This window comes from Aquarana catesbeiana, linkage group LG05, assembly GCF_042186555.1.
Source record: "Aquarana catesbeiana isolate 2022-GZ linkage group LG05, ASM4218655v1, whole genome shotgun sequence".
In the NCBI taxonomy this organism is placed as follows: domain Eukaryota; kingdom Metazoa; phylum Chordata; class Amphibia; order Anura; family Ranidae; genus Aquarana; species Aquarana catesbeiana.
In genome coordinates this window covers 399,473,170-399,761,527 of record NC_133328.1, presented here as the reverse complement: position 1 = coordinate 399,761,527, position 288,358 = coordinate 399,473,170, and the positions used below count along the sequence as shown (strand labels likewise).

General features: G+C 43.3%; 3 protein-coding genes across 12 annotated transcripts; 2 read left to right on the top strand and 1 right to left on the bottom strand.

The window, feature by feature from the left end:
- The first annotated feature begins 27,157 nt into the window (after nt 1-27,157).
- Nucleotides 27,158-85,514, top strand: DEK (DEK proto-oncogene). The gene is made up of 11 exons (XM_073631135.1): nt 27,158-27,293; nt 46,103-46,268; nt 46,499-46,597; nt 56,266-56,375; nt 59,631-59,725; nt 62,739-62,859; nt 71,985-72,182; nt 72,300-72,438; nt 75,119-75,285; nt 76,707-76,775; nt 85,302-85,514. The coding sequence occupies exons 2-11, from the start codon at nt 46,112-46,114 to the stop codon at nt 85,311-85,313; spliced, it is 1,167 nt and encodes a 388-aa protein (XP_073487236.1). The 5' UTR covers nt 27,158-27,293; nt 46,103-46,111; the 3' UTR covers nt 85,314-85,514.
- An 18,335-nt stretch (nt 85,515-103,849) lies between these two features.
- Nucleotides 103,850-223,078, bottom strand: KDM1B (lysine demethylase 1B). 8 transcript variants are annotated; one of them, XM_073631126.1, is made up of 23 exons: nt 222,869-223,051; nt 219,997-220,059; nt 218,701-218,804; nt 217,293-217,395; nt 211,748-211,872; nt 210,940-211,029; nt 201,036-201,147; nt 199,578-199,694; nt 198,202-198,240; nt 193,976-194,174; nt 193,689-193,873; nt 185,978-186,154; nt 185,694-185,768; nt 185,025-185,162; nt 182,098-182,269; nt 170,382-170,509; nt 146,542-146,673; nt 135,406-135,480; nt 131,893-132,009; nt 128,221-128,346; nt 128,009-128,131; nt 116,911-117,063; nt 103,850-104,602 (listed from the first exon to the last, which is right to left on the bottom strand). In XM_073631126.1, the coding sequence occupies exons 4-23, from the start codon at nt 217,380-217,382 to the stop codon at nt 104,519-104,521; spliced, it is 2,457 nt and encodes an 818-aa protein (XP_073487227.1). In that variant the 5' UTR covers nt 217,383-217,395; nt 218,701-218,804; nt 219,997-220,059; nt 222,869-223,051; the 3' UTR covers nt 103,850-104,518. The 8 variants fall into 8 exon arrangements, with proteins under 8 accessions (XP_073487227.1, XP_073487229.1, XP_073487226.1 ...); XM_073631128.1 differs by having other exon boundaries at nt 222,934-223,034; XM_073631125.1 differs by lacking the exon at nt 218,701-218,804.
- TPMT (thiopurine S-methyltransferase) lies at nt 223,068-283,173 on the top strand. Of its 3 annotated transcripts, none has more exons than XM_073631133.1 (9): nt 223,068-223,223; nt 238,216-238,340; nt 257,317-257,409; nt 257,945-258,077; nt 258,619-258,671; nt 262,094-262,168; nt 278,108-278,193; nt 280,804-280,848; nt 282,665-283,173. In XM_073631133.1, exons 2-9 carry the CDS (start codon nt 238,225-238,227, stop codon nt 282,784-282,786), a joined length of 723 nt encoding a protein of 240 aa, XP_073487234.1. In that variant the 5' UTR covers nt 223,068-223,223; nt 238,216-238,224; the 3' UTR covers nt 282,787-283,173. The 3 variants fall into 3 exon arrangements, with proteins under 3 accessions (XP_073487234.1, XP_073487233.1, XP_073487235.1); XM_073631132.1 differs by lacking the exon at nt 223,068-223,223 and adding an exon at nt 227,377-227,455; XM_073631134.1 differs by lacking the exon at nt 223,068-223,223 and adding an exon at nt 234,463-234,543.
- Nucleotides 283,174-288,358: the final 5,185 nt, after the last annotated feature.

The following is a 288,358-nucleotide window of genomic DNA, read 5'->3' as shown; positions in this document are numbered from 1 at the left end:
CTCCCCGGCTGCCCTTGTAACACGGCTACATATTTATTATTTATTCATTGTTAATTCAACATTAGACTTACGACCTTATTTGCATGTGTACAAACGCCCGGCTGCCTTTGTAACACGCGCACATAGATGCCTGGCTGCCCCGGTAACACATGTGTATATACGCCTGGCCGCCCTTGTAACACGGCTGTAGATTTATTCATTGTCAACTCAACATTAGACTTACGACCCCTATTTGCATGTGTACAAACGCCCGGCCGCCTTTATAACACATTCATATAGACACCCGGCCGACCATGTAACACACCTGTATATTAATTCAATGTCAACCTTATGTTTGTATATTTAATTTATTTATTATTGTTAATTTAACCACTGCCATCTGTGCCCTGTACCCCTGTGTCAAATTCCTTCAGGACTTCATTGTATATAGCACTGACGTTAATAATCCATTTTGCGAGTGCACGGTCGTCTTGGCCGTCCTCATAATACATCTGTCACTTCCCTTATCATTGTGTATTTAGTATCTGCCCACACTCCTCCCCTTGCTCCTCCCCCTCACCATTTATAAGCCAGCTTGAGGAGTGTGGGCGTAGGTCTGACGAAGGAGCCGCACATGCTCCGAAATGCGTTACCACCCCCTTCTCTACACTGACACCATCAGCCTTGTGTGTCCCGCAGTGAATACAGGCTTCCCTGCTGCCTCCTCTTTTCAACACGCATGAGAACGCTTTACAGCTGCTGGACGGCTCTACACTGCTCTCTACCACCGTGCTGAGGATGGACACATGCCGCAGATGAGGACTCCTGATTTTATCATGTCTTTTAACACTCAATCTTGTAAGTGCTTTTAACCCTTTGTGCACTCTATTAAATTTTACATACTGCACTTAGAGGCGCCTTTCTTTTCCTTTTTTATATCTTCAGAGTTGCTTCTCCTCTAACCAAAGTGCTGCCAGAAGTGCCATCTCATCACTATCATCCCTCTGACCAGCTACCCACCTCCACCAGAGCGCCCTTATCACCTCTCTGTTTTTTCCTCCTATGCTCGCCTCCAGGACTTTTCCAGAGCCTCTCCCATCCTATGGAACTGTACACCCCAATCTGTCCAATTACCTTCTACTCTGTCTGCTTTTAGACAATCCCCGAAAACCCTCCTTCAGAGAAGCCTATTCTGCCTCCACCTAACAACTGTACTTTTAAGGCACTTTCACACTGAAAGCGTCCGGCGTTAGCAGTAAACCGCCGCTAGTTTTAGCGGCGCTTTTACCCCCCAGCAGCCGAAGAAAGGGTTAAAAGCACCCGTTTTGCAGCGCTTCAGCAGTGCTGCCCATTCATTTCAATGGGCAGGGGCGGTTTACCAAACCACCCCAAAGATGCTGCTTGCAGGACTTTTTCTAACGTCCCGCAAACGCACCGCCCCAGTGTGAAAGCACTCAGGCTTTCACACTGGGGAGGCATGGGAGGAGTTTTTCAGGCGCCATTTCTAGCTCTAAAACGCCTCAGTGTAAAAGTAGTCTTATGCCCTGTACACACACACATACACAATCCGACAACAAAATCCATGGATTTTTTCCGACGGATGTTGGCTCAAACTTGTCTTGCATACACACGGTCACACAAATCTTGTCGGAAATTCTGAACGTCAAGAACGCGGTGACGTACAACACCTACGACGAGCCGAGAAAAATGAAGTTCAATAGCCAGTGCGGCTCTTCTGCTTGATTCCGAGCATGCGTGGAACGTTGTGCGTTGGAATTGTGTACACACAATCGAAATTTACGACAACGGATTTTGTTGTCGGAAAATTTGAGATCCAGATCTCAAATTTTGTGTGACGGAAATTCCGATGGAAAATGTCCGCCTACACACAGTCGGAATTTCCGTCAACAAGCTCCCATCGGACATTTTCCGTCGGAAAATCTGACCGTGTGTACGGGGCATTAGGCTCCATGTACACTAGCAGCTTCTAAACTTGAGTTTAGGAGCTTTTGCCATTTCTTTGCCAAAGCTCCTAAACTAATTTATATAAAAGCCTATGAGTCCATGTACAAAGGCTTTTAGGATCGTTTAGGACAGTGGTTCTCAACTCCTGTCCTCAGGACCCACCAACAGGCCAGGTTTGCAAGATAACTGAAATAGATCACAGGTGATATAATTTTATGCTCAGTGATTGCAGTATTCTAGTCTGCATCTCCCCAAGGTAATACTTAAAACCTGGCCTGTTAGTGGGTCCTGAGTACAGGGGTTGAGAACCACTGGTGGTTTAGGAGCTGGTGAGGTTAGAGAAGGTTCAAACGCCCTCTCCTGAATGCGAAAGAATCATGTTCAGGATAGAAATGCTTTGACCGCCGGATGCAAAACGCACAAAATCGCAGTGCGATTTTGCCACAATTTACATTTTCCCTCGGCCGGCGGTCAAAGTAGTTCAAGTGTACACGAAGCCTTATTATCTCCATCAGATCATCCCCCACAGTTATTACCTTTTTTATCACTGATCAACCTTCCTAGATTGTAAGCTCTAACAAGTACGGCCCTCTGATTCCTCCTGTATTGAACTGTACGGTCTGCCCCAACGTTGCAAAGAGCTGTTGGCGCTATATAAAGCCTGTATAATGATAATTTGCAATTCCATTGAAGTGTACAATTTTAGGTATTAACACGTTTTCTATTTACTCAATGCAACCCTATCTTTTTCAGGGATATGCAATTAGCGGCCCTCCAGCTGTTTCAGAACTACAAATCCCATAAGGCATAGCAAGACTCTGACAGCCACAAGCATGACGTTTAGAGGCAGAGGAATGATGGGACTTGTAGTTTTGCAACAGCTGGAGGTCCGCTAATTGCAGATCCCAGTTTTATATGGTACCAAAACATTGGGTATATATATATTTTTAGTGCATTTGATAAATAGCTGCGCAAATATCATGAAACAAAAAAAAAATTGCAACAACCCCCATTTTATTCTCTAAAGTTTCTGCTTTCCAAAAAAAAAATATATATTTTGGGTGTACTGTAATCTCATGCAAAAAAAAAAATAAAGTCTAAAAAATGAAAACAACTGCCCCGGCAGAGAAGTGGTAGACGGAAACTTGATATTAGAGAAATTGGTCAGCCTGTCGGCCACCATTATGCAGACACCAGCTGCCTGTGTCTCCTTCCCACCGACCCAAAACCAGTGTGCAAGCCAAGCCCTGTGACCCGGTGTTCTGTCAATTTCTCCAACCTATCAAAAACTCCAACCATGTCACTTCGGGTACCTCAATATAGGGCATTTATACGCCCTTCCTGCCCAGACCAATTTTTAGCTCTCACACTTTGAATGCCAGTTACTCAGTCCTGGAACACTGTACCCAAACAAAATTGTTATAATTTTTTCATACAAATAGAGCTTTCTTTTGGTGGTATTTAATCACCACTGGGTTTTTTATTTTTTGCGACATAAGTGAAAAAAGGACAAAATATTTTACAGCGCACACATACAAGAATGACATTTCCTGCAGGGCTAGTTAAAAACACCTGAACACCTGAACATATTCAAAAAATACGGGGGTTTGGTCACACTATATGGTCATATAGTGCTAAGCCCACTTACTGCGACAAAGTACCCCGAATTAGTGGGTCCTACACTAGTAATAGAATGGAAGATCCTCTGTCTCAACCATGGGAGCTGAACTCCTCTATGTGGGAGAACTGAAAGGGATACATCCTAATCACTGGTGGCCACTAAATAGGAGGTAATGAGGAGGGGGAGGGGTGCTCCAGCCCAAAAACCTGGTCAGGGCCTATTACAACATACAAGTACATATTTGGGGGGCACACCATACAATGCATTTAAATTCAAGATGGTGCTGCTGTAAGACCTATAAACAGTACAAAATATTTTACAGCGCACACATACAAGAATGACATTTCCTGCAGGGCTAGTTAAAAACACCTGAACACCTGAACATATTCAAAAAATACGGGGGTTTGGTCACACTATATGGTCATATAGTGCTAAGCCCACTTACTGCGACAAAGTACCCCGAATTAGTGGGTCCTACACTAGTAATAGAATTTTTTGAATATGTTCAGGTGTTCAGGTGTTTTTAACTAGCCCTGCAGGAAATGTCATTCTTGTATGTGTGCGCTGTAAAATATTTTGTACTGTTTATAGGTCTTACAGCAGCACCATCTTGAATTTAAATGCATTGTATGGTGTGCCCCCCAAATATGTACTTGTATGTTGTAATAGGCCCTGACCAGGTTTTTGGGCTGGAGCACCCCTCCCCCTCCTCATTACCTCCTATTTAGTGGCCACCAGTGATTAGGATGTATCCCTTTCAGTTCTCCCACATAGAGGAGTTCAGCTCCCATGGTTGAGACAGAGGATCTTCCATTCTATTACTAGTGTAGGACCCACTAATTCGGGGTACTTTGTCGCAGTAAGTGGGCTTAGCACTATATGACCATATAGTGTGACCAAACCCCCGTATTTTTTGAATATGTTCAGGTGTTCAGGTGTTTTTAACTAGCCCTGCAGGAAATGTCATTCTTGTATGTGTGCGCTGTAAAATATTTTATAAGTGAAAAAAGAACACTTTTTTTTAGTTTCTATGATAACATTTTGCAAATAAGTCATTTTTGTTCATAAATTTGGGCCACCATGCATACTGATAAATCTCTTTGGTAAAAATAACCCAAATTGGTGGATATTATAGCTCAGCGAAGCTGGCCCCCCTACAGTCAGCACAAATAAAAACTCAAGTGTGTTTCTTTAGTGCTATGTTTGTGCTGTTTTGTGCCGTAAAAATTTACATTTGTGCTGCTTTTATTTTTAAGATATTAGCAATTGTTTTTTCCAGACTGTGACATCACCTAGCCCCCCTACAACGCCCAAATGACACAAAACTGGTCTCGTTGGTTAGTGCTACGTTTGTGCTGTTTTGTGCTGCTAAAAATTCCGTTCTATCTTTTATCGTTTTTGCGTTATTAATGATTTATTAAAGGTCACCAAAGGTCAGTCAGCCCCCCTACAACGCCCAAATGACACGAAACTGGTCTCGTTGGTTAGTGCTACGTTTGTGCTGTTTTGTGCTGCTAAAAATTCCGTTCTATCTTTTATCGTTTTTGCGTTATTAATGATTTATTAAAGGTCACCAAAGGTCAGTCAGCCCCCCTACAACGCCCAAATGACACAAAACTGGTCTCGTTGGTTAGTGCTACGTTTGTGCTGTTTTGTGCTGCTAACATTTCCGTTCTATCTATTATCGTTTTTGCGTTATTAATGATTTATTAAAGGTCACCAAAGGTCACTCAGCCCCCCTATAATGCCCAAATGACACAAAACTGGTCTCGTTGGTTAGTGCTACGTTTGTGCTGTTTTGTGCTGCTAAAATTTCCGTTCTATCTTTTATCGTTTTCTCGTTATTAATGATTTATTAAAGGTCACCAAAGGTCAGTCAGCCCCCCTACAACGCCCAAATGACACAAAACTGGTCTCGTTGGTTAGTGCTACGTTTGTGCTGTTTTGTGCTGCTAAAATTTCCGTTCTATCTTTTATCATTTTCGTGTTATTAATGATTTATTAACGGTCACCAAAGGTCAGTCAGCCCCCCTACAACGCCCAAATGACACGAAACTGGTCTCGTTGGTTAGTGCTACGTTTGTGCTGGTTTGTGCTGCTAAAATTTTTATTTGTGCTGTTATGGTTTTTAAGTTATAACAGTTTTTTTTTTTTCAAACCCCACTCACTTTGCCCACCCTACAATCAGCACAAATAAAAACTCAAGTGTGTTTCTTTAGTGCTACATTTGTGCTGTTTTGTGCTGCTTAAATTTCCGTTCTACCTTTTATCATTTTTGCGTTATTAATGATTTATTAAAGGTCACCAAAGGTCACTCAGCCCCCCTATAATGCCCAAATGACACAAAACTGGTCTCGTTGGTTAGTGCTACGTTTGTGCTGTTTTGTGCTGCTAAAATTTTCGTTCTATCTTTTATTGTTTTCTCGTTATTAATGATTTATTAAAGGTCACCAAAGGTCAGTCAGCCCCCCTACAACGCCCAAATGACACAAAACTGGTCTTGTTGGTTAGTGCTACGTTTGTGCTGGTTTGTGCTGCTAAAATTTTTATTTGTGCTGTTATGGTTTTTAAGTTATAACAGTTTTTTTTTTTTTTTTTTTTCAAACCCCACTCACTTTGCCCACCCTACAATCAGCACAAATAAAAACTCAAGTGTGTTTCTTTAGTGCTACATTTGTGCTGTTTTGTGCTGCTAAAATTTCTGTCCTACCTTTTATCCGTTATTAACGATTATTAAAGGTCACCAAAGGTCACTCAGCCCCCCTACTACACCCAAATGACACAAAACTGGTCTCGTTGGTTAGTGCCTCATTTGTGCTGGTTTGTGCTGCTAAAATTTTTATTTGTGCTGTTATGATTTTTTAGTTATAACAGCTTGTTTTTATATTTGTGCTTTTTTGTGTCATAATAAAAATTTGTGCTGCTTTTTTTTTAAGATAATAGCAATTTGTTTTTTTCCAGATGATGACATCACCCTGCTCTCCTGTCACGTACCTGGTTAGTGAGCTCCTGGTTAGAAAGCAGCCATGGGAGCACAGTGAGGTATGAGTGCCTGTGATCAGTCCAGTAGACTGCGTGGTGGCAGCAGTCAGCAGGTGGATGTGACGGCAGAACCAGCTGGTGGCAGATGATCTGGCACTGAGCTTGGCTGGTGGCAGACTGTGGGTAAGCAGCTGGAAGCAGGAGACAGATGAGACCTTGCTGGGCTGAAGAGCTGTAGCAGGCTGGATGAGCAGGATGCAGGGTCAGATGAGCCGGGTCCATAATGGCCAGGCAGATCAGGCATAGACGGCACACAACAGGATAGTCGGGTCACAAACCAAGTCAGCAACAGGAGGTAGATCAGGCAAGAAGAGAAGGCAGAAGCAGAATCCAGAGACAAGCCAAGGTCAGGGCTGGTAGCAGTCAAACGGAGGTCAGGAGTAGGGATGAGCCGAACACCCCCCTGTTCGGTTCGCACCAGAACATGCGAACAGGAAAAAAGTTCGCTCGAACACGCGAACACCGTTAAAGTCTATGGGACAGAAACATGAATAATCAAAAGTGCTAATTTTAAAGGCTTATATGCAAGTTATTGTCATAAAAAGTGTTTGGGGACCTGGGTCCTGCCCCAGGGGACATGGATCAATGCAAAAAAAAGTTTTAAAAACGGCCGTTTTTTCAGGAGCAGTGATTTTAATAATGCTTAAAGTCAAACAATAAAAGTGTAATATCCCTTTAAATTTCGTACCTGGGGGGTGTCTATAGTGTGCCTGTAAAGGGGCGCATGTTTCCTGTGTTTAGAACAGTCTGACAGCAAATGACGTTTCGAAGGAAAAAAAGCCATTTAAAACTACCCGCGGCTATTGCATTGCCGACAATACACATAGAAGTTAATTGATAAAAACGGCATGGGAATTCCCCACAGGGAAATCCCGAACCAAAATTTAAAAAAAAAATGACGTGGGAGTCCCCCTAAATTCCATACCAGGCCCTTTAGGTCTGGTATGGATATTAAGGGGAACCCCGGCCAAAATTAAAAAAAAAAAATGACGTGGGGTTCCCCCTAAATTTCATACCAGACCATTCAGGTCTGGTATGGATTTTAAGGGGAACCCCGCGCCAAAAAAAAAACAAAAACAAAAACAAAGGCCGCAGGAAAAGAGGGGGGGACGAGAGTGCGCCCCCCCCCCTCCTGAACCGTACCAGGCCACATGCCCTCAACATTGGGAGGGTGCTTTGGGGTAGCCCCCCAAAACACCTTGTCCCCATGTTGATGAGGACAAGGGCCTCATCCCCACAACCCTGGCCGGTGGTTGTGGGGGTCTGCAGGCGGGGGGCTTATCGGAATCTGGAAGCCCCCTTTAACAAGGGGACCCCCAGATCCCGGCCCCCCCTGTGTGAAATGGTAAGGGGGTACTTACCCCTGCCATTTCACTAAAAAACTGTCAAAAATGTTAAAAATGACAAGAGACAGTTTTTGACAATTCCTTTATTTAAATGCTTCTTCTTTCTTCCCTTATCTTCTTCTGGTTCTTCTGGTTCTTCTGGCTCTTCTGGTTCTTCCTCCAGCGTTCTCGTCCAGCATCTCCTCCGCGGCGTCTTCTATCTTCTTCTCCTCGGGCCGCTCCGCACCCATGGCATGAGGGGAGGCTCCCGCTCTTCTCTTCATCTTCTTCTTCATCCTCTTCTCTTCTTCCTTCTTCTCTTCTTCTCTTCTTCATTTTCTTCTCCGGGCCGCTCCGCACCCATGCTGTCATGAAGGGAGGCTCCCGCTGTGTGACGGCGTCTCTTCGTCTGACGGCTCTTAAATAATGGGGGGCGGGGCCACCCGGTGACCCCGCCCCCCTCTGATGCACGGTGACTTGAAGGGACTTCCCTGTGACGTCACGGGGAATGCCACAGGGAAGTCCCGTCATGTCCCGTGCGTCAGAGGGGGCGGGGCCACCCAGTTATTTAAGAGCCATCAGACGAAGAGACGCCGTCACAGAATGGAAAGTAAATAGGCACAAATCAACACAAACGTGGCACTAACCAACCAGCCCGTTTTCATTTTGTTTGGCTGCTGTAGGGGGTGTCAGGGAAGGCTTTCGCATAGCACAAATGATGTCTCCCTGTACATACATATGCGCATGCGCAGACTGGCAACTGGCTGGGCAGATGAGCGTGAGCCTGTCATCAATGCTGGCACCAGACAGACTATTTAAACAGGCTGCAATTTGGTGTGCCGCTTCTGTGTGTTCATTCCTGATTCCTGTGTTTGACCTCTGATCCTAACCCAGCTTGCTCCTGACCTCCGTTTGACTGCTACCTGCCCTGACCTTGGCTTGTCTCTGGATTCTGCTTCTGCCTTCTCTTCTTGCCTGATCTACCTCCTGTTGCTGACTTGGTTTGTGACCCGATTATCCTGTTGTGTGCCGTCTATGCCTGATCTGCCTGACCATTATGGATCCGGCTCATCTGACCCTGCATCCTGCTCATCCAGCCTGCTACAGCTCTTCAGCCCAGCAAGGTCTCATCTGTCTCCTGCTTCCAGCTGCTTACCCACAGTCTGCCACCAGCCAAGCTCCGTTCCAGCTCATCCGCCACCAGCTGGTTCTGCCGCCACATCCACCTGCTGACTGCTTCCACCACGCAGTCTACTGGACTGATCACAGGCACTCATACCTCACTGTGCTCCCATGGCTGCTTTCTAACCAGGAGCTCACTAACCAGGTATGTGACAGGAGAGTGGGGTGACAGCAGCACAAATTTTTATTATTATGACACAAAAAAGCACAAATATAAAAACAAGCTGTTATAACTAAAAAACCATAACAGCACAAATAAAAATTTTAGCAGCACAAACCAGCACAAATGAGGCACTAACCAACGAGACCAGTTTTGTGTCATTTGGGTGTTGTAGGGGGGCTGACTGACTTTTGGTGACCTTTAATAAATCATTAATAACGCGAAAACGATAATAGATAGAACGGAAATTTTACCAGCACAAAAGAGCACAAACATAGCACTAACCAACGAGACCAGTTTTGTGTCATTTGGGTGTTGTAGGGGGGGCTGAGTGACCTTCGGTGACCTTTAATAAATCATTAATAACGCAAAAACGATAAAAGGTAGGACAGAAATTTTAGCAGCACAAAACAGCACAAATGTAGCACTAAAGAAACACACTTGAGTTTTTATTTGTGCTGATTGTAGGGTGGGCAAAGTGAGTGGGGTTTGAAAAAAAAAAAAAAAACTGTTATAACTTAAAAACCATAACAGCACAAATAAAAATTTTAGCAGCACAAACCAGCACAAACGTAGCACTAACCAACAAGACCAGTTTCGTGTCATTTGGGCGTTGTAGGGGGGCTGACTGACCTTTGGTGACCTTTAATAAATCATTAATAACGAGAAAACTATAAAAGATAGAACGGAAATTTTAGCAGCACAAAACAGCACAAACGTAGCACTAACCAACGAGACCAGTTTTGTGTCATTTGGGCATTATAGGGGGGCTGAGTGACCTTTGGTGACCGTTAATAAATCATTAATAACGCAAAAACGATAATAGATAGAACGGAAATGTTAGCAGCACAAAACAGCACAAATGTAGCACTAACCAACGAGACCAGTTTTGTGTCATTTGGGTGTTGTAGGGGGGGCTGAGTGACCTTCGGTGACCTTTAATAAATCATTAATAACGCAAAAACGATAAAAGGTAGGACAGAAATTTTAGCAGCACAAAACAGCACAAATGTAGCACTAAAGAAACACATTTGAGTTTTTATTTGTGCTGATTGTAGGGTGGGCAAAGTGAGTGGGGTTTGAAAAAAAAAAAAAAAAACTGTTATAACTTAAAAACCATAACAGCACAAATAAAAATGTTAGCAGCACAAACCAGCACAAACATAGCACTAACCAACGAGACCAGTTTCGTGTCATTTGGGCGTTGTAGGGGGGCTGACTGACCTTTGGTGACCTTTAATAAATCATTAATAACGAGAAAACGATAAAAGATAGAACGGAAATTTTAGCAGCACAAAACAGCACAATCGTAGCACTAACCAACGAGACCAGTTTTGTTTCATTTGGGCATTATAGGGGGGCTGAGTGACCTTTGGTGACCTTTAATAAATCATTAATAACGCAAAAATGATAATAGATAGAACGGAAATGTTAGCAGCACAAAACAGCACAAATGTAGCACTAACCAACGAGACCAGTTTTGTGTCATTTGGGCGTTGTAGGGGGGCTGACTGACCTTTGGTGACCTTTAATAAATCATTAATAACGCAAAAACAATAAAAGATAGAACAGAATTTTTAGCAGCACAAAACAGCACAAACGTAGCACTAACCGAGACCAGTTTTGTGTCATTTGGGCGTTGTAGGGGGGCTAAGTGATGTCACAGTCTGGAAAAAACAATTGCTAATATCTTAAAAATAAAAGCAGCACAAATGTAAATTTTTACGGCACAAAACAGCACAAACGTAGCACTAAAGAAACACACTTGAGTTTGTATTTGTGCTGATTGTAGGGGGGCCAGCTTCGCTGAGCTGGATATTATTTAGTCTCTGTGAAAGTAATAGAGTCTACAAGCTATGGTGCAAATCATTGAAAATTGATCATACCTTATGCACCGATGGCCTATCTCATTTCTTGAGGCTCTGAAATGTCGGAACAGTACAAATACCCCCCAAATGACCACTTTTTGAAAAGTAGACAGTCAAAGGTATTTAGTAAAAGGCATGGTGAGTTTTTTGAAGTAATTTTTTCCCACAATTCTTGGGGAAAAAGTACTAGTTACTTACCGGTAACTGTCTTTCTGGGAAATCTTCCAGGACGGCACACCTGAGAGATTAGAGGCTCCTCCCCACAGGAAACACAATCAATCAACAGCTGTTTTAAGTCCACACCCTTCCCCCTGATCCTCAGTTTGTAGAGAAGTAACTCCTGAACCTGGTTCACAAGGGAAATCATTCCTCATAGGCACTCACCTTCTAGTGTTCTAAAATTTTCCCTCCTCCAACGGGTGGGAAGTAGGCCTGCCGTCCTGGAAGATTTCCCAGAAAGACAGTTACCGGTAAGTAACTAGTACTTTTCTCAAGTCATCTTCCAGGACGGCACACCTGAGAGGATAATCAAGTACCTCAAGCCTACCTTAGGGTGGGACCACTGCAAGACTCTTGGCGAACCTCGGTTCTGCAGTAAGCCTTACCTTTACTCCATATGCTTGATGAAGGTATCTTAGCTGGATCATGCGGCTGATCTGCCGGTCTACTCCACCGGTGTCCCTGCCTTCTCTGTTTCGGATGCAGGATCTAGGTGGAGTGGGCTCTTAACCACTTGCCGACCGCCTAACGCACATATACGGCAGCAGAATGGCACGGGCAGGCAGAATCACGTACCCATACGTGATCTGCCTCCCGCGGGCGGGGGGTCCGATCGGACCCCCCCCCCGGTGCCAGCGGCGGTCGGCATTTGACTGGGAGCGTCGGGAGGCGAGGGGGAGACCATCCGATCGTGGCTCCCAGCCAATCGGAATCCTCCCCTGCCTGTGATGTCATCTCTCCTCGGCTTGGCAGTTTCCGTCCCAGCGCCGAGGAGAGAAGACATGTGAGTGCACAACACACACACACACACACAGTAGAACATGCCAGGCATACTTTACACCCCCGATCCCCCCCCCGATCGCCCCCCGATCCCCCCCCAATCACCCCCCCCCTGTCACAAACTGACAACAAGCAGTATTTTTTTTTTTTTTCTGATTACTGCATGGTGTCAGTTTGTGACAGTTACAGTGTTAGGGCAGTGAGTATTACCCCCCTTTAGGTCTAGGATACCCCCCTAATAAAGTTTTAACCCCTTGATCACCCCCTGTCACCAGTGTCACTAAGCGATCATTTTTCTGATCGCTGTATTAGTGTCGCTGGTGACGCTAGTTAGGGAGGTAAATATTTAGGTTCGCCGTCAGCGTTTTATAGCGACAGGGACCCCCATATACTATCTAATAAATGTTTTAACCCCTTGATTGCCCCCTAGTTAACCCTTTCACCACTGATCACCGTATAACCGTTACGGGTGATGCTGGTTAGTTTGTTTTTTATAGTGTCAGGGCACCCGCCGTTTATTACCGAATAAAGGTTTAGCCCCCTGATCGCCCGGCGGTGATATGCGTCGCCCCAGGCAGCGTCAGATTAGCGCCAGTACTGCTAACACCCACGCACGCAGCATACGCCTCCCTTAGTGGTATAGTATCTGTACGGATCAATATCTGATCCGATCAGATCTATACTAGTGTCCCCAGCAGTTTAGGGTTCCCAAAAACGCAGTGTTAGCGGGATCAGCCCAGATACCCCCTAGCACCTGCGTTTTTCCCCTCTGCCCGGCCCAGCCCACCCAAGTGCAGTATCGATCGATCACTGTCACTTAGAAAACACTAAACGCATAACTGCAGCGTTCAGAGTCAGGCCTGATCCCTGCGATCGCTAACAGTTTTCTTGGTAGCGTTTTGGTGAACTGGCAAGCACCAGCCCCAGGCAGCGTCAGGTTAGCGCCAGTACCGCTAACACCCACGCACGCAGCGTACACCTCCCTTAGTGGTATAGTATCTGAACGGATCAATATCTGATCCGATCAGATCTATACTAGCGTCCCCAGCAGTTTAGGGTTCCCAAACACGCAGTGTTAGCGGGATCAGCCCAGATACCTGCTAGCACCTGCGTTTTTCCCCTCTGCCCGGCCCAGCCCACCCAAGTGCAGTATCGATCGATCACTGTCACTTAGAAAACACTAAACGCATAACTGCAGCGTTCACAGAGTCAGGCCTGATCCCTGCGATCGCTAACAGTTTTTTTGGTAGCGTTTTGGTGAACTGGCAAGCACCAGCCCCAGGCAGGGTCAGGTTAGCGCCAGTACCGCTAACACCCACGCACACACCGTACACCTCCCTTAGTGGTATAGTATCTGATCAGATCAATATCTGATCAGATCTATACTAGCGTCCCCAGCAGTTTAGGGTTCCCACAAACGCAGTGTTAGCGGGATCAGCCCAGATACCTGCTAGCACCTGCGTTTTGCCCCTCCGCCCGGCCCAGCCCAGCCCACCCAAGTGCAGTATCGATCACTGACACTTACAAAACACTAAACGCATAACTGCAGCGTTCGCAGAGTCAGGCCTGATCCCTGCGATCGCTAACAGTTTTTTTTGTAGCGTTTTGGTGAACTGGCAAGCACCAGCGGCCTAGTACACCCCGGTCGTAGTCAAACCAGCACTGCAGTAACACTTGGTGATGTGGCGAGTCCCATAAGTGCAGTTCAAGCTGGTGAGGTGGCAAGCACAAGTAGTGTCCCGCTGCCACCAAAAAGACAAACACAGGCCCGTCGTGCTCATAGTGCCCTTCCTGCTGCATTCGCCAATCCTAATTGGGAACCCACCGCTTCTGCAGCGCCCGTACTTCCCCCATTCACATCCCCAACCAAATGCAGTCGGCTGCATGAGAGGCATTTTCTTTATGTCCTCCCGAGTACCCCTACCCAGCGAACCCCCCGAAAAAAGATGTCGTGTCTGCAGCAAGCGCGGATATAGGCGTGACACCCGCTATTATTGTCCCTCCTGTCCTGACAATCCTGGTCTTTGCATTGGTGAATGTTTTGAACGCTACCATTCACTAGTTGAGTATTAGCGTAGGGTACAGCATTGCACAGACTAGGCACACTTTCACAGGGTCTCCCAAGATGCCATCGCATTTTGAGAGACCCGAACCTGGAACCGGTTACAGTTATAAAAGTTAGTTACAAAAAAAAGTGTAAAAAAAAAAAAAAAAAACACATACAAAAATATAAAATAAAAAAAAAATAGTTGTCGTTTTATTGTTCTCTCTCTCTCTATTCTCTCTCTATTGTTCTGCTCTTTTTTACTGTATTCTATTCTGCAATGTTTTATTGTTATTATGTTTTATCATGTTTGCTTTTCAGGTATGCAATTTTTTATACTTTACCGTTTACTGTGCTTTATTGTTAACCATTTTTTTGTCTTCAGGTACGCCATTCACGACTTTGAGTGGTTATACCAGAATGATGCCTGCAGGTTTAGGTATCATCTTGGTATCTTTCTTTTCAGCCAGCGATCGGCTTTCATGTAAAAGCAATCCTAGCAGCTAATTAGCCTCTAGACTGCTTTTACATGCAGTGGGAGGGAATGTCCCCCCCCCCCCCAACGTCTTCCGTGTTTTTCTCTGGCTCTCCTGTCTCAACAGGGAACCTGAGAATGCAGCCGGTGATTCAGCCAGCTGACCATAGAGCTGATCAGAGACCAGAGTGGCTCCAAACATCTCTATGGCCTAAGAAACCGGAAGCTACGAGCATTTTATGACTTAGATTTCGCCGGATGTAAACAGCGCCATTGGGAAATTGGGAAAGCATTTTATCACACCGATCTTGGTGTGGTCAGATGCTTTGAGGGCAGAGGAGATATCTAGGGTCTAATAGACCCCAATTTTTGCAAAAAAGAGTACCTGTCACTACCTATTGCTATGATAGGGGATATTTACATTCCCTGAGATAACAATAAAAATGATTTAAAAAAAAAAAAATGAAAGGAACAGTTTAAAAATAAGATAAAAAAATAATAATAAGAAAAAAAAAAAAAAAAAAAAAAAAAAAAGCACCCCTGTCCCCCCTGCTCTCGCGCTAAGGCGAACGCAAGCGTCGGTCTGGCGTCAAATGTAAACAGCAATTGCACCATGCATGTGAGGTATCACCGCGAACGTCAGATCGAGGGCAGTAATTTTAGCAGTAGACCTCCTCTGTAAATCTAAAGTGGTAACCTGTAAAGGCTTTTAAAGGCTTTTAAAAATGTATTTAGTTTGTCGCCACTGCACGTTTGTGCGCAATTTTAAAGCATGTCATGTTTGGTATCCATGTACTCGGCCTAAGATCATCTTTTTTATTTCATCAAACATTTGGGCAATATAGTGTGTTTTAGTGCATTAAAATTTAAAAAAGTGTGTTTTTTCCCCAAAAAATGCGTTTGAAAAATCGCTGCGCAAATACTGTGTGAAAAAAAAAAAATGAAACACCCACCATTTTAATCTGTAGGGCATTTGCTTTAAAAAAAATATATAATGTTTGGGGGTTCAAAGTAATTTTCTTGCAAAAAAAATTATTTTTTTATGTAATCAAAAAGTGTCAGAAAGGGCTTTGTCTTCAAGTGGTTAGAAGAGTGGGTGATGTGTGACATAAGCTTCTAGATGTTGTGCATAAAATGCCAGGACAGTTCAAAACCCCCCCAAATGACCCCATTTTGGAAAGTAGACACCCCAAGCTATTTGCTGAGAGGCATGTCGAGTCCATGGAATATTTTATATTGTGACACAAGTTGCGGGAAAGAGACAATTTTTTATTTTTTTTATTTTTTTTTGCGCAAAGTTGTCACTAAATGATATATTGCTCAAACATGCCATGGGAATATGTGAAATTACACCCCAAAATACATTCTGTTGCTTCTCCTGAGTACGGGGATACCACATGTGTGAGACTTTTTGGGAGCCAGCCGCGTACGGGACCCCGAAAACCAAGCACCGCCTTCAGGCTTTCTAAGGCCGTAAATTTTTGATTTCACTCTTCACTGCCTATCACAGTTTCGGAGGCCATGGAATGCCCAGGTGGCAAAACCCCCCCCCCCCAAATGACCCCATTTTGGAAAGTAGACACCCCAAGCTATTTGCTGAGAGGTATAGTGAGTATTTTGCAGACCTCACTTTTTGTCAAAGTTTTGAAAATTGAAAAAAGAAAAAAAAAAATTTTTTTTTTCTAGTCTTTCTTTATTTTCAAAAACAAATGAGAGCTGCAAAATACTCACCATGCCTCTCAGCAAATAGCTTGTGGTGTCTACTTTCCAAAATGGGGTCATTTGGGGGGGGTTTGTGCCACCTGGGCATTCCATGGCCTCCGAAACTGTGATAGGTAGTGAGGAGTAAAATCAAAAATGTACGCCCTTAGAAATCCTGAAGGCAGTGATTGGTTTTCGGGGCCCCGTACGCGGCTAGGCTCCCAAAAAGTCCCACACATGTGGTATCCCCGTACTCAGGAGAAGCAGCTAAATGTATTTTGGGGTGCAATTCCACATATGCCCATGGCCTGTGTGAGCAATATATCATTTAGTGACAACTTTGTGCAAAAAAAAAAAAAAAAACATTTGTCACTTTCCCGCAACTTGTGTCAAAATATAAAACATTCCATGGACTCAACATGCCTCAAAGCAAATAGCTTGGGGTGTCTACTTTCCAAAATGGGGTCATTTGGGGGGGTTTTATGCCATCTGGGCATTTTATGGCCTTCAAAACTGTGATAGGTAGTGAGGAGTAAAATCAAAAATGTACTCCCTTAGAAATCCTGAAGGCAGTGATTGGTTTTCGGGGCCCCGTACGCGGCTAGGCTCCCAAAAAGTCCCACACATGTAGTATCCCCATACTCAGGAGAAGCAGCTAAATGTATTTTGGGGTGCAATTCCACATATGCCCATGGCCTGTGTGAGCAATATATCATTTAGTGACAACTTTTTGTAATTTTTTTTTTTTTTGTCATTATTCAATCACTTGGGACAAAAAAAATGAATATTCAATGGGCTCAACATGCCTCTCAGCAAATTCCTTGGGGTGTCTACTTTCCAAAATGGGGTCATTTGTGGGGGTTTTGTACTGCCCTGCCATTTTAGCACCTCAAGAAACGACATAGGCAGTCATAAATTAAAGGCTGTGTAAATTCCAGAAAACGTACCCTAGTTTGTAGGCGCTATAACTTTTGCGCAAACCAATAAATATACACTTATTGACATTTTTTCTACCAAAGACATGTGGCCGAATACATTTTGGCCTAAATGTATGACTAAAATTGAGTTTATTGGATTTTTTTTAGAACAAAAAAAGTAGAAAATATCTTTTTTTCAAAATTTTCGGTCTTTTTCCGTGTATAGCGCAAAAAATAAAAACGGCAGAGGTGATCAAATACCATCAAAAGAAAGCTCTATTTGTGGGAAGAAAAGGACGCAAATTTCGCTTGGGTACAGCATTGCATGACCGCGCAATTAGCAGTTAAAGCGACGCAGTGCCGAATTGTAAAAAGTGCTCTGGTCAGGAAGGGGGTAAAACCTTCCGGGGCTGAAGTGGTTAAAGATGGAATCAGAAAACATGTTAAACTTGTAGGTTATCAATGTTGCCTGTCACACATCTACCAACAATGGCCTATTCTGCCTATAGGTGCTGTTTAGAACCACTAAAAAGATTAATCGGAGACCTGTGTTGTAAGACAAGGACACTACATTGATCCATAAGGGGGCCTGTCTTAACACAACCCTGTCCAGGGAAATAAAACTGCCAAAAAAGGGGGGCCCCTGACAGACAACCCCTTTTTGTTCATTTTTAGCTTTACGTCAGCAAAGACTGAAGGGAAACCTACTTAAGGGAAATAGATTAACAAAAACTTAATCCCTGGGTTTAAGGCATGCCCAATCTATAGTTTTACTTACGCCTGAGAGCCTACTCAGGAGATTAACATCCATAGCAGGAGGAGAACACTCCTATTGCTACATCTAGTTTTGCTAGAAGGGCAAAACGAAGGCCATGCACCGAGCTGTAACCTATTTAGTAGGGTATACATGTTTATACTTCATCTTCAGGCCATAAAACTCCTCTGAACCGAACTTCCTAAGTTCTTATTAAACAGGGCGATTCATTATCGCCTTCCTCCAGTGACCCATAACTCTACTGGGCTTCAACCCTAGGAAATGGCTCTGGCATCCCTGAATGTAAGGGGTCGAGGCTTTCTGACATGTGACACCTGCACCAGAACTCCTGGCCCTTTCACGGAAGAGAAGGCTGAAATACAAAAAGGTGATACATGTATTATTAATATCACAAATAAAAAAACTCATAGATTGTGGACATGGCACAATAGATTTAGACAGAAAGGACACAAGCATAGACATCAATGTTGTGTATCTGAGTGTGACTAGCTAAACCAAAATATCAAATATGGGAAGAGACCCAAATCTGAACCTCACAGTCTGGTTTTCTGATGTGCGGCCAATATGTAAGCATTAAGACACAAACACACCTTAAATGCTGCGCATTTCTGAAGTGCAGCTAGCTAGGTCATAACCGGTAAATACAGAAAGGACGGGAACCCCCTTTTTCAGTGGTGTTTTACTGATGTACAGCAAAACAAGGCTATAAAGAGAAGACAGAAAGACCCAAACTTCTATATTGCGTATTTATGACGAACCACCAAGTACAGTTATAAGACAATCCTTCCTGTTATGCAGTTCTGTAGTGCAGTTACATAGAACCAACAGAGAAAGAACACAAGCAACCTACAGCATTGTGTTTTTCTGAAGTGCCATAAGGTAAGGCACCAACAAGCTTCAATATTGAGTACTTCTGCTGTGCAGCAACATAAAAACAAACAAACAACAGACAGCCTTTACAGCTGCGATCTTTCTGGTCTACTGCAAAATAAGGCAATAACTCCACAATGAGTATTCCTGCAGCATTGCAAAACCTGAACCAGAAGGGACAGATAAGCTTAGGGTTCCCACACCCGTGCGACCCAACCTGCCACTTGGGACTGCAAGACGCATGAGAAGTCATACTATGGCTTCCAAAGGGTATCATTCGTGACTGTGCGACTCCAGGTCGCAGCGTATCCAGCAGTCCCTGCTTATGGAACCACAGACCTCAAGATTACATAGGTCGCAGGAAAAGCAGTTTTCGGGTCGAACAAACAAGGGGTCCCCATGCTGTGGCTCCCTGGAGGAGTGCAGCCAACAACCCCCTACTGTGTATACCTAAGAAACAGCAAGGAAGATCAATGAGAAACACCACTTACTGCTGTGCCTTTCTGATATACGGACGATAAGTCAGTAAATATAGGACATACAGGACACAAACAATGTTCAATCTTTGTGTATGTCTGATGTGTAGCATATACCAATACTGAGCAGAGATGTCATTACCCTCAATGTGTCTCCCTGCTGAGCAGCAAAAACAAATCAGAAAAAGACAAACAACCTTCACTGTTGTGTCCTTTTTGATATGCAGCCAATAAGGCAGTAAACCTTCAATTTTGTATGTGTCTGATGTGCAACAACAATCTTGAATAGAGATAGCACATCCATATTCAAGTGATTTGGCATGTGACTCAACATGTCAAATCGCATTCCTAAAATTGGCAGCCATTGCCGTTAATAACACTGTCTGAATCAGCCCGGGCCACTTTGTGGTGCTGCACTGATTACCAATGGCAGTATGTGTACTACCCCTGGCACAGGTTCAATTTTGTATTTTCCAACAAAATCAGGACCATCCATCATCACTGCTGCCTTTCTGATAAGCAACCAATAAGGCAGTAATACAGGACCCACAGACAGACCTCAATATTGTATATCTCTGATGTGCAATAATATAACAGTTCTGAATAGAGATAGCACATCCATATTGAAGTGATTTGGCATGCAACTCAACATGTCAAAATCGCATGCCTAAAATCGGCAGCCATTGCTGTTAATAGCGCTGTCTGAATCAGCACGACGTCACTTTGTGGTGCTGCACCGATTACCAATGGCAGTATGTGTACTACCCATGGCACAGGTTCAATTTGTATTTTCCAACAAAATCAGGACCATCCATCTTCACTGCTACCTTTCTGATAAGCAACCAATAAGGCAGTAATACAGGACCCACAGACAAACTTCAATCGTGTATATCTCTAATGTGCAACAATCTAACAATTCTGAATAGAGATAGCACATCCATATTGAAGTGATTTGGCATGCGACTCACATGTCAAATCGCATGCCTAAAATCGGCAGCTATTGCCGTTAATAGCACTGTCTGAATCAGCACGACGCCACCTTGTGGTGCTGTACCGATTACCAAAGGCAGTATATGTACTACCCCTGCCATCAATCTTTCCTGCTGCCTTTCTGATAAGCAACCAATAAGGCAGTAATACAGGACACAAAAACCCCACAGACAGACCCCAATCTTGTGTAGGTCTGATGTGCAACACTATAACAATTATGAGCAGAAATGTCATCACCAGACTCAATGATGTGCATTTCTGGCGTGCGGCACAAAACCAGAAAGTACAGACCACCTTCCCTGTTGTATTTTCTGATCTGTAGCCAAACAAAGCAGTACCTTTAGGATATAAAGGACACCCAACAAGCTTCAGCAGAGATGTCACAAATCTCAATGTGTACTTTAGTTGTGCCACCAAACACCCCAGCAAGGACAAACCTTCACTACTGAGGTCTACTGGTGAGCAGCCAAGAAGGAGTCATGGTGTATCCCTTTATGAAATAACCAAACAGGAGCAAATTATTTCATAGGCATAGCCTGGGCTGTAGATACTAATTCTTCACCACCAGTGAAGGAACCAATCCTAAAATGGTTGGACACCTTACTATAGTAGCTGTTGTCCTACCTTACCTCCGTAGATTGAGCAAACGCTAGCCAGCTCATACAGGGGTGGGGCTGATCAGTAACTAAAGTCTCAATGAGCCCAGCCCTAGAGACCAATATAAGACCTCTAAAAAGGGTGGTTACCAATTTAGCCTGGAGGTAAATAGCCACCTGCAGCCCTTAAAGAAGCAATCATATAGCCATCTAGCTCTTGCATATGTTTGCACAGAAAATCCTTAATCAAAGGATATAGGAAAAACGATTTATGGTAAATCGCTTTTAGATCTGTCACTGAGTGGACTGTAGCCCAAACCAACAAAAAGGTTTTTCTTACCCCCTGCATTAAAATATAACCACAATGTAAGAGTGGAGTGGGAGGTTGGAGCTTATGAAAAGTTACCCATAGCAAGCAACCCCCAAAAGGAGGATCTGTCACAAGGGAACCCCTACTGTGCCACACAGAAGCTTGGTCCCTGCCACATTGTTGAAAGTTAGGTCAGCTTTTAAGCATCTTGGAGCAACTTTAAAGGGGTTGTAAAGGTATAAATTTTTTCACCTTAATGCATTCTATGCATTAAGGTGAAAAAACTTTTGATAATACCGCCGCCCCCAGCCCCCCCGTTTTACTTACCTGACACCTCAAAAACTCGCCTGCGGGTTCCCGACCTCCATTCAGCCGATCAGCCTGGTCGCTGATTGGCTATAGTGGATGGATTGAAAGCAGCGTAGCCATTGGCTAACGCTGCTGTCAATCACATCCAATGACGCGGCGCGCCGGGGGGCGGGGCCGAGTGATACAGCGAGCGGCTATAGCCGCCGGCTGTATCACGGGAGCGCGCCCGCAATAACTATCCACCATGCAAGGGAGCTCGCATTAAGGTGGCTAGTTATTGCGGGGAGGAGCCGAGACAGCCGCCGAGGGACCCCAGAAAAGTAGGTTCGGGGCCACTCTGTGCAGAACGAGCTGCAGAGTGAAGGTAAGTATAACATGTTTGTTATTTTTAAAGAAAAAAAAAAAAAAAACCTTTACAACCCCTTTAAGCAGATTCCTAGCAGCTGGGCTAATAGGGCCAGATAACCTAGTGCACCTGCTGAGCAAGGGAGCTTACTCCTGAATCCTTCAACTATTGCACCATTAATAACTTGTTCAGTGGTATACCTGGCCAGTAAGGAACTCTTTATTCTACCAGGTCACCCTCTTTACTGTATTCACCCCTACTAATGTACCACAACCGGGTATGTAGGGAGAGGCTGGCAACCTACTGTTGTGATAACCACAGTGTCTCTGCTATAAGAGGAAGCTGTGGCTGGTGGTTTTTAGCAGTAGCTTCTGGGCTATTTTGTTATGGAGACCCCAGGTCCTGCACTGCACCACTCAGTAAATACAGGTGGAAGGGGAAAAAATGCCTTACCTATCTCTTTCCCATCTGAGGTGGTTTAGGCACACTCGCTCCTCTGCACCACTTGTCCACCATACAGCATCTCTGATGTAGGAGGGAGCTGTGGCTGAGACAGGATAAAGGCCCCTGAAGTTCTGGGGACACCACTGTACCCAGGGGCCTTCAGCTCTCAGGGGGGCTTTCCCAGTTTCTGCTGCCCCCCCCTGAGGAAAGGATAGGGGAACCCCCCGGGAAGGATAAATATATCCCGCCAGACCCAGAGGCTTCCCAGGCATTTGGTCCGGCTCCCAGGGGGAGACCACCAGCCCCAGGCTTCGGTCATTTGGAAAAAAAACAAAACAGTTTCGCCGTTTAGGGAGAAACACAATCAAAAAATGAGGATCAGGGGGAAGGGTGTGGACTTAAAACAGCTGTTGATTGATTGTGTTTCCTGTGGGGAGGAGCCTCTCATCTCTCAGGTGTGCCGTCCTGGAAGATGACTTGGGAAATTAAGAATTTTTTTATTTTTAAAAGAATTGCCATAATAGCAAGTTATTTTTCACACACAGCATATGCATACTTCCAATTACACCCCAAAATACATTCTGCTACTCCTCCCGAGTATGGCGATACCATGTGTGTAAATTTTACACAGCCTGGCCACACAGAGAGGTCCAAAATGCAGGGAGCACCATCAGGGGTTCTAGGAGCATAAATTACACCTCTAATTTCATAACGACCTGTTACATTTGTGAAGGCCCTGGAGCACCAGGACAATGTAATTACCCACAAAAATACCCCATTTTGGAAAGCACTACCCCAACGTCTATTCTATGAGGCATAATGAGTCTTTTGAGCGGTTTATTTTTTTCCACAAGTCTTCAGAAAACGTGGAAAGAAAATTAAAATGTATTTTTTTTTTTTTTTTTTTTTTACACAAAGTGGTCAGTTCATAAGATGTTTCTAACTCAAAGCATGTATATAGCAAAAATGAAACCCCAAAACACATTCTGTTACTCCTGAGTATGGCGATACCACATATGTGAGACTTTGACAGCCTGGCCACATACGAGGCCCAACATGCAGGGAGCACCGTCAGGCGTTCTAGGAGCATAAATTACATGGCGATACCATGTGTGAGACTTTACACAGCCTGGCCACATACAGAGGCCCAACATTGAAGTAGTACCTTCAGGGGTTCTAGGAGCATAAATGAAACATCTCATTTCATTCCTATCTATCACACTTTTGAAGGTCCTTGAGCACCAGGACAATGGAATTACCCACAAAATTACCCCATTTTGGAAAGCAAATACCCCAAAGTATATCCTTTGAGGCATGGGCTGCAGATAGGTACTCGGGTACTCTAATGGGCTGGTGACAGGTACTTGGTTACTCTGATAGGCTACAGATAGGTACTCGAGTACTCAGATGGGCAGTGACAGGTACTAATGCACTTGGGCTGTGTCAGGGTGACAAGCCTCCTTCCCCATCGCCACTCTGCACGCGCCATGCACAGTACATGTGACTGGCTGTGATTGGACACCGCCGGTCACGTGGTAAAGAGCCATTTGCTACTGGCTCTTTACACGGATCTGGGATGGGCTGTGTCCGAAGGACACATCTCATCTCCGATAGCCACAGGTCCCAGGAGCGGTGAGAAGCCAGGAAGTCATATGACGCCCGCCTAGGATGGGAGATCCCATCTGCGGACGTCATATGACTATAGCCGAGTATTGAAGTGGTTAAACCCTTAGCAATTGGAGATTTTAACAAATTGGTGGTTGGACACAACACCGGCAACCGAATAAAGTCGGGTACAGGAAGACTGAGCTGTTTTGACAGCACAGCAGCTAATGAAGACAGAGTTATTGCCGCCTTGGAGGCAGCCATTTTGTTGGGTAGTATCAGAGCGGAGTAACAATCTCCGCTCATAATATCCTGCACCGGACTCTATTTGGTTGCCAGTGTTGTGTCAAACCACCAATTCAACAAAAAACTCCAATTACTGCTGGTTTAACCACATCAATACAGGGCACGTACACCCCCTTCCTGCCCAAGCCATTTTTCAGTTTTCAGCGCTGTCGCACTTTGAATGACAATTGCGCGGTCGTGTTACACTGCACCTTAATTAAATTTTTATCATTTTTTTCCCACAAATAGAGCTTTCTTTTGGTGGTATTTGATCACCTCTGCGGTTTTTATTTCTTGCGCTATAAACAAAAGAAGAGGGACAATTTTGAAAAAACACAATATTTTTTACTTTTTGCTATAATAAATATCCAATTTTTTTTTTTTTTTTTAACAAATTTTTTCCTCAGTTTAGGCCGATACGTATTCTTCTACATATTTTTGGTAAAAAAAAATTGCGATAAGCGTATATTGATTGGTTTGCGCAAAAGTTATAGCGTCTACAAAATACGGGATAGATTTATAGCATTTGTATTATTTATTTATTTTTTACTAGTAATGGCGGCGATCTGCAATTTTTATTGTGACTGCGATATTGCGGCGGACACATCGGACACTTTTGACACATTTTTGGGACCATTCACATTTATACAGCGATCAATGCTATAAAATTGCATTGATTACTGTGTAAATGTGACTGGCAGGGAAGGGGTTAACACTAGGGGGCGCTCGAGGGGTTAATGTATTACCTAAGGAGGTGATTCTAACTGTGGGGGGAGGGGACTGACTGGGGGAGGTGACCGATCGCTGTCCCTATGTACAAGGGACACGCCATCGGTCTCCTCTCCTCTCTGACAGGACGTGGATCTGTGTTTACATGCACAGATCCACGCTCCTGCTGTGTTACCCAGCAATCGCGGGTGCCCGGCGGACATCGCGGCCGCCGGGCACGCGCACCGGGTCCCGAGTGACACGGCGGGCGCGCGCCGCCGGCGGCGCGCGCCCCCTAGTGGCTCGGGAAGGCGAGGACGTCATATGACGTCCTCCCAGAATAACAGAAGCCTCGTCCAGCCGTCATATGACGGTGGGCGGTGGCTTAGTGGTTAAAGAAACTGTAAGTTAAGTAGTTGTAGTTTCTGATGGGTTGGAGAATTTGACAGAACACCAGTATTTTGTCAGATTTGGCGACCCATCAGAATGTGTAACAGAAGTGACGTTCCATTGCCGACATCTTGCTACACCCCGCACTTCTCCATAGTAAGGATACAATGAAAAGGGGGAAAGCAGACATCTTGTTAGACCCACTGCTGGAGTTCTGCATTTTACACTTATTTTTAACAGTAAAGTGAGTTTATATAGTGAAATACAGTATTTACAACTCTATGTGACTAGTTAGGCCTCATGTACACTGCTGCTGGTAAACGAACATTCAGAGGCAGTTGGTTGCTTTTTTCAGCTCCCCCTGAACTCATCCAATGTTATCTTATGTGTACATGTACATAGGTTTGTTTAATGTTGTTTTTTAGGCAGTTGCCCTTAGAGGCTTTTCTTCGCAGGCAAAAAAAAAAATCAGACGCCAAACGCCGCTAAGCGTGGTACCGGCGTTTAGGTGCGCTTCGTTTATAGGCGTTTTTCATTTTTGGTTAATTTTGAAAAAAAAATTTTTCAAACGTTTCTAAATGCAAATGCAACTATTTTTGGCAGCGTTTTACCGTCGGATTAGCGGCGCATTTCGGCCGCTAGCGGGGCGCTTTGACCCCCCACTAGTGGCCGAGAGAGGGTTAAAACCACCAGCAATAGCTGTGTTTTCCCAGCGCTGCCCCATTGATTTCAATGGGGAGCAGCGGTAAACACACTGCTCCAAAGAAGCTGCTGGCAGGACTTTTCCTGATGTCCTGCCAGCGCACTGCTCCAGTGTGAAAGCCCTCAGGCTTTCATGCTGGAGACAATGGAGCAGCTGTTTGAGGGTGGACTGCAGTCGCTATTTTTAACGCTATAGCGCCTGCAAAACGCCGTCGGTGTGAAAGGGGTCTAACATGTTGAATTTTCAAAGCTGCAGCAAACCAGATCTCACAGGTTTGCTAATCTGACAGAAGTTAGTTTTTTTTTTTTTTTTTTAAATTCAACATCTAAACATTCACACGTAGGTCTAGCACTGTATTTCAACATCTAAACTCACTTTACTGTTAAAAATAAGTGTACAATGCAAAACGACGGTGGGTGTAACAAGATGTCACCTTTCCCCCTTATCAGTGTTTCCTTACTGAGTGCGGTGTAGCAAGATGGCGGCGACAGAACGTCACTTCCATTACACATTCTGACGGGTCGCCTAATCTGATCAAACACCGGCTAGCTCATGTTTGTTCTATAGGTCAATGACTGACAGTACGAAGCCAAAGACAACTTTTCCAGTCAGTACAGTATTTCGACGCAGAACTCTTCCTTACTTCCGGCTTTTCCTCACAGAATATCGCGGTCTGTGATATTATAAGTTGAAGCCGCTGACCGGAAATACGCCCCAGGCAGAATAGAAAGAACTAATAACAGACATTGTGGCGCCATTCTCCCCCTCTTCTTCCTGCGGACGGGACCAGTGACAACTATTATGTAACCCTAGTCCTATGAATCAAGCCACGCCGCCTCCCGCATGTGTAACAAACACCGAGCGCCCTTTCCCTCCCCTTCCGGCCTGTATGGGGGGGCGTGTCTCGTTCACGCCCCTTTGTGCCTTTCCCAACAGGCTGCGCTCCCGCCCTCCCCCGGCACCTCCTCTGCTCTTGTGGTTGGTCGCCGTTTTCCCGCTTTGCCCGGACACCGCCATTTTAAATAAAAATAAATAAATAAAATAGCAGCGGCGCTCGGTGAGCTCTTCTCCCGGACCGGGGTATCTTTGTCGTTCAAGCGGTGACCGGGGCACTTCCTGTAGCCGGTCTTCTGCGCCTCCAAGTGTGACTGAGACTTGTCTAGACATCTTCCCGCTGCGCCATCTCCGCCGCCGGGCCGAGCACACAGGTGAGTGGGCGCCATTCTGTCATCTGTGTTATGTATGTGTGGAGAGAGAGAGCCCTACAGACGTGTGTGTCTATCCTATCCCAGTATGGATCGGTGTGTGCTGCTTGTCAGTGCTGTGCCCATAGCTATATATACACAGGTGTGTTGTCATTCCATTCTGGAAGCTCCTATACAAATCCCCCCCCCCCCCCCAATATGATCCAGATCCCCCCCCCCCAATATGATCCAGATCCCCCCCCCCAATTTGATCCAGATCCCCCCCAATTTGATCCAGATCCCCCCCCAATATGATCCAGATCCCCCCCCCAATATGATCCAGATCCCCCCCCAATATGATCCAGATTCCCCCCCCCCCAATATGATCCAGATTCCCCCCCCCCCAATATGATCCAGATTCCCCCCCCCAATATGATCCAGATTCCCCCCCCCCAATATGATCCAGATTCCCCCCCCCAATATGATCCAGATTCCCCCCCCCCCCCCAATATGATCCAGATTCCCCCCCCCCCAATATGATCCAGATTCCCCCCCCCCAATATGATCCAGATTCCCCCCCCCCAATATGATCCAGATTCCCCCCCCCAATATGATCCAGATTCCCCCCCCCAATATGATCCAGATTCCCCCCCCCCAATATGATCCAGATTCCCCCCCCCAATATGATCCAGATTCCCCCCCCCCCCAATATGATCCAGATTCCCCCCCCCCCCCCCCAATATGATCCAGATCCCCCCCCCCAATATGATCCAGATCCCCCCCCCCAATATGATCCAGATCCCCCCCCCCCAATATGATCCAGATCCCCCCCCCCCAATATGATCCAGATCCCCCCCCCCAATATGATCCAGATCCCCCCCCCCCCAATATGATCCAGATCCCCCCCCCCCCCAATATGATCCAGATCCCCCCCCCCCAATATGATCCAGATCCCCCCCCCCCAATATGATCCAGATCCCCCCCCCCCAATATGATCCAGATCCCCCCCCCCCAATATGATCCAGATCCCCCCCCCCCCAATATGATCCAGATCCCCCCCCCCCAATATGATCCAGATCCCCCCCCCAATATGATCCAGATCCCCCCCCCCCCAATATGATCCAGATCCCCCCCCCCCCCCAATATGATCCAGATCCCCCCCCCCAATATGATCCAGATCCCCCCCCCAATATGATCCAGATCCCCCCCCCCCAATATGATCCAGATCCCCCCCCCCCCAATATGATCCAGATCCCCCCCCCAATATGATCCAGATCCCCCCCCCCCAATATGATCCAGATCCCCCCCCCCCAATATGATCCAGATCCCCCCCCCCCAATATGATCCAGATCCCCCCCCCCCAATATGATCCAGATCCCCCCCCCCCAATATGATCCAGATCCCCCCCCCCCCCAATATGATCCAGATCCCCCCCCCCCAATATGATCCAGATCCCCCCCCCCCCAATATGATCCAGATCCCCCCCCCCCCCCAATATGATCCAGATCCCCCCCCCAATATGATCCAGATCCCCCAATGATCCAGATATCCCCCCCTCCTCCACACACACCCCCCCCCACCACCACAATGGCTACAGAGCCATAAAAATAGAATCCTTCACCAGAGAATCCTTCTTATTTGCGTGACCCAGCACTCCCCTCCAATCAGAATCCTCCATGTTGTTCTGGTCTGATTTGAGCAGAGTGGGTAATGATTGGCTGCTCTGGGGAATCTAGTTTTTATCAAAGGGCGGTGTGCAGTGTGTGTGTGTCACTTGTCAGGCAGTATCAGGTGCAGCCTGGAGATAACATTGGATTTCCCGCCTCTGGATGCCTGGGGAGCTGTCATTACTCCAGGGAATACCACTCCTGATTGATTTTCTGTGCACAGGCAGGTGCTGTGAATGGGAAAACATGTTTACTACCATACACTAACCTCCCAACATTTAAAGTAGATGAACACTTTGAATCAAAAATGTTGAGAAAGAGAAAGTTCATAGCAAAATGAAGGGACTAATGTCCAAAACACAGAGAAAGTAGATCCCTCGTGGTGGAAAAGGAAACAAAATCTCCTGTGGAAATTGGTGACGATGTCCTCCACCACAGACGCGCTTACCGGATCAGGTGGACCTCTTATGATAGGAGGTCATAAACGCATGTATCCACTGAGGGATAAAAAAAAACACTCCAATACAGCTGTGGGGATTCCCAATCCAGCACCATGGAATAACGATCCAGCAATAAAGTGCAGCAGGTAATGGTTCCCAATGTGGCAGTGTTGTGAAGTTACAGCAGTCCCAGATAAAAAAAAAAAATGAAAGATGCTCTAAGAGCACTCTGTAATAGAACTATGTAGGTTTATTAAAATCATATGATGTAGCGGTGACAAGCACAAGTAATACACTATGGCAATACAAATAGCTAAAACAGCATGTTCTGCTACGACAATGAAAGAATCACCTAGTTTGCTGATATCTGAACTATGTTAATCCCTCCAATGGCTTCTGATTGCCAATGAAATTAAAGTGATTGCAATCGTATAGTATGGGAAGGACACATGAATGTGAGTGATACAATTGCTGGGTGACAATATGGAAAGGACTCCCCCGGTGGGGTTTTTCCGCAGCAAAATTACCGGTACTTTTCAAAAAGTTTTATTTATTGAAAAAGTAGCAACAACACAAACGTTTAAAATATGAGCTCTGGTCAGATATGTATACCACCATTCAATTCTACAATGATATAACCATACAACAGTGCATATTATTATTTGTCTGATGTGCAAATTACCAACGCGTTTCAATGTGCGTGGTCAAAGTCTTCCTCAGGGGATTAATTTGCTGTCAAAAAGTATACAAACATTGTTTGTGTATCGACAATATACATTTCAACAAACAAAATCCCTCGTATTCACAAGGAGAAATTGTGAAATGGCATAGTTACCAACGAAAGGTGCACATGGACATTCTCCTGACCAGGGTTCCTTTAAAAAGTCAATCAGTGATCCCCTGCGTTCGTGTCACACGCTCCAAGGGAGAGGCTCACTCCCATATGACTAACAAGGAGTCACGCTAAATGCAACCAATGAAGAATGGGGATAGAGGAAAATCCAGACGCCTGCAGCAAAGCTCCCGATAAATGTCAAATGAGTCTCAATACACTTATATTATGGACTAAAAATAAGTCATGATTTTTTTTTATGTTGATTAAAAATCTGTAGTATATTATCGCAGGTGTAAAAAAACAAATAAAAAAAAAAAAAAGTGTTTTTATACTAGATAATTTAACAAGTATTGCTCAATTACTAAAATATGGTGTGAGATATAGATATGAATATGAGATAGTGAACATGTGGGACAGTACGACTTATAATAAAAAGAGGAAATATGAGTGAGTGTAAGCTACAAAATAATCAAAAATACAATTTTAAAAAGGGAGTGATTCTTGTAAGTAAATAACAAAACAACAATCGATGTGAGAGGATGAAAATAAAATATGAACCTGAGAAGTAGGTAAATGAAGGCGATGGATGAGTGTTATGTAAATGCTTAGTGTAAGGGCCATAAAAAACTGGGAGGAAAGGGCCTATTCAAAAATAAGTGCTCAAAGAAGCATTATATTAAAAGTGATATAAGTGTGAAAAGGTGAATGTGGTAAATCTTAGAAAATTCCAAACAAATCCTACCGCTATACTTAATATGTTCCAATATAGCTATGTATCATTAAAAAAAATCAATATATTATACCTTTTTTAGGATTGGGATTTCAACGGCCAATACATAATGATCCCTATGCGGCCATATAGAGGCCCAGTAAGTATAGGACATATCCGTTCGAAAAATTTAAAACGTGTATAAAAATCAGAAAGGGTAATAAATTAAATAATTATGGCTATCAGATATAACCAGACCAAAAAAATTTGGTATAAGTATGCACCAGTAGTAACTGGGAGCTACATATATGGTACAAAGACTAACCTGTATAGCGATATTGGTGCATATGATGTGTATGCCGACCTTCTCCTCCAAACACTGAGGATCAATGATGGAGCCTCAGTTGTTTGGATTTTTTATAACTGTGCCAATTTAGGCACAATTGGCTGCAGGTGACAGAGGAATCCTCCCACCCCCATTTCCGTACACACATACCGCATGGTGGTGCGCGTGGCTCCTTCGGTGTTCCGGAAGGCCAGAAGCCCCGACCACCGACGTCACTTCTGTTGCAACAGCAGGACATAATGACGTCACGCGCACGCAATCTTAAAAGTCCGGAAGAGATCCAGGACGCTTCTGGCAGGGGAATGGCTCCATCTTGCGGGCGGAAAGATAAGTTCCACCCGTCTGTGGAGCATGTGTGGGGCGATGGACGGCCCTCTCCCCCCTACCGTGAAGTCACATGGGCAGTGAGCCCCACAACCCGAGCTGGACAACCAGAAAGCACAGGAATTTGAAAGACAAAAAAAAAGGAAAAACAAAAGCACTTTAAATCAAACTTTTCACTGTGCTTAGGCATTATTCAAGTATGTGTTTCATAATAACATTGTACCGAAACAAGCAAAATACCTATACTTAGACAGTTAATGAGTTATATTCATAAGATCCACCTTTGCTTGAGCTGGAGTAGGGTCTTATTCCACTCACCTCCTCGATCAGGAATGTGAATTTGATCCAATGTCATGAATGAAACTTTGGGTACTTTATAGTTATGTTCCACTACAATGTGTCTTCCTACTGGGAGATGGCGCTTTCCAATCTCAATGTTATATACATGTTGATATATACGGCATTGAAATAGGGCTGCAACTAACGATTATTTTCATAATCGATTAGTTGGCCGATTATTGTGTCGATTAATTGGTTAATAACCTTAAAAAAGAGTGTGGTGTATAATTTAGTTATTATGCAAAGTTTTAAAAAAAGGCAATTTATTCTTAAATATCTCTGTGCAGTGGTAAATATAAATAACCAACTATATGGTTAAGGGAGCAAAATATTGAATCCACTCTGAGAAAAACAGACAGAAGAAATATACTGTATATACTATTAGAAGAGATATACTGTATATACTATTAAAGGGTGAATCTGGTAAATATCAGACTCAGAGATCACATTTTTTTATTAAAAAACAATGTCTTCCTTCAAAAAAAAAAAAATGTCATTTTAAGAACGTTTGTTCGATTTTCTAATCGTTAGTGGGGTCAAAACGATGTTCGTTTTCAACCACAGTGATGGGAAAATTTAGAAATAGAAAACTTCTCGGTCAAAGGAATTTTCAGACAGTGGATGTGGTTTTCGTTCAGAAATTACATTCATTTTAAAAACAGAATGTTAAAAACAAGTGAGAATTTCAAACAACATTCTTTCATTCAGTGAATGTACAAAGATTTTTCGTCTGAAAATTGATCCGTGTGGCCAGCATAAGGCTCGGTAGACACCTATGCAGTTTGCTTTTACGTTTAGTAACATTAAACATTTTTAACCCCATTTATTAAATGGGGTTAAAAAAACGAAAATTAGCCCTTTTATAGTACAAAAAAAGCAGATAATCACTACTGTAATTTCATTTTTTTTTTTTTTTTTTATTGTAGACCTGTGAAAGTAATATTTACAGTAGCGATTTGCTCTTTTTGTACTATAAAGGGCTCATTTTAGTTTTTTTTTAACCCCATTATGTTACTGGCCGATTAATCGATTATGAAAATAGTAATCGATTAATTTCATAATCGATTAGTTGTCGATTAATCGATTAGTTGTTTCAGCCCTACATTGAAACTCCTGCTTGGTCTTGCCAATATAGAATGCACCGCATTTACATGCCTTTTCCGAGTTTGACAGCTCGTGAAATGTGAGGATTTAAAAATTTCACCATTAGGGAGACGGGAGATTTTTTTATCTTCGTATGAAAGGGCAAAAGGAGCAATGTCCACATGGAAAAGAACCAAAAATTGGACAGTGTTTTACGTAGTTCACTTCTGAACTCACTCTGAACGAGTTTGTTCTTTAAAGATGTTGCTCGTTTGTATGTTATTGAAGGCGAGATTGTCACAAATGAATTTACTCTCGTAATGTTTTTTGACTATTTTTCTAACTTCTTCATGTTGTCTAGCGTACCACATAATTACCCTGGTATCGAAATCAGAAATCTTTTTAGGTTTTTGTTTGAACAGCAGTTCAAATCGCGTTTTCCCTCTAGTTTGATTATACGCCTTACGTAGACATGATCTACTATAACCTACTGCCATCAATCTAATTTGAAGTTTAGTGGCTCCTTCATTAAACAAAGCATCAGTTGAGCAGTTTCTGCAAAGATGCAAATATTGCCTATATGGAATGGAGTTTTTCAATGGTACTGGATGGAAACTGTCCACATGCAGGACTGTATTTCCCGCAGTGCTTTTGCAAAACAGTGTACTGTGTAATTTTCCTTCTGAGTCCCATTTTACTTGAACATCCAAGAAAGTGATGGTATCATGGTCATGTGACATAGTAAATTTCAAATTGTGTTTATTTTGATCCGATCAAAAAACTCCACAAGAGTGTCTGTGGTCCCCTCCCAGATGACAAAGACAACATCAATATACCAAAGAGATAAAGAAAGCTGCGCTAAAAAATTAAAATCCATAATAAACGACATCAAGGATAACAAATGTCCATTAGGAGCATAAAACACCACCACAGTGTGCCTATAAATTAATGTGCCCATCCACCGTAGCTGTTAATGCAGCTTACCAGACGGCAAGCTTAGGAAGGCAAGTGGCTTTAGCCCAGCCAAGGCCTTTAAGCTTGCTAACGATCCCGGTGTTTGGATGGCGGGGGGTAAATCTCCAATGCTCACTCGCGGTATACACATATTCAAATGGGAAACCCAGGTGCTCAGAAGAAAAGACTGGCCATAGTGTGATATCTTCTAAACATTTATTTTTTTTTTTTTATAATTGTATTTTTATTGATTTTCAAAAATTAAGTACAAAGTTTTAGCAAAACGAGCATTACATTGTCAATGCATGTGCATTATACAGTAATCATTATAGAAAGAAGAAAAACAAAGTATAAAGTAACAAATATAGGTGACAAAAAGTGTTCACAGTAACAAGACACATAGATATATTAGGTCAATTCCCCATGGTGTGAGAGTAAGCGTAATATTGGAGGGAGTCTGGATCCTTGAGATCAGTTCAGGCCATATGCAGAGGTAGTATAGAGTTGACTTAAGATTAGGGTGAGCCTGGTGTCATGGGGGTCCCATACTCCGAAAGATCCCACGGCTCCCATATTTCAGTGAACTTGGAAACACAATCGTGTACCGAGGCTGTCAAAAACTCCATTGTCCGAATCTCAGCCACCAAGAGTAGTAATCTGGACCGTGGGGGAGGAGTACTGGATAGCCAGAATAACGGAATAAGTCTTCTGGCGGCTAGTAAAATGTAGGATATTAATTTGCTTGTCTTTTTAGGTATCCCTGATGGAGGTAGGCCCAATAGATAGGTCAAGGGATCTACCGGAAGGGACACCCCCGTCACCTTTTGTATAAGAGGATGTACATCACCCCAAAAAGGTTGAATCAAGGAGCACTGCCAAAAAATGTGGAACAGTGAGCCTATTTCAGTTCCACATCGCCAACAATGTTGCGAGACTGAAGGGTCATACTTATGAATTACATCGGGTGTTCTGTACCAGAACATGAGAATTTTAATGGTTGTCTCTCTCTGGGTGACACATTTGGAAGATTTAAATGTAGAGGACCAGATTCTATCCCACATCTGTATTGTAACAGGGCGGCCCACTAGATGGGACCACTTGCGCATATAAAAATGTAATGTCTCTGTGACGGGAGACGACTCATGGAGGATACTATATATACAGGAAATTAAATGTAATTGATGGGGGCCTTGGGAACATAGATATTCAAAAGTAGTTGGTTTATCTAGAATTAGGGATGGTGATTTAGAATGAAAGAAATGTTTAATTTGCATATAGAAGTGGAAGAGATGTGGTGTAAGGTCAAATTTCTCACTTAAAGTGTTAAAGGTATGTAGTTTCCTTGTTATGGGATGTACAAGGTTTCTGAGCTGAAAGAGGTGAGCGTTCACCCATGGGAATATCCTGCCCAAGGACATACTATCCGGAATGAGAGGGTTAAATAATACGTTTATAAGAGGGGAGCAGGGTGACATAAGGGAAAAGCGTTTAAGGCAGTTACGCCATATATTTAGAGTCAGTATCATTGGTCCAGTACATTGACGTTTATATATAGGATCCAGAGCAGGGGGAGCGCCCCATACCAAGGATCCCGGGTGGACCGGGTAAAGTACTCCCTTTTCAATAGCAGACCATTGGTTTGGTGCATGTAAGGAAGACCATGAGGTAATGGCCCTCAGGTGTGTAGCATAATAATATTTAGTGATATCAGGAGCTCCTAAGCCTCCTCTGGATCTAATGGCAAACAACACTGAGCTTGCTATACGGTGCGCTCCGCCATTCCATATAAACTTCAGAAAAGTTCTGTGAAGTGCTTTTAATTGTGTGGCAGGTACAGCTACTGGAAGGGTTTCAAAATAATAAAGTAATCTAGGCAGTATAGACATTTTCAAAACATTAATTCTGCCTAATAGAGATAGGGGGTATTTGGTCCAGTTCGACAGAGATTTATTAATATCTAGTATTAGGGGCGGGAAGTTTGTATCATATAGGGAGGTGTAAGAAGGGGTAAGTAATACACCTAGATATTTAAGAGAGGTGTTACACCATTTATAAGGGAAAGATTCTTTAAGTTGAGATAATAATGGCGATGGAATGTGTATAGGAAGGGCTTCAGTTTTGGAAGTGTTGATTTTGTACCCGGAAATAGCACTAAAAGAGTTCAGTACTTTATGCAGTGAGGGAAGGGATATTAGCGGGTTAGTGATTGTAAGCAAAATGTCGTCTGCAAATAACGATAATTTATATTCCCCCTGTCTCATCACTACCCCACTGACATCCGGGTGAACCCGAATATACTCAGCCAGGGGTTCTAGGCATAGAATAAAAAGCAATGGCGAGAGGGGGCAACCCTGTCGAGTTCCGTTTGTCATGGGAAAGCCAGGAGACCGGAAAGACGACATTTGTACCTGCGCAGAGACGTTGGAATATAAGGCTTCTAGGGCTGTTAAAAAAGGGCCAACAAAACCATATATCTTTAGGGTGGCAAACATGTAGGGCCAGCTTAGCCTGTCAAAAGCTTTTTGTGCGTCTAAACTCAGGATCAGTGCCGGTCGGGAGGTTCTGTCCAAGAGGTCTATCAGATCTATTGTACGCCGGGTGTTATCTCCCGCATGTCTCCCAAGGACGAAACCTACCTGATCCCTGTGTATCAGTTTGGGGATGAATACAGAAAGTCTGGTAGCAAGAATTTTAGTAAAAATCTTGTAGTCCGAGTTTAAGAGGGCTATGGGCCTATAGTTATCCGGGAGAGAGGGATCCTTTCCAGGTTTAGGAATAACTGATATGAAAGAGTGGGAGAACTGTGAATGAGGGGGAGTACCTTTGAGAAAGGAGGCATATAAAGCTAGCATGTGAGGAGATAAAATCGATAAAAGATTTATAGTATGAATAAGGCAACCCGTCCGGGCCAGGGGCTTTGTGTAATGGGAGATTTTTAATTATAGCAGAGAGTTCTTCAGCTGTAACTGCTACGTTTAAGCTTTCTAAATCCGTTGTAGATAGTTTCGGTAGTTTTATATTGGAAAAAAAAGACTCAAAATTTTCCTGGGTGAATTCAAATTGATTCTCCGGATTCAGGCAATTGTATAATTTATTGTAAAAGTTGCCAAAAATTTTGGACATCTCACGAGGGCAATGAGTTCTAGAACCGTCTGGTCGTATAAGAAAATCGGGCAAGGAGTTAAATGGACGAGGGCATAACTTATTGACTAGCATTCTGTGAGGTTTATTGGAGAATTCATAAAATTTTTGCTTCGTCCATAACATGGATCTAGCTGTTTTAAGTTTTGTTGATCTAATTTGTTCTCTAAGTTGAATGACTTTGCGAAGTTTTGGCACTGTGGGACTACCCAAAAGTCTCCGCTCAGCAGTTACCAGAGCAGACATTAGGGACTGTAATAGGTTATTTCTATCTCTCTTCAGTCGAGAACCTTCAGCAATACATGTGCCTCGGAAAACAGCCTTATGTGCTTCCCACAGTGTGGAAATCCGAGACACAGATCCAGTGTTGAGTAAGAAATACTCACTCAAGCTATTTGCTAGAGTAGAGCGGGAGATTTCAGACTGCAAGAGATGGTCATTGAAACGCCAATGACAGGATTTGGTATAGGTCTGAGTTAACATTAAATCCAGCATAATGGGTGCGTGAGCTGACCATGTAATGGGAGAAATATCAGAATCAACTAAATAAGGGATAAGTGGGGCTGAAATAAAGAAATGATCTAGACGGGAATACATATTATGAGCTGATGAGTAGAACGTAAATTGTTTAGCAGAAGGGTGTTTTATCCTCCATGAGTCGAAAAGTCTATGTGACCTAATACATTTACGGAAGGCGTTAGCCTGAGACAACACTCTTTTAGATGGGGTAGGACTAAAAAGTGTTTGTCTGTCTCTAGTGGGTGACATGACCAGATTGAAATCCCCACCAACTATCATAAAAGGTTGTGAGCAATATTGGGGGGTATCAAAGAGTTTGTCAAGGAAATCAATCTGGCCCGTGTTCGGGGCATACAAATTAACCAGTGTAAAGGAGGTAGACATGTACTCACACTCTAGAACAAGAAATCTCCCGTGAGGGTCTGCATGGGACTTCCGAACTTTAATAGGACATGTTTTTCTGATCAAAATTGCCACTCCTGCCCTGCCCGTAGAGTCAGAGGCAAGGTATGAAGTAGGGAAGAACCTTGAGGCAAACTTGAACGATCCCCTTGACCGAAAATGGGTCTCCTGGATCATCACCACGTCTGCGCCTGAGGCCCTGAAATCTTTCAGGGCCATCCAGCGCTTACTAATGGAGCCCAATCCCTTTACATTGTAGGACATAATTTTTAAAGCCATGTTTGTGGTCTATGTAGGGATATCGATATAAACACCGCTAACACTATAAACATTAGAGTATTTAAAGAAAGAAAATACATATGATGTATTTTACGGGTATTAGTAATGGTGAGCAACCTCCCATCTCTAACCATTAAGACATAAACACCAAGGTATATCTCTCTCAAAGTGAGGTAATAATGACCATGGGATTTCAATCTGTGGAACACAGCAGTGGATATAGTTGAAAAAATTAAAAAGGAAAAACAACAAAAAAAAATTTAAATGAAAAACAAAAAAGCAAAAAAGAGTTCAAAACTCTGTGTACCTGAGAGATAAGAATCTCTCAGGAAGCCCTGGATGCAAGCCAGGGCCTGGTAGGGGGGTGAACGGACTCCCATCTGGCGACTCTGTCTGAGGGGATGAGATGGGTCTGCTGCTCACCTTGTGTAATTGGTTGCTAATAGAACAAAGTAGGACAACGTTCATTAGAGGAGTAAAAATAAAAAACAAAAACCTGTAAAGCCTTAAAGAAAAAGCAAGGTTAACAAATAAAACGGGTACGTTGAACACTTAAAATTTCAAAACCTTTTGTGAATGCATCCCATGGGATGAGAAAGGATCTTCCCCCGAAGATAAACGGGGTAGGATCAAACGAAAATCGGTAGGACCAGTTCAGCAACATCGTTTCGTCGGGAGAGAAAGAGAAAACTCCAGAGGAAACGGAAATGCACAAAAAAAAAAAAAAAAAATTGAGAAAGTAGAACCAAAAAGGAGAATCCAGAGAAGTTCAAGGGGGTTGTTTAGAAGATCGCAGACGTTGAGGGGTGGAAAGATGCTTCTTAGATTTGCCCCGGACAGGGGTCCAGATGCGAGTAGGAGTAGTCGGAGGTAGACGGACTTGTGCGGCCGGTGGGATCATGTCCTCTTCCGGGAGAGGGGGCAGCCCCAAATTTTTCAGGAAGGCTTCTGCTTCTTGCAATTCACGTAGCGAGTATTGGGTGCCCTCTTTGGATACAGTTAAACGGAAAGGGAATCCCCAGTAATACGGAATCTTGAGTTGTTGCAGATGTGAGGTCAGGGGACGTAAGTTCCTACGTTTAGCAAGGGTGATGGGGGAGAGGTCGCTGAAGATTTGCAATTTAGCACCTTTGAACATTATTTGGGATCTATTGCGAGTCGCCATGGTCAGTGCTTCCTTACTTTCAAAAAAATGAAAACGTACCACGACATCTCTTGGCCTAGCTCCAGCCGGAGGTTTTGGGCCTAAAGACCGATGGGCCCTATCCAGGCGCCAATCTATATCTACCACTGAGGGGGCTAGAGAATTGAAAAGGCTTAGGAGGTAGGCTCGGAGTTCAGAGTCACCCACTGTCTCGGGTATCCCTCTGAATCGAAGGTTTTGTCTTCTTTCTCTATTTTCCAAGTCCTCCTGTTGTATTTGTAGTTGAGATACAGAAAGGCGTAAAGTATGGTTTTCTTCCTCAATCGTTTGCACGTAATTTATCATTTCGTCGAATTTGTTCTCTAGAGTGTCTGTGCGGTCGCCAATTTGGGTTATTTCCCCCCTCAGTTCGGCAGCCAGTTTGCTTACCTCGGCCGAGACATTGGACGTAATCTGTTGAAGTAAAAGTTGTAGCTTGGAATCCAGGATTTCAGGGGTAAGAGTCGCATTTGAGGATGGCAAAGTGGGCGCCGGTATCTGCGAGTTGGTTAGAGAGGGGTTTGTAGCTTCTTCTGAATCTAAAGATGGATCCAGCAGGGCAAAAGGGTTTACGGAAGGATTAGAGGAGATAGGTTGTGATCTGGTAACAAAACGTTCCATGTTTGGTTCTTCTCGTGGTGTAATCAGTGATTTGTAGTATTGTTGCTGTTGGCCGACTTTGCCCATGAGGTATGCAGAGGATTTAGTGGTCAAACTTGCAGGCTTACCTCCGACTCTGTGTATAGCTACTGTTGTTGTACGGAGGTCTCGGTGAGCAGGCTAGGACCCTGAGATTATTTAAGCTGCATCCTTTTCATATATAGTAACAAGCTTCATCTGGGGCCTCAAAACCCCTTATTTGTTCCCCTCCTCCTCCCTATCATTTTACTGGGAGAGAGGAGGCAGTGTTCACAATCCCCAGCACTCTGTGTGAGCCTGTGTAGCTTAAGGGGTGGGGTGATTGCTACTGGGAGCAGATTGGAGTCCCAATATGGCCGCCGGCTTCCAGAGGTAGGCCGAAGCCGCGGTCTATCCTAAGGGACGGCCGCCGGGGACGTGCACACGGCCGCCCCGGGTCTCCAGCACCTCCCCGGGGGTATGGGAACGGAGGGACAGGTAGGCCTTAGTCTCCTGGGGACTCGGTTGGGGTAGGTTTTGCGGGATGCCTCACTTACAGTGTCCCGGGATAGCGTCCGTAATCTAGGCCGCGGTCCGCGTCTGGATGGTAGGACGGGACTTGCTTAGATCAACCGCCGGACTGAACCAGGTAATCCCTCTTCATCTATAGGGCAATCCGCCTGCCCCTCGTAGGCTGTATCCTCCGCCAGGCCGTTTGATTTGTCCCTCCACCTCTCCAGAGGGACAGGGCAGAGAGTCCGTCCGTAGGCCCCAAGATGGCGGCGTCTAAACATTTATTTTAAAACGTAGTCACAGTTAAAACAGCAGAGTTGCGCATACGAAAGCCGGCCGACATACACAAGATAAGCGGAGCCCGTTCTCCTACTCTGAGGGCGTGGTGGCACGTACTGACGTCACCACTGTGGTGGTGTTTTATCCTAATGGACATTTGTTATCCTTGATGTCATTTTATTTATGGATTTAAATTTTTTAGCACAGCTTCCTTTATCTCTTTAATTTTTGGTGTGATTGCACTGTATGCTGCTGCTTTTTTGCCACTGTTTTTGTCAGCGCGGTATCTTTACCATTCTGTATCGATATACCGAAGCCACGTGGATATGTGGCTTGTGTACTCGACAAGGTCCTCGTCATCCAGGAGGGACCGCTCCCACTCCCCCAGGTACAGGTTAGCGTACGATGGGGCACATGTCCCCATCACCACTCCCTGCACCTGGAGGTAGTGGGGAGCCATTAAAAATGATTGATTTAGACCCCTTTCACACCGAGGGCATTTTGCAGGCGCTATATCATTAAAAACAGCGCCTGCAATCCGCCCTCAAACAGCTGCAGCTGTCCTGCCAGCAGCTTCTTTGGAGCGGTGAAGTTGCGGTGTGTTTACTGCTCCTCCACCGCTGCTCCCCATTGAAATCAATGGGGCAGCGCTGGGTTACCGCCGGCAAAACGCCGCCATTGCGGGTGGTTTTAACCCTTTCTCGGCCGCTAGCGGGGGGTAAAATCGCCCCGCTAGCGGCCGAAATGCGCCACTAATCCGACGGTAAAATGCCGCTAAAAATAGCGCCGTTTTACTGCCGACGCTATGGGAAGCCCGGTGTGAAAGGGCTCTTAGGATGTAGGCCAAACCATTCAGTATAAACGCATTCAGAGTTTTGTCATGATGGGAACCCTGTTGAAGGGTCTTCCGTATAGTAACCATCCCCCGACCATGGGGGATCGAACTATACAGAGCCTCACTGACTAGGCCGAAGCCGCGGCCTCACTTAAAAACTCCTCCCCGCAGCTCCTCAGGACCAGTGCGGTGTCGGTCCTGACGAGCTGCGGGCAGGAGTTCTTAGGCGAGACCGCGGCGTCCGGCCTTGCGGACTAGGCCGAAGCCGCGGCCTCGCCTAAAAACTCCTGACTGCAGCTCCTCAGGACAGGCGCGGTGGAAAAAAAAATCTATTTGCTTAAATTTTGAATCCAATTGACCTCTCAACTCGATTCAAGATTTGAATCGATTTTTTTTTTTTTCCCCAGCCCTAATTGTAACTATATTGTAAAGCACTGTATGTGCTGTAAAAATCCTCTCTGATAATTAGTGGTGCACGGAATGGAAATTTTGGTGCTGAAAATGCAGGATGCACTTTGCCGAAAATGACAGTTTAAAGCGGGGTTCCACTCAAATTTTTAACTTAATCTTACCCCCTTCAGTTAATTGCATAGATGTTCAAATGCCACACGAAAAAATTTTTTATTGCTGTAATTACCTTTTATATTGTACTTTATTGTGGCACTTCCTGTCTTTCCTCCCATGGGAGTAGGAGTGTTTATTGCCTTTCCCCAGCGCCGCACTGTCTCCTGGGAGCTTAGTGTCAGGCTTTCACAAGCTGTGAATGAACAGCATTCACCGCTTCCAGGAAATCAATGCTTGTGGGCTTCACATGCCCACAAGCAAGATGGAAACAGCCATTTTTTAAGTTATTCTTCAGTACGAAAACAGACAGAGGCGGAAATGTTACACCCAAACTGTGTGTATTATCTTGGGATTAGCAAAGTGTCTCAATGACCTAAAAAAACAAAAAAAAAACAAATTGGTCGCCGGACTCCCGCTTTAAAAAAAAAAGCTATTTTTATATATACTGTATTTGCGTATAACACTCACTTTTTCACCATGAAAATCGGGTGCAAATACCGTGTGCATGTTATACGCCAATACTTCAATTTTAGCTGCCTCGGAGGGGACAGGAAGGGGGGCGGGATGAGCACCGTCAGATTACATGCAGTGAGAATCTCCTGTTTACTTGGCGGCCTCTGTAATAGGAAGTCCCGTCTCCTGGGCTGCCATTGGACCACTGTCTATCATAGGAGATTATCACTGTATGTAATCTGTCGAAGCTCGTCCCGCCCCCTCCCTGTCCCCACTAGGCTGCAGATGGGCATCAATCAGGCTGCACTAATGGCAATGGTGAGGCTGCTGCATTGATGTGGACTGATGAGGCTGCATTGATGGCAATGGTGAGGCTGCAGATGGGCACTGACCCTTATTTTGCTTCAAAATTCCTTATTTAAAATTTAAGTTTTTTTCCTGAAACTTCCCTCTTAAAATGAATGTGCGTGTTATACGCCGATAAATACAGTAATTATATTCAACTTTTTAATGAACCGCTTGCTTACTGGGCACTTAAACCCCCCCTCCTGCCAGAATCAGTTTTCAGCTTTCAGTGCTGTCACACTTTGAATGACAATTGCGTGGTCATGCTATACTGTACCCAAATGAAATGTTTATAATTTTTTTTCCCCACAAATAGAGCTTTCTTTTGGTGATATTTGCTTACCTCTGGGTTTTTTATTTTTTGTTAAAAATAAAATAAAAGACCAAAAATTAAAAAAAAAAAATACAAAACAGTTTTATATTTTGTTATAAAACTTTGCAAACAGGTAATTTTTCTCCTTCATTGATGTACGCTGATAAGGGGGCACTGAGAGGTGGCACTGAAGGGCAGTCATAGCTGGCAGTGATGGGCACTGGTAGGTGGCACTGATGAGGCATTGATTGGCACCACTGGTGGGCATTGATAGGTGGCACTCGTGGGCATTGATAGCTGGCACGCTCTAAGCGGAAAAGTGTCTTATAGTGGATGTAGGTACTGAGCTATCCCAAACACATGCTGACATCCATCCTGAATGGATAGCTTCAGGATAGCATGTGTTTGGGATAGCTCAGTACTAACATCCACTATAAGACACTTTTCCACTTAGAGCGTGGCTACTTGCTCTATTGAAGTGTTATACCAATTTACAGTCAACTACGCAAAACTTTTGGTTAGCGACAACTAACCAGTCATTATCCCACACTGCCCCACGGCATCTGCTGTGTTGTTATGACCGTATGACATCAATTGGCATTTTGTTTGGAGGTGTATGCAGTATCAAGTTTACATAGTCGAATATGCTATTGGTAGTTTTCACCTTGTCTTGAACGCCCCTGATGAAAGAACCCCTCAAGTGTCCTGAAACGCGTCGGGGCGAATATCCACAAAACTACCACGTATTAACGAGTTATTGTTGAAACTTGTTGGTTTTTATTCAATATACTCTTCGGTGATGTTTGCACCTGAATAATTTTTTGATCTTCTTTAAAATTAAATATCATTTATACATTTTTTTTTTTTTTTTTTTTCATTGCCTATAAAGTCCCTTAATACTTACCTCTAGCAGACATGATACAGGAGATGGTTAGAGACTGCAGACATGATACGAGAGATCAATGCATCCTTGCCAGTGTCTGTGGGATGCAGCCTTGCCAGTGCCTGGATCAGAGCAGCGATCTCCCACTATGTCACTGAACTGGATTTGAAATGCCCAGGCCGCAGTAACAATGTCCCTCCTCCTGTCATCACGTCACACTGATTCAATGTCCCGGCATTAGATCAGTGTGCTGTCTATCACAGGAGTCGGGACATTGTTACTACGGCCGCCCGGACAATTCAGCTCCTGGACACGGTGAGATCGCCGCTCTGCAAGGAAAGAAGGTCGGGAAGGACAGGACCTTGAGCTGCCAGGATGACACCCCGCAATTGACGGCGCAGCTACTGTGCATGCGCCATTATCGGCTTTTTTTTTTTTTTTCTTGCAATATGCCAAACGTCCTTTTCAGCCGCAATGTTTTGGTGCATCCCTAATAACTTCAGGAATTACAATTTTTGTATACTTTGGTCCAGCTTGGTAAGTATACATATCTGCTTTGTGAGGGGCCACTGGGGAAGTTTGAAATCACTCTGAGTGTGTCTTCCCCTCTGTAAACGGACCACTGGGGGTCTCTCACTCAGCACTGCTGTCATTGACAGCACATTGGGTCTTTTCCGCTCCGCAGATCACCTAAACGGACATCTGACTGCATCAAGACACCCATCTGTGACCACTTGGTCTGCGGTTACATGCATAAAGTGTCAGCCTGTCAATACTTTGTGCAGGCTGACTGACCGCTGCTAATTGCATGCACCTGTCATTCCAGCTGCAAGAATCCGCTGTTTCTTGCCGCTGGAATTTGGTGTATGCGGTTAAAGTGGTGTTCCGGCCGAAATTATACTTTTTAAATAAAAATACCCCTATAATACACAAGCTTAATGTATTCTTGTAAAGTTAGTCTGTAAACTAAGGTCTGTTTTGTTAGTTTATAGCAGTAGTTTGTTATTTTATAAACTTACAGCAGGCCATGGCCATCTTAAGTGTGGGCATCTGAAGCCAGACTGTATTTCTTCCTGGATCTCATCCTTGCAGATCTCACACATGCTCAGTGCAGCACAAGCAGTGTAATAGGTTTCAGGTCAGGTTTCCATAGCAACGGCAGTGTCAGAGGAAGTTGCCGCCCCTTCCCAGAAGGCATTGCAAACAGGAAATGATGTGATGGGCTGCGGCCAGGGTTGAGGAAGTGAAAAATGAATACAGCAGATATACAGCAGGTGCTGAGAAAAAAAATAAAAAAATATCCAATTTGTTTACAGTGCACAGTTTAGTGAGGGATGCTGAAGAGTTGTAAAAGTGGGTGGAACTCCACTTTAAATGCCCATGTGAAAAAGGCCTTAGTCTTCCACGCTCCATTCCAAAACTTGTAGAAGGGGGGGGAGTGGTTTGGGTTTAGGCTGAAAGATCTGATTTGCATACATGCATTGTAGTAGCTATGTACTGTGGCGCAAAAACATTACAGGTGTGTGTTCTAGGTCCATTTAGGGCATTGTCAACCCATGTGTGAAATGGTGCCAAATGTGTTCGTGACCGTGGTCATTGGGACAGAGAGAGGATGAATCTACCCAACTGGGACACAGCAAAATGACAATCTGACAAGGTGTCCATTTCTTCTTAATGCTCTTGAAAACTTGCATTTTGAAAATCAGCTTGGATTTATTCCTATGTTGTGGGATTATTATTATTATTAATATTGTAATTCCTGTGAAATTTACCCAGTTACATAAACGGTACTTTCTATGCTATGTGCAGGAAAAAAACATGTCTTCTGATGTATCGGATAGCCTGACAAAAGAGGAAACAGAGGCTGTTGAGCAGGAAACAGAGCAGAAAGATATTGAAGATGCTGCTAATGGGAGTGAAGGAGGAGAAAATGAAGAGGAGGATGAAGATGAAGAGGACGATGATGAGAAAAAGGGTATGTGCATTTATAAAGTGCAGTTTACCATGTTCTGTGACAGTTATCTAAAGCATCTAATCTAACTTGTCAAAAATTAGACCCTAATGCAATGTACTGTGTATCTAATATTCAAAATGTTTTAAGCAGTCTTACAGTAAATAGAGTGATGATTCCCATTGCACTTTAAAAATTGTAGAAAGCATTCTATATCCTAGTAAAATGTTTTTTGTTTGTTTTTTTTTGTCCAGAAAAGAGTCTCATTGTTGAGGGTAAAAGAGAAAAGAAAAAGGTGGAGCGATTGAGCTTGGAAATGACCGTTGTAAAGAAGGATTCAGTCGTAGCTGAAGGTACTGTAAAGTAATTTACACTGGAATAAATCCAAGACCTTCCCTCTAACATACAATGTCCTATATCGATATGTAGCATTGCAGCAGTTTGCTGTCTAGGAAAACTGCTGCATGCTCCCTGCAGGCATTGGTCATAGTAGCCACCATATTTGCCAAACATATTTTCTGCAGTTCTGCAAAACATTTCCATCCTGGCCTTTTCGGTCTTCCAGCTGGACTGGGATCAGGGTGGATTTGATTTAAATCGCTATTAAAAAGGCTTGATTCAAATCAACTCGATTTAAATTATAATTTTTAAAGCACAACTGTCATCTCTGTCCCGTAGCGGCTCCTCCTTTTGACCCGCTGTTGACTCACCGACAGTCCTGTTCACTTTAAAATTACTTAAGGACCTATGGGCCTACCTGTACGTCCCATTTAATTTGCAGGGCTAGTGGGTGGGCGCCGCTGGTGGGGCACACGCCCGCTGCATACAGCGTGACCGTGCCCACAGGTCTCGTGGACTCTGTTCGTCGGTGTCACGAAGTAAACAAGGCATTTCCCTTTTCTGCCTAGTGACATGACATGACCTAACCTGTCAGGAGCAGTGATCCCTGTCATGTCAGTGGTAGCCCACCCCCCCCTACACAGTTAGAATCACTCCCTATGACACACTTAACCCCTTGATCGCCCCCTAGTGTTTAACCCTTTCCCTGCCAGTGTCATTTATACAGTAATCAGTGCATTTTTATAGCACTGATCGCTGTATAAATGACAGTGGTCCCAAAATAGTGTCTGATGTGTCCGCCATAATGTCGCAGTCATGATAAAAATCGCAGATCACCGCCATTACTAATATAAAAAAAAAAATGAAATAAAAATGCCATAAATCTATCCCCTATTTTGTAGACGTTATAACTTTTGCGCAAACCAATCAATATTCGCTTATTGCATTATTTGGGGGGGGGGGGGTATAGAAGAATGCATGTCGGCCTAAACTGAGGAAAACATTAGTTTTTATATATTTTTTGGGGATATTTTATTATAGTCAAAAATATTTATTTTTCCAAATTGTCGCTCAATTTTTGTTTATAGCGCAAAAAATAAAAACCACAGAGGTGATCAAATACCACCAAAAAACTATTTGTGGGGAAAAAAAGGACATCAATTTTGCTTTCGTGTAACGTCGCACAGCTGCGCAATTGTAAGTTAAAGTGACGCTGTGCCAAATCGCAATGGACAGGAAGGGGGTAAAATCTTCCGGGGCTGAAGCGGTTAATGACCAGGCCATTTTTTTTACAATACGACACTGCGTCTCTTTGACTGACAATTGCGTGGTCGTGCAACATTTTACCCAAACAAAATTTATTTCCTTTTTTCCCACAAATAGAGCTTTCTTTTGGTGGTTTTTGTTTTTTGTGCTATATACAAACAGAGTGACAATATTAAAGATATGGGTAAAAAGTGTAGCGCTAAAGAATGTGTCAGGTGAGAAAACCTAACAAGACAATCTATATACAAATTATGAAAAGACTGACCATGTAAAAATACTGTCTCATAATAAACCAACACAACTTGTGAGTGTCGCACAGTAACAGACCTGATGCGATTTAAGTCGCAGGAGGCCACAAGCACTAATAGTTGCTAATAAAAAATGTCAAGTGATTAGAGTGACTGAATTTGAATCCCAGTGTCATGTGTAAATATTCAAAACAATGAAAATAAAAATTGAACATTAACCATATCATATGCAAGTGTTCAAATAAAAAACGATTATGTATAACTATTCAACCAAATCAAACAAATGTGATCATCTAAATAATCACATGATCCTGTGTAAATAATGTCCTATGTGTAACTAAAAAACATATGGACACAACAAATATGATGTAAATTCCAATATTAATTGAAACTGCAAACATGATAGTCCATGCGTTGGGCCGTGATATATGAGGAAACAACGCTGCTGCTACAAATATTCCAGTCTCTGAGGTACGTGCAGTGACGAGTGGATAAATACACCCAGGAGTGCCTTCACCTTCCAGGAATGGGGGAGAGAAAAAGGTATTCGTACCCAAAGAAGTGGACCCAACTCAGCATATGGCGGTGGATCAATTTAAGCGTAGAGCCGGCGATGTGAGGTCAGGTTCTCAAGATGGGCCATTCAATCCCATCCTCCAGAGACCGGTATGAACGCCAAGAGACCAGTGGAAATGGATATGATTCCAGACCATAGATCGTTCCCGGGCACAGCACTCCAAGGTATATCCCCTCCAGATGGCAATATTTAGACCAGGTTCAAAAAAGAGAAGCCTCCACATAGTATAAATTCGGATGATGGCATTTATTTGAATAAAAATATCCAAGTGAATGAATATAAAGTAAAAACAGTTCAATTGAACAATAAAAAGCGCAGTATGGGGTGGCTAGAGCCAGCGTATTTATATTTAACGACAATATCGAAAAGAACATAAATTTTTTTTTTTTTTTTTTTATGCTATATCCCCCAAAAATTATTAAAAAAAAAACTAATTTATTCATCAGTTTAGGCCGATATATATTCTACATATATTTTTGGTAAAAAAAAATTGCAATAGGCGTCTATTGTTTGGTTTGTGCAAAACTTATCACGTCTACAAACTATGGGATAGATTTAGGGACTTTTTTTTTTTTTTTTAATTTCTACTGGTTATGGTGGTGATCTGCGATTTTTAGCGGGACTGCGACATTGTGGCGGACAAATCTGACCCCATATTACACTTTTTTGGGACCAGTGACATTATTACATTGATCGGTGCTATAAAAATGCACTGATCAATGAAAAAAAAAACACACTGGTAGGGAAGGGGTTAACACTAGGGCGATCAAGGGGTTAACTGTGTTCCCTCAGCGTGTTCTAACTGTAGGGGGGGGGTGGGCTACCTGGGGCATGGCAAAGATCACTGTTCCCTCTTTATTGCACCGACGTACAATGACGGCGGTTTGCGCAGGAGAGCCGACCTGCTGCAGTACTACTGCGGCAGGCTGTCGTTAAGTGGTTAATGGGACAGCAGGTGCTGCGGCAGTGACACAAGGTGAGGGACGTGGCAGCAGCAGGTGAGTGGATGCCCGTTAATAGGCGCTGCCATGATAGATCTGAAATGACAGGTGCTCTTTAAACGTAAGGACTTATTCTTGCTGGTAGTTTGAATCTTTAATATTTTCAAACAAAATGAAGGTTTCCTATTTAGAATGATAAGCTGTCAGATAACATGCCCCCTCCCCAATTCATACCATATTTTTATTTCTAGTACATAGGCTGGGGATGTAGTGACAACATTAAAAAAAATATAGACTTGGTCAGTGATGTTGCCACCACCCTGCTCCGTTGCTTCCAGGCCATGTAATGAATGGGGCCAATGATGTCACTGGTTAGGGAATTGATTGTGTCACTGTAGGAACTTCCAAGTTTAACCACTTGCTGACTGCCTTCCGCATATATACTGTGGCAAGGCGGCTCGGCTGCGCAAAACGATGTACCTGTACGTCGGTTTGTGCATGTGGTACTGCAGGAGCTCACCCAAGATTGAGGTGAAGAGGCAGAACGGGGATCTGCCTATGTGAACAAGGCGGATCCACGTTCTGACAAGGTAGGAGAGATCTGCTGTTCCTAGTGATCAGGAACAGCGATCGCTCTCTCTACTCCCAGTCAGTCCGTCCCCCTGACAGAAACCCCTTCCTAGGGAACACTTAACCCCTTGATCGCCCCCTAGTGTTAACCCCTTCCCTGCCAGTGCCATTTATACAGAGATCAGTGCGTTTTTATAGCACTGATCACTGTATTAGTGTCACTGGTCACCAAAAAGTGTCACTTGGGGTCAGATTTGTCTGCCAAAATGTCGCAGTCCCGCTAAAAATCGCAGATCCCCACCATTACTGATAAAAACAAGTCCCTAAATCTTTCCCCTATTTTGAAGTTGCTATAACTTTGGCACAAACAATCAATATACGCCCAACTCTATGGAGCAGACGGCTTATTGTCGTCCTATGTACAGATACTCCAGTCTCTGCTGTGGAACTCTGCAGCTCCTCCAGGGTTACCTTAGGTCTCTGTGCTGCCTCTCTGATTTAATGCCCTCCTTGCCCGGTCTGTGAGTTTTGGTGTGCGGCCAGTCTCTTGGCAGGTTTGCTGTTGTACCATGTTCTTTCCATTTGGTTATGAAAGAACTGATGGTGCTCCTAGGGATCACCAAAGATTTGGATATTTTTTTATAACCTAACCCTGACTTGTACTTCTCAACAACATTGTCCCTTACTTGTTTGGAAAGTTCTTAGTTTTCATGACAGTGTTTGGTTAGTGGTGGTTCTTGCTTAGGTGTTGCAGCCTCTGGGGCCTTTTAATAAGGTGCGTGTATATGTAATAACAGATCATGTGAAACTTAGATTGCACACAGGTGGCATCGTTTCACTAATTATGTGACTTCTGAAGATAATTGGTTGCACCAGAGCTTTTTATGGGCTTCATAACAAAGAGGGTGAATACATACACACATGCAAATTATCATTTTTTTATTTCTGAAAAATAGTTTTATGTATATATTTTTCTAATTTTACTTCAACTTGGGTAAAAAGCCAAGGGAGGTGAATATTTTTGCAAGGCACTGTATTTTTACAAGAGAATATGAAAACACTGCGCTCTAATAGCAAAAATAAAATATATGTGAGCCAGCAGCTGCATACATTGTGACAAACAATAACTGGTAAATGGGAAAAAATGCAGCGCTAAGAAGTTTTAGGAAGTTAGGGTGTAGTGAAACAATTGAGTAAGAGATGCTGTACTGAACAGTAAAGCATATGTACAAAAACCATAAGTGAAATGAAATGAACAAACACAGTATAAAGTGTCCACATATGGTAAATGGATGATTCCAAACTCATATTATTAAGAGGAACTGGTATGGACCAAAAAATGATGTGAAACTAGAAAATAAAGTAAATGGTGCACGGTGTGGATCTGTGACTGTGAGTCAACAACGGGGTACAGAACTTCCGTAGCTGTAAACCAACATCTCGATATGGGGCATCAGAATGAAAACATCAGGAAGTAAGATAAGATGGCTACTCTTACCAGATGACGTGGACTCCACTGTCATATGACATGGAGTCAATGGTGCATGGAGCCAAACCTAGGCTGGAAAACGATATCCGGAACGGTGGAACCTCTGTCTCACTTCTCGACTTCTCTGGTGGGGTGAAGAAACATCAGGAAGGGCCGCCAACTGGATATCAGCCAATAGACCTCAAGGATGTGTTCCAAGGAGAAGCCGGGGACAGATTTGATCCAGACCCCGTGATGGAAGTAGGGCTACTGGAAGGCAGTTTCTTGCATCGGGATAATATGCAAATAAAAAATAAAAAGCTTCTGCATAGTGCAGGTAAACCAGGGATTTTTATTTCTAAAAATGCCATACAAAAAATGGATAAAAGTGATCACAATTAAAATAAAATCTAAGCAGCGTAAGGAAGGGGAGATCCCCTTCCCCTGTTGAAGACCCCCCTTGGTCGAAACGCGTTGGGCGATTTCCCCTTCCTTACGCTGAACAAGATAGTTACCACCGCTCTAGGTGACCGGGTTCAAGCTTCCCGTCCTCCGCTGCCTGGATGATTGTGAGAGCCCCAGGTGCCGGCAATTGCTATTCCAATGGTATGTGTGTGATGGAAAAATCTGGACAGCCGCACTCCGGATTGGAAAAGTGAAAAATAAAATCCTCTTTATTGAAAAAGTAATAACATGATTAAAATCCGTACATGGCTTTGTTGGGATAATGCAGCATAACCGCTAACGTGTTTCACGCTCCCATAGAGCGCTTACTCATAGCTGGTTTGTACAAAAGTGATCACGGCTTATATACACATAATTTGTCTACCACATGACTACATATTGATTATCTGATTCTAAACAGCTGGTCGTTAGTCTGTGTGGGATTTTTTTGGCATAGATGTGATTGGATGTGCATCCTATAGTGGAATCACTAATGAAGACATGAATATATAAATGAAATGTGTTCATGTTGACAAATGTCAACATATATGAATGATAAATTCTTTTCAAGGTTTTCGAAAAAACCTATTTGTTTTCCAAAATCACAAGAATGAGATGAGTGCTGGAATTTGACGTTCAAACGTATAAATTATCATACGGATAGACGCAAGTATGGGCAAACTATGTGAACTGGTGGTTGCGGTATAATGTAAATGGTGTATAGAGTGAAAATTGGGTCTATATGCATGTGGTAAAAAAATGTGCATCCAACACCACTAGCGGTGTCAAAAAAAAAAAAAAAAAAAGACGTTCAGCAACGTTAATGTTGTTGCTTGATTGGGATGAATGCATCCCATATGGAATGATGCAAGGTTTTAAATGAGCACTTTTGTGAAACTGGAGTGGCGGGGTTATCAGTGAGTGATAAGTTTCATAATCTTTTATATGCTGCAAAGATTAAAATTCACACATGTAGGAATTGAATAGGGCTGGGAAAAAAATCGATTTAAATCTTGAATCGAGTTGAGAGGTCAAATCGATTCAAAATTTAAGCAAATCGATTTTTTTTTTTCCACCGCGCCGGTCCCGAGGCGCTGCGGGCATGAGTTTTTAGGCGAGGCCGCGGCTTCGGCCTAGTCCGCGGCTACGGCCGGACGCCACGGACTAGGCCGAAGCCGCGGCTTTGCCTAAAAACTCATGCCCGCAGCGCCTCCGGACCGGTGCTGACACCGCGCCAGGCCTGAAGAGCTTCGGGCACGGAGTTTTTAGGCGAGGCTGCGGCTTCGGCCTAGTCCGCGGCATCCGGCCGTAGCCGCGGATTAGGCCGAAGCCGCGGCCTCGCCTAAAAGCTCATGCCCGCAGCGCCTCAGGACCGGCGCGGTTTCCAAAAAAAAAAAAAACTCTTCAAATCGTGAATCGAGTTTTTTTTTTAAGAGAATCGAAGATTTTTTTTTTTAAAGAAAATCTCCCAGCCCTAGAATTGAAGCAAAAGCACTTATTCACACACAGACTCCTGCAAATCAGGAGATTATTGGACGCATCATTGTGACAGGACGCTAGTTCACTGTCCAACTTCCAATTCACATACGTTATCACGTTTTTTGAAAGCTGAAATCGTCGTACACATATATAAAGAATTGCTTTTTATTATTTATATTTTTACCTTTTATGTGGTTTAATTTTTTATACATTTTTTATATATATGCACCATACACACATATTCAGTTTTTTTTTTTTTTTGACACCGCTAGTGGTGTTGGATGCACATTTTTTTTACCACATGCATATAGACCCAATTTTCACTCTATACACCATTTACATTATACCGCAACCACCAGTTCACATAGTTTGCCCATACTTGCGTCTATCCGTATGATAATTTATACGTTTGAACGTCAAATTCCAGCACTCATCTCATTCTTGTGATTTTGGAAAACAAATGTTTTTTCGAAAACCTTGAAAAGAATTTATCATTCATATATGTTGACATTTGTCAACATGAACACATTTCATTTATATATTCATGTCTTCATTAGTGATTCCACTATAGGATGCACATCCAATCACATCTATGCCAAAAAAATCCCACACAGACTAACGACCAGCTGTTTAGAATCAGATAATCAATAAGTAGTCATGTGGTAGACAAATTATGTGTATATAAGCCGTGATCACTTTTGTACAAACCAGCTATGAGTAAGCGCTCTATGGGAGCGTGAAATGCGTTAGCGGTTATGCTGCATTATCCCAACAAAGCCATGTACGGATTTTAATCATGTTATTACTTTTTCAATAAAGAGGATTTTATTTTTCACTTTTCCAATCCGGAGTGCGGCTGTCCAGATGCTTAGATTTTATTTTAATTGTGATCACTTTTATCCATTTTTTGTATGGTATTTTTAGAAATAAAAATCCCTGGTTTACCTGCACTATGCAGAAGCTTTTTATATTTTATTTGCATATTATCCCGATGCAAGAAACTGCCTTCCAGTAGCCCTACTTCCATCACGGGGTCTGGATCAAATCTGTCCCCGGCTTCTCCTTGGAACACATCCTTGAGGTCTATTGGTTGATATCCAGTTGGCGGCCCTTCCTGATGTTTCTTCACCCCACCAGAGAAGTCGAGAAGTGAGACCGAGGTTCCACCGTTCCGGATATCGTTTTCCAGCCTAGGTTTGGCTCCATGCACCATTGACTCCATGTCATATGACATTGGAGTCCACGTCATCTGGTAAGAGTACCCATCTTATCTTACTTCCTGATGTTTTCATTCTGATGCCCCATATCGAGATGTTGGTTTACAGCTACGGAAGTTCTGTACCCCGTTGTTGACTCACAGATCCACACCGTGCACCATTGACTTTATTTTCTAGTTTCACATCATTTTTTGGTCCATACCAGTTCCTCTTAATAATTTGAGTTTGGAATCATCCATTTACCATATGTGGACACTTTATACTGTGTTTGTTCATTTCACTTATGGTTTTTGTACATATGCTTTACTGTTCAGTACAGCATCTCTTACTTAATTGTTTCACTACACCCTAACTGTATTTTTACTCCAAAGGGGTGTTCATGTGGATGGCAATTTAGTAATGTATTGTCAAATGACTGTTTCACTGTGTTATTCGCTAATCTAAATGGAACACGTTTGTGTACATCTGTAACCAGAGCTCATATTTTAAACTCCATCACATTATTTGAATCCCATTTTGCATAATATAAGATTTTAATAAATCCAAATTCTTTGATTGTAATACTTTGCTGCTAAAAAAACCACTTGGGGGGGGGGGTCATCCCATTTTGCAATTTTTTTTTTTTCTGGAGTATGCAGCCCTATAGACTCTCTTGAATATGCGTCTTTCTGTTTTATATCATGCTACATAACTAAGCTCCATTTCATGCTGAATAAACTAAATTATTCATGTAGCCTAAAACTATCTTAAAGTGAAACTTCCGCTCATTTGTGTCATCGTGTCCACCCAACCCCCCCCCCCAGTGCCTCAATTGGCACCTTTCAGGGGGGACAGGATACTTTTGACAGGTATCCTGTTCCCACTTCCGGGAGCCACAGCCGCGGATATTGACGTCACCAATCGGCTCCCTCCTCTTCCCCCTGTCGCTGGGCCAGTAGGAGAGAGGAGCCTCGCGCATGCGCAGTATAGTTCCCGCCGTGAAGCCATAAGGCTACACTGCTGGGTTCCCTTAACCGCAGTGGTGGCGGCAGCACCCGACAGCTGATGGAAACATCAGCTGCGGTGCCGACATCGCTGGACTCCAGGACAGGTAAGTGTCCTATTACTAAAAGCCAGCAGCTGCAGTATGTGTAGCTGCTGGCTTTTAATTTTTGCAGCGGTGGGCGGAACTCCACTTTAAGATAGATTTTTACTCCAAAAGCATTTTATTAAAACAAATTTGTAAAAAATCGGAAACCTTTTATTTTGTTTGCAAATATTAAAGATTCTAACTACCAGCAAGAATAAGACCTTACATTTTAAAGAGCACCTGTAAATCGACTTGATTTAACTCCAATCCACCCTGGTCTTTGAAACATCAGCATACCTAATATATTCTGCAATATTGTGAGTTTAGTTGAACTAAAGCCAAAATGTTAAACATTTCATTTTGAGCTTCTACACTAATGTACTATAACTGCATTCTCTTCCAGGAAAGGGTCAAAAACTACATGATATAGAACGCATATGCTTCTTCTTAAAGAAGAAGAAATGTGACGATTTACGACTTTTGCATCGTCTGCTTTTTAATCGCCCTGGCACAGTAAGTATGTTATGCAAACAGCTACATTTCTGCACGACTATATACATGGCTGTGGCTTTTCCTACAGCTTTTTGCAATGTGTGTTATTAGTCTAGTATGTATTAGTCTAGTCATGGCAGCCTTCATATTTCTCAGTATAGATTTTCTTTAACCTTTTGCTAGGAATACAACATGTCTTTGGTAGTCAATCCAAGGTAAAATAAGTTTGTGGCTGCTATAGCAGCAGTGACGTGCATGTGCTACTCCAACACTATTCTGGACTCATCTGGGAGCAGGATTCTTGATGTAACATCTTTCGCATAAAACAAAGAAACTAGGATAATTTTACTGTTTAGTGTTGTATATTTGTTTTTTGTTTTCTATTAAATGAAGTTATTTCTTCCCCAAAAATTGCGTTTTAAAAGACCGCTGCGCAAATACAATGTGACATAACATATTGCAATGACCTCCATTTTATTCTCTAGGGTATCTGCTAAAAATATATATATATATATATATATATATATATATATATATATATATATATATATATATATATATATATATATATATATATATATATATATATATATATATATATATATATAATGTGTGTTTATGGGTTCTAAGTATTTTTCTAGCAAAAAATACAGATTTTAACTTGTAAGCAACAATTGTCAAAAAAAGCTTCGTCTTTAAGTGATTAAACTGCCCTCATTTGCAAACCAAGTTCATCCCTTTGATCTGTAAATGAACAGAAAGATACAATGTTTCTTTATCTCTCATTGAGTGCTAAGAAATGTTGATAAACCTTGCCGGCTGCTGTGAGTAGGGAGCTGCTCTGCATTTTCTACATGAATCGTGGAAATGCTGGATTAGAATCGCGTGGGGGGTTGAATCGAGATCACAATTTTAAAATTTTTTTTCTAACTATTAATCGTGCAGCTCTACCTGAAAGTATTGAGCTCTTTGAATTTTACGGCTGGATGTGGCAGGGAACCTTCTACCACCGATCTGCTTCCTTTGGTGTAGGGGTCTCATAGATCCCTGATTCTACCTGGTAAGCTGATGGTGAAAGAGTACCTCCCAGATTGTCACATAGGTTTGTCAGCTCCCTTGTGATGGTAATAACGTTATGGCACTCATCAAGGAGGTCCTGGTATGTGTTTTGAGGGATCCCCATTGTACTTACACTTTTCCCTGCAAGCTGCATTTATCTTTGTGTGTTAAAAAAAAAAAAAAAAAAAAATCCCCTTGATTTAATGCAAGATGTATTGATATACATTTTTGAAGGATAACATGCCCCCTCCCCAATTCATACCCTATTCTTATTTCTAGTACATAGGCTGGGGATGTAGTGACAACATTAAAAAAAAATATAGACTTGGTCAGTGATGTTGCCACCACCCTGCTCCGTTGCTTCCAGGCCATGTAATGAATGGGGCCAATGATGTCACTGGTTAGGGAATTGATTGTGTCACTGTAGGAACTTCCAAGTTTAACCACTTGCTGACTGCCTTCCGCATATATACTGTGGCAAGGCGGCTCGGCTGCGCAAAACGACGTACCTGTACGTCGGTTTGTGCATGTGGTACTGCAGGAGCTCACCCAAGATTGAGGTGAAGAGGCAGAACGAGGATCTGCCTATGTAAACAAGGCGGATCCACGTTCTGACAAGGTAGGAGAGATCTGCTGTTCCTAGTGATCAGGAACAGTGATCTCTACTCCCAGTCAGTCCGTCCCCCTGACAGAAACCCCTTCCTAGGGAACACTTAACCCCTTGATCGCCCCCTAGTGTTAACCCCTTCCCTGCCAGTGCCATTTATACAGAGATCAGTGCGTTTTTATAGCACTGATCACTGTGTTAGTGTCACTGGTCACCAAAAAGTGTCACTTGGGGTCAGATTTGTCCGCCAAAATGTCGCAGTCCCGCTAAAAATTGCAGATCCCCACCATTACTGATAAAAACAAGTCCCTAAATCTTTCCCCTATTTTGAAGTTGCTATAACTTTGGCGCAAACAATCAATATACGCTTATTGCGAGGTTTTTTTTTGTGAGCAGCATTTTTTTTCTCGGCTTAGCTTTGGAATGCCATATCTGCACCTAGCTGTACTGCACACGCTGGGCTGGGCATATTCCAGAACTGTGTATTTTTAAAAATTAGCCACAGGGCGCTTTCGAGGTCCAGATCCATGGCAACTCCCCAGGTTTGACAGTGTCTGTGTAAAATCACTTGGTAAGGTCAGTTGGGCCATAGCACTATGGGCTACCTCATTATTTGCACTGCTGGGTGCTTTCCAAATGTTCTGCCGCCTCTGGTTTCACTACAGTAAGGGTTAACACTGAGGGACTAAGAGCAGACCTCATCTGCTGGGTGAAGTGTCACGCGTTATTTCCTGCCATTCCACGTAGCGGAAACCCTATCTTGCTGCTGACTTAAATCTCTTGTCCATTCCATTTGCCTGTCTCTGGCTGCCTGGCTCTCATCAGTACCATCTGCCTGGGTTTGGGGGTCACTAGGGCCTTGTCTTGCACCTTGAGAATAGCTGCATTGATGTTTGTAGAGAGGGGGCGTACAGCTATCTATGATGGAAAGTGTAATGGGGATTTGTGGGGGGGGGGAGGGGGTTGTGCATGCTTGGAGGGGGGCAAGGCAGAATTTGTGCAGAGAATGGTAATCTTGTAGGGGGTTGTGCTAGATGGGGAAATTTTGGGGGAAATTGTCCTAGGGGCATTGGAGACAGGAAGATTTGTTTGGGGGGGGGATTTGGGTTAATAGGAGCAATTGGGGGATTTGTATTGGCAGGGGGCATTTGGGGGGGGAGAAGATCAGAGCTAGGATTGAAATTTAAGAAGAGAATGTGTGCTGGGGTGTTTTTTTTTTTTTTTTTTTTTTTGAGGGTTAGGGAGATTTGTGCTGGGAGGAAGGGGAATATTTGTATTCTTTTGGAGGGAATTTTGGCTTGCACACAGATTTTGTTTTTTATGTATGACAGAATGTTTGTGTCAACTGATAATTTTCTCATATTTTTTGTGAAAATATTGTTTTTATATATTTGTCGGGTATTGATTTCCTAAGAGCGGCCCTGAAGGTAGTTGCAAAAAAATCCTGCTTTTTATGCCTCCTGCAATGTTGCCAGCATGCACATCTTCCTTTTAGGAGGGATTGTAGCCCATGTTGAAATATATGCCCCATAGTGTATGCAAAGTGTGACTGTAGTTCAGGTGAATAATCCATCATATGATGTTTACATTTTATTGCCTTACTATTCTAGGTTATGCTGGTAAAAAAAAATATTGGTCAGTTTAATGGCTTTGCATTTGATGCTGGAAGTGAACAGTACAAAAAAAAGGAAGATATGCTTAAAAAGTAAGTACAGCTTTTCCGTTTCAATACATTTTATTGAAAGAAAAGTTAATTTACAATTACAAAAGCTTAGGTAGCCTTCGGCCACATAAGAATATGCAGTACATCTTGGTATAGGGTACAAAACGGAACAGGTATAAATGCATCAAGGTGTCGCACATAGGAATATACTTGGCCCCAGTTACAATAGAAATAATGAACATTTCCTTCAAAAGGGGTCCCAAATTATCTTGATGCCAGGAAACTGGCGACCATTAAAGTAAAGTACCTCTATCGTGCCCTGAGTACTGTAATTGTTTGGGAACACACTTCTCATCTTGAAGACGGGGACGATATGTTCTGTAGAGATTGAATGAACACCTACACACAATGTGACTCTTAAAACACGCCTTCCCCCAAAGAGACTCCTTTAAATTGCCCCCAAAATAATGGCAGATCCATGAATTCTAGACCTTAATTTTTATTTATTTTTTCATCATGTAAGATAGTTCAATAATGCTTCAGAGAGGTTATTGGTGATGCTTACGCCCAAGTAGACCAGTTGGTAGGTCCTAGTCCAAAACCTTTTGATTCTAGGGAATTCCCACCTGATCTATTAAAATGCCTGCCCCTCCACAACCCCACAAACCGCAATCCAAGGCCTTCTGGACAAATTTGGCCAGTCTACACGGAATCTTATATCGCCTACAGACTTGGGCACTTATTCTTACTGGCTGCCCATGTGAAAGAGGTCTACAGCTTTAGTTTAGCCTAGCCAAGACAGAAACCAGCTGTGTATATTCAAAGTATCTCTTGGAAAGATGACTCTGGAAACCAATGTCCAACTCTTAGATGAAGGTTCCCATCAGTGTCTAGTACAGCTGTGTCAGCAATAAAAAAAAAAAAAAAGGGATCAATGGGTCTTACTATCAAACATAAAGGCAACTTGTCCCTTACTAGAATTTTTGAAGACTGCCATCAGTTAACCATTACTGAAGCGCTTGACTGCTGTGATCTCCCTCAGGGATTGGGATCAGCTGCAGGGAGGATTTTCCTTGGGTGAGGAGGAACGTGGAAACTTTGGTTGACTCACCCTGGCTGCAGGAGGTCTTGCTGCCTGATTGTCCATCCCAATGCCCAGGCGCGAAAAACATTTTTTGGCTTCCTCGGTTGTGAGTGAATAACGGGCTCCCTTGGTAATAAACGTTTGATGGGAGAGGCCTGGCGGTGTTCATTATGTCAGTGGAGAGACCTGCGTGAAAGCTTTCATTTCCCTGAATTTATGAATAGTTGATGCGGTTGGGTCAGAATAGTTGGTATGGGTTCCCCTGAAAATTAAGGGAGTCCTGTTTCAGGCTGCCTTTTAATAGGCACTACATAAGGCTTTCACACAGGCGTTGAAAATGGGCAGTTTGGTCCCGTTTTTTTGTTTTGTTTTTTTGTTTTTTTTGTTTTTGTTTTTATATTTTACGCTTCCTGAAAGCCTATTGAAGCCAAACAAAATTGTTACTATAGGGAGTGGATGAATGTGTTTACACTGCAGCTTTAGTGTTGCTTCGTGTTGAGTCAGGTGTTGACGCTTTGCAAAATGCCTCCATTCACTTCTATTGAAATGCACCTCAAATGCATTGTAAACGCGCCTGTCATTTACGGTGCGGTTGCGAAGTGTCAAAAATGCTGATTTATTTATTTTATTCCCCCCCCCCCCCCCCCCCCCCATCTTAAATTAAAAAAAAAAAAAAAACACAGCATTTGAGAAGTGTTGGCTGACACAACATGAACACCTCTACAACATATTCTAAATGCTCATTGATGCTGTAGGTGCGTTAATGCGCTTTTAGGCTGCTTTTAACGTTTAACGCAAGAGTGAAAAAGCCCCTCATGCTAAAGTAGTGGAGCTTCACCACTATGTCCCTTGGGGGACCTTCAGGCTGCCAACTGAGTTCCTGGTGTTCCCTAACCAGCTCCAAGCGCTCTATTGGAATCCCTGGTACAAGTTCCAGGCACAGGGAAGTTGCTCTGACCCTAAATGATTTCTGCAGGCCCCTGATTCTGGGATTGGATCTAATGCAATTTTTCAGCATCTTCCTACTTGTGACCTGTCTGTGGACAGTATCTAACTTAAGTTTATTGATCTTTTCATCGTGCCCATCTGATACCATTGTATCATCATTCTCCTCTCAAGGTGTGCTCTACTTGATCCCAGACCTTTTTATCTGCTGGGACGATCATGTCATGATCTGTTTGGAAGTAGTGTCCAATGCATTCTGCAGTGTAGACTGAAATTTTTCCAGCCTGAAGGGTGGACTCAACTGTACTCCTTCCACAGATGAAGAGTTTAGGCAATTTATCTGGAGAATGATCAGGATCGCACAGGATACTGTTGCAGGTCTCACTGCGTGCCCTGCTGGAGGGTGCTGTTTTGTGAGGCACACCGAATAAGGCTTCCTGGCTTGTCAGCTGGTGCGTCGTTTTGAACTTTAACCTGGCAGACCCATAGCCTTCAGGCGGGCTTTATATGCAGAGTAAGGAAGCAGGCTTAGCTTTGAAAATGCTCTTCTAAGACCCCTTTCACACTGGAGGCGGTTTTCAGGCTCTTTAGCGCTAAGAATAGCGCCTGAAAAGCCTCAGCTGCAATCCCAGTGTGAAAGCCCAAGTGCTTTCACACTGGGGCGCTGCACTGGCAGGGTGTCACAAAAAGTCCTGCAAGTAGCTTCTTTGCAGGGTTGAAATCAATGGGCAGCACCGCCGCCACAGCGGCGTTTTGCGGGCGGTTTTAACCCTTTTTCGTCCGCTAGCGGGGGTTAAGAGCACCCCGCTAGCGGTCGAATTTACCACTGACGCCCGGGTGCTGGTAGTGTGAACGTGCCCTTATAGCATTGTTGCCCAGTGGTGGAAGGGAGCTAGATCAAGTCATGACCATAACTTAGACCCGCACATGCCCAACCCTGCAAATAACTGCTTTTTCATCTGGTCTGTTCTGTGTATTTTTGCTCACCACCTCACTGATTTTCATAATCATGCTTTCTACTTCTAGGTTTAAAAAGAGCGATTTGAAAAATATTTGCGGAGTACTTGATCTGGAAAAGTCTGGTGCAAACGTTGAGTTAGTTTCTAGGATTATGACTTTCCTCTTGGAGCCTAAGTCTACAGGAAAGGTAATATAGATGCGTTGGTATATATAAAAAAAAAAAAAAATTTCTTAAAACATATGGTAAAATGCCACGTGGTTGGATTTTCCCTGTCATGATTGCCTTCATAAAGTTCTACCTTTTTTTTTTTTTTTTTTTTTTTTTTTTTTTTTTTTTTGAAGTGCCATTAAACCCAAAATCAAAAATGTAATATTACAGGTCTCAAATCCTTAGTGGTGGCTGTATTAGTTTTCTTTTAAGCTTTTTTTTTTTTTTTTTTTTTCCCCCTCTGTTTTTACCTGGTGATCTGGTCAGTAACGCACCTAATATTAATGTTCCCATTCTAGATAGATGAGCACAGTAGGCACCTTTTTTGGACAGCTGCAAAACTTTATAAGCAGTTGCACGGAAGAGGTTTGTGTTTTTTTTTTTTTTTTTTTTCCCTTTTGGGATAAAGGTTTTACATAAAGCTGACCGTTGTAAGCTCCCTGCCAGTGTTAAATGGTTTGTCTCATCCCTGTAACATACATTCTGCTGGAAAGTGTTTTGTTTTGGAAAAACGGACTTACTGGCCAATTCACCAGATAACAATTGAAGAGCCAAAAAAATAGATGAATGCAGCCATCGCATCTTGGAATTGGTAAGCTACAATATGTTTGTTTTGGGTTGAATACCATATACGCATTTTACATGTAGTTTTTAGGTGCACTCCCATAGACTATTAGGCCGTGTGTTTGTGTTTTTTTTTTTTTTTTTTTTTCATGAAAGTGCATCAAAGTCTTGCGTGCTAAAAGGTTTATTCAATAGCGCTGCACCCAAACCACAGCTCATCTGTATGAACCCGGGCTTTATGTGTAAGGTCCTTCGGGTGGCTTTGAGCTACAGGTAATACCCAGTTTTATGTTGTCTTGGGCCTTCGAACATTAATATTCTTGCCTGCCTTGTTTTGGATGTCCCAAAGGTTAGTTACTTCTTTCGTAGCACTTGGTTCCCTGGTCTATATCTCAATCCGGAAACAATCTGCATGGAATTTTCAGGGTCTCCCTGTGCTTTTGTTGGTTTTCTCAGGATTATCTGGTTTCTTCCCACATTTAATAACCGTGATGATGGGTTCATTGGCTCCTGTCCAAATCAGCCATGGCATAGGGGAGATCATACCCTTTTTTTAGATTGCAAACTCCTTGACAGGTACTGATGAGTGAAAGTACAGTATGTAAAGCTCTGTGTTAATTGTTGGTGCTATATAAATACCTGTAATAAATGGTAAAGAAATTGATTTTTGTAGTGAAATCTTTTTCATTTGAGTACAAATTTAGGTGTGCTGGTAGTAAGAAAGGGTTATCCTGGGTTGACCTAGAGTTTGTCCAGTTCTCCTGTAGGTGACAGTATAACTTGAATTGGGTTTCTGTGCCCCTCAATAGACCCCATGAAAGGGATTTTGCAATGAGTGCAAAAATACTGCAATATAGTATTTGATGTACACATGTATGAAAGCATAGTTGTAGTGTGAATTAACCATTTGTGTTCCTGAAATGGGTTTGATTGCATCTAAATTGTTTAGTGAAACACAACATATTGATCTATTGCACTGGAACTTTTTAGAGTCAATCCCAGACTGATGAAGCTTGGTTTGCGGTGGGGTGTTTTATTTTTTTGTTAATCTGAGACTACTTTGGCTCTGTTTGTGTATTTGCTGCTTAATAAATATCTAGAGGTGTGTGTTTTAGGGCCAGTGCACACCACATGCAGTCCAGTGTGTTTTTGTTTTTTGTTTTTTCTGCATCAGAAACGCATGGAAAGTAGGTTATATGGTTTTCAATGGCATAGTTCACTCCAGTGCTTGCAGTTCCAGTGTGTTCCAGTTCCAGAAAAAAAGTAGAACATGCTGCATTTTTACTGTACCGGAATGCTGTAATACGTATAAAAGCACAGGAACACACATGTCCTTAAGGTTAAGAAGAAAAAAGGGGGGAAGAAAATGCACTGGACTGTATCAAAAATGCGCATGCAAAAAAGCATCTGGAACGCATCCGGACTGCATTTCTATGCTGTGAGCTGCTCCTTTTAAAGTATCAAAACAAGCAGTAAATAAACCTGATATTCTGAATAATTGAAGAAAGTTCAGACATTAAAGGAGAAGTCCAGCCTGAGCTTTTTAGGCTGGGCTTCTCCTCTGGGTCACAGGAGTGCAATTCGTTTTGCACTCCTGTGACCCGTTTTCAGTGGAGAGCGGTCTGAAGTCCGCTCTCCGCTGACGTCACTGCCATCAGTCGAGGCATCGCGTCATCCCGACTTCCCAAGTCTGGATCCGACAGCTGCCTTAATTGATGGCAGTCTCGGCGTCTCAGCGAAACGCTGAGACACTCTCCCCGCCCTTCCACAGCTCATCGCTCCAATGAGCATGGAGAAGCAGACAAGGAGCGATGCTGACTGACGGTTATCGCTCTGCTTGAGGAGAACCGAGCCATCTGCGACGTTCGTGGCTCGGTTCTCAGTACAGAGACGCCGGGGGACAGCTGCAGCATCCGTGTGATGCTCCATCCACCTAGGTAAGTATGATTAGAAAAAAAAAAATCATGCTTCTCTTTTAACCAAGGAAGCAAAGGTTCTGGTTCATAGGTGATGCTATAGTTTACCAAACAAAAGTATGCTAGAAGGCAGTTATTTTTTTTTTTAATGGATAAAACTTACTTGTCTACTAGAAATTTTTTAATCTGTACAGAAATTGCTGCACAAGTGCATTGCACATTCTCTAACCGTTCTATTTGTAAAATAAGGAAAATGGTCAGGATAATATAAATGCGGCACACGTCTGCAGGAGTTATGAGTGGCATTCACTAGCCTAAAGCAAGAGTTCCTGTTAACTGGAAGAAGAGCAGAATAAGGTGTCAAGGAGCTCAGACCTGATGGAGAGCAGAGCCAGGGGCCATGATGTGCAAGTGCTTGCACATCATAGCAACTGCAGATGTGTCTACTTCGCACCAATGTTCTTTTAACACAAAGAACTCTTCTTTAAATAAGGCTTTTTGTCTGGCAGCTCTGGGAACGTAAGTGACCTAACTGGATATGAGATCTTTCTCTGGGAACGGACAACCATCAGTTTGTGGTTTTCCCTTTTCTTTATAGTACATCATGGGACACAGAGCCTTAAGTAATTACTTAATGGGTTATAGGCCACCTTCAGGTGATGGACACTGGTATACCCAATCCAGGAAGTTCACTCCCTATATAACCCCTCCTCTTTCCAGGAGCACATCAGTTTTTTTTCGCCAGTGTCTAAGGTGTTGGTCACGAGTGAAGACGTGCTCTAAGGAGCTCCAGGAGGGATCCATGCTAGATTTAAATAGCTTCCATAGACCAGATCCATCCAAAGTGCCATTAAGGCCAAAGTGGATGGTACCTGGGGCCTCGTATCCGAAGCACAAGATTTTGCCTGTAACGCCTCTTTGTAGGGCTGGACCCGGGACCCAGGGCTTGGGTCTTGCTACATTACCTAAAGCTTTCCTGGTGGGGTGCTTTTACAGGTATATGGGAGTGGAACCCCGATATCAAGGGACCCGATCCTTGAAGGTTTGCTAAACGCAGCCCGCCGTGATGGGTGAGGGTTGGATTGTTTAATTCAGCAAATCCTGTGGCGTGGATAAGGTAAGGGAAGAAACTTAGCAACCAAAAACTCCACCTATGTATTCTTCTCTTAGGGAAAAAAATGTTGTCATGCCTTAATTCTCCACTAGAGGGAGTCTACACTTACCATACCTTAATCTGTCTTCACTGTAAAGCTGTCAGTGTCTGTGTGGCTGCAGCGGCGCGTGCAGGGGGATTTATCTTGGGTAAAACAAATCTGCCAAATGTCCCCGCCCCCCCGGGTGCGGCGGTCTCGCTGTTACTGCTACTATTGATACTGGAGTTTGTTTGCCTGACCCGAAAGCCGCCGGGGCGGGTTTTTCTGAGAGGATGGGGCCTAAGCGCAGCGCCCTGAACCTCCACGAGGACGCATGGTAGGCAAAGACAATAAAACCACAGCTGGGACAGTCTCATCAACTGACGAGGAGGAAACAAGCAGTCTGCACACAGGGACACGTGAGGGTTGCAAGCTGGCATTCCTGATACAGGAAGGACACTTTTTTTTTTTTTTTTCCCCAGCACTAGGCTGAACTTTATAGCGGCTTTATTGTTATGACTATATTCGATTAACTGCAATTGTATAGTGCCCCTGTTTTTGTGCTTAGGACTATGCCTGCTAAAAAATACACCACAAGTACCAAAAAAGGTACTAAAGGTTTCATCCCCAGGCGCTAGGATCTCGAGTCGCACTTCCACGCTGTCATCTCGCCTGAATTGCCAATTATGGCAAGCCAGGGTGATCCATTGGAACAAATTGGTGCAATTGCTTCTCACATCTCAGCCCCTGTATACGTGACTGAAGATGTCCTTTCCTCCACCCTGCAGGGTCTGGAAGGAAGATTAGTGGCTTTAATCGCATCCTCCATTCTAGTGGATAGGAAGCGTACTAGATCCCCTTTTCCTCCATTTCAGACCCCTTGCAAGGGGAACAGTGGGCACAGGCTGTGGTATTACCCTCAGGCGATTAGGAGGACAAACAAACCGATGATTCCTCTGCGGAGGAAACCACGGTAAATGAACCTTTTTCAGCCTCGCAATCTGAGAAATTGATACAATCTCTTACAGAGCTGGTTCATTCCACTTTCATGCTACCCCTAACGGAGTCTCCTGAAAGCGCTGTTTCTTCCTTGGGTTCCTTAAAACCTTCTCAGCCTTTGCATGCATTTCCTGTCCATGCATTATTAGAACAGCTTATTTTTGCTGAATGGGATCACCCGGATAAGCATTTTCTCCCTCCTAAGAGATTTTCAGTTCTCTATCCCCTGGAGGAGAAATTCTCTAAAAAATGGAAAGTACCAGTAGTTGACACTGCGATTTCCAGTGTAAATAAAAGCCTAACTTGTCCTGTAGACATTGCACAAATGCTTAAGGATCCCACAGATAAAGTTGGAATCCCTTTTTAAAATCTACTTTTTCCATGGCAGGTGCCATTACTCAGCCTGCAGTCGCTGCAATAGGAGTCTGTCAATCCCTAAAGGACCAATTTAGACAGGCCCTTAAAGAGGTTCCTGCGCAACAACTCCGGGAATTGGCTGAACTACCAAAGGCATTATGCTTTGCCATAGATGCCATTTAAAGATCCTATTCACCAGGCGTCCCACCTTACGCTTATGCTTGTACATATGCGTAGAATCCTGTGGTTAAAAAATTGGTCAGCCAAAGCACCATGTAAAAACCACCTAACTGGGTTCCTTTTATCATGGGGAGCGGCTTTTTGGAGAAGATTTGGACAAATATATCCAAACAATTTCTAGGGGGAAAAGTACTCTTGCCAGTCAAAAGAAAGTATAAACGCCCTTCATTTTAAACGTGCTCTTTCCCCTGCGCCAGGGGCTTTCGCTTCTAGGCAGTGGCGACGGCCTCCGCCGTCAGACCCAGGCTCAAAAGAAGTCCTGGGGTCGGAAACCTGCAAAACAGAATCCTAAAGCCTCATCATGAAGAGGCAAACCCCCTCACCAAGGTGGGGGGAAGACTTCTGCAGTTTTCAGAAGTCTGGCAAGAGGAAATTCAGGACAGATGGGTCATCTCCATGGTAACGCTGGGGTACAAGCTGGAATTCTGGGACTTTCCAGTGTCTCGTTTCCTGAGGTCAAGCGTTCCCAAAGATCCAGAGAAAAGACAATCTCTGTTTCAGACACTAGACCGATTAATATCTCAAGGGGTGATCATACAGATCCCCACAAAAGATCAAGGTTTGGGGTTTTAGTCAATCTTTTTATGGTACCAAAACCAAATGGAGATGTCAGACCCATTCTAGATCTAAAAAATCTAAATCGGTTCCTGAAGATCCGCTCCTTTCGCATGGAGACTATCAGGGTCAGCAGTTTCTATCCTTCTAGGAGGAGAACTTCTGGCATCTATCGACATCAGGGATGCATATCTGCATGTTCCTATATTTCCCGCTCACCAAAGGTTTCTGCGGTTCGAGTTGGAACAGCAGCATTTCCAGTTTGTAGCCCTGCCCTTCGGGCTAGCCACGGTACCCCGGGTGTTCACAAAAGTGCTGGCCCCATCTCTAGCCATGTGTAGGGCACAGGACATAACAGTTCTAGCCTACCTAGACGATCAATTGCTAATGGACCGGTCGGTTTGTTTGGAGCAAAGCTTACACATTACAACCAGATACCTGGAAAGTTTGGGTTGGATTCTCAACCTAGAGAAGTCTTCCTTAATACCGCTAAAAAGGCTGGAGTACTTGGGTCTGATCAACACAGCCCAGTAAAAGGTGTTCATGCCTCAGGCAAAGATTCACTCCATAAGAGAGCTGGTGCGGATGGTCAGGTCAAAAGGCTATCCCTCCATTCGCCTTTGGATGAGGTTGCTAGGAACCATGGTGGCTTCATTCGAAGGAGTTCCCTATGCCCAGTTCCATTCAAGACGGTTGCAAAACAGTATCCTGTCTACTTGGAACAAAACAATTCAAGATTTAGACTTGCCAATGCGGCTGTCCCCAAGAGTGTAGCAAAGCCTCACTTGGTTACTAACCCAGAATCTGCTGAAAGGAAAATCCTTCTGACCAGTCATCTGGAAAGTGGTAATGACGGATGCCAGCCTTTCAGGCTGGGGAGCAGTACTAGAAAAGACAACTTCCAGGGACAGTGGTCAAGAACCGAAAGAACCTTGCCCATCAATATCCTAGAGATTCGGGCAGTGCGTCTGGCTCTGAATGCCTGGACTTTCAGGTTACGGGTTTGTCCTGTCAGGATCCAATCCGACAATGCCACAGCTGTGGCCTACATCAATCACCAAGGGGGCACCAAAAGTCTCAGCGCAGAGAGGTGAACCATATTCTAACTTGGGCACGAAACATTCCTTTCTGCTCAACGGCAGTCTTCATTCCAGGAGTAGAGAATTGGCAGGCGGACTACTTGAGTCGCCAGCAGTTATTCACAGGGGAATGGTCTCTTCACCCTGACGTATTTCGGGCTGTTTGCCAAAGATGGGGGACTCTGGATGTAGACCTTCTAGCGTCCAGGTTCAACATGAAGTTGGTCAACTTTGTGGCCAGAACAAGGGATCCACTCGCATGCGGAACAGATGCGTTGGTGACCCTGTGGGATCAGTTCTCATTGATCTTTGCATTGCCCCCTATTCAGTTGCTGCCTCGACTTCTTTGCAGGATCAAGCTGGAAAGAAAGCCGGTAATTCTGCTGGCACCAGCATGGCCCAGAAGGTCATGGTATGCAGAAGTCGTAAAGATGGCAGTGGAGGGCCCATGGTCCCTCCCCACTACGGCCAGATCTGCTCTCACAGGGACGGATATTCCATCCTACCTTATGGTCTCTAAATTTAACGTCTTGGCTATTGAAACCCACGTTCTAAAGAAATGTGGGCTTTCCAGTACGTCAGTTATCTCTACCTTGATTAATGCAAGGAAGCCAGCTTCCAGAACTATATATTATAGGGTCTGGAGGACTTATGTTTCCTGGTGTGAATCCAAGGGTTGGCACCCTCGGAGATATATCATAGGCAGAATTCTTGCCTTTCTTCAATTAGGGGTAGAAATGAAATTGGCCTTGAGTACTATTAAAGGCCAAGCCTCAGCTTTATCGGTCTTATTTCAAAGACCACTTGCTACACATTCTTTAGTCCGGTGTTTTATGCAAGGGGTGAGGTGGCATATTCCGCCAGTTTTGTCTGTGTTACAAAAACAGCCATTTGAACTGATGCAACATATTCCCTTAGTCCTGACAAGGAAGTTGGTATTTTTGGTTGCTATATCCTCAGCTAGGAGGGTTTCGGAATTGGCTGCTCTTTCTTGTAAAGAGCCATATTTGATTTTTCATGATGACAGAGTGGTGTTGCTCCCTCGTCCAGATTTTTTTTTTTTTTTACCAAAAGTGGTCTCCGGTTTCCGCCTGAACCAAGATATTGTCCTGCCATTGTTTTTTCCAAACCATGTTCCAGGGAAGAAAAGTCACTACATTGTCTTAATGTGGTGAGAGCAGTGAAAATGTATTTAAAGGCAACTGCTCAGATTCATAAGACTGATGTCTTATTTATTCTGCCAGAGGGTCCTAAGAAAGAACAGGCAGCGTTGAAATCCACTGTCCATAAGTGGATCCATCAAGTTATAATTCAGACTTATGAATTAAGGGGTAAGATTCCCCCTTTTCAAGTTAAGGCGCACTCTACCAAGGCGGTTAGTGCTTCTTGGGCAGTGCGTCATCAGGCCTCCATGGCTCAGATCTGTAAAGCCGCAACTTGGTCTTCAGTGCATACATTCACCAAATTTTATCAAGTGGATGTAAGGAGGTGTGAGGATATCGCCTTTGGGTGCAGTGTGCTGCAGGCAGCAGTATAGGTCCTCAAGTCTGGGGGTACCCTCCCGGGTTGTGTCTCCCTCCCCTCAAGTAGCATTGCTATGGGACGTCCCATTAAGTAAATAATTAAGGCTCTGTGTCCCGTGATGTACGATAAAGAAAATAGGATTTTTATAACGGCTTACCTGTAAAATCCTTTTCTTGGAGTACATCATGGAACACAGAGGTCCCTCCCCTCTTTTGCGATTTAGGTATATTGCTTTTCTACAAAAACTGATGTGCTCCTGGAAGGGAGAAGGGGTTATATAGGGAGTGAACTTCCTGGATTGGGTATACCAGTGTCCATCACCTGAAGGTGGCCTATAATCCATTGAGTAATTACTTAAGACTCTGTGTCCCATGATGTATTCCAAGAAAATGATTTTTACAGGTAAGCTGTTATAAAAATCCTATTTTTGCCATTCCTGTATGGTAAAGCTAGTTGGCACATGTGAAGGTTATAAAGTCAGGGTAAGGTTGAAGCATGCCATTTTCAAGTGTAAATAGGCCCATATAGTATTCCCTTTTTCTTGGGCTAAACTGCCGTGCATAGATCTGAAACCAGCTGCATTTGAAATAATGGGATTTCTTTTTGGATTTTTTTTTTTGCTGCATGGAAATGGACAAATGTGACTAGGCTCTACTGGTTTAAATATTAATATATATTAAAATATGTATTTGTATTTTCTATTTAATTCTTTGTTTTTTTTTTTTGTGTATCCCTAGTCCTTGCCAAAGTCCAAGTCGAAGACTCCAAAGAGCAGTAAAAAAGAACGTAGCAGTTCAGGCTCAGCACGAAAGTCTAAAAGCAGTAAATCCAATGTGATTTTGAGTGACGAGTCTAGCAGTGAGGATGAGAAAAAGGATAAAGAGTCTTCAGAGGAGGAAAAAAGTGAGGTGGAAGAGGAAGAAGAAGAGGAAGAGGTATAGGCTGTTTGTGTTTGTTTTTTTTGTTTTTTTTTTTGTTTGTTTTTTTTTTTTGTTTTTGTTTTTTTTTTTTTTCACTTATTTTATTATAACTGATCCAAATTTCCTCTCTAGCCACCAAAGAAAGTTGCTAAAAAGGAAAAGGCCAAGCCAAAATCAACACCCAAGAGTAAGAAAGCCACAAAATCTGCAAATGTAAAGAAGGCAGATAGCAGTACTACAAACAAGAAGAGCCAAGCTGGTTCCAAAAAAGGTAAACTGTAACTAAAAAAAAGGTTTTGACCTAGTTCTTATTGGAGTTGCGAGGGTTACTAAAAGAAAAATTCATAAACACTACACTGTATGTAAATTTGTTTTAGTAGAAAAGGGTATACTGATTGTATTATAGATGGTTAAACTCCTCCCAGATATCCAAAAAGATAGTTTGTATCTAGCATGTTTAAGTTGATGCAGTTAAAAAAAACTGTTAAAGCCTAACTTCAGGCAAAAATTAGATTCTAAATTGTGCTTTACCTTTACCTCCTAAGCCTGGTACACACTAGAAGTGTTTACTTTTTTTTACAAAACTGGGTAGAGGGGTTATATGGGGGCTGGCATACAATTTGCCAAGCGCCTCCTGTTGACAGCAGTACGACTGAATTCATGTGTCCCTCAAAGGATTCCAAGAAATACACTTTACACAAAGTAAAAAAAAGTATAAAATAAATTATTTATTGAATTAATAAATGCAAAAATCATATCTAACCAGTCCCTGAAGTGCAAAGTCCTTAAAGTACAGACATCTTAAATTGAGATAATATACAGTCTGCATAAAATGCTGCTGTACAGTATATATATCATACAAACAAGGGAAGCACTGGGCAAAGGAGAAAACTAAACAAAGTTCCAGCTGATAAAAGTAGTTCACCTTATTGTCAAGTGTAATTAAGATTGCCCACTCACATGCTGCTATGTGTGGATAGGATCCCAGATGCATGGCTCAACAAGCTCCTGGCCAGGGAGAAAGGGAGCAGATGTAACAGCTGGGTAAAAACCAGAGCAGCTAGATGAGGAGAGCCGCCCGCAGCCGCTGCTGACAACCAAGAAGCTGCTGGACCATGCAGGATGACAGACCCGATAGTGGTTAGGAGAACACTGCAGCTGGTGGGAAAGGAGGAGGTGGGGAAGGCACCTGGCATAGCTGGCAGGACTAAAAGGAGGAGGCAAAGGGCAGAAGTGACAGCAGGTGGGAGGGGAGAAGGATGCGGGGGGCAGCTGAAACAACATGGGTTGTAAAGGCTGCGGCAGCCCCGCTCCTTAACAACCGATAATTGCCACCATTCTTTTGTTACATTCCCCTGTTCACGGCTGAAAAAACTGAACCTGAAGGTATCAGTTTCTAGTATCGGGGCATTGGCACGAGTACTGATACTTGTGCATATGCTTGATATTGGCACCGATACCAGTATCGGTATCAGTGCAACCCGAAGCTTTCTGATGAATCTGTCAGATATCAGTATTGTTTTAAAATGCATGTCTTGCCAAAAACAAAACACAAAACTTGTTCGTTCATTACATCTCTGCAGTACTTGCATATTTTCCTGTCTTTTTTATCCATTTTAAAGGATAAGGTCACCTTTTGGGAACATGTTTACATGTTCTACCCACATGAGGTACGAGCAAACAGATGCACTGACACGTCTGCAGGTGTCCTGCTCATATTTTTACCTGCAAAAAAGATGTGTGGGTTTTTTTTTTTTTTTTTTTTTTTTTTTGTGTGAACTTTTTCTTTAGATCCTGTATAATTCTTGCTCTACCAGAAATGCACTCAGCTTCTTGTTTCCTGTTGGCTGACAAAAGGCAGCATTTCTGTGGGCCAAGGGCTTTCAGCCCTGGCAGAGAGGGCAGGCAGAGGCCACAGGACAGCTTTAAGCTGGATACATACTATACAATTTTTTTTCTTTAATTTACCAAAACCATACAATATAAGGTCAAACCAACACTTTCAGTTTGTATGCAATCAGTCAGGCCCTTGCACTAAATAGTTGAAGGTAAATCTAAAGGAAATCTAACAACAAAAGTTGTATTGTGTGTATCCAGCTTTAAAGTGGTAGTTCACAAAAAAAGCTAATTATAATATAGCTTACCGATTCTTAGATGTGATGGCTACAATAGTTTTTTCTTTTTTAGGCTTTCTTCTTTTATTTTCACTTGGTGATCTACCAGTAAGTCTGTTTTTCAAGGAAGATGCTCTTCTGCAAATGTATGCATCTAGGCTAAGAACTTCTCACACATGTGGTATCCCCATACTTAATTGGTAAAATGACAACTCTGGAAACTATGTAGTAATGTTTCAAGAAATTGTGACCACTTCACTTCAAAAAACTCACCATGCCTCTTACTAAATACCTTGGACTGTCTACTTTCCAAAAAGGGGGTAATTTGGGGGGTATATATACTGTCCCGGCATGTAAGGGCCTCGAGACACAGCACATCAGGATTGATCAATTTTCAGATCTATGGACTGTAGTTTGTAGATGCTATAACTTTACATAGACTAAACATATACACTGATTTCGGCTATTATACACTGATTTCGGCTATTTTAACAAAGAAATGTAGCAGAATACATTTTGGCCTAAATTGATGAAGATTATTTGCTATATTTTATAGCAAGCTGGAATGTGTTTAAAATTTTCTGTATTTGTTTTGTATAGCAAAAAATAAAACCCAGTGCTGATTAAATACTACCAAAAAGCTCCATCTGTCCCTCAAATTGATAACATTTATTTTGGGTACAGTATTGTATGACTGAGTAATTGTCATTCAAAGCGTGACAGCACTCAAAAATGGACTGGGCAGCAAGGGCGTGAAAGTGCCTGGTATGGAGTTGGTTAAAATACAATATATAATGAACTTGGGATATGCCTTAATATATTAAAATCTGTTAACAGAAAAAGTGGTAGAATCGGAAAGCGAATCGGAAGACAGCTCGGATGATGAGCCCTTGATCAAGAAGGTAAAGAAACCACCCACTGATGAAGAGATCCAAGAAACCGTGAAAAAGCTTTTAGCAGAAGCAAACCTGGAAGAAGTCACAATGAAGCAAATCTGCAAAAAGGTATGCTCAGGATAAATTTCTTTTTTTTTTATTTTGCATTTCAAATATTAGGTCTGCACTATTCATTACATTAATTTAGAGCTTTTTAAATGGGTTTACACTTTTTGGGACTACCCCTGCTACATATTTCATAATATAATTCACGTAGCCTACCTTTAAAAAACTGGAAAATTGCATACTTGATCTTTTCTAAGAAAAAATCCAAATCTGAGTTCTTGTCTGCCATGTTCACTTATACCAGGTTTACCCCCCCACCCCATGCCTTCTATGGCTTGGTCAGGATATCTCGTCCCACTGGGAGTCGTGGTCAACCTGCCAGCCAGCTAATGAGCCCAGCAAAGACCCGATCAGCTTTTCTGGGCTCTATATGATTTAGTAACATGGAAGCAAAGGCATCACCTCCCTCCTGGGTTACCCTGGTGTAAATGGTGCCATTTAAAAAAAAAAAAAAAAAAAAAAATCAAAAGCATTTGATCTTGCCGATCTTGGTGCGATCAAATGCTTTAAGTGCAGAGGAGACATTTGGGGACTTATAGACCTAAGATCTCTCCATCAAAAGTACCTGTCACATGCCCATTGCTGTCACAAGGATGTTTACATTTTTCTTTCAAAAAAAGTTACTGATTGTTACATGTAAACAAAGTGCCAGAAAAGGCCAAGCCTTCAAGTGGTTTAATTAATCCTGTCTGTATTGGCAGATCAGATCTTATCAGTTGTAAACTAGGTTTGTAAACTCTGTTTAAAGCGGTGTGGTGTTCCAGTCGTTTTTAAGTTTATTAAAAGTCAGCAGCAACAAAGTGTAGCTGCTGACTTTTAATAAACACACTCTCACCTGTCCCACGGTCCAGTGATGTGGCCGCCTGAAGCCTTGGTTCTCTCCCTCCTCTCCGCGGCGCTGGGATTGTAAGTGTGGGCACCCGGCTGTGACAGCTTGCGGCTTTGCTCTGCGCCTTCTCAGTGGCCGGACAATGTTCTGGGACCTGTGACATGTCCCAGAAGATTACAGGAAGGGAGGGGGAGAGGAGGAGTCGCCTAGGGGGCGAGAGCGGAAGTGGGAGCCAAATGTGGCATGTAAGGGGGCGAGCTGCGCTTAAAGCAGAAGTTCCACTTTTAGGTGCAACTCCGCTTTAACAAGGAATGAAAAAACTAGAAGCTGAGCTTATGCATTCTAAAAACAAGGGGAAACTGTCCCACTTTTGTCAGTGTCTACCTAAGGCCAGCTCTAAACAAACACCTAGAAAAGGAAGAAATATTTGTTAACATTTTTAGGTATACTGTATGAATTGGGACACACTGTTTGCTTTGTGGTGTGTGGTGGGTTTTTTTTTTTGACTGCAAAAGTGGAAATGCACTTTCTATAATAACGTAACGGAGCACGAGAGCTTTAAAATTCTGTTTCAACTTCTTGTTTACTTTTTTAGGTGAATGAGAGCTATCCTACTCATGACTTGTCCTCAAGAAAAACTTTCATTAAGGCTACAGTTAAAGAGGTATGTGTATAGGAAACATGAAAAGTAACAACTAGGTATATATGGTCTGATTCTCAAACAAGTGTAAGTGTTGGCCCTCACTCACATGGGCTTCCTTCATTTGTTTAAACAAAGGAGAAATGTATTTTAGGAAGTTTAAGCATTGTATGATCTGGGAAGACTAGCTAGATTGAATGCACTAAACACACATTGTGCCTTATACAATTCAATTTTTAAAATTATATGTGTGCGTGTGTCCTATAAAATGCATATTTCTTTATCGTACATCATAGGACACAGAGCCTTAAGTATTTACTTAGTGGGTTATAGCTACCTTGTGACACTGGCACACCCAATACAGGAAGTTGACTCCCCTATATAACCCCTCCTCCTTCCAGGAGTACCTCAATTTTTTCGCCAGTGTCTAAAGGTGTTGGCACGAGTGAAGATGTGCTCTGCGGAGCTCCAGGAGGGATCCATGCTGGATTTAAAAAGCCTCCACAACCGCATCCATCCCGACACTGCGGCTCCAGGATGGTACCCGGGCCTCGCATAGAAGAACAGGGTTTTGCCTGTAATGCTCCTCTTTTAGGGCTGGACCCTAGGAACCAGGACTCTTTTTGGTCTTGCTACATTACCTAAAGCTGTCCTGAGGGGTGCTATACATGGTCCAAAGGAGTGGAACCCCTACTAAAAGGGCCCCAGTCTTTGAAGGTTTAAACACGCTGCCTGCCGTGATGGGTGAAGTTTGGATCTGTCTGTTTACAGCAGTATCCTGCAGCGAGGAAAAGGTAAGAGGAACGCATAGGAACTGCAAAGTCCACCTATGACTTTACTTTCAATTATATTGTAAAATGCCTTAAACTCCTCTAGAGGGAGTAATAGTGTATAGACCCTGTTTAAATCTGTGCTAATACAGCGTGTGTCTAGGCAGCTGGAGGGGGGGGGGGTCTCCTCTCCCCCTAAATGGGGAAACGGAGTGGATAGGGATACGTTATGTTTAAACAAGCATAAATCTGAAAAGCTGATAAAAAGGCTGTGTAAATCATCATTTCCCTCCTCTCCTCTGAGGTGACTCTTGCTATAGCACAGGAAAGGGTGTGACGCATAGACAATCGGGCTCACACCTGAAAAAGCTTAAAGCTGATACTCTGGGGAAACAGACAGTGTCTATCAGAGCAGCTGAAGCAAGGCTGCCACAGGACACAGAAGCGCTGGTGCACATGAGGGTTTTACACAGGCATTTGCAGTACAGGAAAAAAACTTTTTGTTTAGCATTAGATCATTCTATGCTACCACTGTTTTTCCTACTATTGTTCAAGTAAATAGAACAGTTCTTAGAGTACCTTCGCTTTTTGTGCTTTGCATTATGGCTTCAAGGCTTACTACTAAGGCACCAAAACCACCCCCAGGCGCTGGGAACTCCAGACATGCCTCCACATTGTCATCCTCTCCGGAGATACCTGACATGGCAAGCCAGGGTGAGTCATTGGAAGCAATTGGTGGTGTTACTGCTTCTCACACTTCAGCTCCTGTATACGTGACTGAAGATGCATTTTCCTCTGCCCTGCAGGGCTTGAAAGGAAGATTAGCGCCTTTAATCGCATCCTCCATTAAAGAGGATAAGCGGGCTAAATCCCTCTATCCCACTCCAAACCCCTTACCAGGGGAACAGTGGGGACAGGATGAGGTATTGCCCTCAAACGATTGGGAAAAGCAAACCGATTACTCCTCTTCGGAGGAAACAGTTGAAGTTTCAGCTTGACAATCTGAGGTACAAATCCTTACGGACATGGTTCGCTCCACTTTCATGCTACCCTAACAGTCAGCTGAAAGTCTGGTTTCTTCTTTGGGCTCCTTGAAACCGTCACAACCAGTGCATGCGTTTCCAGTCCACACATTACTAGAGAAGCTTATTTATACCGAATGGGATCATCCAGATAAGCATTTTCTCCCTCCAAAGAGATTCTCAGTTCTCTATCTAATGGAGGAAAAATTCACCAAAAAATGCAAAGTTCCAGCAGTAGATGCTGCGATTTCCAGTGTGAATAAAAGTTTAACTTGTCTAGTGGACAATGCACAAGTGCTAAAGGATCCAACAGATAAAAAGTTGGAATTCCTGTTAAAATTCTCTTTTTCTTTAGCAGGTACTGTTGCTCAGCCTGCAATTGCAGCTATAGGCATCTGTCAGTCCTTAAAAGACCAGTTCACACAGGCCCTTAACGATCTCCCTGCACAACAGGCCAGTGAGTTGGCCGATTTGCCAAAAGCATTGTTTTACCATAGATGCTATAAAGCAGGGGTCTCAAACTGGCAGCCCTCCAGCTGTTGTGAAACTACAAGTCCCATCATGCCTCTGCCTGTGGGAGTCATGCTTGTAACTGTCAGCCTTGCAATGCCTCATGGGACTTGTAGTTTTGCAACAGCTGGAGGGCCACCAGTTTGAGACCCCTGCAAAAGCATTGATATGCAATTAGCGGACCTCCAGCTGTTGAACTACAAATTCCATGAGGCATAGCAAGACTCTGACAGCCACAAGCATGACACCCAGAGGCAGAGGCATGATGGGACTTGTAGTTTTGTAACAGCTGGAGGTCTGCTAATTGCAGATCCCTGCTATAAAGGATTCTATTCACCAGGCGTCTCGCCTTGCACTTGTGCTAGTACACATGCGTAGGACCCTTTGGCTAAAGGGTTGGTCTGCCGAAGCACCCTGCTAAAACCTACTGTCTAGTTTCCCATTTCATGGGGAGCGACTATTTGGCGATGATTTGGATAAATACATCCAGACAATTTCCAGTTGAAAAAGTACTCTTTGCCAGTCAAAAGAAAGTATAAACGTCCTTCATTTAAAACGACTCTCTCCTGCGCCAAGCGCATCCGCCTCTAGGCAGTGGCGACGGCTTCCACCATCAGATTCCAGAGGAAAATCGCAGGGTCAGGCCCAGGCTCAAAGGAAGACCTGGAGCCACAAGACTACAAAGCAGAATACTGAGACCTCTTCATGAAGAGGCGTCTCCCCTCACCAAGGTGGGGGGAAGACTTCTGCATTTCGCAGAAGTCTGGCAGAGGGAAACTCAGGACAGATGGGCTTTCTCCACAGTGACTCTAGGATACAAACTAGAGTTTCCACCATCTCACTTTCTGAGATCAAACGTTCCCAAGGATCTAGGGAAAAGACAATCCCTGTTTCAAGCTTTAGACCGATTGACTCGAGGGGTAATCATACAGATCCCCACAGAAGAACAAGGTTTAGGTTTCTATTCAAACCTGTTTACGGTACCAAAACCGAATGGGGATGTTGGGCCCATTCTGGATCTAAAAAAATCTAAATCTGTTCCTAAAAATGTGCTCATTTTGAATGGAGTCGATCAGGTCAGTGGTCTCCATCCTACAAGGCGGAGAACTCCTGGCGTCCATCGACATCAGGGATGCATATCTGCATGTCCCTATATTTCCCGCTCACCAAAGTTTTCTGCGATTCGAAGGGAAACAGCACTTTCAGTTCGCAGCTTTACCCTTTGGGCTAGCCACGGCACCATGGGTATTCACAAAAATACTGGCCCCACCTCTAGTCAGCTTGAGGGCACAGGGCATAACAGTGTTGGCGTACCTAGACGATCTATTGTTAATAGACCAGTCGGTGACTCGCTTAAGGCAAAGCGTACGCATTACAACCAGTACCTGGAAAGTCTTGGTTAGATCCTCAACCTAGGAAAGTCTTCCTTTAAAACCAGTAAGAAGGCTGGATTAGTTAGGCATGATCATAGATACAGCCCAGAAAAGGGTGTTCTCGCCTCCAGCAAAGATCAGCTCCATGCAAGAGCTGGTACGGATGGTCAGGTCAAAAGCAAATCCTTCAATTTGCCTTTGCATGAGGTTGTTAGGAAAGATGGTAGCTTCATTCGAAGCAGTCCCCTATGCCCAGTTCCATTCAAGACTGTTGCAAAACAGAATCCTCTCTGCTTGGAACAAGACGATCCGGCTTTGGACTTGCTAATGCGACTTTCCCCAAGAGTGTCTCAAAGCCTCAGTTGGTTATGAAGCCAGAATTTGCTGAAGGGGAAATCCTTCAGACAAATAATCTGGAAAGTAGTAAGGACAGATGCCAGCCTCTCAGGCTGGGGAGCGGTACTAGAAGAGACGACTGTCCAGGGACAGAGGTCAAAACTCGAAAGTGTCCTGCCCATCAACATCCTACTGATTTGGGCAGTGTATCTGGCTCTGAAAACCTGGACCTCCAGGTTGAAGAATTGTCCAGTCCGGATTCAATCCGACAATGCCACGGCTGTGGCCTATATCAGTCACCAAGGGGGCACCAAGAGTCTCTCAGCTCAGTGAGAGGTAAACAATATCCTAACTTGCGCAGAAAGGAATGTCCCATCCCTATCGGCAGTTTTCATCCTGGGAGTAGAAAATTGGCAGGCGGACTATCTAAGTCGCCAGCAGTTATTCCCATGGTCTCTTCACCCTGAAGTGTTTCGGGCTGTTTGCCAAAGATGGAGGACTCCGGACATAGATTTTCTAGTGTCCAGATTCAACATGCAGCTAGTCAACTTTGTGTCCAGAACAAGGGATCCACTCGCATACGGAACAGATGCGCTGGTAACGCTGTGGGATCAGTTTTCACTGATCTACGCTTTTCCCCCCGATTCAGTTGCTGCCTTGAATTCTTTGCTGGATCAAGCTGGAAAGAAAGCCGATATTTCTGGTAGCACCAGCATGGCCCAGAAGGTCATGGTACGCAGAGATCGTAAAGATGGCAGTGGAGGGTCCTTGGCCTCTCCCACTAAAGCCAGACCTGCTATCGCAGGGGCCGATATTCCATCCTACTTTACGAACGCTAAATTTAATGGCTTGGCTATTGAAACCCACATTCTGAAGCGTGGGCTTTCCAGGTCAGTTATCTCAACTTTAATCAATGCAAGGAAACCAGTTTCCAGAGCTGTATATTATAGAGTTTGGAAAGCTTACGTTTCCTGGTGTGAATCCAAGGGTTGGCACCCTCGGAGATATATTATAGGCAGAATTCTTGCCTTTCTACATTTGGACGTACAGTTGAAGTTGGCCCTAAGTACTATTAAGGGCCAAGTCTCAGCCTTATCGATTTTATTTCAAAGACCGCTTGCTACGCATTCTTTAGTCCGGGGTTTTATGCAAGGGGTGATGCGGATTAATCCACGTTTTGTCAGTGTTACAAAAACCGCCATTTGAACCATTACAGAATGTTCCCTTAGTCCTTCTGACTAGGAAGCTGATATTTTTGGTTGCTATATCCTCAGCAAGGAGGGTTTCAGAATTGGCTGCTCTTTCTTGTAAAGAGCCATATTTGATTATTCATGATAACAGAGTGGTGTTACGCCCTTGTCCAGGCTTTTTGCCAAAAGTGGTTTCAGGCTTTCATCTGAATGAAGATATTGTCCTGCCATCGTCCCTTTTTTGTCTGTTCAGTGTTTTTTTTTTTTTTTTTTTTTTTTTTTTTTTTTGCCTAGATGGATACTGGACATCTGCCTGACTACCCTAGCTTCCATTCAGTTCCACCTGGGACGGGTGGATCTGATCCGAATGCTCAGCTGAAAGGATACTTAGTCTTAAAGTGTTACTAAACCCACAACAGTAAAATAAGGCTGTATATGCAGTAAAACATGCTTGTTATACTCCCTGTGGAACAAATATTCTGCATTGTGTAAAAAGGCTGCTTGATCCTGTATGCACAGATCCTCCTTATTCACTGACTCCAGAAGGATAAGATAGTTACTGGTGTCAGGCTGCAAATGCTCAGTTGTGTATTGCTAGAGAGCGTGTTTGTTGTTGTGTTTTGTTTTTTTTTGTAAGAGTGCATGTGATCAGCACAGGGCCAATCGGCACTGTCCAGACAGAGTGTCAGGGGTCCTGACCCTCTGCAGTTTATATTTACTAAAACGATTGCATTTCCATGTGCTGTGTATTCTGGGAGACCAGACATAGTATATGCAGGGTCCTGGGTTTAGTAACACTTTTTAACGTTTGTGAAATCTTGAAGTCATTCTGTGCTCAGACTATAGGCATTATAATATATACAGATTCTTAAAAAGCAGTAAAAGCACTTTATAAATGAGCGATCCTTAACTTCTCTAGCTGCTTGTACTATGAAGTTATTTAGTCTCAGAAGCCAACTCAAACCTAAATCTTATGATTTCCAACAGCTTTGAAACCTCTGCTGTTGATTACATTAGAAGGCGGGTAGACTGCCTAGATCTTCAGAAAATGCAGAGGAAGGCTGGATTCTTGTTGCAGTGACGTGCCAAAATGTGCGATGCAGTGCCATTAAATTTTAATGGCACCCAAAACAAACCTATGCAATGTACATGCGTTGCAGTACAATGCAACACACTGCGATGTTACAGAAAGTAGAACCTGAGCTTTTTTGTGTGTTAGCCAATTTATTTGCATGATTGGCATTCCTTGGCGCAGTGTACAGGAACACTTGGCGTAATGTGGGTTACCGCACCACAGGTGTGTGAATCCAGCCTAATGGGAAATAAAGATTTTAGTGCATCTGTTGTAAACCTGGATGATTTTTCTATGATTCCTGTAGCTACAGAGGTTAATGAGCTTGTTTTAAAGTGCTTCCCTAGATTGTTTACTATATGTGACTACTTAAAGCAATATTAACCACTTCAGCCCCGGAAAGATTTGCTCATTTCCTGACCAGGCCATTTTTTGCGATACGGTGTTTCATCACATTCGGCTACCCATCACATTTTGCTACCCGCTGGAGTACGCGACGCCGCCATAGGCATTCCAACACTGTTGTAAGACACCACTTTGCCACAGGGCCCCTCGCGGGCTCGCTCCGCTCGCCACGGTTCGCTTACCACGGTTCGCTTGCCACGCTCAGCATAATTATAATCTAACTATGTCCCCTTGGATGTTGGGGCTTGAACCTGGACTCAGGGGTGTGGCCACAAAATTCTGCGCAAGTGCAGATCTCCACAGTGTTGGAATGCATATGGCAGCGTCGCGCAGTCCACCAGGTAGCCCAATGTGATGGGTCGCCATATGTGACGCTACACCGGCACTGCGTCGCTTTACCTGACAATTGCGAGGTCGTGCGACATACCCAAACAAAATTTGATATGTTTTTTTGGGGGTTTTTTTCCCCCACACATAGCTTTCTTTTGGTGGTATTTGACCTCCTGCGTTTTTATATATATTTATTTTATTTTTTTTCACTATAAACAAAGAGCGCAAATTTTGAGGAAAAAACTTTTTTTTTTTTTTTTTTTTTCCTGCTATAAAACCTTTTTTAAAAAATGTAAAACAAATGTATTCATCAGTTTTGGCTGATATGTATTCTGATACATGTGTTTGGTAAATAAAAAGATTGCAGTAATCGTATATTGGTCGTGTCTACAAAATAGGGGATAGATTTTATGGTATTTTTTTTGTTTACTAGTAATGGCAGCGCTCAGTGTTTTTTTAGCGTGACTGCGACATTGTGCCAGACAGGACACTTTTTTTGGGGGAACCAGTGACATTATTACAATCAGTGCTAAAAATATGCACTGTTATTGTACTAATGACACTGCCAGGAAAGGGGTTAACAGGGGCAATCAAGGGGTTAAATGTGTCCCCTGTTTGTGTTTTGTGACTGGGGAAACGAACAGATCCGTCTTCCTGCATAGCAGAAAGGCAGGATGTGTGTGATCTCCCCTGTCAGAACAGAAATCTGCCTTGTTTACACAGGGAGATCCCCATTCTGTCACTGCGGGGCGCGATCATGGGTGGCTGGCGGACAGCAAGTCCGCCGAACCTGCTGATTAGCTCCCCCGCTGGCCAGTGGAAGCGCGCACACCCACAAAAGCGAGTTCCTTGCCACAGTGTGATGGCGGCTGGTTGGGAAATGGTTAAACCTTGGATGTGATGTCTGCATTAGTTTTAAATTATTTTTGTTGTGTGTTTTTTTTTTTTTTTTTTTTTTTTTTTTTATTTTAAGAGATCCGGCCAGAATGTCTGTGTTTCAGCTTTAACAGACTGAGCTGTCTAGATAAAGTAGCAGTTACAGCAGGGATATGCAATTAGTGGACCTCCAGCTGTAGCAAAACTACAAGTCGTGTCATGCTTGTGGCTGCAAGTCTTGCTATGCCTCATGGGACTTGTAGTTCTGCAACAGCTGGAGGTCCGCTACTTGCATATCCCTGAGTTAGAGGGTTGAGACAAACCATTAAAGACAGACAGAGGTGCTTACAGTGGTCTGCTTTTATTTATATATACGATAAAACCTTTATCGAAAAGGGGGGGGGGGGTTGCTTTAACTGCTTAAAGGATATTTTCACATTTTTAACAAAAAAAATGGGCATTATTTATTAGTGATTAGCAATGCTTCAAGGTTGTGTAGGTCATTGTTTTAATTTTTAGGTGCAATTCTGGTACTTTTACACACTGTGTAGTAGTAGTGGTGCCTAAAGGTTTTCTTGTGGAAATGAAATTCATGTGTTCAGCTGGGTAAGCATTGACAAATTTTTAATGTATTTATTTATTTATTTATTTTTTTTATTTTCACAGCTTATTTCATGATTCTTTAGAGGACTATTTTATACATGGAAAATACATGGACTGTTGGATTATACTCATTATACTTCATATACTCTGAGAATGACACCAGCAAAAGTGTATTTGTTTTTACCACTTTGGGTACAGTGTATTTTTAAGCAGATTTTGCTTTGTTTGCGTTTAAAGACCTATGTAAATTGCTTAATTAAAACCTATTTTTACAGTAGTATCCATGTGTACTTTTAGCTATCCTCTTGTTTTTTTATATTTTCCATCCTATGTTTGTAATCCTTTTATTCACATTGCAGCTGGAAGACATTGGAACTTCAGTGAGTTGTGGTGTTTCCTTTAAAAAAAAAAAAATTAAAGGAAACCTGTTCCTTTTTATACCAAGGCTGCCAATGTGACCACCTTCTTATAAAAACACTAGTGTTCTGGCTTTTGAACCAATAGTATCAGTACTTTGTCACTGACCTGGAACAAGTATGTATTTTATGAATTCTGATTCACTGACTTTTCTCGTCTGCAGGCTTTTTACAGATCAGTGGGGTTGGTTTGCAAGAGGGATATGCGCTATTTAAATTGTTATTCTATTTTAGTAAAGTGATATTCATTTGGCTTGGTGAATAAGGTGAAGTATGTACAAGCAAAAGCTGTTTTTCTTTTAATATTTATTGCATGGAATTGGGTATTCAAATCGAATCTTACTTTCTAAACGAACAGCCTCTATTCCTTTAGTAAATCAACCCTAGTGCCTCAAACTATTGAAGGCCGAGGCAGCTAGCAAAATTGGGTGGACAGCAATGGCAGCCTTAGTATTTCTTGTTACAAGTTTCTTTTTGTTTCTATCGTGTATAGCAGAATGACATGCAGTTGCTCAATGCAGCCAATTTTGTATTAGACCGATTAAAAATGAAACCTGGATGATTGTCTGTGCTTCTCAAATTGCTTTTTGTCTTTTATTAAAGGCTAAGTTCACCTTTTGAATAATATGTTCTATGCAGTTAAGGGGCTCCATGGGCTGCAGTTTTGGAACAAAAAATTGCTTCATGTAGTTGCCCCATACCTGTAGGCCTTTTTCGGCATTCATGAAGCCTGGCACAAAAACGTATTGTTTGCAATCCCCATCCTGGTTAGTTGGTATAATATGGCAGACATTGTTGGTGTTTTACTAAAACGGGAGAGTGCAAAATCTGGTGCAGATCTGCATAGAGACCAATCCACTTCGTTTTTTTCGTCAACGCTTAATTGAACAAGCTGCAGTTAGAAGCCGATTGTGCACTCTCCAGTTTTAGTAAAACCCCACAAATCGGCTTCTAACTGCAGCTCGTTCAAATAAGCGTTGACGAAAAAAAAGTGGATTGGTTTCTATGCAGATCTGCACCAGATTTTGTGCACTCCAGTTTTGGTAAATCAGCACCATTGAGTGCTCGCCCTAGCATTGCAGTGGGCAACACCCCCCACCACCACCACCTTCTTTTATAGCAGCTGAGCCATGAGAGAAGGGATTGCATGCTCTTCTTTTTAACTAGGGAGAGTGCTAGCTCTTGTGATGTTGGGGGGGGTGCTCAACACCTGCTGCCTCCTAACACTAGCCAATATCTGTCAGGCTCCAGGAGTGCAGCAAATGATCTTCAAGTATGGCAATTGCAGTATTTAAATTTTTTTTTTAAACTGCACAATATATTTTAACCTACTGGAGACCCTTAACTGCAAAGTTATGGTGAACTTGGCCATTAAAGACTCAAACTTGAACAGAAAAGTTACCTTTCCCTGGCTCAGGAATTAAAGTGTATTTTGAAATGGCACTAAAATTATCTTCCAGCACTAGAAGGTGTTACTGACCATGTCATCTTAAAGTGTATGCATGTTTTTTTTTTCATCTTCTTTTTGAATATATGGGATTGGACTATGTTAAAGTTCCTTAGTTTGCATAACTTTAAAGTGTGAGATTTTAAGCAGTCATCACTTCTATTTCTATGCACACTGCATATGGATTTCAAGAACTTTGCATGTAGATATTGCTATTTTTGTACTTTGTTTCCATGTTTTAACATACATTTTTTTTTTAATGTGTAACTTTTTGTTTCTCGGGGGGGCGGGGGGGGGGGGGGGTCTTGCTGTGTTACTGGAGTATATAAAACGGTAGGGATAATTTGAAATTTTACACGCAGCTGCCTGAGAAATATCTGCATGCTTGTACAACATTGACATTTGATAATCTGATCACATATTGATGATAGATTTACTGGTGCAGTGCAACAACGCCTACTGGTGTACAGAATAGTGAAAGTCTTGGCTGGCCTACACTATAGCACTTCTCAAATGTGACCTTGTTGAATATTTTTACTGCTAGCACACTTCTGTTGCTGGAGGATGAGTAAGATCAGGGTTGTTAAAAGAAAAACAACTGTCCAATACAAGAAGCTTTTCTTCTCGCAACCTTGCCTTCTAAAATACTCCTTTGGGCTAGGCTTCGGTTGGCAATTTTAATCTGACTTGTGAACAGCACATTTTATTTCAGTGTAAAAATGAGGGGCTGGCAAATGGTGAAAGTAGAACTCAAGGTGTGTGCGTGTTTTTTGTTTTGTTTTTTTTTAATGAGGTGGACATAGATAAGAACCGATCAGGATTTTGTGGTCTGTGTTCCTATCTGCAAGATTCACCCTCCACCCACCTCTGTGTGAAAAGAAATGACAGAAAATTATGAACTGTCCAACATAAATGGAAATCCCAACTCCCAGGGGTGTCAAACTCCTTTTCATCATGGGCCACATCAGCAGTAGGGTTGCCCTCAAAGGGCCGGGTGTACTTGGGTTCCTTTAGTGCAGGGTTCAGGAGTGCGTTACATGCAAAGTTCAGAAGTGCCCTATGTGCAGGGTTTAGGGTGTTGCAGGGAAACTGGGTGCGAGAGCCACATGACGAGGCCGGATTAGGCCCAGTGGGCCTTGTGTCTGTCCATGTGCTCTAATCCTTCTTCATATTATTCAAAACAACCTAATTTTTAAACTGAGTTTAAACTATGCATTAAGGTGAAATCTTCTGGCAGTGATTGGCCCCCCATTTTTACTTACCGGAGACGCGCTCTCCCTCTCTGCACGGGGTTCCGGCTCTTGATTGGATAGCTTGATAGCAGCGCAGCCATTGGCTCCCGCTGCTGTCAATCAAATCCAATGACGCAGGGGGCAGAGTCTGGCATTCGTGTCTGGATGCAAATGCTGGACTCGGGAGCGCGCCCACAGGGTAACCCCTCGGGAGAGCGCTTCTCCTAGGGGATTATCTTATAAGAGGAGCCGCTGAGGGACCCCAGAAGTCGAGGTTCGGGGCCACACTGCAAAACTAACTGCGCAGTGGAGGTAAATAAGATATATGTTTGTTTTTTTTAAAAAAAGATGAAGCCTTACAATCACTTTAAGCTTTTACTCCTAAGCTAATGTGTGCAAGAAGTTTCTAAGCAGTGGGGAAACTGATTCAAACCTGACTCCAATTCTTTATCTTTTTATGTTAGGGGCTTATGCACACGGGCATATTTGGATGCGTATGGATGTACAGCAATTTTTACACCTGTGCTTGCAGCAACTGGGAGCTAGAATTACAAAATACACTGTACACATACATAAGTGCTGTTATTTTACAGGCGCACAATTATGGGCATATTTTCCCAACCGTGCAAGTTTCGCATTTAGTTAAACCCATACATTACTTGCCCAAAAAGTCCAAATCCCATTGTTTACACATGTAAACCTGCTTACAGTGCATTTTTATAATAATTACTAGTACACTATCCCACTGTCACTAGTACAGGCATATTTTATCCTGTTCAGCCATTAGCCTGTAAAGACAACATTGAGTCCTAAACACAGCTAGAGGGGTCAAGGGATGGCTTTCTTTCAGCTCTGTTACTGCTTAAGAATATCTATAGTCTGGGAACAGGTGTTCTTCAAATTTTGCTCTCCTTGTATTTCTCAATACTGTCTAGTCGCAGTGTAACCTTTCAGGGATTAGGTTGGGAAATGCCAAATTGGATTTCTAGTACAGTATTTTAGGGTGGTAATGAAGAGTGCTGGTGCCATGGTATGGAAACATAGGGAGGATTCCTGATGCACATATCAGCACTTCAGTATTCATTCTTTAGCAAAAGGTTTTTAAAGCATTTTTCTGGTTGCCCTTTTGTTGTCTGGCATTATGAGCAGTATCCTTCTGTGCCAACGCCAGTCTCGTGGTGCTACAAAAGTGATCAAACTGTGGGTAAATATCACTATAACCATGTTACTTTGATGTAGAAAATTGTTGTGAATATTTAAAATTTTGGCCATTTTTATACAGTTTGGAGACTTGGGTTAACTTCAATACCGATTTGCTGTGCATCTATAAACCGCATTAATGATGCCCATTATTTTTTTTCTGATTTTGCATACAACAAGTGGAGATGGATTTGAAAATTAGTTGAAAGTGGTCTGTATATCCCAAATATTAAAGAACCTGTCTTCTGTAGATGATGATTGTCCTGGTCAGTTATTTATGATATATTTCAGCACAACAAGTATATGGAACGAATAACTGGGCATAGACCCACAGCATAGTTTTTTGGGTTGGTGACCTAGGCTGGAGTTTCTCCTTTCTGGGCATACTGCCATTGTCTGGCAATAAGCCCTTGTGTTGTGACCCACTAAATGACAGTTTACAGTGACACATTGCATGGTGTATCGCATTCATAAATTATTTTACTTTACTTTAAATTTAGTTTACATTCTAAATTAACCTTCTTTGTGCTCTGCTTCAGCACATTACTGAATTGCAGGAAGTGTTACCTACAGAATTACTGCTCAGACAGAGGCAGCCAAATCCTTTGTGCCCTCTAAATGTAGATCCTAGCTTGCAACTGAGCATTGAAGTAACTGTGTGTGGATAGTTCAGAGCTGCTGGCTGGTAATTTTATTCATATCTAGACAAATCTTATGAAAGCAAATGCAAAGGTATAGAATAGCTTGGGAGGGGTACACTGCACATTATCCAATCTTAACTTTGTTTACAAATCTCCACTTCCTCTGTTTTTAAAGAAATGCCAAAAGATTTTGTATCTGTTAAGATTTGTGTATTTGTAAAGCAACATGTTTTTGTTTTGGGACACTTGTGTTAACTTCTCATAGCTGGTGTGTTTAATTTTATAGTGTGGATTATGTACATTTAAGGTTCCATTATGTAAAAAATAAATTTTTGGAATAAAAAGGCTTGGCCTGTTGTGTGCATGGTGTTTTTTTTATGTTGGTTGTATTCTGGATCATGCAACTCTTGCCTTCCTTCTTCTTCCTTCTTCCTTCTTTATAACTTTACATGACACAAGTAGTAAAATTCAGCTTGACATTATACATTTATATCACTTATGTCAAAAACCTGAAACCCCATCCTCCCTCTCTAGTTGATCTGTCATTCTGTCTTGGCGTGTCTCAGTCATAGCCTGCAAGTATTTTTCTGACGTTTTTTTAAATATTTTCCATTTCATCCAGGTAGCTCTAATTATCAATCCGTTCCTGTTCAGTGATGCACAGGTTCTCCATATTGCTAATGTAATCCACTCTCTGCAGCCACTCTTTAATACTTGGCTTCTCAATACATAGCCATTTTTTAGGGATAAGGCCTTTTGCTGCGTTGAGCAGGAATGGAACCAGAGTTTTTTTTTATATTGTTTCCTTGTTTGTTTTAGTTGTTCCATGAAACAGTTCCAGGGGTGTTGAGGGACCCTCTCTCCTGTTATCCTTTTCATATATTCTAATTTATCTCGCCAGTATTCTTTTATTTCTGGGCATTCCCACCATATATGAAATGTTCCTAGTTGTCTGCAGTTCCTCAAACAATATGGTGGTTTGTCTGGTTGTATCTTATTGGCTCTTTCTGGAGTCAGATGCCATTGTACCATGCACTTATAATTGACCTCAATTGAAGTTATATCAGATGCATAGTTGTATACTGCACCTACCATTTGCATTTCATCTAGTTTTATACCCATATCCTGTTCCCATTTTTCTATAAAGGGTAGGTTCCCATGCCCATCTAGTTCTGTTAAAATTTCATATAATTGAGATGTCCCATGTCTTACAGGTCTTTTTACAGTACAGTTTTTCTATTGGTGTTAGTTCTTTATCCTCTCTAATTGGTTGGTACTTATAAAATGTTTTATTTGTAAATATTTCCAGTCGTTCAGATGTGTCCACCCGTACTTCATTACTAAATCCTGCTTTATCATAATTTCCCCGTGTGTTGTGATATTTAGTTGTGCATTTCCCATTTGTTTTCCCCACCGTGTCCTATTCCCTGGGGTGAAAAAATTTGTGCCTGCTAGTGGGATTAACGGGGAATTGTATTTCCATTTTTCTTTCCTAAAAAGTGTGTCCTATACTTTAAGTACTGTTTTGGTTAACTCGTGCGTTGTCTTACTCGGTACTCTATATTTCGGTGGAATCCAAATAATTTTTTGAAGTTGTTTCCCATATAGTGTGTCTTCCATCTTTACCCATCTCTTTTTAGTGTTTGTTTGCCCATTCAACTAGTCTAGCTAATATAATTGCCTTATAATACCTTCCCACATCCGGGAGTGCCATCCCTCCTTTTTTTTTTTTTTCCTGGTTAGTAAATTATTATTTACCCTAGGTTTTTTATCTTGCCATATGTACTTCAAAAGTATTGTTTTTATTACTTTAACCACTTGACATCCGTGCTATGGCCGAATGACGGCCACAGCGCGGACCTGAATTCCCGGGAGGCCTCATAAGACGGCCTCCCCTGTGCACGCGCCGTACAGGGAGCACGCTGTGATCACCGAGTCACTGAGACTCGGCTGATCACCTATCTGAGTAAGGGGCCGGTCCTAGCCCCTTACCATGCTGATCACATGCTGTAAACAAATGATCAGTAATCGTGTTCTTTTTTTTTCCTACTCACGCTGATAGCGTGAGTAGAAAAAAAAGCCGATCACTGGCTCAGATGCAAGGGACAAAGGTCCCGAAGTGGAAGAGGAACATCTGCCTCATCTGTGCCACCTAACGGTGCCCACAGTGCCACCTAACCGTGCCCACAAGTGCCAGTTATCAATGCCCACCAGCGGTGCCAATCAGTGCCACCTGTCAGTGTAACTGATCAGTGCCCATTATTGCCACCCATCAGTGCCGCCTCATCAGCGTACATCAATAAAGGAGAAAAATTACCTGTTTTAAATTTTTTATAACAAAATATAAAAAAAAAATATATATATTTATTTTATTTTTTTTGAAATTCGGTCTGGTATGGATTTTGGGGGGACCCCCACACTGTTTTTTCGGTGTAGGGGGTTCCCCTAGAAATCCATACCAGACCTAAGGGCCTGGTATGCCCCTGGAGGGGAACCCATGCCGTTTTTTTGTTTAAAATTTGGCACGGCGCTCCCCCTCATGATTCATACCAGACAGCTGTCAGCACTGCCTGTCGCTCATCACGAAAGGAAAGAAAAGTTTTCCTTTCCCGATGAGCGAGCCAGCGTGAGATGCACAGTACCCTGTCGCTGAGAACCAGCGCGATGGGATCTCCCTGGAAACGCATTCTTGCGGTCAGGTACTGTATGTAAAACTCCTGCTGTCAGAATTCAATAGCTCTGTGGGAGAGATTCCCGGTTAAACAGCTTGCCGCCCCTGCCCTCCACCGTTAAATGGCGGCGGGGAAGGGCGGCTCTCGTTCTGGGACGCCGTCATATGATGGTGTTCCAGAACGGCCGCTCTCGTGCACACCAGGGGGCGCGCAGCACTCCGATTGCGGCTGTGCTGTGTTGCTAGGACACGATGAGACCCCAATCTCTGTAAAGACCGCCTATCAGTGCCCATAAGTGCAGCATATTAGTGCCACCTAATCAATGCCCACCAGTTCAGCCTTCGTGAGTCCTCTGTTTTGTAGCAAGCAATGCAAAGTAACCTCAGAATAGAAAAGAGGGCGGCCTATTTGCTAGTGTCCTAAGGTGGTGAATCTCTCCCTTATGGAAAAATCACTCAAAGCTTGGCTAGATTATTTTATCGTAGGATTCTTCAACTTCACTGTCTTCTGCCCTTTTACTCTCCAAATTGATATTACATAGGCGAGGTTGGAAAAAGACACAAGTCTAACTTATGTGTGTGATTTTATGTTGGTATTACATTGTATATCCCTGTATGTTGTTCATTCAGGTGCTTATTTAATAGTTTTTTGAAATTATCGATGCTCCCTGCTGAAACCACTGTATGTGGAAGGGAATTCCACATCCTAACTTCTTACAGTAAAGAACCCTCTACGCAGTTTAAGGTTAAACTGCTTTTCTTCTAATTTTAATGAATGGCCACATGTCTTATTAAATTCCCTTACGTGGAAAAGTTTTATCCCTATTGTAGGGTCACCAGTACGGTATTTGTACATTGAACTCATATCCCCCTCTCATACGTCTCTTTCCCAGAGTAAACAAGTTTAGTGCTCGTAACCTTTCCTTATAACAAAGATCCTCCAGTCCCTTTATTAGTTTTGTTGCTCTTCTCTGGACTCTCTCCAGTTCCAGCACATCCTACCTGAGGACTGGTGTCCAGAACTGGAAAGCATACTCCAAGGTGTGGCTGGACCAGAGTCTTGTACAGTGGGAGAATTATCATTTTATCTTTTGGAGTTAATCCCCTTTTTAATGCATGCCAATATTCTATTTGCTTTGCTTGCAGCAGCTTGGTATTGCATGTCATTGCTGAGCCTGACCTCTACTAGGACCCCCAGGTCCTTTTCCATCCTAGATTCCCCCAGTGGTTCTCCCCCCAGTGAGTAGATTGCATTCATATTTTTGCCACCCAAATGCATTATTTAACATTTTTCTACATTAATCACTTCAATACAGGGCATTTTCACCCCCTTCCTGCCCAGGCCAATTTTTTGGCTTTCAGCGCTGTAACATTTTGAATGACAATTGCACGGTCATGCAACACTGTACCCAAATTAATTCCCCCCCCCCCACAAATGGAGCTTTCTTTTGGTGGTATTTGATCACCTCTGCGGTTTTTATTTTTTGTGCTATAAACAAAAAAAAGCAACAACTTTGAAAAAAAACACTTTTTTACTTTTTGTTATAATAAATATCCCACATTTAAAAAAAAATGTTTTCCTCAGTTTAGGCTGATATGTATTCTTCTACATATGTTTGGTAAAAAAAAAATCACAATAAGCGTATATTGATTGGTTTGCGCAAAAGTTATAGCGCCTACAAAATAGGGGATAGATGTATGGCACTTTTTTTTTATTCTTTTTTTTTTTTTTCTAGTAATAGCGGCGATCTGCGTTTTATTATAAAAAAATAAAATAATATCGTGACTGCGACATTGGCGCGGACACATTTGACACTGACACTATTTTGCGACCAGTGACATACAGCGATCAGTGCTATAAATATGCACTGATTTACTGTATAAATGTCACTGGCGATGAAGGGGTTAACTGTGTTGCTTAGGGAGTGATTCTAACTGTGTGATTACACACACATCCACGTTCCTGTTCTGTCACCAGCAATCGTGGGTGCCCGGCAGACATCGTGGCCGCTGGGCACGCGCATTGGCTCCAGAGTGATGCAGCGTGTCCCCCCCCCCCCCCCCATCCCGCCGGGAAGCCAAGGACATCATATGACGCCCGCCCGTAGTGACAGAGTGTTCCTGCAGACGTCATATGATAATGGGCGGTAGGGAAGTGGTTGAACCTCATTTGCCATGTAGTTGCCCACCCCATTAATTTGTTCAGATCTTCTTGCAAGGTTTCCACATCCTGCGGAGAAGGTATTGCCCTGCTCAGCATTGTCCGCAAATACAGATTGAACTGTTTATCCCATCCTCCAGGTAGTTTATGAATAAATTAAATAGGATTGGTCCAAGGACAGAACCCTGGGGGACCCCACTACCCACCCCTGACCATTCCGAGTACTCCCCATTTATCACCACCCTCTGAACTCACCCTGTACCCAGTTTTTAATTCATGTACTCGCCCTATGGTGTATGCCAACTGACCTTTGTACAGTAAACGTTTATGGGGAACTGTATTGAATGCTTTTGCAAAATCCAGATACACTACGTCTACGGGCCTTCCTTTATTTAGATGGCAGCTTGCCTCCCCAGAAGGTTAAAGCGGGGTTCCACCCAAATTTTGAACATTATCTCTATGCATTCTCTTCCTTGCCTAGATGCTGACATGCTGTGTAAAAAAATTTAAATCGCCGTAATTCCCTTTTTTTCTAATCTTAGCACTTCCTGGTTTTCCTCCCATGGGAGTAGGCATGTTTCTAGCCTCTCCCAGACCTCCCACAGTCCCCTGGGAGCTAGTCTCAGGCTTCCCAGCATGCATTGTGCAACAGCGTCATCACAACATCTCGGTGAATGCTGGGAGCACAGCATTCACCGCATCCAGGAAATACATGCTTGTGGGCTTCAAATGCCCACAATGAAGATGGAAACCGCCTTGAGTGAATTTTATAAGTTATTCTTTACAACGAAATCGGACACAGGCGGACTTATTACACAGAACATGTGAGTAGATAATCATGAGAAGAAAAGTTTGTGAATGAACTCCAAAAAAAAAAAAAAAAGATAGGTGGACCCCCGCTTTAATAGATTGGTTTGGCAAGAAAGATTCTTCATGAATCCATGCTTATTACTGCTAATGATACTGTTGTCATTACTAAACTCTTGTATATAGTCCCTCAGCATCCCTTCCAAAAGCTTGCATACAATTGATGTTAGGTTAACTGGTCTGTAATTCCCATGGATGTATCTTGGTCCTTTTTTAAATATTGGTGCTACATTGTGATGTGTCATGAGGATAAACATTGCAGTTTTGGTTACTGAAGCCCCCCTCGATTCCCTCGTAAAGAAGACTGAGAAGAAGAATAAATTCAATACCTTCGCCATCTCTCCATCCTTAGTAACCAGATTCCCTCCATCATTCTTAATGGCACCAATATGATCTGACCTCCCTTTCTTACTTCACTGAGCAACATAAACGCAACACTTTTGTGTTCGCCTCTATTTATCATGAGCTGCACTTAAAGATCTACGACTTTTTCTATGTACACAAAATGCCTATTTCTCTCAAATATTGTTCAGAAATCTGTCTAAATCTGTGTTAGTGAGCACTTCTCCTTTGCCAAGATCATCCATCCACCTCACAGGTGTGGCATATCAAGATGCTGACTAGACAGCATGATTATTGCACAGGTATGCCTTAGGCTGGCCACAATAAAATACCACTCTAAAATGTGCAGTTTTATCACACAGCACAATGCCACAGATGTCGCAAGTTTTGAGGGAGCGTGTAATTGGCATGCTGACTGCAGAAATGTCCACCAGAGCAGTGCATCCAACTGGTCCAACAATCGCAGACCACGTGTATCCACACCAGCCCAGGATCTCCACATTCAGCATCTTCACCTCCAAGATCATCCGAGACCAGTCACCTGAACAGCTACTGCAACAATCGGTTCGAAAACGTCTCAGGGAAGCTCATCTGCATGCTCTTCCTCATCAGAGTCTTGACCTGACTGCAGTTCGTCGGTGTAATCAACTTGATTGGGCAAGTGCTTTCATTCAATGGTGTATGGCACTTTGGAGAGGTGTTCTCTTCACGGATGAATCCCGGTTTTTACTGTACAGGACAGATGGCAGATGGTTTGCTGATGTCAACGTTGTGGAACGAGTGGCCAATGGTGGCGGTGGGGTTATGGTATGGGCAGGCGTATGCTATGGACAACGAACACAGGTGCGTTTTATTGATGGCACAGAGATACCATGACAGGATCCTGAGGCCCATTGTTGTGCCATTCATCCACGACCATCACCTCATGTTGCAGCATAATGCATGGCTCCATGTTGCAAGGATCAGTACATAATTTCTGGAAGCTGAGAACATCCCAGTTCTTGCATGGCCAGCATACTCACTGGACATATCACCCATTGAGCATGTTTGGGATGCTCTTGATCGGCGTACACGACCAACATTCCACAGGCCACAATCAACAACCTGATCAACTCTATGTGAAGGAGATGTGCTGCACTGCGTGAGGCAGATGGTGGTCACACCAGGTACTGACTGGTTTTCGGACCCCCGACTCCCCCCAGTAGAGTAAAACTGCACATTTTATTGTGGCCAGCCTAAGGCACACCTGTGCAATAATCATGCTGTCTAATCAGCATCTTGATATGCCACACCTGCGAGGTGGATGGATTATCTCAGCAAAGGAGAAGTGCTCACTAACACAGAATTAGACAGATTGTGAACAATATTTGCGAGAAATAGGCCTTTTGTGTACATAGAAAAAGTCATAGATCTTTAAGTTCAGCTCATGGGGCAAACACAAAAGTCTTGCGTTTTATAAGTCTTGTTGCATTCTTTGTAAAGTTGGAATGCTGATGATGATCCCTCAGCCTTGTATTTTTTGAAGGCCTTCTCCTTTACTTTTTATATACATTTTTACGTTGGAGTTAAGCCACCCAAGACTTTTATCAGCTCTTTTAAATTTATTTCCCATTGGGATGCATTGGCTAATGCCCTTTTATATATGCTCTTAAAGCATACCCATTTCTTCTCCGTGTTCTTTGTTGTAAAGATTTTATCCCAATTTGTATCTTCTAGCAAGGCTCTTAGTTTAGAGAAGTTGGCTCGTTTGAAATTCAGTGTCTTTGTATTCCCCTTGTGTTTCCCATTAGTGTGATTTATACTAAAACTGTGATCGCTGTTTCCCAAATTGCCCTGTATTTCTACATCCGTGATCAGGTCTTTATTGTTGGTAATCAGTAGGTCTAGTAGCATTTTGTTTGTTTCTAGTTGGTGCATTTACCATCCGACCCATGAAATTGTCCTGTAAGTCATTTTGGAACTGGCGAGCCTTAAATGAATGCGTGGTTCCTTCCACACAGTCTGTCTGGATAAATAAAATCCCCCCATTATGATGATGCTTCCCATCCTTGCCGCTGATCCAAATTGTGATAGGAGGTCCACCTCCTCCCTCTGGTTAGGGGGCCTATAGCATACTCCCAGTATTACTTTCTTCTTAGTTTCCTCTCTTTGTAGCTCTACCCATAAGGATTCCTCCTCCTCCCTTGCTCCCTTAGTGATGTCATCTCTCACATTCACTTTGATATACAGGCGTACCCCTCCCCCTTTTTTTACCCTCTCTATGCCTGCAAAATAGGGAATACCCTTGAATGGTTGCCATCCAATCATGAGCTGCTGAACCAAGTCTCTGAAATTCCTACAAAATCTAAATCCTCCTTGTACACCATTAGCTCTAGTTCTCCCATCTTGTCCGCCAGACTCCTGGCAATGCTGACGTAGTTTAGACGCATACTGTCTCCTTGTATAATGTGTTGAATGCAGGGGGCGCTAATGTGATGTGAAAACGTGCCAGCTGGTTAAGCTATATAGACCAGCCTGCTACAATTCATGTGTATGTATAAGTGTTCCCAAAAAATACAAATGCAAATCTGAAAAAAATATTAATAACCGCAAACGTGAAAAATAAAAAAATATGTCTAGACAGTTACAAGGTAAGTATCTATACAGCAAATGGTATAAGTGAATAGTGTTTTTAAATGGACACAGTTAGTGGTATGAAATAAAGGCTCAACCTATTCCACAGCACCAGACTGGTGAAATTATTTGTAAAACACAATTCAATTCTCTGGTAAGTACACACAGCGCCATAAAGATGTGAATACATAATGGCACAATCCAGTTCTCCAAAAAAACAGTGACTTGATAATAGTAATAAATCCTCCACTAGGCTAGGAGAGTTGACACCGCAAGTGGAATAGACAAATGATCTGCTTACCAGATCTATTTGACCTCTTTCCTAGGAAAGACAGTCAAATAGTGCTTGTGCAGGACGGTGCCTGCTCACATGGATGGGATGGATAGATTAAAGAATTTTTAGATTAAAAAACTTCTTCCTCGAGGGCACAGGCAGGATATACAAGAAAAAACAAGGGAACATCCATAGCATAATACTGTCTTGTTTATTAATGGATGCAAACATAAAAACAGTACTTACCTTGTAACTGTCTAGACATATTTTTTTATATTTCATGTTTGCTGTTATAAGATTAATTTTTTCATATTTACGTTTGTATTTTTTGGGAACACTTATACATACACATGAATTGTAGCAGGCTGGTCTATATAGCTTAACCAGCTGGCATGTTTTCACATCACATTAGCGCCCCCTGCATTCAACACTTTATACATTCACAAGAGTGCATCACTCTTTTGAGGGGAGCAGCAACACATTTCACATAATTCATTCAATCACTATTAGTGGCGCAGGGTTTTTTTTACCTAGATACTGTCTCCTTATTTGGGTTTTCTGAGGTTGCAAGTAGGACTTGTTACTATACATACCTCAGGTTTAGGTTCTTTAGTCAACCTACCACTAATGCCCCCAATACTCTCCTCTGGAATATGTTCCACGCTGGCTATTTCTACCTCTGGACCCCCCGTCGCCCAGTTTATAAGCCCCTCTAACTTTTTGGCCATCTTCACTCCCAGCAGATCGGCGCCCTCCTCATTTAGGTGCAGTCCTTCCCTTCTATAGAGCTGGTATAGAGCAGCAACCCATAGATTACAGCCAGGTGATGGTAGATGCGGTCTGGGCTTGCTGACCTGCCATCCCAGAGCATCAGAGTGCTATGCAGAGGGACTACTTGTAAAGTTAAAGCTGTAGTTGGGAGCAAGAGCCACATAAGCCGATGCCTCCTCTGTAATGCTGGCTCCTGTCCTATGCGGAGTGATACAAACTGCACTCCACCTCTTATTCTGGCTAGCGGTCTCCAGAGTGGTTCCAGCAGCAGGAAATAAGAAATCTTCAGGTCAATGTGAGGCAATACACTGGACATAATAGTATAAGACTGCTTTCACACTGATGCGCTGCTGTTTACGCACACCACGGGTGCAAGGCAGTGTACCTGCGGGTTTGCTGTGCTGAACCATAAATGTCTATTCTATCCTGCAGGTTTGGTGTACTTTCTGAAAGAGCACCAAAACTCCTGCATTCAGTAGTTTTTGGTGCGCTTTCAGAACTTGCACCATACCTGCAGGTTATAATAAAAATCAATGGCAAATTGCAGCTAACCCAGAAAAGTCACAGATACACTGCGGTGCAGGTAAACCGCAGCACATTAGTGTGAAAGCAGCCTTATAGGGGGCTCAGAACAGTAAAGGTTCAGGCACTCTGGGTCAGATGTAGCAGTAACATGTTACACAAGGTGCATTTATCCTTTAAGAAGTGGTATGGTGTATGCATTAAGGTGAAAACCCTTCTGTAGTGCAGCAGCCCCCCAGAGCCTCCCTTTTACTTACCTAAACCTGATCTTTCCAGCAACAAGAACAAGACCAGCAGCTCCAGCCGCTGTCCCGGGTCCTCTTTGGATAGATTGATAGCAGCAGCAGCCATTGGCTCCTGCCAATCAAATCCAGGAGCCGGGGGTGGGGCCGAGTCCTGCTGTCTGTGTCAACTGATGCAGCAGCAGAACTTAAGAGCGTGCCAGCACGTGTTCCCCTGGGGAATAACAGTTCTCAGAGGGGCACTCGATGCGGGGAGGAGGCAGGAGCACCGCTGGGGGACCCCAGAAGAGGAAAATCGGGGCCACTCTGTGAAAAACCCTTGCACAGAGCAGGCAAGTATGACGTGTTTGTTTAAAAAAAAAAAAAAAAAAAACACAAACCTTTACAACCCCTTTAAGCTATTTTTCACTCACTGCATGGACATACTTAAAATGACACCTCCAAAACACTCTGCATATTCCTTCTGAATATGGAGATATCACATACGTGAGAATTTTGTGCATCAAAGAATCCAAAGAGCAATTTCAGGCGTTCAAGGGGCATAAATTAGACCTCTAATTTCCTATCCAACTATCATGTTTGGAGGCCCTGGAGTGCCAGGACAGTAGAAACTGCAATTTTGAAACCAGGCACCCCAAGCTATTTTTAAAGCGGAGGTCCGCCAATTATTTATTTATTTTTTTTAAGTTAGCAGCTACAAATGCTGCAGCTGCTGACTTTTAAAATAAGGACATTTACTTGTCCAGGACGCCCGCGATGTCGACACCGAAGCCAATCTGTCCCTTGGCTGTTGGGTGCTGCCGCCTCCGCCATCTTCGATAAGGGAATCAGGAAGTGAAGACCTGTGTGTCCCCCAGAAAACAGCGGGGGGGGGGGGGAGAAGGCGCCGAAAGTGGCATAGATACCCGTGGGTAGCTCGGGTATCTATGCCCGGAAGTAGGAGCAAAATACCTGTATTAGACAGATAAGGTGCCAAATGTGACACCGGAGGGGGGGGAACCAGAAAAGCGGAAGTTCCATTTTTGGGTGGAACTCCGCTTTAAGATACATGGTGAGTTATTTGTAGATTTAATTTTTTTTTGCCACAAGTTTTTGAAAAATCTTGAAAGAAAATTAAATGCATTTTTTTTTTTTCACACAGTTGTAAATGACGATATTTCTAATACACAGCATGGGCATATCTATAATTACACCCCAAAACACATTCTGTTACTCCTCCTGAGTATGGGAATGTGTGAATTTTAAACATTTGAAGAGTAAACACCCCAAAGTATTTTTTAAGTGGTTTTAAAGATTGTTTTTTTTTTTTGGTGCAAGTTTTTGAAAAAATGTGAACAGAAAATGAAAATTTACTTTTGTTACACAAAGCTGTTAATTTTAAAGTGATTCTAAGTGCCGGTTCACACAGGGGCAACACGACTTGCAGGCCGACTCACAGAGGCGACCTGCACGCGACTTCAGCGGCGACTTGCAAAACGACTTCTGTATAGAAGTCAATGCAAGTCGCCTGAAGTCTCCCCAGTAGTACAGGAATCTTTTTCTAAGTTGGAGCGGCTTGAGTCGCTCCAATTAGAACGGTTCCGTGGTACAGAACGGGACGCGACTTGTCAGGCGGCTAAGCCACCTGACCAGTCGCCCCTGTGTGAACCGGGACTAAAGGATTTTATTTTTAAAACATGTTACACTTACCAGTTTTGTGCAATGGCTTTGCACAGAGCAGCCCCGATCTCCCTCTTCTGAGGTCTCTACTGGTGCTCCTTGCTCCCCCCCCCCTCCTCTTCTGAGTGCCCCCATAGCAATGTGGGGAACTCATGCAGCCTCGCTTCTGAGCCATGCTGTGTGTGTGTGTGTGTGTGTGTGTCCATTGACACACACAGCATGGTTCAGCCCAGCACCCTGCATTTCCACACAGGCTGTGATTGACAGCCGCTCCCACTGCTGCCTTGATATTCTCTCCAGGGAGAATTTCATTGACCCTGTACCTCATTTTGTTTCACTCTGCCCCCCGGGTCCCCCTTCTTTTTTTGAATTTTAGTATTTTCTAGTTGCTGACCTGGAAGAAGTTTGAACTCTTGGACCCACATGCTTTTTCTGGTGTAGTGGCTCGGGAATTACCAAAGTCTGGGGAGCTGCATGATAGTCTACATATTTCTTTACTGACTGGTTTTCTTGATGCTCATCATCACAGAAACAGGAAATCTGTTATACTGATCCTCCTGGTACTTTCTGAGCCACTACACCAAAACAATATGCTGGTCCAAGAGTTTAGATTACTTTTAGGTCAGCCACTAGACATTCGAATCTTGGCTGGTTCAGCAGGAACGGGCGGAGATTCGAATCATGTATGGGCATGACTGAATGTACCAAGTTGATCGATCAGTTTGGATACAACCAGCCTGCTGGATTTTGAATGAGATTATCGTTAGTGCCTGGTATAGCCACTAGCAATAATCGCTGTATTCTCCTGGCGGGGACGGCTTCCCCCACTAGGAGAATACAATGGCCCAGCGGGAGGGATTCCCCCGTCAACCTGTGGTTGCAGGAAAGAAATTTGCTCCATGTATAGGCTGCTTTTGACAGTAATGAAGCTAGACACTATTCATGGCAGCTGTGCAACTATCATTTTCAAAAGAATAGCAGTGTTATGCCCTGTACACACGATCGTATTTTCCAACAACAAATGTTGGATGTGAGCTTGTCAGAAAGTCCGACCGTGTGTAGGCTCCATAGAACATTTGTTGTCGGAATTTCCGCACACAAATGTTTGAGAACAGGTTCTCAAGTTTTCCGACAACAAAACTTGTTGGAAATTCTGAGCGTGTGTACATAAGTCCGATGCACAAAAGTTCACGCATGCTCGGAATCAAGCAGAAGAGCCGCACTGGCTATTGAACTTTATTATTCTCGGCTCATCGTACGTGTTGTACGTCACCGCGTTCTTGATGTTCAGAATTTCCGACAACATTTGTGTGACTGTGTGTATGCAAGACAAGTTTGGGCCAACATCCTTCAGAAAAAAAAAAACACGGTTTTGACAGAAAATCCTAAGGTGTGTACAGGGCATAAGTCTGTGTACACAGCAACTGTACAATATAATTATGTGAAGCTTGCCTTTGCAAAGCAGAATAACGAAGGAAACATGTCAATGCCCCAAACGAAACAACCTTTTCAAATGTCAGATTTAAGTTCTATAAGCAAGGAAGACACAATGGTTTACAATAAATTGTCTCTTTAATTTGGTAATGGAAAGTCCATCCCACATTTTATTTTTCATGCTTTAATTGCACTGGTGTCACAACACCAAAGAATTTTCAAAATAACTCTGTGAAATACCTTGGGTAACATGGTTCTTGTCTTATCCTTGTGACATTATATATATATATATAATCGAATGGAAGGGTTCCAAGTATATAGTATTCAACTTATAAAAAATAATTTACATTAACCAAACAAAGGGAAAATGGAGCAATGATTGCTTAACAAATACAGTATCAAAAACTTAATTTAAACAGACCCTGTAACAATATTAATTATAATAAATTAGGACTTTTGGCAAGAAAACAATACTAGGCTTCCATTGTGGGTACTCAGGTTTCCTCTTCAATTTTTTGGACAACGGTAAAACAGAAGTCCATTTACTGTCTTTTTCAGCAATCTTGTTACATGAACCCAAGCACACAGAACGCTGGTGTTTTCTCATTTCAGGGCCACATTTGTCTTTGCTTGAATGATCTGCATCGTCCAGTGGTCAAAGCTCAGCCATAATGTGGGACATTAAACAAACAATGTTGTAAAGAAACTTTGCTGTGAAAAACACAGCTTGAGCGGTTCCTTCAAAAAGACATATAAAAATAGAAAAGACGTGGGAAAGTGAGTCCAATTTAAAAAACTGTAATTTTGCTTGCCTCTCGCACACCACTTAGATAAGCTCCGGTCACAGTCTGTGGAAAATGACGATTCGTGGCCTATAAGAGATACACATACAAAGATGTCAACTTCAAATGTCTGGTTTCATTTTATTGTACTGTGCTGCTGTCAAACAATTAGCGAAGACAGGCAATGCGTAAAGATCAACCAAATAAAACCTGATATAAAAAAAGATAAATCAAATTCTATGCTAGTCTTAAAACTCTTTTATACAGGACACTAAGGCCCCTTTCAAATGCGGCGGATCTGTCAAGCGGAATCCCCCTGCTCAGCGGTGGATCTCTCCGCTGAGCAAGCAGATGACAGGTCCATTCCACTATGCAGAGTGGACAAACACAGCCAGCTCTCCTCTATGGGACTGTCAGATGGAAACAGACTGCATGTCCGTTTCCATTCGATCTGCTGGACGGATGGTGAATAAATTGCCATACATCTGTTTTCATTTTGCTGGATCGGATGCACGGTCGGTGTCAGCGGACACATGTCCACCCCATAGAGGACAATGGGTGGTCCGATCGTCTGCCTGAAAAACTGACAGGCGGACCCTATCGGTCCGCTGGTGTGAAAGGAGCCTTCATTTTTGCTTTTCACAAATTTACATACATTTAATGTTGTTGTAGGACCTATACACCTATTTTTCTATATATGTTCTATGTATACATAAATTATATCTGACGTTTTTTTTATTTTTGGATAGAATATTAATTTTTCAGTCCCATCTCATTCGGTCTCTCGTTTTGGATTATATAACTGCTCTGGTCTTTAATCTTCTTTCCTTCCCACTTTGTGCCGTTTAATTTCCTATGATGGGCATGACAGCAGCCCAGCCTCCCCCAAGACCCATTGATCATAAAAGTCACACCCCCTGGGCTACAGGAAGGAGTCAATCATTTCTGCTGCATCAAAGGAAACAGGAAACCAAGATGCTGAATCAGTAAAAAACGTATTCAAATAATCCAAATTTACACTTAGTCAAAGGAAGAGCAGCATCCAGGTGGAGGGAGAAAATCCACAGCAACAAGGACCTGCAGGGATCTAGTACCAGCCTCCCTCTACACTCAGGGTCAGAACCGATGCTGAGAGAGAAAGTCGGCGGGCATATGTGTTTTGGGGCTCCGCCCCTTTTTCAAAGACCCCTAACACGTATGCCTGCCACCTCCTCTCCCGGTATCAGTTCCAGCCCTGAGTGTAGAGGGAGGTCAGTACTAGACACCGTTGCGGCATGCGTCCTGTCGGCTCTTATTCATTCTGTTTTTTCTATGCACTTTACAATGCAGTTGCTACCTGTGTTTTACAATATATTGTAAGTAGCATCAAATCTATGGTATAAGCTGAAATGGTGGCTCACTGTAGTAATTTTTCCATTTTTAATGAAATATACATGGTTACAAATATGTTTCAACAGAGGTCTATTTTTCCAACATAAAAGGCTTTGCAAGAGCATTGCATTAAAATATAGGACACTTGCCCTCTGACAGTTCATGTCAAACCGTGGGTTCAAAAGTTCCCCATTTGATAATACAATGTTTTTACCAACATTAATCCAACCACAATAACTGAATTTGCCACACCTAAATGTTCCCCACCGTCTGCTATAAGAAGATGTTAAATGGCTACGTCTTAGATGGTCACGTAGGGATTCTGCCTGTCTATCTGTAACTTGAGGCCTCTTGCATACAGTGAGGGAAAAAAGTATTTGATCCCCTGCTGATTTTGTGCGTTTGTCCACTGACAAAGAAGTGATCTGTCTATAATTTTAATGGTAGCTTATTTTAACAGTGAGACACAGAATAACAACAAAAAAAATCTAGAAAAAGCATTTCAAAAAAGTTATAAATTGATTCGCATTTTATTGAGTGAAATAAGAATTTTGACCCCTTTGCAAAACATGACTTAGTATTTGGTGACAAAACCCTTGTTGGCAATCACAGAGGTCAGATGTTTCTTGTAGTTGGCCACCAGGTTTGCACACATCTCAGGAGAGATTTTATCCCACTCCTCTTTGCACCTGACATTTGGTAACTTGAACCTTCAGCTTCCTCCACATATTTTCTATGGGGTTAAGGTCTGGCTAGAGTGCTCCAGGACCTTAATGTGCTTCTTCTTGAGCCACTCCTTGCTCCCTGGGCGGGGTCAGCACACGCTCTTGCATCACTTCCGGTCACCGGCTTTTGTGTCAGCAACAAATGCTTTTATGTCTTTCACTGAATGTGAGTACCTTTTTCATGGTTTTAAGCAATAAATAGTTGAAACAATATCACACTATTGGAATCCTTTTCTCCTATGCTTTATATGACTTATGGGACAAGAGTGGAAACTATTAATTCATCGGGGATTATCCAGCCTCCAGAGTGCTGCACAGTGGCAGATACTGTGAATGCTCGATACCCCAAGAGGGGGGGGGGGGTGGGGGGGGGATTCCGGTGAGTGCAGCCACAATAAGAGCACGGATGAAGCACGCATGCTGTGATCACCTTTGCAAAGTGAAAATACCAACACAATTATTGTTTTCACCAGCACAGAAGCACTTTATTTTTGAATATTTAAAGTTGGGACTGCACACATATTATGTTTTTAATGTCTAATGCATAAAGTTTTTGCACAGAAGCACTTTAAAGTACTAATGGAAATATTCATCTTCTAAACAGATTTTTTGTGGAGGATTTATCGGTCTTGCACTTGGTATATTTGCACAGAGGTTATTTAACCAATTGGTACTTTATTTATATTTGTTTGTATATTTTGAAAATTATTATAATTTTCCTTCTCTTGGAGAAAGGACACATGTAAAGCTATGTAGTGTGCACGTTAGTTGCACTTTCACGTGTATATTCACTAAGTAATTTATTTAGTCAAAACACAGATATAGAACAGCGCCATATCTACTTTATTTTATTTCCAATCATGTACTCCACCTAGTGGTAGTAATTAGTAGAGGCAGCAGTTCTTTTCGTTTTTTGCTTTTTGTTGTTAGTATTTACTTCCTTTGCGTAGCATCATTCACATTTGCTGCAGGATTTGTGTTACCAATTGTTTTCTTGGTGACTATGGTCCCAGCTGCCTTGAGATCATTGACAAGAATCTCCTGTGTAGTTCTGGGCTGATTCCTCACTGTTCTCATGATCATTGAAACTCCCCCAGGTGAGATCTTGCATGGAACCCCAGACTGAAGGAGATTGACAGTTATTTTGTGTTTCTTACATTTGCGAATAATCGCACCAACTGTTGTCACCCTCTCACCAAGCTGCTTTGTGATAGTTCTGTAGCCCATTCCAGCCTTGTGTAGGTCTACAATCTTGTCCCTGACATCCTTGGACAGCTCTTTGGTCTTGGCCATGGTGGCGAGATTGGAATCTGATTGATTGCTACTGTGGACATGTGTTTTATACAGATAACAAGCTGAGATTAGGAGCACTCCCTTAAAAGAGAGTGCTCTCAATCTCAGCTTGTTATCTGTATAGAAGACACCTGGGAGCCAGAAATCTTTCTGATAGGGGATCAAATACTTATTTCACTCATTAAAATGCAAATCAATTTATAACTTTTTTGAAATATGTTTTTTTCTGGATATTTTTTTTTTTGTTATTCTGTCTATCGCTGTTAAAATAACCTACCCATCATTAAAATTATAGACTGATAATTTCTTTGTCAGTGGGAAAACGTGCAAAATCAGCAGGGGATCAAATGCTTTTTTCCCCTTACTGTATATAATTAGCAACTACTGAATCTTCTAAAAGGAGATGTCTGTGTCTTTTTAGAATATTCAGAATTTGATCTTGTTGTTAGGACTAACTGGTGATAATATGTGTAGTTGCAGGAGTGCATACACAATTTTGCTCATGGATCAGAGATTCTTTTTTTTTTTTTTTTTTTATACTATAGCCTCTTTGTAATAGCCACTCTTGAAGATGTTTAGATTGGATTATAAAATCCCCCAAAGTTCTAAAATTCCTCCTCAATATGAGATACTGTCTATATGGAATACTATTTTTTAGAGGTCTGTATACATAGTGAATGTGTGGAGGATTGGGATTGTGTTAGCCAATGGTGGCTTAATGTTATATACCTTTCCTATCATCAGCACTTAAAGAATATGTAAATCCAACATTTCATATTCCTGATATGTGCCTGCTGTACCATGTACTTGTATGAAAAAGTATCCTATTCTTTGTATTGCTTCTTTTATGTGAAATCCCTGGTGTTCCTGCCAGTCCCTCTGCTTTCTTATTAAAAAATGACCATACTAAGCAAGAAAGCACAGTATGGTTAGTTCTCTAGCTATGCTGGGAACTGAGTCTGCTCTTCTCCAATGATCAGACTTGTCCTGACATGCCCCCTCCCCATGCACAGCCTTTCACTAGGGAGCTAGGTGTGCTGTTGCTTCTCCTCACCCAGCTCTTATGCAGCTGAGAACAAAGGGGATGTGGTCACTTATAAAAATGGAATAAGGGTATTTATATATTTTTTTATATCTATACACAAATATTTTGCCTTGTATATGGTCATTTAAACAGCTATTTACAGTGGATATAAAAAAATCCACCCACCCCTGTTAAAATGTCAGGTTTCTGTGATGTAAAAAAATGAGCCAAAGACAAATTATTTCAGAGCTTTTTCCACCTTTAATGTGACCTATAAACTGTACAACTCAATTGAAAAACAAACTGTAATCCTTTTTTTGGGGGGGGGTCAAAATAATCTGGTTGCATAAGTGTGCACACCCTCTTATAACTGGGCAGGTAGCTGTGTTCAACATTAAGCAATCACATTCAAACTCATGTTAAATAGAAGTCAGTACACACCTGCCATCATTTAAAGTGCCTCTCATTAACCCCAAATAAAGTTCAGCTGTTCTAGTTGGTCTTTCCTGATATTTACTTAGTTGCATTCTACAGTAAAAGCCATGGTCCACAGAGAGCTTCCAAAGCATCAGAGAAATCTCATTGTTAATAGGTATCAGTCAGGAGAAGAGTACAAAAGAATTTCCAAGGCATTAGATATACCATGGAACAAAATGAAGACAGCCATCAAGTGGAGAAAATATGGCACAGTGACAATACAAAGAACTGGACGTCCCTCTAAAATTGATGAAAAGACGAGATGAAAACTGGTCAGGCAGGCTGCGAAGAGGCCTACAGCAACCTTAAAGAAGCTGCAGGAATATCTGGCAAGTACTGTGTTGTACATGTGACAAGACTCCAATATTCTTTATATGTCTGGGCTATGGAGTACAGTGGCAAGAGGGAAGGAAGCCTTTTCTTACAAAGAAAAACATCATTTTGCAAAAACACACCTGAAGTCTCCCAAAAGCATGTGGGAAAATGTGTTACGGTCTGATGAAACCAAGGTTGAACTTTTTGGGCATAATTCTAAAAGATATGTTTGGCGCAAAAACAACACTGCACATCACCAAAAGAACACCATACCCACAGTGAAGCATGGTGGTGGCAGCATCTTGCTTTGGGACTGTTTTTCTTCAGCTGGAACAGGGCGCCTTATTCAAGGTAGAGGGAATTGTGAACACTTCCAAATACCAGTCAATATTGGCACAAAACCTTCAGGCTTCTGCTAAAAAGCTGAACATGAAGAGGAACTTCATCTTTCAGCATAACAACAACCCAAAGCATACATCCAAATCAACAAAGGAATGGGTTCACCAAAAGAAGATTAAAGTTTTGGAATGGCCCAGCCAGAGCCCAGACCTGAATATGACTGAAAATTTGTGGGGTGATCTGAAGAGGGCTGCGCGCACAGGAGATGCCCTCGTAATCTGACAGATTTGGAGTGTTTTTGCAAAGAAGAGTGGGCAAATATTGCCAAGTCAAGATGTGCCATGCTGTTAGACTCCTACCCAAACAGACTGTGCTGTAATAAAATCAAAAGGTCCTTCAACCAAGTATTAGTTTAACCACTTCAATACCAGGCACTTATACACCTTCCTGCCCGGACCAATTTTCAGCTTTCAGCGCTGTCGCACTTTGAATGATAATTGCGCAGTCATGTAACACTGTACCCAAACTAAATTTTTATCATTTTGTTCCCACAAAGCTTTCTTTTGGTGGTATTTGATCACCTCTGGCTTAATATCCTGAAGATGTCATATGACGTCCAGTCAGGCTATTGAAACCACTTTGCCGCCGTCATTTTGCTATATGGCGGGCGGCAAGTGGTTAAGGGTGTGCACACTTATGCACCCATATTATTTTATTTTTTTTTTTTTTAATTCCCTCCACCTAAAAGAGTTCAGTTTGTTGTTCAATTGAGTTGCACAGTTTATAGGTCACATTAAAAGGTGGAAAAAGTTCTGAAATGATTTATCTTTGTCTAATTTTTTTTACATTACAGAAACCTGACATTTTAACAGGGGTGTGTAAACTTTTTATGTCCACTGTATATATGGGATTATGTAGTAGGTATGATGCTGAAGATGAATGAACTGGATTGTATGAAATTCTGAGATACATTTTTATCCTTTGATTTTTATAATGTTGTAATAAGTATATGGAATTTTCATATTGCAGTTGTCTATTTGTGAAGTTAAAAGCACCATAAAAGTTCCACATTTTTGTTTTCTCTATGCGATGCACATAGAACCAATTTTTTATGGAAGTGAAAGATTTAGCTGTACACTCTTGCTTGTGCATACTGATTTCCAGAACTCCGGAATTTCCACTGCAGCATTCGGTATGTTGCTCAGAATAGTGTCTTTACCTGTGCAGTATGATGTAGAACCCAAATACATGTAATACACAGCACCTATTTTACTGTTTTGCACCATTCACATCTAGGCAAAGGTGTGTGCATTAGGTAAAATAGGCATGATGTCTGCAAAATGACAACTGTTGTTGCTAGTTTTTTTGTTTGTTGTGTACTGTATGCAGTACATCTCAGCAATGCAAGCACATTTTCTCATGTTTTATCCCTTTGAAGACCCTACAAGTACCTGGACTGAAAACATGCTGCCTTTTCTGGTCTAAAATCACAAGTAATGGTGTCAGCCCTGACCCACTGCCTTTTCTTAAGCTACTGAATCTATCCCCCATTCTCATCAACACAACCTAGGGGAAAATATTTTTGTAGTCTATAAGTATTGAAAAGAATCCTAACACAGGAAGTGTGCATAAAACAGCTCTGAATTTCTGACATGATTAACAGGTATTTTTTACACATGTTAGACAGGTATAATAAAATACTTTCAGTCTTTCAGATGTACAGTATATGCAACAGACCAAAAGGGAGTAAATAGGACTTTTGTATTTAGTGTACAGTCCTTAACTTGGAGTCCATTGCTGGATACAGGAAGTCCACCTTCAGGTTATACTGCTGCTTACAGGAAGAATGGACACTGGCAAACAAGAAAAAAAACTAGGACAATCCAGAATAATCCCAACTACCATCAGCATGCCGCCATTTAACAGCAACGCAAGACCAAGAGCATGATGATAAACAGAGAGGCAGGGTCTGTGTCCCTCAATGGACTTCAAGAAAAGGATTTTACAGTATTTCTTACTCGCACAATGAGGAACACAGGAAGACTTTAATCCTCAATATATCTAAAAGCAGTCCAACTAAGGACTGCTTTTAGATATATTAACACTGCAAACACCAACAGCCTGAAGGAACTTGTGCCTAAAGCAGGGTCAGTGCAAGGATTTATTTTTACTTAGGCGAAAGTGCAGTGGGACAAGAAGGGGGCAGCAGGACAGGAGGGGGCAGCGTCACAGGAGGGAGAGAGCAGAACAAGAGGGGGGGCAGTGTCACTCACACACACAACTTGGAAAGCAACCATTCCTCCCAGATTTCACCTGTCCTGCAGGGGCTCCTTCAAATGAATTCAGTGTAGAGTATCTGGTGCCAGGAGTGGTAGTTGTGCCCCAGCCAGGCAGAAAATCTCCGGCAGATAGCTGCAGCACAGGGAAGGGGGGGCTCCTTCACCCTGACCTCCTCCTCCTCCACAGGCCCTCAACCTGACCCACCCCACACAACCGGGCGCACCCTACTATTCCTTATTAGATCCTGCTTGACACAGCAGTCCATGACAGCTCCCAGCACACCTGGATCCGACCCTCTATGCATCCTTGCAGCGGGACATGCAGACCACCCCGCCTGCCTACTGCGCTCGCCATGCTCTGCCACTAGCCTAGTAAACAGCATGCAAACTTCCATGCTGCGCCCTCTCTCTTACCGGGAGCAATATTAAATTGTGTGGAAATATTAGTTTGCCTGCTGGGGGGCTGCAGAAGACATAAAGATGGAAATCACCAGCAAGTGGCAAGGAATAAGGATTTTATCGCATACACCCCCCTTCTAGCTTGGCACCCTAAGGTGCCTGCCTTATGCTGGAGCCAGCTCTGGCCTGAAGTTGACTTCAGATAAGGTCCTAATATCCACCTGGTGGAACCTAGAGAACGTGTAAACAGAAGACCAGGTGGCAGGCTTGCAAATCTGAAAAGCAGTGGTTTGAGGCCAAAAAGCCAACGTACTTATAGGTCTAGTACAGTATGCCGTCACAGGAAAGGGTGGAACCCAATTCATGAGATCATAAGCTTGGATGATGACCTGCCTGAACCACCTAGAAATTGTGGATCGAGTAGCCAGAGCACTTCTGGGATCCATCCTGTATAACAAAAAGAAAATAAGTCTTTCTAAAAGAAGCAGAAAGGCTCTCACGGCCTGAACCACACCCAGAGAATGGATGGAAATTTCCTTTTGCTGAACTGGAGCTGGACAGTGGGACAGAGGAACAATGTGCTGGTTTAGGTGAAAGGCAGAGACTACCTTAGGAAAGAAGTCCTAGGCCTTAATACCACTGCTCCCCTATGCAAAACCAAAAAGGGTTCAGGTAGTTGCTTTTCACTGGTGATAACAAGGAATACCACCTTGTCAATAGCAGTAGAGAGAACAATGTCTCTGGTTGTTTCAAATGGTGGTTTGTGAAGCATAGAGAAAAACAGATTCCACAGAGGAATGAACAGGGGGAGCTACATGAGAGACTCTATGTACAAAATTCAAAAGAATTAGAGGCCAACGTCTCTAAAACAGAACAGAAAGAGCAGAAACCTCCCCCCTTGAGAGTACTAAGAGCCAAATGCTAATCCAGAGCCAGCTTCAGGAAGGAGAGGATCTGTCCCACAAAGAAACTTCTGGGGTGGAAGTAGAGCTGCACAATTAATCGTTAAAAAATCGTGATCTCGATTCACCTCCCCTGATGATCTCTCCTGCTGAGTTTGCCGATTCTTTCATATAAACAAGTGGAGAGATTATCTGCTCACTCAGTTGTCAAAAGAAAACATCCAGGCAGTCTGCCAAGTTTAGAACTTGAAACATTGTATCTAACTTCCTTCTTAAATCAAAGGGATAGAACTTCTCTGTGTAAACAAATAACCTGGGCAATCTGCCAAGTTTTAAACAACATGTAAATGCAGGAAGTTTAACCACTTAAAGTCTAAATCTTTTTCTGACACTTCTTAAGTTAAAATCAATATTTTTTGCTAAAAAAAATTACTTGGAACCCCCAAACATTAGAGATTTTATATATATATATATATATATATATATATATATATATATATATTTATTTATTTATTTAGCAGAGACCCTAGGGAATAAAATGGCAATTGCTGCAATATTTTGTCACACTGTATTTGCCCAGCGATCTTTCAAATGCAATTTTTTTAGAAAAAATACACTTCAATAAATAAAAAAAAACGAAACAGTAAAGTTAGCGCAATTTTTTTTGTTTTAATGTGAAAGATGATGTTACGCCGCGAGAATCGTGAGAGAATCGTGATCTATCCTCTAAGCAAAAAAAATTGTGATTCTCATTTTAGCCAGAATCGTGCAGCTCTAGGTGGAAGCCCTGTACAGTTAGGTACATATATATTTTGACAGAGGCACAATTTTAGTTTTTTCAGGTATTTACCAAAACATATTTAAGCTATAGTTATATAATGGATATGGGCTGAAAGTGCACTCTCAGGTTTAATTTTTAGATTTTTAGATGCCATCCCCATTTTTTAAGGGACCAAAAGTATTTGGACAATTGAAGCAAAAGGTGTTTCATGGCCAGGTGTGGGCAACTCCTTCGTTATTTCTTCATCAATTAAGCACGTAAAAGGTCTGGAGGTGATTCTAAGTGTGGTATTTGCATTTGGAATCTATTGCTGTGAACCTACATCATGTGTTCTAAGGAGCTGTCCATGCAAGTGAAACATGCCATTGTAAGGCTTCAAAAAACAAAACAAATCCATCAGAGACATAGCAGCAAGATTAGGAGTGGCCAAATCAACACTTTGGTATATTCTGAGGAAAGAAGAACACACTGGTGAGCTCAACAACATAAAAAGGCCTGGATGTCCATGGAAGGCAACAGTGGTGGATGATCACAGGATCCTTTCTATGGTAAAGAAAAACCCATTCACAACATCCAGACAAGTGAAGGATACTCTCCAGGAGGTGGGTGTATTATTGTCAAAGTCTACAATCAAGAGAAGAGCTCACGAGAACAAATACAGAGAGTTCACCACAAGGTGCAAACCATTCATAGGTCTGAAGAATAGAAAAGCCAGATTAGACTTTGCCAAAAAACATCTAAAGAAGTCAGACCAGTTCTGGAAAAGCATTCTTTGGAAGGATGAAACAAAGATTAATCTGTACCAGAATGACGGGAAGAAAAAAGTGTGGAGAAGACTTGGAACAGCTCATGATCCAAAGCACACAACGTCATCTGTAAAACATGGTTGAGGCAGTGTGATGGCATGGGCAGGCATGGCTTCCAGTGGCACTGGGTCATTGGTGTTTATTGTGACAGAAGCAGCCAGATGAATTCTGCAGTGTTTAGAGATATACTGTCAGCCCAGATTCAGCCAAATTCAGCAAAGTTGATTGGACGGCGCTTCACAGTACAGATGGACATTGATCCAAAACACACTGCAAAAGCAACCCAGGAGCTTTTGAAGGACAATAAGTGGAATATTCTGCAATGGCCAATTCAATCACCTGATCTCAACCCAATTGTGCATGCATTTAACTTGCCGAAGGCAAAACTAAAGGCAGAAAGACCCACAAACAAAAAACAACTGATGACAGCTGCAGTTAGACCCTGTCAGAAAGGAGGAAACCCAGTCTTTGGTAATGTCCATGGGTTCCAGACTTCAGGCAGTCATTGCCAGTAAAGGATTCTCAACAAAATATTAAAAATGAACATTTTATTTATGATTCTATTCACTTGTCCAATTACATTTGAGCCCCTGAAAATGGGGGGACTGTGTATAAAAATGATTGCAGTCCCTAAAATGTGTACGTGATATTTATGTTCAACCCCTTGAATTAAAACTGAAAGTCTGCACTTCAAATTCATTTGGATTTTTTTGTTTTAAATTTATTCTGGTGGCATACAGAGCCAAAAGCATGAAAATTGTGCCTGTGTCTAAATATATTTGGACCCAACTGTATGCTTTTCATATCCAATGACAGATCTTGCAAAAAGTAGGCTTCCTAGCTTTGATTATCATATCTTATTATTATATCTTATCAGAGTCACAAATGCCTCTGTCTCTGAAGAACTAGGCTTCGACAGCCTTGCCACAGGAAGGAGGATGGTAATTTGTTTCTTGAGACTAAAGATCTTAATGATCTGGAAGAGCTCAGAAAGTATGTTAGGAGTCTTATCAGTTCTGATGTAGCACATTCGGAGCAAAGAGGATCATCTGAATGTCCTCCATCATGTTCCTGCAAAGCAGGCGAAAAAGAAGTTTCATGGGAGGAAAGGCATAGATTTGGGTGAGCATCCACTTTTTCCAATAGAAGATCTCTGTTAAGGTACTTTGACCAGTCAGCCTAGGTTTGGCAAGGTAAGGTCACAGCCATGATGGAGTGAAGAGTAGGCCGCTAGCAAAACCAAAGCCCTTATAGCAGCGGTCTCAAACTGGTGGCCCTCCAGCTGTTGTGAAACTACAAGTCCCATCATGCCTCTGCCTGTGGGAGTCATGTTTGTAACTGTCAGCTTTGCAATGCCTCATGGGACTTGTAGTTTCGCAACAGCTGGAGGGCCGCCAGTTTGAGACCCCTGCCTTATAGGCTTAAGCAAAGACTAACTAATGTAGTTGTACTCCAGGTTTAATATACTGTAAATATTTTATAGTATTTGTAATGATCATGTAATATGGGTGAAATGGCGGTTTCTACATTGGCTTAGAGTTCACCATTAAAAACATGTGACATACCTTTTACAAACTGAATAAAGTTTTTTTTCTAACAGGGATCTATAGCACAGTGTTTTAAACCAGTAATACATTGCAGATCTAACAACCATGGGTATTTATAAATAAAAAGATTTAGGTCTTACCTCGCCTGCAAAAAATATTTTTCCCTGGATATCTTCAGCTATTATGTCATAAGCTTCTCCACTTCCACCAGTCTTTACATAACTATATGCCATCTGTGCCCAAGGATCTTTAGCCCATCGTGTAACAAAGAATTTCACTGGGACCGGTACTTCCTGCATCATTAAAATTACACTGCATAGGTAAACACAGCTTGCATAGATAAAAAGAACCAATTTTGCTTACTCAAAAAAGCCAGTGGAAATAACAATGCAAAATAATACTTACTTGATTCACATTTGTGCCAAAAGACCAAAGACATTTTTAACCACTTCAATACAGGGCACTTATTACACCCTTCCTGCCCAGACGAATTTTCAGCTTTCAGCGCTCTCGCACTTTGAATGCTAATTACTCAGTCATGCAACACTGTACCCAAACAAAATATTTATAATTTTTTTCACACAAATAGAGCTTTTTTGGTGGTATTTAATCACCACTGGGTTTATTTTTTGCGACATAAATGAAAAAAGTGCGAAAATTTAGGAAAAAAAAACACACACTTTTTTTTTAGTTTCTATAATAAAATTTTGCAAATAAGTAATTTTTGTTCATAAATTTGGGCCAAAATTTATACTGCTACATATCTTTGGTAAAAATAACCCAAATAAGTTTATATTATTTGGTCTGTGTGAAAGTTATAGAGTCTACAAGCTATGGTGCAAATGACTGAAAACTGAGTCTTTTGAACGGTTCATTTTTTGCACAAGTCTTCGGAAAACGTGGAAAGAAAATGAAAACTTTTTTTTTTTTTACAGAAAGTGGTCAACACACAGCATGTACATAGCAAAAATGACACCCCAAAATACATTCTGTTACTCCTCCCAAGTATGGCGATACCACATGTGTGAGACTTTTACACAGCCTGGCTACATAGAGAGGTCCACCATTGAAGCAGAACCTTAAGGACAGTGGAATTACCCACAAAATGACTCAATTTTGGAAAGCTAACACCCTGTCGTATATTCTATGAGGCATGGGCTGCAGATAGGTACCTGGGTACTCCGATGGGCTGGTGACAGGTATTCGGGTACTCTGATGGGCTGGTGACAGGTGCTTTGATGGGTGGTGACAGGTCCTCTTTATTGGGGAGGGGGGGGCAATCAGTGTGTTTGTTGTATACTGTAGGCGATAACGAGCTGTTACCACAATCTCCTCCTCACACACGATCAGTGTGTGAGGAGGAGAGCCCAGTAACAGCTCGTTACCGTGGTTTGTTGACATTCTTTGACCAGATGTGATTGGACACAGCCGGTCACGTGGTAAAGAGCTAATGACCACGATCAAGGATGGGCTGTGTCAGTGTGACAAGCCTTGTCCCTGATCGCCGCTCGTGTGCGCCATGCACGAGGACAATGCATGTGACCGGCTGTGATTGAACACAGCCGGTCATGTGGTAAAAAGCCAATTTTTTATTGGCTCTTTACACTGATCTGGGATGGGCTGCATCCCGAGGGACATGCCTGACCCCCGATCACTGCACTGCGGGTCCCCGGGGGCCCACCGGAGGGGCGAGGAGCCCAGGATGTCATATGACGCCCGCCCGGAGGGACAGAGTGTTCCTGCAGACGTCATATGACAATGGCCTGGTATAGAAGTGGTTGAGTATTTTTTACCTTAATACACCCTATGCATTAAGGTTAAAAACACCACACTACCTTCCACCCCCCCATCCCTAAACACTTACCTGACTCCTCCACTGATTCAGTGCTCTCCTATCTGCAACCCTGCTTTCCACTCTTTCTCTTCTTGCGGGAGCCACAGGCATCAGCGTGAGCCATAGACTCCTGCTACTGTCTGTCAAATCCTGTGAGGAATGAGCGGAGCGCAGGGGGGCTAGAATGGGGGGATGGTGTGGCTAAGCTGCACTGTGTGTGTCTATGGATGCACACAACCCGGGTCATCAACATGCCTGTACAGGTACCCCCTTAGCACATGGCTTCCTGAAGGGAAGAAACTGCTTCATTTTAATGAACAAGGTGCATTAAACCACTCACATGGAGGTTTCTTTATGAAGGCATAGTGAAGTCCGGTGAAACATCAGTCTCCGTTCAGGCTGGCAGCATCAGTCTCCTCCATGACGTCATCCCGCCGAACACTGCGTTCCAGCCCTCCTCCCAGGCCAGCTGATTGCGCTCCAGACCTTGTTCTGGTTCCCGCCCGAGAGCCGGAAGACACCTGGTGGACAGGATGCCGGCTCAGCCTGAACAGAAACTGATGTTTCACCGGACTTCACTATGCCTTCGTGTGAGTCTTTTAATGCACCTTGTTCATTAAAATCATACAGTTTTACTTAAGTGGCGCATTTTTTCTCTGTTTCATTTTTCACATGTTTTGGAGTTTGCTTCAATTCCCTTTGCAAGGCTGCCCTGGGTACAAAAGACTGTCATCTCACACTAGAACAACACAGCTCAAAAGGACTCTTGTATGGACTTACGTTTACATTGTATGCCACAGTTTTGCGCCACTACCCCCTGTACATCTAGGTGGTATACACCCCCTTCTCTCCTATAGGCCTTCAGTTTAGTAACAAGTGTCAGAAGTATTAAATTTCCTTAGAGGGATGGGTGCTGTGTCTGTCAATTAACTCAGAGAAATGGACTATACAGTAAGTCAAGAATCCCATTTTCTCTTTCGTTCATTGACAGACACAGCACTCCATTATTCAGAACCATAGGGAAGTCCCAAAGCAGTGCCAAACATGAGGGGTGGAACAGCGAAAAATCCCAAGGCTAACACAAGAGCCAACCAGGTAACAGGAGCTCAACACAGAACAATCTGGAGCCCAACCTGAACAATACCCCTTCAAGAGGGAATAGACCCTCTAACCAGCAGCCTGCAAAACCTTGCGGCCAAAAGAGGCATCAGCAGATGCCAACACATCCACTTCGTAGAACGTTGTGAAAGTGTACACCGACGACAAAGTGGCCGCCTTGTAAACTTGTGCAATGAATGCCTGATGACACAAGGCTGAAGAAGCACTAACAGTCCAAGAAGAATGTGCCGTAACAGGGAAAGGGAGGTACCCGATCCCCAACAGAATACGCCAGATACATCACCTGTCCGATCCATCCAGAAATGGTCGCAGAAGAATCAGACAGCCCCTTTCTTGGCCCATCCGTGATCACAGTGAGGCTGACCTCCAAAAAGACTCAGTGGCTGCCAAATACACCCGAATCCCCCAAACCACATCCACTGCAGATAAGGCAAATTCCCTAGGATGTGTTGACCAGGGACATAAGGAAGGCAAAACACACTGTCCTTACTCAAATGGAAAACTGAGGAGGGAACGATGGAAAAGGGCGAAGAACCACCTTAACCTTGTGTAACCCTGGGTAAGGTGTACAAGATAACGCTACAATTTCTGACACCCTGCAAGCAGAGGTGATAGCCACCAAGAGGCCACCTTCCAAGACAGAGTTAGTGGAATCTCCAGAATATTGTGAGAGAGACTTCTGGAAAACCGGAATCACCAAGTTCAGATCCCACGGCGGTAGAAGAGACCACACCGGTGGAAACAGACGTCGAACCCCTTGAATAAAAAGGTACGCACCAGGGAGTGCAAGACCAGGGATGCTGAAGAAGACCACCCAGGCTGACACCTGGCCCTTGATGGTACTCAAGGCCCATTTCTGCTCAACTCCTGGTGAAGGGAGGTCGGAAATTGAACCACAGAGAAAGAACAAAGATGAATGCACTGTGACTCACACCAGGATATATGAGCTTTCCACATCTGGAAGTAGAACCTCCTAGGAGGTAGACTCCCTAGCCATCAGCAGCGTCGGAACTGCAGCACCTGGCCCATCACAGCCAGGCCGTTAAAACCAGCGACTCTAAAGTAGGATGGAAGAACGGCCCTTGGGACAGTAGATCCTCTCTGAGAGGCAGTCCCCAAGGAATGTCGGCAACCAGGCGCACCCAGTCGGCGTACCCATTCGGAGCTAATAGAATGACTGAAATCCCTGCAGCTGTGATCCTGCGCAAAAGCCACAGCAGAAGCTGGACAGGAGAAAGGCGTGGAGCAAACGTTACCAGCCCCATAGGCCACCTGAGTGAATGAGATGCCCACCAGAGGATCCCGTGACCTTGCCAGAAACCTTGGCACCGTCCTGTTTAGCCAGGATGCAAACAGATCTACCTCAGGAGTGCCCCATCGGAGACATAACCGATGAAACATGACCCAGTGAAGGAACCACCCCCATGGTCCAACCCTAGCCGACTGAGCCATCCGGCTGTCAATACTCCACTCCTGGAATGTGTACGTCGGAGAGAGCCGGAACGAGTGCCCACTGGAGGATACTGACAACTGCCAGGGCTGCCAACACCCTATTTGGCCTGCCCTAGTGATTGACATAAGCCACTGCTGTTGCATTGTCCGACTGGATCCGTAACGGGAGCCCCCAAAGTCGTTCCATCCATGATCCAGACATAGTCTGATCACTCAAAGTTCCAGGATTTTGCTTAGTAGTTCGGATTCCACGAGCGTCCATCGACCCTGAGCAGTGCTCAGTCCCAGGACATCTCCCCACCCGGACAGACTGGCATTGTTGGTCACCCTGTTCAATACAAGGGGAGAAAGGATTTACCCTGCCGAAGAACTGGAACCGAGCTGACTGAACCTCTTGAGGAGACAGGAGACTGCTCACAGCAGTCTCCTCAAGAGGTTCAGTCAGCTCGTTTTTTTCCAGAGAGGATCCATTACAGCAACCTGCAACAAATCCTCAAACATCAACACAGCCACCAGGTCAAAGAGGAAAGAGAGGACGAGGTGGGGGTCATCATACAAACAACACAGGCTACAGAAGATATCCAAGGAAAGCCAAGAAGACACAGAACTAGTAAAGATTTCCATTAGCAAAGTGACATGTGACGCAACGCGTCGGGAGGAGCCAGTGACGATATCTGATGTGTCTGTATGAAGCACAATGGATGCGATATGAGGAGAGGAAACCGCTGTGAGCATTTGACTGTTCCTTAGCGCTGTGTATCATAGAAGCACATGTGAGTGGATCCACCTGTGCTATTGATGCTGTTTTTTATGCTGAGCATTGCACAATGATGATTTTCTTTTATTCCATGAATGAAACACCATAATTGGAGGAATTAAGAGGAGGAGCGGGAGGAAGCAGCAGAGCTTGATTAATGCTGTGGAGCCCGCTGATAGTGATTTAACTACATCTAGGAACTGTTTTGGTTTTTCCCTGTTTTCATTACATTTTGGGACTATTATTGATTTTGGCTATATCCATATATGTTCTAGAGGGCTTCTTTATGCCCCAAAACTGGTGATTGCACTTAGCAAGTACTTATGGTATTTTGATGTGCATATCACTGTTATTTACATTATTTGGTTCTTTCACCTAGCACTTTTATGTGTTTATCACTAGTTCATTACTGTTAAACTTGGAGCTTGTGCATATTATTAGGAAGTTAATTTATAGCGCACTATTATTTGTTTTAGTATCTAATTTAAAGGTGTCAGAACACTTGGTGAATGGTTGCAGCTTGATTATTTAGGCATTTTCTAATATTGATTCACCAATCCACTATATCAGCCCTTTAGTACACTATATTGTTTAAGACCAAAGGGCAACAATACGCGCAGACAATGCTCAGCACCCACAGCAATACGGAGGAATTGCTGGAGTCGGGCACATAGTGGAATGCGTAAGTAAGCATTTGTGTTGTTGATAGAAGCCAGAGTCCCTATGATGAAGGGGTGCCACCGCCGTGTAGATGGACCCCATCATGAACTTCTGTACCCACACAAGGCAGGTCAGGGCCTTGAGGACCAGAATTGGATGCACCATGCCCTCCATCTTTTGGACTGTGAACGGGTTTGAATAAAACCCACCGAACCGGGACAATCGCACTCTGAGCACCACTGCGGAAACAGACTCAGCAACCAGGGGAACTGCGGCCAAGCGGCATAGCAGATAAACTGCAGATAAACTAGACCAACAAGTCTGCCAATGCAGCAAAGGCAGGTGGGATTCTGCTCCCCCTCTAGGTATGTCAGCTGGATCTTTAGAAGCCTAAGTTTCTTGGTTGTCTTGAGCAGCCTAGAAACAGGTGGGTCCACTACTGGTGGAACTGAAGGAGGGACTCCTAAAAGGGGTACCTCACAGCAAGCGTTTTCGGAAGCACAAAGTGCACTTTGGACACTTCCAGTTTTTGGCAAAATAAGAGGGAGAAATGAAAGCTGTCGCTTATGGGTGCCAAAGGGGAACTGGGCCTCCGCCGCAGGCACCGCTGCCTAAATTACGGGAGGGAGGGCCACCGCAGGCAGTCCCCCGATCATGGAAGTCAGGTCACCCGCCTCCTAGGCCCAACCACTGCAGCAAGTGGGCCCAAGGGATACCACTCCGGTAGAAACCCCGAGGGTGGAAGGGGGAGGCAGTGTGTCCAAAAGCACCTAGGCCAGAAGCCTGGGCCTCACCCGGGAAGGGAGGGGGGTGGAGGAGAACCCCAGAGGGACCGACCACCCCAGGGAGTACCCACACCCCACGTCCAGAGGAGAGGAGGGGGCCCCGTACTTACCGATCCAGCGAAGCGTGCGGGTAACGCTTCCAGACAGATCCCCTTACCACCGAAGTGGGGGGGCTGTAGGCCATGAGGAATGCTGCGACTCAGGCCAAGACCCGGTCGTATGCGACCTCGCAAGATGTTTAACTCGCAGGGCCAGCCCTCGTCCAGTGGGGCTATGTCGTGGCCAACCTAGCGCGTAGCTGCTGTCTGCACGTGCTCACTGGCCAGACTGGGGAGATCACTGGATCTTAGTGTTCAGCCCGTCGCCTAGTCCGGCAATTGATTGTAAATCTCACCAAAGAAAAATCCAGGAAAAAAGAAAACAAACAAAAAAATTCCCAGGACTAGAAATCGCATGCGTGATTGGTTCCGCTTCCATACAACATTTCTCGAATGGCAGCAAACTACGATCCAGGGAACCTGGTGGTCCCCTAGTATATAAGAAATGATGTCTTAATTGCGCCGTCTGCCAGAAATCTAATTGGAAAGGGTCATTTCTGTCAGTTCCTGCAATGTTGTCCACCCGCCTGATCTCATAAAGTGCGAGGCCTATAATCACCTTTTAATCAATACTTCAAAGGGTCCTTTCTGTATACCTAATATAAATTGTGGGTTCCCCAATATTGGTACCAGAGGTGAATCCTGTGTGGATAGCTTACCCTTAGATAGATTATAACAGATATGTAACGTAGGTCCTATTGTTGGGTGTAACTTAGTATTGGATGCAAGATCCCTAAAGCACCAAGGCGCTCTATGCAGTAACTCCCTACTCTGTGCTTGCTCTAATCTTGGCCAAATTTTTAGATCACCATGTTGGCACCAGTCCAACAATCGTCCTAGATGAACTGCCTGATAGTATTTATACATATCAGGGACCGCCAGCCCCCCATATTGTTTTGGCAGTGACAATAGTGTCCTCCTGATCCTTGGATGTCTATGCACCCAAATAAATTTTGTAAATAGTGTTTGGATGTTTCTAAAAAAATTTCTAGGGATTGCAATTGGTACTGCCTGAAAGAGGTATAAGAACTTTGGAAAGATATTCATTTTAATTATATTACTTCTTCCAAACCAAGAGTGCAATCCCTTATGCCATCCCTCCAGTAATTCGCGTACCTTTCTTAACACTGGTAAAAAATTGAACTCATATTCTTGAGGGGTCTGCTAAAATGCAGGTCCCTAAGTACTTCAAAAATTGATCCATCCACTTACATTTATAGTTTGACTTTAATGACTTCATCATTTCCTTCGGGACTGCTACCACCAGAGCCTCTGATTGTTGTCGGAAAGTCCGACCGTGTGTATGCTCCACAGAACATTTGTTGTCAGAATTTCCGCCAACAAATGTTTGAGAGCAGGCTCTCAAATTTTCCGACAACAAAATTTGTTGTCGGAAATTCAGAGCGTGTATACATACAGTGGGGACAGAAAGTATTCAGACCCCCTTAAATTTTTCACTCTTTGTTATATTGCAGCCATTTGCTAAAATCATTTAAGTTCAATTTTTTTTTCCTCATTAATGTACACACAGCACCCCATATTGACAGAAAAACACAGAATTGTTGACATTTTTGCAGATTTATTAAAAAAGAAAAACTGAAATATCACACGGTCCTAAGTATTCAGACCCTTTGCTGTGACACTCATATATTTAACTCAGTACGGGCAAAATTTTAACCAACATTTTAACCAAACAAGGTCCCAGTACAGGCAAAAGTAACTTATAATACTGGACTGAGAAACCATCTGGCCCTGGCACCTTCCCAGTCTTTACTAGTTTTATTGCCCTCTATAGTTCTTCTAATACGATTGGTGACTCCAACTCCTCCTGCACAATGGTTGTTGGTTGTTGGAATGCAGACTCTACATTCCACTTGATGTCAAATACTCCTCCATCACCAATCTATGTGGTGCACCCAGATTCAAATTGTAAAGTGAGGAGTAGAAGTCACCAAACGCATCAGCAATCTGTCTGGGCAACCCAACCTCCTCTCCATCACTTTTCCGAACTGAAGGTATAAACGTCCTTGAGTGCATTTCACGCAAAGCTCTTGCAAGTTGCCTACTGCATTTATTACCCGACTCATAACTACATTTACGTCCTATTTGTAATGCCATTTTAGCGATATACTGTAATAGGTCGGTCAATGCTACTTTTTCTGGCTGGGCTGGTAGAAAAGTGTATGGCTGTTTCTCCACCCCAGCTCTCTAATGCAGCTGAGAACAGAAATTATGTGATCACTTATAAAAAAAAAGGAGAGGAAAAAAAAGGAATGTTTTACACTTTTTATATCTATACTAAAATATTTTGCCTTTCATTTCTATTTTAAACTGAATGGGTTGTTTTACAAGGAAAAGGTTCACATACAGTGCATCCGCAAAGTATTCACAGCTCTTCACTTTTTCCACGTTGTTATGTTACAACCTTATTCCAAAATGGATTAAATGTATTATTTTCCTCAAAATTCTACAAACAATACCCCATTATGAGAATGTGAAAGAAGTTTGTTTATAAATCTTTGCAAATTTCTTAAAAATAAAAAACGACAAAAATTACATGTACATAAGTATTCACAGCCTTTGCTCAATAATTTGTTAAAGTACCTTTGGCACCAATTTACAGCCTCAATTCTTTTTGAGTATGATGCTACAAGCTTGGCACACCTATTTTTTGGGAAGTTTCTCCCATTCTTCTTTGCAGGACCTCTCAAGCTCCATCAGGTTAGATGGGAAGCGTCGGTGCACAGATTTTCAGATCTCTCCAGAGATGTTCAATCGGGTTCAAGTCTGGGCTCTGACTGGGCCACTCAAGCATATTCACAGAGTTGTCCTGTAGCCACTCCTTTGTTATCTTAGCTGTGCGCTTAGGGTCGGTGTCCTGTTAGAAGATGAACCTTGGCCCCAGTCTGAGGTCCAGAGCGCTCTGGAGCAGGCTTTCTTCAAGGATGTCTCTGTATATTGCTGTATTCATCTTTCCCTCGATCCTGACTAGTCTCCCAGTTCCTGCCGCTGAAAAACATCCCCACAGCATGATGCTGCCACCACCAGGCTTCACTGTAGGGATGGTATTGGCCTGGTGAGCAGTGCCTGGTTTCCTCCAGACATGGCGCTTGCTATTCAGGACTAAAGAGTTTAATTTGTTTCAACAGACCAGAGAATTTCGTTTTTTCATAGTCTGAGAGTTCTTCAGGTGGCTTTTGGCATTCTCCACACGGGCTGTCATGTGCCTTTTACTAAGGAGTGGCTTCCCTCTAGCCAGGCTACCATACAGGCCTGATTGGTGGAGTGCTGCAGAGATGGTTGTTCTTCTGGAAGGTTCTCTTCTCTCCACTGAGAAATGCTGGAACTCTCTCATAGGGACCAACAGGTTCTTGGTCACCTCCCTGACTAAGGCCCTTCTCCCCCGATCGCTCAGTTTGGCCGAGTGGCCAGCTCTAGGAAGAGTCCTGGTGGTTCCAAACCTCTTCCATTTACGGATGATGGAGGCCACTGGCCCATACAATCCTGTCTCAGAAGTCTACAGACAATTCCTTGGACTTCATGGCTTGGTTTGTGCTCTGACATGCACTGTTGACTATGGAACCTTATATAGACAGGTGTGTGCCTTTCCAAGTCATGTCCAATAGACTGAATTTACCACATGTGGACTCCAATCAAGTTGTAGAAACATCTCAAGGGTGATCAGTGGAAACAGGATGTACTTGAGCTCAATTTTGAGTGTCATGACAAAGACTGTGAATCCTTATGTACATGTGATTTTTTTTGTTTTTTGTTATTTTAAAAAAAATTGCAAAGATTTCAAACAAACTTCTTTCTTGTTGTCATTATGGGGTACCGTTTGCAGAATTTTGAGGAAAATAATTAATTTAATCCATTTTGGAATAAGGCTGTAACATAACAAAAATATGGAAAAAGTGAAGTGCTATGAATACTTTCTGGATGCACTGTATACCTTAAAGTGATAATAAAGTCTTGCTTTCTTTTTTTGGTTTAAAAATAACAAACATGTTATACTTACTTGGTTTTGCACAGAGCAGCCCCAATCCTTCTGTTCTCGGGTCCCTCGCTGGCGCTCCTTGCCCCTCCCTCCTGCCCCCACAGCAAGCTGCATGCTATGGGGGCACCCGGGGTTTGACGCCGCTCTGTGTGTCCATTCAGACACGGAGCCATGGCTCGGCCTCACCTCCCTCTCTCTCCTCATTGACTCACTGACTTTGATTGACAGCAGCCAATGGCACCCGCTGCTGTCTCAGCCAATGAGGAGGAAGAGTCTCCAGACTTCGTGGCTCTCGTGCAACATCACTGGATCGAGATGGGGCTCAGGTAAGTATTAGGGGGGCTAAGGGGGGCTGCTGCACACAGAATGTTTTTCATCCTAAAGCACAGAATGCATTAAGATAAAAAACCTTCTGCCTTTAGAACCACTTTAAGTATTTTTGCACATTTTGTATTATATAGTCATACCTAAAATTTACAGTGACATTGTAACATTTAACTTAAAGCCATTTACTCAGCCCTTGCTATTTAACTCACCTGTTCTTTAAACAGCCCTCTGAGTACTGCCATGCACTGCTTCACTACTTGCTTATCATCCATGTCCTTAATGGTAAGCACTGCATCTCCCGTAATGACGGACATCAGGACAGCATGTTTACCCTGCATTCAATACATAGCAGTAAAATGTCATAGAAAGCATCCTATAAAAAGCATAAATTATGAAGATATGCACTATATACTGTTGGTACCTGTGGATCCATGTCATAAAATACCCCAAAAAGACCACGTTTACCAGAATCGGGAGGGATATGACCAAAGAAGTCAGCTCCTTGAATCTTACTGTCCCAAAACCTATAAGGAAACTGCAAAGCAATCTGTGGAGAAAATATACAGAGTTCTGTTATAGTTAAAAGCTCATACCTTAATCATTGAACCATAAAACCTGAAATCCAGATGGAAGCTGGTATACAAATGCAAACAAAGCTGAATCTGAAAGTGCTGCCCATAGGAGGGGCGAAATGTGTTGAGTGGAGTCAGCCAGTGACGTCAGGACCAGCCCGTGGAGCCCACGCTGCACCGACACTTCCGAGTTTGGCTTTTTGTTCACATTTGTATACCAGCTTCCATGTGAGTGTTATTTCATTGTGTGAGTTTTAATAAAAGTGAAGTTATGCTATGGAACGTTTCCCCTTGTTTATCCTTCTGCATGTTGACAGTTATATCCTGTGAGGAGTGATATTAAATATAACACTGCATCGGAGGAGTGGGAGAGAGATAGAAAGGAGTAAAGTGACCGAGAGGGAGTGCCTTTATCCATGCTGGACTTGGTGAAAAGTGCTTATGACTTTTAATGCCTAGGGCATAGAGTCTATAAGCTCTGATGAATGTGGAAACACACAGCACAGATTTTGGGAAAAGTGAAGAGAAGTGCATTTGCACGGAGTGTGTGACTTGGGCACATGCACTTTACTGGAGCGAACTACATATTGCGGACACTAAGAACTTTGATGGATTTTTTAGCACTTTATGGATGTTTGATTAATACTGATTGCATATATTTTTTCATAGCACTTAGAGGGTGTTTGTATAGGATAGAACTGTGAGTTTGGATTCATTTAGATTTTACACAGTGTCCCAACTTTTTTGGAAATGTGGTTGTGCAACATTCATCATTTTTAATGCATGATCACATATAGTGATGTACAGTACATGATCTAATACAGCATTTCGCAATCTTTAAAAGTATGAAAAATCTTGAGGCACCCAGTCTAAAAAAACAAATGCTATTTAATATCAATGGGAAATCTGATTCTGGGACAGTGCACATAACCGTCTTATTAAAATTAACTTACATCAGAAGCCCCCTTTACATCAGAGTTCCCCCATGATGTCAGAATCACCTCTTCACATCAGAGTCCTCCCATCACATCAGAGGTCCCCCAACTTGTCAGAGTCCCCCCCCTCTCCCCAATCACATGAGAGATATCCCCCATCAAATGAGGAGCCTCCACCACAAAGTCTTCATTTCACATTAGAGGCCCTCGTCAATTCAGAAGCTCCCCCTTCTCATCAGAGTCCCTCCATCAAAGAGTCCAAGAGACTCATCACATCAGAGCCCTACCTTATGGCTCCAGCGCATGGCAGAAGGTGGAAGGTGGAGAAGGTCTGGATGAAGGAGCATTTCCATCCCCTCCTGAAGGCTGAGGGTGGCCATGCACTCCACCTGCCTAGATCAGTGTCATGCACTTTCATGGTGCAGCAGAGCAGTCCAGGCCCCAGAGCTTCATTGGTGTAAGTGGTTGTCCTGCCTGCACCCGTGCAAAGCATGACACTGATTCAGTGCAAAGTGCATTCTGTGTTTGAGACACCCTATGGAAACCCAAACAGCACCCCAGCTGAGAAACGCTGGTCTAATATATGCAAGACATGCAAATGTTTAAAGCATTGCTAGCAAAAAATGTTACCTGCACAATAACAAGTAGTCTACAGACATCCTGAAAAAAATTGATCATGTTCCCATAGGAAGTAGAAAACTTTGTCTATTAGACAAAAAATCTACTAGACTAAAGATGTCTCTTGCCTGACCGGGTCAATTTTTATGGGTATTAGAAGATTGGAAAAGACTGGGTTAGAATTTTCAACTGTCTGCTATTATTTCAGTAGGATAAGGCCAATGTTGGAGTTGTCTGCAAGTTCTCCATCTGTCCTCTATTGACATTTTTGGAATGTATAATGGAAGAACAGCCTAACACTAGCTGTTCTTAAAAACATTCCACCCCCCTCCGCCTTTCTACTCTACATATCCTGTGTAAAAAAAGATCTGTGTGCTTATCTTTGAATTTACTCCGGTCTGATCACGTGATCCTGCAGCTCCAGCTCAACGTTCAGTGATTACTGTAAATTCCTGAAGCCATGACGTCACCCAAAGGTTTCTATAGCCCAGACTTTGTCTGTGCTCCCTCCTACTGCAGAAGCTGCTCAGTGACACATGAGAGCCAGAGCTGCAGGATCACATGACCAAACTGGAGTGAATTAAAAATAGGTAAGGACACCAACCTTTTTTTCACATAGGGTATCCAGAATAGGTAGGAGGAGGGATAGGGCATTTAACGATAGTTAATGTAAGGCTTTTCTTCAATTAAAAAAACAAAATCTGTCTAACCTCCCTTCCTCCCTGTGTTGGTTCAGACTGAGCTGTAGGAGATTTCAAGTAAAAGACAAAGAGTAAGCAGATGTTCTCTCTTAAAAAAGGCAAACCAGATTTTGTTTCTATTAATAACAAAAAAATGTAAATATCAGTGTGAGAACATTAAAAAGGGTAAAATGACAAACCATTATAGTATACCTTTAAAGTGGTTGTAAGCCTCTAACATGAAAAATTAACAAGGCCTATCTTTATATAGTGTGTACATGCTCAAGCCAAAGCACAAAGTTAGATTTCTGTCTGCTGCCTTGTTTCTTTGATATAAGCATGAGTTGTTTCTGACAGGTTGTGCGGACTTTAAGTAATTAAGGGGGAACAGTAGAGGGGAGCGCCAACACATAGCCTGTGACTGTGACAGCCCCAGCTGTGCATCTTTCTCTACGAGACTGTGTAGATTGTGTGTCCCCATTCCCACCTGGGCCCGATGACCCATGATTCCATTAACAAGGTAAGGATACATTTTCAAATGGGGATACCTTGTAAAGGAAATTTGAAAATTCTGTATATAACTGTATTCTATTTTGTATGTTTGCCTGTGTATTGCACACTGCACTCACTGTATACACAGCACTAATGTTTTGATTACATGTTGCATTCTTTTAAGTCCTGATTAGAATTTAGCCTGCCTATGTTACGCCCCTTGTTACCATAAAAGTACAATTGTAATATTAATGTGTAACCATGTGTATAAAAACTTCAATTATGCCAAATAAACAGAACAGTTATTCAAAAAGATGCCACATGTATCTTTTGTGTCTGTTCCCTACTGCAGTAGTTATTAATTTGGAACCACTAATCAATATGAGGATAGGAGTTGCCTATCTACAGTTTAACATTTCTAGAACACACCTGTACTAGATAAATGTCCAAGAGTAGATTTCTCACTTTTGAGAGATCTCCTCTTACTTCTGTGTCTAAGGAACTGAAGGGAAACCTTCCCAACAGGAACAAGTCAAAGCAAAAAAACTGACGGGTGTCTTAATCATTCCCTACTCTATCTACAACTGAAAAGAAAACAATTTGGCTTTAGATAAAATGAAAAAAACTCTAACCTTGACTTAATGTCTAAGGCTAGGGTCAGAGATCACCTGCAATTAAACCCTATGTAAATTACATCAATGATGTCTTTATCTATCCACAACTGATGTGCTAGACACAAATAACCTTTATTTTAGCCACACAGAGTTCAGAATCATTTTCCTTGTAAGCACTGTACCTTTTCAATAACTCCGGCTCCTAGACTGTTGATGGCCTTAACTTTTTTATCTGGTAAAGGAGGATTAAAATGAATAACATTTTTCTGAAGTATTGTCAAGGGTGCTGTGACCAAAACCTGCAAAAATACAGTTTTTTATAGGGTAATAAATATGAGCAAATTCAAATCTGTCAAACTTTAGATAGTATATAAAAATTGCTACTTTACAAAAGTTCACTAGTTAAATTTCCATATGACTTTTTAGAATAATTTCACTCTTTCTAAATTCAGATTTTTTAAAATTCAATTTTAAAGAGATTAGATCAGGTAAAAAATCTGGAAGTGATCTCTGCTGACTCGATTTCAAAGTGTATGTTCCAGAACTGTCTTCTTTATCCATGCTTTACTACTTGGTGAGTCATTGACCAAGAACAAATGTGCACATCAGACATATCAGGGATAATATCATATCAGGGATAAGGATGGCAGCCCTGAAGCTTGCAACCTGGGAAACAAGAACAGCCTGTTATATTGATGGAGCGCCTCTGGAGCCTACAGAAATCTGCAATGGCAGCTCCAATATTTTTCTTATAGATTCCATTCCTTAAAGTATAAGTCTTAAGATATTAAGTCTTGTTTTTTTATGTTATACCTACCCTGCACTGTGTAGTGGTTTTGCATTGTTATACTTACCTGACCCTCCTCTTCTGGGGTTCCCCGCTGGCGCTTCTGGCTCCTACAACCTTTGAGTACCCCCCCCCCCCCCCCCCCAGCAAACTGCTTGCTAAGGGGTGTACTTGTTCGGGCGTGTGGCTCAGCCTTGCTCCCTTGTCATAGGATTTGACTGACAGCAGCAGGAGCCAATAGCTCCCGCTGCTCTTACTGAGTCCAATGAGAAGGGAGAGAGAGAGCAGCGCAGAATTGCCTAAGTTATGTATTTAGGGGGGGGGAGGGGTGATTAGCACCTAAAATCCTTTTTACCTTAATAAAGAGAATGCATAAAGGCAAAAAATCTTTAGCCTTTATAACCTGTAAAGATATATGGATGCGGCTTTTATTGATTTTCTTATTCTGTAAATGTTAGTTTCCTGACTGCCACGCCACCCCTCTGGCTCATTTTAACCCTTTCACTGCCAGGCCCATACGTCGTACAGACCTGACAGTGGGGGGGGGGGGTCTGGGGGTGCACACACACTGCAGCCAGCAGGAGTGTGAGTATATATGACTGGCGTCTGTCAGATGAAAGTAGTTTGGCACTGGATTGCTTTCACACCCCCCAGTAACGTGTGCCCCCCGTCATGTATGCCGGGCCCCACTTGCTCATCTGCAGGCCCAGGACCAGCATACCAGGTGCCACCAGGTAGGTGGGAGGGAGCTGAGCAGACCGCTCTCCTCCCCTACTTGTTGCTGACCCAAGAGCGGCGTGTGTTCTGTCAGTTTCCCTGGCAGGGAAAGAATGTAATGCAATGTAATATGCACTGCATTACATTCAGTGAAGCACAAGGGAAACACCCAGGGTCTTTTAGACCCCAGATGTCTTATTAAGGAGAACCTGTCCCCAAAAATCACATAGGGGTGTTTTTGTCCCATACGTGATGAAAAATAAGTAAAAAAAAAATGTTTTTCTAAACTGTAACACACTCAAGCAAATGAAAACTCCAAAAGTTTTTGAGCCTCCCCACCCCCACATGATTGTGATATCACGCTTGTGTGCCCTAAAATCAAATTTTTTTTTTTTTTTAAATAGGTATAAGTTTATTGAAGAAAGTCAACAAACCACAGAAAACATAGAAAAGAACATTCCAAAGAGTCCATGCACATTATAACATATCATCTCAAATGAAGTACAAAGTCATATCTGATTACATTTAGCAATACAGAATAGCTATAGTAATTTACCTCACATGCACCATAACAAGGAAAGAACATTATCTTACAGAGTAAATCCATGTCAACTGCCCTGCCATCACCCTACCGGATAGTTCCCCAGTGATATTGATTTATTTACATGATCTACTGGCACATTACAGTAATAATCTATCCAGTATTAAGTCTACCGGAGATAGGCCTGGCACAGACAACCAATTCCCCCATACTCTGTTAAGCTTGTGCGGGTTACCTCTATGCGCATATAAATTTATCATACCCAAGTATTGTGTCCATTTGGTCTATCCACATCTGCAGTGTTGGTACCGTTTGGGAGATCCAATACAGCAGAATAAGTCTGCTGGCCTGGAACAGTGCCCTGCTATCTGCCTCCATAAGGTGATTATCCTGCACCACCTCTTCCAGTATGCCTAGAAGGCAGGGCTTAGGGTCCAGAGGTATAGCAGTAGAGAGAGCACTATTCATCGTTCTCAATATAGATTCCCAGTATCTGTGAAGTTTTGTTTCCAAAAACAATTTTAGTGTATATTTTACTGAACCTTTGTAGTAATATTGTGTAACATAAAAAATTGGAACTACCGCTATTTTATTCTCTAGGGTGCTTCTTTCAGAAAATATATAATGTTTTGGGGTTTTTTCAGGCCTTAAATGAATTTTTAAACACGTGTGCAAAAAAACTTCAGAAAAACAGCTCTGGCAGCGAAAAGGTTAAAGTGATTGTAAAGCTTTACATTTTATTTCATTAAAATAATAAACATGTCATACTTGCCTGCTCTGTGCAATTGTCTTGTACAAGCCCAGATCCTACTCTTCTGGGGTCCCTTGCCGGTGCTCCTGGCTCTTCTTCCTCGCAGAGTGCAGCCACAGGAAGTTACTTGCTATGGGGGTACTCTTCCGTGCTCAATCGTGAGCCAAGCTGTTTGCGTTCGTGTCTACCCTCAGCTCTCTGCTCACAGCTTTTAACTGACAGCAGCAGCAGCCAATGGCTCCAGTCAAGCCTGTGAGAGCGAGGAGAGGGGAGAAGAGCTGCTGCAAAAGTGCACAGCACTGGATCGAGATTGGGCTCAAATGAGTATTTGGAGGGGAAATGGGAAGCTACTTTAGAAAGGTTTATTACCTTAATGCAGAAAATGCATTAAGGTAAAAAACTTTTACCTTTATAACTAAGCATATTATATTATATACCCCCAAGTAAGCAGATAATACTTCTGAATTTACTGATCTGTATACCTATCTGGACTAATGAAACACTGAACACAGTGAACATTAGAACAAGAGGGTCAGTACAATAGCCAGGCAATTACTTTTTCAAAAATTCAGCGATGTCAGCCTCCAAGTTTGTCTTAGTTACTTTACATAAAAAACTTAAGTGTGTACAATGCCAAGCACTCCACACTCTGCTGTGACCAGATTGTAACCAATGAAAAAGCCCAGAGCTGATCATGTATAAACATGTACTTCGCAACCAGAAATCAAAATAAATATACAAGAGTCACAATGCTATAAAACATACCTAGTTTCCTGTGCCGTTTGTTATTTACAACATGAATTCATTTTTGTAAACTATAGCTCTTTGAATAAACTCTATAAAATAACTCCAAAACCTTACTAGAAAGTTAATACAGATATTGAAATATTGAACATTACCTTTTGTGCACTGTATGTTTTCCCATCTGATGTTGTTAAAGTAATTTCTGGACCAGTGTAATCAACTTTTCTCACCTATAGGAAATAAACAGGAATTTGATGTTTTGCTATGTACACACACACTGTATACTGTATAAAAATATGGAAAGTTCCTGAAGTAGGTTTTTGGATTTAGTGAATAAAAAAAGTTAAAGATAAAATAAAGAAAAACGAAAAGAGTGATTTCTCTTTGAAGGAGAAAAGGTCCATCATCTTAGGACACTAGCAAAAAACGGATTCACGGAGTGGGGTAGTTATACAGGAGGCACCCAGGGGGTGTATCCTAAAAGACTTTGCCAGTGTACAATCACCTTAAAGTATGAGTCTATAACCCAGGATCTATGAATATTTTGCCTGTGTCCTGTACTGTACAATTACAGTAAGGTTAAAACAAATAACAGAAAACGCAGTTCAGATTATATAATAAGAGTGCAAAGGGCACTGGTGTACAATAATCTACTGGAACCCACCGATGTAAAATAAGCTTCCATTTGTCTGACAGCTAAAAGGTGCTTAAAGTAGAAGTCCACCCAAACACTAAAATCCCTGCATCTACAGATATCCACGATCTAACAGTAACCTATCTAACCCTGTAAAGAAGATATCGGTATACATACCTTTTTTTGAAGTGGATCCAATCCCATGCTGAGCTGTCATCTGCAGCTACTCTGTAGAGGCGGGTGCAGAGGACACATCTGACAACGGAAGCCCCACAATAACTATATGGGTGACATCACTCCCCATTCATTTCATGTGTCCTCTGCAGAGCTTCCGCCGCTGGAGGCTGGATCTGATCGGCTTCAAAAAAGGTATGTATACCGATTTCTTCTTTAAAGGGTTGGATAGGTTAGTGTTAGATCATGGATGTCTGTAGATTTTAGTGTTAGACTGGACTAACAGCGCATCACAACACACAATAGCAACACATATGCCTGTGAGGTGTGCTACCTTAGTGTTCTTGCTGCCATTAAAAAATTGGATTTTTGACTTTGACTGAAATTCGCTCCTAGGCAAAATCCCTCCTTTGCAGGAAGGGGTTTAGTTTTGTAAAATAAAATAAAATAAAAAATAAGCTGCGCTATATAAATAATGAAAAACATTGTATACAGTGCCATGTAAATCTTAAAGCAAACACCGAAGTCAATGAGGGCTACAAACCCTTCAAATGGCCAGTATTAAAGCAGTATTGGATAAATGAAGCTCATAAGTGTGCAAATGAGCCACAAGTAAAAGGAACTGGAGTGCTCTATAACTGTCCTTTTCCCTCTGTTGAATTACTAAGAAGGAAAATGTTCCACAACATAAAAAAGGCTTAAAGCTATAGTTCATATAGAAATTCCTCAACCGACTGTTCCACTGTGAATTATGATAAAAAAAAAACACCCAAGAAGATGTGATGGGGTATGATAGACAGGGTCTTCCACCTCTAAAAACACTGCCGCTTACCAGATAGATAGATCTCTTTTTAACTAGATCACATTTGCCTGTGGCTTATAACCCAGCCCCGGGTCTCTGTGCTTGGCAGCCAGGTGTTCAGATCATCCACTCCCGTTGATCTTGGTATTAACAACAGTTCTCCATACTGGACATTCTCTCTCTGCTCTCCTTGCTCTGATCTCCTCCGGTGTCTTCCCTTTAGTTTTGTAGCAAGGTATAAACCACACAGAGGGGAACAATCTCTGTGTACCATGATATACCTCAGAAAACAGTATTTACGGGTAAGTGAAAAATCTTATTTTCTTTATCATACATCACAGGACACAGAGCAGCTTTAATAAGCCTTACTATCCGAGTTGTCCCAAAGCACTTAAATGAGGGTAGGGCAACCTAGCAACAAGGTAATAAGCCCCCCCAAAAAAAACAACCGGAAACAGAAGCATTCCTCATGCAGCTTTCAAAACACTGTGACCAGAAGAAAAGTTCACAAAAGCTCTAACATCCACCAGAGAAAAATATGTAAAAAAAAAGTGAGAACCAAAGACCAGGATTTGCTAACCTGAGCCACAGAAACTTGATGGCAGATAGCCCAAAAAGCCCGACACTCCTGATAGAAAGAGACAGCAATGAGAAAGGTGGAACCATGCCCCCCAACCCATAAGTTTTAAAAATATGCAGGTAAATCCAACAAGAATTTGAAGATTTGGAACTTATGTGACCGATCTTTGGTCCCTCAGAAATCACAAAGAGATCTGATTGTCGAATAACATTAGTCGACTTCAAGCAAATTATAATAACACAGACCACAACCAAAACGTGAAGCCTTGTCCCCTAGTGACTGAGGCTGAGAACCAAAAGCAGTTAGAATAATATCCTGATTTATAGGGGTTGTAAAGCCTTGTGGTTTTTCACCTCTTGCAGTGCAGCAGCCCCCCAGTGCCCCTGTTTTACTTACCTGAACCCTCTCTCATGCTGGGGACGAGCACACCAGCTCCAGCCAGTGTCTCGAGTCCTGATTGGATAGATTGATAGCAGCGCAGACATTGACTCCCGCTACTGTCAATCAAATCCAATGACGCAGGCGCCAGAGCCGAGTCCTGCTGTGTCAATAGACGCAGCAGCAGGACACGGGAGCGCGCCCGCATGGGTGTTCCGAGGGAGAGCGCTTCTCCAACCGAGCACTCGAGAAGAGGAGGAGCCAGGAGCGCCGCTGAGGGATCCCAGAAGAGTCCTCTGTGCAAAACCAACTGCAGAGAGGAGGTAAGTATGACATGTTTGTTTTTTTGTTTTTTTACAACCCCTTTAAATGGAAAAAAATGCATGTGGTAAGAAAAGTGGCTGAGGCAGAATAACCATGTTGTCACGGTGAAGAACCAGAATGGGCTCCTTACAGGAAAGGGCCACTAGTTCCAAAACCCTACAAACTGAAGTAATTGCAACCAGAAATACAACATTCTGCAAAAGTACCAAAGGGAAGGTCTAGAACAAGTTCAACCAGGTGTCTCTGTAAAACATAAAGAACCAATTGAGGTCCCATGGGGTCAAAGACGGTTTGACCCGAGGAGCAAAGCAAATGACAAGCTGTATAAATCATGCACCAAGAAACGGGGGGGGGGGGGGCGGGGTCAATATCAGCCAAGCTGAAAACTGACCCTTGAATGTACTGAAGGCCAACTGAACACCAACCCCTCTAAGGAAAAAATCCAAGATATGACCCACAACATACTTGCAAGAAGGAAAATTGTACGTCTCACCGAGTGAAATATGATTTCTAGGTTTGCGGCATATCTTCCTTCAGGAAGATAAAGGAATAGGAATAACAGAATCAGAAAAGCCCCTCTCTCTCAAGACTCTAGCTTCAATACTTATGCTGTTAAGGCCAGCGATCGTAAGAAGGATGGGAGATCGGACCAAGTGACACCTCCGGGTCAAGAGCCCACTCACTCGGAGACAACTTGGAGGTTAAACTGTTATAGGGAGACCTTGCTGCTGTGTTGACCAATACAGAATAGCAAGGTAGAACACCTGCCACCCTAGAATACCGATGGGCAACACCCTCTCCTGCCAAGACCAAGTCCTTGCACCCAATGATGATCTATGATTCTTCCCCAACCCATTAATTTGGTGGCAATGATCTGCAACTTCCAAGAAAGGGGGAGGAGAACTTTACCATTAAGGGGCGGGAGTGAGAGAAACCCAACAAACATTGATGCCACAGTCTAGGGAGGGGGCGTACCAACATTCAGTTTCCTCTCCACCTGACAAAGGCATATGGGACCCATTCCTCTAGTGTTGCCTCTTCTCTGCTGACTGTGAGACATATGGCCTCCTGACATCACAATAAATGGACTGTGCTAACCTTGAGCTCCTGGTCAGCCAAGAGGGCACTATGCAAAAGAGCCAACAGTGCGCTGACCTGCTTTTGAGCGGTGCTGCTATGTTTTGAACAAGCTAGGGAGGTTGCAGGGGTTTCTTTAAAGGATTGGTTCACCTTTTCTGACCCAACCACCCCAATGTACTTTTCTCCCACTTACCTCATCCACAGGATATTTAGAATCTTGTCAGTTTTTGTAAATATTTTATTATATCTTTTCATGTGACAACACTGAAGAAATGACACTTTGCTATAATGTAAAGTAGTGAGTGTACAGCTTGTATAACAGTGTAAATTTGTTGTCCCCTCAAAATAACTCAACACACAGCCATTAATGTCTAAACCGCTGGCAACAAAAGTGAGTACACCCCTAAGCGAAAATGTCCAAATTGGGACCAATAAGCCATTTTCCCTCCCCGGTGTCATGTGACTCGTTAGTGTTACAAGGTCTCAGGTGTGAATGGGGAGTAGGTGTGTTAAATTTGGTGTTATCACTCTCACTCTCTCATACTTGTAACTGGAAGTTCAACATGGCACCTCATGCCAAAGAACTCTCTCAGGATGTGAAAAAAAGAATTGTTGCTCTACATAAAGATGGCCTAGGCTATAAGAAGATTGCCAAGACCCTGAAACTGAGCTGTAGCACCATGGCCAAGACCATACAGTGGTTAAACAGGTCAGGTTCTACACAGAACAGGCCTTGCCATGGTTGACCAAAGAAGCTGAGTGCACGTGCTCAGCGTCATATCCAGAGGTTGTCTTTTGGAAATAGACGTATGAGTGGTGCCAGCATTGTTGCAGAGGTTGAAGGAGTGGGGTGGTCAGCCTGTCAGTGTTCAGACCACACGCCGCACACTGCATCAAATTGGTTTGCATGGCTGTCGCCCCAGAAGGAAGCCTCTTTTAACCAGTTGCCGACCGCCGCACGACGATGTACGTCGACAGAGCGGCACGGGCAGGCAAAAGGGCTTACCTGTACGTCCTTGCCTGCCCGCGGGTGGGGGGTCCGATCGGACCCCCCCCCCGGTGCCTGCGGCGGTCGGCAAATCTCCCCCGGCGATCGGTGGTGAGGGGGAGGCCATCCATTCGTGGCCCCCCCCTCGCGATCGCTCCCAGCCAATGGGATCATTTCCCTGCCTCTGTATTGTACACAGAAACAGAGGAAATGATGTCATCTCTCCTCGGCTCGGTATTTTCCATTCCGGGCCGAGGAGAGAAGACTGTAATGTGAGTGCACCAATACACACACACACACAGTAGAACATGCCAGGCACACAAAACACCCCGACCCCCCCCAATCACCCCCCCCCCCCCCCCGTCACAAACTGACACCAAGCAGGTTTTTTTTTTTTCTTCTGATTACTGTATTGGTGTCAGTTTGTGACAGTTACAGTGTTAGGGCAGTGAGTGTTAGGCCCCCTTTAGGTCTAGGATACCCCCCTAACCCCCCCTAATAAAGTTTTAACCCCTTGATCACCCCCCGTCACCAGTGTCGCTAAGCGATAATTTTTCTGATCGCTGTATTAGTGTCGCTGGTGACGCTAGTTAGGGACCTAAATATTTAGGTTCGCCGTCAGCGTTTTATAGCGACAGGGACCCCCATATACTATCTAATAAATGTTTTAACCCCTTGATTGCCCCCTAGTTAACCCTTTCACCACTGATCACCGTATAACCGTTACGGGTGACGCTGGTTAGTTCGTTTATTTTTTATAGTGTCAGGGCACCCGCCGTTTATTACCGAATAAAGGTTTAGCCCCCTGATCGCCGGGCGGTGATATGCGTCGCCCTAGGCAGCGTCAGATTAGCACCAGTACCGCTAACACCCACGCACGCAGCATACGCCTCCCTTAGTGGTATAGTATCTGAACGGATCAATATCTGATCTGTTCAGATCTATACTAGCGTCCCCAGCAGTTTAGGGTTCCCAAAAACGCAGTGTTAGCAGGATCAGCCCAGATACCTGCTAGCACCTGCGTTTTGCCCCTCCGCCCGGCCCAGCCCACCCAAGTGCAGTATCGATCGATCACTGTCACTTACAAAACACTAAACGCATAACTGCAGCGTTCGCAGAGTCAGGCCTGATCCCTGCGATCGCTAACAGTTTTTTTGGTAGCGTTTTGGTGAACTGGCAAGCACCAGCCCCAGGCAGCGTCAGGTTAGTGCCAGTAGCGCTAACACCCACGCACGCACCGTACACCTCCCTTAGTAGTATAGTATCTGAACTGATCAATATCTGATCCGATCAGATCTATACTGGCGTCCCCAGCAGTTTAGGGTTCCCAAAAACGCAGTGTTAGTGGGATCAGCCCAGATACCTGCTAGCACCTGCATTTTGCCCCTCCACCCGGCCCAGCCCAGCCCACCCAAGTGCAGTATCGATCGATCACTGTCACTTACAAAACACTAAACGCATAACTGCAGCGTTCGCAGAGTCAGGCCTGATCCCTGCGATCGTTAACAGTTTTTTTGGTAGCGTTTTGGTGAACTGGCAAGCGCCAGCGGCCTAGTACACCCCGGTCGTAGTCAAACCAGCACTGCAGTAACACTTGGTGACGTGGCGAGTCCCATAAGTGCAGTTCAAGCTGGTGAGGTGGCAAGCACAAGTAGTGTCCCGCTGCCACCAAAAAGACAAACACAGGCCCGTCGTGCCCATAATGCCCTTCCTGCTGCATTCGCCAATCCTAATTGGGAACCCACCACTTCTGCAGCGCCCGTACTTCCCCCATTCACATCCCCAACCAAATGCAGTCGGCTGCATGAGAGGCATTTTTATGTCCTCCCGAGTACCCCTACCCAGCGAACCCCCCCAAAAAAGATGTCGTGTCTGCAGCAAGCGCGGATATAGGCGTGACACCCGCTATTATTGTCCCTCCTGTCCTGACAATCCTGGTCTTTGCATTGGTGAATGTTTTGAACGCTACCATTCACTAGTTGAGTATTAGCGTAGGGTACAGCATTGCACAGACTAGGCACACTTTCACAGGGTCTCCCAAGATGCCATCGCATTTTGAGAGACCCGAACCTGGAACCGGTTACAGTTATAAAAGTTACAGTTACAAAAAAAGTGTAAAAAAAAAAAAAAACACAAACAAAAATATAAAATAAAAAATAATAGTTGTCGTTTTATTGTTCTCTCTCTATTCTCTCTCTCTATTGTTCTGCTCTTTTTTACTGTATTCTATTCTGCAATGTTTTATTGTTATTATGTTTTATCATGTTTGCTTTTCAGGTATGCAATTTTTTATACTTTACCGTTTACTGTGCTTTATTGTTAACCATTTTTTTGTCTTCAGGTACACCATTCACGACTTTGAGTGGTTATACCAGAATGATGCTTGCAGGTTTAGGTATCATCTTGGTATCATTCTTTTCAGCCAGCGGTCGGCTTTCATGTAAAAGCAATCCTAGTGGCTAATTAGCCTCTAGACTGCTTTTACAAGCAGTGGGAGAGAATGCCCCCCCCCCACCGTCTTCCATGTTTTTCTCTTGCTCTCCTGTCTCAACAGGGAACCTGAGAATGCAGCCGGTGATTCAGCCAGCTGACCATAGAGCTGATCAGAGACCAGTGTGGCTCCAAACATCTCTATGGCCTAAGAAACCGGAAGCTACGAGCATTTTATGACTTAGATTTCGCCGGATGTAAATAGCGCCATTGGGAAATTGGGGAAGCATTTTATCACACCGATCTTGGTGTGGTCAGATGCTTTGAGGGCAGAGGAGAAATCTAGGGTCTAATAGACCCCAATTTTTTCAAAAAAGAGTACCTGTCACTACCTATTGCTATCATAGGGGATATTTACATTCCTTGAGATAACAATAAAAATGATTAAAAAAAAAAAAAAATGAAAGGAACAGTTTTAAAATAAGATAAAAAAGCAAAAAAATAATAAAGAAAAAAAAAAAAAAAAAAAAAAAAGCACCCCTGTCCCCCCTGCTCTCGCGCTAAGGCGAACGCAAGCGTCGGTCCGGCGTCAAATGTAAACAGCAATTGTCTGGCGTCAAATGTAAACAGCAATTGCACCATGCATGTGAGGTATCACCGCGACGGTCAGATCGAGGGCAGTAATTTTAGCAGTAGACCTCCTCTGTAAATCTAAAGTGGTAACCTGTAAAGGCTTTTAAAGGCTTTTAAAAATGTATTTATTTTGTTGCCACTGCACGTTTGTGCGCAATTGTAAAGCATGTCATGTTTGGTATCCATGTACTCGGCCTAAGATCATCTTTTTTATTTCATCAAACATTTGGGCAATATAGTGTGTTTTAGTGCATTAAAATGTAAAAAAGTGTGTTTTTTCCCCAAAAAATGCGTTTGAAAAATCGCTGCGCAAATACTGTGTGAAAAAAAAAATGAAACACCCACCATTTTAATCTGTAGGGCATTTGCTTTAAAAATATATATAATGTTTGGGGGTTCAAAGTAATTTTCTTGCAAAAAAAAATAATTTTTTCATGTAATCAAAAAGTGTCAGAAAGGGCTTTGTCTTCCAGTGGTTAGAAGAGTGGGTGATGTGTGACATAAGCTTCTAAATGTTGTGCATAAAATGCCAGGACAGTTCAAACCCCCCCAAATGACCCCATTTTGGAAAGTAGACACCCCAAGCTATTTGCTGAGAGGCATGTCGAGTCCATGGAATATTTTATATTGTGACACAAGTTGCGGGAAAGAGACAAATTTTTTTTTTTTTTTTTTGCACAAAGTTGTCACTAAATGATATATTGCTCAAACATGCCATGGGAATATGTGAAATTACACCCCAAAATACATTCTGTTGCTTCTCCTGAGTACGGGGATACCACATGTGTGAGACTTTTTGGGAGCCTAGCCATGTATGGGACCCCGAAAACCAAGCACCGCCTTCAGGCTTTCTAAGGGCGTACATTTTTGATTTCACTCTTCACTGCCTATCACAGTCTCGGAGGCCATGGAATGCCCAGGTGGCACAAAACTCCCCCAAATGACCCCATTTTGGAAAGTAGACACCCCAAGCTATTTGCTGAGCGGTATAGTGAGTATTTTGCAGACCTCACTTTTTGTCACAAAGTTTTGAAAATTAAAAAAAGAAAAAAAATTTTTTTTTTTCGTCTTTCTTCATTTTCAAAAACAAATGAGAGCTGCAAAATACTCACCATGCCTCTCAGCAAATAGCTTGGGGTGTCTACTTTCCAAAATGGGGTCATTTGGGGGGGGTTTGTGCCACCTGGGCATTCCATGGCCTCCGAGACTGTGATAGGCAGTGAAGAGTGAAATCAAAAATTTACGCCCTTAGAAAGCTTGAAGGCGGTGCTTGGTTTTCGGGGTCCCGTACGCGGCTAGGCTCCCAAAAAGTCTCACACATGTGGTATCCCCATACTCAGGAGAAGCAGCTAAATGTATTTTGGGGTGTAATTTCACATATTCCCATGGCATGTTTGAGCAATATATCATTTAGTGACAACTTTGTGCAAAAAAAAAAAAAAATTTGTCTCTTTCCCGCAACTTGTGTCAAAATATAAAATATTCCATGGATTCAACATGCCTCTCAGCAAATAGCTTGGGGTGTCTACTTTCCAAAATGGGGTCATTTGGGGGGGGGGGGTTTGTGCCATCTGGGCATTTTATGGCCTTCAAAACTGTGATAGGTAGTGAGGAGTAAAATCAAAAATGTACGCCCTTAGAAATCCTGAAGGCAGTGATTGGTTTTCGGGGCCCCGTACGCGGCTAGGCTCCCAAAAAGTCCCACACATGTGGTATCTCCATACTCAAGAGAAGTAGCTAAATGTATTTTGGGGTGCAATTCCACATATGCCCATGGCCTGTGTGAGCAATATATCATTTAGTGACAACTTTTTGTAATTTTTTTTTTTTTTTTGTCATTATTCAGTCACTTGGGACAAAAAAAATGAATATTCAATGGGCTCAACATGCCTCTCAGCAATTTCCTTGGGGTGTCTACTTTCCAAAATGGGGTCATTTGTGGGGGTTTTGTACTGCCCTGCCATTTTAGCACCTCAAGAAACGACATAGGCAGTCATAAATTAAAGGCTGTGTAAATTCCAGAAAATGTACCCTGGTTTGTAGGCGCTATAACTTTTGCGCAAACCAATAAATATACACTTATTGACATTTTTTTTACCAAAGACATGTGGCCAAATACATTTTGGCCTAAATGTATGACTAAAATTGAGTTTGTTGGATTTTTTTTAGAACAAAAAGTAGAAAATGTCATTTTTTTTCAAAATTTTCGGTCTTTTTCTGTGTATAGCGCAAAAGATAAAAACGGCAGAGGTGATCAAATACCATCAAAAGAAAGCTCTATTTGTGGGAAGAAAAGGACGCAAATTTCGTTTGGGTACAGCATTGCATGACCGCGCAATTAGCAGTTAAAGCGACGCAGTGCCAAATTGGAAAAAGTGCTCTGGTCAGGAAGGGGGTAAATCCTTCCGGGGCTGAAGTGGTTAAAGATGATGCACAAGAAAGCCCACAGACAGTTTGCTGAAGACAAGCATACTAAGGATATGGATTACTGGAACCATGTCATGTGGTCTGATGAGACCAGGATAAACTTATTTGGTTCAGATGGTTTCAAGCGTGTGTGGCGGCAACCAGGTGAGGCATACAAAGACAAGTGTGTCTTGCCTACAGTCAAGCATGGTGGTGGAAGTGTCATGGTCTGAGGCTGCATGAGTGTTGCCGGCACTGGGGAGCTACATTGAGGGAACCATGAATGCCAAAATGCACTGTGACATACTGAAGCAGAGCACGATCCCCTCCCTTCAGAGACTGGGCCGCAGGGCAGTATTCCAACATAACAACCCCAAAGACGATCACTGCCTTGCTAAAGAAGCTTAGGGTAAAGGTGATGGACTGGCCAAGCATGTCCCCAGACCTAAACCCTATTGAGCATCTGTGGGGCATCCTCAAATGGTAGGTGGAGGAGCGCAAGGTCTCTAATATCCACCAGTTCCTTGATGTCGTCATGGAGGAGTGGAAAAGGACTCCAGTGGCAACCTGTGAAGCTCTGGGGAACTCCATGCCCAAGAGGGTTAAGGCAGTGCTGGAAAATAATGGTGGCCACACAAAATTTTGACACTTTTGGACCAATTTGGACATTTTCACTTAGGCGTGTACTCACTTTTGTTGCCAGCAGTTTAGACATTAATGGCTGTGTATTGAGTTATTTTGAGGGAACAGCAAATTGACATTATTATACAAGCTGTATATATAATAAAATATTTACAAAAATGTGAGGGGTGTACTCCCTTTTGTGAGATACTGTATGTATTAGTTTTTCTGTAGAACTTACAGGTGATCTGAGTCGAATATCAAGTCCGTCAGCCAATTTTTCTGTTATTGCTGAGTAACCAGCAGTTATCATTGTGTGATCCCCAGCAAACTGAGCAAAGAATTCATTGTGATCCCAAGAACGAGCAGATACCTGCAAAAAAAAAAAAAAAAAAGGAAAAAAATATTGGTATTATTTTTTTACAGTGAAAAGCACTTACATAATTGTATATCATGAAAATATACAGAAAAACTGTTTAACTAACTAAATACTTCATAACATGAATAACTAAAAAGCTTCATAAGCATATGTTTTAAATTTACAAACAAAAGAAAAAGCTATTTGTTTATCCAATTTATTTCTTTGGGGGGGGGTTCCTAGGACATATCCATATGCCATCATTTGCATCCATCCTGGGAGTAGGAAAATATATCATCCACAATCTGTCCTCAAAATTATGGTACACCCCCTGGATATTTAAAATGGTATTTGTGATGGACCCCAGTACTCAAGATGTCCGCCATAAATGCTGCCTCTGTCCGGTACCACACAATCCAAGAGCCCTTCGCTTTCCTATTCACTAGTTGTAGTTCAATGTAGGGAAAAACATCAGACCATACCAGTCTTGGAGTACATCAGGAATAGCCTTTTATTTGAGATCTCACACAAATATATACAGCTTGTTGGCAATACAAATTGTAACCAGAAACCCAATTAATATGAGCTAATTATCTAATCCTTTAGACAGCCTAGGTGACTAAGAGACATGACCTTTAGGACAGAATTGCCGTCTTTTAGCTCAGAAGACACTATCAACATTATCATAAATCAACACAGAACTCCTCTATACAATAGCAAGGTTAATTAGAACAAACAACAATGGGTGAAATATTCTTAGAAGTAGACAACAGGAGACCCCGGGCTTTCCAGATCTCATTAATCAGCATTCCTTTCACATACGTCTGTTATATGAGTCCCAAACATGCAGAGACCATCATGGCCTCCTTAATAATGTCCTTTAGTATTACATAACAGAGTATCTTCCTAAATGCTTGTAGCTTCCTCAAATGCCAGGGCCCATAGTCAGTAGGCAAGAGGCTTGCATTCAGTCCTCTCCAAAAGACTCTGTCCCGGCTAGATCTGTCACAGTATTAAACCCAAATACAAAAATGCAGCTTACTATTTCTTAGATGTGGTGGCTTCATTTCTTTCTCTTTTTTTTTGGTAGGCGACAGAAGATCACTGACACTGTGTAGAGCACAACATGATACATACATACTGTAGCTATAAGGCATGTTAGATATGTATGGTACAAGACAAGTTGACCACACAAAGCCATAATATGGAAAGACATCTAAGAGGATAGCTCCAGAAGTAGTAACAGTATTAGTTTTCTTTTCTTTTTTTTGGCTTTTTCCTTTATTTTCACCTGGTCTGTTATTTTTCAATTTACCTTATCAGTCTAGGTAAACTAGCAATTAAAGGATTGAGACAAACCAATTAACTCTGACAGGTGTGCTTACAATATGCAGCTTTTACTCATTTATGTAAAATCTTTTTCCCAAAAGGAAAAAACTGTTTGCTGTAATTGCGTATAAAATGTTAGTTGGTGTTCAGCTTCAATTTGTTGGTCAAGTCCATATAAATCTGCTAGTCTTAAGCCTCGTACACACGATCGGATTGTTCGCCAACAAAACCATGGAATTTTGTCCGAAGAGCATTGGCGCAAACTTGTCTTGCATACACACGGCCACACATTTTTCATTTTGTGTTTCTGAACGACCGTTCGTCAACCAGCCATGTTGCGGAATTGGAGGAGATAACGTGTTATTTATTATTGGCCTTGGAGTTATTGCTTTGACATAATTTTTTTGGTTGAATAATGATTTGTTTTGGTATATTTTCTATATTTTTGGATGCATAGAATGCACTTTCTGGTTAAGTTTTATTGGCAGATAGCATGTCTAATTTTATTTGTTTTCTTTTTTTAATGCACAATAAAAAAATTGTGGAGAATAATACTTGGCTATGTGTTTTACTTCAAATGACAGTTTGGGAGTAGGCAGTTACATTTTAAAAAATACAATGTAAAATTGACAAGAGACACCAACATAGTTGTATCTTTGATCCTAAAAACTACAGGATAATGGTGTTGTGGTAACTTGCCCAAAAAAAAAAAAAAAAAAAAAAAAGGCATAATAATATTATTCTTCATATCACTAGAAAAACAAAGCCTTTGAAAATTCGTTTGACATAACTCCATCAGTATCACCAGCAAAGCAGCTTTATTATTATCCCATTAAAGAAGTGAATTGTGCGCTGCATTTCGAGATTTCAATTTTCAATACTCCATTACGAACGCTAGTTTACAAGACCGACCACTTCTGGCTCGTCCTTGCTTCCGAGCATGCGTGTCTGTACTTTGGACTTTTGGCCAACGGACTTGTGTACACACACTCGGAAAATCCGACAACACACATTTGTCTGCGGAAAATTTTAAATCTGCTAGCCAACATTTGTTGGCGGAAAGTCCGGAGCATACACAAGATCGGATTAACCGCCAACAGCCTGTCATCAAACATTTCCAGTCGGAAAGTCCGATCGTGTGTACGCGGCTTAACACTACCCTCCCTCCAGACTGCCATTGCTGCTGTCCAAAGGGGTATTTCATTTACTACTCATTAAAGCGGAGTTCCACCCAGAAATGGAACTTCCGCTGATTCGGTCCCCCCCCCCCTCCGGTGTCACATTTGGCACCTTTCAGGGGGGAGGGGGGAGCAAATACCTGTCTAATCCAGGTATTTGCTCCCACTTTCGGCGAAAGATCGCCACAGTATCTGCGGCGATCTACGCCATGTCTGGCCCCTCCTCCGTCCCCCCTGCTGTCTTCTGGGAGGCACGTGTCCCAGAAGACAGCAGGGACCACTCAGAATGCGCAGCGTGACTCGCACATGCGCAGCAGGGAACCAGGCTGTGAAGCCGCAAGGCTTCACTTCCTGATTCCCTTACTGAAGATGCCGGCGCCTCCACCTGGAGCCGAGGGACAGATAGGCTTGGGGTGAGGACATCGCAGGCGCCCTGGACAGGTAAGTGTCCTTATTTTAAAAGTCAGCAGCTGTAGTATTTGTAGCTGCTGACTTTACTTTTTTTTCAGGCAGAACTCCGCTTTAACAATGTAGACATCCTATGACAGAAATTGTATTAATAGCAGGATCGCCAGGTGATATAAAAGAAAAAAATCCCCCAAAAAATAAAACGAATGCAGTCACTATATCTAAAAACTGGTAAACTGCAATATATTCCATTTTTGTTTTTGAGTTTAAAACCTCTTTAACCACTTACCGACCGCCGCACGACGATGTACGTCCAAACTTTGGCGGCGGATATCGTTGTTATGGCAGCAGCTAGCTGCCATAACCCAGTTATCCCCGTTTTCGTGCGACGGCCGGCTTTCAGATAAAAGTGGTCCCTGCGGCGGATTCGCCGCGAGATCACTTTTATCAGTGGCGGGAGAGGCCCCCCCCCCTCCCGCCACGATCCGGTGCCCTCCGCCGCTTACCGGAGCCGTCGGTAGCGGCGGAGGCGATCGCATCCGTCTAAGTCCTGTGTCTGGAGACGAGTGAGGCTAAAATGGCGCCCACTCGTCTCCATGACACTGCTGGGCGGAAGCAACGTCAAAACATCACTTCCGTCCACGTCTCTTAAAGGCACATTTTTTCAAATGTCATTTTTTTGAATGACTTTTTTTTTTTTTTTTTTTATTGCATTTTAGTGTAAATATGAGATCTGAGGTCTTTTTGACCCCAGATCTCATATTTAAGAGGTCCTGCCATGCTTTTTTCTATTACAAGGGATGTTTACATTCCTTGTAATAGGAATAAAAGTGACACCATTTTTTTTTTGAAACAGTGTAAAAATAAATAAAACATTGTAAAATAAATAATAAAAATTAAAAAAAAATTTTTAAACCCCCCCCGTCCTGACGAGCTCGCGCGCAGAAGCGAACGCATACACGAGTAGCGCCCGCATATGAAAACGGTGGTCAAACCACACATGTGAGGTGTCGCCGCGATCGCTAGAGCGAGAGCAATAATTCTATCCCTAGACCTCCTCTATACCGCAAAATATGCAACCTGTAGAATTTTTTAAACGTCGCCTATGGAGATTTTTGAGGGTAAAAGTTTGACGCCATTCCACGAGCGGGCGCAATTTTGAAGTGTGACATGTTGGGTATCAATTTACTTGGCGTAACATTATATTTCACAATATATAAAAAAATTGGGCTAACTTTACTGTTGTCTTATTTTTTTATTCAAAAAAGTGAATTTTTTCCCAAAAAAGTGCGCATTTAAGACCCCTGCGCAAATACGGTGCAAAAAAAAGTATTGCAATGACCGCCATTTTATTCTCTAGGGTGTTACAAGAAAAACCATATATAATGTTTGGGAATTCTAAGTAATTTTCTAGCAAAAAAAACCTGTTTTAAACATGTAAACACCTAAAATCCAAAACGAGGCTGGTCCTTAAGTGGTTAAGTCTGTACCAACTCCACATTTTAGAATGATAAGATACCTCCTATATTTAAGCTTAAAGGAGAATAGGTAGACATGCCTGCATAAGAATTAAACAACCTGTTTGACCTAGGTCACCTAGGTTTCTCACATACACATAGTGGGAGACTCCAGGACTTATGAGCGTTATAGCGAAAGCAAACATTTTTTTCCCTCAGAATCTGAATAAGGCCCCTTTCACACGGGCGCCGCCGGTATGCGGAATACATTTGCTCAGCAGGGGATCTCTCCGCTGATAAGGCAGATGACAGGTCTGTGTCCGCTCCACTATGCAGAGTGGACACTGACACGGTCCCGTTCTCCTCTATAGAGCAATCAGATGGAAACGGACCACCTGTTACATAGAACTCATTCTATGTACTGCTCTCAATCTGGGAGAACTACAGTGATAAGAACAAGAGAGAAGTACAATGGTAACACTATTATGATATTTCCCAATTTCTCTGCCACCCATCAGCAAAGAGCTGCATTCATAACAGTAAAAGAAAATTCTGAGGGAGAAAAATATTGCCTATAGCAGTGATGGCGAACCTAAGGGACGCGTGCCACAGCTGGCCCCCTTTCTCTCACACACACACCCCTCTCTCACACACACACCCCATCTCTCTCTCACTCACACCGCCCCCCATCTCTCTCAGCCTTCCTCTCTCTCATATTCTCCCTCTCAGCCCCCCTCTCTCGCTAATTGCAGTGTTGGCACTTTGAAGTAAGGAAGTCGGTTTTGTGTTCCAGTTTGGGCACTCGGGCTCAAAAAGGTCATCACATCACTATAGTATACTCTACCTAGCAAAACTGATATACAATTATTAAATCCTAATTCCTTACCTCTGCCACAAAGACTAATGACTTGCTAAATATCCAAAGTCGCAGAGTACCTCGAGAATCTCTACCTAAGCAATAATTCTCCTACAGTTCTACTGGAACATTCCAAACCTTCTGATCAGAGGTTGTCTCGATGGTATGTTTTTCTACAGTTTTGATGACGTTTGTTTATAAAGGTCAAAATGCTATCCCTGACCATAACATACCCTAAACCAGCAGCAAAACTGATTTTCTTCTATCTGGAATATTTCCATTGCCTACTTTCAACTTCGTTTCTCTTCCATCTAAAGTTTAAACCATTAACATGGGAGAAAATCTAACAATATTTCTTCTTTCCAGGATATGGATACAAGTTAGAAAAGTTGACTAACCTAGGTAGTCCACATCTCAACGGCTCTTAGGGATTCCTTAAATTCTGCCCAGACTCTCAATTTTATTTCAAAGGCCCCCATTTTCATTCCTTCACTAAACCTTAAATATTCAAGGCTATGAATCTCATTAATTTTGTTGAACCAATCCCTCATCGCGGGTCTTTCTTTCCTTTGCCAATACTTGGGTATCAGGCTTTTGGCCGCATCGGTGAGGTGTGGCAGAAGCGTTCTCAGATAGGTTTTAGTGGGCATTTCACTCATATGGAATAGGCAGACCCAAGGATCATCTTATCTTTAATAAATCTTTAATAAATCCCCTCACTTCTCTCCAGAATATCTTAATTTCCGGGCAGAACCACCAGATGTGGGCCATTGACCCTGGTTCGTTACACCCCCTCCAACAATATTGTAGAGTTACGTTTTGAAATTTGTTTATACGGTCCAAGGTCAAATACATCCCAGCCAAACACTTAAAATTTAGCTCTAACATTTTGCAGTTTACCGAAGTGGCGGAGACTCTCCTCAAAATCAGTGACACTTCTGGGCCTGTAAGCTTCCTTCCTAGTTCCTTCTCCCATTTCTCCACAAAAGCCGGGGCTTCTATACTCCCTAGCCCTATTAACATTTTGTAGATCTGGGAGAACCCGCCCCTCCTATCTTTATCCATGCACATTTTCTCTAGTGGGAGTAAGTTCTCCACAGATCTAATTGGTTGCGGTAAAGAGTCTATAAAATGACTCAAATGATTGTACCGCCATGTATTGATAACAAGTAGATTTTTCCTATCTTTGAGCTCTTGGAACGTACATATTTTATCCTGGCACATTACATCTTTTAGCTGTATGTTCTCATCCAGTAGCCACCCCCCAAACCACTCCCCTTTCCCTGGTGCAAAGTAATCTGAGTCCTTAAGTGAAATTAGAGGAGAGTTAAACCCCCAATGCTCCCTTTTGTGCAAGGTGTCCCATATGTTTAGTGCGTGTCTAGTAATCTTGTGCGTTTCAGTACTAAATTTCCTTAAGTGTGGTGGAATCCAAATTATTCTATTCAACTTAGTGTCACTAATTTTCTTCTCCATTTTTACCCAGTGTTTATCTGCTTTATCTTTAACCCAATCTAATACTCTAGCAAGAGCGATAGCTTCATAATATTTATGGACATCTGGTGCTCCCCATCCCCCTTTGCCTTTAGCTTTTGTCAGTTGTGAAAATTTTAATCGGGGTACTCTTACTCTCCAAATGAATCTTAGAAACATCAAGTGTAATTTTCTGAGGTAAGTTTGCAGGAGCGTTATTGGAAGCATTTGCATTTTATATGTAATTTTTGGTAATAAAACCATTTTATAGATGTTTATTCTCCCCGCCCAGGATAACTGTCCATGTGAAATTCTGTTAAGTTCTTGCTTTACCTCGTTGAGGAGCGGTAGGAAGTTTGCTTGAAAAAGCGTCTCTAATGAGGTGGTAATTTTAAACCCTAAGTAATTTAATTCTTTTTTCCCCCACAAAAAGGGGAAGTGCTTTTGGTATGAGTGGTCTCTGGTTTTACAAGTGTTGATACCTAATGTTTCTGATTTATTTGGATTGACTTTGAAGTTAGATAACTTCCCATATTCTAGTAGGGTGGCCATGATATTTGGAAGGGAGATCCTCGGGCGTGTTATATAAAGCAAAATATCGTCCGCAAACGCAGCTAGTTTGTATTCGTCTTTACCTATCGTTACCCCACTGATATCCGGGCTCTGCCTAATCTTAGAGAGAAGGGGTTCAAGGGCTAGTACGAACAGTATAGGGGAGAGTGGGCACCCCTGTCTTGTACCACTGTACATATCAAACGGTTCCGACAGGACTCCATTTATCCTCACTCTCGCTGTCGGTCTAGAGAATAGTGCCCCTATCCATTTACGAATGGATATTCCCGAGGCCAATCTCCTCTAGTGTGCCCATCATGAAGTCCCAGTCTACTCTGTCGAATGCTTTTTCAGCGTCTATTGACAGAAGTAGGCCTGGGACTCCACTCTGCTTGATTTGCTGCACTGCGAGGAGGGTTTTAATGCTATTATCTCGTCCCTGTTGGCCCGGTACAAACCCGACCTGGTCTGGGTGTATAATCCTACTTATTATGGGTTTCAGTCAATCCGCAATTACTTTTGCAAATATTTTCGTATCCACATTTAAGAGAGAGATAGGCCTGTAACTGGAGCATAATGTACTGTCTTTACCTTCTTTGGGAATAATATTTATATTAGCTGCCAATGCCTCTTTTCTCATTTCCCCTTTGTCGTTCATATAGGAGCACATTTTTGGTATCAGGTAATCCTGATATTTTTTATAGTACAACACCGTCAGCCCATCCGGGCCTGGGCTTTTACCAACTTGCATCTCTTTAAGCGCCTTTCTTACTTCCACTTCGGTAAAAGGGGCTTCTAAGGAGGTTTGTTCACTTCCTGATATTTTGGCCAAGCTCCTATCTTTTAAATAATTTTAAATTTTCCCTCGTTTTGATTCCCTCTCCTCGATGGTATCATTATTGTTTATCGCATACAGCCCCCCATAAAATTCCTGGAAAGTCTTCGCAATATCTATATCTTTGTAGGCTATCTCGTCTGTTTAAGTTTTTATTTTGTCGATATAGTTATTATTTTTCTTTTTGCTTAAAACCCTTGCCAGGAGTTTACCGGGTCTATTACCTCCTATATATCTTTCTTTTTTTACTCGGTTGTATACCTTACGGTTTTCTAGTTCAGTTAGCTCACGCATAGCCTCTCTACTCCTATATAAGCCCGCCAGTATCTCACTATCCCCCGTTAGCTTATGCTGTTGTTCTAAATCCTGAATTTTCTCCTGCAAGGCCAGTTTCTCTCTGACCTGCCTTCTTTTTCTTTCTGATCCTGCCTTCATTATGATACCTCTAATGTACACTTTATGGGCTTCCCATACTACAGCTTCTGATGTCTCACCATCGGTATTAGTTTTGAAATAGAATTCTAATTCTTCTTTGATGCGCTTATCAATATCTCTGTCGTGTAGTAGGTCCTCGTTTAGTCTCCAACTGTTACAGAAATGTTTACGTTTACCTAATTTCCATTGTAGGCTCACGGGTGCATGATCAGAGAACGTTATTAGCCCTATTTTTGTACTCTCCACATCCTCAATGTGCCGATGCTCTACTAGAAAAAAATCCAGTCTAGAATACGTCGCGTGTACGGGGGAGTAAAAGGAATAGTCTCTTACATTCGGATGTTGCATCCTCCAGACATCTGCCAACTGGCAATAGCGAAGCTTCTTTTTAAGTTTATTCAACCATGTCCCTCTGGTCCCCCGATGTACTATCTTTACTTGGCTCCAGGCATATATTGAAATCTCCTGCTATGATGGCCCTCCCCCTCTTAAAGCCTTCAAACTTTGAGAGAATACCCAATAAGTACCTGCTTGGGTTGATGTTCGGACTATAAACATTTGCTAATGTGCAATCAACCCCATTAGGTTTACCCTTTAGAAATAAAAAGCGTCCCTCTGGGTCAGTTAATCTCTCTTCCAAGATGAACCTAACATCTCTAGCGAAACCCATAGCGACACCTTTTGCTCCCCTAGTCGGGGAGTCCCCATACACCCACTAATCTCTAGAGAGACTATTCTCTGGCTCTTACCCAGATAAAGGTGCGTCTCCTGTAAGAAGACCACCTCGGCTTTAAGGAGTTTGAACTCGCCCATTGTGTTCGCACATTTTATGGGAGAATTGAGACCCCTTACATTATATGAAATTAAATTTATCCCTGTCATCTTATTTGTATCATGGTAGAGACTGAACATACCCTTACGGTTCTAAGAAGCGGGGAACAATGCAATGTGTGCAGGTCTCTCCCTCCCCATACCCCCCTCTCCCACCTTCGTCTCTCCCTAGCCCCACCCAACCCTCATCCCAAACACCCCACCCCCCTCCCCCCCACCTGGGGGCAACAGACTATCCCATGGCCCCGTGAACCGTGGCCACACCCGGCCCTTCGGTTATCCCCCTAGAGGTTGAACTCAGGGTTGCCATCCTTGAATCCTATAACCTCCCCTGGGGTACCATGCCCATCCCCCCCTCCTCCCCCAGCCCCCCACCCAGAACCCGTACCCATCCCTCCTCCCCTGTACTTGTTATGTTACATAGCCCAGAACTTGTCTTTCTGTAAATCTCATGCTATCTCGTTTATCTTAGTTTATGAGCTTTTCATTTTAAAGACTGGTTTCCAGGTAGGTGTCTCCTCTATGTTGTCTTGATTTACTGTTCTTTCCCACAATCCCGGTATTTCCACTAATGGCACATCTAGGCGATGGCAGAATTTTTGCGTCTCTTCAGGGAATCGCAATGTCACTGAGCGCCCCTCTTTGCGTCCAATCAGACAGGCTGGGAAACCCCAAGAATATTGAACATCATATCATTTAAGTTGGGTCAGTAGTGGCTTAAGAACTCTTCTCCTGGCCAACGTCTCTGCTGCTACATCTGGAAAAATCTGTAGGTTTGTCTCTCCGTACTTTACTGGTTGATTCTTTTTCATGCTGGACTTGATCTGCTCCTTGTCCTGGAAGTTATGGAATCTGACAATTACGTCCCGTGGAACATCCACACTAATCTCAGCCGGCTTTCCTATCCTATGAGCTCTATCCAGTTTAATCTTAGATCTATTATCAAGTGGATTTAACAGGCCTCCAAAGATTTCATCAATTTTTTCTTGTAAATTCTCCTTAGCCCCCTGTGTCTCTGGCAGGCCTCTAATCCGCAAATTTTTCCTCCTATTACGGTTCTCCTGGTCTTCCAGTCTGTACCGTAGGTTTCTCTGTTCTCTCTGGATCTCTTCCATCTGATGTTTGAGATTTTTTATCTCTGTTCCCTGCCTATCATTGCTTTAAGCTCTTCGACTCTTTTTAGGGTATGGTCCATATCTTAACGTACTGTTGATTTATTCCAATGAACCACATATACCATGACCTAAGTTCTAGGGTCCCTAAATACCTTTTTTTGTACAATGTGCTGTATTACCATTTATCTGATGCTATTCAGCAACAAAACAGATTTTTAATTTACACCTTCCTTTTTTTTTCTTTTTGTTAACACACAAATAGACTTGTTCCACGATACAACTGTTTACTGTTGGAATCGTATAGCAAACCTTTTGTTGCAGTTCATGAGGTGATTCTGAACAAGTCCCCACATGTTTATTCTGACTTTGGGAAAAAGCTCACAGCATGTTGGGGGGTGATGTTTGTACGCTGTACTTTTGTCCTGTTTTTTATGTATTCACTCTATCACGCCTATACCTGATTCCCACCACTAATTTTTTTCAATCAAGCCAGCATAATTCATTTTAAGGGGGACCCCCATGAAGAAAAAATGGCATGGGCCCACCTTCCCAGGAAGGGATGAGTCACTGGTTAATAGGATGCTGCCTCTCTAACAACCAGAAGGAAGCTTTCACATTTAGCTGCGGTAATAATACCACTGTTAATACCCCTTTCACACTGGGCCAGTGCGGGTGTTAACGGTAAAGCGCCGCTAGTTTTAGCAGCGCTTTACCGCTGTTGTATCAGCGCTATTCGGCCGCTGGCAGGGCGCTTTTAACCCCCGCTAGCGGCCAAGGAAAGGAGTAATTAGCACTCGAAAAGCACAACTGCTGAATCGCTTTGCAGGCACTTCGGCAGTGGTGCCCATTCATTTCAATGGGCAGGGGCGGTGGAGGAGCGGTATATACACCACCCCAAAGATGCTGCTTGCAAGACATTTTTTTTCCCGTCCTCCAAGCGCACCGCCCCAGTGTGAAAGCACTCGGGCTTTCACACTGGGATGGCTTGAGAGGCCTTTTTTTAGTCCCTTTACAGGCGCTTGAAAAGCACCTCAGTGTGAAATGGGTCTTACTGTTTTGCTTCACACTGCAGCTACAGGTTTGTTCAGCTGAACACCAACTCGTTCAGCTGTTGACACAGGATTCTCCATAGACATTACACAGTACAGAAGTCTCCCTCATATTATTTCCCCTGCTGGTCGAATTTTCTTAGCCTATGGTTGTCTTAGAACCGAATGTTAGGAAATATTACAATCACCCAGCAAAGGGCAACAATGAAATTGTTACACACACATATTATAAACATTTTGGGTATTATTTGTTACACTTGTATGAATGTTGAGACATTTGCAAAGCAACTTTTTTTTATAAATAGACCACTAGGTGTTTGTAAAGGAAACTTGAAAATTTTTTAGTCTGCCATTATTAAGCTCTCCTAAGAAACAAAATTACCTGGTTGCCATGCCGATTCAATCACTGCAATTCTTTAAATCACTGACCTTGAACTCGCATAGATATAAGGGTCTCTAACTCATTTGCTGTATGTGTTTTCTAGGTGTACATCTCTGTGCTGAAACCAGACACAGTGGGGGAGATTTACTAAAACTGGTACACACAGAATCTGGTGCAGCTGTGCATAGTGACCAATCAGCTTCTAGGTTTAAGCCCAAGTTCACATTGAGCCGATTTGACATGTGATTTGACTTGTCAAATCGCATGCCAAATCGGAGCCTATTGCCGACAATGAGACCGTCCGAATTGGTGCAATGCCGACTTTGCGGCACCGCACCGATTCCCAAAAGTAGTTCCTGCACTACTTTTGGCGACTTCGGGGGCTTGCAATGAAATGCGGGTTTCAAATAGTGCGATTTGAGCTGAACTCGCACAATTTCAAACCCGCCCTCAGTGTGAACGAGAGCTTATTGTCAAAGCTCAATTAAACAAGCTGAAGTTAGAAGCTGATTGGTTATAATGCACAGCTGGGGGGAGCGATGGGAGACGTGAGGACGTGAGATCATAACGTCCGTCACGGAGGGAGGAGCCTGAGTGTGTCAGCCGGCCGGGAAGCAGACGCCGACTCGAGGAGAGCCGCAGAGGTTACTGGTTGTTCCCAGCGGAGAAGACGAGTTGAGAGACGCTTCACCCTCGTAGAGGGTACGCTGGTCGAGCTAAGAACCACGCACAGCCGCTGCGAAGCCTGCTCATAGAGATACATGAGACCAGCTGGATTGTGACAGTGACAGAGCGGGACGGTGTGTGAGTACAGCAGCGGCGGACCTCCCCCCCCCCCCTTCCCTCCCTTATTGAGCCTTTACCCCTGCTCTCCTTGGGTGTAAGTGCTCTTAGTCCCATACATCGTAGCCCATGCAGATTTTTTGCAGATCAAGAGGCTCCAAGTGGCGGATAAGGTGAAGACCAGGACGGAACCCGGATTTGCTGAGCAACAGGAGCCGATGACAAAGAGCACGGAAGGGCAGAAAAAAAAGAGGTACCCCGTAAAGGGATGGCTTAGGATAGCACTGGATTTGTATAACTGCTGCAGTATATGATAATATCATTCTGTTACTAAGTGGGACGGTACCATTAGGGAATAACATTGGGTGAAGTGAAGAGGCAAACATGTGTAAAGTGTCAGATCTCTTAACGGCTTACTGAGAGGAAGGACCTCCGCCTACAGCACAACACAGAGGACTTATGAGGTGGCCTGTTTTCTCAGTTTTTTTTTTTTTTTTTTTTTTTTTTTACAGAGGAATAAATAACAGTGTCGGAATCATATAAAGCCACAATACACAGAACTTATGAGGTGGCCTGCTCTCTCAGCCTTTCCTCAGAGGAATAAATAGCAGTGTGGAAGCATGTAAAGTCATATAAAGTCAAGAGGAGTATTGTACTGACCCAAAAACCCTGTTGAATATGTTTATGATAAGAAACGGTGACTAGGTGTGTTGTACCTGAATAGTGCATATCTGGTCAAACTATAACTTGTAAGTCCATCAAAGAGCTGTTTCCTAGGTGGTACTGTTGTGGTGGGCAGGAGTACAAGATATAACCTAAATATCTTCTGGGCAATAGCAGGCCCTGCAATCAGAATTGAGAAACACGGGGGCGTGGTCTGGAGCTACATGGAGTAGGTTGTGCAGCGTGAGAGCTCCGCTCGGGATTAATCATCCACACAGATCCTTGGGGCTATATCCCCCACAAACCGACACCAGAAAGCCGGGAAACACATGTCTCCTACTAAAAGGTCCGGCGCCATCGCCAAGCTGGACAAATACCACCACGAGGAGCGGGACCCGGGGGGTGAGGAAGATGGCGCCGACCCGCTCCCTGAGGAAGAAGACTGGCCCTCAGGTGACACAGCCAGAGTGCTAGAAGCCATCGCCCTGTGCCAATCCACCCTCACCTTCAGGATTGAGGAGGTGAAGGTCGACATCTCCCTAATCAGGCAGGATGTCCAAAAGCTAAGAGAGAGGGTGTCTGAAACAGAGCACCGGGTCGACCACGTGGAGGAGGGCCTTCATCCACTCCAAGTCACCACCGAACAGCTACAGTATCAGCTAAATGCAGGATGATATGGAGAATCGTCTCCGGAGGTGCAACCTGCGTTTTGTGGGACTTCCTGAGAGATCCGAGGGTGCCGACCCTCCCACGTATCTGGAAAACCTCCTCATTAAGACCTTGCTGAGAGACCCCCCCTACTGGAGCACCGCCGCGAACCTTTATTGCCAAGTTCCTGAGACACCATCCTCAGGCTGACCCGGGAAAGAGGCAATATTCCCATCGGTAATGTGACTGTAGCGGTGTTCCCGGACTTCTCCGCGGAGTTCCAGAAAAAAGAGAGCGAAATTTACTGAGGTGAAAAGACAACTTCGCGTGCAACACCTGCCATATGCAATGCTCTTCCCAACGAGGCTCCGTGTGACGAGCGATGGCAAGACGCACTTTTTCGAGGACCCGCAGACCGCTCTCTCCTGGCTGGAGTAGCACCTCGCGGCAGGCCCGCCGCGCACCTAGATCCGTCACCCCGAGGGCAGACGCCACGCATTGCCTGGAACTGAAAGCTACACATCCTGCTGGATCTAAATCTGCATCGTTAACCCAGAAACCGTGAGTTGAACACACAGTGCCTATTTCCTGCTGCTTTCCCCCTTTCTACCCCGCACTATGGCCCCACAAATGCCCTGTCTCTTTCACACTCATCTGACAAACTTCTGCCGTTCCCCCACAGCATACTCAACCCATGCATCCCGGGTGTCTCGCCTGCACCTGTATTTCCCCAAGACTGGAAACCCCCCCTGCACCGTTGTACGCTCTCCAGCTTGACCGCTGTTTCCCTGGCCAGCCTTTGCCCCTGTCCCCACAGCGGTTGTCAGAGCGTTTGATCTGCTATGCTGGTTCAGCGTGTTTGCAGACTGTTTTCTTTTGTTTTTTTTATTTTTTTTCTACCTTTTGAATTCCTATTGATGTACCACACGAACCATGTTGCTTTCTCTCTGAAGCTGATGCTCAGATGCACTAGCCCCTTGCATCGATCCACTAATCATCCCACCTTGGCAAGCTTGATACATGCCTGAAAAGGCTCCACGGAACTGTTGTGGCACTCATTATTCGACCCCTTTGACCCCTGGGTGCTTGTTATGTACTCTTGTTATGCCAGAAAATGCTTTATAATGTTCTCATTATTATGTATTGCTTGGAACCCACTGAGAGTCCGACTGTATCCACTGATTTTCCCATGCAACACATGGCATCCCTAAAGATCATGTCCTGGAATGTCCAGGGCCTCGGTGAAAAGGCCAAATGTAATGCGGTCCTTTCTCATCTTAAGTCACAGCGGGCAGACATTTCCATAGTTGTTGAAACTCATTTGGCAGGTCAGAAGCAAATGAATCTCAAAAAACCCTGGGTGGGATGGCTGTATCAGTCTCCCCACACCACCAACTCCCGTGGAGTTGCGATTCTCATCGCCAAAACAGTGCAATTTCAGCTCCACACATTACAGTCGGACCCCCAGGGCCAGTCATTGTTCTTGCATGTTACAGTCGGAGGCCTAGAGATTCTCCTCCTAGCCTTCTACATTCCCCCCCCCATTCCACTTTGCGGTGTTACAGACGGGGATAGCATTTATGGCCCAATATCCGATGATACCGGCCATCTGGGCCGGAGATTTTAATATGGTCATCACCCCAAACCTAGACAGACTCAGCTCTAACAACCCCTCAACCATCACATCCACTACCACCAGATTCAGAAAACTCCTTGCGGAATTTAACCTCACTGACACGTGGAGACATCAACATCCAACCTTGTCACGCTTCTCTTGCTTTACACCCTCTCGCTCAGCTATGTCCCGCATAGACTACATCTTCCTCACCCAACCTCTCCTTCCCCACCTCCTAGACACAGGCTTTGATGCTAGAGTGCTCTCTGACCACTCTCCATACTGGATCACATTGCGGTTGCAGGCCTCCCCTGCGGTCCGAATCTGGAGACTGAACCCATTTTGGCTCTCCACCATGCCTGGCCTGGACATTGTCCAGGCGGAATGGGAACACTCTTTCCGCACAAACGAGGGTTCTGCTCCGGTCGGCATCATATGGGAGACCTTTAAACTGCATGCCCGCATGATCCTCTCTATGCGCATTAACAGACATAAGGCCTCATTTAAACTACTGCTTCGCCAGGCGGAGGAAAAACTGCACACATTAGAGCAGGACTTCCAAACCGATCCTACACCAGCAAATGCCTCCCTTGTGCGTACGCAGGCAAGGCTTACAGACCAGTTACATATTGAGAAGGCCAAGCAGGGCATTTTCTTTTCTAAACAGGGTATATTTGAACATGGCGAGTGAGCTGGCAAGCTCCTTGCATATATGGCCCATTTGGACCACAAACCTCCAGTAGTGGTCTTTCTTCAAACAACATCAGGAGATGTATTTACAGACCCTGACCTGGTGGCCGGGGAGTTCAGGGCCTTTTATTCCGACCTGTACTCCTCTGCCACTAATTACTCCCAAGAAGAATTGTCGTCATTCCTACAAAACATCACCCTCCCCACACTCACTCCATTGCAGGTTGACCAACTCGAAGCACCCATAACTACCGACTGTATAGCCGAGGCCATGGCACACCTCTCTACATCCAAGGCACCCGGTTCGGATGGGCTGCCGCTCCAGTTCTACAAGCAATTCAGCGAGACCCTCATCTCTAAACTCAACCTCAAACCCTCAGCACTCTCCCCATTATTCGCATAATTCTACATTGCCATGCAGGACGAATCAGGCAACTTCCCCTTTTGAAACATTTTATACTATGCTTTTATGTACATCAATTGGATTGATTCATAATTGTAGTGCCTGTTGCACTGTCTACACGTTTGTTCAAATATTTTTACATGCTCAATAAACGTTGTTTTTTGATTAAAAAAAAAAAAAGAATTGAGAAACACACTGTTTTAATACCCATTATTTGAACAGAAAAGTAGGGGTCCCAGAAAGCTGATCTCAGCTACTCCAGTGGAGCGATTTTTTCACACTCCCCCCCTCCTTTTTCCCTTTTTGCTTTTTCTTTTTGTTTTTCCTTGCTTCCCCCGTCTCATCAATTTGATTCGGGGGGGAGGAGGGAACAAAGGCTGGGGAAACGGATAAGAGGGACAAAAAGGAAAGGTAACATGAGTAAAGCTACAACTAAATCAACAAGGGGGGGTGCCCCAAAGTCCCCGAAAGATAAACTCGCGGTCAGTACGATAAAACAATTTATGACACAGGGAGCCAGTCCAAGGAGTACGGACTCGGAGAAACAGGGATCAACTAAATTGGAAAAAAAAAGGGTACTGACAAAAAAACTGGAGAGACTCCAGACCACTCCAGGGAGGACTTTACTATAGAAAGCGAGCTCGAAATGAGCAGAGCGGAGGGGAGAACAGCTGAGGCCCATCCCCCCACAAAAGGAGAAATGATGGAGATTTTCCTGAGGTTGGAAAATTCAATAAAAACAGACATAAACATGCTTAGAGGGGATTTGGGAAATCTGCTGGAAAGAGTAGAGAAGACAGAAAAAAGAACAGAAAATCAAAGACAGGAGCTCGGTAATCTCAAACAGCAAATTAAAATAACACAACAAAACCAGAAGAAAATTTTATACAGATTAGAAGATCAGGAGAATAGGAACAGAAGACAGAACATTAGAATCCGCTCAGCCCCGGAAAAAAGGGAGAGGACCTGAGAAAAATTATTAACATAATATTTGGCCCCCTTTTAGATAAAGGCGCAGAAGAATCCCTAGGAATAGAGAGAGTGCACCGGGTGGGACATCTCTACAACTCAGAAACAGAAAGGCCACGGGACATATTAGTAAGATTCAGATTCTATGAAGATAAATTGAAAATCTGGACAAAATTAAGAGGGAAACCACCTGTGTCCTATGAGAGAGCTGAGCTACAGGTGTACTCCGATCTAGCCCCAGAAACTCTGGCAAGAAGGCGACTACTTAAGCCCCTACTGGAGATGATGAGATCTCAAAACCTTAGATATAGCTGGGGGTTCCCAGCCTGTTTTATTGGCTTCAGGGGAGGGAGATCTGCCAGATTACGGTTCCCCGAAGATCTAGGGGAATTTTGTAATAAACTTGACTTACAGGTGCCAGACCTACCAGGCTGGGCTGAGGAAGATTAGCAATTTTTCCAGGAAGAAGATAACAATCATAGGCTATAGGTACAATTGAAAATTTGATGTAGGGGGGACTGAGGGGTTTGGGGGGGGGGGGGTTGGGTATGGAAGGGTGATATGGGTCGATTTGGATTGTGTTCCCGGTGATCGGCCGGCCCACCCCACCCGCAATATCCATTCTGTGGGGAGGGGTGGAGGGGCACACTTGGAGCCCCACCTCAGGACAAAGAGATTTGGAGAGGGCTTTGATCTTTAGGGCCCTCAACGATCTAGGGACCTGCATGGGGCCAAGTCGGGGGGAGGGAAGGGGGGAGTGGGAGGAGGCAGGGGGGAGGGGCAGGGGGTGTGGGGTGGATGGAGGGAGGGGGAGAGGGGATACAGTGTGCAAATTGTATAAAAGAAGAAGAATAACCCCTTACAGGCTAGAGGAGCAGAGAAGGCAGAAACAAAAAAGCTCCTGAATAGACCATTATCCTGGATGGGGCGTATTAACACCATAAAAATGGTTCTTCTCCCAAAAATTACATATAAACTTCAAATGTTACCAGTAAGGTTGCCACAGTTCTATGTTAGAAAGCTAAAATCAATAATAACAAACATTATATGGAAAAGTCGAGAGTTTCCTTACAGATATTAAAACAGGAGAAAACAAGAGGAGGACTGACTGTCCCTGATATTCAAAAATATTATAAAGCAATAATTCTATCAAGAGTAATTGAATGGGTAAGGGACAATAAAGAAAAAAGATGGGTAAATATAGAAAAATTTTACAGTAAGGCACATTTGGGATCCATAATCTGGAACCCCCCCCCACTACAGAACGTTAGACGAAAATACACACACTTTGACACGGGTTGTATTAAAGATTTGGGACGCAACGTATAAGCACTTCAATAAGAAATATAACCCACCTTTAATAGCATTAAAAGAAAATGAGTATTTTGCACCAGGAAAAATGAGTATGGGGGGAAGTGGATAAAAAATGATAAAGTTCAACTTAGAGATATAATAAAAAAAAGGAAAAATAGTTGCACTTCAAGAGTTAAAACAAAACACAGAAGTTTGGGTGATTGATGCATGGAGGTACGCACAACTGGAACACTTTGTGAAGAAACTACCTCAGCCAATAAGATCAGGAGATGAGTTGACTGTACTGCAAAGGCTGTGTATTACAGACAACACAAAAAATACTATATCAAAGGTTTATAAAATGTTGCTAACGGAGGATGAGGTAGAGGGACCCCCATTCATCAAAAAATGGGAAAGGGAATTGGGGACACAGAAAGACACAAGCACTATTAGGAAAATCTTGGACCTAGCCCATCGTTCGGCAGTTGACATAAAAACAGCCGAGATGAATTATAAATGTTTAACCAGCTGGTACGCAACACCTGATAGAATTAGTAAATATCAAAGGGGTATGGGTTCCTGGAGGACTGGGCCGACTTCTCAGTCGATAACCGGTACTATAGAAGGGACGGACTGCACCTAAATGAGGAGGGTGCAGATCTGCTGGGAATGAAGATGGCCAAAAAGTTAGAGGGATTTTTAAACTAGGCAATGGGGGGGAGGGTCCAGAGGTAGAGATAGCCAGCGCAGAAGATATTCCAGAGGGTAGTATTGGGGGCATTAGTGGTAGGTTAACCAAAGCACAAAAACACAAGGTAAGTATAGTAGCAAGTCCTAGTTGCAATCTCGAAACACCCAATACGAGGACAATATGCGACCGGTCTAAACTATGTGGCATGTTCACCAATGCCAGGAGCATGGCAGACAAGATGGGTGAACTAGAGATACTGTTGCACGAGGAGGATTTGGATTTTGTGGGAATTTCAGAGACCTGGTTCAACAGCTCTCATAAATTGGCTGGCAAACATTCAAGGGTATACCCTATACCGCAAGGATAGAGAGGGTAAAAAAGGGGGAGGGGTATGCCTATATATAAAGAATAATGTACATGTGTAATGTGTAAAGTAAATGAGAGATGACATCGCTGAGGGAGCTAGGGAGGAGGTGGAATCCTTATAGCTCCAAAGGGATGAAGCTAAGGGGAAAATAATACTGGGAGTATGCTATAGGCCCCCTAACCTGAGGGAGGAAGTGGAGACAGATCTCCTATCACAATTTGGATTAGCAGCAAGGATGGGAAGTGTTATCATAATGGGGGATTTTAATTATCCAGACATAGACTGGGCGGAGGGAACCGCGCATTCTTTTAAGGCTCGCCAGTTCCTTAATGTCTTGCAGGACAATTTTATGGGTCAGATGGTAGACGCACCAACTAGAAATAAAACATTACTAGATCTACTGATTACCAACAATACAGACCTGATCTTGGATGTGGAAATACGGGGCAATTTAGGTAACAGCGATCACAGGTCAATTAGTTTCAGTATAAGTCACACAAATAGGAAACCTAAAGGCAATACAAAGACACTGAATTTCAAAAGAGCCAACTTCCCTAAACTACAAACCTTGCTAAAAGGCATAAATTGGGATAAAATATTAGGAACAAAGAATACGGAGGAGAGATGGGTTTGCTTTAAGAGCATATTAAATAAGGGCATTAGCCAATGTATCCCATTGGGTAATAAATTTAAAAGAGCGAACAAAAGTCCTGGATGGCTTAACTCCAATGTAAAAATGCATATAAAAGCAAAAGAGAAGGCCTTCAAAAAATACAAGGTTGGGGGATCATCCTCAGCATTCAGACTTTATAAAAAATGCAACAAGAAATGTAAGGGTGCAATTAGGACGGCTAAGATCGAACATGAAAGACACAAAGCGGAGGAGAGCAAAAAAAATCCCAAGAAATTCTTTAAGTATGTAAACAGTAAAAAAGGGAGGACAGACCATATTGGCCCCATAAAGAATGAGAAAGGACATCTGGTTACAAAGGATGGGGAGATGGCGAAGGTATTGAATGTATTCTTCTCCTCAGTCTTCACGAGTGAATCAGGGGGCTTCAGTAACCAAAACTGCAGTGTTTATCCTCATGACACAACACAGGAAGCACCTCCATGGTTAACAGAGGACAGAATTAAAATTAGACTTGAGAAACTTAACATTAATAAATCACCGGGACCAGATGGCTTGCATCCGAGGGTACTCAGTCAAGTGATTGCCAGACCGTTGTTCCTAATTTTTACAGACAATCTACTGACTGGAATGGTACCAGCTGATTGGAGAAAAGCCAATGTAGCACCAATATTTAAAAAGGGCCCAAAATACATCCCTGGGAATTACAGACCAGTTAGCCTAACATCAATAGTATGCAAACTCTTGGAGGGGATGGTAAGGGACTATATACAAGATTTTAGTAATAAGAACGGTATCATTAGCAGTAATCAGCATGGATTCATGAAGAATCATTCTTGCCAAACCAATCTATTAACCTTCTATGAGGAGGTGAGTTGCCATCTAGATAAAGGAAGGCCCGTAGACGTGGAGTATCTGGATTTTGCAAAAGCATTTGACACAGTTCCCCATAAACGTTTACTGTACAAAATAAGGTCCGTTGGCATGGACCATAGGGTGAGTACATGGATTGAAAACTGGCTACAAGGGCGAGTTCAGAGGGTGGTGATAAATGGGGAGTACTCGGAATGGTCAGGGGTGGGTAGTGGGGTTCCCCAGGGTTCTGTGCTGGGACCAATCCTATTTAATTTGTTTATAAACGACCTAGAGGATGGGATAAACAGTTCAATCGCTGTATTTGCAGACGATACTAAGCTAAGCAGGGCAATAACTTCTCCGCAGGACGTGGAAACCTTGCAGAAAGATCTGAACAAATTAATGGGGTGGGCAACTACATGGCAAATGAGGTTCAATGTAGAAAAATTTAAAATAATGCATTTGGGTGGCAAAAATATGAATGCAATCTATACACTAGGGGGAGAACCTCTGGGAGAATCTAGGATGGAAAAGGACCTGGGGGTCCTAGTAGATGATAGGCTCAGCAATGGCATGCAATGCCAAACTGCTGCTAACAAAGCAAACAGAATATTGGCATGCATTAAAAAGGGGATCAACTCCAGAGATAAAACGATAATTCTCCCACTCTACAAGACTCTGGTCCGGCCGCACCTGGAGTATGCTGTCCAGTCCTGGGCACCAGTCCTCAGGAAGGATGTAATGGAGCGAGTACAAAGAAGGGAACAAAGCTAATAAAGGATCTGGAGGATCTTAGTTATGAGGAAAGGTTGCGAGCACTGAACTTATTCTCTCTGGAGAAGAGACGCTTGAGAGGGGATATGATTTCAATATACAAATACCATACTGGTGACCCTACAATAGAAATAAAACTTTTTCGCAGAAGAGAGTTTAACAAGACTCGTGGCCACTCATTAAAATTAGAAGAAAAGAGGTTTAACCTTAAACTACGTAGAGGGTTCTTTACTGTAAGAGCGGCAAGGATGTGGAATTCCCTTCCACAGGTGGTGGTCTCAGCGTGGAGCATTGATAGCTTCAAGAAACTATTAGATAAGCACCTGAATGACCTCAACATACAGGGATATATAATGTAATACTGACACATAATCACACACATAGGTTGGACTTGATGGACTTGTGTCTTTTTTCAACCTCACCTACTATGTAACTATGTAACTATGTAAAGTCGGCAGAATGTTGGCGGGGCTATAAGGAAGTGGGCACTATGGCTCACCTTTGGTGGAATTGTCCGACTATTAGAAAGTATTGGAAAAAGATTTTAGCTTACATTAAAGAAATCACTAAAATGGAGGTAACGGAGGACCCATGGATAGTGCTCTTCCACGGCACAGAAGGAGATGTGAAACAGTATAGGGCTTCCTTGGTTCCACATTTATTAAATGCAGCAAAAAGGCTGATTCCTAAAAACTGGCTAGTAATAGAAAGCCCTCAGATATGGGAGTGGATAAATGCCCTGGAGGAAACTTATATCATGGAACGGATGTCCTATAATAGAGAAGAAAATAGGGAGGTGGTAAATGACAAGTGGAAGTGTTGGAGTGAATTTAAAAAAACATGGAGTTATGCAGAAAAAATTAGAACCTAGACCAGTAATTGAGGTTAATAAATATAATGCACATAGGATGGGTGGGTGGGGGGGGGGGTTGATGGAGGGGAAAATTAATTATTGGTAGTGAAATAGAGTGTTATCATAACAGAGAAATATTCTTATTGATATCTAGGTTGGTGGAAAATTTTGTAATGGCACCTTTTCTTACTGTTTTCTATGATGACAAGCTACGATGATGTGAAAATGAGAAGGGACGTACATGAACAGCTGAGCTGAATTAAGTCTCTCAAAGAATTCACTGATGTGGCAGAAAAGAAAAAAAAAGAAAGAAAAAGGGAAAAGGAAAGAAAAAAAGGAAGGAGAAAGGGAAAAAAAATAAATAAAAAATAATGCACAGCTGCACCAGAATCTGTGTGCACCAGTTTTAGTAAATCTGCCGCAGTAAGTGCAGAAATGTGTATGTAAAGTTAAAAGAGATATTTAACCCAAAAATGAAACAAAAATCAATAGGAATGGACAACTTTACAACAAGTCAAAAAAGGATAATTTATTATTTCACTTGATAATTTTACACAGAAAAATGTGCAAAAATTAAAAAGAACTCACATTATGTAGATTGCTTCCACAAGCATATTCCAGATTCCCAAGGTGGAACTGTAAGACCTTTTCTTCTACATCTGTGAACTGGATGCCAGATTCCTGTATGAATGTTTTGTAGATCTCTTGTATCTTATCTAATTAAAAAAAGTGTATCTATTACATTGCAGAACAGTAACACATAGAATTTAAATAATACCTTAATTAGGCTATAAACTGAATTTATATTTTTAGCAAGGGGAGGTATAATGAATGGATACCAAGATAAAATAATATAGTACATATAACTAAAAAAAGTAAAGCTTTGATTCTGTAAAGCTGGCCAAACATGAAATATGAAAATGGCCATCGTGGCTTTGACTTGTTCTTCATCACCCCCATCTTGTTAAGAGAAGGGAGGACTCACAAATTACTGCCCAATCTCACTATTGAACCTGGACATTAAAATAATGACTAAAATCATCTAATTTCGCCTACATTTGATTGTAGGTTCCCTCATTCATAAAGACCAGGTCGGGTTCATCCCTGTGAGACAAGCTGGGGACAATGTCCATAGAGCAATTTTGATAGCTCGGGCAGCACGTTCCCACCAGGTTCCAACTTGCTTTGTGTTGCTAGATATTAAAAAAGCGTTTGACTCGATTTCCTGGCCCTACCTACAATTTGTACGACGAAAATGAGGATTTGGGCCTCACTTCCTCTCTTGGGTCTCCTCCCTCTATACTCTACTCTCCGCGTGCGTTAAATATGCCGGTTATAAATCAGCCTCTTTCCCAGTACGAAGCAGAATGAGACAAGGCTGCCCCTTATCTCCACTCTTGTGTGCCCTTGTCATTGAACCCCTTGCCCAGGCAATACGTTCCAACCCAGACATTAAAAGGACTCGAACTAGGTGGCCACCATCACAAACTCTGTCTGTTTGCTGATGACATTCTCCTTTTCCTCACCTCCCTGCTGACATCTTCCCCAAATCTTCTCTCCACATTAGATCGGTTAACCCACAGAAATCACAAGTCCTTAACGTCTCCCTGCCCCAACCTCTATTGTCACAACTTCAACATGCCCATCCATTTTCATGGTCATCTATGCATTGAACTTACAGCAGACCACGCAGCCCTCTATTCTGCCAACTACCCCCCCCCCCCCCCATGCTATCTCACCTCACCAGCCTTATGTCCTCCTGGTCTACACTGCCTTTAGCTTGGTTAGAACGTATTAACGCTATCAAAATTATAAAAAATTATTCTCTCGAAGATCCTTTACTTATTCCGGGTTCTGCCCGTCCCCATCCCCTCACACTTCCTCAGAAACTTGCCTATATGGGGCAAAACCAGACCGTGTGTACCCAAATCAGTCCTATATCTTCCCAAGCTCCAAGGCGAACTAGGTCTCCCTCACTTCACCAAATATTACCAGGCGGCCCAGCTGGCCCAATTACCAAAATACCACACTACTCACTATATACCCCTTTGAGTTGCCTTAGAATCCGTGAACTGTGACCCTCTCTTGGTGGTCAACCTACTCTGGCTCCAGCCATGTGATCGCAAGACATTAAAAAAACCCTACTGTGGGGGCGTGACCAGAAGCCGACCTGGATGGGTGCCTGATCTCCCAGCTCTCTCAGCCCACAGCATAAACGGCACTTTCTGGAACGATCCACCACACCTACATCGAGGATCACCTGCTCATTCAAAGCCCGGGGCACATCGCAACCCCCTCTGGGTACCTCCACGGACCTTCGCTCCCGCTTTCTCCTGCCGGACATGCCACTAGGCGGGAAGGACAAGATGGTGCCGGACGCCTCTGCATCCCGCTCCCGGATCTCCGTGCAGCTCTCACCATCAGCTCCCCTCATGCATCGGACCCCCAAAGGTCCCCCGCTGGCTGTCAAGGAGCCCTCCTCACAAAACGGAGCAGGGAATCCCCCCCAACTACCCCAATTTCCCAGAGGCCCCGCCATGTGGGCTGCAGCCCGCCATATCTAATCCCCCATCCAGCACTACACACAGTGCTCTGAGACATTTCCGAAGCTGCTGAGGACAGCCTCGGACCCCTGTGTCCATGGGACAGAAGCTGTATCCCCTACCACATCAGATTTCTCCCAGGACAACCCGGCTCTGCCAGGCCCCGCATACCCCTCCAGCCGGACACCTCAAGAGCCTGAGGACATTCATGCAGCCCCTTGGGCCATGGTTGCTACCTCGCCCCCCCCCAAAAGCACAGAGACTATCCCACTCAAGGGATCCCAGCACATCCAGGGCGCAGCCAGCTCAAAAACCCACATATGCACAAAAGGCCCACTCCCCGGCCCTCCTTCCATCGGGGACTCACAATGAGAGGTCCCCCCAACAAATGCAGGGATCAACATGGTCAGACCCGTGGAACCCTCCAACAACACGATCACACCTAGCCTCTGACATGGCTACCACGAGTCCCCAACCTCTACCACTCTGCCCGCCATCACCCCACTAGCAGTATGGGCCTGCACAGGTACCCCCTTTACCCCTCCAATGGCACGTCTATTTGCAAGCAATGCCAACTAAAGAGGACTTTAGGCAAGTAATAGAGGATGTGAAATCCACCTGCCGCGCAGAAATTCAGGTTCTCCAAACAGGCCTCAAACACTTGGCAGATAGAGTGGAAATTGGGGGTGCAACGGATCAAAAAACTCACAGATCGGATCGTTCCTCGGATCAGAGTCACAGATCGGATCATTTTTCGGATCAGCAAATAATAATTGAATTTGCAAAAACCTGTGAAAATTCCACCACCATATAGTCCCCACTGTAATATCCACAATCTCCCCACTGTAATATCCACAATCTCCCCACTGTAATGTCCACGTCATCTCCCCCACTGTAATATCCACATCATCTCCCCCACTGTAATATCCACGTCATCTCCCCCACTATAATATCCACGTCATCTCCCCCACTGTAATGGACATCTCCCCCAGTGTAATATTGGCTGAGTATGGCTGGGTACGGCTGAGCATGGCTGGGTACGGCTAGGTATCCCTGAGTATGGCTGGGTATTGCAGAGTATGGCTGGGTATTGCAGAGTATGGCTGGGTATCACCGAGTATTGCAGAGTATGGCTGGGTATTACAGAGTAAGGCTAGGTATCACCGAGTATTGCAGAGTATGGCTGGGTATGGCAAAGTATGGCAGAGTATGGCTGGTATGGCTTAGTATGGCAGAGTATGGCTGGGTATGGCTGAGTATGGCTGGGTATTGCAGGGTATGGCTGGGTATTGCAAGGTATGGCTGGGTATTGCAGAGTATGGCTGGGTATTGCAGAGTATGGCTGGGTATTGCAGGGTATGGCAGGGTATTGCAGGGTATGGCAGGGTATTGCAGAGTATGGCAGGGTATTGCAGGGTATGGTTGGGTATTGCAGGGTATGGCGGGGTATTGCAGGGTATGGCTGGGTATTGAGGGTATGGCTGGGTATTGCAGAGTATGGCTGGGTATTGCAGAGTATGGCAGGGTATTGCAGAGTATGGCTGGGTATTGTAGGGTATTGCAGAGTATGGCTGGGTATTGCAGAGTATTGCAAGGTACAGCAGAGTATTGCTGGGTATTGCAGAGTAGGGCTGGGTATTGCAGGGTATGGCTGGGTATGGCAGAGTATTGGCAGGGTATGGCAGAGTATTGGCAGGGTATGGCAGAGTATGGCTGGGTATTGCAGAGTATGGCTGGGTATTGCAGAGTATTGGCAGGGTATTGCAGAGTATTGGCGGGGTATGGCAGAGTATTGCAGGGTATTGGCAGGGTATGGCAGAGTATTGCAGAGTATTGGCAGCGTATTGCAGAGTATTGGCAGGGTATGGCAGAGTATTGCAGAGTATTGGCAGAGTATTAGCAGAGTATGGCAGGGTATGGCAAAGTATGGCAGGGTATGGCAGAGTATGGAGGGATGGCTGAGCACGGATGGATGGATCCATGGATGTGACTGCAATTGTCACAGAGCAGTGCTGTGGGCACTACAGATCCAGCCCACAGCGCTGCTGCCATCCGATCTCTCCCCTCCACTGTAAAGATCAGTACACAGAGGGGAGAGAGGAACCAGCGTCATGACATGTTTGTTTCCAAGTGATTTCTCCGTCATTTGACTGAGCGATCACGTGGTAGACGGCCACCGGGTGTACCAAATGGCCGCTGCTCCGGAGCTAGGTCGAAGCCGCTGCCTTTCCTATGGTGTGCTGATCCGAACAGGTTGAGCCATTCGGATCACGGATCGGTGACGATCCGTTGCACCCCTAATGGAAATGGCAGAAGAGGAAATCTAGGAAACAAAATTGGCCGTTTATAGGACCCAACTCCAGGGGCAGACCACTGTTCCCTGCTTAGAGACATGCAGCGACACGTAGAGGACCTGGACAACAGGGGGCGCCGAAACATCATCCGCGTGAGGGGTATACCCCAGCCAGAGGGCTCCGAAGACCTGCAATCAACCCCGCAGACCATTTTCAATAATCTACTAGGCGAACCGCCTACAAAACACAGAAATGGACAGAGCCCACCGAGCCCTATGACCCAAGGGAGCCACCTCTAAACCAAGAGATATCTGCAGAATTAGCTCCTATCCCCTCAAAGAGGAAATCATGAGGCAGGCCTGCCTGGCACGCAAAGTGACTTTTGACGGAGTCCAGATACAATTATATCCCGACCTATCCTGGATCACCCTGCAAAAACGCAGACTTCTGTAACCTTTACTGCACACATTGCAAGAAGAAACCATTCCCTACCGATGGGAGTTCCCCTTCAGTCTCACTGCAAAACACCAAAGCAAATCTGCCATTCTAAGATACCCGGAAGACCTACACACTTTCTGTGATACCTTTTAGATACAAAACCCCCAACTACCGGATTGAGACTTAGTGGCCACGCCACCAACACCACCCACAGTCTGGCAGAAAGTACCCACCTCTAACCGTCCCCGGAACCCGAACACTCACCGCAGATCCACCAAGCACAAAAGCAGCTGAGACGCATTAACTGCAACTTCAAATCACCACAAGACCCAAACACTTAGACTCTGCAGATGAATCTGCCCTGGACAATTTTGTCTGATATTCTTTCAACCTACAGTCCCCCAAAGTGCCCCAGCGTTAACTCCCAGTTTATTACAAGTGCATGTCTCGGATGAGACTCGAGAGTGAAGGTTTTCTCTCACACACCTACCACCCCCCCCCACCTGGTTTATAGTTTAGAGCTATTCAAAGTTCACTTGTTTTCTTTGACCAGTTAAGGGCTCCCCTGTGCCCCTTCCCAGCCCATCCACTTGGCATGGTGTCGGGGAGGCACCTGGGAAACCATCTTAACCTAGGCCCGTTGGCCTTTCAAGGTTTAATAATAATGTTTGCTCCTTTTTTCTCCTGCTATCTTGCACTAACTGCCTTCCTTTCTTTTCAGCCTCCCCTTTTCTCCTCCCTCTCTAGTCATCATCAAGCCTGCAACGCAATATGCAAAGAGTAACTTGGTCTCCTCCCGAGGAATGCCTGCTCCCGGTCCTTGGCCTCAGGAACCTCCACATCTGCATCAGGTAAGCACACATCCCCTTGCCCATACCCAACACCATGGCTAAGATCTTATCTCTAAATGTACATGGCCTTACCTATAATAAAAAAAGGCATCTGGCACAAAGGGAGTTCAGACAGTCAGGAGCAGATGTTATACTGGTCCAAGAGACCCATTTTGACAAAGGGGGCTCCTTTGCATTCGCCTCCAAATACTACATCCAGATCTTCCTCTCATTGGGTACCCATAAAAAAGCTGGGGTGGCCATACTTATTAAGCGCGGGTCCCCTTTCACCTGCTCGGCTCAGCACTGCGACCCTCATGGTCACTTTATCATACTACAGGGACTCTGGCAAACACAAGAGGTCACTTTCTGTGCCTTATATGCCCCAAACACTAAACAACACAGCTTTCTGTCCAGGGTATACGCCTGCATTTTCCGATCAAATCACGGGATCCTTGTGGTGGGGGGGGGGGACTTCAACCTAACCCAATCAGCAACTGCGGAACACCATGTGGCGAGCCCCTGGGCATCTCCAACTCGGGTCCTCAGGGACTCGAAGATATTCCGACAAATCTCTACACATTATGCTCTCTTTGATGCCTGGAGGGCTCTCCACCCAGGCGATTGGCAGTATACTTTCTACTCAGCCCCCCATCGCACACACTCCCGCATTGACGACACCACACTCAGAATAACATGCACAGCTCAGATACTTCCTATTTCTTGGTCAGATCATGCCCCTATCCTGCTCATGTTAGACTTAGGCGCTCCCAACTGTAGACCATATAACTGAAAACTAAATACATTCCTTCTCCAACACCAACCCGCTCGGGTAGAATTAAACACCACCCTCAAACATTATTTCATGGAGAACAACACCCCAGAAGTCTCTCTCCACACTTTGGGAAGCCCACAAGGCAGTCCTCTGGGGTAGGTGCATGGCACTGTCCTCAGCAATGAAAAAAGACGCAATGAGCATGAAAGTGCAAGCAGAACGGGAACTCTGTGTGCTTGAATGTAAACTCCAACTCACCCCCACAATATCCCTCCTCAAAAAGATAACTAACCTACGTGCAACCCTCAGTGACCTAGCCCTAGGCAGCACTGAAAAAGCGCTGACCAGACTGAAACAACTGTTCTACGACAAAGGGAACAAAGCACACTCCCTCCTAGCTAAGAAGCTATGCTATCCCACATGCAGACCCCACACCAGATTAAGGACAAATCGGGCCAACTGTTATCCCACCCCACAGAGATTTCCATACCTTCGCAGATTTCTATAAAGATCTCTTTAACAATCCGGACATCCTCAGTAACCCCCCTCTCCTGACCTCTCCCAATGCATGCGACAATATTTGGAACAAAGCGGGATTCCCCACCTACAACCCTCTGACCTACCGTGACTCATCGCGCACATCACCGACGAGGAAATAGAACTGACTATTAAATCCCTACAATCTCACAAAGACCCAGGTCCGGACGGATTTCCCTATGAATACTATAAAACATTTCTCCCTCTACTGCTCCCCCACCTGTGCAAACTATTCAACGCCTTCCTCCAGGACACCCCCATTCCACCGGACATGCAGCGCTCCTTTATCACCCTATTTCCAAAACCGGGCATGGACCCCTCCATATGTGCTAACTACAGACCCATTGCCCTACTAAATTCTGACCTTTTAATCTTCACAAAACTACTCTCAATCTGACTGAACATGGTCCTTCCCTCTCTGATCCATAAGGATCAAGTAGGTTTTGTCCCACTTAGACAAGCTGGCGACAACACCAGAAAGGTGATAGATCTCGTAGACGTGGCGAACAGGGAGAATTCGGCAGCCTTGCTACTCAGCCTGGATGCCGAAAAGGCCTTTGACCGTTTAGAGTGGCCCTTCCTGTTCGCCACGTTACGCCACATAGGATTCAGGGGGCCCTTCATGCAGGCGATCAGACATCTCTACTCCAACCCCTCCTCTCATGTTAGGACCCCTTTTGCTCTTTCCACCTCTTTTAAAGGGGCAAACGGCACTAGACAGGGGTGCCCGCTCTCACCCGTTATTTGCACTCTGCGTTGAACCCCTAGCCGCCTCTATTTGGGACAACACGGACATACAGGGCATATCAGTCAGGGGCAAAGAGTTCAAAATCTCCTTTTTCACTGACGACATCATTCTCACACTGACTCAACCCCACATATCCCTTCTGATCCTGCATGCGGAACCAGACCGTTATCGAGCCCTCTCGGGATATAAAATCAATACGTCAAAATCAGAGGCCTTGCCTATTAACATACCTGAAGCAGAGATCAGACTTTTAAAAAACAATTTCTCTTACAGCTGGAAAACAACCGCCCTGAAGTACTTGGGGACCCAAATCACCCCAAAATTCACTACCCTATACCAAGCAAATTCCCCCCCCCCCCTCCTTTTCCGCTCAATCAGATCCTTACTGCTCCAGTGGAAAATACACCATATTTCCCTCTTAGGGCGGATCGCTCAGTTAAAATGACCATCCTCCCGAAGCTTCTTTATCTTTTCCGAACATTACCCATACCAGTCCCATACAAACACCTGAAAAAGCTTCAATCTGATCTATTCCACTACATCTGGAACTACAAAAGACATAGAATACCTAGGTCGGTAATGATGGCAGCGGGCGGTGAAGGGGGACTCGCGTTCCCCAACCTTATCAAATACTATCAGGCAACCCAGCTACGAGCAGTTGCTTCATGGTTCACCCACAGGTCATACAAAAAAATGGACAGAAATCGAAAAAATATGGCTAGCCCCGATACACCCGAATAACCTACTATGGCGTGCGAATGCGGAGGTAGCTCCCAAATGCCTGCTGGGCTCCATGTCCCAACTCAGGCGGCTATGGCGCAAACTATCACAACCTTATGCGTTGTCATCAGAGAAATCGCTATTGACCACTTTCATCTGTAATCCCAAGGTTCCCGATACCCTCACAAATCTGATGTCGCACATCACGGAACCTATTTCACTTCGGGAACCTAGTGGACCACAGGACACGCAAATTGTTACCCTTTCCTGAACTTCAGACCAAATACGATCTACCACGACAGGTGTTCTATGGATATCTGCAAATCCGACATTACGCACTCACTATAGTCCCTAACTTGCAGTTCCCCCCCCCATCCTCTTTTGAAAATAGAATCCTGGCGGGTACCGCACAGAAGGGTCTAATATCAGATATTCACAAGATACTAAATACCTGTCCCCTAGAAGAACAGGGTAAACATTCTTATATGATTAGATGGGAGAAAGCCGTCAATGAGGAAATTCCCATATAACAGTGGCAGGCGATATGGTCCCAAACAGCAAAGAGTTCAATGTGCACACTATATAAAAAGAAAACTCCTAAAAAATCCTCCTATTCTGGTACATGACCCCAGATATACTCCACGCCATTTTTCCCACTAGCTCAGACAGATGCTGGAGGTCAGGGGCGAAAGGCACCCTCCTCCATATCTATTGGAGCTGCCCATTAATCGCCCCATACTGGACCATGGTCCAGCAGCTACTAGCCCACCTTCTGGAGATACTGGTCCCGGCAACTCCCAAATTTTTCTTATTAGACTTATCACCGCTGAAGCTCCCCACACCATATAAAAAAACTAGTATGTCATGTCCTTACAGCAGCACGCTGCCTCATAGCCCTAAATTGGAAACGCCGCACCACCCCTTCTCCTGAAGCCCTTTATTCCAGAATTAAGGATGTCGAACTGATGGAGAAAATGATGGCTAGGATGCAGGACAGACTCAAGGCTCATAACAAGGTCTGGGAGCTGTGGCACCTTCGGGAGAACCCACCATGACCAGGTAATAAACTTACTTTGATGACTTCTTTACCCCCTTTCTTTTCCTTTCCCCCTCCTTCTCCTCATATAGAGTATTCTTGTGACTCTTACAGCCACATACAAAATATTACAGTTTAATAAATGAATCAGAGATACATATTTGACAAAAATTGATAAAGCTAGATAATAGTATACTACTGTCCTTAAGCACAACATCAGTATTCCTGAGTAAACACTTGAAAGTAACAATGTATACTACAATTTGCACCTTTGAAATTATGTACTTCTTTATACTGTATCGCAAATACAAACAATAATAAAATGTTATTTGGAAAAAAAAACCCTACTGCATGCCATTTACTATGAATCTGGGGCAACCTCAAAACCAAATTCGGATTCCAATCCTCACATAATCCCCTCTTGTCCTGTCCCCGCAACCCTGCTTTCTACTCAGCATGGTCCTCACCTTCTACCTTCCATAGATGGTCGTTCGCTTATCTTATCCGAGCCTACTCATTTACTACCCCCGATACCTTCAAAACGTTCCCTACACTCAGCGAGTCCCATGGCGTTCCTAACTAAAATTTTCTTCTTTTACTTCCAACCCAAACACTTATTTACCCCTTGCTTGCGCACCAACATCTCCCTTCCAGACCTATCAGCTTTTGAACACATCTGTAATAAGGACCCTTAGGCTCGAGTCCTAATATCTCTCATCTACACCCAGCTATTAGATCCCCCCAGACACACCTCCCTCCGCTATGCAATGCAATGGGAAGCTGATCTAGACCTCCATCTTGATACAAAAGACTGGTCTGACATTTGGCTAGCCACTAAATCTGCTTCCCAAAATATAGTAGCCTCTGAAACCAACTATGAGGTACTAATGCGCTAGTACTTAGTCCTTGCCCAGATATCGAAATGCCTCCCATCCTACTCCTCTAATTGTTTGAGGCTGTAATGAACGAGGCACGTACCTCCACATTTGATGGAGCTGCCCCCTAGCCCAAACATTTTGGACCGAAATCTTCCACACTATATCTACTCTGGTCGACAGTACCCTTGACCTCGACCCCTCCATTGCCCTACTTAATAAAAAACCTCTAGACCTGACTTGCCCCCAATTCAAATTACGCCTGCAGGTCACCACAGCTGCAAAGCAAACAATCGCAAAGGCCTGGAAAAACCCCCCCATCTGAACACTTTGGAAACGAAACATAGAATCACTAGAGCGATGATCCACGCTATGATCCAAGTCGTACTCTTCGATAAAGTCACCAAATTTGAAAGACTTTGGTAACCCTGGGTAGATAATTTTCTTCCCCCCGATTGTGATAGCCTCCTACTCTGCCCTTAAGCCACTTCTCTCCTAAGTTTATATAGCCAGAAGACTCCCCCCTCCTTCCCCGGTGACTCCTCTTCTCTCTCCTGCTCTTTCCCCCCCCCCCCTTATCTCCTCTTCTTTTTCTCCGTTCCTTAATGGCTCATCCACCTCAATGGGCTCTCCCCTCAGGATACACAAATCTTCCATGAAACCATGATCGGATACTCATACTTCCTCGTATTTGGTCTGACCCTCTTCCCATCTCATTCCCAAGACTTGCTCTACCTAGCTCTCACTAACATAAGCAGCCCACAACTAATCCCAGATCCATGCCTCACTACTGACTAGATATATATTGATACATATATATATATATATATATATATATATACATCGCAGATATATATTTTACACTTGCTGGCTCTGAATGCACCGTACTATTGCTGCTACCACTTTCTTCACAACCTGGGCTATATCCCTACTGGTTCCATGGATCTCCTATGTTCCACCCACTACCATTGCTCCTGTGAGGTGTTCTCCTCCTCCCCCCCCCCCCCCCCGCCTCTACATCATATACCGATTTCCCTTTCCTACTAAAATGTTTGAACAGTAGATTAAAGGTCAACTGAATGGTTTCCCCCTCACGACGGAGCTTGTCCCCAGGTGGGCTGTTTGAGGGTGTTGGACAATCCCCCTGACCTTGAACTCAACCATTGAAAAGTAATTACATTGTCTACACAGGTTTGTTATTACTGTTTTGCCATTTATTCCCAAACCTACTGTATGACCTCACTCCCTATATCCCATTGTAAGGTTGACATTGTACCCCCCACCCCCCTCCCTTTCTTTTTTCTGTTCTCCCTATAAACATCAATAAAAATATTGAACAAGAAAAGTCAGCAGCTGCAGTATGTGTATCTGCTGGCTTTTCATTTTGCATAGGTGGGCGGACCTCCGCTTTAAGGTCATTGGTCAATAATCAGCACATTAATGGACAACCTTAGTTATGTTCTTAGTATTTACTAAGACTCTATAAAATATATTGAGTTAATAGATACCTCCAAGTGGAACATCTTGTTGCTGACCCTTATCTTTACGCCATTCTGCCACAACATCCAGTATAGCATTAAAATGAAAATCCATACGTTTGTCTATAGATGGGTCTGTTAACCTTCCGCCTTCTTGTATCAAATCACACTTTTCCCTTAGTTTGCGCATTGTTATAGCAAGCTGTGATTTCAATAACAAAGAATAAATAAGGGAGACTTAAAAAAACATGAGTTAGAAACAAAGAAGCATTGAGATCACTCATAAATTCAAACATAGCAATCAAAGAAAATTCTAAACTGCAATCACTTTATTAGTCATCAGAAATCTGAAATGAAATAGGAAAACATAAAATAGCCATTCTGATTTTACTATATAACTAATTTAAAGGAAGACAGAAAGAGAAACTATAGCAGTTCATTTTATTATCATTCAATGTTGCTGAAAAAAAATAAGGGAGGAAACTTTAACATGCAATGGGTCTACTCTACAACAATGTCACCACATACAGGAAGTTAATGACTGTAACAGAGTGTCATGGGGGTTCATCATCGCAGCGTCAGAGGTATAGCAGGCTGCAAATTTTTAACTGATTTTCTACTGCACTCTGCTGATTACACAGAGATAAGCTGATGGCATGTGCTACTGCCAAAGAAAAAAGTGCCGCTTACACCCTAAACAGTGGATTTGCAGGCCAAATGAGAAACTCTGAAAGGTAATGGCTAACCATCCAAAAATGAACACTTCTTGTATGGCCTGTACCAGGAATGAAATATGACCAGATAAGACATTTGAAAGCTGTCATCACAAGTGGATCACTTGTATTTCACCCATATTGTATTTCACCCATGTAGTGATTATAAGAGTGGGATGGAAAGAAACAAAAGTAAATTAACACGTTCCAAATGAAAAATATCAAATGCAAAAGTGTGTTGGCGCTAAAAACATACAAAATTAAAGTGAAAAGGGAAATGGTGATTACAAAAGCAAATAAATATATAAAGTCCAAAATGACAATCCCAAAACCGCCATTTTCAACCCACTTATCACAACACATTCCAAATGTCTTTTAACAACTTATTACTGCTAAATCATTTTATGTTTAAAACTAAATTCCAGGCAGATATAAAGGACAAAAAATCATTTAGTTCTGTATTTCTTGCTACAATTGTATTTTTTAAAAACCATGTAAGTACCAGAATTTGATTTAGTATCAGCCTCTTTCTAGAGCTGCACGATTTTGGCTAAAATGAGAATCACAATTTTTTTGCTTAGATAGATCACGATTCTCTCACGATTCTCGCGGCAAAACATCATCTTTCACATTAAGCAAAAAATATTGATTTTAACTTAAAGTGGAGTTCCACCCAAAAATGGAACTTCCACTTTTTGGATTCCTCCCCCCCCTCCGGTGTCACATTTGGCACCTTTCAGGGGGTAGGAGGGAGCAGATACCTGTCTAATACAAGTATTTGCTCCTACTTCCTGGCATAGATCACAGCGGCGCTTGCAGTGACCTACGCCACTTCCGGCGCCTACACTCTCCTCCACCGCTGTATTCTGTGAGACACAGAACACAGCAGGGACCAGAGAGGACGCGCAGCGTGACTCGCGCATGTGCAGTAGGGAACCAGGAAGTGAAGCCGCACGGCTTCACTTCCTTATTCCCTTACCGAGGATGGCAGCGGCTGCAGCCGAGAGCCGAAGGACGGATCGGCTTCGGCTGTCAACATCGCGGGCTCCCTGGACAGGTAAGTGTCCATATATTAAAAGTGAGCAGCTGCAGTATTTGTAGCTGCTGGCTTTTAATATTTTTTTTTCAGCAGACCTCCACTTTAAGAAAGAAGTGTCAGAAAAAGATTTAGACTTTAAGTGGTTAAACTTCCTCCATTTACATGTTGTTTAAAACTTGGCAGATTGCCAGGGTTATTTGTTTACAGAGAAGGTTATCCCTTTGATCTAAGAAGGAAGTTAGTTACAATGTTTCAAGTTCTAAACTTGGCAGACTGCCCAGATGCTTTCTTTTGACAGCTGAGTGAGCAGATAATCTCTCCACTTGTTTATATGAAAGAATTGGCAAACTCAGCAGGACAGATCATCAGAGGGGGTGAATGGAGATCACGATTTTTTAACGATTAATTGTGCAGCTCTACCTCTTTCAGTCCCTGTAAAGCAGAGCTCACACTAGAAAAGGGAGAAGCAGCATGGCGAGACAGTCTGCTGAGCTCATGTGCCAGTAAAGGACATGCGGATACAAGGAGAGTGACAAAGTGATGATTTCCCCACTGATCCAGTCAAGGCTGTGGGAGAAACAAGACCTGTTAACGTTAGTAACTGCAGCAGAGAAAAAACAGGTATCCTGGTCTGCTGTGTGGCAAGGCTGTGCAAATCTCAGGACCGATTAAAAGGCCCGTACTCACAATACGAAAATCAGATGGGAAAATTCGTACGACAAGCTGTCTGCCGATTTATGGATCGTTGGTACAGTGCTTTCGACAGCCTATTTCGCTTTTTCGTCAGACAAAAGCTGGATGTGCAGACTATAAAATTTTTGTCGGATGTCTGATTTTCATTTAATTAGTACGGTTTACGTACGAAAAAAATTGTAAGAGCAAAACTACGCATGCTCAGATACAGAGAAATACAAAACGATTCAAAACATTACATCACTTTTGATGTTGTATCCTGTCATTCGAAAATTTTCGTATTGTCAGCAACTTCTTCACTTTTGACAGGAGAGTAACATGCCACAAAAATCAGACATTCGGTCGTCCGAAAATCTAACCGTGTGTACAGATTTACTGAAATACTGATTTTTTTTTGTCAGGTAAAACAGTTCCCTTATGCACATTTCATCTGTATTTTTAGCAGATTGCCTGGAATTTAGCTTTAACAAAGACAATCCTAAATGTTAAACACAAAGACAACAGAAACCCACTTGCTCACACATTAATGCAATAGGGTTGTTTATGCAGCCATTCACAATCTGGGCTCCTTTTCCCACAGTGACTCCTTTAAAAGACTTATCATCCCAAACTCTACCACCGATCCTGTCTCTTGCTTCTAGGACCAACACCTAAAAAGAACACAAAATGTAGGTATAAAACCACCAGAAATAAAACGATAATTAAAAAACAATGTATGCAACTATTGAGCCAATATTCAGTAGAGTTTTCTGACTACCCTTTGTCTGTTGCTAAATGATAACTTTCCTCTAGATAAACATGACTATTTTAAGGGCCACTGACAGACTATATGCCACACGTAATACAGATTACAAGCAGTAAAAACAAACCTCTCCAAGTCTTTTCTTTTATTTTGCAAGGATTTTAGAAAACTTCACTGCAGGCCTACTGTATGCACAAATACCCAGAAGCACCTGGTATTTCCAGTTATGACCAATGAATAAGGGGTGGTGGGGGAGTGCTGGAAAATTAAGTATAATGTTCAGGGTGGAGGCTTTACACAAAGTCATCTTTTCCCTGAATGGGTACAGTGGCAGTGTCTTTTTAAATGAATGTCTTCATTTCAACTTTGAATAGAATTTCAACATAGAATTTCAGCAAACAATATAATGGGACATAAAAAAAGAAGTCTCTTTGCATACCTTGATTCCAAAGTTGTATAATTCTCGAGCAGCAGCCAGTCCTGCTGGTCCTGCCCCAATGACAATCACAGACTTCTGTAACATTAAGAAAAAATAAGGATGGATTTTATAGATTATGTAGATAGTGGATAGGCACAGCTACAGAACAGGCAACATACAAGTGCGTGTCATAGAAATCAGAAGTAAAATAATGCACTTGGTTAAAAAAGTCAAATGTGTTAGTAAAACATCGGTCATTTCAGATTTCTAGGTCACAAGGCTTAAAATGTTCCGTGTCCACTCACATTGTGGTATTCTTTAGGTAGTAGATACTGGCCAGGTGCAACAGACAAAACTCCTGTGTTAACCAGTCCTTTCCTGATCATAAAGTAGAGAATCCTTTCCACCTCCTGTACACAACGGATGCGAATCAGGCCCCTTACCATTATATGATGAGCACATGTCTGTGTTGTGAGCACCTCCTATGGATTAGAATACATAATGCAAAAGTATTTGAGCAAGTTGGTAAAAACATAGTTGTTAAAACTTTAGCTTAACTCAGGGCAGTTTCTTTTTTAGTTTCGGATTGCTTACTACAGTACTTGTTTGCCTCTGCCATTTAACAATTAACAGTGTACCTCTCCTTTTAGCCTCACAGGGTATTATAGTCTGCAGTTCTTTTGGTCCCCCACCAAAATCAGAGACATTGCACACCTTTCAGTGTCAAAGGACCAAAATCAGTGTTCATAGTTAAACACATTGTAGTATCCATAGAGTATTCTGGAAACTGATAGGGTGGGAATTAACAAAAAGTGTCTGAGACAAGTTCTAGCTCAAATAGTGTATTTTTCAACAAACCTTAGAAAACAAAACAAAAAAATCTGATTGGCTGTGCTGCAGCTTAGACAAGCTTGAGACAACGTATCTCAAACACTTTATATTAATTCTCCCCATAGAGCTCATTCAGTGTGTGTTCTCCCTTTGTTCACTTTGTCATTTACAAAACACAGCTTGCATTTTTGGATAAATCTGGGAAGTGTACATAACCCTCCAGGGCTGATCCTGGGTGGGTGCACTGGGTGCCCCACTCCCAAGCGCCACGAGCTAAGGCAGAGGGGGGCGCCAAAGCTCAGGTGCCGCGGATCCCCCTCCCACGTGCTCTCCGCGCCGGCAAATGATAGCAGCGGCGAGCGGGTCCGAAGAGGAGAAACTGTGCTGTCGCCCCCCCCTCAAGCCGCAGCTGTAAGGAGAGGGCTCTCTGTTTTCTACCCATTCCCCCTCCTTCCTTCGGTCAGCAGCTGGGGGAGTGACTGTGTCTCTGTGTGGAGAGAGCAGCTCCTCATCCTGCTGTACTCGGGAGTGGGGAGCGGCGCCCTCTCCTTCCTGAAAGAGTGTAACACCGCTCAGACTGTGGATAAAGATTTCCTTGTCGGTGCTGGCCCTGGCTCACCACCATCAATTGTAATTGAAGAAAAAGAAGATTGGTCGCACGCCATGGAAGGAAGAACTTCTATAGAATAGTTACTTTATTGTCAAGGTGCCAATAACATTGGTAGACCGATTCACACGGTTTCACACGGATAACTCGTGCTTGTTCACACTCTCCTTTCTACAGGGCAGGGAAAAAAAAAGAGGATCATGGTGTATGTAGTCCCGAGGACTGGCAAGCCCCAGCAATGCTAAGAGGGAAACTGCAGCCCCCAGCATGCCCAGCTGAAAGAGAGGGAGAGAGAGCCAGGATATATGTGGCAAGTGACACTCTGCATCTGGCAGCAGGTGAGGGTTGCAAATGACATGTTGCATCTGGTGGCAAGCGAAGGTGGCAAGTGACACGCTGCATCTAACGGCAGGCGACGGTGGCAAGTGGCACGCTTCATTTAGTGGCAGGCAACGGTGGCAAGTAACACGCTGCATCTGGTGGCAGGCTATGGATGGTAAGTGACACGCAATGGTGGCAAGTGACACACTGCATCTGGTGGCAGGCGACGGTGGCAAGTGACATGCTGCATCTGGTGGCAGGCGATGGTGGCAAGTGACATGCTGCATCTGGTGGCAGGCAACGGTGGCAAGTGATAATCTCAGGGCTCCCACTGATTCTGCATTATGGTGAGTTGAACTATTTCATTATATAAAAAACCCTCACTGGACCCTACCAACCTGAACAACTTAAGACCCATCTCATTGCTCCCATTCACCTCTAAACTTCTAGAACACTTAGTCTACAACCGTCTTAGCTCCTACCTCAGTGAAAATAACCTTCTTGACCCCTTACAGTTTGGCTTTCGCTCGCAGCACTCCACGGAAACTGCCTTACTAAAACTCACTAATGATTTACTAACTGCTAAAACCAACAGCCAGTACTCCATACTCCTACTACTTGACCTCTCTGTGGCCTTTGATACTGTTGACCACCCGCTCCTTCTCAATAAACTACATTCTCTTGGCCTCGAGAGATTCTGCTCTATCCTGGTTCTCTGCCTATTTATCACAGCGCTCCTTCAGTGTCACCTACAACTCTGTCTCCTCCTCTCCATTGCCCCTTTCTGTGGGGGTCATCCAAGGCTCTGTTCTTGGACCCCTTCTCTTTATCTACACCTCATCCCTTGGTCACTTAATAACCCCCCACGGCTTCCAATACCACTTATATGCTGATGACACCCAAATCTATCTGTCTACTCCTCACCTCACTCCTTCAGTCTCCTCTTGCATTACTAACTTACTAACTGACATATCAGCATGGATGTCGCTTCCTTAAACTAAATCTCTCTAAAACTGAGCTATTAATATTCCCCCCCGCCCGTGCCCCCCTCCATGACTTTTCCATCAAAATCAACAATGCAACCATCAGTCCCTCCCCTCACGCTAGGTGTAATCCTACACTCTGACTTGTCATTTCAGCCTCAAATCCAATCGTTGTCAAAAGTTTGTAGAATTCACCTCCGTAACATCTCTAAAATCGCCCCTTTTTAACAAATGAAACCACCAAGCTCCTCATTCACTCCCTTGTTATCTCTCGCCTTGACTATTGCAACTCCCTTCTCATTGGCCTACCTCTCCATAGGCTATCCCCTCTTCAGTCTATCATGAATGCTGCTGCCAGACTTATCCACCTTACCAACCACTCAGTGTCTGCCAACCCTCTACTCCAATCCCTACACTGGCTCCCAATCACCCAGCAAATTAAATTAAAAATACTAACCACAACATACAAAGCCATTCAATGCCCCGAGGTACATCACCAATCTTGTCTCCAAATATCACCCAAATCGACCTCTCCGCTCTTCTCAAGACCTCCTACTCTCAAGCTCTCTCATCTCCTCCTCTCATGCTCGTCTCCAGGATTTCTCCAGAGCCTCTCCCATCCTCTGGAACTCACTACCTCCATCTATCCGGCTATCCCCTACTCTTGCTACCTTCAGGCGATCCCTGAAAACTCATCTCTTCAGGAAAGCCTATCACGTCTCCAACTAATCTCCTACCACTTCCAACAGCTCATTCCCCACAGTTACAACCTTTTGTACCACCTTCCCCACCCTATTAGATTGTAAGCTCTTCAAAGCAGGGCCCTCTTAATCCTCTTGTATTTTATTGTATTATAACTGTATTGCCTCCCTTTTATATTGTAAAGCACTGCTTAAATTGTTGGCGCTCTATAAATCCTGTATAATAATAATAATAATATTACAGAGTAATAATATAAATTTGATTTGATCATCCTGACACCATATCAAGCATGGTGTCTGGATGATTTAATTGCTTACACCAGCCATTCGCCCGACAAGTCAACTCCGCCACTGATCAACCCAGAGGCTACATCCCCCCCCCCGTCATCCTTAGCAAAATGGTCCCTGAATGGCAGTTTGGAAATGTGGTCACCCCAGGGGGGGCAGGGTGTGAATTTCCCCCCCAGGCCACTATGCTGTAACGTACAAAGGCCACACCACTTCCCTCAGGCTGTGCACGCCCTCTATCCCCTTCCGCGGGTGTCACTAGTGGAGCGTGCTCAGTTTGCTCTGCATGGAAAAGATAATTTTGGGATGGAAAAATTTGTAGGCTGTCAAGCAGCCGGTGGTGGTGATGGAGGTTGGGGCCGGGGGTTTGCTTATTAACCTCACCAGCCTGTGTAGGGCAGGACATGGGCACTTGCACGAAGGAGGAGGGCACGGGCACGCGCATGGGGGGTAAAAGACCCAAAGCTGCGGGAGAACTCTTAATGTGAAGGGGAGATTTCTGATGTAAAGAGGGATTCTGGCATAAAGGGAGACACCTGATGTTCAGTAGGAGGCTATTGATGTAAAGAGGAACTCTGATGTTCTGATGTAAGTAGGGACTACTGATGCAAAGGGGGACTCCTAATGTAAAGGGGGGGACTTCTGATGTAAAAGGAGACTCTTGATGTTATATAGGGGGCTCACGATGTAAAAGGTGGCTCCTGATGTGAAGTGGGGGTGCTGTTGCATGTAAATCTAACTTCCTGCTAAATTAAATTTTAGTTTTAATTATGATACAAAATAATGGATGTGGGGGCCTTTTGGAGGACGTGATTTTTTTTCTCTCCTGTACATACTGCCCACTGTAATACCCTCCACACTCTTCTCCTGTACATAACGCCCACTGTCATACCCTCCAATCTCCTCTCCTGTACATACCGCCCTCTATCATACCCTCCACACTCCTCTCCTGTACATACCGCCCTCTGTCATACCCTCCAGGGGAGGAGTGTGGAGGGTATAACAGGGGGCGGTATGTACAGGAGAGGTGTGTAGAGGGTATGGCAATGGGCAGTATCTACAGGAGAGGAGTGTGGAGGGTATGACTGCAGCAATCTTTAAACCTTGGGGCCCCATAATCTCCTATTGCCTGGGGCCCTATGAGTTGTCAATCCACCCCTGGGCAGCGCTGTAGCAAAGTCCCACCTCCAAGACCGGCTCCTGTAATAGACGGAACACTGATCCAATACAGTGAAATTGAATCAGTGTGACGTGTATCATAATAGCGTGAGCTGGTCTAGGAGGCGGGAAATCCAAGCTCCGTGACAGTAGGAGATCGTCGCCGCTCTGTTTGATCCAGGGACACTGGTAGGCTGCAATTGGTGGTCACTGGTAGGCTGCATTTGATGGGCACTGATAAGGCTGCATTTGGTGGGCACTGATAAGGCTGCATTTGGTGGGCACTGATAAGGCTGCATTTGGTGGGCACTGATAAGGCTGCAATTGGTGGGCACTGATAAGGCTGCAATTGGTGGGCACTTATAAGGCTGCAATTGGTGGGCACTGATAAGGCTGCAATTGGTGGACACTGATGAGGCTGCAATTGGTGGGCACTGATGAGGCTGCATTTGATGCATCAATCTCTTGTATAATTTCCGCAGTCTCTGACCATCTCTTGTATCATGTCTGCAGTCTCTGACAATCTCATGTTGATACAAGTACATATCTGCAGTCTCTGACCATCTCCTATAGTATATTTGCAGTCTTTGACCATCTTCTGTATCATGTCTTCAGTCTCTGACAATCTCTTGTTGATACAAGTACATATCTGCAGTCTCTGACCATCTCCTGTAGTATGTCTGCAGTATGTCTGGGGGCTCTTTCTAACAGACTCTCTAACAGAAGCCCTCTCTGTGTCCATTAGAGAGACCCCCCTCCAGGCCCCATTAGAGTACTCTCTTCCTGTATTGTGTTTATTGTTAAGAGATCATGGGTTGATCCCAGGGTAACAAAGACTCTTTAGGAGAGCATTTCTGTGTTTAAGTCATTGCCATAGAAACGTCTGTAAAGGGGAGGGGTTTGTAAGATGACCACGCCCATGTAGGGGCACCAGAAATATTTCTGCACCCAGGCACCTGTGACTCTAGGATCGGCCCTGTACCCCTCTCAAGTTTTTACTGCTGCCCGTGATCCCTTTGAGGAAAGTTCACTTCCAGGAACAGAAATAAGAAAGTCGGTTGTCTCAGGGACAGGAAGATAGTAATAAGCTCACAGAGGTTTCCAACCCTCTCCCCCCACAAAAATGGGAAAGGGATAGAATGTCTATAAGTTTTTTTTTTTTTTTAAATCTGTATTACCACTACATAGATTATCCATCATTTCCTTTCCTGACAGGAAGTAAGGGTAATTCCCTAAAGAACACAGGACCACAAAAAAACATCTACAAAGGATCTATCCCTTTCCTATTCTGTTTACAAGTAAAAAGAAAAAACTGTCAGGGGCTTTGCTCCTTTTTGCCAGCAGTTCCTCTATATCAGTGGTCTCCAAACTGTGGCCTGGGGGGCCAGATGCAGTCCTTTGCTTGCTTTTTTACGGCCTTTTGGGCATTATTCTCCCCACTGTCAGCAACATCCTGTCACTGACACTACCAACAGGGCACTGTTCCACCCTCTGACACCAATGATGGGGCACTAACACCAATGATCCACCCTCTGACACCAATGATTCCTCCCACTGACAACAATGATGGAACACTATTCCTCCCACTGACAATGATGCAGCACTACTCCTCCCACTGGCACCAATGATGGGTCACTAGTCAGGTTGAAAAAAGGCACAAGTCCATCTAGTTCAACCAACACAACGGGGGGGGGGGGGATCATAAATCCCATATACACAATGCTATACCAACAGTTGATCCAGAGGAAGGCAAAAAGCATGATACAATTTGCTCCAGCAGGGGGAAAAAATCCTTCCTGATCCCCAAGAGGCAATCTGATATTCCCTGGATTAACTTTAGCTATACATGTTAGTATCCAGTTATATTATGTACATTTAGGAAAGAATCCAATCTAATGAGCTGGGCAGAACAAGCTCTTGAGGGAGTTTATTCCACATTATTGTGAAGAAACCTTTCCATATTTGGAGATTAAATCTCTTTTTCTCAAGACCTAAAGAGTGCCCCCTTGTCCTCTGTGATGAACTTAAAGTAAATAACTCAACACCAAGTTCACCATATGGACCACTTATGAATTTAGACATGTTGATGATATCCCTCCTTAATCTCCTCTTCTCAAGATTCAGTTCCCCTAATTGTCCTCATAGCTGAGCTTCACCATGCAGTTATCAGTTTGGTTGCTCCTCTCTGCACTTTCTCCAGTTCCCAAATATCCTTTTTGCAAACTGGTGCCCAAAACTGAACTGGATATTCCAGATGAAGTCTTACTAATGATTTGTACAGGGGCAATAATTATATCTCTCTCAATACAAGAATGGACTGTTTGCTTTGGAAATCACAGCTTGCCATTGCATGCAACTAATTAAAGCGGACCTTCAGTCATTTTTTCAACTTTTCATCTATTAAATCTTCTGCCCTTGTTGTGTTAACTTTGGATTGTAAAACATTTTTTTTCTGCCAGTAAATACCTTATACAGACCACTTTCTGTTTGTCTGGTAAATGACATATGACATCATGCACGGCTTTCTCTCTCTCACTCTCACGACAGTTTGCCAGGAGGGGGGGGGGGGGGGGGGGGAAGTCATAAGAGGGCTAATGAGAGCTGCAGAGCTGGAGGTGTACCTATGTGTGTCTGTGTAAATCCAGGAAGTGAACAGACAGCAGCTTCAGCTGCCCAAAGTTAAAATGGATGCAGCCAGACTTAGTAGACAGAGATTTCTGCAGCATATTTGGAAAGTACAGAATCACAGTATATATAAAATTATATGCAAAGTAACACCGGTCCTGACATCAATGAAGGGACATTATTCCTCCCACTGACACCAATGATAGAACACTATTCCTCCCACTGACACCAATGATGGGACACTATTCCTCCCCCTAATAGCAAAGAGGGGACACTGTTTACTTCCAGAGACACCATGACGTTTTCTACTCCCACTGACCACAGTCTGGCCCCCCTAAAGTTTGAAGAACAGTAAAATGTCCCTTTGTTTATAAAGTTTTGAGACCCCTGCTCTATATCAGCATCAACTTATAGCTAAAATCAGCAGAACACTCATCGAAGTTAGCAAAGCAGTTGCACCCTAATTCATTATGAATATCTTTAGAAATGCATTTTTACATACCTTACAGTTTATGTGCCACAGGGCTAAAATCAGATTTCTCATAGCCAAATACATTGTGGGATCCCTAGAGTATTCTGGAAACTCATAGAGCTCATCCAGTTCCATTACATCCGGTCTTACACATAATGCCTTCCCACATTCATTGGGCTGGTAAAATGGCTGAAAATATGGATTAATTCTTGCAGCTGAAAAAAAAAAAAAAAGTGAACAATCTTCTTTGTCGGGGGACATTGCGTAGCTGTAATTATCAAGATGGTACATTTAGTGATAAGACTTGAAGCACTCACCAGCTAAGTTAGAACCGACTCCTCTGCTTTGCTCCACTTTTTCTTCTATATGAAGACGATTTGTGTTGGTGCACGATGGACTCATGCCCACACAGTCAGGGTAATAAGCAGCCAACAATGCGGCTGCTGGACTATCTTTAAGCAATGGAGGAAGAATGAGCATCGAATACCACGGCTGAGTTGATACTTCAGATACTCTCTGACAATTAAAAAAAAGAAAATTTACATCAAGCTTACAACATATGTGAGCATGACACAGAGTGGTTGATTTACTAAAGGAAAAAAGAATGTGCACTTTGCAAAGTGCAGTTTCCCTCTGCAGGTGCATTTGTTCCATAGCTTAGTAAATGAGGTAAAGCTTCACTTTGCAAAGAATACCCAATCACGTGCAAGGAAAGTAAAAAAAAAAAAAAAAATACATTTTTGCTTCCACATGATTGGATGATGGAAGTCAGCAGAGCTTCTGCTCATTTAGTAAGCTCTGGAGGAAATGCTCTTGCAGAGTGCAACTGCAGTCTATTTGCCTTTAGTAAATCAACCCTGGAAACCTATTATGAAAGAAAAATGCATGCTACAATAGCTATAGCATTCTCCTTCTGAAAACACTAGTTGTCTGGCTGTCAATGCCTTTTTCCAAAATTGGGCCATGTTTTGTTGCATTAATGTGAATGGGCACCATTGAAAACAATGTGATTTCCATTGTCTTGCGATTCTTTGTGACTCAAATCGCACCTAAAATCGCACTAGTGTGAACCTGCCTTAAAGCAGGGTTAAAAAAACAATCTAAGACATGGTTTCTCTGTTATCCTAAATTATGTAAATCAACACTAGAACTAGTTTAATATGTACATTATTATTCTGGCATATTGTTCAATTGTCTCTTAACAATCTCATGTTATGTATCATAAACCAAATAAACAACATTTAAACTTTTTGGCTCTTGTTCCAAGTATATCAACCATTTCAGACCCAGTACCTGTATACTCTTCGTGAACTAGAGCAATTTTTACATTTCTCACATGGGCCGGTCTTATTTAGTGACAACTTTGTCAGAACTTAAAATAACACATACATTCTTTTTAGGGGAACAAATAAAGCTTTTACTGACACTATTGCCTTGCAAAAGTTATTCAATTTTGGTTTGTTAAAGTGTATGCAAACCTTAAAGTAAACATTCAGTCAAATAATTAACTATGCTAAAAGGATAAGTTCACATTTTCAAAAAAAGAATAAATTCAAATTTTTTTGAAGCTAAAAAAAAATGTGCATTTATTTTTTTTCTAGAGCCTGCAGAGCATTGTAGCCTCAATCAGCAGATCGCCAATCTCAGTCTCATGCAGGCTCTCAATATAGTATGGGCAGGCAGTATCAATGGACTACCAGAGCGCTCACTCATTGAGCAATACAAGCCGACCAATGGCTGACGAAACTTCTAGGCATTTATTCACAGAAAACTGTGAACGAATGACACACCCATGTGGGCGGAGCCACGCACAGCTGGGTTGTTTTCAAATTTTGACAGTGGTTGCGAGGAGAAGAACCCCTGCCTGCTATCACAGGGAGAGGGGGGTGAGCTGCAACATGTTACATGTTCCACAATAAAAACAGGTGGAACTAGTAACGTTCTGAAAGTGAACTTATCCTTTAAACCTGCTCCCACCCCCATTCTAAGCCTATTCTAACTACCCTGTAAAGGAAAGATGTGTATACTTACCTATTCTGAGGGCGCCCTGGTTCAGTCACAAGATCAGCTCCCAGCGTCGGCTTTAGCATAGAGGATTGACAGCTGACAATGGATGCCCCATTGTAAGCCTATGGGTGACGTCACTGCATAGGTATTGCAGGCAATCTCTCCTCTTCACTGAAACCGGCCGCTGAGGAGCTCAGATGACTGGACCAGAGCGCTCTCAGAATAGGTAAGTATAAGCATCTTTCCTTTAAAGAGTAGTTAGAATAGATTTAGAATGGGCTGGGAGCAGGTTTAAGCTTAGTTAGTATTTGACTGGATTTCAACTTTAACAATAAATTTTCTCTTGCTTGTTCCCTTTTGGTATGTTAAATATACAATTAGTAATGTTTTTTTTTTTTTAAAGTGCAAAAAATACTTGTTTATTTTGCAAGAAACCTTTTGAGCTGTGACCTGTTATATTGCTTTTGGCACCACTCAAAGTAGAGGTGAAAGCATATCCCTTTGTCCCAGAACATGGGGAGTAGGCTTATCCTAATACCAATCCAGGAGGCTAAAAAGTGTAAAGAGGAAAAGATTGCCGCTACTCTCAATCAGCCCAGGTGAATAAACGATAAGAAGCAGCCTCAGCCTACATGTCTGCACCACACCGTGCACTCTGATACATTTCACCCTGCCCATCGGGGCTTGGTCATAACTTGAGCTTGGGGGGGGGGGGGGATAATGAAGGTAGCAGGGTAGATTAGGAGAGATCTGTGTATATTGCAATCCATCAGAAATTAGGGTTGTCATCTCAAAGAGGAGGGTAGGAGCATACCATATTTCAGGCCTAACCACACTTATTTTTCTGTACCTGCAGCAAACTTAAAGGACTAATACTTGGGCAAATTTGACTGTATTCCAGAGATGTACTAAATATATTCCACAGATGTACTAAATATCTTTTTTAAATATGGCCTTGCATGACCTTTAAGTTTTTTGTCTATAGATTGCATAGAAATTTTTTTTTTTTTTCTATTTTGATGTCTGTTAGTTTTCAAAAGAGGTTACTGTTACTATAAATAAACACTGCACATTTTGTTCTATAATTTGTCCTATTTATAATGACTTTGAAATGACATTTCTGGTATAAACTATGAAAGTCCTTTACAAATAAAATAAAAAAATTACCAAACAACACAAATAAAAACGTAAAAAAAGTTGGGGCTTCTTGGACATGGGCGCATTTGCTTATACAACGTAAAAAAATCCTAAATATATCTGGTGCTGGGGATGCCCTGGAGCTGCATAGTCTCCCATAAACATGAATGGGTGAGGATGGCCGTATGCAGCTATGGACCGTTATTTACATAAGGTAGCGCCTAATAGTCATTGCAGTCCTTTGACAGCAAACACAGAATGCATCAGTGGCTTTCTGACACATTCAAAGAACTGTACCAATTACATTTTGTTTTTTTGTTTGTTTTTTTATAAAAGCACAAGCAGAGTGGTGTCTAGATCATTTCATCTACTTTCTTTTATTCAGTGATAAAAATAAAATAAAAAAATGTACCGGTATTTCCTTTTAATAAATACATTCATAATACTGCATATGACTATTTAATATTTACCACTGAAGCCAACAAGTGGAGCTCCTAGCAAGTCTAGATAGCAGCTGAAGCCACAGACAGCAGAGCTGTGCAAAGGAGAGCACTAAGTCAGAGGTAGGAAACACTGGGGGGAGATTTACTAAAACTGGATTTTTACTGGTTTCTTTGCAGAGCTGCACCAGATTTTGCCCGCTCCAATTTTAGTAAATCTCCCCCACCATTTTCTCTCCTATGTTGCCAAAGAATAAAACAGTCTTCTAGAAAGAAGGTGGCATTGGGCTTTCTTATTAGTGTCATGCATGTGCACAGCAATATATGTTTATTTGTAAAAGATACAGTTTATATAAATAATGAAAAATACCAGTTTAGACACTTGTAAGTTAAAGCAGGGGTCCACCTATCTATCGTTTTTTTTTTTTTTTAGTTCATTTACAAACTTTCCTTCTCAGCATTACATACTCACATATTGTGTGTAATATGTCCGCCTGTGTCAGATTTCGTCGGAAAGAATAACTTATATTATTCACTGAAGGCGGTTTCCATCTTCATTGTGGGCATTTGAAGCCCATAAGCATTTATTTCCTGGATGTGGTGAATGCTGTGCTCCCAGCATTCACTGCTCGTTCCCGCACATGCTCAGTGGCATCCTGGGAAGCCTGAGACTAGCTCCCAGGATTCTGTGCGGAGTCTGGGAGAGGCTAGAAACACGCCTACTCCCACGGGAGGAGAACCAGGAAGTGCAAAGAAGAATAGAAAAATAAAAGGTAATTACGGCAATTAAATTTGTTTTAAACGGCATGTCAGCATCTAGGCAAGGAAGAGAATACATACAGATATTGTTCAAAATCTGGGTGGAACCCCGCTTTAAAAAAAAAAAAAAAAAAAAAAAAAGGATCTACTGAAAACATGTTTAGTCATTGTTTATTTGTAAAATGTAAAGTTTAACTTACCAGGTCTTCTGGCATGGAGCACTGATCTGGCCCCTCAGCCTGCAAGAAAACAAACCAGATAACAGCAAGAAGATAACATTTTCAAAGTGGGCTACAGCCAAATGGGCATGCATCAACATCACACTCCATCAAACAGAACAGTGGTAAAGCGGTTGCAAAGGCTGGAGTTTTTTGTAAATGAATAAACATGTTATACCTACCTGCTTTGTACAATAGTAATAAACAGAGCGGCCCTGAACCTCCTCTTCTGGGGTGCCCCGTTGGGCTCTCAGCCCTTCCTCTTATATATATGTCACCATAGCAAACTGATTGATATGGGGGCAGATGTGCGGGCTTATATGACAGCAGCATGAGCCAATGGCTTCCACTAAGTCTGTGAGAGCAGGGAGAGAGCCACTACAGATGGGCACAGAGCTGGATTGAGTGAGGACTAGAGTATTTAGGGTTGAGGGAGCTTTATTACACTTGGAATTTACCTTAATACAGAGAATGCATATAGGTAAAAAATTACCCTCTAGAACCACCTTAATTTTTTAGAGACAAAACTAATTGTGGCTTGGCTCCAGTGGATGTAGCTATTTATAAATGTGGTTGAATTGTATTGAACTGATTGGGATTGTTCTTGACCACTTGCTGACCGCGTTATAGCTAAATGACAGCTATAGCCCGGTCATCCAGTTATGGGAGGGCGTATATTGACGTCCTACCAAAACCGTGCCCCCCGCACATCTGCTGCAGCACGCATCCAGCGTGCTCTGTGATCGGGGTAAAGAGCCAATCACGCTGGCTCTTTAACACATAATCAGCTGTGTCCAATCACAGCTGATCACGATGTAAACACTATATGTTTGCCTATATCAATGCATTACATTGCTATATGCAAGCATTTTACTGAATGAAATCTATTCATTCAGTTTTTTTGTTGTCATTAGCTGTGATTGGTCAGAGCTAATCACATGGTGCAGATTGACTCTGATTGGTCCAGTCTGTACCATGTGATCACACTGACCAATCACAGCTAGCAACATAATTGTATACAATGGCTGGCTTGAAAGGAAGCCATCCATTGTTTACAACTGTAATGTGACCTACTGTGTTTAGTTACAGCAGTCACATGGTACCAGCAGCGGGCCGGTACAGTGATCAGTCATTGGCTGTCTCAGATGGATGCAGCCAGTGACAGAACATGCCGCTGCACGGTCCCCATCTGGGGGGACGTCATATGACGTCCGCCCAGATAGAGGAGAGGTTCCTGCTTGTATCATTATGCAATAGGCCAGGCAGGAACTGGTTAAAATGTTCCAGTTCAAAGTTTTCAAATCCTAAAGGCATGTTCAACATTAATACATAAACACTAAATCATAAAGAACCATTACCTTCATTGAGTTATTTAATTTCATGCCGCATTTGTATGTTTTCGCCATTTGTATTGTTAAATGAATCTCTTTTGTCAACTGACGCCACTTCCCACACTCAGGTTTTGTACACTGTACCTAAAAAAAAAAAAAAAAAATCAGAATCAACAATTAATGAATGAGTGTAACAGGCATATAATAATCAACACTTTCAATATTAAAGGGAAAAAATAGCATTTGCACAGTTCATAAATTGACCGCATCGGGATTCTTTCCAAACAGCAATGGATTCCATAAATAAGGGGAACTCCAGGCTGGTATAAGTTCAAAGAAATCTCTCCTGAGAGGAAGGAATTAGACTTCTTATTCTGCAAATACAAATATTCTGGCTATTGTACTAACAATTTTTACACAAGGCTTTCTGTATGAAAGCGGCAGAAGGAGGCCTTCAGCAAGTGTTCCAGGAACACAAGCAAGAACATTCTAAAACTACTAGATTACAGGTAGAAGGCGTACCCGATAACTGCACTCTATTTTATGTGAAATCAATTTTTGGTAATTTTTGGCTTCAAAAGTTTTGTTTTTTTATTGGTGACAATTTTTGTTTAAACAAGGTGTTGGCTGGTTTAATCTTGGATTAGGACTCCATCTGCCATTTTACAAAAGCACACTTCTATAATTGGGTCTGATTGTGGTATGGGGTGCACTGGAGTTTTTGTATTTATGTAAAATCCTCTCTCTTTCTCTCTATTTCACATCACTAAACATATTCAAACTTCCAATGATCTAATTCATGGCTTTGATAAACATCTTAGTGCCAGCAATGTTATATCAGGATTTCTGAGTGTGGCAAACATCATGTCATGTGTTGCAGCATCAAAGTTAGGGGAGCTTCAGGATCACCAGATTACAGACAAAAAGGAGTGGGGTAAATTGGTGCAATAAAGTAACATCTAGATAAAAACTGAGCTAGTCATCAGTTAGCTTATGCTCTCTGAATTTGTTTTAGGGTTTAATCTATAATTTTGACTGGAGTATGCCTTCAAAGCAGTAGTAAACCGCACCAAAAAAAAAAAGGCACTGGGTAGTTTAGATCATAATGTGCTACTATGCATTGCATGCTAGCACATTATGACAGACTTACCTGAAAACTAAGCTCTCCAGCGGCACGCTATCACCGCTGAAGGAACTTCCATCTTCACCCTGTCTTCCTTCCAGGTTTGCAGGCTTTGGCAGTCTGAATGGCTAAGCTGGTAATGACGTCACTCCCGCACATGCGAGCAGGAGTCACTGGTATGCTGTTCCTCTAGAGCGCATGTGTCGGTGACGTCAACGGCTGCATCCAAAGTAAATATCTCCTAAACACTGCATGTTTAGGAGCTATTTACTGTACCTATAGGTAACCCTTATTATAGGTTTACCTATAAGTAAAAATCATACAAGGGAGTTTACTCTCATTTTAATCAAAGTAACCCTTACCCAGTAAGGAAGTTGCTGATCAGCCATAAAAGCTTTGGGACTTGGTTCACTTTTACCATTACTTGTCCAAATTCGTTTCCAAGAAGCATATATGTCATAACCATCCTTGTGACTAAAACAAGAAGACAAAGCAGAACAATCACTAATTAATAAAACCTGCGTGGCTTTAGAAAGGTATAAAAACAACATACACTGGAGTATCTAATAAAAAATAGAAATTTGTACTGAAAACATAATTTTTTTTCAATAATTTATTTTAATGGCACTGACCAGTTTGCAACAGTACATTCAAATATTTATTAGTGCTGAAACAACTAATCGATTAATCGACAACTAATCGATTATGAAATTAATTGATTACTATTTTCATAATCGATGAATCGGCCAGTAACATAATGGGGTTTAACCACTTGCCGACCGCCGCACGACTATATACGTCGGCAGAATGGCACGGGCAGGCAAAAGGACTTACATGTACGTCCTTGCCTGCCCGCGGGTGGGGGGTCCGATCGGACCCCCCCCCCGGTGCCAGCGGCGGTCGGCAAATCTCCCCCGGCGATCGGAGGTGAGGGGGAGGCCATCCATTCGTGGCCCCCCCCTCGCGATCGCTCTCAGCCAATGGGATCATTTCCCTGCCTCTGTATTGTACACAGAGGCAGAGGAAATGATGTCATCTCTCCTCGGCTCGGTATTTTCCGTTCCGGGCCGAGGAGAGAAGACTGCAATGTGAGTGCACAACACACACACACACAGTAGAACATGCCAGGCACACAAAACACCCCGATCCCCCCCCCCGATCCCCCCCCAATCACCCCCCTCCCCCCTGTCACAAACTGACACCAGCAGGTTTTTTTTTTTTTTTTCTGATTACTGTATTGGTGTCAGTTTGTGACATTTACAGTGTTAGGACAGTTAGTATTACCCCCCTGTAGGTCTAGGGTACCCCCCTAACCCCCCCTAATAAAGTTTTAACCCCTTGATCACCCCCCGTCACCAGTGTCGCTAAGCGATCATTTTTCTGATCGCTGTATTAGTGTCGCTGGTGACGCTAGTTAGTGAGGTAAATATTTAGGTTCGCCGTCAGCGTTTTATAGCGACAGGGACCCCCATATACTACCTAATAAATGTTTTAACCCCTTGATTGCCCCCTAGTTAACCCTTTCACCACTGATCACTGTATAACCGTTACGGGTGACGCTGGTTAGTTTGTTTATTTTTTATAGTGTCAGGGCACCCGCCGAATAAAGATTTAGCCCCCTGATCGCCCGGCGGTGATATGCGTCGCCCCAGGCAGCGTCAGATTAGCGCCAGTACCGCTAACACCCACGCACACAGCATACGCCTCCCTTAGTGGTATAGTATCTGTACGGATCAATATCTGATCTGATCAGATCTATACTAGCGTCCCCAGCAGTTTAGGGTTCCCAAAAACACAGTGTTAGCGGGATCAGCCCAGATACCTGCTAGCACCTGCGTTTTGCCCCTCCGCCCGGCTCGGCCCAGCCCACCCAAGTGCAGTATTGATCGATCACGGTCACTTACAAAACACTAAACGCATAACTGCAGCGTTCGCAGAGTCAGGCCTGATCCCTGTGATCGCTAACAGTTTTTTTGGTAGCGTTTTGGTGAAATGGCAAGCACCAGCCCCAGGCAGCGTCAGGTTAGTGCCAGTAGCGCTAACACCCACGCACGCACCGTACACCTCCCTTAGTGGTATAGTATCTGAACGCATCAATATCTGATCCGATCAGATCTATACTAGCGTCCCCAACAGTTTAGGATTCCCAAAAACGCAGTGTTAGCGGGATCAGCCCAGATACCTGCTAGCACCTGCGTTTTGCCCCTCCGCCCGGCCCAGCCCAGCCCACCCAAGTGCAGTATCGATCGATCACTGTCACTTACAAAACACTAAACGCATAACTGCAGCGTTCGCAGAGTCAGGCCTGATCCCTGCGATCGCTAACAGTTTTTTTGGTAGCGTTTTGGTGAACTGGCAAGAACCAGCCCCAGGCAGCGTCAGGTTAGTGCCAGTAGCGCTAACACCCACGCACGCACCGTACACCTCCCTTAGTGGTATAGTATCTGAACTGATCAATATCTGATCTGATCCGATCAGATCTATACTGGCATCCCCAGCAGTTTAGGGTTCCCAAAAACGCAGTGTTAGTGGGATCAGCCCAGATACCTGCTAGCACCTGCGTTTTGCCCCTCCGCCCGGCCCAGCCCAGCCCACCCAAGTGCAGTATCGATCGATCACTGTCACTTACAAAACACTAAACGCATAACTGCAGCGTTCGCAGAGTCAGGCCTGATCCCTGCGATCGTTAACAGTTTTTTTGGTAGCGTTTTGGTGAACTGGCAAGCGCCAGTGGCCTAGTACACCCCGGTCGTAGCCAAACCAGCACTGCAGTAACACTTGGTGACGTGGCGAGTCCCATAAGTGCAGTTCAAGCTGGTGAGGTGGCAAGCACAAGTAGTGTCCCGCTGCCACAAAGAAGACAAACACAGGCCCGTCGTGCCCATAATGCCCTTCCTGCTGCATTCGCCAATCCTAATTGGGAACCCACCGCTTCTGCAGCGCCCGTACTTCCCCCATTCACATCCCCAACCAAATGCAGTCGGCTGCATGAGAGGCATTTTCTTTATGTCCTCCCCCTAGTACCCCTACCCAACGAACCCCCCCAAAAAAGATGTCGTGTCTGCAGTAAGCGCGGATATAGGCGTGACACCCGCTATTATTGTCCCTCCTGTCCTGACAATCCTGGTCTTTGCATTGGTGAATGTTTTGAATGCTACCATTCACTAGCTGAGTATTAGCGTAGGGTACAGCATTGCACAGACTAGGCACACTTTCACAGGGTCTCCCAAGATGCCATCGCATTTTGAGAGACCCGAACCTGGAACCGGTTACAGTTATAAAAGTTACAGTTACAAAAAAAGTGTAAAAAAAAAAAAAAAAAACACAAACAAAAATATAAAATAAAAAGTAATAGTTGTCGTTTTATTGTTCTCTCTCTATTCTCTCTCTCTCTATTCTCTCTATTGTTCTGCTCTTTTTTACTGTATTCTATTCTGCAATGTTTTATTGTTATTATGTTTTATCATGTTTGCTTTTCAGGTATGCAATTTTTTATACTTTACCATTTACTGTGCTTTATTGTTAGCCATATTTTTGTCTTCAGGTACAGCATTCACGACTTTGAGTGGTTATACCAAAATGATGCTTGCAGGTTTAGGTATCATCTTGGTATCATTCTTTTCAACCAGCGGTCGGCTTTCATGTAAAAGCAATCCTAGCGGCTAATTAGCCTCTAGACTGCTTTTACAAGCAGTGGGAGAGAATGCCCCCCCCCCCCCATCGTCTTCCGTGTTTTTCTCTGGCTCTCCTGTCTCAACAGGGAACCTGAGAATGCAGCCGGTGATTCAGCCAGCTGACCATAGAGCTGATCAGAGACCAGAGTGGCTCCAAACATCTCTATGGCCTAAGAAACCGGAAGCTACGAGCATTTTATGACTTAGATTTCGCCGGATGTAAATAGCGCCATTGGGAAATTGGGGAAGCATTTTATCACACCGATCTTGGTGTGGTCAGATGCTTTGAGGGCAGAGGAGAAATCTAGGGTCTAATAGACCCCAATTTTTTCAAAAAAGAGTACCTGTCACTACCTATTGCTATCATAGGGGATATTTACATTCCCTGAGATAACAGTAAAAATGATTAAAAAAAAAAAAATGAAAGGAACAGTTTTAAAATAAGATAAAAAAGCAAAAAAATAATAAAGAAAAAAAAAAAAAAAAAAAAAAAAAGCACCCCTGTCCCCCCTGCTCTCGCGCTAAGGCGAACGCAAGCGTCGGTCTGGCGTCAAATGTAAACAGCAATTGCACCATGCATGTGAGGTATCACCGCGACGGTTAGATCGAGGGCAGTAATTTTAGCAGTAGACCTCCTCTGTAAATCTAAAGTGGTAACCTGTAAAGGCTTTTAAAGGCTTTTAAAAATGTATTTATTTTGTTGCCACTGCACGTTTGTGCGCAATTGTAAAGCATGTCATGTTTGGTATCCATGTACTCGGCCTAAGATCATCTTTTTTATTTCATCAAACATTTGGGCAATATAGTGTGTTTTAGTGCATTAAAATGTAAAAAAGTGTGTTTTTTCCCCAAAAAATGCGTTTGAAAAATCGCTGCGCAAATACTGTGTGAAAAAAAAAAATTAAACACCCACCATTTTAATCTGTAGGGCATTTGCTTTAAAAAAATATATAATGTGTGGGGGTTCAAAGTAATTTTCTTGCAAAAAAAAATAATTTTTTCATGTAATCAAAAAGTGTCAGAAAGGGCATTGTCTTCAAGTGGTTAGAAGAGTGGGTGATGTGTGACATAAGCTTCTAAATGTTGTGCATAAAATGCCAGGACAGTTCAAACCCCCCCCAAATGACCCCATTTTGGAAAGTAGACACCCCAAGCTATTTGCTGAGAGGCATGTCAAGTCCATGGAATATTTTATATTGTGACACAAGTTGCGGGAAAGAGACAAATTTTTTTTTTTTTTTTTTGCACAAAGTTGTCACTAAATTATATATTGCTCAAACATGCCATGGGAATATGTGAAATTACACCCCAAAATACATTCTGCTGCTTCTCCCGAGTACGGGGATACCACATGTGTGAGACTTTTTGGGAGCCTAGCCGCGTATGGGACCCCGAAAACCAAGCACCGCCTTCAGGCTTTCTAAGGGCGTAAATTTTTGATTTCACTCTTCACTGCCTATCACAGTCTCGGAGGCCATGGAATGCCCAGGTGGCACAAACCCCCCCCAAATGACCCCATTTTGGAAAGTAGACACCCAAAGCTATTTGCTGAGCGGTATAGTGAGTATTTTGCAGACCTCACTTTTTGTCACAAAGTTTTGAAAATTAAAAAAAGAAAAAAAAAATTTTTTTTTTTGTCTTTCTTCATTTTCAAAAACAAATGAGAGCTGCAAAATACTCACCATGCCTCTCAGCAAATAGCTTGGGGTGTCTACTTTCCAAAATGGGGTCATTTGGGGGGGGTTTGTGCCACCTGGGCATTCCATGACCTCCGAAACTGTGATAGGCAGTGAAGAGTGAAATCAAAAATGTACACCCTTAGAAATCCTGAAGGCGGTGATTGGTTTTCGGGGTCCCGTACGCGGCTAGGCTCCTAAAAAGTCCCACACATGTGGTATCCCCATACTCAGGAGAAGCAGCAGAATGTATTTTGGGGTGCAATTCCACATATGCCCATGACCTGTGTGAGCAATATATCATTTAGTGACAACTTTGTGCAAAAAAAAAATAAATAAATTGTCACTTTCCCGCAACTTGTGTCAAAATATAAAATATTCCATGGACTCAACATGCCTCTCAGCAAATAGCTTGGGGTGTCTACTTTCCAAAATGGGGTCATTTGGGGGGGGTTTGTGCCATCTGGGCATTTTATGGCCTTCAAAACTGTGATAGGTAGTGAGGAGTAAAATCAAAAATGTACGCCCTTAGAAATCCTGAAGGCGGTGATTGGTTTTCGGGGCCCCGTATGCGGCTAGGCTCCCAAAAAGTCCCACACATGTGGTATCCCCGTACTCAGGAGAAGCAGCTAAATGTATTTTGGGGTGCAATTCCACATATGCCCATGGCCTGTGTGAGCAATATATCATTTAGTGACAACTTTTTGTAATTTTTTTTTTTTTGTCATTATTCAATCACTTGGGACAAAAAAAATGAATATTCAATGGGCTCAACATGCCTATCAGCAATTTCCTTGGGGTGTCTACTTTCCAAAATGGGGTCATTTGTGGGGGTTTTGTACTGCCCTGCCATTTTAGCACCTCAAGAAACGACATAGGCAGTCATAAATTAAAGGCTGTGTAAATTCCAGAAAATGTACCCTAGATTGTAGGCGCTATAACTTTTGCGCAAACCAATAAATATACACTTATTGACATTTTTTTTACCAAAGACATGTGGCCAAATACATTTTGGCCTAAATGTATGACTAAAATTGAGTTTATTGGATTTTTTTTAGAACAAAAAGTAGAAAATATCATTTTTTTTCAAAATTTTCGGTCTTTTTCCGTGTATAGCGCAAAAAATAAAAACGGCAGAGGTGATCAAATACCATCAAAAGAAAGCTCTATTTGTGGGAAGAAAAGGACGCAAATTTCGTTTGGTTACAGCATTGCATGACCGCGCAATTAGCAGTTAAAGCGACGCAGTGCCAATTTGTAAAAAGTGCTCTGGTCAGGAAGGGGGTAAATCCTTCCGGGGCTGAAGTGGTTAAAAAACTAAAATGAGCCCTTTATAGTACAAAAAGAGCAAATAATCACTATTGTAAATATTACTTTCACAGTTCTACAGTAAAAAAAAAATGAACCCCTTACAGTAGTGATTATCTGCTTTTTTTAAGGGCTCATTTTCGTTTTTTTAACCCCATTATGTTACTAAATGTAAAAGCAAACTGCATAGGTATGTACCGAGCCTTATGCTGGCCACACGGATCAATTTTCAGACAAGAATATTCAGACAAAAAATCTTTGTACATTCACTGAATGAAAGAATGTTGTTTGAAATTTTCACTTGTTTTCAACATTCTGGTTTTAAATTTAATGTAATTTCTGAACGAAAACCACATACACTGTCTGAAAATTCCATTGACCAAGAAGTTTTCTATTTCTAAATTTTCCCGTCACTGTGGTTGAAAACGAAAGTCGATTTGACCCAACTAACAATTAGAAAATCGAATGAACGTTCTTAAAATGACATTTTTTTTGAAGGAAGACATTGTTTGTTTTTTAATAAAAAAAAAATTGATCTCTGAGTCTGATGATATTTACCAGATTCACCCTCTAATAGTATATACAGTATATCTCCTCTAATAGTATATACAGTATATCTCCTCTAATAATACATACAGTATATCTCTTCTGTCTGTTAATCTCAGAGTAGATTCGATATTTTGCTCCCTAACCATATAGTTGGTTATTTATATTTACGACTGCATAGTGATATTTGAGAATAAATTGCCTTTTTTTAAAACTTTGCATATTAACTAAATTATACACCACACTTTTTTTTAAGGTTATTAACCGATTAATCGACACAATATTTGGCCAACTAATCGATTATGAAAATAATCGTTAGTTGCAGCCCTAATATTTATATCAACCCTGACATATTAGACCATACAATTTAGTGACTTCTACAGCAGCACAGATATTAGCAAACAAAAAGTCCATCAGATTAGAAAGCGGATTTCATCACTGGCACAAGAGCACTTTATAATTTATAATTTAGAGTTATTTGATATATTTAGTTTATTTTAAATGGACATTGTAGAATTGTACACACAGGGGAACTGCCTGTTGTTTTACTAAATGCACTTTAGAATGTTTTGGTATGCATAATAATTGTAATTGCACCTTAGAGTGTTTCCGTATGCACAGTAATTATATTTATTACTTTTATCCTATCGGGTATAATATACTAATTTTCCACACCAAGGATCACACACTTTGTTTTATTTTTAATACAAAGACCACACTGTATATGCATTTATGTTTTATTTGGTTTCACGCAATTTATACACATTGGTGACACTTAGCAATAGGAATGTTGTAAATGAGTCAGTTTTTCTAAAGGGTGCAATATAATTTATATACATTTTTAATATCATATTTTCAACCATTATTTGTCAGCAGTAGAACAGCGCCATATCTACTTTGTTTTCCTTTCATCTGTTTTACTCCACCTAGTGGAAGTAATGGGTAGAGGCAGCAGTTCTATTAATCACCTCCAAACCCTTAATCCAGTATTTTAGTCCTTTGCGTGGAAACTTTTCTTCTTTTTTCAATCTTATAATCTAATCTCTTGCTAAAAAAGATAGGAAGCAATTTATCACTAAAATTCTAATAGTATCAGCCCTGGAAACCAATTACAGTAATACCTCGGATTGCGAGTAACGAGTGTTTCGCAATACAAGCTATTATTTTTTAAAAAACCTGACTCAGTTTGCGAGCTCTGTCTTGCAAAACGAGCAAGATTCAACCCTCTACGGTGTGCAGTACCGCATTTGGGCAGAGGTGCGGGGGCGCCGGTGACACTCGGAGCCGCTCAGATGCACTCTGAACCACTTGGAAACACTCCGTTCCATGAGTGTTTCCAAGCCTCTCCGCGTGTTTCCGAGTGCATCCGAGCACTTCAGAGAGGTTACTGAGTGTTTCCGAGTGTCTCCAGCGCTCCCCCCCACCTCTGGCCACATGTGGTACTGCATACAATAGAAGTCACTGTGGAACGAATTATCTGAGTTTCCATTGACTTCTATGGGGAAATTCACTTTAATATATGAGTGCTTTAGATTATAATCATTCTTCTGGAACCAATTATGCTTGTAATCCAAGGTACCACTGTACAAGGTGCTCACCAGATGGTACCTGGTCCCCACCAGGATCTCCTAAATTTCTTCTTTAATACCCCTCACATTGCTTTCGAGGCTGTACTGGGCCAGGCACCTATATCCATATATGGTGGACATGCCCTACGGTACAATCATTCTGGTCTGAAGTGTTCAGGATTTTATCGACCCTCTTTGATACATCCTTGACACCCGACCCAGCAATAGCTCTCCTAAATAACAAACCCTTGACTGTAAAAGATCGGTAATTTAAACTATTGCTATTCATCACCACCGGAGCAAAACAAACCATTGCAAAAGCATGGAAATCCCCTTCTCTATGCATCCCAGAGATGAAACACAGAATCACACAAGCTATGGTTCATGCCAAAATTGAGGCAATTCTTATTGACAAAATTTCCTCATATGAAAAATTGTGGAGGCCTTGGATAACTCACTTTCTGCCGCCTACCTTCAATGCCGCACTCCTACAGCTGTAACTGACCTCCTAATTATTCTGGGCCTGCACCTCTCTAGGGACCTTTCGCCCTCTGGATTCCCTCCCCCCTGTACTTCCTTTCTCTCATCCCTTCTCTAGCATAACCTACTCCCTCCTTAACCCCCCCCCCTTTATATTTTTGCAACCCATATTTCAGTCGATCTTATTCTAAGTTATTCTGGGGGATGGTTAGATAGTAGATAATAGTCCTTATGCAACCCCTGGGTTCTTTCCAGATATGTACCAAATGTGTCCCTCTGGGGCTTTACGCACTGCAGTACCTCTGGCTTCAACTGTTGAGGTGTTTAGAGGTACCACTACCTAGTTACCCTAAACCTAATATATATTCCCCCCCACACCCAGTCTGTGGGAGGATCACTAGCTCACAGTTACATGCCTCAGAGCTTGGATTCTTGGCTCTAGACTCGCGCTCACTGCTTTTGATGCACGCAATGTACTGTTGGACTGTGTTCCACACCTTACTGTTATGTGTTTTGCATTGTACATTAACATGTATACTGTATTCAATAAAAATAAAATACTTTATTAAGGAAAATTCTAATGGTATCAGTGTACACTATGCTACAGAAGTTAATATTGGACCTCTACAGTTCCCTGACTGCTCTTTTCTTTTTTTTCAGAAGATTTATTTTAATGGAACAGAACCTTGGAGTACCTGCTAATAAACAGTTACTTAAAATATTTAATATATATTTTTTTTTAAATGTCATAAACAATGCCCAAAGCATCGCATCAGCCATTCAGCGTGTTTAGACAGAACGCAACAGATAGAAATTAGAGTAGCTAAATAGAACTCACATAAATAAAGAAAAGGCATACATGCTCCTTGGAGTTCCAGCAGTGGTGTATACCAAACTCGTTCACCCATTACCAAGAGGCAGCAGCAATATCCATCGAACCAAAGCTCTTTAATCACACATATATTATGCAAAAATGTAAAAAAAAATAAGAGAAAAACGCAACATGGCACATACCTCCTATAGTAATGGTCAAAGCATTCGTTGCAGAAATGCTCCCCACAGGAAAGATGATACCACCTTGATGTGTAACCATTCTTAGCACACCTGAAATTAAACTGGTGTAATTACTATCAACTGAGGTAAATTTTTCTGTTACAGTGTTGTGGCATGCAGATCATGCAATAATATAAGACACCCGGCTGTAAAGCCACAAGTTGTCACAGCCGGGTGCCCACAGTTGGGATGCCAGCACCGGGGACAGAAGACTGATGGAAAGGACGGGTTGGGTGAGCACATCGCAGGATCATGGGAAAGGTGAGTTTCTGTTTATTTAAAAAGTTAGCAGCTACAGTTTTTGTAGCAGCTAACTTTTAAAAAACACAAATATGACTGGAGCTCCTCTTTAACCACTTCCCACCTGGCTTATTGTCAAATGACGGCTGGGCGAGACATTCCATGGGCCGCGCTACAGTGCGATCTGTCACTGGCTGTGTCTGATGACTGATCGGTGTACCGGCCCACTGTAACCAATCACAGCAGATCACATGACAATTGTAAACAATGAATGGCTTGGATTCATGCCATTCATTGTTTACAATTGTGTTGATTGATCACAGTAATCACATGGTAAAGACAGGGCCAATCACAGTCCATCTGTACCATGTGATTAGCTGTGGCCAATCACAGCTAATCACAACAATACACACTGAATTAATCAATTTCATTCAGTAAAAATGGTTGATTTTACCAGTGAAATTCACTGATCACTGGTACTCATTTACATTCAATCACAAACGCCTAATGAAAACAAAAGTATGCCCACCTTTCAGAAGCACTAGCAAAGCAAACTGGACATGTTGCTGTGCATCCTGCCTTTTCACACTTCCTGTATTTCTTCTCTAAGAAATCCTCATCATCATCTAGTGCTTCGTTTGCCTTCCTTTTCACCTGAACACAGGAGAATAGAAAATGAACGTACATGTTACAAATTCTGTATGTTCACAATAAGGAGATTACCTCTAGACATCATTTATTGCTGAATCACTTTATAAAATATATAATTGTGTTAAAGGGTAAATCCAGCTTTCTGAACATGTTACACCAGTATTTAGAGTGTAACATGTTCAGCATGCACCCCCTCTCCCCCCAATCCCCCCTCCCTGTGACAGCGTGCAGAGGATCCTCCCTCCGCACCCGCTATCACAATTTGAAAACAGTGCGGCTGTGCAAGGCTCCGCCCACATGGTCACATCATTTATTCATAGTTCCTGAGAATGAATATGCTACAAGTACCATCAGCCATTGCCGTTGATGGCTTGTAGTTCTCAATGAACTGCGAGGGTGCTGATTAGCGCTCCCGTGGTTCATTGATCTTCATGCAATTCAGTAACTGTTTGCTCATACAGAAGTTTGGGTCGACAGCTCTACTGAGAGTCTGCAACAGCCAGGCATTGCACCCGCAATCTGATGATCAAGGGTGAGATGCTCTGTGGGCTCCTTAGAAAAAAAATTAAGAAATGCACATTTTTTTAACCTGCAAAAAAAATGTTTTTTTTTTCAAAAGGTAAACTTATCCTTTAAGCATAAAACATATTAGGTGAGGCTCACTAACAAACATACCTGTATGCTACATAATACCCAAACTGAGATTGCCAAGACCCTTGAATCCATTATTCATTGTTGGATCACTGAGGCTCAGGTGGAACTCCCGCTCTTTTTTTTTTAATTCTCTTTTCTTTCCCTTTTTTCCTACTTCCTTGTCTCTTTTCTGTCAACCATATGGAGGCCTTCACCTCATTATTGGGTACATGATCATATGCTACAATTCCTATTTCACATGAAATGGCAAGCCTAATTTGTGTTGGCCACTTACGCCACTATATGTACAAATGAATGATAGAAAAGTTTTTGAGACAAGCATTTTATTAATATAGTCTGGATGCATATTTGTACATAATGGCATTATCATCATCCTTGTTCCTCAAAATTGATGTTGTCTATTTTTTTTTTAAATAGCGATAAATAAACACATGTGAATACAATAAATCGAACTGTTCTCCATTACAAAACAAAATGCCCACATCCCACATATCCTCATAAGCAACAACAGAGTATCTGTCAATTTTGGTTTATTTATTAATGTAGACACAAATGCATTATAAGCTGTAAGACCAAGAAAAACGCAAGTTATCAGTTTGAACCCACAATGTGTGGAAGATGAGATCTGTGATAAAAGTCAACTTTTTAAAAGTAGACCCCTTCCTTACATACTGAAAATAGTAATATCTCATAGTACACCTGTCAGTAAAAAAAAAACACAATTCTAAAATCATGCCATGCATAACATGTACTGTATACTTTCAGCAATTTTCAAGTGTGCCTGGGACCCCTAAATCCTGAGATGTTTCAATCTGCAAGCGTTAACATTTCCCACTAATTGGGGGTTTCAAGACACACTTTTTGAAGGTATGCATTGGAATCTCTAGGTAGTCCTTGCTGCTCCCTTGTGTGAAAATGTAAAGAAAGCATATACCCTGTTTCCCCAAAAATAAGACCTAGCATGATTTTTGGGGATGGCTGCAATATAAACCCTACCCCGAAAAAAAGCCCTAGTTAAAGCCATTGTAAAAACATATAATCCATTTTGTAAAAAAAATATATGTGCAGTGTGTTTCTTTTTTCTTTTTGTAACTTTATTGTGGAAAATACCTTATTTACAGCTCACACGACCTGCCGGAGATCTTCTCCTCTCCTCCCGGCTGATGTCAGCGGCCCCTCCCTCTGCAGTGTTCAGAGCGGCGCTGATGTCAGCAGGGATCACGGCCCCTCCCTCTGCAATGCTTGGAGTGGGGCTGATGTCAGCAGGGATCTCGGCCCCTCCCTCTGCAATGCTTGGAGTGGGGCTGATGTCAGCAGGGATCTCGGCCCCTCCCTCTGCAATGCTTGGAGTGGGGCTGATGTCATCAGGGATCTCGGCCCCTCCCTCTGCAGTGCTCAGAGTGGGGCTGATGTCAGCGAGGATCTCGGCCCCTCCCTCTGCAGTGCTCGGAATGGGTCTATTGTCAGCAGTGATCTCGGCCCCTCCCTCTGCAGTGCTCAGTGTGGGTCAGATGTCAGCAAGGATCTCGGCCCCTCCCTCTACAGTGCTCGGAGCGGGGAAGTAGACTTCGGCAGGTCACATGAGCGAACAGCGGCGCTGTAAATAAGCTATTTTTATACATTATATAATCTTTTTACAAAATGGATTACATCATTTTACAATGACTTTGACCAAGGTTTATTTTTGGGATTACAGAATGTTATAATGCTGACTCCTGAGCTGACGGGGAGAGAGGAGACAGGGGACACAGGAACTTTTTTTTTTTTTTTTTTTTTTAAATCAAAAAGGTTTTTATTAAACACTTTTATAAACAACATCTTCCAATGCACAGTTATTTAGATGAATACATACAATACAAAAATACATAGCTGTAACCTCTGGTGGTATTACACATCACATTACTCAATTTCTCACTACACCCACTCTCTGCTGAAAGAATTCACTGCCAGTCCATACCATGGTCTTCGTGTCTTCTAGGGAAGGAACTTTTTAAGAACCATTTTATTGTATTATTTCGGGTTATTTAGTACATAGAGTGGAATAAATGACACAGCACAAACACTGTGCTGTCTATCATGCTTTAAAGTATCAGTGTTACAACCACTTTAAAGTGGAGGGCCACCCTGAAAAAAAAAATTGCACCAAAAATCCTAAAAAAACTAAATTTTTTAAACTTACCTGAACCCTTGTTGCTAGGCAGTCTTCCTAATCTGCCTCTTCCTATTCCGCAGCGTGTCCTGTTCCTCGGTGAGCAGCCCCGTTGCCTTTTGAGAACTGTGTGTGTTCCCAGAAAACCACGGGGCCATTCACAGAGCGCCGCGCCGCTCGCGTGTGCGCAGTAGGAAACTGGCAGTTTCCCTTACTTAGGATGGCGGTGCCGGGACCCGAGAGCCGAGGGACGGGTCGGCCTCGGGCGGCAGACATCGCGGGCACCCAGGACAGGTAAGTCTACTTATTTAAAGTCAGCAGCTACAGTGTTTGTAGCTGCTGACTTAAAAAAAAAAATTTTAGCTGGCCGGAATCCCACTTTAAGATCGTCATTGTACATACTGTAAATAAATAAGACATCCCCTGAAAATAAGCCCTAGTGTGTTTTTTGTAGCCAAAATTAATATAAGACCTGGTCTTATTTTCGGGGAAACACAGTAGCTAGAGAATTATGTAGGCCGATACCCATATGTCTCTGGCTTAATAAGTATGAGTAATCAGCAGAACAAGCATGCAAAAGTGAAGTCAGAACTTCTGATCCAAGTCTGAGTCTCATCCTCCAATAATTTCACACATACAGTAGTGTACCTGAATAGAGCAGGACTGTTTTCTGGTTCAGCAATGTTCCCTATCAGGAGTTTGACAGGCAGACAGCTATATTAAGGAAGGTGGTAAAAATAAATCCAATGGTTTGGGTATTGTAGAAAACAGGATCCAGCTTCTGCAGCAGGTGCCCATGACGCGGTTTAGGGTCCATTCTCACAGAGCTTCAAAATGCTGCTTCTACAAGAGTTTTGCCTGTAGAAACAGCTCAGTGTTATCCTATGTGTCCATGCACATTAGGACGTTTAGTGGCATATTTTAAGCTCAGCGTTTAGAGCCAGAAAAAAAAAAACAACCCTACTGGTTTGCATTTTTGAGGGAAGTTTTCTGGATGAAAAAAAAAAACAAAAACACTAAACATGCCTTAACGCCTGTACAAAAATAGTCTATATATGAGCGTTTTTTTTCTGCCAAAAGAACTGGTATTTTTTTAAATGCAGTGTGCATGGAGCCTTACTGGAGGCCAGTGAGTCAGCGAAAAGTCCAATGCATGCGTTTAGTAAATCACAAGGGCTGATTTACTAAAACTAGAGCGTGCAAAGTCTGGAGAAGCTCTGCATAGAAACCAATCAGCTTCCAGTTTTTTTTTTGTTAAAGCATAATTAAACAAGCTGAAATTAGAAGCTGATTGGCTACCATGCACAGCTGCACCAGATTTTGCACTCTCTAGGTTTTAGTAAATCAACTCAACAGTGTTCTTTCTCAAGATTCAGAAAGGAGACAACAATATCTGAAACCAGCCAAATAACAGCTGTTCTCTCTGCACATTCATTAGATTTTCATCTGGGTGCTCCACTGACTTTCTGTTCACTGCAGTGGCGGCTGATGGTATATATTTTTTTTGGGGGGGGGGCACAAGCCCCGCATTTACCCCATCTAGGTTGCAGGCAGCGCTTCATCCGGGCGGCGTCTCCTCCTCCTGGTGCTTCATGGTGGCTCCCCCAGCGTCTCCTCCCTCCTCTGCAGCCAATAGGATCGCTTCTCCTCTTGACCAATCAGGTGATGGGTCTCAGGACCTGCTTCCTGATTGGCCAGAAGGAGAATCAGGAAGACAATAGCGAATATTGGGGGTTATTTACTAAAGGCAACTCCACTTTGCACTACAAGTGCAAAGTGCACTTGAAATTGCACTGAAAGTGCACTTGGAAGTGCTGTCGCTGTAGATCCTAGGGGGACATGCAAGGAAAATAAACAGCATAGCTTGCACATGATTGGATATAATAAAATCAGCAGAGCTGCCCCTCATTTCAGATATACCTCTCAGATTTACAGCGACTGCACTTCCAAGTGCACTTTCAGTGCAATTTCAAGTGCACTTTGCACTTGTAGTTTGCACTTGTAGTGCAAAGTGGATTTGCCTTTCGTAAATAACCCCCATTAATTCGCTATTGGCACACAACTGGGTGGGCTCAGAACACTGCGTCCCGAGCCCACCCTTTTTTGAAGCCTTTTAGAGCCTCTGGCTCTAATTACGTGCTTCTAAAAAAAAAAAAAAAAAAAAAAAAATCCCACTGGAGTCCATGCATCTGGCTTCCTGCATGTAGAGTAGATTAGGGGGCCAGGCACGTGGATTAGAGGGGTCCCCCTACGCCCTGCATTTCGGGCCGCCACTGGTTCACTGCCTTCTGCAGAAGCTGGATCCTGTGTTTCCATTTAACCCAAACTGCTGGATTTGTTTTCCCACATTTCTTAACAGAAATGAACCAGAACACATTTACCACAAGTAGTTACAAGTTCTGCTCTATCAGCTGATTCATGGGTTCATCGGGGAATGTTTCCAAAGTTAACATAGTATTTATCAACTTAATATCAGTAACATTGTTTCAATATTATCCAATACTGTACTGTGTAACAGTGTCCTCCCAATTCACATTACTGTTGAGTACAGATCACTGCTAGAATTAGATTCCTAATGGCTCATGTATAGTTTACTGAACAGCTTTGAAAGACTGAATACCTGCCGCACTGAAGTCCGTACAGGAAGGCTGTCAGACGAAGTGTCAATTGCAATTGGCTTTTTCTTTGTTCTCCCTTTATTTCCAGACATACTTTCAAGTTACCTGCATTATTAAAAAATGTTTACATTATTAATTGTCAAAACACTTGCCATTGAAGATCATGCTTTTTAAAGTAGTTGAAAACCTCAGACATGAAATATGAACAAATCATATCCCTATATAGTGTGTACTTGTCTCAATCCAGAGCACTAAGTGTAATTTTCAGGCAGTGTATGCTGCCTTGTTCCTCTGCTGTCAGCATGAATCACTTCTGACAGGTTTTCCTGACACCAAGAGAAAAAAGGTGATGGGAGAGGGAGCTGTAGCACACAGCCTGTGATTGGTAGCTATGTTCCTGTGTGAAGGGGGTGTGTCCCTTCATTTCACTCTGCTCACAGAGCTCTCCTCACCAAGCATTGGAGTGTAATTTCAGCTTTCTTTCCCCTTTTTCTGACAGCTCATAGAAACTTTATCAATTCTGGCCTTTGAACAGATGTGGAGAAGATAAGACTGCAGATAGACAGGTACAACTTATGTAGGAGGATTTGTTTATTCTCTGAGTACGAGACCAGTCACTTCACTGGATATATGTAAAGGTTTACAACCACTTTAGTGTGTTGAATTTAGGAGGAGTGGACAAACTAAATGGGATTTAGGAGCCATCAGGACATTTTGTGAAGCCAGGAACCAAGCCCTTTGACAACTCCCCACCAGCGCCACAAAAAAAAAAACTGGATACCACTATGCTTTTTGGTTTAATTGGTACATGACACCTAGGAGCTTGCCACATGCACACTAATACAAATTATTTCTATAAAATGTTTCAACATTTTCTGTCTATAAGGGCTCCTGTATGCAGACTTGTTTTCTACATTTAAAGAATATGTTAAGTCAGAAAGATTTTTTTTTTCTAGTTTTGAATAAAGTGGGGATGTATTAGAATTCTTTTCAGTTTTTGTACTGCTATCTGGGGCTCCAATAAAGAGCTGGCCATATTTTATCAAAGAGGAAATGAAAAAGAAACTACAAAAAAGGGACACAAACAGAAATAAAAACCCAACAGTTATTACAGCCTTCTCCTATTCTACAAAATAAGAGCGTTTCTATTTTTGTTGGTGCTGCTACTGGAGCGTTCCCCTCTTTTCCTGTCTGGTAAAATGCGGTCAGCTTGACAGGAAATGAGGATAACTCTCTCTAAAAGACTTACAGATAGCAGTAAAAACCCAACAGGAGTTCTAATTCTCATCCCCTCTATCTAAAACTAGAAAATACGATTCTGCCTTTACATACACTTTGAAAGCACGCTCCAAGCACAATTCAACAGAGTTCAGCTCACTTTCCATTGAATTAAAGTTTGCAGTGTTTCACCTGTATTTCAATAAATCCAGCAGGTTCTATTGAATGCCGTTCATGTTGCAGGCAACAGCAGGTCAACCCTGATCCTTACGTTTTAGTAGTGCTGATTGCTGAGTCTGAATGCAAAATGCAACGTTTGTAAACAATGCATATCTATACAGCCCTAAATCTGCATTCACACTTGAGCAGACCATAAGTAGAATTTATTACTGGTGATTTTTAAGTGGTTTTTTTTCAGGCATTTTTGCACATGTATCAAGCTTCACAAGTCAATTTCGTGGGCTGGGCAGGGGGAGGAGAGCAATTCTATAGGAGGAGAGCGATTCTTCTAAAGGTTAAAGTGTCACTAAACCCACATCATAAAAAAACTAGCCATAAATGCTGCATTACAAGCTGTTCATACTCAGTCACTATGAGATTTGTTTTCTGCAGTCTGGTGATCTGACCATAAACACACCACCTGTATTAAAGTGTCCCCAGTCTGGGTGAAGGAGTACAGGAGGCACAGCAGACAGCAGTGTTTGTGGGACGGGGAGTGTTAGATGCACTAGCAGATTTATATACACTAACAAACTGAAGCCAAATTCCAGCTAATACTTTGTAAGCAGTTACTAGAAATGCACAATTAATCGTCAAGAATCGTTATCGCAATCTTGGCTAAAGTGTTTCACAATTCTTGCTATGCAAAGAATTCTCTCTGCTCTTCTGAAGCCACAGCCCTTAAAATAAAGGAAGAGAAAAACTGGGCAGTCTTCCAAGAATCAAAACATTCTTTATCAGTTGAACTCAAGTATAAACATTGTAACCATTTGTCAATGGAATAGACTTCCTGTGTAAGTGAAAAAAAAAGTTTAACCACTTAAACACTAAACCTTTTTCTGATATTTGTTTGTTTCAAGTTAAAATCATTTTTTTTTTGCTAGAAAATTACTTAGAACCCCCAAACATTATATATATATATTTTTTTAGTGGACACCCTAGAGAATAAAATGGTGGTTGTTGCAATATTTTCTGTCACACTGTATTTGTGCAGCGGTCTTTCAAATGCAATTTTTTTTTTTATAATTACTTTAATAAATTTAAAAAAAAACACTAACCAGTAAAGTTAGCCCATTTCTTTTTGTATAATGTGAAAGATTTTACGCTGCGAGAATCGTCAGAGAATCGTGATCTTTTTATTCTAAGCAAAAAAATTGTGATTCTCATTTTGGCCAGAATCGTGCAGCTCTAGCAGTTACAGAAACATTTTTTTTCCTTTTGGGATAAAGGGTTTAATATAAATAAGTAAAAGCTGATCATTGTCAGTACCTCTCTCAGTGGTAAATGGATTGTCTCAACGCTCTAACTGCTACATTTGCAGAAGTGCTTGTTCTGTTGAAAAACAACAGATTTGCTGACCAGAGCAGTAAAAACAAAAGGAAAGAAAGACTAAAAAGAAAACAAATGAAGACGCCACATCGAAGGTTTGTAAACCACAGTATTATAAATGTTATATTATGTTGTATAATAAATAATTAGTCGAGTACAATGAGATTAGAAAATGACAGTTACATGGCAAAATTAATATCCATATGTAGAAGCTTTGTGAATTAAGCCTGTAGTCTTTTAAAAAGATCCTGTCACCAAACTTAAAAATTTGCAGTTTATTTGCAGGGAAATCTAGGGGTATAGAGAGTCAAGATATACTTACCTAATCCTCTGATCCTCAGTGCATAAGACCAGTCCATTCGACATATGCTGGGTCCAGTGGTCTTGTGTGGTTGACTCTTCCTGACATAATTTCGCCCACAGACTGGCTCTGGACGTAAGATGTCAGGAACAGTCCACGTTGAACGTGGGGGAGTGCTGTTTTCCGGAATATCAAAGGATCAGGTGAGTATAGAAGCTCTGTTCACCCCTACACAAAATGAACAGTTAATCCATGCCGTGCGGGCACAACCCCACTGCATGAGAAAAAAAAAAAAGTTGGCCTTTATGCTTACTTTTACCTGATTTAATATTCACTTGCAAATGTGTCTTTGAACTTGCTAGGATATTTTACTTCTTCATGAGTTTATTCTCCAGCAGAGCCCCCTCCCTCCATGCATATCATAGCCCTCTCCTTTTCTGTGAGTGTCTAATTAGTCTATGTGCTGGCCCAGCTACTACACCCCTCACCTCCCTACATTACCTTTTGTGTAGCTGCCAGGAAAAGTGAAAAGGGGAATACTACAGATAAGGGACAGACAACCTCGGGATTACAGATGTTTAGAACATAAGTCCTTTAAGGCAGGGATCTCCAAACTACAGCCCTCCAGCTGTTGCGGAACTACACATCCCATTAGGCATTGTAAAACGCTGACATTCGCAGACATGACCAGGTATGATGGGAATTGTAGTTCCTAAACAACTGGAGGGCCACAGTTTGGAGACCCTTGCTTTAAGGCATTGTAAGACCCTAACAGCCACAGGCATGACTCCCAAAAGCATGATTGGATTTGTAGTTTCACCACAGCAGGAGTGTTGAGGTTGCCTATGTTTCGTCAGATTTAGTGACCCATCAGATTTTGTAATAGAAGTGATGTTCGGTCGCCGCCATCTTGCTACACCCAGTAAGGATACAGTGAGAAGGCGGCAAGCGGACATCTTTTTACACCCACCGGAGTTGTGCATTTCACACTTATTTTTACCAGTAAACTCAGCTTATATAGTGAAATTCACTATTTGGATATCCGTCAGACTGTTTTGATGCTGACTTTTCAAAGCAGCGGTGTTCTGTCAGATTAGCAAACCTGTGAGATCAGCAGGCTTGCTGCTGCTTTTAAAATTAAACATCTAAACAGTCCAGGCGCCGGCGGTAAAACAGCGCTATTTTTAGCACAGCTTTACCGTCGTTTTAGCGGCGCTATTCGGCCGCTAGCGGGGGTTAAAACTGCCCCACTAGCGGCCGAAAAAGGGTTAAAACGACCCGCAAAGCGCCGCTACAACGCTTTGCCAGCGATTCTGCAGTGGTGCCCATTCAGATCAATGGGCAGGAGTGTATACACCGCTCCTTCACTGCTCCAAAGATGCTGCTTGCAGGAGTTTTTTTAACATCCTGCAAGCGTACCGCTCCAGTGTGAAAGCTTTCACACTGGAGGGCCAGGAGCGGCTCTTTACAGGCGCTATGCAGGCGCTTTTTTTTAGCGCTGTAGCGCCTGTAAAGCGCATCAGTGTGAAAGGGGTCTTAAAAATAAGTGTGAAATGCAAAACTCCGGTGGGTGTAACAAGATGTCCGCTTGCCGCCTTCTCAATGTATCCTTACGGTGGACGAGTGCAGGGTGTAGCAAGATGACAGCCATGGAACATCACTTCCGTTACAAAATCGGACGGGTCGCCAAATCTGACGAAACACCTACCCCTGCTACAGAGTGACAGCCCTGGCTTTGCTGACATCACATCCCAGATGGTGTCACCCAGGAGCAGCCTCAGGGCTTTATGAGGTCTACACAAAGGAGGCCTGTACAGGTAAGTCACACATTAAATCTGTAAATGCACATATAATCTCATGGGAAGGTTTTTGTTGAAATTAATGATCTAGTGACAGGGTCACCAATGGTAATTAGTGGATGATGGTCAAAGTTATAACCAAACTCTGAGGACTAGTGCTCATTGAGGCTTCCATTGACCCATTATTATGCTTTCCTGTATACATAGCTAAATATTGCATCATAGGCACCAGCGATGACATCATGTCATTCCTCTGGGAAGCCATACGACATACGCCATTTGTGCCATTATGCAGGGACTGTGAAGGATCTAGCAAGGGTGGAAAATAGCAGTACCACACAATGCATCCTCTAATAAAAATAGGCACAAAAACAATGACTTTTTTTTTCTTAATCAGAAAAAGCAGAAATGAACATCTCTGTAGAATGAAGAAAGGAAAAGTACATTGTTCTAGTAATACACAGACATGGTCAAATAAAAATTCCACCAGCTGTCCTTATAAAAGGACAATGCCATCAGCCATATCCTACACAAGGTCTACCTTCCCCTCAGCCACTCTTATACAGTATATATATATCTATATATATATCTATATATATCTATATATATATCTATATATAGATATATATATGGTATACTGTATATACTATATCCTACCCAGAGAAAAAGAACAAAAGAACCCCCAGACTAGTCCTCTATGCATGCCCCCCACCTGGCAGCTGTGTCATGAGGAGACACAGGAGAACTGGAAGAGTATACAGAGATGACACACACGACCTGCTCTTTCTTCTTCCTGTTGTCGCTCTTCCAGGGTCTTCTGTACAGGACAGCTACAGCAAAAGAGCCAGTCGGAACAGAACAGCCAGTGCGCATGCGCTACACCTAATCCCCCGGCCTTCCTATTTTCTGTGCAGGTCCACAGTGCATGCTGCGTTTGTGCACGTGACCAGCTCGACGACAGCGAATTGGGCTATTACTGAACGGCGGAGCGGCCATATTTGCTGAGGGGAAAGCCAGGCTTCATAGCAAGTGACCTAGTACTGTTTTACGCGTGATTCTGCAGTGCAGTGAGTTTTCCTTTCACTACTTGTAATTGTTTGGAGCTCTTGTTTTGCTGTAGTGTGTATGAATGGAAAGCAGGCTTTACTTAAGGTTTTGTGTTAGTGCAGAATATAGTGAACGAGGCGGACTGTCCGTCCGTCAGAGAAACAGAGAAAGGCAGACTTAGTTACTGTGGCTAAGTGGTTAGCAATACCGCTCAGCAGCACTAGGGGTCGTCTGTTTGATCCCCAACCACAGCACTGCCTGCCTGGAGTTTGCATGTTCCCTCTGTGCCTGTGTGGATGGCTCCTGTCTAATGCCTACTACACACAATTAGAAAATCGGATGAAAAAATGGAATATTGGATCAAATAGCGTAATTTTGATTTCCTGACGCCAATACATGGCAGCATACATATGATATGGCTCCGCCCCTATATTAGGGTTGCCACCTCATACCTTTAAACCCGAACACATATGAATTACACAGGTTCTAATTTAATGCAGATAAGGCACCAAGTGTAATTAATTACCACCTTAATCAGTCACAGAACATGTGTAATTCATATATATTCGGTTCTAAAGGGATGAGGTGGCAACCCTACCCTATATCCACCCACAGGACCTGTTTAGCTCTATATAAGTCTGACTGAGAACTACCTCCCCCCATTCTCTTTATAAAGCACAAAGATCAGAGGGAGGGTTCGTATGCTGCCATGAATTGGTGTCAGGAAATGAAAATTACGGTAAGTATTTGATACAATTTTACATTTTCCTGACGCCAACATGGCAGCATGCATATGATAAATAATGAACTTTTGAGAGGGAGGGTTTAACCACTTCAATGCCAGGCACCTACTCCCCTTCCTGCCCAAGCCAATTTACAGCTTTCAGCGCTGTCACATTTTAAATGACAATTGTGTGGCCATGCCACACTGTACCCAAACAAAATTGTTATCATTTTGTTCCCACAAATAGAGCTTTCTTTTGGTGGTATTTGACCACCTCTGTGGTTTTTATTTGTTGCTAAACAAATAAAAAAAGACCGAAAAATTTGAAAAAAAAAGAAGTTTTTCTTTGTGTTTGTTATAAAATTTTGTAAAAAAGTATGTTTTCTCCTTTACTGACGGGCACTGATAAGCTGCACTGACAGGCACTGATAAGGCGGCACCTATGAGGTGGCACCAATGATATGTCACTGACGATGGGCACTGGTAGGCGGCATTGATGGGTGGCACTGATATGCAGCACCAATGAGCTATGATAGGCGGCACTGATAGGCGACACTGATGGGCACCGAAAGGCTGCACTGATGGGTACTTATGGGTGACACTGATAGGCGGCACTAATGGGCACTGATTGGCGTCACTGATGGCTGGCACTGATAGGTATCACTGGTGGTACTGGCACTGGCAGGCATTTTTAATGGGCACTGATTTGCAGCTGCCTGCGCACTGATTTGCATATCCCTGGTGGTCTAGGGTGGCATACCTGGATTTCCTGTGTGGTGGCCATCCCTGGTGACATCCTGGTGGTCCTGGGTGGGCATCCGCGCTGATAAACAATCAGCACAAACCCCCCTTCAGGAGAGCCACCAATCGGCTCTCCTCTACTCGTGTCTGTCAGACGCGAGTGAGGAAAAGCTGATAAACGCTCTTCCTGTTTACATCGTGATCAGCTGTGATTGGACACGGCTAATCACGTGGTAAAGAGCCTCCGTCAGAGGCTCTTTACCGAGATCGGTGATGCGGTGTGTCAGACTGACACGCCGCACCACCGATCGCCACGCTGCGTGCCCCCTAGGGCACGCAATCGCAGCTTATCCTGCTGGACATCATATGATGCCCAGTCAGGATAACTGGACAATTGGCCATCATTTTGCTATAGGCCTGGCGGGAAGGGGTTAATGCTGCAAACTTAGTCTTTATTTAACAATAGACATAGAAGCTTGGATAGTTTTCCTCCTAAACTCTACTGTAGTAAGAGCTGCTGGATGCACCCTGTAGTTTTTTAAGAACGTAAGATGGGATGACCAGCTAGCCTCTTTGCAGAGTGTCTCTAGAGACACTACTGCCCAAGAAGAAGACATCACCCAGTTGAGTGAGCACCAACCACCTCCGGAGGGTCCTTCCTGGCCGCTCTATATGCCTGGTGTAAAGTTTTTACTATCCAGGTCGAGATGGTTCTGGCCGAGGCCTCTATCCCTTTAAATTTTCTGGTAGGTATGATGAAAAATCTGTCAGACCATCTAAATGTAGAAGTAGCCTGAAGATAAGCTTTGAGGACTTTTGGAATGTTCAACTCGTGCAGATCAGCATCTGATTTTGCTGGGAAGGCTGGAAGCACCCATTCACTGGAGAGTTGAAATATGGATGCCACTTTTGGGACAAAGTGATCCAATGGTCTCAGCACAACCCTATCTGGGAAGAACATGGAATAAGGTTCGGCCTGCCCCAATTCTTGGAGTTCCGACACCCTTCCCCCTGAAGTTATGGCTATTAGGAAAGCCGTTTTTAAGGTGATATCCCATAATGAACAGTCTTCTGTCGGAGCACAAGGAGGGTTTGCTGGAAAATTGAGGACTACTGCCAGGTCTCATTGAGGGAACCTATTTCTCTTGGGAGGGCATAGTCTAAGTACCGCTCTCATGAAGTGCTCCACCAGCAGGTTTGCTGCCCATTTCTTTTGGGTAAAAGCTGACATGGCTGAAATTTGCACCTTAAGCGAGTTTAGGCTGAGTCCCAAATACAATCTGGATTTCAGCAAAGACAGGATTTGAGATACATTTGGGTCACTAGGGTCAAACTGACATCCAGCTGCAAAGCTCATTAACCTATTCTATTTTCTGGAGTAGATGGCATTGGTTGACCCCTTTCTGGAACTCTGTAAAGTTCTAATAAGCTCTAGAGAACATCCTAACTCTTGTAACCCCTGCCTTTCAATCTCCAGGCTGCTAAGGCCAGTCTTGATGGTTGCGGATGTAGGATATCTCCTTGCGACAGGAGGTGAGGAGTCACTGGCAGAGTGATCAGTGGGCACAAACTGAGATCCCTTGCCAGAGAGAACCATGGTCTGCGAGGCCACTAAGGTAATACTGCGATTTCTGTCAAATTCTCTGTCAACAATCTCCTCAGGAATTTCAGGATTAAAGATATTTGGGAGAAGGCATAGGCCAGTTGCGCAACCCAGGGATGGGTCAAGGCGTCCGTCCCCTCAGCTAATGGATGAGCATAGCGTGAGAGGAATCTGCTCACCTTGCAGTTGGTTGATGAGGCAAAAAGATCCAGTTGCGGGCACCCCCACTCGTGGATGATCTGTTGGAAGATTTTGGGGTAAAGGAACCATTCATTGGGATCCTTGAATTGTCTGTATAGCCTCCGAAATCCCGGTACCTGTTTGGCGCTCCTCTGGATTGTTGCCCCCTCTAGCATCTGGACCTTCGATCTTGGGGCAGAAGACCTGATTTACCTCCTGTAACCTTGGAGATGGCAGTCTCCAGTTTTTGGAAAAAGTGCCTTCCCATCAAAAGGCAGTTTACAGCAATTCTGCTTTGAGGATGGGTTGGCTGCCCTGGGTTTCTTAATCGTACATCACGTGGGTTATAGGCCAAGTTCAGGTGATGGACACTGGCACACTCTAAGACAGGAAGTCCACTCCCTATATAACCCTTCCCACTACTGGGAGTACCTCCGTTTTTTTTCACCAGTGTCTAAGGTGTTGGTCACGAGTAAAGGTGTGCCGTGCTGAGCTCCACTGGAGCAATCCTTGCTGGGGCAGGCTATCCATTCAAAGTGTCTTTTTAGGCCGAATTGAATGGTACCCGGGCCTCGTGGCGGAAGAAACGAAGTTTAGCCCGTAACGCTTCTCTTTATAGAGAGCTAAACCCCAGGATCCATTGCTTTTGTTTTTTTCAGCCTTAAGTTTTTTCTGGCGGGGTGTTTTACGGGTCAAGGAGTGCGGATCCCCCGATAAAAAAGGGGGCCCCAGTTCCTGAAGGTTTTTTAAATGGAGCCCACCGTGAGAGCTGAAGATTAGGTCTTTTGGTTTTACCACAGAAAACCCTGCAGCGGGAAAGGTAAGTGGAGACTTCTAAAGAATTTTAAAGTTTCTTGTGAATTGTCTCCTTTAAAAAATGTTGTCATGCCTAAAGGTCACCACTGGGGGCTGTATAGAGCACGTACCTTGTCATGCTTTCTCAGATGATGCTGTGTCAGTAGATGCTGACAGATCTCTCTCTGGTTAGCAGTCACAGGATTCCGGTAAGATGTTGGGGGGGGGGGATTTTTCTCTAAAAAAACACCCCCCACCCGGACAAATGCTCTCCCCCTCTTTCTGGGTAGAGGGAGAAGCAGAACGATCAGCAGATGCCGCTCTGTTTTCCACTGCCTCTGTATGGCGGTTTGTTACAGCCCTCCTCCTCCCTTCCCCCCCCCCACACATACGCCGATCCCGTTGAATTGGAGGCCCGCACTCACGCGGAGAACACTCTTTTTTGAAAAGAGGAGGGGGGGGGAGGGCACGGTGGGAACACGGAGTGAGCGTGGTTTAGCATGGCGTTGATGTGCAGCAACGTCCAGCACGGGGGTACTTTTAAAAGACTTTTTTTTGCTGACTGCAACTGTCAGAGAGACACAAAAGCTAAAAAGAGGCATGTAAGTGGCGACACAGGTTTTCCTTTGGCACATTTACTATAAGCATCAGGCTGAGTGTTAAATAGCAGCGGCCAGTGCCGGCCCAAGACATTGTGCTGCCTGGTACCAAGAATGAAATGTTGCCCCCCCCCCATACATGTATATAGGAGTATAAAGACGACATGTTATGGTTGTTTACATGTACAGGGGTATAAAGAGGACCTGTCATCGCTCTATACATGTATGTAAAAGTATAAAGAGGACTTGTCATGGCTCTATACATGTGTACATGAGTGTAAAAGGACGTGTCATGGCTCAATACATGTATGTAGAAATATAAAAAGGACCTGTCATTGCTCTATAAAAAGGACCTGTTATGGCTCTATTCATGTATAGAAGTATAAAGAGGACCTGTTATGGCTCTATACATGTATATAGGGGTAGAAAGAGAACCTGTCTAGGCCCTATACATGCATAGGAGTATGAAGAGGACATTTCATTTCATTTAATTGGATATGTTTTATAACAGAAATGAGAAAATATTGTGTTTTTTTCAAAATGTTCTGTCTTTTTTTGTTTATATAAGGAAAAATATAAAACACAGTGGTGATCAAATACCACCAAAATAAAGCTCTATTTATGTGAAAAGACTGATATAAGTTTCATTTGCATACAGTGCTGCATGACCGAGCAATTACCAGTTAAAATAGCACAGTGTTGAATAGCAAAAAATGCTGCGGTAAAACCTTCCGGAGGTCAAGTAGTTAAATTCATTAGATTCACACAAGCAAAGTTTAAAATTTTCCCCCTGCTAGTTGGTGGTCCTTTCCCAATGTTCTTGATACTTCTCTACTGAACCCCAGTCCCCAGTCTTCACTCTCAGAAGAGGTAATGGTGAGGAACACAAACTGCAGGGTTGTGTGGAAAAAAAGACCTTCAGAATGTAGTTTTTTAAAGCTGGGAATGAGTAGGAAGGGTTGAGAGGGAAAAAAGCATTTTCCTGAGATTTTTATGGGCTAAGGCCCCTTTCACACGGGACGGATCCGTGTTGATCCGCCCCCTGTTTTTATCCGCTGCTCAGCGGGGATCGCTCCGCTTTCCCCAGCTGAGCAGGCAGATGACAGGGCGGGACCCGCACACTGTGCAGGGACCGCCCTGTCAGATCTCCGCTCTCCACTATGGGGGATCGGAGGAACACGGACCGTCTGTCCGTGTTCCTCCGATCCGCTCTGCAGACGGATAGAAAAATAGGATTTTCTTCCGTCCGCAGAATCGGGTGTTAGCGGATGTACATCCGCTGACACCCGCTATCCCATAGGGATGCATGTATGTCCGTATTTCATCCGAAAACGGATGGATGAAATACGGACATACGGTCCGCATGTGTGAAAAGGGCCTTAAAAAAGGAATAAAAGGATATTTAGGTACAGTGTTGATTTCAATTAAACACTTTTTACATTTCTTTCCTTGTGCAATTTACTCTGTCCCATTTTACTTGCCATTTGCTTAGATCATCATCAGTCATTAAATAGTTTGCAGGTGACTAGAGAAAGCGAGCCAGCTGGAATTCTCATCCTTGAAATCCATAAATCAAAATTCACGTACATGGTTCTGATTGAAAATAATTGGCATACTTTTCCACAGTCTCCCAGTCCATTATTCAGCTATATTGTTGTACTCCAGGTGTTAGCAAGTAATGCATCTCTTGTAGAGGTCGACCGATATGGGTTTTTCTCTGGCCGATGCCAAAGCAGCGCTTCAGGGGCGCATTTAACCCCTTCTTCGGCCGCTAGCTGGGTTATAAGCGCCCCGCTAGCAGCCGAATAGCGCCGCTAAAATGACGGTAAAGCGCCGCTAAAATTAACAGCGTTTTACCGTCAACGCATGCCCGCTCCAGTGTGGGAGCAGCCTTAAGTAATAAGTGATACAGAAAATTTTTTATATTTAAACATTTATTAAACAAAACAAACCTCCAATCAGTTCACTTGTATGTATAATTTAGATTAAAAAAAAATAACTATATCTTAAATATTAAATACACAAAAACAGGTAATCAAAACTTTTGAACGAAAAAAAATGGGCTAACTTTACTGCTTTTTTTTTTTTTTTTTTTATTTCATTAGTGTATTTTCTTTAAAAAAATTGCGTTTGAAAGACCGCTGCGCAAATACCGTGTGACATAAAATATTGCAACAACCGCTATTTTATTCCCTAGGGTCTCTGCTAAAAAAAATATATATAATGTTTGGGGGTTCTAAGTGATTTTCTAGCAGAAAATACAGGATTTTTACTTGTAAGCAACAAGTGTCAGAAAAGATTTAGTCTTTAAATGGTTAAACTGAAAACTTCTCCACGGAGTTCAGTCTATTGATAAAAGAACCTGAAAGAGATACAATGTATCTTCTTATCAGACTTGGCAGGCTGCCCAGAGGAGGAGAGAAGAAAACTCCAGACAACTTGCAATTGACTTCTAATACAGAAGTCATTTGCAAGTCCCGCTGAATCGGCTTTTTTTATCAGCACAATCGCCGATGCCGATTAAGTAAAAAAAGCCAAATATCGGCCGATATATCGGTCGACCTCTAATCTCTTGAGCAATGTAAGATACTTTCTCCCCAGCAATACAAAGCAGACACTTCTATCACTAGTAGTGTTATAGATTATATAATGGAAAATGTGGGATTGGTTGAAATAAAATGCAGAGCAAATAAACAGAAAATCGTAAATGCTTCTCTTCCTATCAATACATACTCACTTTTCCTTTATTCCATGCCATACAACTGCTGGGTAACGGGAGAATACCTGGTTCTTTCAGCCCCACGCGCTCCTGTCCCCCATTGGATAGTGTCCGCCCTGTACTGCACAGGCGCAGCGCTTGCGCAGTACGGAGGACAAAGGAGACGCCGAAAGTCTCCAAACATGAACAGCGGGAGCGCATTGCGCAGGCACCGTGTAAAGCTGATGTTCAGCGACTTTCGGCGTCTCCTTTGTCCTCCGTACTGCGCAAGCGCTGCGTCTGCGCAGTACAGGGCAGACACTATCTGATGGGGGACCTTTCTCTGCAGAACACCGGGCTCCTCACAGTGGGCTCCGCAGCAGAGCGGGTGGAATGAGCTGGCTGGCGGGCGGCAATAAATGTTTCTCATACGATGATAGAGCAAATGATTTTCATATAATCAGTACAGTATTCGTCCATAAAAAATCAGAAGACCAAGATCACGCATGCTTGGAAATGAAAGAATACAATACAATACAACACAATACATTACATAATTTCCGAAGTTGTATTCTGTCGTATGAGAATCTTCGGAACTTTAGTAACCTATTGGTTTTTTAATATGAGATTAGCATGCAAAAAAAAAAAAAATGGACGATCATTTGTCTGATATTCTCATAATGTGTACCAGGCTTTAATTGGCCCTAGTATGTGTAGGTATGAATGTAAGTTAGGGCACTTTAACATGGGCTGTCCGATTAGGTCCCCCCTGTCAGTTTTTCAGGCGGACCTGATCGGACCCTCCAATCTCCTCTATGGAGTGGTGGATGTCAGTGGACATTCATTTGTTTAGAAAAAAATTTGTTGTATTTACTGTATGTGGTTAATATTTGTAATGAAGATATCGGGTATGCATTGCTTATTATTATAAGTATGGGTCTGTTGCAGTACTAAATGCAACAGGAGGTATCTTTATATTTTTTGTTGGTGTCTTTGAGAAGAGCCTTTGGGGTGTGTAAATGAAAGGAGGTCAGTATATATTATTTCTTCTTTGGAGCAGCCTTTTTGAGATGGGCTGTCTTGTTCGGCAGACTCTTGGCTGCCTTGAGTTTAGCCGGACTCTTGGCAACTTTCTTCAACTTGGGTGCAGCTTTGGGCTTCTTGCGGCTCTTTGTCACCATCTTGGCAGCAGCAGTAGCCTTTGACAGTTTCTTGGTGGCTTCTTGGGGCTCTTAGCTGCGGTGGGGGCTTTGCCTGGCTTCGGGGACTTGGCTTCCTTCTTGACAACCGGTTTCTTGGGCTTGGCTGCAGCAGATGGCTTCTTGTTGCTCTTTTTCCTTGAGGCTGCCACCTTGTCCTTGGCCTCTTGCTGCTTCTGGTTGATCTTGAAGGATCTGGAGGCCCCATGTCTTTTGACCTGGATGAGGCTTCCCTTTTTTTTGAGGTGGCTGTTTTTCTATTCCACATCTTATCCTTCGGCGGCCAGAACCTTCCAGAGGGCAGCCAGGGAGACCCTGCTGCGCTTTTTGGAAGCTGCCACGGCTTTGACAATGAGCTCAGACATGCTGGGACCGGATGGCTTCTTGCTGCCTTTCTTGGCTCTTCTGACTGCCGCCTTGTTAGCTGGCTTTTTGTTGGCGGCAAAGTCAGCTGGAGGAGCAGTGGCTGGAGCTTTCTTAGTCTCACGCAGGAGGTATAATTTTTGTCCTGACAGTGCAGCCGCACACTGTTTGTACAGCTGTTAGGTCAATGATAAAGTATGTGACAGTTGTGGTGGTAGGTGCTAGGAGAGCTTTAAAAAAGCACTACAACCGCTCTATTTTACCACTGTTAAAGTGGAACTTTACCCATAACAACTTGATAAAAAAACAATGTTCTTTAGCAAGGAACATACATTCCACATTGATAATCATGTTACCAAAATTTAACTAGCTGTCACATTTGCTTGCTTCCTCAAACAAACTGTCAAACCATCAAATGGCTGGTTTCATAACTGATCACATGTGCAGCACCATGGCAGTTGCAGATCAACCAGCAGCAACTTCCTTGGCTGTAAAAGATAGAGAGAAGCAGGAGAAACCAGTTTTTTTTGCAGAATACAGAAAAAAAATCTCATAGTGACTGAGTGAGTATGAACAGCATGTAATACACCATTTATTGATAGTTTTTTAAGATGCGGGTTTAGTGACACTTTAATAAGTATTAGCTTGAGTTTGGCTTTAAAGCAGAAATAAACTTTCATATCCCTTAAAACCAAGGAAGCTGCCATCTTAGCCTCTGTTTGATCTGCAGTTGCCATGGTGCTGCACACGTGATCAGTTATGACACCAGCCAGAGTTAGAGCTCAGTGCTTATGATAATATGCACTTAAAGGATATGTAAACATGTCATACCTCCTCTGTGCAGTTGACTTTGCACAGAGTGGCCCCAAACCTCCTCTTCTGGGGTCCCTCAGCAGCGCTCCTTACTCCCCCTCTTCTCGAGTACCCTGTCGGAAAGCTGCTCTCCCTCCGGGCACCCATGCGGGCACGCTCCCATTTCCTGCTGTTGCATCCATTGACACAGACAGCAGGACTGGACTCCGCCCCCGACTCCCACGTCATTGGATTTGATTGACAGAGCCAATGGCTGCGCTGCTATCAATCTATCCAATCAGGACCCGAGACACCAGCTGGATCGGGTGTGCTCGTCCCCGCCACAGGAACTATCAGGCTCAGGTAAGTAAAAGGGGGGCTCTGGGGGGCTGGTACACTACAAAAGGTTTTTCACCTCAATGCATAGTGAGGGTTTACAACCTATTTAAAGCTGAACTCCAGAGGAAAAAATTACTTTTACCTTTGCAGTGGTTAACTGCTTGTAAAGATTCATGCTTCTTTTACCTAGGGGTGATGAATAAGGTGATATACTTATATTACTCCTCGCTCACCTCGCAGCCAATGCTCTCCTCTGTTAGATGTTATGGGTTGTGGACGGGTCCTTTGCAACCTCATGCACAATGCAGGACTGCTGCTCTGGCATTATACAGGGTGACGTCAGAAAGCTGTGACTGGTTGGGCAGCAAAAATGAGTGGCTTCAGAAGGCTGGTCTTAGAGTACAGAGGAAGCCTGCAGGGATGATGAATGAGGTAAGTATATCAACTTATTCATCATCCCCTAGTAGGGATAAGCTGGGTTTGGTCCAAACCAAGTGCGGCAGAACCAACAGGAAGTTGTCACATGATTGCATCCCCACCGGCCCAATTGGCTGCAGCTGGGAAATGTCCCAGCAACAGCTGATTGGGCCAGCAGGAATGCAATTATGTGGCAGCATACCATGGGTTCTGAGGAACAGGGTACCATAGAAAAAAGTAAAGTACATATGAAAGTTGTAATACCTCTGTGCTTGTAATTTAAAATCAGTATCTACCTGTTCTGAATAGTAACATTTATCTCAGTAACACCATCCACAATGTAAGGCCTGGTTCATACCTATGCAGTTTGCTTTTGATCTGTTTCTGCAGTGCTTTTTGCAGTGCGCTTTGCATCTCCCACATGCGTTTTTCACGCGTTTTGCTTTTTTATGCTTTTTATTTGGTCAGTTAGTTGTTGGACAGGTTAAAAAACCTCCACATGCTTTTCTGCAACTTTTCCATTGAAGTGTTTTGAACCAAAAATGCGTATATAAAAAAAGTCCCTGACCCTTTCCAAAACGCAGTGGCTATAAAAAGCATAGATGTGAACGTGTCCCATAGGAAACCGTGTTAAATGTACTGTAGTGCGTTTCTGCAAAAAGCGCTAAAGAAACACATAGTTGATTTACAAAGTTGATTTTACCCGTTGAAAGCCAAGAGTGCCAACTTATAAAATGTACAACCACAGGAAAGAAGCAATGTTAGCTAGAAATGTAGAAGAAAAACTGTGTAGTCATTGTGACCAGTTCATCTATGTAGGAGGGGCAAGAGATATGTTACTACTAGTGCATTCCCGATTTATGCTTTAGTCAGGCACAGGTCATTGCCAGGTAAGCTCACTATCATTTTTAATGGGGATTTTTCACTTTTTGTATGTTTTTAGTCTAAAAATAATACAATAATTATTTAAACCTGTTGGGTTAATCTTTGATATGATTGCTTAGTCTTTGTATATATAAAACAGAAGAGAAAACATAATCTAAAGATTCTAATGTGTACAGGGCCTTGAAAAAGTATTCAAACCCCTTGAAATTTTCCACATTTTGTCATATTACAACCAAAAACATAAATGTATTTTATTGGAATTTTATGTGATAGACCAACACAAAGTGGCACATAGTTGTGAAGTGGAAGGAAAATGTGAATGTCCAGACTATAAAATTACATATGAAAATTGCATAGGCTTCTTCCACTAATAGAGCTTCTTCTTATACCAGAAAGCAGCCCTGGAAATTGTAAATACCTGCTGATCCTGCCAGTAGAATCTTTGGAGAGGCATGTCCTTTGATAGGGTGACAACGCTCTTCCTTCTGCACTAAATTAGAGCAGTGTTGTCATCCTTGCTTCTAATGCAGCTGCTTACATGCTGGCACCATTGATAGCTCTGTCACTGAATAGTGATGCCTAGCTCTGCCCATAGCCCTTTAGATGGATAGCACGTTGCCCTTCCCTCCTACAGCTTTCACCACTGCCTAGCAGAGTGCAGAAGTAATTCAGCTTGCAAGCTGCATTTACAATTGAAAAGCGAGTAGGTTATATATTTTTTTAAAGATATTTAACATGCCAATTTACCTTGAAAATCCCTATTTATAACTCTGAAGGTGAAAAAAGCTAGAGGCTTTAGATGGACTTTAACAATTGTACTGCTGTCTACAGCTGTCCTTGAAAGCATGTCAGCCTGCTTTTTCTATCTGCACAAATCTGTATGATCAGTGTTTTAAAAAGCTAGGGCAAAGTGTACATCATGAAGTACCATCACTGTACAGTTCATTCTCATTGTGATTATCTAGGAAGGTTTTTTATGCTAAGCAACAGTGGCAGATTTTAATCCCTTGTCTTCCTTTTTTTTTTCAGCTGGTAGCGGGCAGAGTCATAATTCTCCATACAATTTTCGTGTGCATTTTAGCAAACACAAATAGAATACAGTACTGACCTGGATTTATATATTAATTGAGCCTACAGATAGCATTGCAGGGCAATTAAAGTTTTACTGAAATGTATAATAAATATTTTTATTATTCAGGATTTATATAGCCTCAAAAGTTTGTGCAGGGCTTTATAGCATGACAGTACAGTTACAATACAATTCAATACAGGAGGAATCAGAGGGCACTGCTGGTTAGAGCTTACAATCTAAAATGCATGTTCAACACCTTCTTTCAGCAGTCCTATTGCTTTTTGACAGCCCCATAGTGTTGCACAGTTAAGCTGGCCATACACCAATCAAAGTTCAGCCAGTGCAGCAGGGACCAAACAAATTTAGATCAGTGTATTGCCATCCCTGTTTGACAGAAGTCAATTATTTGATCAACTTCTGTAGAAAGAGACTGTTGGAAAAAGTTTCTCGTTCAGCGGCTGCAGCCAATATGGGGATCCCGCTGTCAGAATACAACGCCCACCAGGGGAATTCCTCTACTCACTTCATGGATGGAGGATTCTGTTACTTTATTTTCATTTAGCCCACAGGCACATCTATGCTCAGCATCACCAAATCAGCAGTGTAGATACCATGAAACTGAATAGACAAGTTATACAGCGTTTCCGATATCACTAGTGTACAGATTTGCTGATTCATCATGACTCAGCTATTCTGCATTGTTTCAAGCTGAAATTTAACTTTAACCACTTCAGCTCCAGAGGATATACTCCCCTTCATGGCCAGGCCATTTTTTGCGATACGGCACTGTGTTGCTTTAACTGACAATTGCATGGTCATGCGATGCTGTACCCAAATAAAGTTGATGTCCTTTTTTCCCAGAAAAAGATATTTCTTCTTGTGGTATTTGATCACCTCTGCGGTTTTTATTTTTTGCGCTATAAACAAAAAAAAGGACGACAATTTAAAAAAAAAAATGGCTCCCACTGCTGTTTCTCAACCAATAAGGTGGAAGAGACCCAGGAGAAAAGCCACTTTTGTGCACATTGCTGTATCACAACCAGGCTCAGGTAATTATTAGGGGGGAGCTACATACAGAAGGCTCTTTACCTTCATGCATAGAGTGCATGAAGGTAAAAAACCTTCAGCCTTAAGAACCTTTATAAAAAATTGATGCTAATTGACAAGGCAACAACTGTCTGGAGCTTAGGGGCCTCTCACTCAGGTCGAAGAACCATCCTCAATTAAAACAATTAAATCTTAATAAGGGGAAAACATATACATTTTATTGGTAAGCTTTGAACCTAGATAAGCAAAGTCTAAGTATACAGATTCTTTTATAAGCCACACCATATGTGGTTCTGTTTAAAGGAGAAGTCCAGCCTAAGCTTGTTTGGCTGGGCTTCTCTTATGGGTCACAGGAGTGCAATTCATTTTGCACTCCTGTGACCCGTTTTCAGCAGAGAGCGGACTGAAGTCCGCTCTCTGCTGACATCACAGGAATCAATCCAGGCACTGCGTCATCCCGACAATGGGAATCAGGATCCGCCAGGTGCCTGGACTGATGCCCATCTCAGGCTCTCAGCGAGCCGCTGAGAGCCTGTGACAGCCACTCCCCGCCCCACCTCAGCTCAGCCCTCCAGTGAGCGTGGAGGAGCAGAGCAGAGAGTTACTGATTGACAGTCAGCAGCTCTCTGCTCGGGGGAACTGTGAGAACCGAGCCAGTCCTTCCCCACCCCCATCACAAGGTATACTCCCCCATCCAGGTTTTTCTAGTCACCTCATTTAGTTTCTTTAATAAAGCTGGGCTTTTGGGGGAGGGCATTTAAAACCTTCACCATCCAGCACAGGAGCTTACTCAGAGTGAACCCCACATGTCAAGGGAGTGTGGATGTGTGAGTATATCTTGCTGGAAGGATAGGCAGGTGACAGTGTCCCTTACTGGATGTAAACCCCAATTTTTTTTTTTAATTAGGACTTATACCTGGTATAGCAGAGGATGTCATGTCATCTGTGCCCAGTCTTGCCACAAAGAGTTAATCTAGCTCTGAGCAATTCTCTTATCTTTTTTTCAGTAAGATAAAAACCAACACAGAGAAATCTGTGCCCTTGTTCTGACAAAATGTTGTTCAATTTTCTACCGAGTTGCCTATTTTGTCAGGACACCCTTTCTTCCCACTGCGCTGTGGACTGACAGGTCCTTAACTCATCTCATGCACGAGCGTGAGAGAGACATTCTCTGCTTCTCCTGTGCGTGCACGTTTAACTCCCCTGGCGCAAGGTTTGTCCTCGCGACGCTGCCTGACCAAGGGGAGTGTAGAGGTGGGCGGGGAATCTGGTGATGTCATGACTCCACCCACCGAGAGCCAGACAACAGACCCACCCACTGAATCGGAGTTTTGCGGGGCTCCAAATACAGAAGGGGGAGATATTTGACAGGTAAGAATACATGCAGGAGGCATGTATATCCTTATAGATCAGCACTATGCCAGTACTTTCTAAATGATGAGAGTGGGTTTACATCCACTTTAAGTAATAATTCTACCTTATATTTACTACATGATATTGTTTTATTATTATTGTTTTTTTAACAAGAAAAGATTTTTTTTTTTTATTTACTTTTCAGACCCACGCTATGTCTGATTGCCCTAACGTCACTGAAACAAAACAGAACAGAGTTCTTACAGAAATGGACTGGAACGAAAAATGGGAAACCAGACAAATTGGATTTCATGAAAAGGATGTACATCCGTAAGAATTTTTGTTATATATATATAATTGTCTTTGCATATTATGTTTATTCTTTGACATCTACCAATATTTATCATACAAATTATTTTCTAGTCATCTGTTAAAGGGGTTGATAATTAACTTGTTAATGACAAAGGTAAAACAAAACCTTAAAACCTGAAAGCACTTTTGCTATTTGGGCAGGTTATTAAAACTGTACATATCTCTGAAACTACCTAGTTTATCTAGATGAATTATACCTTTTTTGTCTTCAAGTGTTACTAAACCCACAACAGTAGAATCACTCTGTATATGCAGTAAAGCATAGAGGTCGACCGGCCGATATATGGGCAGATATTTGGCTTTTTTTACTTGATTTAAATGACTTCTGTAATAGAAGTCAATGCAAGTTGTCTGAAGTTTTCTTCTCTCCTCCTCTGGGCAGCCTGCCAAGTCTGATAAGAAGATACATTGTATCTCTTCAGGTTTTTTTATCAATGAGCTGAACTTGTGTGTAGAAGCTCTCTGTTTAACCATTTAAAGACTAAATCTTTTCTGACACTTGTTGCTTACAAGTAAAAATCCTGTATTTTCTGCTAGAAAATCACTTGGAACCCCCAAACATTATATATATATATTTTTTAGCAGAGACCCTAGGGAATAAAATAGAGGTTGTTGCAATATTTTATGTCACACGGTATTTGCACAGCGGTCTTTCAAACGCATTTTTTTTTTTAAAAATACAATAATGAAATAAAATTAAAAAAGCAGTAAAGTTAGCTCATTTTTTTTCGTCCAAAAGTTTTGAATACCTGTTTTTGTGCATTTAATATTTAAGATATAGTTATTTTTTTTTTTTATCTAAATTATACATACAAGTGAACTGATTGGAGGTTTGTTTTGTTTAATAAATGTTTAAATGTAAAAAAATTTCTGTATCACTTATTACTTAAGGCTGCTTTCACACTGGAGCGGGCATGCGTTGACGGTAAAACGCTGTTAGTTTTAGCGGGGCTTTACCGTCATTTTAGCGGCGCTATTCGGCTGCTAGCGGGGCGCTTATAACCCAGCTAGCGGCCGAAGAAGGGGTTAAATGCGCCCCTGAAGCGCTGCTGCCGAAACGCTTTGCAGGCGCTTCAGCAGCGGTGCGCATTCATTTCAATGGGCAGGAGTGGTGGTATACACCACTCTAAAGATGCTGCTTGCAGGACTTTTTTTTAACATCCTGCCAGCGCATCGCCTCAGTGTGAAAGCACTGAAAGGGGTCTAACTGTTAGATTTTTTGAGATGAAGGGAAAAAAATATATATATATATTGGCCCAAAAAAATCGGCATCATATATCGGCCATCGGCCAACACGATTTCTAAATATCGGCATCGGCATCGGCCAGAGAAAAACCCATATCGGTCGACCTCTAGTAAAGCATGCTTGTTATACTCACTGTGGACCCTAAGGGGTTAATATCCTGTGCATTGTGTAAAAAGGCTGTTTGATCCTGTCTTCTCCCCTTTTTCCACTGTCCCTAATCCATCTCCTGATAGAACAGAGCCTTTGGAGTCACTTCTCAAATGCTCAGTTTCGTGTTTATTGCTAGAGCGTTTTTTTTTTTTTTTCTTGGGAGGGTGTCTGTGATCAGTACAGGGCCAATCAGCACTGTCCAGACAGTGGGTCAGGGGTCCTGCAGCCTCATAGGACAGTCAGAGTAAAATAAAAACTCCTCCTACAAGCTTTAACCAGACACTGATAGAAGTCACAATGCTGCTGCTAAATACTGCTGATGAGAAAAGGTATTTAGCAGTTTATATTTACTAAAATAATTGCATTTCCATGTTCTGTGTACTGTGGGAGACCAGATATAGTAAATGCAGGGATGCTGGGTTTAGTAACACTTTCAGGACAAATAAGACTTTCTTTTGATGGTAAATGCTATGGATATTTTCTATTTTTTTTTTTTTATCAAAGGAAAACTGTCCCAAAATAGTAAAAAAAAAAATACATTTCATCTGTATATTTTTAGCTATTACTATCACCCACCACAAAAAAAAAACAAGCAAAATAAATTCTCCTACTCCTGACATGTATGCAGATACCACATAGAGTAGGTATGCATTTTTTTTACCCATAATAAGGCAGGCCTTAGTTGTTTTTTTTTTAGAGAGCCTCTGCAAGAATAAAATTATATAGTTTTCTCTTCGCAGAGGAGAAAGGGATATAGGGGACTCTTGAAACAAGTGATCACTGTGATTGGCTATTACAGTGTTCATGTGATCAGGGGCACCTCTTTCCAGCTCTTGATCGTTAGTCCCAGCCTAGGAGATGTTGAGGACAGCTCGGTCTCAATGCTGGAGGCATGGGATTGAGTGTGTTCCCAGCACAAACAAAAGTACCATATACATGGCAGCACGGCTTAATGCCCAGTCAGTGCTACCACATACAGTTGGGACGGAAAGTATTCAGACCCCCTTAAATTTTTCACTCTTTGTTATATTGCAGCCATTTGCTAAAATCATTTAAGTTCATTTTTTCCTCATTAACCACTTCAGCCCCGGAAGGTTTTACCCCCTTCCTGACCAGAGCACTTTTTACAATTCGGCACTGCGTCGATTTAACTGCTAATTGCGCGGTCATGCAATGCTGTACCCAAACGAAATTTGCGTCCTTTTCTTCCCACAAATAGAGCTTTCTTTTGATAGTATTTGATCACCTCTGCCGTTTTTATTTTTTGCGCTATACACGGAAAAAGACCGAAAATTTTGAAAAAAAATGATATTTTCTACTTTTTGTTCTAAAAAAAATCCAATAAACTCAATTTTAGTCATACATTTAGGCCAAAATGTATTCGGCCACATGTCTTTGGTAAAAAAAATGTCAATAAGTGTATATTTATTGGTTTGCGCAAAAGTTATAGCGTCTACAAACTAGGGTACATTTTCTGGAATTTACACAGCCTTTAATTTATGACTGCCTATGTCGTTTCTTGAGGTGCTAAAATGGCAGGGCAGTACAAAACCCCCACAAATGACCCCATTTTGGAAAGTAGACACCCCAAGGAATTTGCTGAGAGGCATGTTGAGCCCATTGAATATTCATTTTTTTTGTCCCAAGTGATTGAACAATGACAAAAAAAAAAAAAAAAAATTACAAAAAGTTGTCACTAAATGATATATTGCTCACACAAGCCATGGGCATATGTGGAATTGCACCCCAAAATACATTTAGCTGCTTCTCCTGAGTATGGGGATACCACATGTGTGAGACTTTTTGGGAGCCTAGCCGCGTACGGGGCCCCGAAAACCAATCACTGCCTTCAGGATTTCTAAGGGCGTACATTTTTGATTTTACTCCTCACTACCTATCACAGTTTTGAAGGCCATAAAATGCCCAGATGACATAAACCCCCCCCAAATGACCCCATTTTGGAAAGTAGACACCCCAAGCTATTTGCTTTGAGGCATGTTGAGTCCATGGAATGTTTTATATTTTGACACAAGTTGCGGGAAAGTGACAAATTTTTTTTTTTTTTTTTTTTTTTTTGCACAAAGTTGTCACTAAATGATATATTGCTCACACAGGCCATGGGCATATGTGGAATTGCACCCCAAAATACATTTAGCTGCTTCTCCTGAGTACGGGGATACCACATGTGTGGGACTTTTTGGGAGCCTAGCCTAACTGTTCCTTTCTTTTTTTTTTTTTTTTTAATCATTTTTATTGTTATCTCAGGGAATGTAAATATCCCCTATCATAGCAAAAGGTAGTGACAGGTACTCTTTTTTGCAAAAATTGGGGTCTATTAGACCCTAGATTTCTCCTCTGCCCTCAAAGCATCTGACCACACCAAGATCGGTGTGATAAAATGCTTTCCCAATTTCCCAATGGCGCTGTTTACATCCGGCGAAATCTAAGTCATAAAATGCTCGTAGCTTCTGGTTTCTTAGGCCATAGAGATGTTTGGAGCCACTCTGGTCTCTGATCAGCTCTATGGTCAGCTGGCTGAATCACCGGCTGCATTTTCAGGTTCCCTGTTGAGACAGGAGAGCCAGAGAAAAACACGGAAGACGTTGGGGGGGGAGGGGCATTCCCTCCCACTGCTTGTAAAAGCAGTCTAGAGGCTAATTAGCCGCTAGGATTGCTTTTACATGAAAGCCGACCGCTGGCTGAAAAGAATGATACCAAGATGATACCTAAACCTGCAGGCATCATTCTGGTATAACCACTCAAAGTCGTGAATGGCGTACCTGAAGACAAAAAAATGGTTAACAATAAAGCACAGTAAACGGTAAAGTATAAAAAATTGCATACCTGAAAAGCAAACATGATAAAACATAATAACAATAAAACATTGCAGAATAGAATACAGTAAAAAAGAACAGAACAATAGAGAGAGAGAATAGAGAGAGAAAGAACAATAAAACGACAACTATTTTTTTTTTATTTTATATTTTTGTATGTGTTTTTTTTTTTTTTTACACTTTTTTTTGTAACTAACTTTTATAACTGTAACCGGTTCCAGGTTCGGGTCTCTCAAAATGCGATGGCATCTTGGGAGACCCTGTGAAAGTGTGCCTAGTCTGTGCAATGCTGTACCCTACGCTAATACTCAACTAGTGCATGGTAGCGTTCAAAATATTCACCAATGCAAAGACCAGGATTGTCAGGACAGGAGGGACAATAATAGCGGGTGTCACGCCTATATCCGCGCTTGCTGCAGACACGACATCTTTTTTGGGGGGGTTCGTTGGGTAGGGATACTCGGGAGGACATAAAGAAAATGCCTCTCATGCAGCCGACTGCATTTGGTTGGGGATGTGAATGGGGGAAGTACGGGCGCCGCAGAAGCGGTGGGTTCCCAATTAGGATTGGCGAATGCAGCAGGAAGGGCACTATGGGCACGACGGGCCTGTGTTCGTCTTCTTGGTGGCAGCGGGACACTACTTGTGCTTGCCACCTCACCAGCTTGAACTGCACTTATGGGACTCGCCACGTCACCAAGTGTTACTGCAGTGCTGGTATGACTACGACCGGGGTGTACTAGGCCGCTGGTGCTTGCCAGTTCACCAAAACGCTACCAAAAAAACTGTTAGCGATCGCAAGGATCAGGCCTGACTCTGCGAACGCTGCAGTTATGCGTTTAGTGTTTTGTAAGTGACAGTGATCGATCGATACTGCACTTGGGTGGGCTGGGCTGGGCCGGGCGGAGGGGCAAAACGCAGGTGCTAGCAGGTATCTGGGCTGATCCCGCTAACACTGCGTTTGTGGGAACCCTAAACTGCTGGGGACGCTGGGTATAGATCTGATCGGATCAGATATTGATCCGATCAGATACTATACCACTAAGGGAGGCGTATGCTGCGTGCGTGGGTGTTAGCGGTACTGGCGCTAACCTGACGCTGCCTGGGGCTGGTGCTTGCCAGTTCACCAAAACGCTACCAGAAAAACTGTTAGCGATCGCAAGGATCAGGCCTGACTCTGCGAATGCTGCAGTTATGTGTTTAGTGTTTTGTAAGTGTCAGTGATCGATCGATACTGCACTTGGGTGGGCTGGGCTGGGCCGGGCGGAGGGGCAAAACGCAGGTGCTAGCGGGTATCTGGGCTGATCCCGCTAACACTGCGTTTTCGGGAACCCTAAACTGCTGGGGACGCTAGTATAGATCTGATTGGATCAGATATTGATCCGTACAGATACTATACCACTAAGGGAGGCGTATGCTGCGTGCGTGGGTGTTAGCGGTACTGGCGCTAATCTGACGCTGCCTGGGGCGACGCATATCACCGCCGGGCGATCAGGGGGCTAAACCTTTATTCGGTAATAAATGGCGGGTGCCCTGACACTATAAAAAATAAACAAACTAACCAGCGTCACTCGTAACAGTTATACGGTGATCAGTGGTGAAAGGGTTAACTAGGGGGCAATCAAGGGGTTAAAACCTTTATTAGATAGTATATGGGGGTCCCTGTCGCTATAAAACGCTGACGGCGAACCTAAATATTTACGTCTCTAACTAGCGTCACCAGCGACACTAATACAGCGATCAGAAAAATGATCGCTTAGTGACACTGGTGACAGGGGGTGATCAAGGGGTTAAAACTTTATTAGGGGGGGTTAGGGGGGTATCCTAGACCTAAAGGGGGGTAATATTCACTGCCCTAACACTGTAACTGTCACAAACTGACACTATGCAGTAATCAGAAAAAAAAAAAAAAAAAATACTGCTAATGTCAGTTTGTGACAGGGGGGGGGGTGATTGGGGGCGATCGGGGGGCGATCGGGGGTGTAAAGTATGCCTGGCATGTTCTACTGTGTGTGTTTGTGTTGTGTGGACTTACATGTCTTCTCTCCTCGGCGCTGGACGGAAACTGCCAGACCGAGGAGAGATGACATCACATCCTCTGCCTGTGTGAAACTACACACAGGCAGAGGAGGATTCCCATTGGCTGGGAGCGATCGCGAGGGGGGGGCCACGATCGGATGGTCTCCCCCTCGCCTCCCGACGCTCCCAGTCAGATGCCGACCGCCGATGGCACCGGGGGGGGGTCCGATCGGACCCCCCGCCCGCGGGAGGCAGATCACGTACAGGTACGTGATTCTGCCTGCCCGTGCCATTCTGCCGACGTATATATACGTTAGGCGGTCGGCAAGTGGTTAATGTACACACAGCACCCCATATTGACAGAAAAACACAGAATTGTTGACATTTTGCAGATTTATTAAAAAAGAAAAACTGAAATATCACATGGTCCTAAGTATTCAGACCCTTTGCTCAGTATTTAGTAGAAGCACCCTTTTGATCTAATACAGCCATGAGTCTTTTTGGGAAAGATGCAACAAGTTTTTTACACCTGGATTTGGGGATCCTCTGCCATTCCTCCTTGCAGATCCTCTCCAGTTCTGTCAGGTTAGATGGTAAACGTTGGTGGACAGGCATTTTTAGGTCTCTCCAGAGATGCTCAATTGGGTTTAAGTCAGGGCTCTGGCTGGGCCATTGAAGAACTCCTATGTTATTTTAGCTGTGTGCTTAGGGTCATTGTCTTGTTGGAAGGTAAACCTTCGGCCCAGTCTGAGGTCCTGAGCACTCTGGAGAAGGTTTTCGTCCAGGATATCCCTGTACTTGGCCGCATTTATCTTTCCCTCGATTGCAACCAATCGTCCTGTCCCTGCAGCTGAAAAACACCCCCACAGCATGATGCTGCCACCACCATGCTTCACTGTTGGGACAGGTGATGAGCAGTGCCTGGTTTTCTCCACACATACCACTTAGAATTAAGGCCAAAAAGTTATTTTTTTGTCTCATCAGACCAAAGAATCTTATTTCTCACCATCTTGGAGTCCTTCAGGTGTTTTTTTAGCAAACTCCATGCAGGCTTTCATGTGTCTTGCACTGAGGAGAGGCTTACGTCAGGCCACTCTACCATACAGCCCCGACTGGTGGAGGGCTGCAGTGATGGTTGACTTTCTACATCTTTCTCCCATCTCCCGACTGCATCTTTGATGCTCAGCCACAGTGATCTTTGGGTTCTTCTTTACCTCTCTCACCAAGGCTCTTCTCCCCAATAGCTCAGTTTGGCCGGACGGCCAGCTCTAGGAAGGGTTCTGGTCGTCCCAAACGTCTTCCATTTAAGGATTATGGAGGCTACTGTGCTCTTAGGAATTTTAAATGCAGCAGAAATGTTTTTGTAACCTTGGCCAGATCTGTGCCTTGCCACAATTCTGTCTCTGAGCTCTTCAGGCAGTTCTTTTGACCTCATGATTCTCATTTGCTCTGACATGCACTGTGAGCTGTAAGGTCTTATATAGACAGGTGTGTGGCTTTCCTAATCAAGTATAATCAAGCACAGCTGGACTAAAATGAAGGTGTAGAACCATCTCAAGGATGATCAGAAGAAATGGACAGCACCTGAGTTAAATATATGACAACATAAAAGTACACATTGCACAAGGTATCTATATAAATCCTTTCATTGACACAAACCACAGGATCCCTGATCATATCGTCTTCAGGAAAAAGAGAGAAAAAAAAAATAATGTTCCAACATCCATTTATCTATTCATAACCAAAACTAATTTCGTGCAACACATTATTAAAAATATAATTTAAGAAGGAGGCTTTACAGCACCCTATTATGTGCATCAAACAATCTACAAAAACAGACACACACAAAAAAAGTGTATAATTTCATATTACTATTATCGTGTTCTATTATATTTGCTGTTTTTATTCAGTATGACCTCCCCCTACTACTTCATATACCTCTCCCCTTATCATTTCAATATTCCAATCCACCTTTCCTTGTGTGGTTTTAGTTAGGTTTTGCCTATCCCGTGCCTTATTTACCATTATAAATTATCCTCTTTTTTTAATGACATCAATCATCTCTCCACTGTGCCTCCCGGGGGGAGAGAGTAGAATAAAAAAAACAACAACAAAAAAATCCCACCCCCTCCCAATTTCCCCTCACCACATGCATCCCAAAGACTATCCGATCTATCCCCGATAGGGGATAGCACTATCCCCCATAGGGTTTATTCCGCCCCTATTTCTGAGTAGCACAGCCATCCTGCCCATGTGTCTTTACATTTTTCTGTTGGTCCTTAACTATATGTATCCATCTCTCTGCTTCCATTATGTTTTCCACCTCTCTCTTCCAATCCATTATAGTGGGGCATCCAGACTGTTTCCGAAATCTAGGTATCAATATTTTAGTTGCATTTAGCAAGTGTGGAGTAACGCTTCTCTTATAAAACCCTGCAGATGATGGCATCCCATGAAAGAGAAAATGTACTGGGGAGGGTTCTATAGGTCTAAGTGCCGTTTTCTTAATCCAAGGAGCTATCGCCTCCCAGAATACTTTAATCTTTTGGCATTGCCACCATAATTGAAGAAATGAACCCCTTTGATTACATCCTCTCCAGCAATTAACATCCGCCAATATTTATATCTGAGCCATTGAACCGGTGTACGATACCATCTTGTCAAGAACTTATACAACATCTCCTGTATATGGGAACTTATTGAGGTATGGTGCAGTGCCCCTGTCACCCTTTTAATTTGTTTGGATGTAAAGTTATAACCCAGCTCCCTTTCCCATTCTCGGATAAAATAGGGAGTTGTCATATTTTGGGCACTCAGAACCAGCTTATACATTCGAGACAACATATTTTCATACAGCCATTGGTATTTCCCCCAATCTCAAAACCAATTCTGACAACGGTAGCAATTTACCCTGTGGGGCCACGCTAGCACAATTACCCTTCCCATCCATCCTCCCAACGGTCTAAATTCTCTTTCTCTTTCCCCATGGGAAAACCAGTGGAATCCTTCCAGTGGTGTCATGGGGGATATTGGGGGGGCAAGCTTTCCCGTTCTATTCATTCTGTCCCAAATAGATAGTGTTGTTTTCGTCAATGGTGAAGCATATTCCGATAACCCCTTATATGAAACCGGAATCCAGGGGGCTCCAGCCAGGTTCCTACCCGCTAGTGTTTTCTCCAGAGGCACCCAAAGTTTACTAGAAGAGTCATGGCACCAGTTCATAATATGAACCAGGGCCATGGCTCTGTAATAAGTCACTATGTCCGGAAGTTCCACCCCACCCTCCTGTTTTGGTCTCCTCAGAATCTCATATGCCAACCTAGGGTGTTTATCTCCCCACACAAAGGTCGTCAAAAAAAAAGCCCTTCATATTTGTTTGAAGAATGTCTGTGGGAGTGTTAAATAAGTCTAGGGATTACACTCATTTTAAGCGCATTTACCCAGCCGAACCACATCAGAGTATGACTTCTCCACTTCTGCAAGTCTTTTAATATAGATACTACCAAGGGTCCATAATTTTGATCATATAGGCGCTTTACATCTGAAGAGATATAAATCCCCAAATAGAATATAGGCGCTAAACAAAAGGAAAAGATTGTTGCAGATTATTCCTTGGCTCTGCATCAACACTGATTTCTCAATATTTATTTTAAAATTAGATATAAGGCCAAATCTGTCTATTTCCAACATCAATTCCATCAAAGACGCTTTTGATGGAGAGGAAAGATACAACAGTAGATCATCTTCGTGAGCCAAGATCTTATGTTCCGTTGATCCAATATAAATCCCCTTAATACTCCTATTTCCCCTAATCGTTCGTAGAAAGGGCTCCAGCACCATAGCAAGTAACAATGGGGACAATGGACATCCCTGCCTAGTCCCATTCCGTATCTCAAAATAATCTGATAATCTACCATTGACCTTAACCCTTGCTCTAGGATCTGCATACAATGCCGTCACCCACCCCATCATCTGTTCTTTCAGACCCATCTCCCTCAAAACTCTGACCATAAACTCCCACCCCACCCTATCAAATGCTTTTTCATCATCGATTGAAATTACTACGCTCTGGGTCTGGTTCGGTCCATTTTTCATCCAATGCAATACATGCAGGGTATTATCTCTGGTCTCATGGCCCTTTATAAACCCTGGGTAACCTGGGTGAATCAATTTAACTATATGGTCTTATATTAAATAAATGTAGCGCTAAATCAACTTGTATAAGTAATAAATGTGCACGTGCATATAATGTCCCAAATAATGCCGTGTGGCTGTCAACACAAAAGTCCACAATCAGGGTAAATGAACCATGGGGCAATACATGCAACTTCTCAACGATGTACTCAGAAGTCTTCAAGGTAAGTAGAAGGATGGAATACGCTTACCAGCTGTGTTGGATTCTATTGCCATAAGCATAGAATCAGTAAGACTTTGTGCCACCAAGGGCAGAAACATGAGGTGATGGAGGCAAGGGTAGAGCCTCTATGGTGGAGGCAAGGGTAGGGCCTCTCTCGGCTATGGATGTCCCTTCTGGTCCACTAGAACTGGGTCAAAGATGATTTCCACAGATCAATAGTTCCTTGATGCATCAGAACATGTGGAGAAAAAAGGGATACTTCCACATAGTGTAACTCCGTATTTTTATTAAAAAATCGCAGTACAGGGAGCAAAAATTAAAACGTGATCACGGATAAAAGCAGTGTATGAGGTAAATGAAACCACCCTACGCGTTTCGATCAAAACGATCTTCAACAGGGGTATATGAGACCCTCATAACACTGCCGATATTTATAAAATACAATAAACCATCAAACATATTCAAGGACCAATCGGCTGTCAAACATTGAACAATGATAAATCTGATTGGCCAGGGGTAAGGGTCATATAGCTAGCACTGATTCGCCCCCTCCTCTAAGCCTATCAGTAAACTTATGACAAAGAAATTAGTAAGTTTCTGGCTACTATCACAGGACGTCTCATGCTGATCGCCTGTGATTGGCACTTAGTATAGGGCGTGTATATGTTGGAAAGTCCGGAAATAAAACCGGGCTCCCACATCCAACGTCACGACCCGGAAGTATCACAGGACGCACGTGGAGGTTGCCCAGCAACCCACCACGCTAGATGCGGAAAGCGCGCGAAATCACACCACGTGATCGCGCGGCCGTCATGTAAGGCCCGGACCGCTCCCCACGTGTTGACAACATCCGTCACGTGCGGGCAGTGCGTCCAGGTTGCTGGGCAACCCCGGCGCGGCATCAGGGAGAGCCGGGAATGACGTAGGCGTATCAACACCACGGTCACCTGACTCTTCAGGTCTATCACGTGACCCGATGCACATCGAGAATATCAATCCATTGGGAAAGATGGTACACAATCCAAATAGAACAATATTGTTGACCTAGCAAGTAATAAATATGCTACATACAGGTGGGACTAAACCCATGATGAAATTAATATCTAATATGCAGAGGAAATAAAATACAATAAATGTAGAAGTATGTGTATGTGTACTAATAAAAAAAAAAAATAATATATAAATTCAAAAAAGAAAAAGGGAAGAAAAGGGGGGAAGGGGAAGGAAAAGGAAGATAGGCCATATCAATGTGAAATCATGATTAGTGATGTACAGTGAACAAAATGATTGTATACTGGCAAAAGGGGGGGATAGGTCTTGTATTGCCTGGGTAAATGTAAACCATGTAGGGCAAATTGATCTAAATGTGTAGAAAAATTAAGAAAGATTGATAAATGAGTTCAGATCCCACTCCACATTGAGCCCAAAAGGAAAATAAGATCTGAGCTCATGTATCCAATAAGTTTCTAACCTAGAGACCCCTCGTATACGTGACTCCCCCCGCCAGTGGGGGACAAACTTATCGATCACTTGGAACGTGCTACCCGAGGGGTCCCTATTATGGTGGAGTAAGTAATGTCGGGGTACAGTGTGTTTATCTTTACCACCTTTGATACCTGCAATATGTTCATTAACACGTGTGGTGAATGTTCTAATGGTCCTACCGACATATTGTTTCTTACAGGGACAAGTAATCAAATAAACCACATATTGAGTGGCACAGGTAGTGAACTCTTTCATGTGATAAATATGGGAAGTGGTTGTAGAGATAAAGGTATCAGTTTTACGTCCCAATAAAGTGTTATGTGCACATACGTTGCATCTGCGACATTGATAAAAACCTTGACTTTGTTGGAAAAATGAAACTTTCTTTGGAGGGTCTATAATATTAGGGGCGATATGTCCCTGTATGGAGCGAGCACCTCTAAAAATGACTCCTGCATTATCCGGTAGCTCAGGGCCTAGGAGTCGATCACTTTTAAGGACTTTCCAGTGTTTTCTGAAGATGGCCTTTATCTCCTTATATTGAGTAGAGTATGTAGTAAAGAAAGACCATTTGGCTCTGGAATCTGAAATATTAGAGGTGCGTTCTACCAAAGTAGAGCTCCTATCAACCTGTGAAACTTTATATATCTCTGCATCAAGGTCTCCCGCCTTATAGCCTTTGGCAACAAATCTCTCTTTAAGGATATGAGATTGGGCAAAGTAGTCAGAAATTTTTGAACAATTACGACGCAGCCGTAAGAATTGGCTGCGTGGAACCGACCGTAGCCACTGTGCATGATGGCAACTATCAGACGGGATGTACCCGTTTCGATCCGTGGGCTTGAAGTAGGTCTTGAACTCAAGATGTTGGTCAACGACCATAACTTCAAGGTCCAAAAAATGGATGGAGCTCAGGCTGGCCTCATAGCTGAGAGAAATCCCGCGGTCATTGGCATTCAGAACTCTCATAAAATCATCCAAAGACTCACGGCTTCCCTGCCATAGGAGGAGGATGTCGTCTATATATCTAACCCAAAGAACCAATTCTGGTCTCTGGTAAGCATAGACGACATCCTCCTCCCACTGGGCCATGTAAAGGTTGGCCAAACTCGGGGCAAATTTGGCCCCCATAGCCACACCCTTTCGTTGTATGTAAAATTGGTTCTGAAACCAAAAGTAATTATGGCCAGTAGCGAAGCGTAGAAGCTGCATGATGAAGTTGCGCTGTAACAATGGCAGGGTATTGTTCCTAGACAGATGTTTCTCAACAGCATCAAACCCCAGACAATGTGGTATGCACGTATATAAGGCAGCTACATCAGCAGTGACCAGAAACGTACCCTCTCTGAGCCTAACTGGCTCCAAGCGTTGGATGACGTCTCTGGTGTCTTTAAGATGAGACTGAGTCAGTTTAACCAACGGTTGGAGGTAAAAATCCACATATCTCCCTATCCTAGAGGTGACCGAGTCAATCCCACTGACAATGGGTCTGCCAGGGGGATTGACTGGGTCCTTATGGACCTTTGGTAGATAGTAAATCACAGGAATCCGCGGGACAGTGGGTACTAAATAGTCTTTCTCCTTTTTATTTAGAATCCCCAAAGAGTACCCTTCATCAACCAACTCCACCAAATTACGTTTGAATTTCTGAGTGGGGTTATAATTGATGGGGGTATATGTGTCTCGATCCTGGAGAATTCTAAGCATTTCCCCGACATAATCTTCCTTGTTGAGGACTACAATGCCCCCGCCTTTATCAGAGGGTCTTATAACAAGATTCTTCCTATTGCAGAGTTCTTTAAGTCCTGTTTTAATTAGGGGGTCAATATAAGTTTTCCTTTTAGGTTTGGAAAGTTCATCCAAATCCTGTAGGACTAAGCTTTTAAACACTTGAAGGGACGGGGCCAAATTCCCCGGAGGGTTAAATAAGGAAGGGTTAGTTAAACCTGAATGTGTGTATTCTGTACTATTAGAACTAGGGTTAGCTGTAGTAGGGATGGAGGGTTGATTCAGAAAATGTCTGTGTATGTTTAATTTCCTCGTAAATTTGAGTACATCGATAAATGTACCAAATTTATTTAAGGGTTTTGGAGGAACGAATTTCAGTCCCTTGTCCAGAACCAATTTCTCGGCTTCCGTCAGATGGACCGTACTAAGATTAAAAATCCCAATGCCTCTTAGACTCTTTTTCTTTTGGCTTCTAGCCTTCCGCCCCCCTCTGGTCCCTCTTTTCCTTCTTGGTAACCTGTATGGGTTTCTATGGGCCTCTGAAAACCCGGTGCTTGTTCTAAATTTAAACCTCGTTGGTTATAATTGTATGGAGACCTATTGTACACATCAAATTCCCTATCATATGGGGAATAGGCCTCGTACTGGGTATCTAATCTAGAATAATCTTGCAAGGGATAATATCGATTTTGGGTAGGTATCTGTACTTCGTAAGGATAATCCCTACTTCTTGATCTTGATCTTTGATTCCCCTCTCCATTAGACCGATAGTGTGGTGAAGACCCCGGAGCTCCACGATGAAATGAATCCACAGGGGATCCCCGTGAATGACCTCTACCTCGATTTTTGGGTCCTCCACCCCTATTAGGAGGTGGATAGAACGGCAGTAATGGACGTGGAGGGGCCATTCTGGGGCCGGGGTTTCTAGAATTATTATACTGAAAATTTGGGGGGTGTCTGGGGGTTTGATAGGATTGTCCCGAGGTACCTCCTGTGTTAGGTGGTGGCTCGTATACCAGTCTCCTATCAGAATTGGTTTTAGTTGAATGTTGGACTTCAACTGGAGGGGGTTCATTTTCAGGAAGAACAGAGGAGGCCATCTTTTTTTGCCAGTTAAAAACCATATGTGTACTATAGTCTGTAAAATCCCTATTGTATTTCTTTTGCTTTTTATTTCTCTGATCTTTCTCTTCCTTCTCCAAGTTATTTCTTAGAGTAGAGGAAAGAGAAATATATTCAGCCGTGGTCTTATGTACAGAAAGTTTCTCTTTAAGATCTTTGATTTCTTGATCTATCAGAGATAACTTCGTTCGTTTCCTTTTTATTAAAAAATCTAAAAGTTGAATCCCCACATCGTTAAAATAATTAAACCATGACTCAACATCTGATTCATCCTGTTGTGGGTAAACATCCCAACGGAGGCCCCTGGGTACCATCCTTTCTCTGATGTATTGTTCGAGAAAGGCAGTATCCCATTGAAGATGAATTTCGCTTATCATGAGATTTTTAAGGCGCATGAAAACAAGTATATGGTCTTGTAATCTAAGAACCAGAATTTTAGCCAGGAGTTTAGTGTCAGAGTTGAGGAGGGAGATGGGTCTATAGCTGGCACAGCACTGAGGATCCTTCCCTGATTTCAGGAGAACCGTCACATAAGCCAACAGTGCCTCTGGAGGAAATGGGTTAGAGACTGAAACAGAATTAAGGTATTTGCACAGAGGAGCCAACAGGATTGAGGAAAACTTTTTATAATACATATTTGTGAAACCATCTGGTCCCGGGCTTTTACTCAATGGTAAAGCCGCAATCACTCCTCCCAACTCTTCGATAGAAATTGCTTTTCCATTTCCTCTAGGGCCACAGATGGAATAGCTTGCAGCTCTGAGGCCTCAAGCTACTCTGATACTCTGTCCACAAGGCCACCATCCATCACCCCCCACAGGAGCTGAATCTATATTTTATAGAGGCCCATAAAACCAGTAAAATTCAGCTGCTATTGCTTGGGTGTCCACTATCTGCTTATCGCCTACCTTTATAGTGTGAACATGTAAATCCTGTTGTTTCTTTAATTGTTTAGCCAATAGTCTCCCACCCTTGTTCCCTTGTTCATAGAAACGGTGGGCAAAATATCTGTGTTTATTTTGAACTTTTTGATCAAGAAACTGTTTTAAATCTACACTCAGTTTCTCTAGTCTCTGCCCGTCCCCAGGTTTTAAATTGGCCTTGCGTCTAATTTCAAGTTTATGTATTTCCTCTAGAAGCTCAACCATTTCTTTCTGTCTCTCTTTTCTAATGCGCGACCCCATTGAAATTAATTCCCCTCTGATGACTGCCTTATGGGCTTCCCATACCACTTGGTCAGACACCTCCTCTGATGTATTGGTCTCAGAATATAATGCTAATGCGCGGGACAGGGATTCCACCTTCTGTTTATCATCCAAAATAGATTCATTCCATCGCCATGTTCTTTCTATGCCCCCAATCAATGCCGGACATATCGTTAAGCTTATTGGGGCATGGTCTGATATGGTGATTGACTCAATAGTTGATGAATTTACATAATTAAAATAATATTGATCGGCCAACAACATATCGATCCTTGAATAAACATTATGTGTTTTGGAATAATAGCTGAAATCCCTGTCGCGCTCATGCAGCACTCTCCAACTGTCCACCAAATGCAGAGAGCGAAGGCGATGTTTAACATGCCTTAAAGCCTTATGAGACACAAAGGTTTTCCCCAAAGAGGTGTCTAAACTGGGGTTTAGGGTAATGTTAAAATCCCCTCCCACCACCAGTAAACCTTCCTGGAACCTCCCCAAAATGTCCAAAGTTTAAGATAGAAATTTAACAGTATGATTGTTGGGGGCATATATAGTAGTGAGGGTATAACACTGACCCTGAATCTTGCCCTTAACAAAAAGAAAGTGGCCTTCAGGGTCTGCTCGTATTTCTGTCGGTACTAAGGGGCATTGTTTATGAATAGCTATTGTAACTCGTCTGTCCCTAGAGATGGGTGCATGGAACCATTGATTATATTGAAAAAGAGGCATACGAGGGGTTGACCCTCCATGAAATACGTCTCTTGCAGAAATACTATCTTTGCCTTCATGTGACGTAATTCATGCCAGAGGCCCCTCTTACCAATCGAGCAGAGCCCTCTCACATTATACGATACAATCTTCATTCTACCTGTCATTCTCTCACTACTTCTATGAATCTCTTACTATGCTGCTGCGCCTGATCGGTGTCTGTTCCCAGCCTTATGCACCTTGGATGCATCTGGCGAGAGAAAAAAAACACAAAACCATCTGAAACCCATAACCTACTGTGCCACTGTCTATGGCACATCCCCCTAAAGGGAGGATAAGTCCATGCAGAGGTGCGCCAACTGTGCACAGAGTCCCTCCCCCCCTTCCGCCTCTTGGCAGAAAACATAGTCCCTTATCTCAGGACCGGTCTAATGGGGGAAAGATGGATAAAAACATGAACAGAGTACCTCGTGGCTTCCATTTATACTCTTATAACATTCTTATTTAGCAGTATTTCAGCACATTGCCTCCAATATCCCCAACGAAGGGGTAAAAAAAGAAAAAAAGAGGAAATATATTTTTGGGGGGAAGAAGGGAGAGAAAAAAAAGGGAAGAAAAGAGGAGGGGGGGAGAAGAGAGAACAGAAGGAAAGAAAGCAAAACAGCACCCCCCACCTAAAGAATATCCCCCTCCAATCAATTCTAGGCAATCTGCTCCTTCCCTCGTAACCTTTTTAACTTTATCCCCCTACTCAGGCATGTCCTTCTAAGACCAAATAATGGTCCCATCTCTCCACATCAATCTTCTGTCGACCTTTAACCGGCACTTGTTGCCATCGTTCTGGTTGTTGTAGTGATGGTTTACAATTATTCAGTCTCCAATCCAGAAAGTCCGCCAAAGGGAGCTCCAGCACCTCTGTCAAGTGTTGCAAATCATCTTCTTAAATCCCAGTCCACCGTTAACTCTGTATGAGATGCACTTGGTTCATTATTAAGGTCACAATACAAAGGGTTAACATACTGCACCTGCCCTGTAGAGGCTGTCTCTGGATTCATCACAAGTCCTTTGATTTTTCCAGATTCACTGCTGGGCTTTGTAGTACCAAAGCTTTCACCTTCCAAGGGTTCAGCCATCCCTCTTGGAATTCCCTCCACCTCCTAAGGGTTTGGATCCCCTCCAGCACGTTCGCCCTCCGGATACACAACTTCAGCCACGTGAGCCACAGGGTCTCTCCCTTTTCCCAAGGGGTCCTTCTCCAGGGCCATGCAACTCTGCCTCAGGCTTAGGGATACCTGGCTGCCGCCAGGTACTGCAGCTCCCCTTCCCAAGCCTGTCGCTCCTCGGCCCTGTGCAGGAGGATCACGTCCAGTCCTCCCTTCGGGTCAGGGGAGCCGAACCTCCTTCCCTCCTGGGCCACAATTCTCCCATTTCACTCCCTGGATTCACGCTCTGCGCTCTAAGCCCGTTCGCCTGGCTCTTTGCCCTGCTGCCGAGCGGGAGTGCAGCTGTGCAGCGGCGTGTGGTCATGCTGTAACTGGTCAGGATCCCGCTGAACACCGCTGCCTATCTTCCTGGAGCCCGAGGATCACAGAGCAGCACGCTCAGTCAGTGTGTTTGTTCATGCCACGCCACCCCCCCCCAGCAGAAAGGGGTTAATAGATGCAGCTTTTATCTTTTTATATTGTTCATTCACTCTGGCATCCACATCAATGTTGGCATTCAATCTGCATGTAAATAATTGAAGCTTCACCAAAGCAACGTCTCTTCTGCCTTCATTCTGACCATGTAGCAAATGTTATCTCTCACAAACAGAACATTAATGGCCTGTGTATGTAATTTTTTTTTTAATTTGGAAGAGCCCATGTAAGGATTGAGTCGGATTGGCAAAGGACAATAACAAATGTATTTTTTTTTTTTTTATTTGGTTTTAGACCTTATTACAGCTTCATGCGTTTAACAACCTATACATTAGAAAGTGGTCATTCTGGCATGTTGTGCTGTTTTTAAAAACAGGATATAAGCAAGCATTCCCATTTAACTGGTTTAAAGTGTATATTTTAATGGTGTTTATTCTTGCTTTCAGGTTATTTGCAGAATTCTTGAATGAAATGAAAAATGGAAGGGAGAAGCTCAACATTTTCTTTCCTTTATGTGGAAAAGCAGTGGATATGAAATGGTATATTAGTGTATTCCCATTAGACATGTTATAAACAGTCTAATTACTATAACAGTTCTACATTTTGTTCATTACATTCTGAGTATTTGTTGAAAGCCACATAATATACTGCACCAGCTTGTTATATAGACATCGGAGAGCCTTACAGGGAAGAATGGAGCCTGTGTGCGTGCATGGTCTCTTGCTAGGGGTCCATTGCTTGCCAAGATGGCACATAGCCAGGGTTCATCTGGTAAGAGAGCTGTAATCAACCTCTTCCTCAGGACCTTAGGGCAGTGTTTAACCTAGTTCCTCACTTTTACAAAAACTATGTCATACAGATGTTGTTAAGTAATATTAAAGTTGTCTGTATGGGAGTATTCAGTCAAATTTTCCAGAGGTAAAATCATGAATTTTTTGATGCACTGCAACAATAAAACATTAAAAGATATATTACCCATTGCTTAGAAATGCCCAGTATTCTTGTTTGTATGAAAATGTGTGGGACTATTTTTTTTCCAGCACTAGATAATAATAATACCTTGGTTAATCACAGGTTGGCCGATATGGGACATAACATCATTGGGGTTGATGTCGCTGAAATTGGATTAAAGGAATTTTTTGAAGAACAAAATGTTCCCTATGTTGAAGAATCAGTAGCGGAGATACCCGGGGCAAAAGTTTTCAAGGTTAGCCCAAATGTATAGCTCTATTATTTAGTGTCATTGTTTATTTTGTTGCTATTAGTATTATTAGTTGCAGAATAATCCTTATTATGTGTCCCTTGAAAAACAAGCAAACAATTTTATTCCTTGAAAAAATGATCTGTTAAAGGTTTCTGCATGGCCTGGCTAGCATCAATATGTAGTATTGCTTTCTGCCACTTAGAACATGTCCTATGTTTATTGATTAAACAGACACTTTGTAGAGCTCTGTAAGATTTCTATGAATATTATACAGTTTTATTTCAAATTACGATTTCCAATTACTGAACTGGACATCATTTGTGCAGTTTACACTGACACTTCATCACTATCTGTTGAGAAATTATCCCATTCCTGTTAGCAGCATACATTGCAAGTATTGTACTGAATGATATTGCATAGCCTTTCATGCTTCTCTTTTGAAGATAATAGGATAGGCCATTTAGGTTATAGTAGAGGGTTCTGTGTAAATTAGATGTCTCTATTTCCTATAGGTTAATTGTTGTTTCTGTTTAACTATTTGCAGAGCACTTCTGGAAACATTTCACTATACTGCTGTAACCTATATGACATTTCTGAGTAAGTGTGAATTTTATGTTTTTTCCCTCAGTCACTATATTTTTGTTGTTACTGTCATATAGCATTTTAATATTGTAAAAAAATGTTTTTTTTAATTGTACAGTACAGGACACATGCTTCTTTAACCGTTTTCCGTCCAGCCCATATACATAAATGGCTGGACAGGAGCAACGTCAATGTGGGTGGACATACTCATATGTCCCCCCGCATGTGCTGCTGAGAGCATGCTGCAACACGATCTGTGTCCACCAGACACGGTGGAACACTGATCACTGCTGTGGATAGCCCTGGTACCATGTGATCGCTGAAGCCAATCAGCGATCACATGGACAGTAGAAAACGATGATATCATTTGCTGGTATCATTGTTTTCTACTGTGTGATTTCTGTGATCAGTCATCATAGACCATTCACAGCAGCCTAGTACCATGTGATAGCTGTGACCAATCACAGCTATCGCTGTATTTCTCAATGGCTGCAGGAATGTGTGAGAGATTTTTACTTCCCAACATTACTTATAACTCCCAAACATTATTTTGTTTCTGAAAGCAGAGGCCCTTTGAGAAGAAAATGGCATCTGTTGCAATTTTCTATGTTGCATGATATTTGTGCAGCCATTTGTAAAATGCACATTTTCAGGACAAAAATACACTTAAATGCATTTTAGTGCACAGAAACACAATTATAATACCATTTTTGGGGGTAATTATAAAAGATGATGTTGCATCAAGTAATGGATACCAAACATCTGAACATTTTTAATTGTAAATGCCTGTGAAATAGTGACATGCTATAATAATAAAGGTACAGTTATGAGGAATGACTACAAGCATTAAACTTATTCTCTCTGGAGAAGAGACACTCGAGAGAAAATGTGATAGCAATATACAAATACCTTACTGGTGACTCTAGCCTAGGGAAAAAACGTTTTAATGGTAGGGAGTTTTAAAAGACACATGACCATTTATTGAAACTAGAAGAGAAGTGGCTTATAAAACTGCATAGAAGGTTCTTTACTGCCAGACCAGTAAGGATGTGGAACTCCCTTCCACAAGCAGTTGTATCAGCAGGGAGTGTCGATGATTAAAAAAAAAAAAACTATTTGATGGGCATCTTAACGATTGCAACATACAGTGATATGGGATTTACTATTGTCATAAACACCCACACATCAGAGGTTGAACTGGATTGACTGGTGTCTTTATTTAACCTTACCAACTATGTAACTATATGTAACTATGTATCTAAAGCTGGCCATATGTGGCACTTTAAAAGCTTTTAGCAGTTTAGAGTTGATCATTAATTAGGGCCCTAGAATTATTGCTCTCACTCTGACATTTGCATTGATACCTCACATGTGTGGTGTAATCACTGCTTACAGTGCATCTGGAAAGTATTTACAGCGCTTCACTTATTTCACATACTTTGTTATGTTACAGCCTTAGTCCAAAATGGAATAAATTCAATATTTTCCTCAAAATTCTACAAACAATACCCAATAATGATAATGTGAAAGAGGTTTATTTGAAATCCCTGCAAATTTATTAAAAATAAAAAATGAAAAAAATCACATGTACATAAGTATTCATAGCCTTTGCCATGACACTCAAAATTGAGTTCAGGTGCATCCTTTTTTCACTGATCATCCTTAAGATGTTTCTACAACTTGATTGGGGTCAATCTGTGGTAAATTCAGTTGACTGGACATGATTTGGAAAGGCACATACCTGTCTATGTAAGTTTCCACAGTTAACAGTGCATGTCAGAGCACAAACTAAGTCATAAATGGAAGAAGTTTGGAACCACTAGGACTCTTCCTAGAGTGGGCCACTCGGCCAAACTGAACGATCAGGGGAGAAGGGCCTTAGTCAGGGAGGTGACCAAGAACCCGATGGTCACTCTGACAGAGCTCCAGCGTTTCTCTGTGGAGAGAGGAGAACCTTCCAGAAGAACAACCATCTCTGCAGCACTCCACCACTCAGGCCTGTATGGTAGAGTGGCCAGATGAAAGCCGCTCTTCAGTAAAAGGCACATGACAGCCCGCCTGGAGTTTGCCAAAGGGCACCTGAAGGACTCTCAGACCATGAGAAACAAAATTCTCTGGTCTGATGAAACAAAGATTGAACTTTTTAGCCTGAATGGCAAGCGTCATGTCTGGAGGAAACCAGGTACCACTCATCACAGGCCAATACCAGCCCTGCAGTAAAGCATGGTGGTGGTAGCACATTGCTGTAGGGATGTTTTTCAGCGGCAGGAACTGGGATACTAGTCATGATCATGGGAATGATGAATGCAGCAATGTACAGAGACATCCTTGATGAAAACCTGCTCCAGAGTGCTCTGGTCCTCAGACTGGGGCGGAGGTTCATCTCCCTAGAGGACAACGACCCTAAGCACACAGCCAAGATAACAAAGGAGTGGCTACGAGACAACTCTGTGAATTTCCTTGCATGGCCCAACCAGAGCCCAGACCTGAACCCGATTGAACATCTCTGGAGATATCTGGAAATGGCTGTGCACCGATGCTCCCCATCCAACCTGATGAAGCTTAAGAGGTCCTGCAAGGAAGATTGGGAGAAACTGCCCAAAAATAGGTGTGCCAAGCTTGTAGCAACATACTCAAAAATACTTGAGGCTGTAATTGATGCCAAAGGTGCTTCAACAAAGTATTGAGCAAAGGCTTTGAATACTTATGTACATGTGATTTTTTTTTTGTTTTTTATTTTTAATAAATTTGCAAAGATTTCAAGCAAACTTCTTTCACGTTGTTATTGTGAGGTATTGTTTGTAGAATTGTGAGGAAAATAATATATTTAATCCATTTTGGAATAAGGCTGTAACATAGCAAAATGTGGAAAAAGTGAAGTGCTGTGAATACTCCCCGGATGCACTGTACATATGCTTGCCAGACCTATGCGCACGTTTGCGTTTGCATGTGAGCATAGGTGGGACAGTGGTGCTTTACATTTATTTATTTTTGTGATAGCTTTAGGCAAATGACAGATACTTTTTGTGGAGACCCCTGGTGTCTCTCCAGCCCTCCAAAGCAATGGTTCAAATCAGGGAAAGACCGTTCTGAAACCAGAAGTAACTAAATCCTCGTCACTTTCAACTTTATTCATCGTTGAAAGGAAGGAAATCAGGGAATGGATGCCAGGTCCTCTTTACTCCTCTTTCAATTTGACCAAGCCAAGCACAGAAGCAGATCCATGCTGGCGTAGTCTGTCTGCGTTCCTGAGCTGGCTGTTAAGATAGGGACAAATGGGCAAAGAACTGTTTTTACTGCCAAAAAGAAATACAATCATCAGTTTTTGCCCTGTTTACATAGTGGTGCAACAGTATCATGTAATACACAGCAAGAAACCGTAATTCTAAAACTCATCTAACTGGATTACTATGATTTTTTTTTTGTGTGTTTTTCAGCTCAATCATTGGACGGGTTGATGGAGTATGGGACAGAGGGGCACTGGTTGCTGTTAACCCATGTGACAGGGAACGGTCTGTAATAGTTAGAATTATAAATGTTATATAAAATTGTATTTCTCATTCTTTTTCTTCATGAAATTAGTGTAATTTCTTCTACAGTAGGTACTCAAGTCACATTACTTACTGGTCATTTTTGATTAATTTTTTAGTTACTAAGTGGTATTAGGCTCTGTTTCCACTACTGCGAGTTGTTGTGCGACTTGACACATGTGAAGTCGCATGACAAGTCAAAATCCATGTATTTCAATGGTTCCTCAAGTCGCAGCGACTTCAAAAAAAGTTTTTTTTGTACTACTTGTTCTCCCATGTTTCTCACGAGTCGCATTACATTACATTACCTTGCATCAAAAATTGCATTGCAAAGTCTCACTGTAAACTGCGCGACTTTGGGGCCGCAATAGTGGAAACCTAGCTTTAAACCCAAAAAACAAAAAATGCAATATGTTGCAGCTTACCAATCCTTAGATGTGATGGCTAAGCCTTTTTTAGGCTTTTTTTTCCCTATTTCACCTGGTGATCTGCCCTTTAACACACTTCCTGTCTTGGGGTGTCTGCATTCTGGACAAAGTAGTAAAGCGGACACCTTTGGACAGCAGCACTGTCAGTCTAGGGTGAGGGTAGTGTTAGACTAGCAGATTTAGATGGACTTGACAAAGAAATTGAAGCTGAACCTGAGCTAACACTTTTTTAACAGTTACATCAAACATTTTTTTTTCCTTTTGGAATAAAGGTTTTACATAAGTGAATAAAAGCTAAGCATTGCAAGCACCCCTGTCAGTTTTAAATGGTTATCCCAACCCCCTAACTGCTACTTTGTCTGGACAGCTTGGTCTGTTAACCACTTGCCACCAAATCATGTACATGGGGTCCCCAACTTACGAACGCCCGACTTACGAACGACTCTTACTTACAAATGGGTCTCAATGCTGGCTGCTTGTGCTCCCTCAATCGTCCTGGATACCTCCGAGCAGCTATCTTGCCACATTCCACACTGCAGTACTTCATGTGCTGCATGGTCAGAAGAGCCCCAGAAGTGCCTGGAACATGCCACATTCCTGCACAGGCGGAAGCGGGAACATCTCACATCCCTGCACAGGCGGAAGTTACACTTACAAGCGGTGTTCCGACTTACGAACAGATTTCAATTACAAACAAACCTACAGTCCTTATTGCGTTCGTAAGTCGGGGACCCCCTGTACATGTACATGATTGACTTCAAGTGGCTATATTTGAGGCAAAACTAAATATTAAAATAAAAAATTTTAAAGCGTCACCCCGCCACCCCCGGGGTTGCGCGCAAAGGTGAACAAAAACGTTGGTCCCACACGCATAAGTAAACGGCAAACGCAGCACACATGTGAGATATTGCCACAAACATCAGTGCGAGAACATTAATTCTAGCACCAGACCTCCTCTGTAACTCCAAGGTGGTAACTTGTGAAGGCTTTTAACCACTTGCCGACCGCCTAACGTAGATATACGTCGGCAGAATGGCACGGGCAGGCAGAATCACGTATATATACGTGATCTGCCTCCCGCGGGCGGGGGGTCCGATCGGACCCCCCCCCGGTGCCAGCGGCGGTCGGCATCTGACTGGGAGCGTCGGGAGGCGAGGGGGAGACCATCCGATCGTGGCCCCCCCCTCGCGATCGCTCCCAGCCAATGGGAATCCTCCTCTGCCTGTGTGTAGTTTCACACAGGCAGAGGATGTGATGTCATCTCTCCTCGGTCTGGCAGTTTCCGTCCAGCGCCGAGGAGAGAAGACATGTAAGTGCACACAACACAAACACACACAGTAGAACATGCCAGGCATACCTTACACCCCCGATCCCCCCCCGATCGCCCCCCGATCCCCCCCCAATCACCCCCCCCCTGTCACAAACTGACATTAGCAGTATTTTTTTTTTTTTTTTTTTCTGATTACTGCATAGTGTCAGTTTGTGACAGTTACAGTGTTAGGGCAGTGAGTGTTACCCCCCTTTAGGTCTAGGATACCCCCCTAACCCCCCCTAATAAAGTTTTAACCCCTTGATCACCCCCTGTCACCAGTGTCACTAAGCGATCATTTTTCTGATCGCTGTATTAGTGTCGCTGGTGACGCTAGTTAGTGAGGTAAATATTTAGGTTCGCCGTCAGCGTTTTATAGCGACAGGGACCCCCATATACTACCTAATAAATGTTTTAACCCCTTGATTGCCCCCTAGTTAACCCTTTCACCACTGATCACCGTATAACTGTTACGAGTGACGCTGGTTAGTTCGTTTATTTTTTATAGTGTCAGGGCACCCGCCGTTTATTACCGAATAAAAGTTTAGCCCCCTGATCGCCCGGCGGTGATATGCGTCGCCCCAGGCAGCGTCAGATTAGCGCCAGTACCGCTAACACCCACGCACGCAGCATACGCCTCCCTTAGTGGTATAGTATCTGTACGGATCAATATCTGATCCGATCAGATCTATACTAGCGTCCCCAGCAGTTTAGGGTTCCCAAAAACGCAGTGTTAGCGGGATCAGCCCAGATACCCGCTAGCACCTGCGTTTTGCCCCTCTGCCCGGCCCACCCAAGTGCAGTATCGATCGATCACTGTCACTTACAAAACACTAAACGCATAACTGCAGCGTTCGCATAGTCAGGCCTGATCCCTGCGATCGCTAACAGTTTTTTTGGTAGTGTTTTGGTGAACTGGCAAGCACCAGCCCCAAGCAGTGTCAGGTTAGCGCCAGTACCGCTAACACCCACGCACGCAGCATACGCCTCCCTTAGTGGTATAGTATCTGATCGGATCAATATCTGATCCGATCAGATCTATACTGGCGTCCCCAGCAGTTTAGGGTTCCCACAAACGCAGTGTTAGCGGGATCAGCCCAGATACCTGCTAGCACCTGCGTTTTGCCCCTCCGCCCGGCCCAGCCCAGCCCACCCAAGTGCAGTATCGATCGATCACTGACACTTACAAAACACTAAACGCATAACTGCAGCGTTCGCAGAGTCAAGCCTGATCCTTGCGATCGCTAACAGTTTTTTTGGTAGCGTTTTGGTGAACTGGCAAGCACCAGCGGCCTAGTACACCCAGGTCGTAGTCAAACCAGCACTGCAGTAACACTTGGTGACGTGGCGAGTCCCATAAGTGCAGTTCAAGCTGGTGAGGTGGCAAGCACAAGTAGTGTCCCGCTGCCACCAAGAAGACAAACACAGGCCCGTCGTGCCCATAGTGCCCTTCCTGCTGCATTCGCCAATCCTAATTGGGAACCCACCGCTTCTGCAGCGCCCGTACTTCCCCCATTCACATCCCCAACCAAATGCAGTCGGCTGCATGAGAGGCATTTTCTTTATGTCCTCCCGAGTACCCCTACCCAACGAACCCCCCCAAAAAAGATGTCGTGTCTGCAGCAAGCGCGGATATAGGCGTGACACCCGCTATTATTGTCCCTCCTGTCCTGACAATCCTGGTCTTTGCATTGGTGAATGTTTTGAACGCTACCATTTACTAGTTGAGTATTAGCGTAGGGTACAGCATTGCACAGACTAGGCACACTTTCACAGGGTCTCCCAAGATGCCATCGCATTTTGAGAGACCCGAACCTGGAACCGGTTACAGTTATAAAAGTTAGTTACAAAAAAAAGTGTAAAAAAAAAAAAAAAAAAAAAACACATACAAAAATATAAAATAAAAAAAAATAGTTGTCGTTTTATTGTTCTCTCTCTCTCTATTCTCTCTCTATTGTTCTGCTCTTTTTTACTGTATTCTATTCTGCAATGTTTTATTGTTATTATGTTTTATCATGTTTGCTTTTCAGGTATGCAATTTTTTATACCTTACCGTTTACTGTGCTTTATTGTTAACCATTTTTTTGTCTTCAGGTACGCCATTCACGACTTTGAGTGGTTATACCAGAATGATGCCTGCAGTTTTAGGTATCATCTTGGTATCATTCTTTTCAGCCAGCGGTCGGCTTTCATGTAAAAGCAATCCTAGCGGCTAATTAGCCTCTAGACTGCTTTTACAAGCAGTGGGAGGGAATGCCCCTCCCCCCCCAACGTCTTCCGTGTTTTTCTCTGGCTCTCCTGTCTCAACAGGGAACCTGAAAATGCAGCCGGTGATTCAGCCAGCTGACCATAGAGCTGATCAGAGACCAGAGTGGCTCCAAACATCTCTATGGCCTAAGAAACCGGAAGCTACGAGCATTTTAAGACTTAGATTTCGCCGGATGTAAACAGCGCCATTGGGAAATTGGGAAAGCATTTTATCACACCGATCTTGGTGTGGTCAGATGCTTTGAGGGCAGAGGAGAAATCTAGGGTCTAATAGACCCCAATTTTTGCAAAAAAGAGTACCTGTCACTACCTATTGCTATGATAGGGGATATTTACATTCCCTGAGATAACAATAAAAATGATTAAAAAAAAAAAAAATGAAAGGAACAGTTTAAAAATAAGATAAAAAAATAATAATAATAAAGAAAAAAAAAAAAAAAAAAAAGCACCCCTGTCCCCCCTGCTCTCGCGCTAAGGCGAACGCAAGCGTCGGTCTGGCGTCAAATGTAAACAGCAATTGCACCATGCATGTGAGGTATCGCCGCGAAGGTCAGATCGAGGGCAGTAAGTTTAGCAGTAGACCTCCTCTGTAAATCTAAAGTGGTAACCTGTAAAGGCTTTTAAAGGCTTTTAAAAATGTATTTAGTTTGTCGCCACTGCACGTTTGTGCGCAATTTTAAAGCATGTCATGTTTGGTATCCATGTACTCGGCCTAAGATCATCTTTTTTATTTCATCAAACATTTGGGCAATATAGTGTGTTTTAGTGCATTAAAATGTAAATAAGTGTGTTTTTTCCCCAAAAAATGCGTTTGAAAAATCGCTGCGCAAATACTGTGTGAAAAAAAAAAATGAAACACCCACCATTTTAATCTGTAGGGCATTTGCTTTAAAAAAAATATATAATGTTTGGGGGTTCAAAGTAATTTTCTTGCAAAAAAAAATTATTTTTTTATGTAAACAATAAGTGTCAGAAAGGGCTTTGTCTTCAAGTGGTTAGAAGTGTGGGTGATGTGTGACATAAGCTTCTAGATGTTGTGCATAAAATGCCAGGACAGTTCAAAACCCCCCCAAATGACCCCATTTTGGAAAGTAGACACCCCAAGCTATTTGCTGAGAGTCATGTTGAGTCCATGGAATAATTTATATTGTGACACAAGTTGCGGGAAAGAGACAATTTTTTATTTTTTTTATTTTTTTTTGCGCAAAGTTGTCACTAAATGATATATTGCTCAAACATGCCATGGGAATATGTGAAATTACACCCCAAAATACATTCTGCTGCTTCTCCTGAGTATGGGGATACCACATGTGTGAGACTTTTTGGGAGCCTAGCCGCGTACGGGACCCCGAAAACCAAGCACCGCCTTCAGGCTTTCTAAGGCCGTAAATTTTTGATTTCACTCTTCACTGCCTATCACAGTTTCGGAGGCCATGGAATGCCCAGGTGGCAAAAAAACCCCCCAAATGACCCCATTTTGGAAAGTAGACACCCCAAGCTATTTGATGAGAGGTATAGTGAGTATTTTGCAGACCTCACTTTTTGTCACAAAGTTTTGAAAATTGAAAAAAGAAAAAAAAAAAATTTTTTTTCTCGTCTTTCTTTATTTTCAAAAACAAATGAGAGCTGCAAAATACTCACCATGCCTCTCAGCAAATAGCTTGGGGTGTCTACTTTCCAAAATGGGGTCATTTGGGGGGGGTTTGTGCCACCTGGGCATTCCATGGCCTCCGAAACTGTGATAGGCAGTGAGGAGTAAAATCAAAAATGTACGCCCTTAGAAATCCTGAAGGCAGTGATTGGTTTTCGGGGTCCCGTACGCGGCTAGGCTCCCAAAAAGTCCCACACATGTGGTATCCCCATACTCAGGAGAAGCAGCTAAATGTATTTTGGGGTGCAATTCCACATATGCCCATGGCCTGTGTGAGCAATATATCATTTAGTGACAACTTTGTGCAAAAAAAAAAAAAAAAAATTTGTCACTTTCCTGCAACTTGTGTCAAAATATAAAACATTCCATGGACTCAACATGCCTCAAAGCAAATAGCTTGGGGTGTCTACTTTCCAAAATGGGGTCATTTGGGGGGGTTTTATGTCATCTGGGCATTTTATGGCCTTCAAAACTGTGATAGGTAGTGAGGAGTAAAATCAAAAATGTACGCCCTTAGAAATCCTGAAGGCAGTGATTGGTTTTCGGGGCCCCGTACGCGGCTAGGCTCCCAAAAAGTCCCACACATGTGGTATCCCCATACTCAGGAGAAGCAGCTAAATGTATTTTGGGGTGCAATTCCACATATGCCCATGGCCTGTGTGAGCAATATATCATTTAGTGACAACTTTTTGTAATTTTCTTTTTTTTTTTTTTTTTTTGTCATTGTTCAATCACTTGGGACAAAAAAAATGAATATTCAATGGGCTCAACATGCCTCTCAGCAAATTCCTTGGGGTGTCTACTTTCCAAAATGGGGTCATTTGTGGGGGTTTTGTACTGCCCTGCCATTTTAGCACCTCAAGAAACGACATAGGCAGTCATAAATTAAAGGCTGTGTAAATTCCAGAAAATGTACCCTAGTTTGTAGACGCTATAACTTTTGCGCAAACCAATAAATATACACTTATTGACATTTTTTTTACCAAAGACATGTGGCCGAATACATTTTGGCCTAAATGTATGACTAAAATTGAGTTTATTGGATTTTTTTTAGAACAAAAAGTAGAAAATATCATTTTTTTTCAAAATTTTCGGTCTTTTTCCGTGTATAGCGCAAAAAATAAAAACGGCAGAGGTGATCAAATACTATCAAAAGAAAGCTCTATTTGTGGGAAGAAAAGGACGCAAATTTCGTTTGGGTACAGCATTGCATGACCGCGCAATTAGCAGTTAAAGCGACGCAGTGCCGAATTGTAAAAAGTGCTCTGGTCAGGAAGAGGGTAAAACCTTCCGGGGCTGAAGTGGTTAAAGCGTCGCCTGTGGAGATTTTTAAATACCATAGTTTGTCTCTATTCCACAATCGTGCATTTTAAAGTGTGACATGTTAGGTAATTATTTACTTGGCATAACACCATCTTTTATATTTTACCAAAATAAAAAGCTTAAAAAAATGAAAAATAATGAATCTAAGAATTGGTAAGCTGCAATTTAATACATTTTTGGTTTTGGTTTTAATACCTCTTAAACCTTGCCATACACTGTGTGAATTTCCACAGCAGGTGGTCTTGCTGGCACTGGTTCAACAAAAGAAGATCATTCGAGGAGCCTGCTAGAAAATATTTGGCTGAGCAGAGGCTGCATCCAATCAGTTGCACCTGCTGTTTTGGTATTTTTACAGCCATCAGGGAGAAAGTCAGTATACACTAGCTTCAGTGTTCACTCAGCGTCCGTGCTGTACAGCATGGATGGAAAGATTTGCACGTGTTTTTTGTTTTTTTTTTGTTCGGCTTATATCAGTGTATGGTTAGCTTCACTGATCCTTAGTAACTTTTTAATGCATACCATGTAACCAACATTTATTTTCTTCACTGTAAAATTTCACAGTGTAATAACTACAACAGTAGTCCTTAGGTGATGGACTTCTTTCTACTGAAAGAACTTACCCCTTTGGCCTCACACATACAGGACATCTGTTTAGTCCCCCCACCAGAACTCCTGGCAACTGTAAGGAGGAATTTTCTGCTGTAGCGTTTGATGTCATGGGCAGAATTTCAGTCTTTATAGGGGCTGTAGGTAACAGGAGTAACAAGCCATTTCAGTCTCCCCTCTTGGTTCGGGCTCTGACTTAGCCTTTGCTGCAGTTAAACTGCTTGAAGAGGAGGTAAACAAGTGAAATCCTCCCTTTCCTTCTGAGGAATCTGATCAGGATGAGTCGCCTTTTCTGATATTCCATCCAAGAATAAAGTAGTATTAAACCCTTAGCATTTTAGTAGCTTAACACATGGAGTACAGTAAAATGAGCATTCTCCAGTAAACTATATGTTAAAACTCTTACTCATCACTTGTAGTTTACAATTTCTTGCTCTCTGTGCTGCTTCCCTGAACTTCCAGTTTTCACAGGAAAGACTTGACAGTGAAATCTACAGCCAGTATGTTAGCTTGGAGAAGGGGAGCGGGAGGAGAGAGGGGCAGGGGAGTGTTTAGCAATCCTAGAGCTGTGCATTTTTGTTGATGCACACAGTGTAGGAAGACACAACTCTAGTCCCTGCATGCAAGGGTAACTTCATAGATTACTGCAAGAAAAAAAAAGTCACCCTAAAATAGTAAACTTTGGCGGTCATGGCACCAGCTTAAACTGGAACATAGGCAAGGGTTGAAAGATAAAAAGCTATATACCCAGTAAGTAATTGCATCAGTTGCTGAAAGTGTTTAAAAAAAACTGAGGGTTTATTATCACTTTAAAGATACAGTACAATATCTACCCTTATTGACACTCTCTGCTCTTCTTTAGCATTAGAGCAGCCTGAGTCTGCTCACCCCAAGGCTCTTGAATGGAGTCCCTACAAAACCCGAACCTGCTAAGTCCACTCACTTTTAGAGCCCATCCTATAAAGTAACCAACCTTTCCCTAAAAAGCAATTTGTTCCCCAAAAAAAGTTTGTTCAGCAATATCCTATTGGCAAGAGCTTCATGTAGGACCCTGCAATCTCTTCATGTAGGACCCTGCTATTGGTCCCTGTAGAGGACATTCCTGTGTTCAAGAACCCAGTGCACAAAAGTTTAAAGGGCCTCTTTAGGGACATTTTTTCTTGGTGGGCCCCACCATTCAACCTAAGGTTGCTTCCATGGCAGTTAGCCAGATCCTTACTGTCTGGACTAAGAGTAATGTCCAGGACTTTAGCTCCATCTGAACAGATCCCTTAGTTCACCACCAACTACAGCTTTTATGTGTGATCTTACTCTACTGCTTTGCCATATTTCCAGGATGAGCTTCCTCTCCATATGCAGAGGATGCTTTGGCTCAAATGCTAGTTAAAGTCCCATGCAAGAAACACTTAAAGCATCTGACCTTTGACTGAGATTGCCTGTTTCATCACTGCTTAGGTAAGTACATCAAGGTGACCACAGGAGTAAGGAGCACTGTTTCTTCCCAGAAAAAGAAGGCTTGTGCTTCTGTGGGTAGAAACTGGTGGTGACAAGAGCTTAATGGAATGAGACAACCAACCCGCATCCCTTTATACATATACAATGGACGATTTTTCCTCTTAAGTGGGATTTTAAAGGGTGGAAGTCTCAAAAAAAGGTATAACAAAAAGTATAAAAAATTATCAGAATTTTATTGTATCAAAATTTTAAAAGAAAAACATGTGCTAGAATAGAAACAATGGCTAAAAGCAACAATGGATGCCAGAATTAACAAATGATGAAAAATACAACCAGGATATACATGACAGGTCGACAGAGCTACACAAAACCCCACAAAGGCTATATCAGCAAGGAGCCAATTGACAGTGCAGGCCCAACGCGTTTCGAGGCTTTATATAAGGATTACGACCTCTTCTTCAGGGGCTAGAGGTAAGGTGTATATCATGCTATTGCAGGGTCAATACTGTATGGCATCCACCCCAGGCAAGGGGGAAGGGGAGAACGGTAAGCCACCGGGGCCCAGATCCGAATATCAGCGACGCCGCCACACAACCAGGACCGCCAGCAGATCAGGACCAGACACAGAGGGCGTCACGTCCCTCAGCTGTATTTTAAATTCTCTTTATCAAAATCTCTTTGTCAGCTATTGACGCAGGCTAGGATTATCTAAGCCTTGACTCCTCGGGCGGGTAAACAGCAACTGACAGCACCCCCCAGTGTGTAGGATATACTATTGGTGCATAATGAAGGGTTGATCCCTGTGCTGATTCACACAACAGTGTTGTCTATAGTGGCTGATAGATTTTAGATACCTCGCTCCGGGGGAAAAAATGGCATACCCTGGGAGGACACAGAACTGAAAGTGCAGCTGCTATGATATGCTCAAGCCGCTGAATATAGACGCTCTTCTGCCATTTTTTCCCCCGGAGCGAGGTATCTAAAATCTATCAGCCACTATAGACAACACTGTTGTGTGAATCAGCACAGGGATCAACCCTTCATTATGCACCAATAGTATATCCTACACACTGGGGGGTGCTGTCAGTTGCTGTTTACCCGCCCGAGGAGTCAAGGCTTAGATAATCCTAGCCTGCGTCAATAGCTGACAAAGAGATTTTGATAAAGAGAATTTAAAATACAGCTGAGGGACATGACGCCCTCTGTGTCTGGTCCTGATCTGCTGGCGGTCCTGGTTGTGTGGCGGCGTCGCTGATATTCGGATCTGGGCCCCGGTGGCTTACCGTTCTCCCCTTCCCCCTTGCCTGGGGTGGATGCCATACAGTATTGACCCTGCAATAGCATGATATACACCTTACCTCTAGCCCCTGAAGAAGAGGTCGTAATCCTTATATAAAGCCTCGAAACGCGTTGGACCTGCACTGTCAATTGGCTCCTTGCTGATATAGCCTTTGTGGGGTTTTGTATAGCTCTGTCGACCTGTCATGTATATCCTGGTTGTATTTTTCATCATTTGTTAATTCTGGCATCCATTGTTGCTTTTATCCATTGTTTCTATTCTAGCACATGTTTTTCTTTTAAAATTTTGATACAATAAAATTCTGATAATTTTTTATACTTTTTGTTATACCTTTTTTTGAGACTTCCACCCTTTAAAATCCCACTTAAGAGGAAAAATCGTCCATTGTATGTGCTTCTGTGGGTAGACCACCTACTTCTGATCCTAGGAAAAATTCCTCTTATCCTTCTCAGGCCTCCAGCTCCAAGTCAAAACAAACTTTCATCAGAAGATGTGGTTCTGCAAGCAAGTCAAGTCTGACTTTAAGCCTTCTTCTCAGTGGTGGGGCATCCCCACTTGTAAGAGTAGATGGGTTTCTGTTGGCCTTTTTGGCATTTTGCTACCAGGAAATCTCAAATTTTTGGATCCAGAGTGTCATTTCCAGGGCTACAAGTTGGAATTGTGCATGCTTTCAAAATTGCCTCTCTCGCAGGAAAGATGGGTGGATCCATTTGTGTCTCCCCCCTTCCTGGGCATTTTCTGGCTTTAGTAAACATCTGGGATGCATACTTGCATATTCCCATTTTTCCTCCTCATTAAGTCTATTCATGGCACCCTGGTTTTCACTAAAGTTCTTGCCCCAGTCCTAGCTCGGCTTTATTCCCAGAGTATATACATTGTAGGGTACCTGGCCGATCTCTTTCTAAAGGATCATTCCTTCCCTATCCCTGTATTGTGCCTATCCCACGGACAATACAGATTCTTCAGAGATTCAGTTGGATTCTTATAGTTACATAGTAGGGGAGGTTGAAAAAAGACACAACTCTATCAAGTCCAACCTATGTGTGTGATTTTATGTCAGTATTACATTGTATATCCCCGTATGTTGTGGTCGTACAGGTACTTATCTAATAGTTTTTTAAAATTATCGATGTTCCCCGCTGAAACCCCTGCCTGTGGAAGAGAATTCCACATCCTAACCGCTCTTGTACTAAAGAACCCTCTACGCAGTTTAAGGTTAAACCTCTTTTCTTCTATTTTTAGTGAATGGCCGCGTGTTTTATTAAATTCCCTTTCGCGGAAAAGTTTTTTATACCTATTGTGGGATCACCAGTACAGTATTTGTACATTTAAATCATATCCCCTCTCAAGCGTCTCCTCTCCAGAGAGAACAAGTTCAGTGCTCGTAACCTTTCCTCATAAATAAGGTCCTCCAGTCCCTTTATTCGTTTTGTTACCCTTCTCTGGACTTTTTCCAGTTCCAGCACATCATTCCTGAGGACTGGTGCCCAGAACTGGACAGCATACTCCAGGTGCGGCCGGACCAGAGTCTTGTAGAGTGGGAGAATTGTTGTTTTATCTCTGGAGTTAATCCCATTTTTAATGCATGCCAATATTCTGTTTGCTTTGCTTGCAGCAGCTTGGCATTGCATGCCATTGCTGTGCCTGTCATCTACTAGGACCCCTAGGTCCTTTTCAATCCTAGATTCTACCAGAGGTTCTCCCCCCAGTGAGTAGATTGCATTCATATTTTTGCCACCCAAATGCATTAGTTTAAATTTTTCTACATTAAACTTCATTTGCCATGTAGTTGCCCACCCCATTAATTTGTGCAGATCTTCTTGCAAGGTTTCCACATCCCGTGGAGAAGTTATTGCCCTACTTAGCTTAGTATCATCCGCAAATATGGAGCTTGAGCTGTTTATCCCATCCTCCAGGTCGTTTATGAATAAATTAAATAGGATTGGTCCCAGGACAGAAACCTGGGGAACCCCACTTTCCACCCCGGACCATTCCGAGTACTCCCTATTTATCACTACCCTCTGAACTCGCCCCTGTAGCCAGTTTTCAATCCACGTACTCACCCTATGGTCCATGCCAATGGACCTTACTTTGTACAGTAAACGTTTACGGGGAACTGTATGAAATTCTTCTGCAAAATCCAGATACACCACGTCCACGGGCCCTCCTTTATCTAGATTGCAGCTCACCTCCTCATAGAAGGTTAATAGATTGGTTTGGCAAGAACGATTCTTCATGAATCCATGCTGATTACTGCTAATGATACCGTTGTCATTACTAAAATCTTGTATATAGTGCCTTATCATCCTCTCCAAGAGCTTGCATACAATTGATGTTAGGCTAACTGGTCTGTAATTCCCAGAGATGTATATTGGCCCTTTTTTGAATATTGCTGCTACATTGGCTTTTCTCCAGTCAGCTGGTACGATTCCAGTCAGTAGACTGTTCGTACAAATTAGGAACAATGGTCTGGCAATTACTTGATTGAGTTCCTTAAGGACCCTCGGGTACAAGCCATCTAGTACCGGTGACTTATTGATGTTAAGTTTTTCAAGTCTAATTCTAATTCTGTCCTCTGTTAGCCATGAGGGTGCTTCCTGTGACATGTCATGAGTATAAACATTGCAGCTTTGGTTACTGAAGTCCCCTGATTCCCTTGTGATGACTGAGGAGAAGAATAAATTCAATACCTTCGCCATCTCTCTATCCTTAGTAACCAGATTCCCTTCGTTATTCTTTATGGGCCCAATATGATCTGTCCTCCCTTTTTTACTATTTATGTACTTAAGGAATTTCTTGGGATTTTTTTTACTCTCCTCCTCTATGTGCCTTTCCTGTTCTATCTTAGCCACCCTCATTGCACCCTTACATTTCTTGTTGCATTCTTTGTACAGTTGGAATGCTGATGATGATCCCTCAGCCTTGTTTTTTTTTTCTCCTTTGCTTTTATATGCATTTTTACATTGGAGTTAAGCCACCCAGGAATTTTATTAGCTCTTTTAAATTTATTTCCTAATGGGATGCACTGGCTAATGCCCTTATTTAATATGTTGTTAAAGCATACCCATTTTTCCTCCGTGTTCTTTGTTCCTAAGATTTTATCCTAATTATTATCTTCTAGCAAGGAGCGTAGTTTAGGGAATTAGGTGTCTTTGTATTCCCCTTATGTCTCCTATTTGTGTGATATATACTAAAACGAATTGACCTGTGATCGCTGTTTCCTAAATTGCCCCATATTTCCACATCCGTGATCAGGTCTGTATTGTTGGTAATCAGTAGATCTAGTAACGCTTTGTTTCTAGTTGGTGCATTTACCATCTGACCCATGAAATTGTCCTGCAAGACATTTAGGAACTGGCGAGCCTAATGCCACGTACACACGATCGGAATTTCGGTACCCGCAAAAGACCGATGAGTTTTTTGTCGGAAAATGCGACCGTGTGTATGCTGCATCGGACTTTTGCTGGCCGAATTCCAGCCAGCAAAAGATTGAGAGCATGTTCTCAATTTTTCGGTCGGAAAAAGCTCCCATCCGAAAATGCGATCGTCTGTGGCAATTCCGACGCGCAAAATTCCTACGCATGCTCGGAAACAATTCGACGCATGCTCGGAAGCATTGAACTTCATTTTCTCAGGTCGTCGTAGTGTTGTACGTCACCGCGTTCTTGACGGTCGTAAGTTAGGCGAACTTTTGTGTGACTGTGTGTATGCAAGGCAAACTTGAGCGGAATCCCGTCGGAAAAGCCATCATATCTTTTTCCGGCGAGAAATCCAATCGCGTGTACGCAGCATTAGATGAATGTGCAGTTCCTTCCACCCAGTCTATATCTGGATAATTAATATCCCCCATTATGACACTTCCCCTTATTGCCGCTAATCCAAATTGTGATAGGAGGTCTGCCTCCGCCTCCTCCCTCTGGTTAGGGGGCCTAAAGCATACTCCCAGTATTACTTTCCCCTTAGTTTCCTTCCTTTGTAGCTCTACCTAAAGGATTCCACCTCCTCCCTTGCTCCCTTAGTGATGTCATTAACATCACTAATGATCACCTTTAGAAGTCATCGAAACCAACTCACTGATCAGAGTACCTGAGCCTGACATGCTATGGCCCTGATTAGAATCTTCCTGCCTCTGTGCTAACTTCTGTCTTTCTGTTCTCATGCCTTTGTGCCTGCATGAGGATCTTGGGCTTGATGATAGTCTTCTTTTGAGACTATGCTCAGTTTCACTGTAGTCCATTGCAACTCAACATTTCTCTGCATCTGACAAACACACTTAGTCCTTTAACTGCCTCATGCATCTGTCCTGGAAGGTCAGACTCTCACTGCCGTGGTGGATTTTCAAACCAACGCTGTGGTCAGGGAAACACTTTACCCAAAGATGTGGAAAGTTCTTACAGCAGATGGCAGTCTGTCAAGCATGAGGAGGAATCTTGGACACCCTATGTTACGGTTCAAGTGCCTGGTGATTGGCCCATCACTGTTAAAGTCTTTAGCTTTGTGTAAGCTTTGACTGAGATCAACTTAGGGCTTACACCTGGTTTCTTCTTCTAATCTCCATAGAAGTGTAGAACATCAGGAGAGTAAAGACAAAGTTGTTTTGCCTAGCATAGGCAAAGCACAACTTTACCTCTGTTATAAAGCCAAACAGGGACCAACATTTTGTTTTTTTGGAGTTTATGGTGGAGAAGGGTTAGATGTCAAATGTTTTATTCATGTCCGTTTCCCTCTGCGTTATCCCCCCTTACTTACTGTTCTGTCTGATCCCTGTTAAATTTAGATGAAGTATAGAGAAATTCCTTATGGGGGACAAAGACCATCATAAAAACCTGACAGAGGTTTCAACTCTTCCCACACATATTGATTATTGCTCTCTTTGTTCTTGTTAGGGGATTCACGCTTCCCCAGTGGGAATTTGACTATAGTTGAGCTTTAAATTACTTTGTTCCTAAAGTTTAGTTTTAAACATGTCTATTATATACAAACTTTAGCTGGTGTATAAAAAGTGTAATGAAGAGAAATTTACTTCCTACCCATAGCAACCATTTGGAATCATTGTTTCATCTTCATACCTGGCCTGCAGAAATGAGATCTGGAAGCTGCCTGGTTACTAAGGGCAAGAATATATATTTATTGTAGCACATTTTTCATATATTGGCGTTATATAATTCAAGTATCTAACATTTCCATTGAACACCTCTGAGCAAAGAGAAGTCACACTCCCCTTTGTTGCCGCCACGCTCTGCAATAACTCTTTAGTATAATTAGCAACTGCAGAGTGAACAGGAAAAAAGGCCAGAGCTCCATTACTTATAATTTGTGGTGTAATAGTCCAACAGTGAGGAAAGAGGGGGTTGTATTGTTTGTTCTAGTTACAACAGAAAAGACACACTCTATTGGCTGTAAGGCAAGGTAAGGTATAAAATTTGTGCATTCATTCATTTAGACCTTTGCTACAGACATATATACAGACACATGATGGGTTTACAGATAGAAAATATTTTTTTTTGCACATGCTTTACCTGTCTTTTGTTACAATTTAGCATTTTTTACTTACTCCATTTTATCATGTATTTTTGAACAGTTACGCCAGTGTTCTATTATCATTACTAAATAAGGATAGCCGCTATATGATTGTAGTCCTTGAATACGATCCAAAGTTGATGACAGGTAAATAACTAAAATGTTTGTTTGTGTCTTACATTTCCTATGTTTATTTTGTTATGTATCCCACAAGAGTTATTTTATCTCATGTGGCAGCACTGGTGTTTGGTAAGCAAGTCAAGTCTTTGATCATTTTTCATCTACTTCATATGTTACCACATTGACTCCACTTTCTAAACAAAGGGCCAGTTTACTGTCCTTCAGACTTTAGGGGGTCGGGCTGTGGCCATCTGTAGTAGAAAATGTGTCAGCATCAGTGGGAGTAAACCATGCCCCATCTTTTGTGTCAGTGAGTGGAATTGTGACTCATCGTTGGTGTAATTGAGAGGCATTGTGCCCCTTCGTTGGAATCAATGGATGAAATAGTGCCCCAAGGAGCGGATAAAACAAGCAGAGGGCTGCAGTTTGGAGACCACTGGTCTAAATTGTTAAGCTTCATACTAGCTATAGTAACCTTCATATTATTTTCTCACCTAGCTTGTCACTATACTGCCTGCTGCTTTGTGAAATGTTAGTATCTGGCATGAGGTAGATGGATTGCTATTTAAAGTACCATAACACAAATTTCAGTAACAACATAATGTATGCACTCTAATTTACAGTTATAGAAAAGTGATGTGATACTAGAGTGGAATTCAAGAGCATTGTGTGGTCACATGGTTTACAAGTACAAGGAAAAAACAATCCTTGGTGGGCAAGTCTTGATTTAGGTCAATATCTGGAAATAGAAGAGGACAAAGCAGAAATATTTATCTACAAAAAAAGCATTTAAAGCGTTTGTTAGCCTCCCAAAAAAATGTTGATTCTGATCCCTTAAAGCAGATTACACAAAGCACAGCCCTTGTGCTATGTAATCTGCCCCCCTCTAAACTGTAAAAAAAAAACCTAAACCTACCACTTCCTGTATGCCCTCTCTAATCAGACCTCGATAACCAGGGCAGCTCCGCCCTGATCACCACCGTGGTCAAAATGCCTCCCTCTGTGGTAGGCTGCCTGCTCTCTGCTCTCCTCTCTCCCCCCCTTACCCCCTCCTTGTCAGCACCCTTGCTTTCTGTATCTGAGCCGGCCCTGCCCCACCCTGTTGCTATTATTTTAATATTAAAATATACATTTTGTCACTGCCAGCCTCTCTATTAGAGGCTGGCATAGCACACTGTGTATGTTTTATTTAAAAACGAGCACTGTAAATACTGTATATCAGCTGTCTTCAGGCCAGTCATGTGACTCGCAGCCTCTTTCCAGCTCTGGTGGGCGTCTTCTGCAGAGAAGACAAGCAGCCACGTGATTGCCCTCTGATGTCAGAGGGAGATCACGGCCCCTCCTACAGAAGACATCTATCAGAGCTGGAAAGCGGCCGTGAGTTATGAGACCGGCCTGAAGACAGCTGATATACAGTATTTACAGCATTTGTTTTTAACTAAAACATAGCACACTGTGTATGCCAGCCTCTAATAGAGGGGCTGGCATAGACTTGTATAGATGCCTTAACAAACACTTTAAGAAAGGGAACTAAACATTTCCATAGGTGGAAATGATATACTAAAAAGAAAATTGGTGATGAAATCATGCATTAATGTTTTCACCCTTTTAATTGCCATCATCCCTTCTATTTATGTACTGTATAAAGATCATGCCACTGTATAAGGACATGGATGAGCAAGTTAGGGGTGGAGGAACTTGACTGGCCTGCACAGAGTCCTAACCTCAACCCGATAGAACACATTTTGAGATTAATTAGAGCAGTGTTTCTCAACTCCAGTCCTCAAGGCACCCCAACAGGTCATGTTTTCAGGCTCTCCATTATTTTACATGGGTGATTTGATCAGTTTCACTGTCTTAGTAATTACCACAGCCGTTTTATCTGAGGGAAATCCTGAAAACATGACCTGTTGGGGCGCCTTGAGAACTGGAGTTGAGAAACACTGATTTAGAGCATAGACTGCAAGCCAGGCCTTCTCGTCCATTATCAGTGCCTGACCTCACAAATGCACTTCTGGAAGATTGGTCAAACATTCCCATTGACACTCCTAAACTTTGTGGACAGCCTTCCCGTGAGAGTTGAAGCTGTTATAGCTGCAAAAGGTAGGCCAATTCAATATTGAAGCCTACGGACTAAGATTGGGATGCCATTAAAGTTCATGTGCGTGTAAAGGCAGGCGTCCCAATACTTTTCACAAGATAGTGTATGTGCAGTGGCAAAGGATGGGTAGAACAACCACACAATGCATATATGCTGATTCTTTGGGCCCCCGGGCATTACAAACTATTTAAAGGGATGCCTGGGTGGGTTGGAAGGGTTAAAGCTGAACTCCAGGCAATTAAAAATGCTAATTCCTGCAGGTATGAAAAGTCTGGTCTTTAGGCTGGCCGTGTTGTCTGGCAGGGTTATTTAAATCTCAGAACTGGATGAACAAAAATGCAAACCTTATAGTAGGTGAAACAGCCCATACAGTCGTATTTTATCTGTGTACAGTATTTAGATAGGTGACCGGATTTCAGGTCTAACAACGTTTCAGTCTACAGATGTTTTGCCCAGTGATATAATTCTAGATTTTAAAAGTCTGCAGGCTCCATGCCTTATGAAAACTGAGTAACGCTGTGTGTGTTTTCCTGTAGGGCCACCATTTTATGTCCCTGAATCTGATATAGAGCAACTGTTTGGTAAGTACTGTAGCTTCGGTGATACAAGTTTTTTGCCTTTAAGAAAATACTCCTGCAAACATTGGTATAAGTATGCTGATCATCTTTTATTTATTTAGGCAGCAGGGGTCTGCGTAGAGTCATGAGCGATCTTGTTTACCACCCATTCCTTTTTTGATTTTTGATTTTTTTTTTTGACTTGCATAACGTGCCTTTTCTGAATGTGCTTTAGGGCTCGTTCACAAAAAAATTGTAGCTGCAGTGAGCCAGTGTTAGTGGGTGGTATGGTGCGCAATTCAGTACATCACACACAAGGGCGTAACTACCACCATAGCGACCCATGCGGGCGCTATGGGGCCCGCAGCTGAGTGGGGCCCAGTGAGGATAAGAGCACCGCTGGCACAGTCTCCCAGCCAGGGAAAGAGAGAGGAGAGAAAGAGGCGAGCTGTCAGTATCAGCAGAGAGCTGAATTGCCCGATGTAATAGCTTTCATTAGAACTTCCACTGTTCCCGGGGCTCACGTCACATAGCTCCACCTCTTGGCCCGGTGCCTTTGATAGACAGAACGCCGATCCAATGCGGGACATGTGACGTCATCAAAGGCGTCGGGCCAAGAGGTGGGGCTATGTGACGATGAGCGCCGGGAAGACGAGAAATTCAAATGAAAGCTATTACAGCGGGCAATCCCGCTCTCTGCTGATCCGGGTGGCTTGCCTCTTCCTCTGCATAGGTGAGGCTGTATGGGGCACAGGCAGACCAGGCTGTATGGGGCACAGGTCACGCTGTATGGGGCACAGGTCACGCTGTATGGGGCACAGGTCACGCTGTATGGGGCACAGGCAGACCAGGCTGTATGGGGCACAGGTCACGCTGTATGGGGCACAGGACATGCTGTATGGGGCACAGGTCACGCTGTATGGGGCACAGGTCACGCTGTATGGGGCACAGGCAGACCAGGCTGTATGGGGCACAGGTCACGCTGCATGGGGCACAGGACACGCTGCATGGGGCACAGGTCACACTGCATTGGGCACAGGTCACGTTGTATGGGGCACAGGACACGCTGTATGGGGCACAGGACACGCTGTATGGGGCACAGGTCACGCTGTATGGGGCACAGGCAGACCAGGCTGTATGGGGCACAGGTCACGCTGTATGGGGCACAGGACACGCTGCATGGGGCACAGGTCACGCTGCATTGGGCACAGGTCACGCTGCATAGGGCACAGGTCACGCTGTATGAGGCACAGGTCACGCTGTATGGGGCACAGGTCAAGCTGCATGGGGCACAGGTCACGCTGTATGTGGCACAGCTCAAGCTGCATTGACACTAGGGCAGCTGTGGGGGGGGGGGGGGGGGCTGTTTGCAGGGGGGCCCCATAGAACATTTTGCTATGGGGCCCTGCTATTTCTAGTTACGCCCCTGATCACACAGCTCTTTTTCTTTTTTTTTTTTTCAAAGAAGTTTATTTGAAGTGCCCAAAAGTGACACTTCATTTATGTCACTGTACAGCAGCATGGTTTCCTGCACTGCTGTACAGTGATATGTGATCCTGTCCAGTGCACTGTGATAAAATGCAGCATGTCTGCATTTTAACACAGATCACTGCAGCGCAGCTCCAGGCTGTGTTGCAGTGTGAATAGGATACGTAGCAAAACAATTGTTTTCTATGTGTCCTAGTGGTGACTGGTGTTTTTGCATTGCGGAATGCGTGAATTGGCCCTTTTTATAGTTTTAAACAAAAATTTAAAAACTTTAAACCAGCAGGTGATAAAACAAAATATGGCATACTGATATAGTTTTGTTTTAAAGTCATTTTTCTTTATATGCTTTCAGGTTCTGCCTGCAACTATAAATTGTTGAAGAAAATTGATGCAATTACTGAAAGACAGCGAAAGTGGGGACTTGATTACTTCTATGAAAAAATATACCTTGTGACACCAAAATCCCATTCGTGATGCATTTAAAGCGGAACTAAATTCATCAATTTAACGGTTTAAAAAAGTTACATTCCCAGAACTTTCCAGGATTGTATTTGTCACATTTGCTTGAACTCTCAACCAAACTATCAAACGGCTGGTGTTATAACTGTTCACATGTGCAGCACCATGGCAGTTGAGGATCAAACAAAGGCCAAGATGATCACTTTCTTGGCTGAAAACAATAGGAGGGTTTAGTTCTGCTTGAAGTGGGGAAAAATGTTTTAAGATGTGTTGTTAATGTCAATAGATTTCAGGTTACCACCACTTGTAATTTCTTTACTTTCCTAAAGCCTAATTGATGATTTGATGGCTAAATTGTATGATCTTCACCTCAGATATAAATGTCTAAATTGTAAAAATGTCCGTAATGTTTCCTTAGCCTCTGTTTTTCACTATATGTAATCTGTTATACTATTATACACTCAGTGAGTCATTTGGGGAAGACTTTCCTGTCATGGATCCACAGTAATGTTTGCCTGTCAGCCAGGCCCAGACTGGGATGAAAAATAGGCCCAGGCAGTTTGAAGTGAGCAGCCCATGACACGTTAACCAGCCCCTTCCCTGCTCTCCACCCCGAAGGATCCCCCGGGAGAGGGGAGGGGGGAACCCGGCAGAGGTGTGGCAGGGTGGGGGCAAGGGGGGACCAGGAAAGAGCATGGGGGGTGGAGAGCACAGGGAGGAACTTGGAGAACATGGGGTGGGGTGAGAGCACAGGGGGAAGCAGAGAGCACAGGGGGTATGTGGAGAGCACAGGGGGCAGCGGAGAGCATGGGGGGGGGGATGTGGAGAGCATGGGGGAAGGTGGAGAACATGGGGGGTGGCAGAAAGCATGGGGGGGGTGACAGAGAGCTGGGGGGATGGGGGAGAGCACGGGGGGATGGTGGAGAGCACAGGGTGGTGGCAGAGAGCATGGGGGGATGTGGAGAGCACAGGGGGTGGGGGGGATGTGGAGAGCACAGGGGGGTGGCAGAGAGCATGGGGGATGTGGAAAGCACAGGAGGGTGGCGGAGAGCATGGGGGGGCGGAGAGCACGGGGGGCAGAGAGCACGGGGGGATGTGGAGAGCACAGGGGGGTGGCGGGGAGCATGGGGGGATGGCGGAGAGCATGGGGGATGTGGAGAGCACTGGGGGGCGGAGAGCATGGGGAAATGTGGAGAGCATGGGAGATGTGGAGAGCACTGGGGGGCGGAGAGCATGGGGAAATGTGGAGAGCATGGGGGGATGTGGAGAGCACAGGAGGGGCGGAGAGCACAGGGGGGTGGCGGAGAGCATGGGGCGATGTGGAGAGCACAGGGGGTTGGCGGAGAGCATGGGGGGATGTGGAGAGCACAGGGGGGTGGCGGAGAGCACAGGGGGCGGAGAGCACAGGGGGGTGGCGGAGAGAATGGGGGGGAACATGGGATGTGAAGAGCACAGGGGGGTGGCGGAGAGCATGGGGGGATGGCGGAGAGCACAGGGGGTGGCGGAGAGCATGAGGGGATGTAGAGAGCGCATGGGGGGGCGGAGAGCATGGGGGGATGTAGAGAGCACAGGGGTGGCGGCGGAGAGCATGGGGGGGATGTGGAGAGCACAGGGGGTGGTAGAGAGCACAAGGGCGCAAAGAGTATGGGTGGGGTTGAGAGCACGGGGGGGCAGCAGAAGCATTATGGGAGGAGCAGTGCATGCAGCTGCATTTAGAAGAATCATTCTCTCCATCTTCCTCCTGCGGTCTTGGAATGCCTGCCTCACCTCTCCCTCTCGCAGGCATTCAGAAACTGCAGGAGGAAGATGGAGAGAATGATTATTCTAAATGCAGCCGCCCCCACTGCTCCTCCTATCCAGGTTACAGGGGGGGCCGCACTCACGCTCTCTGTCATCCGGTGTTCTGTCAAGAAATGCCTGGGCTAAGAGGCGCATGCGCTGTACGCAACATCACAAAAGCTGATTTTATCATCAGCTGTTGTGACGGCGCAGGTGCATGGCTCCAAGGTGTCTGCAGCAGGTGTCTGTTTTAGCTCCTCCCCCCTTCATAGTCCCGCACCGCCACCGACGGCTGACCTACACGTCCGGCCGCGGAGAGGCCGAAGGAGTCTCTTCTAACTCCACCCCCTTCATGTTTCTGTTCCCCTGGCGCAGATAGCTGAGCTTAACTGCCAGCCGGGCGGCCGTGGAGAGGCTGAGTGACCGGCGCGGCCTCAAAGAGCAGCCTTGGGCCCCACAAGGACTTGCAGCCTGGCGGCCCCGGCCCACCGTGCAGGTGCCCGGTTTGCCCTATGGCCAATCCGGGCCTGCTGTCAGCTTACCTCTCCATGCGTTCAGCTTGAGAGACCAGCCGCCCTTCACCCGGCTGCTTAAGTAATCTCTCCTTAAAGCATGGCTCCACCCCAGGCACTATCAGGGAACACTATATTAACCTGTGCACTGCAAGCCAGCCCTGCTGATCAATATTGTGCCTTTGGCTTCCGTGGGCTCCTTGCTGTGTGTTCTAGTTACCGATCTTGGCTTGTTTTTGACTGTCCTTGTCTGCTTCATATCCCGACCTTGGCGTGTTCCTTGACTATCCCTACCTGCTTGTTCCCCCGACCTTTGGCTATCTCCTGACTATCCTTTGTTGTCGCAGTCTGCTGCTTCCTCTCTACCTTCCTGTACTCTACCGTGAGTGTGAGCTGGGAGGCCCTGCACCATTAATTTTGAACTCCAGCCTCAAAACGTCCCCTCTGATCGGGCAAAGGTAGCCAATTTTATTTCCCCCCTCTCCTGTGAAGCTTTAGCCTGGGCTGCTCCCCTGTGGGAGAACAATTATCCTGTGGTTTCCAGCCTGTCCGACTTCTTGAAGCTCTTTCAAAATATCTTCGAAGAACCGGCTCGGGGTTTCTTCAGCGGCCAGTGCCCTTTTACATCTTCTCCAAGAATCTTCTTCAGTGGGACAATATGCTCTTCAGTTTCGTATCCTCACAGCTGAATTGAGCTGGAACAATGAGGCACTAGTTGCAACCATTTTACATGGCCTCTCTGACCGAGTGAAAGGCGAATTAGTGGGAAGAGCCATCCCTGCCAGTCTGGACGATGTAATTTCCTTGTGTAACCAGATCAATGTTTGTTTTCAGGAAAGGTCCCTAGAAAAAAAAGACGCCAGCAATCCCTGGGCCCTAGCCAGTCTGAGCTCCCCTCCCTTTGTCCTGTGGAGCATCTTCTGCCTGATGAGGAACCTATGCAGCTGGGTCGTACCAGGCTAACCCCCGAAGTGCGTGCTAGGTGCAGAACTCTGGGGTTGTGTCTCTATTGGGGGGCAAGGGTAATTTTTGGGACTCCTGCTCGCTTTGTCTGTGAAACGCTCGGGTCTAATACATCTGGAAGGTGGAGTATTGGACCCAGAAACCTCACCTTCTCGTCGTCTTCCGGTGTTCCTTCATGTAGGCGATTCCCCTCAATCGATCTTTGCATACCTGGATTCCGGGGCTGCTGGCAATTTTATGGACTGGAGAACTGCTTCTTCCATGAAGCTTACCCTTTCGCCCCTCACTACGCCACTGGTAGTCTCGACATGACTTGATGGCACTGTTCTCCCAGGGGGCCCTCTCCGCTTCCAGACTCTCCCTATTAAGATGTCTGTGGGGATACTCCACCTGGAGTGGATATCCTTCCTTATTCGCCACTCCTCTGTTGGCATTAGAAGAGTGGCGTCATCTCTTGGAGGGTTCCTCTCACTCCATAACGATTTTTATGGATCATAAGAATCTACAGTACTTACAGAATGCTAAATGTCTGAATCCCAGACAGGCCAGGTTGAGTCTTTTTTTTTCCCGTTTTAATTTCACGATTACGTACAAACCTGGTCCCGGGCTGATGCACTCTCTAGGTCATTTGACACTTTGGACGAGGAGTCCACCCCTGAACCTGAGCCAATCTTTCTGACCTCATGCATTGTTGCCCATTCTACCGCCCTGGAGTCAAAAATTCCTCCTGGCAAGACCTTCGTCCCCACTGCACTAAGAGCTAAAATCCTTTGTTGGGGACATGATTCCAAGGTGGCAGGTCATGCTGGGTTCCTCCGATCCTTCCTGCTCATCAGTCGCCACTACTGGTGGCCTACTTTCTGCTCGGATGTCAAGGACTACATTAAGGCTTGTCATGTCTGTGCTCAGTCTAAATCCTCCACACAAGCTCCTGCTGGTCTTCTCATGCACTTACCCATTCCTAAGGAGCCCTGGTCTCACATTGCCATGGATTTTATCACCGATCTCCCACTCTCTGAGAATAATACGGTAATTTGGGTGGTAATCGATCAGTTCTCCAAGATGGCTCATTTTGTTCCTCTTCCTGGTCTCCCTTCTGCCCCTGCTTTGGTTCCCATCTTTGTTCAAGAAATCTTCCGCCTCCATGGGGTTCCTTCTCTGTTTCTGACAGAGGTATTCAATTTACGTCTTGTTTTTTGAGAGCTTTTTGCAAATCCCTCAATATTGTCTTGGATTTTTCCTCTTACCACTCTCAATCCAATGGACAGACTGAGAGGGTTAATCAGTAGTTAGAGGTCTTTCTCCGCACCTTAGTCTCTGCTCATCATGACGATTGGTCCTCTCTACTTCCGTGGGCAGAATTCTCTCACAACAATCATGTAAATACCACTTCTCAGAAGACATCCTTTTTCACAGTTTATGGAAAACACCCTCAACTCCCTCTTCCCATGACCTGTTCACCAGACATTCCAGCTTTAGCTATGGCTCAGGAATTTTCAATTCCATTAGGGGTGACGTTCATGATTCCCTCCAGGCAGCTACTGACAAATTCAAAGGATTTTGCCGACCGTCGTAGGCGTAAACTGTGTCGCCTGGGGGTCGCGACCTGGAGACAGACTGCAGCTAAATCCATCCCCACCACCTAGGGGCCTCTGGTGAACACTTGCTGGCTCTTAGATTCCACTCCCTGGGAAATCTCATGCTCTAGTTCCCAGTGTGATCCCTGTTGGTGCTCAAGAATACCTGCTCTCCTGAATCACCTTGAGCTCCATCCGCAGCAGTCAGTCGTAGGGTCCACTACCTTGCGGTGCACTCCTGACCCCAATGGAGTGCATCTGTCACCTGGACTCAGGTGACCTTACATTTCCAAACCAATGTACTTCTACTCTCTTCAAAAGCCAATCTTCTTAAAGTAAATATATTAGAACTATTAAAGCCCAACTCTGGGTAAAAATGTTATTGTTATTACAGCACCAGCTATGTACAGTGCCTTGCAAAAGTATTCACCCCCCTTGGCTTTTTTCCTATTTTGTTACATTACAGCCTTTAGTTCAATGTTTTTTTTTAATCTGAATTATATGTGATGAATCAGAACACAGTAGGCTAAGTTGGTGAAGTAAAATTAGAAAAATATATACATAAAACTATTTTTCAGAAATAAAAAACTGATAATTGGCATGTGCGTATGTATTCACCCCCTTTGTTATGAAGCCCATAAGTTCTGGTGCAACCAATTATCTTCAGAAGGCACATAATTAGTGAAATGATGTCCACCTGTGTGCAATCTAGGTGTCACATGATTTGTCATTACATATACACACCTCTTTGAAAGG

What these genes read in the sequence shown, in the direction of transcription:
- TPMT (XM_073631132.1), top strand. Translation starts at nt 227,414, where the DNA reads ATGCTGACAGATCTCTCTCTGGTTAGCAGTCACAGGATTCCG. An exon ending in CCGGGGCAAAAGTTTTCAAG is followed by an intron (nt 258,078 to 258,618) that starts GTTAGCCCAAAT and finishes AACTATTTGCAG; the next exon opens with AGCACTTCTGGAAACATTTC. An exon ending in CGATCCAAAGTTGATGACAG is followed by an intron (nt 278,194 to 280,803) that starts GTAAATAACTAA and finishes GTTTTCCTGTAG; the next exon opens with GGCCACCATTTTATGTCCCT.
- DEK (XM_073631135.1), top strand. Translation starts at nt 46,112, where the DNA reads ATGTCTTCTGATGTATCGGATAGCCTGACAAAAGAGGAAACAGAGGCT. An exon ending in GGACGATGATGAGAAAAAGG is followed by an intron (nt 46,269 to 46,498) that starts GTATGTGCATTT and finishes TTTTTTGTCCAG; the next exon opens with AAAAGAGTCTCATTGTTGAG. An exon ending in GGATTCAGTCGTAGCTGAAG is followed by an intron (nt 46,598 to 56,265) that starts GTACTGTAAAGT and finishes ATTCTCTTCCAG; the next exon opens with GAAAGGGTCAAAAACTACAT.
- KDM1B (XM_073631124.1), bottom strand. Translation starts at nt 217,382, where the DNA reads ATGTCTGGAAATAAAGGGAGAACAAAGAAAAAGCCAATTGCAATTGAC. An exon ending in TTTGACCATTACTATAGGAG is followed by an intron (nt 201,148 to 210,939) that starts GTATGTGCCATG and finishes TTCTTGTTTTAG; the next exon opens with TCACAAGGATGGTTATGACA. An exon ending in GAGGGCTGTTTAAAGAACAG is followed by an intron (nt 117,064 to 128,008) that starts GTGAGTTAAATA and finishes TTAATGATGCAG; the next exon opens with GAAGTACCGGTCCCAGTGAA.